General features: G+C 43.3%; 2 protein-coding genes across 5 annotated transcripts; one reads left to right on the plus strand and one right to left on the minus strand.

The window, feature by feature from the left end:
• Positions 1-1,274: 1,274 nt before the first annotated feature.
• Positions 1,275-77,629, plus strand: LOC124796440 (mediator of RNA polymerase II transcription subunit 15-like). 4 transcript variants are annotated; one of them, XM_047260637.1, is made up of 7 exons: positions 1,275-1,450; positions 7,899-7,986; positions 26,023-26,129; positions 57,637-57,688; positions 57,768-57,879; positions 60,316-60,386; positions 77,324-77,629. In XM_047260637.1, exons 1-5 carry the CDS (start codon positions 1,368-1,370, stop codon positions 57,834-57,836), a joined length of 399 nt encoding a protein of 132 aa, XP_047116593.1. In that variant the 5' UTR covers positions 1,275-1,367; the 3' UTR covers positions 57,837-57,879; positions 60,316-60,386; positions 77,324-77,629. The 4 variants fall into 4 exon arrangements, with proteins under 4 accessions (XP_047116593.1, XP_047116595.1, XP_047116596.1 ...); XM_047260639.1 differs by lacking the exon at positions 26,023-26,129 and adding an exon at positions 69,700-69,828; XM_047260640.1 differs by lacking the exon at positions 26,023-26,129 and having other exon boundaries at positions 1,275-1,462.
• On the minus strand, positions 75,719-239,756 carry LOC124795896. The gene is made up of 6 exons (XM_047259976.1): positions 239,601-239,756; positions 189,147-189,285; positions 115,891-116,057; positions 95,343-95,423; positions 94,680-94,840; positions 75,719-77,498 (listed from the first exon to the last, which is right to left on the minus strand). The coding sequence occupies exons 1-6, from the start codon at positions 239,754-239,756 to the stop codon at positions 77,327-77,329; spliced, it is 876 nt and encodes a 291-aa protein (XP_047115932.1). The 3' UTR covers positions 75,719-77,326.
• Between the last annotated feature and the right edge of the window lie 48,602 nt (positions 239,757-288,358).

The raw sequence follows: 288,358 nt of genomic DNA on the forward strand, positions 1-288,358 counted from the left end.
TGCTGATGTACGGTATTATCTTTTGGGGGAACTCCGTAGGTACAAACAAAACATTTAGGCTACAGAAAAAGATTGTTAGAATAATAAACCATGCTAAGTACAGAGACTCCTGTAGACCAATATTTAAAAATCTCCGTGTACTGCCTCTTCCTTGCCTATATATGTATGAAATATTAAATTTCACAAAACGAAGTACTTTAAAAGATGGAAATATCTTCAAGTATAACTGTGATTACCACCCTCATGATACTAGGCAGAAGCATTACTTGCATGTCAATACAGTAAATACAAACATTTGTAAGAAAGGAGTGTATCATACTGGCATAATGCTGTACAATCACATGCCACCCTATTTGAAACAGATGCAAAGTTTACGAAAGTTTAAAGTGAAACTGAAAGAGTACTTGCTTGACCATTGCTTCTATTCTGTTTCCGAGTTTTTAGAGTAGCAGAGAAGTGTAGTGTAGCTGCTCAAATATTCTTAATAAGTCTATAATTTTATTTCATTATATTAAATTTGTCATCAATATTCAACATGTACTGAATAATTTTTAATTAGTTGTTGTTGTTGTTGTTGTTGTGGTCTTCAGTCCTGAGACTGGTTTGATGCAGCTCTCCATGCTACTCTATCCTGTCCAAGCTTCTTCAACTCCCAGTACTTACTGCAACCTATGTCCTTCTGAATCTACTTAATGTATTCATCTCTTGGTCTCCCTCTACGATTTTTACCCTCCACGCTGCCCTCCAATGCTAAATTTGTGATCCCTTGATGCCTACCAACCGGTTCCTTATTCTTGTCAAGTTGTGCCACAAACTCCTCTTCTCCCCAATTCTATTCAATACCTCCTATCCTTTCAAAATAACAATGTGTATGATGTTGTATATACTGTACCAACCTGACTTGTCCTACATCGTTTGTGCAAAATATGTACCTAAACACGATTTACAGGACTAATAAAGAAATACAAATAACAATTTATGTGTTGCGTCAATTATGATAACATGTTTAATTAAACATTAGCGTATTTTATATGTATGTCGTTGCTAGCGATATGTCATTTTATTAAGACAATATAGCCATTACGTATGAGACAATTTTTATTAATATTTTTTAAACCCCCCCCCCCCCCCCCCAAACACACAGACACGATGGCTTATTGCACCATTCACAGCACGAAATTTTCGGTACACCCATAGTAAAATCAGTTTTAGCGACTTTCTAGCGACTTTTGATATTGAATCTAGCGACTCGGGTTCTTTAGAGTTGGCGACACTGGGTGGGAATAGTCAAGTAGTGCAAATTGCAAACCTAGCGAGTTGTGTACTGTGTACTGTGCTGTTTCCGTTCGCGTAATCTTAATTGCAGCATGGACGTGGTCCAATTTTTAGAGAGAGAACAGACAATGTTGTGGCGCTCGCCAGCGTGTCGACTGTGTACTATTATGGAACTGTGAGTTCCATGGTTTGTGACAAGTATTTCGCCATCATTTAATAACTGTGTTTCAGTCTTCTGAAACAGTAGTAGGCTACTTCATATTATCTTTCTCAAAGTTTCGCCTAAGACTGTATTCGTTTAACTTTTTGAACTTGGATAACCTGCCACCTACAACCCCTGCTTCATCCGTAATATATGCTTTAAAATTGGTTTTGCCATGGTAGGCAAATTGTGCACACTTTATACTCTCAGCAGTTTCTTCATGTGAAGATAATTTTTGTTTGTTATTGACTGAAATCACAGCATCAAGCTTACCGAGATAACTAATTCATTATTCAGAGCGTAGTGAATGATCGTACCACAGCAAGTGTTGCAATTTTATTCTAAAGGAAAATTTGTAGATTTTAAATGTAGAGAATGCAATCGATGTACCCGACTTAATCATTTGCCGCGGCCATTAAAATATTCCACACATTATTAAAGCCGAATCAACCGAGCATGACCTTTCTGTCAATGATCGTATTACAAAATTTTGTTAAGTTGAACTATTAATCTGTTTTTCCGCCGGTCGTTGTGTTGTACCAGCAGTGAAACTTGCATGACATATTGTATTTATTTGTACGATGTGAAGGATTTGTGTGCATTTTAATACCACAGGGAAATACTTGTGTTCTCTGTGTCTTTTCTTCCCACGCGCAAATGATCTGCCAGTTATTTTAAACAGCAGAAGTCTCTACTGTGTTGACCACATTACTATAGCTACGTAAACTAGAAACTTGTTAGGCCTACAGCCTGTGAATGCTAGTCTCACCGTTAGGACTACTCTGCAAATGAGCTTAAACCTAATTGAACTGCCAGCTGTATCTTCCATCTGGTAAACAAATTGGCTTGATCCTTTTATGCATTGTATTATGCTTATAAATCCAATATCATTGAGAGATGGTCATTGGACCTGTATCAGCAGTATGAACACGTAAAAATCTGCCAGTGAAAAATTCTAAATAACAGTGCACTAACCTACATCCTCATATAGCTGTTCAACCCTTGGTCTCCCTATACAATATTTCCATAAATACTTAAATTACCAAGTATTTCTTCATACCTGATGCTGTGTCCTATCAACCTATCCAGTTTTCTGTTTTTTGTACCTCATCATCAGTTATCTGATGTACCAACCTAACAGCATTCTCTGGTGACACCACCTTCCAAAATCTTATATTCTCTTCTTGCGTGTACTTTCATTGCACATCTGCGCTTCCATATAAGGCTAAACTCCTGGTGGGTAGTTTCGTACATTCAAGGAAATTTTATATTTTATGGGAACAGTCTTTTCTTGCTATTGCCAGTCCACGTTTTATGTCCTCTTTACTTCTCCATTGTCTAATTTGCTGCCTAAATAGCAAATATTCAGTGTCTTCTTTCCTAATCTCAATACTGCAATGCAATTCACACTCCGCCACCCATTATCCTTGTTTTATGTTGAGTGAAATGGCAAAATGGTTAAAACTTGCATTTGGAATTACAACAGTTTAAACCCACTTCAGGCCATCCTTAATAAGTTTTCTATGATTTCTGAAAGTTGCTTCAGCCAAATGCTGGGATGGTTCCTTTGAAAGTGCATAGAAGATTTCCTTCACCTCCCCTAAATCAACCAACCTTGTTTTACTTTTTTATATTCCTCTTGTAGCTTCTTTTGAAGAATGTACATTCTGTTCAACCGAACTTCCTACTCATTACTCTAACAGCACACCTTGAAGTTTTTATTAGTTCTCCCTGAACTTTAATTTCATTTCCAGATTTTAGTAGAATTTTACTTCGGCAGTGGTGGTGTAGTTTGATGATGTTAGCAATGACTGGGCATGAAGTAAATAATTAATGCTGTTCCTGCGCTGAACAGATATTTAGGAAATCCACTTGTGATGGAATTATATGGGATCTAACGGCAACAAATAGACATGATGTCTTTGGGGTGGCCACATCAAAACCACTATCAGTGACCATGATATTGTTGTGGCAGCGATGATTACCAAAACACAAGGAACAACTAAAACAAGCAGAAAGATAAATATGATTAGTAAAAAGAGAGAAAAATCAGTAGTGCCATATGCAATGAGGAACTTTATGCTTGCAGCACAGGGCAGGAGCATGTAGAGGAACTCTGGTTCACATTTAAAGGAATAGTTGACTATGCACTGGATATATATGTACCCAGTAGAACAGTTCATAATGGGATGGAACCTCCATGGAATACAGCTACTGCAGAGAAACTTCTGAAGAATCAGACGTTAATTCATAATAGATGTAAAACAAAGATTAGGTCTATAGATAAACATGTTTGGCTGTGAAGAAAGCAGTTTGGGATGCCTTCAGTTACTACCATGGCAGAATATTGTGAAGTGATCTTTCACAAAACTCAAAGAAATTCTAGTCCACAAAGTTAGTGTCCAGTCCCTAGCGAATGTGACATGAACTGAATGAGGGTAGCAAAGCAAAAGCAGAAATGCTCAACTCCATTTTCAAATGTTCCTTTACAAAGGAAAACACAGGAGAACTGCCCCAGTTTAATCTTTGTATCACTGAAAAGATGAATGAAGTAAGTATTAGTGTCAGTGGTGTTGAGAAACAGCTGAAATCATTAAAACTGAACAAAGCTTTGGGGCCAGATGGAATCCCTGTCTGATTCTATACTGAATTTGTGACTGAGTTAGCTCCTCTTCTAACTATAAACTATTGTAGATCCTTCGACCAGAAAACTGCACAGTTCTTGGAAAAAGGCACAGGTCACTCCTATCTCCAAGAAGGGTTGTAGAATTGATCCAAGAAACTACTATCCAATATCCTTGACACTGATTTTTTGTAGAATTTTAGAACATATTCTGAGGTCAAACATAATGAGGTATCTTGAACAGAATTACCTCCTCAATGCCAACCAGTCTGGATCTCGAAAACATTGATCATGTGAAACTCAACTCTCACCTCTTATTGTCAAAAGTAGGGTCGACAGAAGCGTCCGATCCCACGCGTCGGCTTTGACCCGTGACGTAAGGGTGTTGTCGTGTGTGACGGCGCGGAGTTTGGTTTGAGTGTGGCTGTCTCCAGTTCTGTTTTATCTTATTTTATTTACTTTTCTGATCTGTTCGTTCTATCTCGTGAGATGATTTTTTTTTTTTTTTTTTTTTTTTTTTTTTTTTTTTTTTTTTTTTTTTTTTTTTTTAAAATTTAAAAGCACTTATTACTTATTTTAATTATGTTTCCTCGAATTTCTGTTTTAGTTTATTATATTTATCTTTCAGATCTGTTCGTTCTATCCCGTGAGATTTCTTTTTAAAAAGACAAAACACTAATCAGCTACTGAAGCATCTTTATCTTCTATGGGTTGCAGGGGTTACGACCCCTGGGGAAGTGGGTGGGTATTCATGTGTGTTTGTTTTTGTTTCCGCCATATTTGTGACGTCATGGGTCAAAGCAGACGGGTGGGATCGGACGCTTCCGTATTTCCCAAAAGTACAATCATGTGGGACATCAAGTGAAATTTGTGACTGTATTGAGCACTTTTGGGAGGGAGGACACAGCATATTATCTTGGATGGCGAAGTAACTTCAGGTGTGCCCTAGGGGATGTGTTGGAACCCTTGCTGTTCTTGCTGTATGTTAATGACCTTTCAGATAATATTATTAGTAAAATCAGACATTTTTCAAATAATCCAATTATCTGTAATAGAGTACTATCTGAAAGAAGCTGCAAAAATATTAAGCCAGATCTTGATAAAATTTCAAGTGGGTGCAGAGATTGACAACTTGCTTTAAATGTTCAGAAATGTAAAATTTGCACTTCACACACACACACACACACACACACACGCACACACACACACACACACACACACACACACACACACACACACACACAAAAAAAGGAAAAACGCAGTATCCTGTGACTATAATATCGACGACTCACTGTTGGAATCGTCTAACTCGTGCAAATACCTGGGTACCACTTTGTAGGGATAGGAAATGGAATGATCACATAGGTACAGTTGTGGGTAAAGCAGGTTGGAGACTTCAGTTTACTGATAGAATACTGGGGAAGTGGAAACAGTCTACAAAGGAGATTGCTCACAAATCACTTGTGCTACCGATTCTAGAATATTGCTCACGTATGCGAGACCCTTACCAGATAAGACTAACAGGGGATATAAAAAATGTCGTATGGCTAGGGCCTCCCGTCGGGTAGACCATTCGCCAGGTGCAGGTCTTTTGAGTTGACACCACTTTGGTGACTTGTGCATCGATTAGGATGAAATGATGATGATTAGGACAACATAACACCTAGTACCTGAGCGGAGAAAATCTCCGACCCAACCGGGAATCGAACCTGGGCCCATAGGATTGACATTCTGTCGCCCTGACCACTCAGCTACCGGGGGCAGACACAGGGGATACTGAACATATACAGGAAAGGGCAGCACAGTGGTCATGGGTTTGTTTAATCTGTGGGAAAGTGTCTGAGATACTGAAGGTACTGAACTGGGAAGCTCTTGAAGACAGACACAAACTATCTCGCAAGTCTGTTGAAGTTTCAAGAACCACCTTTAATTGCTTACTCCAGGAATATACTACAATCCCCTACATATTGCCCACATACGGATCAAGAGGATAGGATTAGAATAATTACTGCGTGCACAGAGGCATTCAATCAATCTACACTCCATTTGTGAATGGAACAGGAAGAAAGCCTTATAACGGGTAGAATGGGACATACCATCTGGCGTACACCTCACGGTGGTTTGCAGAGTATAGATGTAGATGAAGGTGGGAGACAGGTTCTTGGTTGTATCTTTATCTGCTCAATAAATAAGTTATGTTTGTGAAGTGAACATTTCATAACAAAATGTTTGCGTTCATATGAATATCATATAATTCTCAGAATTCAGCGGTTGTTGCCAACATCAGCACACTACGCTTCTGCTGCCATAAGTAAAACTAACCCAAATATCTCATTGGGATGCTTTACAACTTGGTCGAAGCAGAGATTGAATAACCTGTGGGATAGAGTAAAATCTCGTCTCGTCCTCTCTTCAACTACCAACCCCCTTTCATGACTTTTCACTCCTTGTTTCTGTAAAAGTTGTAGAGAACTTTACGTGCCTGTATTAACATAAGAATTTTACTTGTAATTCACAGGTATGCTTCTTACAACTGGCGGCGAAAAAAAATTCTAAGTGATGACAAAGAGCGCACTCGCATTTAAGAAGCCCTGCTTGGTGTTTAAATTGAAATCCTCTGGCTGGCGTAATCTATTGTGAAAACTCACAGCATTGCTGTGGGATAGTTGGCCACAAGCAACCATGCACACAAGAAATGACCCTTGTTCCTCCATTTTAAAATTTAATTGCCAAAGTTTGGTACTTTATGCCATGCAATAATAGCCCTCAGTGAGACAAATGGGTTAGTAACAATATATTTTATGGAAGTGATATCTTGAAAAATGTGCTATTTGAGACACACTGTCAGCTCAAAGGAATTGTGCTGCCGAGCATCCAAAGGAAGATGGCTGAAAACATGGAGCAGACAAAGGCAGAATTTACAAGTGTTTTTCTGTTGTACTGTTTCACATGTCCAGGTCTGGAAGTCAGTTCAAGGAACAGTTTCTAATGCATAACTCTGAAAGTACATGATCAACAGAAAAAGCTAGACTGTAGATTATGTAAGCAAAAATTCTCAGCTTTGCGATAATGATAAGTAACAGATAAAGACTAAAGCTAGTAACACATGCTTAATGCAGAGAAGACTGTACAAATTTATAGAAAAGCAGAAGTTCATGCTGCAGCATCCAATGTGTGCAGTGAAAATCACTGTTTCAAACAGTAGTCAGTGTTTCCTTGTTTGCCTGATTTAAGTGGTGTTGGTAAACATTTTCCTTGCACTATGACTTGAGTTGGGACTGCAGGCAATTTGCTGTGGTCTCCATTCTTTCTCTTGTGTAGTTTGCTGAAGCTATTCCCTGTGCGTAGTGTTCCTTGTTTCCATTTATTTTACTTTCTGTGTTAGTTTCTCTGTTTGTCTTGGCAATCAGTGTACTAAGTTTCAGAAGGCTCTTGTGCTTCCTACATACTGGAGTGTAACACTAAGACTACAATGTAAAAATGTCTTCCACTTTTTTGCCATGTGTTTGTATTTTTTGATCAGTTATTCCAAAGAGTTGTGCAGTATTACAATATATCATATCTATGAAAGTGAGTCTTCTGTGTTATCCAGCCAGTGTGGCCGAGTGGTTCTAGGCGCTTCAGTCTGGAACCGCGCGACCGCTACGGTCGCAGGTTCGAATCCTGCCTCGGGCGTGGATGTGTGTGATGTCCTTAGGTTAGTTAGGTTTAAGTAGGTCTAAGTTCTAGGGGACTGATGACCTCAGATGTTAAGTCCCATAGTGCTCAGAGCCATCTGAACCATCTTCTGTGTTACAGTGAAGATACGCTTCAGAGGTGTGGTACATTAACCACAATGAGCAGTCCTGAAATAGAGAACTATATGTTCCAAAGAGCAACATCACAGGTAAGCAGTATGTAAGTAGATTTAATGTGTAATACCATTCATTGTTTCAGTTGAAAAGCTACAAATAATGTCTGTGGTACCATTAATATTTTGTGAAGATAATTTTCCTTGACAATATTGCTCACTAATTTTTAGCAGGCTAAAGATACGCAACAGCATACTGTTATTCCACTGATACACTGTCTGATCGAAAGTATCAGGATAGTCACATGTAATGTGAAATTGATCAGCAGATGTCATGAGAGGCAGACTTGCCATTATAAAGGGAGACAGGGAGTATTGTATTGGCAGTAGGGAAGCAGTAACTGCAGACGAAGTCAGTCAGGAGAACTCAGCAATATCGAATATAGACTAGTCATTGAATGTCACCTGAATACTAAATCCATCAGGGAAATTTACAACACAATTAGACTGTGGGTAACGTGTGACTTTGAAGTGGGGACAGGAATAACAGTTGTGAAATGGGAACATGAAAACACACAGCTAAACCAATACAGGCAGACTTTGTGTACTAATGGGCAGGGACTTTCAAACTATGCAGAGTGCATTTGTGAAAAAAATGCATAAAATTGGTGTAAGGACTCATTAGTCAGTTCCGAAGTACTAAGAGAAGTCCAGCTAACACAGTGACAACTATGGATGAGGATTTAAAAAGAATCGAGTAGAATGGTTGAGCAGCTCTTCATATGTAACAAATTTGTTACCGCTGCTAAGCAAAGCTTGAGGTGGTGTAAAGAGCCATGTGTACTGCTAACGTGAAGTGCAGGATGGGTGATGTAATGGGACAAGTATCTATCTTGTTTTGGGTGTGTTCTTCTTTTTGCACTAAAGAAAATGTTAATGTGGAAGGATATGAACACATTTTACAGCATCGTGTACTGTGTAAACGATGATTGTATCAGCATGACAATGCACTCTCTCATAGAGCAGCATATGTGAGGCAATGCTCTGTGGACAACAGCATTTCTGAAATGGACTTGCCTGCCCACAGTCCCAACCTAAAGCATTTGAAATACCTTTGGGATGTGTTAGAATGTTGACTTTGCTCCAGACCCCCAGTGCCCACTATCACTGTCTTCTCTGCTTCTGGCTTTTGAGGAAGAACAGGTTACCATTACTCCAGACGTTCTGGTGCTTCATTGGAAATGTCTCCAGCAGATTAGAAACTGTTGCAAAGATGAAGAGTGGACACACCCCATCTTAATTTCCACTAATAGGTAGATGTCTGGATACTTTGGATCTGATTGTGTATTCCTTTGGGATGGATTCAGTTGAATAACAACCTGCCTGTGTACACACATTGAATTAACAGCAGTAAGTCTTTGATATATATAGTAGACAAAAGTGGTGAATTTTTCAATATGTTGGTTATCAGAGCAGAAATTTGTGTTTTATGCATCAGAAGAGGAAAAGAACAACTCAAATAAGCCATGCTTTTCATTGAATGATTTAGCTATTATTATTATTATTATTATTATTATTGTTGTTATTATTTCATTTTTTACCAGTTTTGGAAAGTTGGAAGGTTGTGGAAAGTTGGATTATGAGGAGAGACTTGCAAGCTAGCAAAGGTAATACAAGACATGAAAATCTTCTTGAAGTATAACAGGAGCAGTTACATATATAAGTATTGTTACAAAGGAAAAACCCAGAACAATTAAAAATGACAAATGAGAAGGTTGTGAGAATGTTTCCTGAAGATGGATAAATGAATAAAAAAATGTGAGATGTGGGTGAATGAAAGAAATGATATTTAAAAACAGTGGTATGTAACCACCAAGAGGCCAAAAATCTGTGTGTGTTGCGTATGAAACTGCCACATCTTTCCATTTCTTTTTGTGTACAGAACTGTTCCCGATTTCATATACCTTCAGTATGTGACATTGACTTCCTGCCTTACTTTCCATTTCCCTTTACCCTACCCGATTCAGTCAGTCGCACTCCCCTTTGCAGATAGTTACTGCTAACCTGAAAACTACGTCAGGCTGCTTATGCAACAGATAGGTGTTGAACTTACTTTTAATTCTGTTCGTAATTCCTTCCAAGTGATACCATACCGCATTTCAGATTTTAAGACACTGCTACCAACTGATAAAGAAAAGGACTTAAGTTATGCAAGTGGTTGCTTAAAAAGCTCATAGGTGGTGAACTTAGCCAGACATTGTGTTTCATGAGTGAGTAATAAATCTTGGCTTTACTTTTTGGCCATCTGAAGCAAGAGACTAATCGCTACTGGTCCTCTGAGGACCCTCATGTTGAGCATTGAGCATCCAATTCCTTTGTGATAAAAAAGTCAGAGTTTGCAGTGTTCCTGGTTATTGAGTTATTGTCTCAATATTTTTTGAAACTACTGGCAGTAAAGGCATTTAATTCCAAATTTTCAAAAACTGCTCTCATGTAGAACAACATGGCAGGCAGTACTGGTACTGCTGTTTCCAGAAAGATGGAGATGCATGCTAAGAGTCTCATCAAACACTATCTAGCATTTGTGAAACCACACAATAAGCAAAGGTTTGTCACTCCCTTGTTTGTCAGACTTGTCTGTATGTGTTTTTTACCTGTGGCGATACTTAAAAGGAAATATGTATAAAGTAATGCTATAACTGTAATTCACTGGAGGAAAACATGCTGTAGAGTACTGAAAGAACTGATATTACAGTTCTGCATTAAGTGAATTTGCACAAATACAAAACGTGTAGCGGAGAGGGGTGACCATTTTTAGTATACACTATAATTTTTTGAAGTATTTTTCTGATTTTAAATAATTCAGTTTTTGTAGTGCTAAATGCAGTTATTATTTATATAAGACAGTTTCTATCTTGAGTGAGCTGTATTTTTATTGATCAGTAAGCACATCATCTCACAATGAGCGATGGTTTCTTGTCATTGGAGCAAATTATTAGTAGTTGATGGCAGTAGGCCCTTGAAACTAGAAAACTATGAGGGTTGTAACTTAAGTAGTGGCAACTATTTATTCAGAACCGATACAAAAGAGTTACCTGTTTGCACCTTGTACTGTTCTTCAAAGTAGTCACCAGCGTTTTGTTGAACCCGTTGCGAGCGATTTGGAAGGCGTAGTATACTGTTAGCAGAGCCTGTTCTGCTGATGGTGCGAATGGAGAGGTCTAAAGTTAGGGTGATTCTCGTGTATGACTGTGATGCTATTATCCTAACACATTATGTTCCTCCATGGCAGACTGTTGAAGCACAGTATTACTGTCCGTTTTTGGAGCATCACCTGCGACTAGTATTGCGAAAGAAGCGGTGACACTTTCTGCGCAACCCACCCATCATTTTGCATGACAATGCACAGGCACATACAGCGCAAGCTGTGGCTGCTCTGTTTGGTCGATGGGACTGGGAAGTAGTGTACCATCAGCCATACTCCACAGACTTAAGTCCTTGTGACTTTGATTTGATTCCAAAGATGAAGGAACCACTTTGTGGCATTTGCTTCCGAACTGTTCCAGAGATTCGACAGGCAGTAGACAGTTCCATTCGCACCATCAACAGAACATGCTCTGCTAACAGTATACTACGCTTTCCACGGGTTCTACACAACGCTGGTGACTACTTTGAAGGCCAGTAACAGACGCAAAAATGTAACTCTTTTGTACTGGTTGTGAATAAATAGTTGGCACTATTTAAGTTCCAACCCTCGTATTTGTTCCCTGTGTGCAAGTGTTTGTCATTTGGCTATTTGTGAGTAGGGCCTATACAGTACGCTTTTTCGTGGAACATTTTTCATTATAGAAACTTGTACAGTACTACTTTCTGGCACAGTTTTTGTATACACCATGTAACAAATATTTTTTGATATAGAAAAGGGATGCAACACTGTCATATGGAGTTCCTGGACAGCTCCAACCTGCCAATATCCATACAGTCCTTCCCACCCCAACATCATTTTAGATACCTAGTGATCAGAGCACGAGAATAGTACTCATTGGGAAAGTGTTTCACATGTAATGCTCTTCTCTGTACTGAGCCAGAAGACTTGTCAAGACACTGGACTCACATTCGGGAGGACCGAAGTTCAGTTAACCATTCGGACATCGAAAATCTGGTTTTCTGTGGTTTTATTGAATTGCTTAAACAAATACCTGAGTGGTTTCATTGAATTGCTTAAGCAAATACCTGAGTGGTTTAATTGAAAAGGCCATGGCCTATTCCTTTCCCCATATTTCCCCAATCTGAGCTTGTTCTGTGTCTAATGACCTCATCGTTGAAGGGCTGCTACTCTTGAACTCTGTCATAATGATCTCAAAGCTCTCAGAAAGAAGAATCAAAGGAGAAAACACCTTGTTGTCTATAGCTGTGAGTGTGGAATCACTTTCCACATAAATGAGTCATCTACAACAATGGTCATCAAACTGTGGGCCGCAGGCCGCGTGTAGCCTGAATCAAATATTCGTGTGACTGCAGTTCTTAGCTGTATTTCATAACAATGTACATGTAGCAACTATCATCCATTCCAAAAACATAAAGAGCTTCATAAGAAATTAGTTTTTCTTCTCAGCAACAAATAAAAATACATGATGTGTAACATTAATTGTTGGCCATTGTAGTTAAGTGGCCATTGTAGATGGCTGCTGTAGTGGGGGTACTGGTATGGGGTGCACTGAGTCCCGTGGTGCCATTAGAGGGACGTCTTGAGTGAGAAGTCTAAGATCTGGTAAATCGGCAGAGGAACAGGGAGGTTGGTGCGCTAACCACATGACTCTATACCGCAACTGCAAGGTGAGATATCACTGTAAAGATAGAGGGCCTTCAAATTTTCTACATACTTTTATGACATACTTGTATTATTCCTAAATAGGAGAGAGTGTGCCACAGGCATGGTACGTCTATTGAGTTGGCAATCGTTAAAATAAAGGTATGTTTTGTTGGGGCAGATTTTCTCATGAAATTTCAGTTACCAAATTTCTCTTCAGATTGCACAAATATTCTATTGGTGACCATCTACATTGGGAGAAATGATCATCATTGTAAAATAAGAGAAATTGGAGCTCGCACAGAGATATTTAAATGCCCTTCTCTCCCACATGGCGTTCCAGAGTGGAAAGATAGAGAAATAGCTTGAAAATTATTCAATGAATCCTCTGCCAGGGATTTAATTGTGAATTACAGCGTAATAAATTAGATGTAGATCTAAATATAGTAAGGAATATGAAATTAATTTAAGGGTGTTGTAATACCGTGTAGTAAGTGGAAGAAAAAGGATATTCGTAACATTTGTGATCCTGTCTCACATTGCTTAATGTACTTCAGTAGACACTGATGGAAAAAGAAAATTGCAGTGCCAAAAAATAATTAATATAGAGTAATGGAATTTTGGAAATATTGTCTAGGTAACAATTTAAGTGATTAGCATTATCAAGGTCATAGTTTAACATAAGCATGAGATAAGCCATTGCAAATGTGAAATACGGGTACATTAATAAGTGGTGCAGCCATCAGAATGTTAAATGCAAGCACAGCAAACTGCATCCATTATGTTGTACAGGTGCCGGATGTCAGTTTGTGGAATGGATTTCAGTGTCTTTTACACTTGGTCAGTCAATACAGGTAGTGAATGGTGTTAGTGGTTGATGTTGGAGTTTTCATCCGATGATGTCCCACATGTGCTCAATTGGAGACAGCTCTGGTAATTGAGCAGGCCAAGGCAACAAACACTCTGTAGAGCATGTTGGGTTACAACAGTGGTATTTGGGTGTGTTATCCTGTCTGAAAACACCCTCTGGAATGGTATTCATGAATGGCAGCACAGCCGGTCAAATCACCAGATTGATATACAAATTTGCAACAAGATTGCCTCAACAGTCAAATGAAATCACACCCCAGACCATAACTCCAGGTGTAGATCCAGTGTGTCTAGCATGCAGACAGGTTGGTTGCAGGCCCTCAACTGGCATTCTTGTATTCAACACACTGTCAACACTGGCACCAAGACAAAAACCACCCTCCACCCTGCCCTCCAATGAGGCCTCACTTGACACCAGTGAAATCGCAAATAGTTGTGGTTTGGGGTCGGTGGAATGCATGCTACAGTGTGTCTGGCTGGGAGCTGTCCTTCAAGTAAATGATTTGAAGCTGTAGACACTGTCACTGCGGTGCCAACTGTTGTCCAAATTGCAGCAACGGATGCAGTACAGCAGTATATGCTTGGCTACCACAGGGCACCAGCCTTTGCAGCAGTACTTCCCTTTCTCTGCTATAAATACATGGTCCCCTTTGTTAGGTTTGATCTGCTACAACTTTTCCAAATTTTTCAGAAGTGCAGATCATGTGGGGATGTCGCCCAATGTGGAGTCTGTTCCACATTTGTGCCTTTCCATCTTAGTACCCTTCATTTCCAAAAAGGTAGAATGCCTAAAATTCAACACAGTAGCCATCCCATTTGGGGGGGGGGGGGGGGGGGGGGGCATGGGTGGTGTCAACTGCCTGCATGTTAATAGGCTGTAGATCATGCAAGTATTGCACTGTTGGTGCCTGAGCTGATGCCTCCCCATGTATGCCAAGGAGTATGTGAAAATTATGAATGGGGCAAGGGGAACTTTGAGCAATGGATAACTGGCCAGGTAGACCTTGTTGAGGCATGGTATTGTGCATGGAGAGAACCCCCATTTGGAGTGGGTGGCATCAAGGCGGATGACTTGCAGATGTAGCTTTCTTCTGCTGGTGGTCACGCAGCCCCATCAATCTCTTGAGAAGGAAAGAGCTTGTTTAATGCAGACAGATACAACGCCAAAATGTTTCCTTCCCTGTATATTCTGTGGGTGGAACGTCAGGCTAAGTGACAAGCAGAGAAATCCACCCCCTCCCCCCAATACCTGGTTTGTACAAGGACACATGGGAATTCTTTTTTGGGCACAAAGCCTTTATTCTCTGTAGAGGACATAGAGGATAAATTTGGGAAAGTTGCAGCCACCTCCAAAATGGTGATTTATTGCCTAAAAGGTCAAGTTGATGATTTACTAATGTGACATGGAACTGTATCCCCCCCCCCCCCCCCCCCCAATGCAGTGCTCCAAGTGTATGAAATGTGGGCATGTGTTGTCTTGATGGAACACCAGGCCTGTCTATAGAGATTGCGGACGACGGTTGCATCCAAATGTTCCTTGTGCTCTGCTCCTCCCACCATCCGTGTCAACTGCAGAGAGCACCATTTTTCCAGCTCACCAGATTGAGCTGTCTTTCAGAGAGGGAGGAAAAAAATTAGAATGTAAGACTCTGGGGAGACTAACATGAGGCCAAGAATAAGTATGAGCATCTTCATCCTGCTTGCATGACAGTGTCATACACTACAGCTATGACGACATTGTCCTCTCTGGCTACAGTACTCTCCTCCTTTATGCTTCGTACAGCAAGCTCTAAGAGCTGCTCAACCATTCCTGCTCCCACCCCCTCCAATACCCCCCCCCCCCCACCAATACCCCCTCCCCCCCACTGATGGTTGGGGGCTCTCCTTGTGTTGCGTCCCCAACACCCACTTGGGGAGCAACTCCCCATCAACTGGGGACGCCAATTCCCACCCCCAGCTGGAGCCGCATCGCCCTCATCTGGCTGTTCACGTCAGGAAGTGGTCTCTTGGGACACTCCCCTCCAAGGTTTCTCCTGTCACAACTGGACACCAGCCAGTGACTGAAGGAGCCACAGACTGCTGGTTGTAGGGGTTCATGATATTCTTCAGTCCTGGAAACTAATTCAGGGAAGCCCCCCCCAGTCATCCCAACTCCCTAAAGGAAAGAAAGACAAAACACAGTCTTCCAAGATGAAGGAAATTCTAGTGGCCCCCACACCAGTGGATCCCACTTGTTCTGCTCCTGTGGCTGCAGCAGCGATCCTCGTGGCCCCTGAGGTTCCATATTGCACCATACAACATGTCTCTGAACCTCCGCATCTTGATTCTCCATCCTCTCAACCAATGGCAGCGGGTGACCCTGGGACATAACCTGCTTTCTTGGTCTCTTCACACCCTCACTGTAAACTGACAGCATGATTCTCCAGTGGAGTTTTAGTTGTTTTTCCATTGCCTGGATGGGCTACAGCACCTCATAAGCTTCTCCCCTGCTTTCTACATTGTCCTTCTGGAAACTTTGTTTCCAGCTACATGGACCTATGTCCTTCATGGCTACCAGCAATGTTTTAAGAATCATGCGAATTATGATAGGGTGGCAGACGGAGTTAGCACATATGTTTGAATTCAGTGTATAGCAAACTTGTTCCTCTTAATAAAACTTTTGAGCCTGTGGCTGTTTAGGTAAGGGCATTTCAGGATTTTACCATCTGTAATGTATATCTATGTCCCAATGGTGGAGTGATTCTGTGTATTCCTGCATTGGTTTCTCAGCTCCACCCACCTGTCCTAATGTTGGGCGACTTCAGTGCCCAGAACACTTTGTGGAGTGGAACCATTATCACTGGCGGCGGTAAAGACTTCAAGAACTTAGTGGCAGATCTCTACCTTGTCTCTTGGATATTGGTGTCTCCACATGCTTCAGTGTGGCACATTGATCTTTCTATTTGCAGCCCTGATCTTCTCCCATCCATCCATTGGAAGGTACATGATGATCTGTATAGTAGTGACCAGTTCTCAGTCTTTGTCACTTCCCAGGGTGCCCACCTTGATGTGCTCTCCTCAATGCCAACTCAGATGCTTTCACCTCCACTCTTATTCTTAGCTCCCCATTAAATGGAGGCATTGACAAGGCTGTCAAGAATGCAAAAGCAGCCATTCTATCAGCAGCTGACATAGCAGTCCCCCTGTTCTTCAGGACACCCTTCAGAAGGTAGTACCTTGGTGGACCTCAGAAATCACTAGGGCCATTGGGGATCATTGGCAGGTTCTCCAATGCCGTAAGTCGCATCCGTCAATTGAGCACCTCATTGCCTTTAAACAAATCCGTGCCTGGGTCTGTCATTTAATAAATTTACGGAAATAAGAACACTGGGAATGGTGCGTTTCAACTATTGCGCTCCTTCAGAGGTTTGCAGGTATTTCGTTGAATGGTGCCGTTTTCACTGATCCAGATCCCGTGCTCTGTATTACGCTTCAGCCTCTGCATCTAAGAGCTATCAACTTGTCTTTCATGTTGTTAAACATTTGATTGAGTGATTGCCCTTATCTTTCACTACACGCTACCTGGATCCCTATAATGCTCTATTCAGTGAGCGGGAATTCTTCAGTGCCCTATCCCTTTGTCCTGATACAGCCCCAGGACCAGATTGCATCTGCAGCCAAATGCTTAAACAGCTATCAGTGGATTGTTAGCGTGATCTCCTTACCATCTTCAACTGCATTCAGAGCGAGGGTGAACTCCCATCTCAGCTATGGTATAGCATCGTCTTCCCAGTACTGGAACCAGGTAAGCATCCCCTAGAGTTGGACAGGTAACACCCAATTAGTTTCGCCAATCTTTTCTGTAAGTTGCTCCACTGCATGTTGAGCCAGTGGCCATGTTGGCTTCATGAGTCTCATGGCCGTCTGGCTCTGTCCCAGGGTAGTTTTCGGCAAGGCCATACCACTGCTGATAATTTGGGTTTCCTTGTAGTCAGCCATCTAGACAGCTTTAGACTGACATTATCGCTTTACTGCTGTCTTCTTCAACCTACAAATGGCTTCTGACATCACACTGTGACACCTCATCCTCACTACCTTATACGAGTGGAATATGTGAGGCCCCCTTCAGATTCTTGTTCAGAACTTCTTGTCACTCTATACTTTCCGGGTTTCAGTTGTTGCTTCCCACAGTTTCCCCATATCCAAGAAAATGAGATCCCACAGAGCACTGCAGTAAGTGTCCCTCTCTTTTTAGTGGCCATTAACAGCTTAGAAGCAGCTGTGGGGGTCTTCAGTATCATTCTCCTTGTGTGCTGGTGATTTTTGCTTTTACTATTGTTTCTCTAGTGTGGTTGTTGCTGAAAGCCAATTGCAGGGTGCCATTTGAAATGTGCATTCATGGGGCATCATCCACAGCTTTGTTTTCTACTGCCAAGACTCATGTTGCGCACTTCCGTCAATGTTTTACTTTTCCTCCATAACCAGAACTTCCTCAATGACCAATTACTCAATGTGGTGGAGACTAGTACCACCTTTGTAGGTAAGTTACTGTTATTGATCAATTAATCATTTGCTCACACAGACAACACAACACTTTGTCAGGAGATACGTGCCACTACTTTGGGCCCACTGAGGATGTCAGCAATCTGAAACAGAGACCAGCCAACATGAAGTACTCTGTATGGTGCCAACTTTTAGCAGTCAGTACTTGGGAGCTGGCAATCAACTTATCATGCCCTTGATGTAGCTGGTGTATTGGGGGGGGGGTCATGACGTACTACTTTGTGTCAGTTACCAGTTAGTAATAAGACAGGTACATGTGTGGCCTGCAGTGTCTGCACACAGTGCAAGTATTTGCTCTCAAACAAAAAAGTTTGATCACAACTGATCTAAAACAATTGCTGTTATGAGTTTCATCAAGCCGGGTGATTCTCTAGCAGAAGTGAGAAAACTCAAACTTGTCATAAGTTGGTAAGTTAAAGAAATGTTTGTCACTTGATCTATATTGATATTGTGCTTCTAAACATGCCACATTGCTATGGCCTCCCACAATAGTCCCACTTATACCAAGAAATAAGTGCAGCAAATAGCTGGTGTGAGTCTATACCTTAAAACTTAAAAAAAGAATATAAACAGCATTGGTCACAGATAACACCCGACTTGTTACTTGCATCACAGTGGTCTGGGAAAACGACTGCTAGCAAACAAGATGCTCAGTGAAACAGAAAATGAGACTTGGAGGGTAAACTCAAACAATAATGTTAAATGAACATCAATAATTTATTTCCAAGACTTTTTACAGGCTAAGTGTTAAGACTGACTTTATCCAGGATATTATGACAGTCTTTCTCTGACAAGACCAGATTTGATTACACAGACTTAGATAATGCTTTCCATCTTAGTCATAATTCAAGCAAAAGTAAATGTAATAGATCTATGCATGTCAGTTGGATTAAAATAGAAATGGTTGCAAGTAGGTAATTTTTAAGTTGCGTTCACCACAGCTGCATAATGAATCCATGACATTAATCAACATGAATTTACAATCACTAAGGAACAAACTGCCCGAGTTGGAAATATTTTTAGAAAAATTCATTGTGAAATACTGTGTCTGAATGAACATTAGCTTAAGGAAGGGGAATATAACTTTACACTCCAGCTGGTTGTACGAGATTAACTAGATTCTGTAGACCTCAGATGATGTTGATGTAGCAGTATTAAAGAACTGATGATGTCTCTTAAAGCCAAGCCGATAGGCATTACACATCTAATCATAGAAGGATAATTTGAAGCTTGTTAAGTGATTACAATGTCTGTACACTGTACAACCAAAGTAGACTCACGGAGTGCATGGTAAATCTGTTACTATCCTTACTTAAATATGACAGATAGAATATTATTTGTTTTTGACATTAATTTAAGTGACAGTGGAAAATTATAAGGCTAGACCCTGTCTCACATTATTTACTGCATTAATGACTGCCTAGATATCTACATCTATACTCTGCAAACCACCATGAGGTGCATGGCAGAGGGTTCGTCCCTTTGTACCAGTTATTAGGCTTTCTTCATGTTCTATTCACGTATGGAGCACAGGAAGATGATTGATTGAATGCTTCTGTGTGTGTGTGTGTGTGTGCAGTAACCATTCTAATGTTATCCTCATTACCCTTAGGTGAGTGATATGTAAGGGGCTGTACGAGGTGCATTCAAGTTCTAAGGCCTCCGATTTTTTTTCTCCGGACTGGAAACATATAGAAACACGCGCATTGTTTTAAAATGAGGCCGCGTTCATTGTCAATAGGTCCCAGAGATGCCAGCACCGTACGGCAGATGGAATTTTACCGCCAGCGGCGAGAATGAGAACTGTTTTAAATAGTACTTAAAATGGCAATGTTTTCCTTACTTGAACAGCGTGCAATCATTCGTTTTCTGAATTTGCGTGGTGTGAAACCAATTGAAATTCATCGACAGTTGAAGGAGACATGTGGTGATGGAGTTATGGATGTGTCAAAAGTGCGTTCGTGGGTGCGACAGTTTAATGAAGGCAGAACATCGTGTGACAACAATCCGAAACAACCTCGGGCTTGCACAAGCCGGTCTGACGACATGACCGAGAAAGTGGAGAGAATTGTTTTGGGGATCGCCGAATGACTGTTGAACAGATCGCCTCCAGAGTTGGCATTTCTGTGGGTTCTGTGCACACAATCCTGCATGACGACCTGAAAATGCGAAAAGTGTCATGCAGGTGGGTGCCACGAATACTGACGGACAACTACACGGCTGCCTGTGTGGCATGTTGCCGAGCAATGTTGATGCGCAACGACAGCACGAATGGGATTTTCTTTTCATCGGTTGTGGCAATGGATGAGACGTGGATGCCATTTTTCAATCCAGAAACGAAGCACCAGTCAGCTCAATCGAAGCACACAGATTCACCGCCACCAAAAAAATTTCGGTTGACAGCCAGTGCTGAAAAAATGATGGTGTCCATGTTCTGGGACAGCGAGGGCATAATCCTTACCCATTGCGTTCCAAAGGGCACTACGGTAACAGGGGCATCCTACAAAAATGTTTTGAAGAACAAATTCCTTCCTGCACTGCAACAGAAACGTCCGGGAAGGGCTGCGCGTGTGCTGTTTCACCAAGACAACGCACCCACACATCGAGCTAACGTTACGCAACAGTTTCTTCGTGAGAACAACTTTGAAGTGATTCCTCATGCTCCCTACTCACCTGACCTGGCTCCTAGTGACCTTTGGTTTTTTCAACAATGAAAGACACTCTCCGTGGCCGCACATTCACCAGCCGTGCTGCTATTGCCTCAGCGATTTTCCAGTGGTCAAAACAGACTCCTAAAGAAGCCTTCGCTGCTGCCATGGAATCATGGTGTCAGCATTGTGAAAAATGTGTATGTCTGCAGGGCAATTACGTCGAGAAGTAACGCTAGTTTCATCGATTTCGGGTGAGTAGTTAATTAGAAAAAAAATCGGAGGCCTTAGAACTTGAATGCACCTCGTAATATATTTCTAGATTAATCATTTAAAGCTGGTTCTTGAAACTTTAATAGACGTTTTCAGGATAGTTTGTGTCTGTCTTCAAGAGTCTGACATTTAAGTTCCTTCAACATCTCAGTGACACACTTCTTCAGGTCAAACAAACCTGTGGCTACATGTGCTGCCCTTGAGCAATATTTTAGAACTAGTCACATGAGTGATCTGTAAACAATCTCTCTCGTAGATTGGTTATATTCCCCAGTTTTCTACCAATAATGCAAAGTCTACCACCTGCTTTACCTATGGCTGAACCTATGAGATCTTTCCATTTCATATCCCTACAAATTGGGCAGGTAGGTTAGAAAATTTAAAAAGGGAAATGGATAGGTTAAAGTTATAGTGGGAATTACCGAAGTTCGGTGGCAGGAGGAACAAGACTTTTGGTCAGGTGAATACAGAGTTATAAGTACAACATTAAATAGGGGTAATGCAGGAGTAGGTTTAATAATGAATAAAAAAATAGGAGTGTGGGTACGCTACTACAAACAGCATAGTGAATGCATTATTGTGGCCAAGATAGACAGGAAGCCCATGCCTACTACAGTAGTAAAAGTTTATATGCCAACTAGCTCTGCAGATGACGAAGAAATTGAAGAAATGTGTGATGAGATACAAGAAATTATTCAGATGATGAAGGGAGATGAAAATTTAAGTCGTGGGTGACTGGAATTCGATAGTAGGAAGCCGCCTGGTAGAATTTTGCACAGAGCATAACTTAATCATAGCCAACACTTGGTTCAAGAATCATAAAAGAAGGTTGTATACATGGAAGAAGCCTGGAGATACTGATAGGTTTCAGATAGATTATATAATGGTAAGAGAGAGATTTAGGAACCAGGTTTTAAATTGTAAGACATTTCCAGGGGCAGATGTGGATTCTGACCACAATCTATTGGTTATGAACTGTAGATTAAAACTGAAGAAACTGCAAAAGGTGGGAATTTAAGGAGATGGGACCTGGATAAGCTGACTAAACCAGAGGTTGTACAGAGTTTCAGGGAAAGAATAAGGGAACAATTGACAGGAATGGGGGAAAGAAATACAGTAGAAGAAGAATGGGTAGCTCTGAGGGATGAAGTAGTGAAGGTAGCAGAGGATCAAGTAGGTAGAAAGACGAGGGCTAGTAGAAATCCTTGGGTAACAGAAGAGATACTGAATTTAATTGATGAAAGGAGAAAATATAAAAATGCAGTAAATGAAGCAGGCAAAAAGGAATACAAACATCTCTAAAATGAGATCGACAGGAAGTGCAAAATGGCTAAGCAGGGATGGCTAGAGGACAAATGTAAGGATGTAGAGGCTTATCTCAGTAGGGGTAAGGTAGATACTGCCTAGAGGAAAATTAAAGAGACCTATGGAGAAAAGAGGAACCACTTGTATGAATATCAAGAGCTCAGATGGAAACCCAGTGCTAAGGAAAGAAGGGAAAGCAGAAAGGTGGAAGGGGTATATAGAGGGTCTATTCAAAGGCGAGGTATTGAGAGCAATATTATGGAAATGGGAGAGGATGTGGATGAAGATGAAATGGGAGATATGATACTGCTTGAAGAGTTTGACAGAGCACTGAAAGACCTAAGGCGAAACAAGGCCCCAGGAGTAGACAACATTCCATTAGAACTATTGACAGCCTTGGGAGAGCCAGTCCTGACAAAACTCTACTATCTGGTGAGCCAAATGTATGAGACAGGCGAAATACCCTCAGACTTCTAGAAGAATATAATAATTACAATTCCAAAGAAAGCAGGTGTTGTGAAAATTACCGAACTATCAGTTTAATAAGTCATGGCTGCAAAATATTAACACGAACTCTTTACAGACGAATGGAAAAACTGGTAGAAGCTGACCTCGGGGAAGATCAGTTTGGATTCCCTAGAAATTTTGGAACATGTGAGGCAATACATATCTTAGAAGCTAGATTAAGAAAACGCAAACCTACGTTTCTAGCATTTGTAGACTTAGAGAAAGCTTTTGACAATGTTGACTGGAATACTCTTTCAAATTCTGAAGGTGGCAAGGGTAAAATACAGGGAGTGAAAGGCTATTTACAATTTGTACAGAAACCAGATGGCAGTTATAAGAGTCGAGGGACATGAAAGGGAAGCAGTGGTTGGGAAGGGAGTGACACAGGGTTATAGTATCTCCCCGATGTTATTCAATCTGTATATTGAGCAAGCAGTGAAGGAAACAAAAGAAAAGTTCGGAGTAGGTATTAAAATCCATGGAGAAGAAATAAAAACTTTCAGGTTCGCTGATGACATTGTAATTCTGTCACAGACAGCAAAGGACTTGGAAGAGCAGTTGAACGGAATGGATGGTGTCTTGAAAGGAGAATATAAGATGAACATCAACAAAAGCAAAATGAGGATAATGGAATGTAGTCAAATTAAGTCAGGTGATGTTGAGGGAATCAGATTAGGAAATGAGACTCTTAAAGTAGTAAAGGAGTTTTGCTATTTGGGGAGCAAAATAACTGATGATGGTCGAAGTAGAGAGGATATAAAATGTAGACTGGCAATGACAAGGAAAGCATTTCTGAAGAAGAGAAATTTGTTAACATGGAGTATAGATTTAAGTGTCAGGAAGTCGTTTCTGAAAGTATTTGTATGGAGTGTAGCCACATATGGAAGTGAAACATGGACGATAACTAGTTTGGACAAGAAGCGAATAGAAGCTTTCGAAATGTGGTGCTACAGAAGAATGCTGAAGATTAGATGGGTAGATCATATAACTAATGAGGAGGTATTGAATAGGATTTGGGGGGAAGAGAAGTTTGTGGCACAACTTGACTAGAAGAAGGGATCGGTTGGTAGGACATGTTCTGAGGCATCAAGGGATCACCAATTTAGCATTGGAGGGCAGTGTGGAGGATAAAAATCGTAGAGGGAGACAAAGAGATGAATACACTAAGCAGATTCAGGATGATGTAGGCTGCAGTACGTACTGGGAGATGAAGCAGCTTGCACAGGATAGAGTAGCATGGAGAGCTGCATCAAACCAGTCTCAGGACTCAAGACGACGACGACGACGACAACGACAACAACAACAACATTGTTGTTGTACAGGTTATGTTATTAACTATCTTCATTTGCACTTGAATTAGCTCTCCTTTTACCATAATCTTACTTACCATATTATGATACAAAATTCTCCTTTGTCTGCATTCACATTGTCTCAAAACTTTCTCACATTAGTTCGTACAGAGTTCGTCAGTAGAACAATGAACTACATATTTACTTTAGACCTCATTCATGCATCATTCACACTGCTAAAAGCATATACAAAACTGTACTAACATAAATAAACAAAAAACCTTCAAGAAATAAACAGAACAATTCACAAAAAGTTCCCTTGCCCTGTTTCTTGAATGTCTGTGTGCACTACTGGACTCTGGTGGTCGAAATTCTTAACTACATTATAGTTATTTCTGTTTAGTCCTGTCCGCTACTGTCGTCTAGCAGATGAAAATTAGAACTAAGTACTCGACTGAACCCACTTCAGACCATCTGTCACTGTGCACGTATGAGTCACTCTCCTGATACACAGGCTCTAGACAGGAGCGACATAAGGTGCTAAACCTCATGCTCAGAGTTGGAAATGGTCACAAACAAAAGGCTGAACCAAGAACAATAAAATTACTGCATGATAGTCATAACAAATCTCAGATATGATCTGCAGGATATTGATGGAGCTCCATTCCAACAGTTATCAATCCTCTTGTGAAGCATATGAAAATTTCTTACATATGATAGTACTCGCCTTTAATAAATGTCCTGCTACAAATACAAAGAGGCCATGTTCAAAGAAAAATCGGAAAAGATATACAACTGTTCCACTCCTTATCTGTATAAACTAAAAGTACTGTTTAAGTCATGCTGTGAAATGTCATATAACAATAGTATATAAAAGCTTGTCTACCTGAAACTGAAGCTATGTTACAGGTGGGGAATATTTAAAGCTAAGTAACTGGCAGATGACAACTCTGTAGATCAGTCAAGTACCAAATGTGAGGCAGCATGGAAGATACTAAAACTGGCTCTGGGATCTCCATAAGAAAGCTGCCTCTTCCTGTTAGCAGCCCAGACAAACTTAGTCTCAGCTTTGTTTGTTCAGAGTAATACATTGTACCCAGTGAGGAGGCAGTAGCCAAAAATGACAGTGAAGTGGCAGTAGTTATGCTACCGACTGCAGCATGTGAAGCCCACCACCACAGTAATAATGATTTGGAAGAATATTAGGGCCTTTCCAACTTCATTGTAAAATAAATTATGTGCTGCATTATAAACTGAGTGTTTAGGGGAAGTGCCTTTCCGTGCTGGTTAAAGTTAACTGTAATTGTATCTCTGTGTTGAAAGGAGATAGGGAATTCCCAGAAAATTATGAACTTATCGTTATGGTTCCAATAAAATCTAAAATCATTGAGGTGATAATGTAAAAGCAAATAAATGAATGTTTTTAGAACGATCACCTCTTAAATTATGCCCAGTAAGGAGTTTGCAAAGGTCAGTGGTCTATTCAAGCAATTTTTCTGTCTTAAAGGGATCTGAACACATACATCTGCACTTTTGTTAAATTAAGAAAGGCTTTTGACACCCTGTTACATAATTTTCCTGTAAATAAGCTTAAACATTATGGAATAACTGAGAGCATGCAATTATAAAAATCACATTTGCCCAGTAGAAAGAGGGGGGGGGGGAGGGAGGGAGGGAGGGAAGTGTTCCTGAGTGTCATAAGGAGTGCCTCAGGGATCAGTGCTCGGACTGTTTTTGTTCATAGTTTGTTAATGACCTACATAGCCTGCTACCTTTTCAAAACAGTGATGTATGCAGATGATCCATATTCATCACTTACTATAATGACACAAATGCTATGGGCGATGTGTGTGAACTTCTGATGGAGAAAGCATCTTCCTGATTCCAGGCAAATAAATTAACATTCAATAATAGCAACACTGAGAGTGGAGTACTGTCCCTAAAAGCTGCAAGTTATCCACCTCAACACCAAACTGAACTGGAACACATACACAGGTAATTTATGCAGCAAACTATCACACACATTGTATCTAATCAGAAAATTAAAAAAACTCTGCATTAATGCAAAACAGGTTCACCCTGTGTACTGTGTTCTTTTCCACATGCTCATAAACTGATATAATTGTGTGTGTTAACTCTGCTTGAGCCAGGAGACTTTTTATTGGGCAGGAAAAGGTATTCATTGCATGTAGTCTAAGAGGTAACACTCATTGCAAAATGCATCTCATTGAAAAAAAGGTGACTGTCCCAAGTCTATACAAATTTCACACCCTTGTGCACACTAGTTCAGTTTAGGTTAAATGTGATACTAGATTGAATATTCAATGTCATAGAATTAGCAATAAGAACTCTTTGAATATTTGCTGGACTAGATGGACAGAAAGCATTCTGCACGTGGGAGAATCTCATATTAACAAATTACTCAATAGGATGGGGCACTTAAAAACTAATTAGTTCAGAAAAGCTGTATAATCCTGCCTGAAAGAAAAAGCTTTGTATGCTGTTGGTGAATTTGTAAATAGTTATCTATTAATTTAATTACAAACAAGAAGCTTCTATCCTAATTATTTATGAGTTTGTGTGACAGCTGTCTATAGTATAACTAAATTTATTCTATGTGCCATACATTTAATTGAAGTGTAACTATACAATTGCAGACTGACAGTACAACCTGTATTTCAAGAGGGATAGCTTATGAATATAGCTGTGGATGGTGTCAAATGCAGCTTGAAAGCTGAATTATAGGCCAATACATAAATAAAAAATATTTTCCTCTCCCTTTGTTACTATTCCCAACAGTATAGTGTACATGGCAATGATTCTAATGTGCATATCCTAATTTGTGAATAATTTTGCTATATTTTCTTTGACAAACTGCCTATTGGCTTCTGTCTCGGGTTCTTCGGCCGACGTTCATCTAATGATTTTTCTGACGTTTCGCCAGCACAAGTGGCTGGCATTGTCAAAGCTTCACCCTCCATTGCCGGTGGTGAACTGGGGCCGAGCTCGTGGCCGCAGCCTATATGTACCTGGCGCGCCAACGTCCGAGGGCTTCTCCACGGTCATTTCCGGTGCGGTTCTCCTCTTGCTACCTGCGACGGTCGTTCGCTGCAGTACGGGAAGCCAGAATCTGTTTACCTTAAGGCTTTCCTCTTTCTTGTTCAAACTGTTCGCGTGCTTTTGTATTTCTACAGCTTCTCTGAACAAGCGCTTGTGATAGTGCTTCTCTACAGCCAGAACTTCCGTGTCGGCGAATTTTATTACGTGGTCAGTCTCATTCAGTGCGTGCTCTGCCACGCCAGATTTCTCCACCTGCCCCAACCTGCAATGTCGCTTATGCTCTTTGATCCTGGTGTTAATTGATCGTCAGTCATTCCGACAAACTTTTCCACATGTGCATGGTATACGATATATTCCCGACATTGCAAGTGGGTCTCTTTTCTCCTTCACCGATCTAAGACACTCTTTGATCTTCCTTGTCGGTTTGAAAATCATCTTTACGCCATGTTTGCGCAATATACGTCCGATTCTGTCTGTCACACTGGGAATGTATGGCAGAAAGGCCGTACCTGACATTTCTTTTTCTGGTTCCCTACTTCGCCGAGTGTTTGGCTCTGTTACACTTCTAATATAATTTGTGGAGTACCCATTGCTCCTCAGAACAGTTTCCAGGTGTTGCATTTCTCGTTTGAGGTGTTGAGGCTCACATATTCATCCTGCTCTTGTTACGAGCGTACTAATCATGCCTCTTTTCTGGCTCGGGTGATGGTTTGACAGTTTGTGCAGGTATCGGTCCGTGTGCGTCGGTTTTCGATACACGCTGTGTCCCAGGTTTTCGCCATCCCTTGTGACCAGCACATCTAGAAATGGCAGTTTCTTGTCCTTTTCTACTTCCATGGTAAATGTTATGTTGACATGGAGGCTGTTCAAGTGTCTTAGGAAGTCACCGAGCTGTTCTTCACCATGGCTCCACACCACGAAGGTATCATCGACGTACCTGTACCACACCTTAGGTTTGCAAGTCGCCGAGTCCAGTGCCTGTGCTTCGAATTGTTCCATGAAGAAGTTGGCCACCACTGGACTGAGAGGACTACCCATGGTGACGCCTTCCAGCTGTTCGTAGAAATCGCCATTCCACGTGAAATAGCTCGTGGTGAGACATGCATGGAAGAGCTTTCTGATGTCTTGCGAGAAAATGGAACCGATGTGCTCCAGAGCATCACTGAGTGGCACTTTCGTAAATAACGAAACATCATCAAAGCTGACCAGGATGTCGTTTGGTGCAAGTTTCAGTTTCTTCAGCTTATCAATGAAATGTCCTGAGTCCTTAATGTATGTGTCGGTCTTCCCCACGTGTGGCTGGAGCAGAGAGGCCAAGTGTTTTGCCAGTTTATATGTCGGTGAGCCAGGAGCGCTAACGATCGGTCTCAGTGGAACGTTGTTCTTATGGGTCTTGGGTAATCCATACAGCCGAGGTGGTAGGGCTTCTGTGTTGCGCAGGTTTCTCTGTATGTCCGACGGCAGAGAAGACGCCTTGATTAATCAATTAATATTCCGTGTGATACGCTGCGTCGGATTTGCACTTAGTTTTCGGTACGTCGTCGGATCTAATAGGTCTCGGATCTTTTGCTCATAATCTTCGGTCTTCATTACGATGGTCGCATTCCTCTTATCGGCAGGCAGTACCAATATACTCTTGTCGGTGTTCAGATTCTTAATGGCTTGTACCTCTTCTTTCTTCAGGTTGCAAGCTGGTGGTTTTGCTTGGTGCAGTATACTTGCTGTTTCAGTGCGTATTTCCTCTGCCCTTTCACAAGGAAGGGTCCGAATGGCTGCTTCGGTGTTGGCAATGATGTCCTCCATAGGTATAGTTCTCGGGATGATAGTGAAAGTCCCTCCTTTTTGAAGAACAAACACTTCCTCTTCGGTCAATTGTCGTTCAGTGAGGTTGACCACTGTGTGTGACATGTCGGGAATCGCCTTGTCGGTCTGCTTCCGGCATCTTTCAAACTTTTTCTTCTGTCGCTCGATGCAGCGCTCGAGTTCGTTCTGCTTGCTCCTGTGAGTAATGCTGTCGATCTTGTCCCAGTCGTCTCGATGCATTCTGCTACTTAGTAAATAGAAAATTTCCAGAAGTTCCTGATCCGTTCTTGCCAAGTCTCTCCGTGTTGTATGTATTCGCTCATGAAGAAAAGCTCGTTCCATTCTGTCATAGATACGATGTGCTTGGGCGGTGGTGAATAGGCGTTTACATCTCGAGAACTTCGGTGTAGCACATTCATCTCGGCACCGTGACAGAAAGGCGAGAGAGGACATCAGTCGCGCTTTCTTCTTCCGTCGTTGGCCAAGGCGTCGGTACAATCTGCAAATCTCCTCCCCATAGAGGCATAATACAAAATTGTTAAGGCTTTCGTGGCCACTTGTTGACAAACTGCCTATTGGCTTCTGTCTCGGGTTCTTCGGCCGACGTTCATCTAATGATTTTTCTGACGTTTCGCCAGCACGAGTGGCTGGCAGAGCATGCACTGAATGAGACCGACCAAGTAATAAAATTCGCCGACACGGAAGTTCTGGCTGTAGAGAAGCACTATCACACGCACTTGTTCAGAGAAGCTGTAGAAATACAAAAGCACGTGAACAGTTTGAACAAGAGGAAAGCCTTAAGGTAAACGGATCCTGGCTTCCCGTACTGCAGCGAATGACTGTCACAGGTAGCAAGAGGAGAACCGCACCGGAAGTGACCGCGGAGAAGCCCTCGGACGTTGGCGCGCCAGGTACATATAGTCTGCGGCCGTGAGCTCGGCTCCAGTTCACCACCGGCAATGGAGGATGAAGCTTTGACAATGCCACTCGTGCTGGCGGAACGTCAGAAAAATCATTAGATGAACGTCGGACGAAGAACCCGAGACAGAACCCAATAGGCAGTTTGTTGACAAGTGGCCACGAAAGCCTTAACAATTTTGTATATTTTCTTTATCGTACAACAGTAGTTTGATAGTTCCAATCACATGTCGGGTTTTGGGATGAGTTGAAATTTCTCGTTTTAAATTTTCTAGAGAAAATGTGTGTGTTTATTTTTTAAATTGTAACCACAATCTGACTTGCTAATAAATAAACATCATTCTAAATTTAAAGATTTGGTCAGGTTCTTGGTGCCATGCTCTTTGACCCCAAGTTGATGTGAGTATAACACATAAGGGACCTGCAGGTCTGGTTCCTCTAGGTATTGAATGTGCTGAAGTAATTTTGTCACAAACTTTGGAGGGAAGACTGGCATGCCTGCTCCAGTTTTATGAAGTTTATGTGCTGTATTAGCCAGAAAATGAATGCATGTTGTGTGAATAAACAAGGACTAGGGCAAAACAGTAAAGCCTTCATCAGCTTGATGATACTTAATAATGCTGTGCTTTATTAGTAGTTTGTAAAATTTTGTAAGCTTTGCAATCACATGATTCACTGGTGAGTGAAAGACAAGCTATTGTTTGCACTGTGGTTTTCTTGCTGCTAGTCCACGAGATTGTTTCACTAATAGTATTAGTTAAGAGTTATGTGAAATCGTGAGCCCAGTGGAGCAAGTGAGACAAATGTTCGCTGCAAAATACCTTGCCTACCAGACTCCCTGAGTGCTCTAAAAAGCTATACAATGCATCTGATAAATAAGTCTTTGCTACTGAGGACTCCGGCTTCTTTCAACAAAGACTCTGCACAGGAAATTTATTTCTGCTGTGTATTGGGCACATGAGACGCCAGTGAAGCAAATTCGCAAATGTGACAGTCAATGAGATGTCCATGGAAAAATCCTGTAGGTCACTGTACTGTCTCCCTCTGAGCTATTTCCTTGCTGTAGAGGTACAGGGTCACGCAGTTGGTTAATTCAGCTCATTTTGTCAACATTCTAAATTTAATCAGTTGAGTTACCAATGCAAACACACTCACACTCACACTCACACTCGCACTCACACTCACACTCGCACTCGCACTCACACTCACACTCACACTCACACTCACACTCACACTCACACTCACACTCTCTCTCTCTCTCTCTCTCTCTCTCTCTTTGTCTACATCTATTCTCTGTAAACCATTGTGAGGCGCATAGTACAGGGTACGTCCCATTGATTGAATGCCTCTGTGAGTGCAGTAGTTATTCTAATCTTACCCTAACCATTCGTATGTTGTGGGCAACATGCAAGGGGTTATAGTATACTTCTAGAGTAAGAATTTTAAGCTGGTTCTTGAAACTTCAGCAGACTTTCTTGGGATTGTTTGCATCTATCTTCAGGAGTCTCCCAGTTCAGTTCCTTCAGTATCTCTGTGACACTTTCCCGCAGAATGAACAAACCCGTGACCATTTGTGCTGCCCTTCCATGTATACATTCAATATCGTATGTTAGTCTTATCTGGTACTGGTCCTACACACGTGAGCAACATACTAGAACCAATCACAAAAGTGATTTGTAAGCAATCTCCTTTGTAGACTGATCGCACTTCCCCAGTATTCTACCAGTAAACCAAAGTCTCCCACCTGCTTTGTCCATGATTGTGAACCTATGTGATCATTCCATTTCATATCCCTACGAAGTGCTCAGCCAGGTATTTGTATGAGTTGGCAGATTCCAACTATGACTCGTTGATATTATAGTCATAAGACAGTCTTTTTTTCTTTTAGTGAAGTGAAGTGCAGATTTTACATTTCTGAACATTTAAAGAAGGTTGCCAATCTTTGCAACAGTTTGAAATCTTATCTAGAGTTGACGTAATATTTATGCAGCTTCTTTCAGATAGCACTTCATTGTAGATAACAGCATCATCTGCGGAAAGCCTGATTTTGCTATTAATATTATCTACAAGGTTATTAATATACAACACATACAGCAAGTATCCGTACATAATTCCTTGGGGCACACCTGAAGTTACTTCTACATCTGTTGATGACTCTTCATTCAAAATAATATGCTGCTTCCTCAATCCAGTCACAAATTTCCCTTGATACCCCATATAATCATAGGGTGCTACTCAATCAAATGCTTTTCAGAAATACTACACCTACCTGGTTGCCTTGATCCAGAGCTTTCAGTAAGTCACATGAGAAAAGTGCAAGTTGAGTTTCACATGATCGATGTTTTCGAAATCCATGCTCGTTGGCATTGAGAAGGACATTCTGTTAAAGACACCTCATTATGTTTGAGCTCAGAACATGTTCTAAGACTCTACAACAAATATATGTCAAGGATTGTATGCATTGTGCTGGCAGAATGCACTGTGATAAGACTCCAGCTCTACAACATGACTGGGATGAGAGGTTGTGTTATGGAGTGGCTGAGGGGATAAGGGGGAAAGTGGTTGATGGCTGGGAGGGAGGCAAATGTATGGCATAGAAATATGATAGAAAGGTGAGCAGATTACGAATGAAATATGGGACCAGCACCAGTGAGTTTACACAGCCCAAGGGGACGATTATGTGGTGTAGTTGGATTGAAAGGGGATGATACATCAGAGAAAGAGAAACTGAGGGGAAGGTGGTGTGGGTGCTGGATGAGTGAAGTTAGGGTGCTGGGGCAGTGTGGAGGTGCTCGTGAGATGGGACTAGCAGAGATTGAAGCCAGGAGGATTACATGAATTAAAGATGTGTTGTAAGGACAGCTCCCATCTATGTAGTTCACAGAGAGGTTGATGTTGAGGAAAACCACCCAGGTGGCATATATCGTGGAGCAGCTACTGAAATCAAGCATGTTGTGCTCAGCAGCATGTTCTGTAAATGGATGGTCAGCCCTGTCCTTGGCCACAGTTTTGCGGTGGCCATTCATTTGAGTAGACAACTGCGTCATTGTCATACTCACATAAAATACTGTGCAGAAATTGCTACACAGCTGTTATGACAGGACTGCTTTCACAGATGGCCAAGCCCCCTGATGGGGTAGGATGCACTTGGGGTAGGATGAGAATAGGATGTGCTGGGTGTGGATGTTTTGGACTGGTCTTTTATCTGGATCATCCTCAGGTATATGACCAATGTCGCAAAGAATTGTTGGTTCCTCACATCTGGCCACAATGATGGCCAAAACCCTGGCGAAGGATATGGTTCAGTTGTTCCAGTGAGGAATGATATTAGTTGATGAGTGGGTGCTGCTATGCAGCTGCTTCTTGGGGCAGCTGATTCTTGGGGTGGTAGAAGGATTAAGCATTTGTCAAGATATGGAGTATAATTCTGTCTGGTAGGTTAGTTTTGGTGGTTATTACCTGTCTGAAAAGTTTGGCAAGACCTTCAGCATATTGAGCAAGGGAATTTTCAACAATGCGGAAGAACCACATATGGATGTCCATACTATATGAGAGTGATAATTTGGCATGGAAGGGATGACAGTTTTAAAATCCAGGTACAGTTGATGTTTCGTGGGTGGGATATGCACGGAAGTGTATATGGAGCCATTAGAGAGGTGCAACTTAACATTCAGGAAGGTGGCCCATTGGGTTGATGATCATTAAGTGAAGCAAGTGACAGAGGTGGTGTTGAGATTGTGGAGAAATGAAGATAGGATATCTTGACTGTGGGTCCATGTCTTGAAAATCTCATCACTGGAACTGAACCAGACAAGGGGATTAGAGTATTGGGCAGCTAGGAAGTTTCCTCTAGATGGCTCACAAGCAGATTGCCATTGGAGGGTGCCTTGCATGACCCATGCCTATCCTGTGAGTTTGTTTGTATATCATCCAACAGTTAGATGCATAAGAGTGAGATATTGAGTTTGGAAGGTGAGAGCGGTATGTATGTGAGATTTCTTTCTGTATTTCTTTTTTAAAGGCAGACTTGTTACATTCTAAACTTGTCTCCTATACAACAAGTAAAATAATTAGAAAATTGTATTTTACATATGACAAATGGATCGCATTACACGCAGATGTGGAAAGATATAAATGCAGTAGTGCTAAAAGAAATAATTTGCTACAAAGTATAGGAATATGTTTTGAAATGAAAATAAACTTTGAGCAAAATAATGGCGGAGGTATGACTGCAAGTATCTGTGACAGTTTGCTTGGTACACTGATACAGTGTTTCAATTGACAGCGTCTGCTAACATTTTGTATGACATAATGTTCCAACCCTGAGAACACTGATTTATTGCACACACATAAAAGACAAGGTACAATACAGTAAGATATGCACAAGTGGCCCAGTGGAGCCTGGCACTCCGGCCTATATATTCATTAGTTCCAACAGCGGGTGCAGCCAGCAGGCTGCACTAGCACCTGCTGACGAGTTAACAGGCCGAGTGGCTTTTAGTGGCGGAATCGAGCACAGGCTTCACATGGGAGCTATGAAGCGACAAAATTGATAGTTACAGCACTCTTCCTTTGTAAAGAAGTGAGTTCTCTACTTACGTCTATTCCTTTCATAGGCTGTTGAGTCATGCGACATGCTGCTACCAGTGCATAGGGTCAAAAGTGGTGCGAGTGCAGACAGGTATATCGTCCGCACCTCCTGTGAGAGGCTATATAGTAGGAAAGGTGATGCTGGTACATGGTACAGCATCCATTTCCACTTCAGTCCAACCCTACAAAAGGAGATTGCAGTGAAGGCGGTAGAACAGGCAGCAACTGTGATGGAGGCCTCAACTGCAACAGCGTGAGAGCGGGCTCCTGCCCTGGCCCCCAACTGCTGAAAGGGGCACCCACAGCAGAGGAGATGATTGTGCAAATGTTGGCACTGGCTACGGAGAAGGCAAGAGCATCAGCTGCGGTGGAGGAGGTGGCCGGGCAAATGGAGGACACTGGGGTGGCAGAGCTGCCCACTAAGTGCAGCAGTCCATGTGGGGTTGTAGCTGGCCTACATGTTGCAACACCCACCTATCAGCAGTGTGGACGATGCAGAGGCATCAGTCACGGTTACTGCGAGCACCCATTTTGGCTGGTGACCAAACCCATGAGCCCAAACAACTGTGCCAGGCAAGAAGTGTTGCAGCACAAGTGCTGTTGGAGCCTGGCTTCGGCCGAAGCAGATGTAGCAGTCCAGGGCTGATGACTGTGCAGCAGTTCATCTGGACCCTTTGCATCCAGCAGAGGTAAACCTATAAAAACTGAGGAACCAGTCAACAATTGAGGTTGAAAAGGAGGAGCTGTGGTGTGATGAACATCACCTTTTTTTACAAAATCTTCAAATTCCTGAGATATGAACTGGGAGCCATTGTCGCTATCTAATGTATGTGAAAGATCCATTATTGCAAAAATTTTTGACAAAGTGGAAATTGCTGCTGCCGCAGAGATAGACAGACAACACACCACTTACAGAAACTTAGAATAAGTATCAGTTGCAACAAGCCAGTAGAAACTCCAAGAAGGTCCTGCAAAATCTAATTTCATTCCCAAGGCTGCTGTGAATCCGGTAATGGCAACAAAAGATAAGGAGCCACCTGATAGGTGGCACACTGTGGGCAAGCTCCAACAACCTGTGTTATTTCCCCATCAAGACCTGGCCAATAAATGTCTATCTGGTAATGCTTTTGTATGCGACACGCCCCAGTGGTCATCACACTGAAGGGTAAACTGGTCGTAGACCCGGGGAGCAGTGTATTCTGTAGCTAACAGCAGCAATCCGTGCCAAACAGAAAGACGATTTTCTAATGCAGAATAATTTCTCTAAGGATGAGAAGCATGGCCCGGAGGTTCATCTAGCCATCTGTGGTGCACAAAAGAAACATTACTTATAATAAGATCCACATCTGCTGTGGTGCAATTTTAGTGCTAGTAATAGGAAACCCATCAACATTTTGAGGATGCACGTCCAAATGAAAACAAATTAATCCTTTATCGGACTTTGGACCCAGACCGTTTGACAAACATGATAAGACGTCAGTATTTGCACGTTATGCTATAGATCAAAAATGTATCTCATAACTGTATCGTGACAGGCAAAGAACCCATTGCTGTAAGTGATAAGCAGCTTTGTCTGGCAAGGTCGCCAAAGTGTTAGACACCAGTGCTTTGTGTGCTGTGATCAGGTGGAACTTAGACCTGTATAGAAAAACATGAAATTTCTTTAGAGCATACACAATCACCAGAGCCTTTTTCTACATCTGAGAATAATGCTGTTGGGCTAAAGTTAAGGATTAGAGGCATATACACATCCTTCCAAATACTTATGCGCAAGGATGTGCTCCATCGCTAACACAAGGTGTTGACCCTACTGAAAAGTGACCAAACAAGAGGCTGACTGCATCTTAGATTTTAACAATTTGAAAGCCTGGCCACAAGCCAGTGACCACTGGAAAGGAACATCTTTACATAAAATGTGTGGAGTAGTTGTGCAACAATAGCAGCATCGGGTATGAATTTGTGGTAGTATACAATTTGCCGAAAAATGCTTGTAATTTCTGATGGATGTGGGGGTGTGGCAATAGCATCAATATGCTGGCACAATGGTTTAATGCCAGCTTGTGATGCTTCAAAACCCAAATAAATAATGGATGGCTGGAAAATCTGTTTCTTGCCCAAATTGCACTTTAACCCATGCAGGCTGTAAAACAGAAAATGGAGCATGAAGGTTCTCTAATGTTTCTTTGTATAGGCACCAGGTAAAGAGTTTATGCAGCCTGGAACTGATGCCATGAGTTGTTCTACAAAGCATTGAAAAATAGCTGGTGCACTTGTCACACCAGAAGGTCACACTAGTATTGATAAAGCCCAAATGAGGCATTGATTATTAGGAGGCATTTAGATTCCTTCTCGAAAAATTGTGCCCCCACTCCCCAGTAATTTTGTTAACTTGGTCAATATGTGGCAAAGGATAGGTGTCAATGATTGACTGTGCATTAATAGATTTTTAAAAAAATCACTGCAGAGTTGTAATTTTTTTAATATCACCAGTGGTGCTGACCATTCATTGGAAGAAAGAGGTCAAATAATGTCAAGGGATTGAAGACAGTCTAATTCTACTTTTACGTAATCCTATAATGGTCCCAGCACCAGGTGGGCCCAGAAAAAAATGGGGACAGGTAGACTGTTTCATTGTAATATAAACCTGAAATTTTGTTGCACAACCCAGTCCAGGAGAAAATCGTGAGGAAAATTCGGCTCTTGAACTTCCTTACCAGGACCAAAATGTATGATTGCATCACGCACCATTTGATCTACATAGGGTCTCTTATGAACATTTGTCACAAAATTACGAAGAGTAAGTCCATATAGTTCTACTGCTCATGTCCTGTATAACTGTTTTGGCCACTTATGGCAGCAGTAAAACTCCACACGAGCAGCAATGATGTGAATGCGTTTACAGTGACAGGTAGAAAACACACATCTGATCGAAAGAAAGACTTACATGTTCTTGGAAGGGAGCAAGCTGACACAACTGATACGCGTGAGGTGAAATCAGTGACACAAAGAACCTTGCACATCTGTTACCCCAAATGTCTGGAAATATTGCCACAGATATTTTTTTTAAGTTTCCTGGTCTTCTGCTGCCCTGTCATATGCAGGGAATGTCAGCAGATATGTTGTTGGTGTGGCTGCCTTTTGTTCCAGTGTCGTCGTCAAACTGGAAATAGCAACTATCAATGCCTGCTGTTGCTCAAGTAGAGATTTCTGTGCTGCCTCCATGGAAATTAAACTCAAGACTAATGTCTGAAGTGGAACTTGAGGAGTCAAATACAATACTCTTCGCCCAAAAAGTGTTCTGATCCAAGAGTACTGTAATTTATTTGCAAACACATAAGGAAAGATACAATACAGTAAGCAATGCATAAGTGGCCTGACGGAGCCTGGTGCTTCAACCTATGTATTCACCATGTCCGACAGGGCACTGCTGGGATGCTGCGCACATGACTGCTTTCGTATCATTAGGCCATGCGGCCTCTAGTGGCCAAATTGATCACAAACTTCACGTGCGAACTATGATGCGGTGCACACAAAATATTGGTAGTTACAGCGGAAAGAAATTAGTTTAAATGATTATTTTAGAGGGGTGTACAACCAGTATCAAAATCTGTAACAGTGGTGAGGACAGTTGCCACTCCCTTTAATATTATCTTGTAACAACTTGTCATCACACAGATTTGAACAGGATCTTGCTTAGTGGAGTAAGCGGATGCAAAATGTGAGATGGGGTCATCAATAATTTAAAAATAAGAAATAAAATACATAATATCAATGAAGATCCAGGATACCAATGAAATATGTCACTTGTTTTCTTTCTGGAAACCAACAGGCACTAGACTGTAGCAACACCATGCTTCAATTGCAAAAATATTACAATACATGTCACACAATCACAGTTCAGTGCTTGTACCATACTATTTGGTACCCAGCAGCTTTCCTTAGAACAGTTTCAGCATATCTTGACAGCTCAACCCATTTTTTCGAAGCCTGCTAAAAATGACTACCAATGCAAAAAAAATTATTGACAGTTAAAATTTTCAACTCTTCTGCAGCTCCCAAAACTAGCAGGAAAAGGTTACATTTTACAAGCCGATAAGTGATTTGAGCCAAGTTTTATTTGTCGCCAACACAGCGACCTGAGCCAGTGTTTCTAATTACACCCTCACTGCTGATTGGCTGGACAACACACACATCGAATAAGCCCTAACTGCCCAAGCCAAGTCGTGTGTTAAGAGCACGCAAAATCACAATTTCTTTGATAAGACCTCTCCACGGGGGAATTCTACAGAATTAGTAACCCAGGTTAACGTGTTTTTCATCCAACCACCGAGGACACGGACATGTACAAGCATAACTCCTTGTGTACCATATGTCAAGGGATAAACAACCATAAGGCATCAGTAACTGCCACATGAAAAGAGCACAACAGCTCGATAACTTAACAAGAAAGCTCAGTCACAATAACAACCTAACCAATTGACACATTTGTGGACAATTTCTGCCCAAGTCACTGCTTCGGCACAACTGACAAGTATCGTAAATGCTTTACTACTACTTTCAGTGCAGTGCAAGGTTCCTTTTTTCATGCATGTAAAAGCAGGGGTAGCACACACAACCAGCGGCAAGAAAGCCCTACATAAGTTCAGAAAATTTGAACTACTGCAGCAGACGAGTTCGTTTATCAGTTCACAAAACTCTCAGCGCCTAGGACAAAAAGGTCTGACACAGTGAGAAATTTAATACCCAAGGCAGAGTGCTTGCAGAAGACACACTATTTAATCCCAATAGAGTAGAACACTGTCTGCAGCAAATGATATTGTGCTCTGCACCTAACTCCGTCATTCTGACCTATTCTCTATGCCGACCATATGCAATCGCATGCCCGTAATGCAGACCACCACAGCCAAGGCCTGCGCACATCCTCTGTTTGCCCCATGTCAGTGTTCAGGAACAGTTTATTCCTTCTGGACTGTGACCGAAATTCCAATCAGCTCCTCCTTGCCAAGCGCCAAACTGCCTTGTGTCATCCATCACAGAGCCCTCCTTCACCACTGGTGGACTATCGCTGCTATCTGCTGTTCTCAGTTGCTGGCTGCAGCAGGAAGTTTAAACACTGGTGCTCGGTGTAATGCTGTATCAGCACACCGTTCTACCCCCATGCCCACTTTAAACTGGAAGTCATGACGGGATCCTAGGCAATGCTTGACCTCAAAGGTGCTAAATGTATCTTTATCTATGCAAGACTACATCCAGCATAGATCATAGATTTTGCATTTGTGGTATGTCTGTCTGTAATCATGCAGTGTCAGAAGTCAGTGCAGTAAGAAATAAGATTGAAACCAATGTGTACTCATTGAAGAAATGAGTCTAATAAGCAAAATAGAGCTGTAAACAGAAACAGCAAGACTGTTGGGTACATTTTGTGTCCTTCATTATTCTGTTTCCAGTTGGGAACTAATTGTGTAAAGAAACACAGTTGCAAGAAACTGCACATTGACAGCTTCTCCAGGGATACTGACAGTAATAAAAAAATAGTATTACAACAAAGTATGTTGCAATGTATGCTAAAGATATGAGACCTTTTAATGCTGTTTTTGGCAAAGGTTTCAAAGAAATAGGCCAAGAATTAACAGATAAAGGTGCACGTTACAGGGAAGTCAGCATTTTAGTTGTTGTGACACATGCTTTTATTGTAAATAGAACAGACTGATGCAGGAGGAAACAGTGTAATGCCTGCTGCTTTACATAAGTTATTAATAAAACATGTAGGGTGAAAATCGAAAGTGTATTAATTCGCACAATCAGGTGCATAATTCGATGCTTAGAGCATGTCACATAAATACAGATTGGTCTCTCATGAATGTTTCATTAACAGCTAAATTCCTGGACGTTAGGGATACAGGAGTAAATGTGAAAGGAGAAATAGAAGGGAGTATGGTTGATTGGAACATCACCAGACATCTGGTATAATTCTGTTTTTGTGTCTGAACAAGATGCCAATATAATAAAAGCATGGAAAATCATGAGACTCCCTTGTGCTACTCATTGTATAAATAGAGCATTTACCTACACTTTTGACTAAGGTTTGATGCTTGTTAATTTGTGTGCCAAACATGGCAGCAACAATAAATACTGCAAAATGCATTGTATGACATGTGAAGAAAAGTGGCCTCTGCACATCTCTAAAATTGCCTTTGAAACAAGGAGTCGGCACACGCTGGAACAGCTCGCACACTATGCTGCACTCCTTACACACTCAGTACAATGAAGTTGTTGCTTTGGTGACAGAAAAGAATTTGCCGTACACTTTAGAGGCATGTTGATGAGCTTGCAGGAATTATAGTGGATTTCCTGAAACCATTCAAAGAGACCACAGATGAACTAGAAGGTGAAAAAGAACCTACAATCCAGTTAGTTCTTTGTTTTCATAAACTTCAACAAATCCGCAGCATCAGTGACAATGAGTGTAAAGTGAATTTAATTACTGTAGTTACATTGTTTCATTATGATAAAAGGAAAGTCTAGAGCTGTAATTAACTTGGGTAACTGATGCACACTAACAGATTTGAATTTTTAACAGGATGCACAGGGGATTAAAAATTGAGCTCTGCCTTTTCTACTTGAGAAGGTTGTAGTTACTTCCAAATATAAAATTGCTACGTTCCTTTGGTTGTCTTTCTGTAATCTCAGTGTGCTTGACATAAATAAAAATCAGGACGTACTCCACGCAACCGCTACGGTTGCAGGTTCGAATCCTGCCTCGGGCATGGATGTGTGTGATGTCCTTAGCTTAGCTAGGTTTAAGTAGTTCCACGTTTTAGGGGACTGTTGACCTCACAAGTTAAGTCCCATAGTGCTCAGAGCCATTTGCCAGGAAGTCCTGAGCTGTGAGTGACAGATATTTGTAAGTTATTCAGGTACAACATGCAGTTGTTGTAATCATTTTATATAGTTAGTGCATAGTGTTTTATAGCTATACAGAAGTATTATAAATACTATATTTCCTCACATTAAGCACACATTTTCTGGTACACCTTCATGCTTTCGACATCTGTGCTGTATTACTTCTCTCTCTTGTTACTGTAGAGCCTTAGAGTTAAAATGTAACACGCCTATTGTTTTTCAGGCATCATGTGGAGCTTGACTATATAAAAGTTTTCTTGATCTCGATTACTTACCTGTATAACTGTTTGACTGGACTGTGTAGCTATATCTTGAGGCAGCAGACTCCTTTCTCGAAGGTAGCAAATACAAGTCAGCATATCCCTTTAACAAATTTTACAATACATATTAGTGTTTGATGTTTCGCTCTGTGTGTTGTCTCTGTGTGTTGTCTTGTCTCTGTGTGTTGTCTTGTCTCTGTGTGTTGTCTTGTCTCTGTGTGTTGTCTTGTCTCTGTGTGTTGTCTTGTCTCTGTGTGTTGTCTTGTCTCTGTGTGTTGTCTTGTCTCTGTGTGTTGTCTTGTCTCTGTGTGTTGTCTTGTCTCTGTGCGTTGTCTTGTCTCTGTGCGTTGTCTTGTCTCTGTGCGTTGTCTTGTCTCTGTGCGTTGTCTTGTCTCTGTGTGTTGTCTTGTCTCTGTGTGTTGTCTTGTCTCTGTGTGTTGTCTTGTCTCTGTGTGTTGTCTTGTCTCTGTGTGTTGTCTTGTCTCTGTGTGTTGTCTTGTCTCTGTGTGTTGTCTTGTCTCTGTGTGTTGTCTTGTCTCTGTGTGTTGTCTTGTCTCTGTGTGTTGTCTTGTCTCTGTGTGTTGTCTTGTCTCTGTGTGTTGTCTTGTCTCTGTGTGTTGTCTTGTCTCTGTGTGTTGTCTTGTCTCTGTGTGTTGTCTTGTCTCTGTGTGTTGTCTTGTCTCTGTGTGTTGTCTTGTCTCTGTGTGTTGTCTTGTCTCTGTGTGTTGTCTTGTCTCTGTGTGTTGTCTTGTCTCTGTGTGTTGTCTTGTCTCTGTGTGTTGTCTTGTCTCTGTGTGTTGTCTTGTCTCTGTGTGTTGTCTTGTCTCTGTGTGTTGTCTTGTCTCTGTGTGTTGTCTTGTCTCTGTGTGTTGTCTTGTCTCTGTGTGTTGTCTTGTCTCTGTGTGTTGTCTTGTCTCTGTGTGTTGTCTTGTCTCTGTGTGTTGTCTTGTCTCTGTGTGTTGTCTTGTCTCTGTGTGTTGTCTTGTCTCTGTGTGTTGTCTTGTCTCTGTGTGTTGTCTTGTCTCTGTGTGTTGTCTTGTCTCTGTGTGTTGTCTTGTCTCTGTGTGTTGTCTTGTCTCTGTGTGTTGTCTTGTCTCTGTGTGTTGTCTTGTCTCTGTGTGTTGTCTTGTCTCTGTGTGTTGTCTTGTCTCTGTGTGTTGTCTTGTCTCTGTGTGTTGTCTTGTCTCTGTGTGTTGTCTTGTCTCTGTGCGTTGTCTTGTCTCTGTGCGTTGTCTTGTCTCTGTGCGTTGTCTTGTCTCTGTGCGTTGTCTTGTCTCTGTGCGTTGTCTTGTCTCTGTGCGTTGTCTTGTCTCTGTGCGTTGTCTTGTCTCTGTGCGTTGTCTTGTCTCTGTGTGTTGTCTTGTCTCTGTGTGTTGTCTTGTCTCTGTGTGTTGTCTCTGTGTCCTGTGACATCATGGCCATTGTCTGGCCTGCCGGGGTTATGTGGTCCACAACGGATCTCTTACGTGGGATTGTGTTTTCATGGAATAACTGCACTTATCAGCAGGTGCCTCCATGTGCAGGAATCCAGGTACCAATTGCCACAGGCTTGCAGATAAACTACATTCACTTTCACTTTCATGACATGTGCAAAAGAAACAAAAATTTCCTGCACAATGTGGTCCAAAACACACTGACTTGCTAAAATGACAAAATGCTTGCCCAAGGTCACGACTATCTTTTGTCAGTTAGAGACAGAGGGTGTAACACAGCACTTTCTCCAAATTTTCTCCGTTACCCCTCAAAGCAGTGTCTTTGTCACTCTGAAAGAAAGATGTTTCAGGGGCTGGAAAAATAACAAGTCCTACAGACCAGATAAACTAGATCTCTACATTTTAATGCAACCCGACGATGACAAAGACATCTTAAAGTGGTAGAGCAAACCTCAAATTGATCTACCAGAATGCACGAGTGATCTACTGCTAATCAACAATAACTATTAACTGTTTTCAATGAAAGCAAACAAAAAAGTGAAAAGTTAGTACAGTAAATATATAAAGATCTTAGGATGTTTTTGCTATAAAGACAGTCGTCTTCTGAATTTCAGGGATTCTATCCATTTGATGTGTACATTGCCTCTACTAGTGACAAACCGAGTAAGTCATGATCCGGTTATTCCCATGCCCAGACAACAGACGTGGCGTGAGTATCTGACTGAGAAGTCATATGGACCGGCCACTAATGGCTTGGTCCAACTTGAAACAGGTGAGTTGTAACCCATTAAACGTACGGTGTTACAGCACTCTAGTGACAGCTAATCAAAATTATGGATATGCGGCAAAAATAAAGTTGCTTACAAAATGAGTATTTCTCACAAATGAGTGAGTGTGCAAAGTAAACCAACACACTCTGTCACCAATATGAGGGATACTTCTAAGGACAAATTGGAAAGAACTGAATTTCTTTATTATAATTTTTCCTTGTTTGAAATTGCATAATGTGAGTTTTTGTGGGATTAAAACTTAAACTGTTGCTGTGAACTAGTGACAGGCACACCTGTTCAGATATAATGTTTTGATCTGAGTCTGGCAAGATTCCAGAATGAAATTTTCACTCTGCAGCGGAGTGTGCGTTGATATGAAACTTCCTGGCAGATTAAAACTGTGTGCCCAACAGAGACTCGAACTCGGGACCTTTGCCCTTCGCGGGCAAGCGCTCTACCATCTGAGCTACCGAAGCACGACTCACGTCCGGTACTCACAGCTTTACAACTGCCAGTATCTCGTCTCCTACCTTCCAAACTTTACAGAAGCAAGAGGGTTTGACCTCCAGTTTTCAAAATTTTCCCGAAGAGCAAGCCAATTGGGGAAGGACACCTTACATGGTGCATCATATCAATCCGGTGCTGAGACCTATTGCATCCTTCGTCGACGTGGATCTGCACTTCTACTCGTTCTCCAACTGTTGGGCGAGGTCACCCTCCTGGATGCATATGTTCCCGTCAGCTGTGCAGTATTGTTTTCTACACTGATGATGATAATAGACTTCTTTCCTTAGTTGCACCTTATATCCAGCATGGTAGCCAGTCCGTTGTGGTGGGGCCGCCAAGTACCCTGTTGGTTGTAGCCCCCTGACCAAACAGGGATTTCTCTGCTGATGCCTGCGCCATTAAGTCCTCACATATGCCAAGGAGTCGATGCCAGGTGGCCTTTGCTGTGGCTGGGTGGCGCCCATGGGGAGGGCCCCTGATCAGAGTGGGTGACATCAGGGCAAATGACACACGATGAAGTGTAGTACATCATCTCTTGCCGGTGGTCAAACAATAGTAGAGTCTAAGCGTTTACGGGCTCAGTTCAACACACAGAAGTAAGACCCCAAATCGTTCCCCTCCCTGGCCACATCATGGGAGGAACGTCTGGCTAAGGACGGCAGCGGCTCTTATTCGCCACAGTACGTTGTATGTTAGAGAGCTGATGGGGAATCTTTCATGACGGTGAGGCCTCAGTTTTTTGTTGAGCATTTAGAGGACAAGTTTGAGGAGGTGGAGAGCTTGTCCAAAATGAGATCTGTGTCAGTCTTGATCAAAACAGCATCCTATGCCCAGTCATGGGGGTGACTCACTTGTGACAAGTTGGGGGATGTTTCTGTAACTATCATGCCCCATAAGAGCTTAAATTTGGTCCAAGGTATCATATTTCACAGGAACCTTCTTTTGCAGTCTGATAATGAGCTGCACACCAGTTTAGAGTGGCGAGGTGTACATTTCGTTCGGCATGTCCACTGGGGTCCGAGAGATAATCAGGTTGTCACTGGTGCCTTCATCTTGGCTTTCGAGGGTGATACATAACCTGAGAAGATAAAGGTGATGGTCTACCGCAGTGATGTAAAGCCCTATATCCCTCCCCTAGTGTGCTGCTTTAAATGCTGGAGGTTCTGCCATGTCTCTTCTCACTGTACTTCCAGTGTTGCATGTCAAGATTGTGGACGCCCATCACATCCCAATACTACATGTGCCCCACTTCCAATTTGTGGAGACCACCATTCGCATTGCTCGCCTGACTGCAGGATTCTTCACAAAGAAAGGAAAATCATGGAGCAAAAGACCCTGGACCAACTGACCTACACTGAGGCTAAGAGGAAATTTGAGTGCCTACATCCTGTAGGTATGACATCACCTTACGCCGCTGCTACAACAGTTCTAGCCCAATCAGCTCTGCCAGCCCCCGTCACCTCTCAGAGCTGGAAAACTACACCTGTCCCCTTGATGGTGGGGGCACTTCCGCACTTCCATCCCTGTTGCTCCTGCACTACCTACTTTGGGAACTACAACCCCCCCCCCCCTCACCCCACCCCCCCCCTCCCCTCTCAACCATCTGGGACATCAGTCTCCACTTCTGCGCCAGAGAAGCGTAAGTCTTCTTCGGCTCCTTTTGCTAGGAAGGGGTCCCTTGGGTCAGTACCTTCCCAGGTTTCTGCTAGTGGGAAAGATGACACCCGCCAGTGGCTGAAGAGCCCACAAGCAGCTGGTCATAGGGCTTCACGCTCATCCTCAATCCCGGAGACTGAATCAGTGAAGTCTTCCCAGCCAGGGAAACCCACGGAGCAGTGAGAGAAATCCAAAAAGACCTCTAGACCAAGGGAATTGTGGTGGCACCCACACCACCACTCCCTACAAGCTCTGCATCTGTGGATGAGGTGGAGATTCTGGCGTCCGCTGAGGACCTAGATCTCGCCGGACCTTCATACCCAATGGATATAGACTGCTTAGCCAATAATTCGGTGGCAGCAGGGGACCCTGAGGCGTAAACCTCATTGAATGTTCCATGCCTTCCCAGTCTTACGATGACGTCACCCTCCAGTGGAATAGCGGCGGTTTTTTCCACCACCTGGCTGAGATACAGCAACTGTTAAGCTTTACAACTGTTTTTTGCATTGCCCTCCAGGAAACCTGGTTCTAGGCAGTGCGGACCTCTGCCCTCCATTGCTATAAAGGATATTACAAGAACCGTAGTGACTATAATCGAGTGTCGTGGAGTTTGCGTTTATGTCCTAAACTCAGTCTGTAGTGAACATGGGCCCCTTCAAACCCCTCTTGTATCTTCCTGCAGATGATGCAGCACCCTTGAATGTATTAGCTGCACTGATTGATCAACTCCATAAATCTTTCAACTTTTGGGAGATTTTAATGCCCATAACCCCTTGTGGAGTGGCACTGTGCTTACTGGCCGAGGCAAAGATGTCGAAACTTCACTGTCGCAACTCTGCCTCTTTACCGGGGCCACCACACATTTCAGTGTGGCTCATGGTGGTTACTCGGCCATTGACTTCTCAATTTGCAGCCCAGGACTTCTCCCATCTATGCACTGGAGAGCACATGATGACCTATGTGGTAGTGACCACTTCCCCATCTTCCTGTCACTACCCCAGCATCAGGCATAGGGATGCCTGCCCAGATGGGCTTTAAACAAGGCGGTCTGGGAAACTTTCACCTCTGCTGTCGCTGTTGAATCTCCCCCACACGGGATCATCAATGTGATGGTTGAGCAGTTGACTACAACAATTGTTTCTGCAGCAAAAAACGCTCTTTAGGGTGTCCCCAGCGAAAAGCAGTCCCTTGGTTGTCGCTGGAAGTCGCTGAAGCAATGGAGCATCTGTGAGCTCTACAGTGGCAAAAGCGGTACCCTTCCCTATAGCACCTCATAGCCTTTAAACAGCTCTGTGCACACATTTGCCAACTTATCAAATGATAGATGCAGAAGTGTCGGGAGAGATACATCTTGACCATTGGGTGCCACACGTCACCTTCCCAAGTCTGGGCAAGGATCAAACATTTTTTCGGGTACCAGACCCCAACAGGTGATCCTGGTGTTAACATAAATGCCGTGTTATCTACCGCCGATGCAATCGTGATTGCCAAGCACTTTGCTTGAGCCTCTGTTTCAGAGAATTAACCCCCCCCCCTCCCCCCCTCCAGCCTTTTGCACTCTCAAACAGCAGCCGGAAGGGAAAGTCCTCTTGTTCACTACATGCCACAGTGAATCCTATAATGCCCCATTTACAAAGTGGGAGCTCCTCAGTGCCCTTGACATTGCCCTGACACTGCTGCTGGGCCATATCGGATCCATAGTCAGATGATTCAACATCTCTCATCTGACTACAAGAGACATGTCCTCGTCATCTTCAACCGGATCTGGTGCGATGGTGTCATTCCATCGCAATGGCAGAGAGCACCATCATTCCGTCGCTCGAACGCGGTAAAAACTCACTTGATGTGGATAGCTATTGGCCCATCAGCCTCACCAACGTTCTTTGTAAGCTGCTAGAACGTACGGTATGGTGTGTCGGCATTTGGGTTGGGTCGTGGAGTCCAGTGGCCTACTGGCTCCACGTCAGGGCGGCTTCAGTGAGGGTCGCTCTACCACTGATAACCTTGTGTCCCTTGAGTCTGCTATCTGAACAGCATTTCCCAGATGCCTACACCTGGTTGCAGTCTTTCCTGATTTACGAAAAGTGTATGACACAACCTGGCAACATCATATCCTTGCCACATTATACGAGTGGGGTCTCAGAGGCTCGCTCCTGATTTTTATCCAAAATTTTCTGTCGCTTCATACTTTCTGTGCCCAAGTTGGTGCCTCCCTTAGTCCTCCCCCTCCCATATCCAGGAGAATGGGATCCCGCAGGGCTGTATATTGAGTGTATCTCTATTGTTAGTGGCCATTAATTGTCTAGCAGCAGCTGTAGGGCTGTCCATCTCACCTTCTCTGCACGCAGACAATTTCTGCATTTCATACTGCTCCACCAGTTCTGGTGTTGCTGAGCGGCACCTACAGGGAGCCATTCACAAGGTGCAGTCATTGGCTCTAGCCCACAGTTCCCAGATTTCGGCCGCAAAGTCATGTGTTACCGTATTTACTCGAATCTAAGCCGCACTTTTTTTCCGGTTTTTGTAATCCAAAAAACCGCCTGCGGCTTAGAATCGAGTGCAAAGCAAGCGGAAGTTCTGAAAAATGTTGGTAGGTGCCGCCACAACTAATTTCTGCCGTTGAATATATGTAGCGCCACAAAGGCATGCTTTGTAGGCACAAAGATAAATACTGGAGCCAAAACCTCTGCGTCAGTAAATAAATTAAAAAAAAAAAAAAAAAAAAAAAAAAAAAAAAAGAGTTGTAAGACGAGCTTTTTTTCTCTGCCCCGAGTTTTGACCACTGCATTTTCATACATTATCCAACGAAGTAAATACAAATTCTGTATTGTTCATCTTCAAATGTAGCAGCATTTCAATGTACTACAAAAATCCGACTGGCAAGACTGTTTGTGATGTTTGTCAATATGGGCAACTCTACGTTCTTTGTCAATATGGGCAACTCTACGTTCTGAATTTTTTCCTACCTGTGAGAAGAGATGGTTGTTAATAGGAACTTTTATGAATCGTGAATCACATGCAGTATTCTCTTCACCATAAGAATAATACGAATATAAACATTTTGCCATGTATTGTTTCGTGTTTGCTGCTATCTCATTTACATCCTGCCTGCCTAATAAACTATGAAACTAGAGCGAGACAACAGCAAACGCGGAAGAATATACATATCATGTCATGTTTATATCCCTATTATTCTTATGCCTAACAGTGATAGTCAGAAATGAATTGACTAGATTTTTAAATTTAAGATGACTCTAATTTCTGTGCAGAATGTAATGTACTAAACAGGCGCCTGCAAAGATTTTCAAACTGAGAAAAATTTTCGCTAAACTCTCGTTCAGAACATCTTCCATCATACGCAGTCTATTATTTGGTTCTTGTTGATCATTATCAAAGAAAGCAGCAGTGCAAGTAACAACAAATAGCAGTCTCTTGCCGTTGTTTCACTAATGAGACGATTCCTCTCTTAAAAAATTGTAAGTGGCGGTAGCGCGCACAAAAGCAAGTCATGCCGTGAGCGGCAACAGGCTGTAAACACTAGTTATCAGAATGCGATAAACAATACATGACACAGTACAATGAATTTTCAGCTTAGAGTGACGCAAACATCTACAGCAAAGAGAACGGCACTTATCAGATCAAAGAAAAATAAGCAATCAATTCAAACCAGACGAAGCACATGAAAAAGGAAGGGTACCCGTATAAATACGGGCGGAGCGCCTGACGCATAGCAATGGCTACCTGGTAAAGCTTAACTGCTAAGCTTATGACTCGAACCAAACTACTGTAGCTGTATCGTCATTCATTTGACCTAAATTGTGTCTATATTACAATGGACCAACTTTGTTTCGATTTGGAGGTGCAGCCTAAAACTTTTTTCTCCCCTTGAATTTAGAGTCTCAAATTTCAGTTGCGGCTTAGATTGGGGAATTTTTTTTTTCTTTGATTTAGAGTCTCATTTTTCAGGTGCGGCTTCGATTCGAGTAAATACAGTAAGCACTTCTGTCTGTGACATACCATTCATCTGGAACCAAAACTTCACCTTGATGATGATCCACTCACTGTAGTGGAGACATATAGATTCTTAGGTCTGGTTTTTGACGCCCAATTGACTTGACTTCCTCACCTTCATTAGCTTAAGTGGAAGTGCTGGCAGCAGCACCTCAGTGCCCTGCACCGCCTGAGCAACACAACTGGGGTGCAGGTAGCTCTACACTACTGCAGCTCTACAGAGCCCTTTTACAATCCCGCCTTGACTGGTAGTCTGGTTTATGGCTCAGCGGCACTCTCAGCATTGAATTTACTTCACCCAGTGCACCATTGTGGTATTCGCCTAGTGACAGGATCTTTTAGGATGACTCCGGTGACCAGTGTCCTGGTGAAGACCGGAGTCCCTCCATTGCAGGTCAGGCGTGCACAACTGCTGGCCAGTTACGCTGCACACATTCGTAGTTCTCATGCACATCTGAATTACCATTTCCTTTTCTCACCCACGGCGGTTCATCTCCCGCATCAGCGGCCCAGGTCAGGGCTTCCAATTGCAGTTTGTGTCCGATCCCTTCTTTCCGAACTGGAGTCCTTGCCTTTACCACCTATACTTGAGGTCCATTCATGTACAGCTTCATGGTGTACACCTAGGCTGTAGCTTTGCTTGGACCTTTCACATGGCCCTAAGGACTCAGTTAACCACGCGGCTCTCCACTGCCACTTTCTCTCGATTCTTGACATGTACCGAGGCCATAAAGTGGTTTACACCAATGGCTTGATGGTTGATGATTACATCAGCTTCGTGTATGTCCATGGAGGACATATTGAACAGCATTCCTTGCCCGATGGCTGCACTGTTTTCACTGCTGAGCTGGTGGCCATATCTCGTGCTCTTGAGCACATCCGTTCATGCCCTGGGGAGTCGTTTCTTCTGTGTACTGACTCCTTGACCAGCCTACAAGCTATTGACTAGTGCTACCCATCTCATCCTTTGGTAGTGACCATCCAGGAGTCTTATCTATGCCCTGGAATGGTCCAGTCATTCAGTGGTGTTTGTGTGGACCCCAGGTCATGTCGGAATACCAGGCAACGAACTTGCCGACAGGCTGGCCAAACAGGCTACACAGAACCCGCTTATGGAGATTGGCTTCTCTGCAACTGACCTGTGTTCAGTACTATGCCGCAAGGTTTTGCGGCTTTGGGAGACGGAATGGCATAACCTCAGTAAGCCCAACAAACTGTGTACTATTAAGAAGACTACGAATGTGTGGAAGCCCTCCACATGGGCCTCTCGCAGGGACTCTGTGATACTCTGTTGGCTCCGCATTGGCCACGTTTGGGTGACCCATGGCTACCTCCTGCGCCGTGATGACCTATGACCCACCTCAGTGTCAGTGCAGTGCCTGACTGACAGTGGCCCATATCTTGGTGAGCTGTCCTCCTTTGGCTGCCCTGTGACGGACTCTTCAGATACTGGACTTGTGGCCATTAATTTTAGCTGGCAACGCCTCATCGGCTAATTTAGTTTTATGTTTTAAATGTGATAATGGATTTTATCATTCTATATAAGTTTTTGCGTATGTCCTTTGTCCACTTGCGTTCTCCACTCTAATGCTTTTAGGCTGGATGTTTTAATGTGCCGCGGAGTGGCTGGCTTTTCATTTTTATTCTCATGGTTGGCGAGCCATGGTCATATGCTCTCTTGTTTTTATCCCTTCTACCTGTTCCTTGCTTATCTCTGTGGTTTTCGTTTCTTGCTTTGTCCATAGCAGTGTTGATTGTCCTTCTGTCTTTCTTCTGGTTCTTCTGCCACTGTTATTGTGCTGTACATCCCTTTTGTTCTTTCCCGAGTGTAATTATTTTACTGGGAACAAGGAACTGATGACCTCACAGTTTGGTCCCTTCCCCCCTTCCTTTAAATCAACCAACCAGCCAACCATCCGTACATAGCCCCTGCTCCCAACCTCTTGTCTCATGGCTCATATCCCTGAATAGACCTAGATGTAAGACCTGTCCCATACATTCTCCCACCACCACCACCACCACCACCACCACCACCACTACCACCACCGCCAAATCTGTCTGGTCACAAACATTACCTATCCCATCAAAGGCAGGGCTACCTGTGAAAGCTAGTCACGTGATCTACAAGCTAAGCTGCAACCACTGTGCTGCATTCTGTGTGGGCATGACAACCAACAAGCTGTCTGTTCGCATGAATGGCCACCAACAAACTGTGACCAAGAAATAACTGGACCACCCTGTTACTGAGCACGCCGCCCAACATGACATTCTTCATTTCAGTGCCTGCTTCACAGCCTGTGCCATCTGGATCCTTGCCACTAATACCAGCTTTTCTGAACTGTGCGGGTGGAAACTCTCTCTGCAATATATACTATGTTCCCATAATCCTCCTGGCCTCAATCTTCATTAGTCATTGTCCTTACACATCTAACCCCTTCCCTGTTCTGTTCCAGCACTACACAGTCCTCTACTCCACCAATGCATCCAGTTTTTTACTTGTCTCGTTTTCCTCTACCCCTCCCCCCCCCCCCTCTCCCCTGTCATCTGTGTAACCTCTCAACTGCACTTAGCTGCCCTACTCTCTACCTCATCCCTGCATGCTCCTAGCAGCACTTTCCTGCCCCTCCCCCCACCCTTACCCTGCTATCCCTCCCCGCCCTCGCTGCCTCCTTACCCCCCACCTGGTTGCCTCTCCCTGCTGCTCGCAGTCTGGCTCCAGCTACCAGAGACTGGTCAAGTGCGCTTGTGTGCGTTTGTTTGCGTGTGTATGAGTTTGTGTGTGTGTGTGTGTGTGTGTGTGTGTGTGTGTGTGTGTGTGTGTGGGTGGGGGGGGGGGGGCATTCAGCAAAGGCCTTGTTGTCCGAAAGTTAACTTTCTGACATCTTTTTGTTCGCAGACTTAGTGTCTGCACCATGTGGGGAGTAACAGCTATCCTTTTCATAATATTGTTACATTCCATCCCGGATTTTCTAGTGTTTAGTTGTATAATGTAACCCACTATCTGTGGTAGACGCAAGACTCCATCCAAGCAAGAGACGTGCCATTGTCGTAAAGTTTTGGTTTCACAAATAAAATTTTTTTGTCCACATAAAGACTTTGGCAGGGTCACAGAATACACCAGACTGGATAATTTTTCTTGTTTAGATCTTCTTGGACTTCATGTATTAGGTCTTGTATCATGTGTAGTACAGAGAAGCTTTTTATGAAAGCCAAAAAGAGGGGCAGTTAAAATTTCTGGAACGAGGAGGAATGGATGGTTCTGTAATTACAGGAGTTATCCCTATCTGCAGATTAAGTTTTGGGTAATAATTCAATATATCTTAGCCTGTGAGGAAGTATACTCTGGGTCACTGAGTTGTTGTAAATATGATTTAAGTGTAGTATTGTCAGATCAGCACCAGAATGTAATACTATGTTGAAACACCATATTAACCAACAGAATTATTACCTTTTTAGTGATGCAATGACTTTTTTTATCTCCCCGTGAGCTGCATTTTTAAAATAATATTCGTTGTTGCCACATTTAGTGTTTTCCTGGCATATTCTTGCTATAAAAAAAGTTGTGGCTAATAACTCATTTTGTTGGAATAAAGAAAAAATCAGCAGAATATAAACATGCAACATAGCCAAATACAAAGAAGCAAAGAGACCGCACTGAATATGTACAGGGTTATTACAAATGATTGAAGCAATTTGACAGCTCTACAATAACTTTATTATTTGAGATATTTTCACAATGCTTTGCACACACATACAAAAACTCAAAGTTTTTTTAGGCATTCACAAATGTTCTATATGTGCCTCTTTAGTGATTCGGCAGACATCAAGCCGATAATCAAGTTCCTCCCACACTCGGCGCAGCATGTCCCCATCAATGAGTTCGAAAGCATCATTGATGCGAGCTGCAGTTCTGGCACATTTCATGGCAGAGGAGGTTTAAACACTGAATCTTTCACATGACCCCACAGAAAGAAATCGCATGGGGTTAAGTCGGGAGAGCGTGGAGGCCATGACATGAATTGCTGATCATGATCTCCACCACGACCGATCCATCGGTTTTCCAATCTCCTGTTTAAGAAATGCCGAACATCATGATGGAAGTGCGGTGGAGCACCATCCTGTTGAAAGATGAAGTCGGCGCTGTCGGTCTCCAGTTGTGGCATGAGCCAATTTTCCAGCGTGTCCAGATACACGTGTCCTGTAAAGTTTTTTTCGCAGAAGAAAAAGCGGCCGTAAACTTTAAACCGTGAGATTGCACAAAACACGTTAACTTTTGGTGAATTGCGAATTTGCTGCACGAATGCATGAGGATTCTCTACCGCCCAGATTTGCACATTGTCTGTTCACTTCACCATTAAGAAAAAATGTTGCTTCATCTCTGAAAACAAGTTTCGCACTGAACGCGTCCTCTTCCATGAGCTGTTGCAACCGCGCCGAAAATTCAAAGCGTTTGACCTTGTCATCGGGTGTCAGGGCTTGTAGCAATCGTAAATGGTACGGCTTCTGCTTTAGCCTTTTCCGTAAGATTTTCCAAACCGTCGGCTGTGGTACGTTTAGCTCCCTGCTTGCTTTATTTGTCGACTTCCGCGGGCTACGCGTGAAACTTGCCCGCACGCGTTCAACCGTTTCTTCGCTCACTGCAGGCCGACCCGTTGATTTCCCTTTACAGAGGCATCCAGAAGCTTTAAACTGCGCATACCATCGCCGAATGGAGTTAGCAGTTGGTGGATCTTTGTTGAACTTTGTCCTGAAGTGTCTTTGCACTGTTATGACTGACTGATGTGAGTGCATTTCAAGCACGACATACGCTTTCTCGGCTCCTGTCGCCATTTTGTCTCACTGCGCTCTCGAGCGCTCTGGCGGCAGAAACCTGAAGTGCGGCTTCAGCCGAACAAAACTTTATGAGTTTTTCTACGTATCTGTAGTGTGTCGTGACCATATGTCAATGAATGGAGCTACAGTGAATTTATGAAATCGCTTCAATCATTTGTAATAGCCCTGTATATATATTTTCTGAGCGTATGAAAATAAATTCTGAAGTCTGAGTGTTCTTTCTGTGTACGGTTTTTTAATCAACATTTTTTTACATGTCATTTAAGCATCTGTATGCTACCTCTGAAAGTCAGTAATAATATTGAAAATGAGCCCCCCCCACCACCACCATCTTGACTTCTGGAAGTGGCCCTCAGACTTCTTTGTTAAAGAGCCAGTACTGACAGTGTAGGGTGACACTTTGGGCTGCATATGTACCGTTCTTATTACTATTTGGTAACCTACATAAATTAGTATTTTATCAGTAACCCCCTGATTCTTTAAAGAATCGAACTACTGTTATAAACAGCTTCAAACTTCTGATTACTTTTCTATGTATTAAATGTATGATGTCAACCATTGTTGTTGTTGTGGTCTTCAGTCCTGAGATTGGTTTGATGCAGCTCTCCATGCTACTCTATCCTGTGCAAGCTTTTTCATCTCCCAGTACCTACTGCAACCTACATCCTTCTGAATCTGCTTAGTGTATTCATCTCTTGGTCTCCCTCTACGATTTTTACCCTCCACGCTGCCCTCCAATACTAAATTGGCGATCCCTTGATGCCTCAGAACATGTCCTACCAACCGATCCCTTCTTCTGGTCAAGTTGTGCCACAAACTTCTCTCCTCCCCAATCTTATTCAATACCTCCTCATTAGTTATGTGATCTACCCATCTAATCTTCAGCATTCTTCTGTAGCACCACATTTCGAAAGCTTCTATTCTCTTCTTGTCCAAACTATTTATCGTCCATGTTTCACTTCCATACATGGCTACACTCCATACGAATACTTTCAGAAATGACTTCCTGACACTTAAATCAATACTGGATGTTAACAAATTTCTCTTCTTCAGAAACGCTTTCCTTGCCATTGCCAGCCTACATTTTATATCCTCTCTACTTCGACCATCATCAGTTATTTTGCTCCCCAAATAGCAAAACTCCTTTACTACTTTAAGTGTCTCATTTCCTAATCTGATTCCCTCAACATCACCTGACTTAATTTGACTACAATCCATTATCCTCGTTTTGCTTTTGTTGATGTTCATCTTATATCCTCCTTTCAAGACACTGTCCATTCCATTCAACTGCTCTTCCAAGTCCTTTGCTGTCTCTGACAGAATTACAATGTCATCGGCGAACCTCAAAGTTTTTATTTCTTCTCCATGAATTTTAATACCGACCCCGAATTTTTCTTTTGTGTCCTTTACTGCTTGCTCAATATACAGATTGAACAACATCGGGGAGAGGCTACAACCTTGTCTTACTCCCTTCCCAACCACTGCTTGCCTTTCATGTCCCTCGACTCTTATAACTGCCATCTGGTTTCTGTACAAATTGTAAATAGCCTTTCGCTCCCTGTATTTTACCCCTGCCACCTTTAGAATTTGAAAGAGAGTATTCCAGTCAACATTGTCAAAAGCTTTCTCTGAGTCTACGTGTGTGTGTGTGTGTGTGTGTGTGTGTGTGTGTGTGTGTGTGTGTGTGTGTGAGGTAAGTGTATTTCATTGCATTACGCAGTTATGAGACACAATTACTAATGTTTACTAAATGTTTTTCTGACATTTTCTTCTACTAATTGTATTGTGTACAACAGCCATAATTCAATTTTGTATTCCTTGCTACAAATTTTTACTGCATTTGAAGATGACTGTCTGTATAATGTGCATTCATGAATCTGTGATACTTCTGTTTGAAATTTATACCATAGCAAGCTGATGGGTAAGAGTTGACTATGTCCATGAGTTGTCAGCACTGAAAGACAAATAAGAAAAAATTCTCCCTCTTACATCTCCTAACCTCTCAGTGATGGGACTACTTACCCCTTCGTCTGAGATAAATTGCCAACTACACTTACTCGTTGCTGAATTCACCAACATTAATTAAAATTAAGCACATCTTAAAATATTACTGTTTCTGTAAACATTTGTTTTTGTACTGAACAGGAAAACTATGCTCTTCAGATGTTCTTAATTTTAACTGACACATGAATACCATCTGTAAAATGTGCTACAAACATAGTAGTAAAGAAGTGGTACATTAAAACATAATGCCTGATGCTGAAGTACAGTGAAAGTGTAGTGAGCAATAAACTGATTTCCTTTGATTATTTTGTCAGCATTGTCAGTGAGAGTGAGTCTCAGAAAGGTTTGAAATTTTGTGTAAAGTCTTTTGGAAGTAACTGAGTGCTTTCATTCTCAGATACTAGACGGTATAGTCTGGATAATTTGTATGCTTTGAGTTACACTGCCCCAAGACATACACAGTTTCTAACATTAATATTTGTCTTATTCTGTTAAACCTGTAATTTAATATTATACCCTTTAATGAATAGGTTATGGTAGCACTTTAAATTTTTAAATTCAGGTGATAATCATATGAAGTGCTGAAAATAGAAGTCATTAAATATGCAACCTTCAACTGGAACTGTGTATCTTTTCAGACGTTCAGTAATATAGATAAGTTTCCCCAACTTTATTTTGTCATTCTGTGCTTTACTATGTAGAGAATGAGAAGGAATCACTGACAATCTAAATTTTTTTCAACACTCTGTTTCAGATTGAATATATGGAGTTACTTGCAAGATTTGTTTTTCATATCGGAGAATTTTGTAAGTAAAAATATATGTTGCTAAAAAAGTGTTGTAGTCTTTTTTAGTGTGATACTGATTTGGTCATTTTTCTTTTTAGCTCAAAAGAAAGGACGCGGGATGGCTGGCTCTGATGGAGGAGCAGCACAAACAATACTGGATCCCATAAGTCTAATGTTAGAATGGCCAAGGCAAGATTACACTTATATAAGGCAAGTTGTAATTAATGCTTCAGCAGTTTCAAAAATATTCAGACTTGCAGTTTCTCATTTGAAATTTCAAAACTGTATTAAGTGGAAGAGAAGTGCACCCCTAAAAAAATTTCAGGAAAAGGACCACTGGACAATGCGTAGAGAAAAGTTGATGCTCTTTGATTTTGTAATTGTAAAAGGCATTTTTTATTCTTTCTAATATTGGTTAAAAACTCTCATGTCAAAATAACCGCAATGGAGTGTTGAATGGATTTTTTACATTGTTCTGGGCAAGATGCGTACTCTGATAAGTCATGGCACCTGTACCTTGGGTAAAATAACTGGCATATGGGTATTGTTGCCACATTGCCATGAGTAAGGTAATCCGTTGGAGCCATTTTGTTTCCTGATTCCGTGTATTGAATACTATGCACAATTAAAGCTTCAACTTTTGTAAAAAGGTGTCACTAGTCACGGGCCTGTTACAAAGTTCTAACACTGTGCTAGTGTCCTCAAGTACATGTAACCGTATTTAGAGACATTCTTGATGATTTTTTTTTTTTTTTTTTTTTTTTTTTTTTTTTTTTTTTTTTTTTGAAATGGAACTAGTGTTTAACTAATTAGCTTGTGTTGGTGTTACATTTTAATGCCACTTTGCATTTTATTATATCAGACGTAATCATCCAGTCTGACAAAAGTCAGTCAGAATCACAGAGCAAAATTGATAGTAAGGATGAAAACTTGGTTCTGAAGGGAAAGGCATCTTTTTTGTCTTATCTCAAAACTGTAAAACACATTTTATAGGCTCTTGTTTGTTACGCACTGTTTAACTGCTAGTTTCAAAACATTCCATGCAAAGATAATTTTGAGCATTGATACTCATTGGTAATTTGTTGCAAATAAGGTTGATGGGTAATAAAGCACTGATTCTTTCAAATAACTAGAAAACATCCATAAAGCTGATAGGCCTGTTGTACTGCGTGCTTGTGGTGACAACTTATCACCAGTAAAATCATTCAGCATTGAGTTGTGCTTATGCAGTACCATACTAACAATTGCTGCACCAAAAATGTAGCAGTGAGAGGCATGAATGATAAGATCTGAAAACTGGAAATGAGGAATAATGAGTGGGGCAGTTAATATGTTAAAACTAGAACAGAAGCATATTGGAAACACAGTAGGTCAGGGTTGACAGAAGAAATAGTGGAGAGTAAGGTGAAAGAAGCAAGATACCACAAGTGCCATAAAAATGGGGACAGTAGGAAGACAATGGAAAAAGTAACTTATGATAGAGTGAGAGGAATGATGGAAAAACGAGAGGGAATGCAGAGAAGCTGAGGAAAGAATGTTAGTTTCTTGTTTCATTATTGTGATAATTGTAGTTCGAATATTATCTCAGATTAGAGAACGATAAAACAAGCAGTATGCTGTGCTCTTCTTGAGGGCAACCATCTAAATATTTTTTGAAGTTTTAAAGTGGACTTTGTTTTTTAATTATGTTGTAGAGTAATTTATTATTCAGTTGCTGTTTAAAGTGCTGTAGTTTTGTAACAATCAATCTCTTGAGGAACAATGTCAAATAGAAAATTAAGAGAGAATTTCCTTCTTTTATGTTTTAATATCTCTAAAATTTAAAAACCTCTCTCACACCGGCCTGATTTAGCTTCACTGATCAGGATAGTAAAAACATGCATATATTAAGGGAATTTTCATTGACAAAGCAGGCTTATCACATTCACACAGTTCAATACTGTTCTATCCTGATTAAATTGAGCTTAACTTAAATTCCATAAGGCAGTGAAGCAATTTCGAAGTCTCGGTGCGACGAAAATTGTCAGTCGATCTCCTGGAAACATTTGTAATAATTATTAACTTACGGTGATCACATGGGGAAGACCGGAGATCTGCTGGTAAGACCGTGTTAGCCTATTTATTTGAAGTAACTGGATATCTTGAGCATACAAAACGGCAGGTTCGTCCAGTGTAAATCAGACGTTCCCCACTGATCCCGTGCAACACAGCGTAGTAAGCAGACACTGTCAATAATAAACAGTTAAATAATACACGAACACACTTACTTTAGTTTAGTTCATGTATTAAATTCCTTCTCATACAGAATCTAATCAAGATGGCGACTAGCTCAACAATACATACATATACATCCTCCTTTCACAACTAATTGGCAAGAAGTCCACATTCTTTTCATAAGAGAAAACATAGATAGCAGAGAAGCTATTCCATGGAGTAAATGAACGCTCCAAGGAATAATTGGGCTTGAAACTACTTTGCATTGATAATCGGTAAGATGATAAGAGATATTTCGAGATATGTACTGAGTTATATAATTTATAAAATTTCTGAAAATATCGCGGAGAGACCGCTGCAAGAGACATTACAATGTCTTATGAAGGTTCTCAGTTGTTTATGAAAGTGTGATTCTGTCTTATTATATTTCAGGCCCAGGAATTACCTCTGATGGGACTGGATCCAAAGACTACAGGCACCATCTCAAACTCCTGCCGATAATTGTAAGTTGTTCATGGGAAGATGTCCAATTAGATGAGAATATAGGGTCTTAAGCTCTTTGCCTTATATCGTGTCTCCTTATACTCCTCTTCCTCTGATTCTGTACTTTTGTTGGTGTGTTACAATGATGGAAATCCTCCTGCAGGTTTGGAGGCTGGAATACACCTGATGTATTCCTGCCTGTCATAAGAGGTAATTATAAGAAGTCTCCTACTTTTTGGCCTAATAAGTTCTGGTCCCTCTTTTAGTGTTTGACCTACACCTTTCCAAATTCTAAAAAAGTGCTGGCCATTTTGGAAAGGACACTTAACGTGCTGCATTATGTATCCATTGTGCACCAAGACATTATGCATGTATTATTGTAATGGAAATGTAATTCCTCTGTAATCCAGCCTTTTAGGCAAGGACGTCTTACAGGGCGCATACATTACATTCACTGTGTGCTGTCATCTTCTGCACCCACAATGATGATGGATCTTTCCACACCCAGTATCCAGCGTGGTAACCAGTCTCTTGTGGGGGAGGGTGGGGGGGGGTGGGGGGGGGGGTTGGGTTGTCATGTACCCTCTTGTTTGTTGTAGCCCCCTGGCAATACAGGGATCACACTGTTGGTGCCTGAGCTGCAAACTTCCCATGCTTGCTATGGAGTAGATGTTCATCTTCGTGGGGCGTCAGGACTCTCGGTGATGACCATCGCACCAGGTGGTCTTTGCTGTGACTGGGTGGTGCCCATGGGGAGAGCCCATGATCAGAATGGGTGGCATCAGGATGGATGACCCACAGTGAAGCAGATTAAGTTCTCCTATGCTGGTGGTTGAACAGCCTCAGCAATCTTTAAGAGAGGTAATATGCAATATAATGCCAAAAGATACGAGCCCAAATCGTTCCCTTTCCTGGCTACACCAGGGGAGGAATACAGGGCTACAGATTAAGGAGAGACTTACGGCCGAGTGCACCAACCCCGGTCAAATGCATGATAACCAAGGTCTCACAATTATGGTTGAAAGTAAATCATGTTTAAAATGTTTCTGCAGTGCACCAACGTTAATCGCTGGTCAGCAAACCGTCATCAGCCAACTATGCATTTGATCATGGTAAACTCTCTACATTGCAATGGAACGTGCCCTGGCAACGCAAATATGTTAGTAAACATGAAATTGCACAGATAATCGCTGTTGTCACATTCTCTCTTTGCGGTGTTTTCCATCGACAAACAGAAGTGTGTATACATACCTCGGTACCTATTTCTGATCTGTTTTTTTTTTTTTTTTTTTGAGAATAATGGAGAGTAAAAGAAGAACACCAAATTTCTCGAAGTATGTGATAGATGTACTTCTTGAACTGATGGGTGCAAATGCATCCGTTCTTGAAAATAAGAAAACTGACGGCTGCAGCTTAAAAGAAAAACATGCTGTGTGGTCCCATGTGGAGGTGCAATTTAATTCTACTCTTGGTAAGTTTACTCATAAGTTAATAACTTTCCTAGGTTCATCATAGGTGTAGGATACGGCACACTCTGGCTTGTAGTTTGAAATTTGAAAGTGTTGTTGGCGTACCACTGAAATACGTGATAGGGCTATGTACATTTATGGTTGGAATTGTTTTGTTAGTTTTATATTTAAAATCCAATGCCGTGCTACTCATAACTAAATATTATGTGACTAATGGAAGCTTTCTTGTTGAAAATTGTGAACAAACGTTTCTGTTAGCCCTGTGCCGTATTCTTCATATATGCTTGTGTACCACTTTCTTTTTAATGAACTGATATGTAAACAACAGCCATATATAGACCTTAGAGTTTTATTGCAGTTATAAGTTAAGAGCCTCAGAATGCAAAATGGACTTATGAATGTGAATAATATAAGAATTAATTTATGGTACTACAAACTACAACATTTATTTTATTTCAGGTGTGATGAAAAGATCCTGTTACAGACTGAAAACCTGTTATGAAAACATGAAAAGAAGACTTCGAAAATACCTTCCAGAAGAAAAGGTGGAAGTGTATAAAACAGGTGGGGGGGGGAAGCCTACCCAAAAAACCAAGATCCATGATCGGGCAAAACTGTTAGAAATTGTTGGTTCCTCAATGAAACCGTTAATAAATGCATATGATTCCTGTGTACAGTTTAGTATGATTGTGGATGTTGTTAACATGGAGTGCAGTGCAGTGCAATGCAGTGAGAACATGTCACCTGCTTCAGTTGTCGAGTTAGCAGAGTGCACACAACCTAGCACTTCCCACACACCTAGACATCAAAGAATGTTCTGGTGGATGTCATCCAGCTAGCTGCAGTCTGTTTCGCAGTCTCCTGATCCACCCAAAGAAAACATTTGCACGCCGAAAAATACATGACATCGACGCAGGATGCCTGCAAAACCAGGACTATCAGGTTTGGCAACAGTAATTGAGAATGTGTGCAAGAAGAGAGTTAAAGTACTGGAGGCCCAATCACACATGATGAAGGCAGAACATAAGAAGGAACTGAGGATTAAACATTTAAAGATTCTGGCCCTAAAAGAAAAATTAAAATACTGGAAGAAGAAACACACCCATAGCATTACGGTTCCACTTTCGTATCTCCTGAAGTAGCACACTCCGTAACTAATTATTGCTCTTGCACTGATCCCCAAAGTATCGGAAATCACTGACAAAATTCCATTGCCTTTTGTAGCAATGAGAACTTGTTTTTGGTGGCAATTTCTAAACACAAATTTGTCTTCAATTTTATGTATTTTTTGATACCATACTATTGTATGTAATATTGTGTAAAGTGCTGCTACAGGCATGACTGGCTAGAATTAACAATTTAATTCAATTCTTTGCACAGTTTGTCATTGCATCAACATTTTTCTAGAAATCTACAACCCCAGATCACACAAATGATCCGGGCTACAACCTTATAGTTGCACACACTTATTTATGTTTGAAGCAAATCATATTGTAAACAAAGAATAGTGATTAATATGTAAACAATTTAGCAAATAAACTATCCCAAACTGACATTTTGTGTTATTACACAAATGATTATATTTGTTTTGTGCCTATGTGTTTATTGCATATTCACAAGTTTAAGCTTAGCTAGGTGATAAGACTGCATTAATAGTGAGCAGAAGTGCAGTAAAATAATCTCTAATCTGAAAGGTTCTGATAATAAACAATGTGCTGTTTTAATATTGCAAAACTGTTGGACATTCACATATTTGTTGTTACAGTAGAAACTTTGAGATGTTTAGGATCTATAGTGAACATAATACAGAACTATCCCATTATATTTTATCCCACTCTCTTTTACTATCACACTCTCTAAATGTAATGTTGTCATTTGTTCCCAAATTTAAGTACATACACAGTAACTGAATATGTATATAAATAACAGAGAACTGCATTGCTTTCACAACCAATATGATACGAGAAATATATCTTTAATAATGAATTATCAACAGTTCCACACTAAAAAAATTCCTCAGAAAAGCAGCAGCTGGGTAATTGTCTACAGACAGCACATCCTGTCCCTGGCAAGCCACAACCTCAAATTTCTCATCACACACCCAGTTCAGTGAGTACTTTTATGTTTCCTAGACAACAGAAAAAAAATAGATTACACACTGAAATAATGAGAAAAATTAAAAATACGGCGAAATCCTGCCACTGTAATCGTAATTTTTTATTCTGGACAATGTCTGAATTTGTTACCTTATCAGAAATGTTCATTAATTTAGCACGGCGAACTGCTCTTCCTGGTATCGTGTCATCACAATATATTTGCTCTCCAGGTAGCACAAGTTCATTATCTTCAATGTCGGGGCCTCTCTCGTCACGTAACTGATTTAAAAGTCAAGAAATTTCTGGATCTTCTGGTGGTTCTTCACTGCTTGTACTCCTCGCAATAGTATGCAAGACAGCCGTACCGACAAGTATTGACATTGCTTTCTGTGGTTTACATCTTATTCCTACAGATAATATGGGAAATCTTCTCTTCCCTTCTCTTCCACTGGCCACATTTTCTCTCAACAGTGTTTCTAGTTTTAATATGAGACCTGTTATATCGATGCTCTGCTTCATTTTGTGGATTTAAAAGTGCGAGTTAACAAGTAGGATCTACATGCCTAACCACTATCTCCCAATAAGTGACCTTGCGGTATTTCTCTGTTTTCAAATTGAGCTCTGCCAGCGCAACCGAGAAATATGGTATTGTCATGCACAGAGCCCAGCCATCGAGCGACAATATCCCTTATTAACAAATTGTGATCACTAATGGTTTAACAGTTAAAGGAAAAATATGATTTCCTATTGCGGTAAAGTTCCGCATTATGTCCTCCAGGAGACTGAATTATTATGTGGGTACAATCCAAGGTACCAAGAATGCCAGGAAATAGGTCCAACTGACTAAAACCAAACATTGCAGAGCGCACTTCTTCTATTGTAGGAAATTTTATAAAGCGAGGAGAATTGATGCTATGATGTCTGATACATCACTGATGATTCGTTGTGCTGTTGTAAAATGTACATTACTGTTGTTCCCAGTAAGAATGTTGAATGCACCTGTTGCATATGCCCTTAAAGCAATCGAAAGTCTGTCCATCAGTGAAATAGGGTTATTCCGATCAGTAGGAAATTCTAACGTATCATTAATTTGGTTGAATAACCACCACACCGTTTCTTTTGACAGACAAAATCTCTCTTCAAACTTCCTGTGACCATGATCTTCAAAAGGGTTTCCCCTTTCCACAATCTCTCCAACACAGTTTCGGTCACGATTTAAATCGTCAAAGTATAACAGTTCTTCCTCAATGCCACCCATTAACATCAAAACACGCCGCCATCTTAATAGTGTATGCTTCTAAAACCGCGGTTATGTCTAGAAAACCAGGAAAGAACCCTGGTTAAATATAACATGGTCAAGTCCCTCATTTAACTTAGATCGATGTTGGTGCACTAAAATTTTGCATCGAACAGGATTATATATCAACTTGACCATGGTTAACTGTTAATCGAGATTGGTGCACTTGGCCATCATTCTCCTAAATACTTAGTTTGTGCAAGGTGTGATGGGAAATCCTGTGTAACAACAAAGCCTCTGTTTTTCATCAAGAACTTAGAGGACAAGTTTGGGGAACTGCCAGAAATGGCCAAAATGCGGAATGGGTCAGTCCTGATAAAAATAGCATCCCCTGCCCAGTCATGTGTGTTGCTCACCTGTGCCATGCTGAGTGATGTACCACCCATAAGAGCTTAAACATGGTCCAGGGGATTATATTCCATCAAGATCTCCTCTTGCAGTCTTATGACGAGTTGTACGCCAACCTACAGCGACAAGGTGTACACTTAATCAGGGATGTGTAGTGGCCTAAGGACAACAGGGTTTCAACCAGTAACTTCATCTTGGCCTTTGAGGGCACTTGCCTGAAAAGGTCAAGGTGATGGTCTACCAGTGTGATGTTAAACCCCACATTCCTCCCCCTATGCGGTACTTCAAATGCTGGAAATTTGGGCACATGTCCTCTTCATGCAGTGCCAGCCCCACATGTCGGGAATATGGACAGCTATCAAACACGAATGTTCCTTGTGTCCCCCTTCCCATTTGTGCTAATGGTGGAGAGTACCATTCCCCCCGTTTGCCGGACTTAACCATTTATCAGAGAGAGGAAGATAAATGAAATATAAGACCCTGGTTAGGCCGACCTACACAGAGGAGAGAAAAACGAATTCCTCATATGCTATGGCTGAGACGAGATAACCCTTTATGAAAATGGCATTCCCGTTAGCTGTGCCTCTTAAAGTGGACTCCCAGTGCTGCTGACTACACATGCCCTCTTGATGGTTGGGGGCACACCACCTCCTATAGCTCCTCTAACATCTACTTCGGGAGTAAGGCCCACACCCCAGCCATCGGGGACATTGGTCCCCACCCTCAGCCATAGAAGCAGCAGCCTCCTCTGGCTCCCCTCACATGGAAGTGGTCTATTGGGACCCTACCTTCCAAGGCTTTTGTTGCTGTGAAGCCAGATACCAGCCATTGGCTGAAGTAGTCACAAGCTGCTGATCATAGGGCTTAACGATCATCGTTGGTTCCTGGAGACAAACTCAGAGAAGCCCTCCCAGCCAGAGGAACCAAGAGAGACGCGAGATGAGAAAAAGAATAAGCCTATAAAGAAGAAAGAGATCCTAGTGACCCCCACACCATCAGTTCTGACAGGCTCCAATTATGAGGATGAGGTGGATATTTTATTATCCACTGAGGACCAAGATTTGGTCAGCCTCGTAACCAATGGATGCAGAAACCACAAGCTCTCAATAGGTGGCAGCAGGTGACCCCGAGGTGTGCACTGGCTCCTTAGTCACTTCGTGCCTTCCCAAACTACAGAAAGTGTTGTCCTCCAGCGGAATTATGGTAGTTTGTCCAACACCTGGCTGAGGTATGATAGCTCTTAAGCAATACACCTGCTTACTGCATTACCCTTCAGGAAGCCCGGTTTCCAGCAATGCGGATCCTGGTCTTTCGTGGCTATCAGGGGTATTACAGAAATCATAATGACAGTAACAGCGTGTCAGGTGGAGTATGTATATATGTATGTACATATGTCAGTACCTCTGTCTGTAGTGAACTTGTGCCCCTTATATGCCCTTAGAAGCTGTGGACATCAGGGTGAGGGCAACGGAGGTAATTACCTTCTGCAATGTCTGCCTTCTTCCAGCTGGTGACATACCAAAAAATGTATTGGCAGCACTAATTTCTCAACTCTCCTCCCCCCCCCCCCCTCCCCCCTCTCACCTCCTCCCCAATTTTCTTACTTTTGGATGATTTCAATGCCCTTAACAATTTGTGGGGTGGAACTAAGATTACTGACCGTGGTTAAGATGTTGAGAATCTGCTAAGTCAAGTCGACCTTTGCCTCCTATATACAGGTGCCCCCACTTATTTCAATGTGGCACATGGCACATACTTGGCCATTGATTCTGTTTGCACTCCTGGCCTACTACCATCTATACACTGGAAAGCTCACGACGACTTATGTGGTAGTGACAAGTTTCCACTCTTTTTGTTCCTCCCCCAGCGTCTCTCACATGGACGCTTGCCCTGATGGGCTCTTACCAAGGCTGACTAGGATGCTTTTGCCTCTGCTACCACCATTGGATCTCAATTGTGTGGCAATATAGACCATTGTTTCTGCAGCTGAATTGGCAATCCCGTGTTCCTCAGGTCGCTCCCAGTGGAGGACAGTGCCTTGGTGTTCGCCGGAATTGCTGTTGCCATTGGAGATAGTAGACAGGCCCTCCAATGTCACAAGCAGCACCCATCAGTGGAGCATCTCATTGCCTTCAAATGGCTCCATGCCAGTGTTTGTTAATTAATTAACAGACAGAAGCAGGAGTGCTGGGAACATTATGTGTCCACCATTGGAACACAAACCTCTCATTCCCAAGTTTGGACTAAGCTCAGATGCCTTTATGGATATCAGACCCCTGCAGGTGCACCTGGGATTTCCACACGTGGAGCTGTTTATACCAGTCCAGACACAATTGCAGTGTGTCTTGCCAAGCATTACATTCAAACCTCTGCATCTGAGAATTACTACCCTGCCTTTCATACCCTAAAACAGTGGGTGGAATGACAATGCCTATCTTTCACTACCTGCCATCCTGAGCCATATAATGCTCCATTCAGTGAGTGGGGTTTCTGTAAAGGCAGACAAATGTCTGCTTGTGTCTGTGTGTGTGCGGATGGATGTGTGTGTGTATGCGAGTGTATACCTGTCCTTTTTTCCCCCCCTAAGGTAAGTCTTTCTGCTCCCGGGATTGGAATGACTCCTTACCCTCTCCCTTAAAACCCACATCCTTTCGTCTTTCCCTCTCCTTCCCTCTTTCCTGATGAAGCAACCGTTGGTTGTGAAAGCTTGAATTTTGTGTGTATGTTTGTGTTTGTTTGTGTGTCTATCAACCTGCCAGCGCTTTCGTTCGGTAAGTCACATCTTCTTTGTGTGTGTGTGTGTGTGTGTGTGTGTGTGTGTGTGTGTCTATATATGAGAGAGAGGCATGGTGTAGATATCTTGGTTGTTTGTTGTGCTATTGGGTGTGTGCAGGGAATTGAGTCCTATGAATATCTGTGTTTGTTTATATTTTGGATCCAGAAAAGCAAGAGGAGAACTGGCAATCTTAAATTGACACTTTCTTCCTGAAACGATTTTAAAGGTGGATAGAGAAGATTCTTGAGAGGGGTGGCCATGCTAGGTAGCTGACAGAGGAAAAGATGTCTTACGACAAGGAGAGGTCAGGGATGTATTGGAAAATAGAAAAGAAGCATGCAGATGACTCCCTGGCTGTAGTAGAAAATTGCAGATAATTTCTCACAATCACAAAATGAACATTCACTAGTAAATCTGGTTTGTTTGGTTAAAGATTAATTCTTCGATCTTCAGGTATACTTAATGGGAAAGTGGGCATGATTTTTTTATGGTTTTACTCATTATGTACCTGTAACTTGCCAATTCACACTGGACATTCACAGAGTCTGCCTTCATGCTTGTTAGCATCACTGTCTTGCAGCTGCAAAGGAAACTTCAACTCAATTTAACTACAAGAATTCATTTGAAATGAATTGCAGCATTTACTCAGTGAAAAATAGATAGGCAAATTATTTGCAGATAAATACCACTTCCTTAACCCACTATATAGAAAGAAGTATACTACTCTGTTGATTACACATTCAGGGGATTTCAGCAATAACAAAAACTGCGAGTAGCCAAACATGGATTATCAAATCTGAGGTTTACCACACGCCTTATATCTTGCACGAAATGTATTGCAGTTTAGCGTGTTTCATTCTGATGTCTTACCTTTTTAAATATTGACATTAACTCGGTTTGTAAAAAGTATTTTAATTGTTGATAATATAGTTCTTGATGTTCATAGCAACTCATTCCAGCAACCAAGGAATTTTGGCTTGCATGGTCCCATCTGTGAAAAAATGAATATTTAATGAATCTCAGTTGTCTTCTGTGTGCCGAGGTTCTTACCTGAATTAATGAATGCTTTCCTAGGTTCTTCCCAAAAAGCAAGACTAATGGGAAAAGTGAAAGTTCTTGACAGTTTCCCTTATTTACTGTTTCACGTAACGGAGTTAATTCTAGTCAATATGTTGTTATTTTCAGAGAATTAATCGAGATAGATGTACAGGACTTAAAGAAGAGAAGAAGGTTTGGTGAAGAATTCAGCATATTTTAGATTTGAATATAATAAATTTCCACAAATTGGCACAGATTTTGTAAAGTATTACCAATGCATGAGAAACTCTGTTTGCTCTGTTCTTGCAGTATATCCTACAAATTATTGATGGAGAGCAGCAGGCAGATTCTACAATCCCACATTTCCAGAAAGCAATAGACAAGATTTCTTAAATATTAAACCCAGTACATTGTCCGGCATGGCAAGTATTCATGGAGGTAAGGGTATTATCAGAAGTGCCCCAGGGAGGTGTGATAAGACAGCTCTTGTTCTCTATATACGTAAATGATCTGATGGCTACGGTAAGCAGCAGTCTGCTTGCTGATGACACTGTAGAGTACTGGAAAGTGTCATTGTTAAGAGACTGTAGAAGGATACATGAGGACTTAGACAGAATTGATGAATGGCAGCTTGCTCTAAATGTAGAGGGGGGAAAAAAAAAAGAAAATGGTAATGCGGATGAATAGGAGAAACAATCCTGTATTGTTCAGATATACTATTAGTGGTGTGCTGCTTGACACAGTTATGCTAATCAAATATGGAAGCATAATGTTGCAAAATTATACGAAATAGAATGACTGTGTAAGATTGACAGTAGTAAAGATGAATGATTTACTTTGGGTTTTGGGAGAATTATAGGAAAATGTAGTCCATCTGCCGGCTGAACATTAATGAAGGTGACAAACTGCAAAGACGTATTCCTGACTGGAAATGGAGAAGAAAGTTCCTATGAACAAGTGTCCGGAAATGCATCATTGCCATGGTAGATGGCCCTGACAAATGAAAGTTGCTGTGACCATGTGTCATGTGTTACTTGTGTGTTACATGCTGTGTGGTTGGTGCAGCGTACTGTAATCAGCAGAATGGTCTGGTATTCATGTTGGGAACAAGCCTAAATTGTGTTTGTGTGCAGCCAAGCTGGTGGAAACTGTTGAGAGGCAGTGTAGCTATAGCAAAACAAGTTCTCCCACAGACACCAACCACATTACACAACATTTCAAGCCTTTTTTGAATGGTTGTGTGATCATGGGTTCACACTAAATTTGGAGGACTGGGTTTACAGGGTACTGAGAAGAACCCAAGTACAAACTCCAGGCAAGTGGCCCGCCAACATGATGTGAGCTGAATACGATTGTGTGTATCCTGCATGACAGGTATGTGTGAACATGTGCCTTGCATCCCGTGGAGGCCACTTCGAACATATGTTGTGATATGGGTGTGATGCATATCTGTACTGTGTTCCAGGATGATTTGTTGTTGCATGCACACCAACCATTTCAGGATACATGTTCATAGGATCACTTCTCCTCCATTTCCAGTAAGGAACCAGTCCATACAGTTTTTTGGTTTCATTCATGTTCACCCTGTATAAAGAAGACAGTGTATAGAGCATTTGTACAACCCACTCTACAGTACTGCTAGACTGTTTAAGATCCCCACCATATCCTACCAAAGGATGACATCGAAAAAATTCAAAGGAATGCTGCTAGATTTGTTACCGGTAGATTTGATCAACACATGAATATTACAGAGATGCTTTATGTACTCAAGTGGGGAAACTTTGGATGGTAGATAATGATTTCTCAAAACACTATTGAGCAAATTTACAGAAATAGCATTTGTTGCCGACTGGAGAATGATTCTACTGCGACCAAAAGACACTTTAAGCACCACCAACACATAATATAGAATTTAGGGCTCATACAGCGGCACATAGTCATCATTTCACCTCTCCATTTGCAAGTGGAACAGGAATCGGAATGGTTAGTAGTGGTACAGGGTACAATCTCCCACGCATCATATAGTGGCTTGCAGATTACGAATGTAGGAATGTGATTCAAACAAAAACCTTAAAACTGCTATAGTATCTTTAATTGTGACAATGAACAAAAAACTTGCCTCTCATTTTTCAATGTAGTGCCCCTGGTGTTGAATGCATGTATTCCACCACTTTGAAAGTGCACAGACACTAAGATGAAAGAATTGTTTTGGTAGCGTATATGGCCAGTCGTACACCATGGTTTTCACCTCTTCGTATTTTTGGAGTGCCTGCCTCATGCTACTTCTTTGAGTGCCCTGAACAGATGAGTCAATAGGAGTGAGGTGTGAGAAATGAGGTGGTTGTACCTGATATGCAAATTTAATTTCCTGAATAGTTTCAACTGTCACACAGGCTGTGTGCGGTCTGGCATTGTCGTGCTGTAGCAGTACCCTGAAGTCAGAAGTCCTCATCTTTTACTCCTGACTGCAGGACGAAATTGATTTTCCAGCTTGCCTGAATGAGAAGTACTCGTTACTGCCACTTCCCTGTCTATGTAATGCTCCAGAATTACTCCATTTGTACTCCTGAAGGAAATGAGAATGACTTTTCCAACAGATGGTTGAGTGGGGAATCTTTTGGGTTTCATCGATGAGCTGTGGCGTTATTCCTTGCTTGACCTTTCAGTTTCTGGTTGGTGGTCATGGACCCAAGTCCCCATTCTTGCAGAAACCTTATTGAAATGCAGTACATAGTGAACAGTATTCTGCACCAAACCAATACTGATCTTCACTCTTGTGGCTGTTTCATTCAGAGTTACATGTCTGTTCATCTTTACAAGCTCCTCCACTAATGCTGTGTTCTCATCCGTCACTACGTGGTGAGGCTGTCCTGGTCTTAGGGCATTCTCTGCAAAAGTTACACTGCTTTTAAATTTCCTTCACCACTCACACCTGCCACAACTACAAACAGGAATCACTGTACTGTGCTCTCATTCTGTGATGAATTTCAATTGGTTTGACACCTTCGCTACACTTTACAGATCGCTGCTCAATCATAGTGCATGTTGACAATGGCAAAGCCGTCTTATTGTGGATGCTGCTGCTTTTCCTGCTTTGTAACACCTTTCTGCCACCTGTCGGGTTGCTTTCTGAATCTTAAGGAACACTACTGCCATCTACCAACTCCATTACACAAATTTTCGATATTTTATGGCACTTTTAAGGTATTCATTTGAATCACCCTCATAGGGGATGGAGTGGAAGAGGCAGTACTATTTGGAGTCAGTTGTCCAGTGTTGTGTGAATACATAACAGCACTGTTCATCTGCTCTGTCTGGGACAGGTGTGCCCATGTCGAAAAAGTCAACAAGACAGTAAGTGATATGTGCAGGCTTATTACTGGATGTCTCAGGCCTATGCATTACTGTACTTCACAAGATACTTCATTGTGTAAGTTTATTGACGTGCTTGAATGATACATTAGAAGTTGTCTTCTCTCGTTGTCCAGTTGATTGTTACTAGGTCTTTGAGTGGACTTCAAATAAATTTACATAACACCATTACAATAGATTTTCAATTTTATGCATACTTATCACTCTCCCAATTTGATAATGATCACCATTTATTTATTGAAGGTCATACTTGTAATAAGACAGATCAGTAAACCACAGAGACTTTAGTGAGTCTAAATAACAAAAATAATTGGTAGTAGTACATGGTCCACATAGAATTAATGTCTGCTAAAAAACTTTAAACAAATGACCATATATAACGCTATTGCAGAACTTTAATAAATGGCTGATGAGATACATTTGACTGTGTTCTGTGGTATCTTGCTATAGACTGACTGTGTGACATTTATATAGCGATTGCTTAACACAGATTGCCTGTGGTATTGTCCACAATGCTTATTGAAACATGTGTAAGAAGGTTGTTGCAAAGTGTTAAAAGTGCATAATTATTACATTTTCAGTAGTAAAGTAAAATGTTAGTTTATCATTATTGGCCCTTGTTGACAGCCAGAATGACAGTTAATACATACACGCATCAGAGGATAACATTATTCTGTTTAATTACAAGTCGTATATTTTTCAAACAGCATAAGTGATAGGTTCTGCTGTATGTGGTATCTAACAGAGCAAGGTGGGCTTAACATACCTATCCTTATTCTGAACTTGATAACACTATTATTTTTTACTTTTCTGATCTCTTTTCATTAGTGGTATGTATACAATAGCTACCCAAAGCAACTAATTTGTTTTCCGCCAGTATTTCACTAAAATTCTTTATTCACTGTGTAATTTACTGACTGCTGATGACAGTTGTTTGTTTAGTTCTTGTGGAAAAATTTTGTTTTAAGAAATGTTCATGATGTCAAAATTCAAGTATATTGAAAATTGTTTTTAGATTGAAACAGCTTATTTGAAAGCCCTTGTTCTCCTCTTTCAAGTAAGCGTCCTGTTTTTCCTGGGCACTTAATGTTTCAAGACATTTGTACTCGGATTTAAATTTGTGTTCCTGAATATCCTATGTTAAAATGATACTTCCAAAATTGTGTTACAGTTCTGCAGCCCAAATTTTTCTGTTTTCAGGAATATGTGCTTTTACTTAAATGACTGTGTTTCGTTAACTTTTCCAATCAGAAAACTTCATCTCCTTGAAAATTTCTATCAAACATTGAGAATACCTGTTGACATTAAAGTGTCACTCTCATAAAGTAGTACCTATTATTTTGTCACTTTCTAGTTATGCAGCTTTTAGGGAAACAAACTTACTTCATTGCCATTTTTATCTTTTATTATTTCTGTCTTTTATGTTAATAACTAAAATATAGCTACTAATTCTATATTTCAAAAAGTTGTAATTTTAGTAATATACATGACCATAAGTAGGTGTTGCACCCATAACTGCAGTCAGTCCATGCCTGGTAATTGGAATGCTAATTTCAATGTCAGTATGTAATAGTTGGACATTCAAAGCGTATAGTTCATTTGTCAGTCTGTTGGTGAGTGTCCAGCATGTACACTTATTTTGCCAATTAATGCCACTTGTGAAAAAGACCATTGTCCCAAAAGTGGAGCATGCAAAACAAAAAGGACTGTAAAATATCTCCAGAAAAATCCTCATTGTCAAAAAATGTTAGTGGCAGAGACTCAGAAACTGAGACAAAAAATTAATTTCTCAAGTAGAAAAAAAACCTTGGCCCTAATGAGTTAATGAAATTAGATCAGTCATCTCTCATGGCAGCAATATTCTTTGTTCAACCTTCCATATTATAGATTATCCCCGTTGTATACCTCTACACCCAGTTCTACCAAATAAATGACTAAACTCTTGCTCCTGTAGTCTGATCCCTGTATTTTTCCCCCTCATGGGAGACTTTGTGTTTCGGTGTTGATTAGATGACTTTACTAGTAACTTGTAACTAAAAAGTTGTGTGTGTTATATTGAGGCTACACAGTGTTCTCTTATAAAAATATGTGAAGTAATGTTGATGACAATATGAAGCTATCACTCACCAGCTTCAACAGAACTATTAATCTTCTTATATTCATTTGGTTGGCTTCTGTATCACCCTCAAGGAAATTCCGTGCCTCTGTACTTGAAAGAGAAATACACCCTCCAGAAAGCAGACAGAAGCAATACTTTCAGAAATACTTCTTCTCCAATAAGTAAATGAGTAAATACATATTGTATAATGGCTGTATTAATTCTTTACAATACGAAAGAATATAACGGTTGTATTTTATACAAATTGTCAGTAGCTTTTTCATAATGTACATAAAATTTAAAAAATGCATATGTAAATGCTTCCCAGCATAGAGATTCTAACACACACACACACACACACACACACACACACACACACACATATCTATATATATATATAATGGAAGGAAACATTCCACGTGGGAAAAATTATATATAAAAACAAAGATGAGGTGACTTACCGAACAAAAGCGCTGGCAGGTCGATAGACACACAAACAAACACAAACATACACACAAAATTCAAGCTTTCGCAACAAACTGTTGCCTCATCAGGAAAGAGGGAAGACACATATGTCTGCTTGTGTCTGTATGTGTGGATGGATATGTGCGTGTGTGCGAGTGTATACCTGTCCTTTTTTCCCCCTAAGGTAAGTCTTTCCGCTCCCGGGATTGGAATGACTGCTTACCCTCTCCCTTAAAACCCACTTCCTTTCGTCTTCCCCTCTCCTTCCCTCTTTCCTGATGAGGCAACAGTTTGTTGCGAAAGCTTGAATTTTGTGTGTATGTTTGTGTGTCAATCGACCTGCCAGCGCTTTTGTTCGGTAAGTCACCTCATCTTTGTTTTTATATATAGCAACAGATTGGCAAATTCAATTACAACATTAAAATTTTTTATGCATTAAGTCATGTAAAAAGAGAAATTTTTGTTGTGAATTACATATTCTATTTTGGTATCTATGTTTTTCTGGTACAGTAGAGTCCTGTTAATCCAAACTCATTCGGAGCGGACCTTGTTCAGATTATCAATTTGTTCGGACTAGCAGGAATTACGGTGACGAGTTTCTAGAATGAAGTATACCAAGCAGATAAGTAGGTACACCATGGTAACTAATGGGAACAAGTTTGGGAACAATGGCCCACTCTCACTCCCTGCCCTTGTTGTTGTGCGTTGTTGAAACCTTTTTAGCATTCTGGGTCAGTGCACTGTCAGTTGGCTTGCAAAGCACTTGGTTATGTTAGATATCAATTGCTGGCACACACAACAGTTGTATTGTATTCGTTCAGGTGTAGTGGTGTATGTATTTTAGTCATGAATAAACGGAAACATACAACGTTATTTCTCAAAGAAAAACTGAATGCTTTTAAACAGATAGACAGTGATGAGAATGTATCTAAACTGGCAACAGAACTGGGTGTTGGTAAAGCAATCACTTCTAATTGATAGAACAACTGAGTGAAGCTACTACAAATGATAGACAATCCCTGGATGTGATGAAGCTAATGAAGAAGATGTAGATGAGTGGATGCAGTGGATGGGGCACGTGTGGAAAACCTGACAGACACTGCTGTGACTCAAGACTAGGAAGAAGGGGACTGCTGTGGCGGAAGTGATAATGAACCTGAAAGCGACAAAGGAGAGCTGGTGCCACAAAGTGATGCAGCAGAAGCCTTTGACCCCGTGCTACATTATTCGGAGCAACAGCCAACTGCTACACCTGCTGATTTGATATTTGAGACAATGGCACAACTATGCGTCATATAGCACACTGTCTTCATTACACTGAAAAACAATGGCTGTTTTTGTCGTCTAAAAAGTAGGGATAAAATATCCACTGTATTTTAGTAAGTTTGACAGCTTTTCTTTCATTGTTGTGAATTGTTTAAAACTAATGTTTTCTTGCCAATTTGTCTAATACACGTTTACTGTACTGTGTGAATTAAAATACTGTGTATGTACAGTAGTTTACCACACAGTTTTCTGTACTTAGATTAACATTTCTCAAGTTTAGATTTACCGAACGTTCGGGTTAACCGAACATTTGGATTATCGGGGTTCGGGTTAGCGGGACTCTGCTGTATTTTAAGGACAATTTGTAACATTATAGATGGACATTCATGAAATTCTAATATGGGCACGATTACCAGTTAATATAAAATTATGTAATGTTGTCCATTGACATCGGTAAACACAGATGTTTTAACACTTACCAAACTACTTGTCTACAGGGTATTAAAAGGGAAGTAATATTTGTTACAAGCTGCACATGTAATCCTGTGAGACACATAGCATTTACATCCTGGAGAGATCTCCATGCAACGTCTAGTGGTAATTCTGTATTTTATAAATTTCACCATAAAAATTATCTAAAAAGTCCATCAAATCATTTTCATTCTTCAGGAATAGCTTTTGGTACAATGTTACTGTCTATTTTTAGCATGTTGATACTTCATTTCATTTCAGGTGTCAGCTTGGAGGCCGACTGGCTACTGGCAGGTAACCATGACTTCTATATCTGCCCCAATGCAGGGGCAGCAGCCAGGCAGCTAGAATGCATCCCATCAGGTTTGAAGCACAAGATCCCACAAGTAGCAACACCAGTACATTCACAACTGCTGGGCAGCTCAAATCAGGATACCTGTTATTTAGATTATCACAATTAATCATGCTGCTTTATATATTTTAATGTAAAATAAAGAACTGGAGACTGGGGGTTTTTGTATTAAAATTGATATCTTTATACAAAAATAAAAGCTGAGCTATAAATCAGATTATGATTTATTACACATTTTATTATGATTTATTACACAGTCTGCCATGTTGCAGCTCATGAACAGTTGGTGATATATTACTTACATTTAACATTAATATTTTAATACATAAATGTGTTTTTTCTGATTTCTTAGAACTGCCATCTTGGCCTCTGTTACCTTGACAACAGTATTGCTTAAAGTAATACTAGAGGGCATTGTTTAGCAGTTATACAGTGATATCTAAATATTTTATTATTCTCATAATTTAATGTAATTATTTGGTAGTTGCACATCTTGTTATGCCAGCATGTATATAATAATAATTTTTTTTCTTGTTCTTTTGCTTATTGGCTGGAAGGTACTATGAATGTCTTTGTAACTCATACCAGTGCTGCTAGGTGGCATTTCATCATCTTTTAATCTGTAAGCTCAGTAATTCTAACATAAAAAAGACTACTTGTCTGACCTATAACTATTTATGTAGTTATCTAAAAACAAAGATGATGTGACTTACCAAACGAAAGCGCTGGCAGGTCGATAGACACACAAACAAACACAAACATACACACAAAATTCAAGCTTTCGCAACCAACGGTTGCTTCATCAGGAAAGAGGGAAGGAGAGGGAAAGACGAAAGGATGTGGGTTTTAAGGGAGAGAGTAAGGAGTCATTCCAATCCCGGGAGCGGAAAGACTTACCTTAGGGGGGAAAAAAAGGACAGGTATACACTCGCACGCACACCCATATCCAACCACACATACACAGGCACAAGCAGACATGTCTGTTTGTTTGTTTTTTTGTGTGTCTATCAACCTGCCAGCACTTTCGTTTGGTAAGTCACATCATCTTTGTTTTTAGATATATTTACGTAGTTGTATATGCATACCTAATTTATACATTTCTTAGGTGTCCAGCCAGGCCACATCGTAATTTCTCAACAGTATTTTAGCAAACACACACTGCCGTCGTCAGGTGGTCCCTGATGAATACTATGTTGCTCCTCCCAGCATCTTGTTTATGCTAGCTGTTACCGATACTACTGCTGTCAGGCACGGGTGCAATCATCCTCATCCTCCTCCTCCTCCTCCTCCTCCTCCTCCTGGGACTGCGTAATTAAAGAAGCCATTGAAATCAGACTGAAAAATGCTCTAATCAATAAAGGTAGTGGACTACAACTAAGTCAGGTGTGGAGCCCTGCACTCAATCTGGAAAGGGAGAGGCATTCCAAGATGGTTGCATCTGTGCCCTATAATGGTAGCATGGGCACTGCAGGCCAGAGTGCAGACTGAGGCGCCGCTTCCCCCACACAGCCACCATCCACTGCAGTGGCCACAAAGACAGCGAGTGTAGTGAGTTGGTGGAGGAGGTAATGGTCAGGATGCATAGTATGCCAAGAGGATCAGCACAGTACTCAAGGATCATCTGAAGGTGGCAATGTGTATGTTTGCTGAAATATTGTGGAGAATTTAAGGCATGACCTGGCTGGACAGGGAAAATTCTATAAATTTGAAGTATGTTGGGAAAATGTAGGACCGCATATTCGTACCTACGTTACAATAACTTATTTTGTAAATTCTGTGTAACATCAATACATCACATTTTCTAAAGCATTAACCACTGGATGAGGCTGATGTAATCTGTTTTTGGTGTGAAATTTGCACACTATTTAACCCATGGCTCTGCAGTCATCAGTCAGCCATTTATCATCATGTTGCCAAGATGGATAAATGCTACCTTGCCACTCTTTATGCTTTCCTGACACCATACTCACCAAGCCTTCTGTTAACTGTGCTATTTTTGTTCTTACAGTGCTCATTTTCTGAAGATGATTTCTACATAATGTCAAAACCAGACATTAATAAAATATTATTGCAGTCTAAACTTATTTTAATCCAGTAAAAATTTTTTGCCAAAATATAATGTGCTCAAATCTCCAGAGTAAAAATATACTGATTTTAAAAGATTCTGAATTGGGTACCTGCAATCTGAGATAGGAACTAAATGATTGGAAATGAATATTTAATCATGAATATTTAATTTTTTAGGGACATAAAAAACCTTACACCTGAAGCTATAACAAGATTGTAGTAAAAGAAATTGCTACTTATCATAAGGTTAAGTTGCAGACAGGCACAACTAAAATACACTTACACATAAGCTTTCGGCCACACTCTTCATTGGAAAAAAGAGAAACACACACCATTCATTCATGAAAACAAGCACACTTCACACACACATGACCGCCAACTCAAGTAGTTCAGGCAAGAATGCAACTATCACATGGGATAGTAGTAGGAATCTGGAGGGGTGGGGAAGGGGAAGAGACAGCAGTGTACTGGTAGGGAAGAGGAGTGCTGTCTGGCAGAGGGTGCAGGGACTAGAATACCAACAGGTGCAGTGTCAAGGGGTTGTGGGGCAGGGAGGGGAGAAAAAAGGAGAGGTAGCGTGGAAAGATGGGTAGGTGCATTGGCAGAGGGTGGCAAACAAAGTGTAGGAGACAGAATGGGGAGTAGGTGATAGAACAGAGGGGGGGGGGGGGGGGGGGGGGGGGGGGGGGGGGGGGGGGGGGGGGGGGGGGGGGGGGGGGGGGGGGTGGGGGGGGGGGGGGGGGGGGGGGGGGGGGGGGGGGGGGGGGGGGGGAGAAACTGTTGGGTGGAAGGTGTGGGGACAGTATGTTACTGTTGACTGAGACCGGGATAATTATTGGAGCGGACAAATGCATTGTAAGGATAACTCCCATCTACGCAGTTTAGAAAAGCTAGTGGTGGAGGGGAGGATCCAGATGGCTCAGGTAGTGAAGCAGCCACTGAAATCAAGCACATTATGTTCAGCTGCTTTCGAAATGTGGTGCTACAGAAGAATGCTGAAGATTAGATGGGTAGATCATATAACTAATGAGGAGGTATTGAATAGAATTGGGGAGAAGAGGAGTTTGTGGCACAAATTGACAAGAAGAAGGGACCGGTTGGCAGGACATGTTCTGAGGCATCAAGGGATCACAAAGTTAGCATTGGAGGGCAGTGTGGAGGGTAAAAATCGTAGAGGGAGACCAAGAAATGAATACACTAAGCAGATTCAGGATGATGTTAGGCTGCAGTACGTACTGGGAGATGAAGCAGCTTGCACAGGATAGAGAAGCATGGAGAGCTGTATCAAACGAGTCTCAGGACTGAGACGACGACATCAACAACATGTTCAGCTGCATGTTATGCCACAGGGTGATGTACGTTGTTCCTGACCAGAGTTTGGTGGTGGCCATTTATCCTGGTGGACAGGCAGGTAGCCATACTAATACAAAAAGCTGTGCAATGATTACAATATTGGAAAAGGAAAGTCATGTTTGACAGCTTACTCAGTGACAGGGTGGTCTATTCGTTTCTAGGCCACAGTTTGTCGGCGGCCGTTCATGAGGAAAGACAGCTTGTTGGTTGTCATGCCCGCATAGAATGCAACACAGTGGTTGCAGCTTAGTTTGTAGATTATGTGACTTGTTTTCACAGGTAGCCCTGCATTTGATGGAATAGGTGATGTTAGTGACCGGACTGGAGAAGGTGGTGATGGGAGGCTGTATGGGACAGGTCTTGCTTATAGCTCTATACAGGGATATGAGCCATGAGGTAAGAGACTGGGAGCAAGGGTTTTGCAGGGATGGACGAGTATATTGTGTAGTTTCGGTGGACGGCAGAATACCACTGTGAGAGGGGTATTGTAATGGATCTGGGAGATGTTATTTTTTTACCGTATTTGTTGGTACCGAATTGTAAATGTTTTCTTATATTTTTTGTCAGAATTTATTATAATTTGTCTTATTATATGTTAATTTACTTCTGTTTTTGAGAGTGAAAGCATATTGATTACGATTAGTAAATGTATCGAAGAATAGCAAAGAGACTGATTACAAGTGGAAGCTTGTGTGTTGTGTAAAATATCTTTGACGTTGGAGTCGTCTTTGACTATAGTCAGTCGGCAGTGAACTCTTGGTGTGTGTTGACGGAAGAAGAATGTGAAGGTCGCCGTCATAAATAATTTTGAATTATGTTACTATTTTTTTTGTATTAACTATAAAAAAGAGATTTACATTTGAAGAAATGGTATTTGAAACACCAAAATGAGGCAAACACGTTGAACCACGTCTTTTCTGCAGCCGACAAAGATGCATTGTGGAATCATACGTAGACAACTGAATCCAAGACTAATATCGCCTTGCAAACGTCTAATGGAAAAGGCACTTCACGAAATATGACAAATTTAAGTAAATAAAAAAATAGTGACCATATTTTCAACTTATGTCTTAGCCGGGATGCCATATTTCAGTATGAAGGATAGTGGGCAAGACATTCTTCATTTCAGGGCATGACGAAAGCTAGTCGAAACCCTGGCAGAGCATGTAATTTAGCAATATACTGAGGGTCTCTCTGAAGCCTTCACAAACTGTATCTACCCTCCCAACCTTGTACAAAAACAAATCTCCTGTGCCATATCTTTCCAGTGTCCCACCAGCTCCCAAAGTCCCACCATGTGGCCACAGAGGAGCATTCCCCTTGTAACTCAATACCATCCAGGATTGGAGTAACTGAATTATATCCTCCACCATGGTTTTGACTATCTCTTGTCGTGCCCTGCAATGAGAAACGTCCTGCCCACTAACCTTCCCACCCCTCCAACAGTGGCATTCTTCTGTCCACCAAACTTGCACAATATACTCATCCATCCTTAGACAACACCTGCTCCTAACCCCTTACCCCATGGCTCACACCCCTGTAATAGACCTAGATGCAAGATCTGTGCTAAACATCCTCCCACCACCACCACCACCTACTAGAGTCCAGTCAGAAACAGCACACATCCCATCAAAGGCAGGGCTTCCTGTGAAACCAGTCATGTGATCTACAAGCCAAGATGCAACTACTGTGCTATGTGGGCATGACAACCAACAAGCTGTCATTCCCCATGAACGGCCGCCGAGAAACTGTGGCCAAGAAACAAGGGACCACCCTGTTGCTGAGCGTGTTGCCAAACATGACATCCTTCATTTCAGTGACTGCTTCACAGCCTGTGCCATATGGATCCTTCCCACCAACTCCAGCTTCTCTGAATTGCGCAGGTGGGAACTTTCCTGCAATATATCCTACGTCCCCATAACTTTCCTGGCCTCAACCTTGGTTAGTCATTGTCCTCTCCCATCCAGCCCCTTCTGTCACCATTCCAGCTCTACACAGCCCTCATTAATCCATTGCACCCAGTCTTCTTATTTCTCTCCTTTCCTATTATCACTCTTCCCCCCCCCCCCCCCCCCCCCCCCGCACATCTCCGTTTCCTCTGTCTAAGTAACCAACTGGACATAGCTGCCCTACCCTCTTTCCACCTCGTCCCTCTGTGCTCCCCAACAGCACATCATTGTCCGCCATGCCTACCCTACTATCACTTGCCCTCCCCACCCCAGCCTTCTCCTTACCCTCATCCACTCACCGTTCTCATCATGCACCGGTGCTGCTGCTTGTAGTGTGACCTCAGTTGCCTGAGACTGCAGTCGTGTGTGTGAGTTGTATTTGCGCGAGTGTGTATGTGTGTGTTCGACATCTAACTCTGATGAAGGCCTTACTGGCTGAAAGCTATTATTTTTGACAGTCTTTTTTGTTGTGCCTATCTGCGACTCAGCATCTCCACTATTTGCTGAGTGGCAACTATCCTATTCACAATATTGTTACATTCCTTCCTGGGTTTTCCATTGTTTGATTTGTGCAATGATTGTAGCAGAGCTGGTAAATGACATGGCTGCTTTCATACGTGGCACGGCCCCTGATGGGGTAGAATATAAACCTGTGACAGTATTGGAATGGGAAGCACTGGGTGGGTGCATGGGTGGATTGGGCATGCTGTGAATCTGGATCTTCCTCATTGGTATGATCCTTTGGGTTAGTGGATGGGACTGGGAGTTACATACGGATGGACTAGGATGTTGTGGAGGTTGGGTGGGTGTGAGAACACCATGTTACAAGGCATGGGAAGGATCTGTGGTAGGATGTCAGTCATTTTAGGGCCTGATAATAGGTAATCAAAGCCCTCGTGAAGGACATGGTTTAGTTGTTCCAGTCCAGGGTGGTATTTGGTGATGAGGAGGAACTCCTGTGTCGCTGGTTCTTCAGGGTGGTGGGAGGATTGGGGGTGTAAGGAGAAATGACACGGGAGAATCGTTTGCGGACTAGGTTCAGGGGATAGTGCCTGTCTGTGAAGGCCTTGGTGAGACGCTCGGCATACTGGGTACGGGAACTCTTGTCACGGCAGATATGCTGCCTCAGGATGTATAGGAGGGATTTTTTGGTGTGAAAGGGATGACTGCTGTCAAAATGCAGGTAGTGTTGGTGGTTGGTGGGTTCAATGCGGACAGAGGTGAGGATGGAGTCATGAGAGAGGAGATAGCCAATGTCTAGGAAGGTGGTATGTTGGTTTGAGGAGGACCTGGTGAAGTGGATGGGAGAGAAGATGTTGACGTTTAAAGGAATGAAGATAGGGTATCTTGACCCTGAGTCGAGGTTCATTGGTGATATCTTCATGATCTGGACTCAGGGCTATTGTGGAAGTGTTCTAATTGTGTCTGTCTGCAACTCAAAGTGTTATCTTTATGGTAAGTAACAATTTATCTATCCCTACATTGTTTATATCCCTACATGGAGTTTCCATTGTTTGATTAAGTCTACAAGAAATGTGGCAAGTGTCACAATAGTGCTTAAATTTTGTCATCCTCTGTCAAATACCTATCGTCTGTGTTGGATACCAGATGCAGATAACACTCTACAGATCAAGTCTCCTTAAGTTTCTGTTGGGATTTCCAGTGCAGATGGCTTCATGTAACTCATGAGAAAATTCCACCTTGTACATATCACGGAAAACTATGTACTTGGCGCCACTAACATACATACAGACGGAAATAAAATCACTTTCCAATTGCAAGCATCGCTCTGCAAGATCTTGTACAGGCCGAAATATTAATTGGTTCCTTAACTGAAAATATTCAGTTAGGATCGTCTACTGTCTATGTGATTTTGACCCCAAAGTTGTGAAACACATTGTGTATCACTGTGTGTGTCACACATCTGCGATTGAAATCTCCTTTTACTTTGTATGTTCCTGTCCAGAGATGGTTCGGTGGAAGCTCTTCATTCAATTTTTAATACATAAATCAAAAAAAGTTTTGCGTCACGTCGGTTCCAAGAGTTCCAGAACCTGTACAGAAAATTGGAATAGAGATGAACATAGTTGTAATGGCAACCGGAACAGTCGCGGGGTTGAAGTGACGGAAAGTGTTGCGGGGCCTGCAGAGCAGCCCGCGAACAACAACACAACGGGAGAGGATGGACACGACCAGCGAAGGACAGTTCGAATAACAAGAAGCCGAAACAATGGAGTCACAAGAAAACCTAACAACCACGTCCACTCGTACACAGAACAATAAAGTAAATAAGCTGTCTAAGGCGAGGTGATGTGTCCAGAGACAAACGCAAGATTAGACTCGCTGGCTGACCAAGAGGCAGGCGCTTAAATACTCTATTGGGGGCGCCGCTATTGGCTGCTGGAACTACGCATTCCATTGTGGTGCTCTCACACTAAATGCGGGCCAGGAGGCGCACGCCGCCACAACTTCCGGCGCGATGGTGCAGAGACCTCTAGGGGTCTTCGACGTCCACGACATCTGGTGGGGATTCAAATTCCACGGCGTGCAGTACCAGAAACATAAACATCATTTCTGCCCTTTTTATTACTCATGAAAACTGCCCATTGTATGTTGTTCCACCATACAGCGTGACCTTCGGAGGTGGTCGTGGTCCAGATTGCTATACTCAGTAGCACGTCGCCTTGCTTGATGCATGCCTGTATTCATCGTGGCATACTATCCACAAGTTCCACGAGGCACTGTTGGTCCAGATCGTCCCACTCCTCAACGGCAATTCGGCGTAGATTCCTCAGAGTGATTGGAGGGTCACATCATCCATAAATGGCCCTTTTCAATCTATCCCTGGCATGTGCGATAGGCTTCATGTCCGGAGAAAATGCTGGCCACTCTAGTCGAGCAGTGTCGTTACTCTGAAGGAAGTCATTCACGAGATGTGCACGATGGGGGTGCGAATTGTTGCCCATGAAGGTGAATGCCTTGCAAATATGCTGCCGATATGGTTGCTCTATTGGTCAGAGGATGGCATTCACATATCGTACAGCCATTACGGCACCTTCCACGACCACCAGCGGCATACGTCAGCCCCACATAATGCCACCCCCAAAGCAGCAGGGAACCTCCACCTTGCTGCACTCACTGGACAGTGTGTCTAAGGTATTCATCCTGACTGAGTTGCCTCCAAACATGTCTCCGAAGATTGTCTGGTTGAAGGAATATGTGACACTCATTGGTGAAGAGAATGTGATGCCAATCCTGAGCGGTCCATTCAGCATGTTGTTGGGGCCATCTTTACTGGGCTGCATGGTGTTGTGGTTGTGAAGATGGACCTTGCCATGGATGTCGGCAGTGAAGTTGCCCATCATGCAGCCTATCGTGCACAGCCCTTTGACGGCCTGAGCGAGGCATGTCATTGACAGTTCTTGTCTCTCAGTATCTCCTCCATGTCTGAACAACATCGCTTTGGTTCACTCAGAGATGCCTGGACACTTCCCTTGTTGAGAGCGCTTCCTGGCACTAAGTAACAATGGAGACACGATCGAACCGCGGTGCTGACCGTCTAGGCGTGGTTGAACTACAGACAATACGAGCAATGTACCTCCTTCCTGGTAGAATGACTGTAACTAATTGGCTGTCGGACCCCCTCGGTTTAATAGACGCTGCTCATGCATGGTTGTTTACATCTCTGGGCAGGTTTAGTGACATCTCTGAACAGTCAGAGACAGTGTCTGTGATACAATGTCCACAGTCAACATCTATCTTCAGGAGTTCTTGGAACTGGGGTGATGCAAAACTTCTTTTGATGTGTGTATATAGCTGTTCAGTTTCATCATATCTTTTTTTTCTTCTCACAAGGGAACCTCCCCATTGCACCCCCTTCAGATGTAGTTATAAGTTGGCACACTGGATAGGCCTTGACAAACTGAACACAGATCAATCGAGAAAACAGGAAGAAGTTGTGTGGAACTATGAAAAAATAAGCAAAATATACAAACTGAGTAGTCCATGGGCAACATAGGCAACATCAAGGAAGTTGGAAGCTCAGTAGCGCCGTGGTCCCGTGGTTAGTGTGAGCAGCTGTGGAACGAGAGGTCCTTGGTTCAAGTCTTCCCTCGAGTGAAAATTTTAATTTTTTATTTTCAGACAATTATCAGAGTTCAGGCACTCACACATAATCAACATCACTCTCCAAAATTCCAGGACATGTTCAGATTTGCTTGGACATATGCACGATTTGACGGTCTACACATGGAAAAATTTGAAAACGTTAAAAACATATGTTTTGACAGAGCACAGTGAAAACTTTTTCGACTGTGAAACTGTTTCATTCATTTGTTGCAGTTTATGTGACACACTCTTATGTTTTCATCACTTTTTTGGAAGTGATTATCACATCCACAAGAAAACCTAAATCGGGCAAAGCAGAAGGATCTTTTTACCCATTCGCTAAGTGTGCAAGTTAGGTGGGTCGACAACATATTCCTGTCATGTGACGCTCATGCCGTCACCAGTGTCGTATAGAATATATCAGACGTGTTTTCCTGTGGAGGAATCGGTTGACCTATGACGTTCCGATCAAATGTTTTAGGTTCCCATGGGAGAGGCACGTCCTTTCGTCTACTAATCACACGGTTTTGCGGTGCGGTCGCAACACGCAGACACTAAACTTATTACAGTGAACAGAGACGTCAATGAACGAATGGACAGATCATAACTTTGCAAAAATAGTAATTAAACTTTTCGCTTGAGGGAAGGCTTGAACCAAGGACCTGTCGCTCAGCAGCTGCTCGCGCTAACCACAAGACCACGGCACACTTACGTTCACTTACTCCTTGATATTGCCTATGTTGCCCATGGACTACTCAGTTTGTATATTTTGCTTATTTTTTCGTAGTTCCACGCAACTTCTTCCTGTTTTCTCGATTGATCTGTGTTCAGTTTTACAAGGCCTATCCACTGTGCCAAATTATAACTAAATCTGAGGGGGGTGCGATGGGTAGGTTCCCTTGTCAGCATTACGATTACTAGGACATGAATTCTTTTGCAAATATGGAAGCTCATACCCAATGTGAGATGGTCTTACCTTTAATCTAATGAATTTTCTTCCATTCTTGCAAATGTAAATCACACCACATTGCTTTTAAATTTCAATAAATTAAAGTGTTACATGCCATTTAGGCAAACAACATTTCACACTTCTTGTGTAGTATAAGGAAAGATGATTCTGATGGAATAATATTAAGGAGGGATGTTTGTGTTCGCGTCTGCAGACATTAAATGGGAGGTGTGGAATTTGAGAAAAGACGTGATGACAGTTAATGGCTTCACCTGCTGTGGGCAGGACTTTTTACATTTGGGCATTGTGACTTGTCAGTGGTTTGACCGTCAAAGAGCAACCACACTCTCAAAGAATGAAAACTAAAGACAAGATGGCCTTGTGACAAATGAAATATATTGTAATCTTGTCATGTTGAACCTTTGAGGCATATATCATATGTAATGTTGTGTTCTATTCAAATTCTCGAGTCATTCTAATGAACTGTACACCTGTTCAAGAAAATGTATGTTTGTAAAAGGGAAGTAGTGGACGTGCTTTTTTGTGGTATGGGTAGAAGTTTTCTTCTTTTGTTCCAGTAAGAGCTGCATGAAGTCAGGCCTTTCCTCTAATACACACAGGTTTTGGAGCCACTGATTAGCATGACCTCTACTTCAAGAGAATCAACTATGGAGACCGGAATAAAAAGAAAAGATAAAAAAGGCAAATGTTACATTGGGTGACAGATCTCAAGAAGTGTTCTGACTCAGCTTCATCTACAAGGAGTGAGCCAGCAACTACATAAAACCCTAAACTAACAAGAAAAACAATTGAAAATTAGTAAGAAATTAGGAAAAAATCAGTATTATTCTCCCATGTGTTCCAAAAATTCTTATGTACTGAGGAACTGGAGAAACTATGCAAGGTAGATAGGTAGTGGTAGGTTGAGGTTTAATGTGCCATCGACCATGATGTCATTAAAGATGAAAATTGTGTAAGGGTGGGAAAAGAAATTGACTGTGCTCTTTCAGTGGAACCATCCCGGCTTTCAACTTAAGGAATTTAGGGAAATAAATGAACAGTTAAATCCTGATGACTTTGTAAGGATTTGAACCTCTGCCCTCCCATGTTTGAGTCCTGTGTCTTATCACTGCTCCATTCACTCAGTATAAGTACATTTACTAAGGTAGTGACAAACCTCCATGTACTACACTGTTACGTCTCACACTGTAGAAATTTAGCAGTGACTGTCCTATATGTTCAGAGTCATTTTCAACATATTTAATTTAACTTTCTTTATTTTGATGTTTGGAAACTGTATCTGTTGATGCTAATGGTGACGGTGGCATCTCAGTGGGGAATATTTCCACATTACTTCCTCAGACTGCACAGCTCAAACATGACACTATTCTTGTATCATTAGAAGAATGAAAACTGGGCAGTAGTAAACCGCTGATTATTGCTGACCATGTTAAACTTCTATACTGAATTCTTTTAATGTTTATATTCCTTTCTGTTAGTATGTTGCAAAGCTTTCATGACCTCGCAATGTTATGAGGATTATTCAGTTACATATTTTGTATCTGACAGACCATTTAAAAAATGCATCCCCTTCAAATAGTTCCATCACACCTACTGCTTTTTCCCCCAGTGTTTGGCTTATTAACGGAAGGAGTTTTAAACTCATCTGAAGTTATACTGTGTAGTCCCTATGAAAGTTTTGTTTCCGTTCTTTTTTATTTTAAAAATGTTTCCCATCTAGGTGTCCTTTCTTTCTAAGGAACAGGGAACAGTTACAAGCAACCAGAGCTAGTGAGCAGGTGGGTGTAAAAGTATTGTTATTCAGTTTTTAATTAAAAACCGTCAGGAATTCAACACTCTGTGATTGGAATAATTGTTGTTGTGGAAGAGCCAACTGTCTGATTGCCTCAATGTAACGTTGCCCGCCCCCCCCCCCCCTTTCCTGCAGTGCCTCATGCAATTACTTCAACAGTAGAAGGCAGTAATGGTGGTTAACTGTGGTATTTTACATAACAAACTGATCATAGGTGATTCTCTTCATGTTGCAAAAACAAATGTAGATTAAGCGGTTTTACATTGGTTCAGTTGTTGCTTGATCTGTGTATCATCACCTGGAATGTTTTTGACATGATCAAAATCAGTTTTGAATGTTCTTGCAATTATTGACACACATGGAGTACATTCTGTTTATTGGAAAGTATGTGCAGAATCAATTTCATTGCCTTATGTTTCATTTTCTTTCATCTTGGTACAAAATTGACATGAACTTCAGGATATTCCAGTCAGTTATCAATTGGGTTGTGATTATCAAACATGATTGCTCAATAATTATTCATTATTCTCATCTGTTCTGGAAGGCAAGAGATACTCTCATAATCAACAGACATTCAAACATTTGTTAACTGAGACTCATTCATAATCTTGTGCTTAGCTCAATGCTTGCTTCTGACAGTTCTGAGGTAACAGAGCAAGGGTTTCTGCAGAGTCCTCAGTATGAAGCAGAGTTTTAAGCTAGTGTTAGCATAACCATGTGTGCAATGATTGTCAGCATGGAAAAACTAAAAAGAGAGTTGCTTGTCAAGTGTGTCATGAGAAAAGACTTTTTTTTAGTTTTTTAATTTCAATGTATGCCAAAGAGTTGCACAATGTTTGCACTCATGTGTAAGCTTTATTGTGCATGAAACATAAGTGGAGCCAGAAGCAACAATAAACCATGGAAATTATTGAAACTGATGACCGTTCTTAATTTGGTTCGCTTAATTCCACAAAATACAGTACATAAAATTGCTTCAGTGTTGCTACTTAGACAATCGAGAAAAAAAGAATGCATTTTTGACTTTGAGAGCTCGAGGATGTTTTGCCCACTAATTTTTTTGTGCACAAAGTAATCTATAATGCTGAACTTGGATCAGGCGTGATGTCACGTACAAAACCCATAAAGATTTTGAGAGGAGGTCATAGGGGCAATCACCAATGTATTGTGTATATTCTTTCAGTTTATGAGTTTGGTATGCCAGCCAGAGGTGCATTGACCTGCTCAGAAACCAAACACACAAATATTTTGTACGTGTGTACTGCTGTGAGAGTGGTACAGCTATGGAAGCCACGTTGCACCTGCCTTATTAAGTTTTTTTGTAGTCCGGTCTGGCGTGGTTGAATGTATACACTAGATGTGTATGCCAGTTCATGTATTTGTCTTGGTCTGTCACAATTACTGAGGATACTGAAGAGTATCCGAGGGCATGCAGTTTTACTGTATGGTTAAAGGATGATGACGTCCTCTTGGGTAAAATATTCCAGAGGTAAAATAGTCCGGAGGTAAAATAGTCCCCCATTCGGATCTCCGGGCCGGGACTACTCAGGAGGACGTCGTTATCAGGAGAAAGAAAACTGGTGTTCTACGGATCGGAGCGTGGAATGTCAGATCCCTTAATCGAGTAGGTAGGTTGGAAAAATTTAAAAAGGGAAATGGATAGGTTAAAGTTAGATATAGTAGGAATTAGTGAAGTTCGCTGGCAGGAGGAACAAGACTTTTGGTCAGACGAATACAGGGTTATAAATACAAAATCAAATAGGGGTAATGCAGGAGTCAGTTTAATAATGAATAAAAAAATAGGAGTGCGGGTAAGCTACTACAAACAGCATAGTGAACGCCTTATTGTGGCCAAGATAGACACGAAGCCCACGCCTACTACAGTAGTACAAGTTTATGTGCCAACTAGCTCTGCAGATGACGAAGAAATTGAAGAAATGTATGATGAAATAAAAGAAATTATTCAGATAGTGAAGGGAGACGAAAATTTAAGTCATGGGTGACTGGAATTCGGTAGTAGGAAAAGGGAGAGAAGGAAATGTAGTAGGTGAATATGGATTTGGGCTAAACAATGAAAGAGGAAGACGCCTGGTAGAATTTTGCACAGAGCACAACTTAATCATAGCTAACACTTGTTTCAAGAATCATAAAAGAAGGTTATATACATGGAAGAAGCCTGGAGATACTGACAGGTTTCAGATAGATTATATAATGGTAAGACAGAGATTTAGGAACCAGGTTTTAAATTGTAAGACATTTCCAGGGGCAGATGTGGACTCTGACCACAACCTATTGGTTATGAACTGTAGATTAAAACTGAAGAAACTGCAAAAAGGTGGGAATTTAAGGAGATGGGACCTGCATAAACTGAAAGAACCAGAGATTGTACAGAGTTTCAGGGAGAGCATAAGGGAACAATTGACAGGAATGGGGGAAAGAAATACAGTAGAAGAAGGATGGGTAGCTTTGAGAGAGGAAGTAGTGAAGGCAGCAGAGGATCAAGTAGGTAAAAAGACAAGGGCCAGTTGAAATCCTTGGGTAACAGAAGAAATATTGAATTTAACTGATGAAAGTAGAAAATATAAAAATGCAGTAAATGAAGCAGGCAAATAGGAATACAAACGTCTCAAAAATGAGATTGACGGGAAGTGCAAAATGGCTAAGCAGGCATGGCTAGAGGACAAATGTAAGCATGTAGAGTCTTATCTCACTAGGGGTAAGATAGATACTGCCTACAGGAAAATTAAAGAGACCTTTGGAGAAAAGAGAACCACTTGTATGAATATCAAGAGCTCAGATGGTAACCCAGTTCTAAGCAAAGAAGGGAAAGCAGAAAGTTGGAAGGAATATATAGAGGGTCTATACAAGGGCGATTTACTTGAGGACATTATGGAAATGGAAGAGGATGTAGATGAAGATGAAATGGGAGATATGATACTGCTTGAAGAGTTTGACAGAGCACTGAAAGACCTAAGGCGAAACAAGGCCCCAGGAGTAGACAACATTCCATTAGAACTACTGACGGCCTTGGGAGAGCCAATCCTGACAAAACTCTACCATCTGGTGAGCAAAATGTATGAGACAGGCAAAATACCTTCAGACTTCAAGAAGAATATAATAATTCCAATCCCAAAGAAAGCAGGTGTTGACAGATGTGAAAATTACTGAACTATGAGTTTAATAAGCCACGGCTGCAAAATACTAACGCGAATTCTTTACAGATGAATGGAAAAACTGGTAGAAGCTGACCTCGGGGTCAGTTTGGGTTCCGTAGAAATGTTGGAACACGTGAGGCAATACTGACCCTACGACTTATCTTAGAAGCTAGATTAAGGAAAGGCAAACCTACGTTTCTAGCATTTGTAGACTTGGAGAAAGCTTTTGACAATGTTGTCTGGAATACTCTCTTTCAAATTCTGAAGGTGGCAAGGGTAAAATACAGGGAGTGAAAGGCTATTTACAATTTGTACAGAAACCAGATGGCAGTTATAAGAGTCGAGGGACATGAAAGGGAAGCAGTGGTTGGGAAGGGAGTGACACAGGGTTATAGTATCTCCCCGATGTTATTCAATCTGTATATTGAGCAAGCAGTGAAGGAAACAAAAGAAAAGTTCGGAGTAGGTATTAAAATCCATGGAGAAGAAATAAAAACTTTCAGGTTCGCTGATGACATTGTAATTCTGTCACAGACAGCAAAGGACTTGGAAGAGCAGTTGAACGGAATGGATGGTGTCTTGAAAGGAGAATATAAGATGAACATCAACAAAAGCAAAACGAGGATAATGGAATGTAGTCAAATTAAGTCAGGTGATGTTGAGGGAATCAGATTAGGAAATGAGACTCTTAAAGTAGTAAAGGAGTTTTGCTATTTGGGGAGCAAAATAACTGATGATGGTCGAAGTAGAGAGGATATAAAATGTAGACTGGCAATGACAAGGAAAGCATTTCTGAAGAAGAGAAATTTGTTAACATGGAGTATAGATTTAAGTGTCAGGAAGTCGTTTCTGAAAGTATTTGTATGGAGTGTAGCCACATATGGAAGTGAAACATGGACGATAACTAGTTTGGACAAGAAGCGAATAGAAGCTTTCGAAATGTGGTGCTACAGAAGAATGCTGAAGATTAGATGGGTAGATCATATAACTAATGGGGAGGTATTGAATAGGATTGGGGAGAAGAGAAGTTTGTGGCACAACTTGACTAGAAGAAGGGATCGGTTGGTAGGACATGTTCTGAGGCATCAAGGGATCACCAATTTAGTATTGGAGGGCAGTGTGGAGGGTAAAAATCGTAGAGGGAGACCAAGAGATGAATACACTAAGCAGATTCAGGATGATGTAGACTGGGAGATGAAGCAGCTTGCACAGGATAGAGTAGCATGGAGAGCTGCATCAAAACAGTCTCAGGACTGAAGACAACAACAACAGCAACACTAAAGAGTATTACACAGTGTATGTGTACTTCTATTTACACTTCATATAACTAATAAAATGTGTTGCACAATACAGTGTCAGTAAAAATATAAACATTGTATAATCATATAATTGCTTAATATTCCAAACCTAGCTGACATAAGAATCTTGTTTTTTCGTTGACCTTTATCCCATATCCTCACTGGGTGGCTTGTTTATCTGGATTTGGTATTGTTAGTAGTATAAAGTGGTCAGATGCCCTTCCTTGTCACCCTTTCTCCTCCCCCCTCCCCCTCCCCTCAAGGATGGAAATTGTGTGCCCCCACCTGTTTTCATGTAGTGTTATCCATATGAATGTGTCAGAGCATTTTCAGAAGTTTGTAAATCATGTAAATGAGGCAGGAAACAAGTACTAGCCCTGTTTTCATCTGGTTGGATATGGGAAACCATCCGAAAATCACATCTGGGTGGGTCAATACAACCTTTGATATTAATTCGCCATGTGGATTTGAATGGGATCCCCCCATGTCCCTGCCCCCAAATAATGAAAGCGGTGCTTACATGTGCAGCTATTTGGATGGGTTAGCTGACTTAAGAATAATCCACTTTCCTTACCTTAGAATGTTTGCCATCTCAGTGTGACATTCACAGCTTGTTGAAAGTGCACTTTCTGGCTCACATTGTGCCCAGTGGAGAAGTATGAGATGCATCATGGATAGGATAGCTGCCACTAAACAGGATAAAGCTGCTTGTATTGCCAGGATAATGCTCACTACCTGAGAACATAACAATTAAATATCTGCTGAAAAAAGGTGTTTACTTCTGTATTATTGATTACTTTTCATTAACAGCAATAACATTCAGAACAACATATTTCTATGAATATAGTGGAAATTTAAGTATCACACATATGAATATATCCTCTCTACTTAAACGGGGGATCATCTGTCTTTGAAAAAGTAACAGTATTTGGTAATTGTAGGAAGAGTAAACAAACAGAAGCCTAGACAAACTAGTTCACAAGCTTGGATTATGTAGCCGATTTACTAGACATATTTTCCAGTTCACTGTTTATTACATAAACATGGCGTTGTGAAAACTTACAGTTCACTTTCTTTATAAATTTGGAAGAAGGTTTCTGATTTCAGAGAATCAGCTTTAGTCTTCATTGTTTAGTTATAGTAATGTGCAAAATAGTTACTGAATCACATATTTTACCTTGGTTTTTTATTGTTTTTATTTTCTGTCATCTCAAAATTGTTATATTTATTGACTCACCCTGAAGAACTTTATACATGAACCTGGAAAATCCCCTGGACATCCTGCAAGGGTAAGTCCACAAAGACCAGAAAGAAATAGCTGTAATACAAAACAAAGTATAATTTAGCATAGCCAGAAAATCATACATGAAGAAAACTGCATTTAAGCTTGATCAGTGATAAGCATAAAGCAATTTAAGCTAACTTTTCAGTGCATGGAATAGAGAGAGTGAAATACAAACTTCCAATATTTATTAAGACCACACTTTTCATTTATCCCATTTAATTATTTTCAAACTGTGAAATTTTTCTCTACCCGAAATAGGGTTGCAGCGAAGGCTCAGAAATGGGTGGATGGGGAAAAAATTTTAAAATTAATGTGACCCTTTTCTTCTTCAAATGCAATTATGCACAACGATAGTATAAAATCTCTTTAGTGTTTGAGACAAGTCATTTTATAGGCATCAAGAGATGCTCATTTCCTCAACATCTACTATACCAAAGTTATTGGGTAGGATGATTGCTGACATATTCAGATATTTTCTAAAAGGTAGATGTTAATACCAGTTAAGATAATCTACAAATAGTTGCGCTCCTTGGAATTAAAACTGAATATCAATTGAAATGATGATTTACTCTTTTCTCCATGGCATTTAAAAGAGATGGTCAAAATGAAAACAAAGGTACTTAGTACGTAATCATGAATTTAGCACCCTGTTGAGCTTGTGGCTGAGGTGGAGGAAGAGGAAGCAAAAAGTTGCCTTTGTTCCCAGCCTCACTGTTGAGTGATATGATAATCAGAATTTAGTTTATAACAGAACTTTGAGAAAGACCATTACACTACCAAAAAATTGTCATGAGAGAGTGAAAAGTATATAGTACACTGAAACAAAAATTAATGCTAACACATAAGGTCAAACCAGTATGTTCAAATGAATAACAATTGCTAAATGATCACATAGAAATTGTTGTATTACTTGTTATTTTCTATTTGTACATGTTATTGACCTCACTCATATTACAAGTTCATATTATGTATGTAATACGTATGTTTTTGGATGGGATCTGCGCTTAGCAAAAACGCAATTTTGTTATTTGTCCTAAATATTTTTCACTGCAGTTGCAGCATCATCAGTGTTTTTTTTTAATTTAATTTAATTTTATTATTTTTTTTATGGTGTCTTATCATATGGTGTGGTTTTCCTGCTGTATTATGTTTTTAGTGTCTGTTTTTCTGTACAGTTTGTCATGTTTTCTTTTTTCCTCATCTTCTTCACTGTCAAGTTCTGTGTACTGAGTTGTCACAGTCACTGTTTACCAGCTGGTATGCAAGATGTATGCAAAAAATATGTACCCATTTTGAAAACATACTTTGTGCATTTGGCTTCATTTTATGGACTAAAATAACTAATAACTAGTGTTACTATCTCTTCCAATAAATAATAAACTGATCATTCAGTAATCACCATGCAAAATAAAAATAACAGTATTCAATTATATGGTGGAATATAGTGAACCAACCACACCCCATGTATTCTTGTGCTCACGAGCTGCTGCACACTGCTTCATTGACTTGCTGATATTTTCATAGTGTTGCCCAACAGTTGGCGGCACTTGCGCATGAAAAAGATTGAACATTCACAAATATGTACCTCAGGTTCCCATTGGGAAAAAAATTCTTCTGTTGCAGTGCAGACACAGTAAAAGTCAATGTACACAGTTGTAGTCAGAGGGTCTGAAAGGGTTGATGTGAAAGGAACACAAGTTTTTGAGTAAGAAGTCCCCCCCCTCCCCGTTATGTTAGGCGTTATTTAAAATGTCTTATTAATGTTTAGTGCCAGATTCCAGAGAAAATTATGCAAATGTCCCTAAAGTCTTCCTTGAAGATTTAATAGAATAATGACTAGAAGAGAGGGTCTGAACTACTAAGAAGATAATTTTTCACCCAGCTGTTATCTTCAGGGCAAGTACGGCGTCTGTTCAAAAATCCCGTAAAATTCATAATTTCGTGCCAATGGTGGGTTGTAGCAAAATGGGGTTGGCATCCCTAAACGTGCCTGTTTTTAATATGTAACTGCGAGAAGTTTCAATGTTATACATCTGTTAGGTATTGTTCAGTGCTGTACTGAGTAGAACACTGTGTTGCACGGTTTGTGTATTCGAGATAGCAGAGTTAGAGGAGTAATGCATCTGCATTAAATTGTGCGTGAAACTCAAAAAAACCTTCTCAGAGTAAGCCTATGGTGATGAATGCTTAAGCTATACTTGATGTTACAAATGGTTCACATGATTTAAAATACGGCCAGACGGAAGTTAAACGATGACTCTCGTTCAGGACACCGTTAGATGTCTACTGGCAATGCACAGGTCAGGAAAGTCATAATGAATTCATGCCACAGGGACAAACTGTTAATTGATGGTACTATCGGAATGTGGTGTGCTGCCAGTGAGAAAGAAACAGCCTGAAATGAAGCAAGACAGTTCATGGTTCTTGCATTACGATAACGCATCCACACATTCATCCCTGTTGGTGCGCGACTGACACAAAAAACGAAATCACTGTGCTGCCTCATCCTCTGTACCCTTCAGACATGGTCTCTGTGGACTTTCTTTATTTCAAAAGTTGAGAACCCTATTGGAAAGACCAAGATTTGCAATGATAGACGAGATAAAAGAAAATTCACAGACGGTGCTTCGCATGATCCAGCAAGAGGCATACCAAGACTGCTTCCAGTAGCAGAAATGAGTGCATTGTGTCAATTGTGGAGGAGGGCATGAATAATAACTGAAAGATGAGCATAGAAAAATTCTGAGGACAATGTTCCAGAATTTTTTAAATGGATTGGAGTGTGGAGTGTCAGATCCCTTAATTGGACAGCTACATTAGAAAATTTAAAAAGGGAAATGGATAGGTTGCAGTTAGATATAGTGGGAATTAGTGAAGCTCGATGGCAGGAGGAACAAGACTTCTGGTCAGGTGATTACAGGGTTATAAATACAAAATCAAATAGGCATAATGCAGGAGTAGGTTTAATAATGAATAAATAATAACAGCACAGATAAGCTACTATGAACAGCATAGTGTACCCATTATTGTAGCCAAGATAGACACGAAGTCCACACCTACCACAGTAGTCTATATTTTATGCCAACTAGTTGAAGAGATTGAAGAAATGAATGATGCGATAAAAGAAATTATTTAGATAGTTCAGGGAGACGAAAATTTAATAGTATGGGGGACTGGAATTTGACAGTAGGAAGAGAAGGAAAAGTAGTAGGTGAATATGGTCTGGGGCTAAGGAATGAAAGAGGTAGACTTTTGTACAGAGCATAACGTAGTCACAACTAACACTTGGTTTAAGAATCATGAACAAAGATTGTGTGTGTGGAAGAGGCCTGGAGATACTGGACGATTTCAGATAGATTATACAGAGATTTTCTCCACTCAGGGACTGGGTGTTTGTTGTCCTAATCATTGTCATTTCATCCCCATCGAAGCGCAAGTCACCGAAGTGGTGTCAGACCGAAAGACTTGCATCTGGCAGACTGTCTACCCGACTGGAGGCCCTAGTCACAGGACATTTACATTTTACTCCTAAATGCAGGGATTTTTTGTATTAAGTATTTTTTGTTGACAAGCTTATGTGTCAAATATGTTAGGGAGGCTAATGGGAAGTGCAGTTTTATTTTTTGACAAATATTTTTATTACCAACCTAAACTTGGACTTTCAGTGAACAAAATAGTACTTTTGAGTGCAGTTTGGCACTGGGTGTATTCAATAATCAACCTGCTGCTGTTGTTCATGCGTAAGCTGCACATTACCTTCATAGGCGCCATCATTATGACTGTTTTTTGTTATTGGAGCAACCGGTAATCTTTGTTGTAAAGTAATGGACAGAGACCATTTAAGGACTAAATGTCCTCCACAAACAGGAGACGCTTTTCTTGAAACCATTCACTGGTCACCTTGGTGAAGTATTCGTGATATTGCAAGCCAGTTCCTGTCATTCCAAAGAACGGATGTTGAACTGTTGCACGGTGAAGAACTGCATCCCTATCATTACACGTTAAATCAACACCAGCACGAGAAGACTGCATTCGACGAGTACAGTTTTCTGAATGGTTTTGTACCAAGTTGAAAGTCATGAACATTTCAACCTCCATAAAACACAGTTAACATGTCACCCAAAAATTTGTCTTTCAGGTACACTTTGGTATAACCTGCGGGTGGGAATCGTGGGACGAGTGCTTTTGGGCCCTGACATATTGCAGGACAGGTTACATGGAACCCTGTATTTTACATTTCTTTGTAATAGTTTATTGAATACTTTAGAAAACGTTGCATTTGATGTGCAGGAGCAGCTATAGTTTTAGCGTTAAAGTGCACCGTCACAGTTTGGAATGAATGTGCATAACTGTTTCAATGAAGTGTTTCCAGGGAAATCCAGTGTTGTATCCTTAAAGTTCCCTGGAACTTAATCCACTAGACTTTTGTTTTTGGGATACTTAAAAGCAACATGTTTATAGGACTCCACCCAGTGGCGGCTAGTGAGTATACAGGGTGATTATAATTAAAGTTAAACTTTCAGACTGCTGTAGAAATAACACCACCGGTCAGAATGGCGTCAAATTGCAACGGAATATTATGGGAGAAGGTGGAAAATGCATGACAGAGGAAAAATAAGTAGTTGCAAAATATAGCAATAGAGACACTGTAAGCATGATACTTTAATAGTGGTCGACCAGAAATGACAAATGAATCGTAAAACAATGCCTAAGGTGTATGTTTGACATTAAAAAAACTGTACTGCTCAGTGTGGATGGGTGTACAGGTGTGATACTGTTAGTTACATAAGCCCAACCACCAAGGCAATGTCATACCACATTGGATGGGAAAAATCGGTTTTTGATTGTCCTGAGGCCAAAAACCGCTTTAAAGCATCACTCACATCGGTTTTTAATTATCCTGATGCCAAAAACCGCATAAAAAGCATCAATAAAATCATATCGGATTATTAATTTCCGTGTGACTGGTGCAAATCATGTTCAATATGCTGTCCACCGTTTTCTGCAACAAGTGCAAATCGAGAAACAGCATGTTGCACAACTGATCGAAGTGTTTCCGGGGTCATATTCAGAATGTGTTGCCTTCACTGCAGCTAAGTTTGCATCCGGAACACTGAACACAACATGTTTCAGATAACCCCACAGCCAGAAGTCACACGGATTAAGATCAGGCGATCGGGACAGCCAGGCTGTAGGGCAATGGCAGCTGATAATTCTAGCGTTTCCGAAATGGCGCTTCAGCAGCTGCTTAACCCTAGGATGCATATACAGGGCCTCCGAGGCCATTGTATGTCTTCATTTTTAAAAAAATTCTGTAATTTTTTGTTTGATTTCAAGCTGCTTTCCAGTACTCTTTCACTAACATTGTGACATTCGTCTCATCAAGTCTGAACGAGATACCTTTTTAAGTTTTTTGTATAATTCAATATGTTTACCCATACACCGCGAATGCATAAGCAGGGCTTCAGAAGCCCTCACACATTTATAAATGTTCTTTAGCCTATATTGTCTTCAACATTTGTTTGGGAGCAGTTATTAATTCAACAATAACTGTAGTGGTATTTCCAGCAACAGGAGTGCCGACAGCAGCAGTAGCTGTAGTAGTAATAGTATAACTAAAAAATAATACACACTTCTTTCACATATTGGCAATGTCGGTGTATTATTGATCTTTTTGCTATCAAATGTTTTATTATTGCATAGTATTGTTGTCGTGTGCTGCTCTTGTCTGCTTCATTGTTAGCGTAGTTAGTTTGTTGCTGCAAGGCCCATATTGTTACGAATATGACTCGTTTAGTGCTACACAAGCTGCCGTTCGAGAGACACGCCTTTTGCTATGGCTTCTACATGCAAAGCAAGAGTGTCAGTACGTGCAAATGCAGCAAATTTTGAAAGTGTTGTGGCTCAGTGGTTTGAAGATGATGATTCTTGCGAGGAAGGAAATATTTTTGAAGATGCAAGTAGTGAAGAATCAGCTAATGAACCTGCAGATGTGAATATTGAGGCAGATGACAGTTCTTCCGATAATATTACTTCATCAGAGTCTGAAAATGAAGAACCACCACAAACAGGTATAGAAGATCACAGATACATTAGTCGGAATGGAACGATTTGGAAATTAGATCCTCCTACAACTTTTCGTACGCCTGTCCATAACATCGTAAAGAAGGCACCTGGTCCAGCCCTTGGTTTGAAAACCTGTAAACCTAAGGATGCCTGGGGCTATTTCATCTCCAAGGAAATACTAGAGGAAATCATCAACTGCACAAATATTGAAGGCAGAAGAGTGGCTGCTTTACATGGTGAAACGTGGAAAAATGTTTCGCTTGCTGAAATGGAGGGTTTTCTTGGTCTTTTACTGCTTTCTGGTGTTGAGAAGAGTTGGGATGTCCCTATTAGAGAATTATTCTTGGATGAAAAGGCAAATCCTACATATAAGGCCGCCATGTCAGTAAATAGATTTGAGGATATAAGTAGAATGATTAGATTTGATCACAGGCGTACCCTTGAAGCTCGATCTGCAGATGACAAACTTGCAGCTGTTCGCTATGTATGGGAACTATTTCTTGACAAGTGTAGAAACAGAATGATTCCCAATGATTCGCTCACAGTTGATGAACAGCTAGTCCCATTCCGTGGAAGATGCAGCTTTACCCAGTGTATGCCCTCTAAACCAGCCAAGTATGGTATAAAAATATTTTGGTTATGTGATGATACATCTGCATTTGCTTTAGACAGAATTGTTTACATGGGAAGGAATCCCCATGAACCTATTCAGAAAAATCTTGGATTGAATGTGGTGAAAGATCTTGCTAAAAGCAATGAAGGATCATCAAAAAATATTACTGTTGAAAATTTCTTTACTAGTGTGCAGCTGGCAGAAGAGATGCCCCAGAAGCAAATTACAGTGGTGGGAACAATCAAACAAAATAAACCAGAAATTCCTAATGAGATGAAACCATCTGCCTCAAGAGCGATTCATTTCTCTTTGTTTGCATTTAGAGGTGAAATTACAATGGTGAGTTATGTTCCTAAAAAGAAAAAGTCTGTAGTTCTCATTAGCACAATGCATCATGACAGAAACATTGATGAAACTCATGCAAAAAAAAAAAACCAGATATAATAAAGTTCTATAACACCACGTAGGGTGGAGTAGACCAAATGGACCACAAAATTAATTATTACACTTGCAAGAGACAAACAAGAAGATGGCCATTTGCATTATGGATGAATATGATGGACGTCGCAGCAATGAACAGTGAAATTTTATTTTCCACACAACATCTGACATACCGTAGTGGAAGAAGTGGTAAAAGGCGTTTGTTTGTAAGAGATTTAGCAGAGCAAATAGTAAGACCACTAATGGAACTTCGTATTCAGATCCCTAATGTACCATGTAAAGATGTGGTGTTCAAAAAGATGTCATATTGCCGAACCAACTACCTGTTTCAGGAAAAAAGAAGAAGATGCAATTATTGTCCATATAATAAACACAGGAAAAGTGCTATGACATGCATTAAATGTAAAACCAACATTTGTAAGGAACATAGTGGCATTCTTTGTGCTCCTTGTTTGTCACATGTTGAAAACTAAGAAAAATGCAATTTTTTGTGAACAATGAATAATAACTTTTTGTCAAAATATTGCCTATATACATAATATTGTGAATAATGAGTATGTTTTAAATGAAGAAATTGGTTGTAATAAATGTTATAAAATGTAAACTGCAACTTATAAGTGAATTAATAAAATTATTTGTATATGATGTATGTAAATGGGCGTAAGTAATAAAAATTCACTGTTACAGTTTTCTTAAGAAATTAATAAAATGTTAATCGGGCCCACCAGATCCTGTTACTGTATCTTAGGAATCTTTCAATACGACAATAAATTTTACAGAAATAAATTTAACTCCAAAGAATGATTATATGAAAAGAGAAAAATTTTAAATTAGGGCATGGCCTTGGAGGCCCTGCATATGCATTCATGTGTGTTTTTGGCACCATGCATCCTAGGGCTAACTGGATTTGTAATGTGCGGAGGTGCACCATCTTGCATAAAAATGATCCCATCCACGCTGTTGGAGAGCCGGAACGATGTGGCTGCGCAAAAAACACTAACCAGTGACGGTACAAGTAACAGGACCGGAAGCACCCATCTCTTCGAAAAAATATGGCCCTATGATAAATGATGCCGCATACCCGCACCACACAGTGACCTTTTCAGGATGAAGTGGTACTGACTGATTTGCGTGTGCATTTTCCGTTGTCCATATTCGACAATTCTGTGTATTGACGTATTCTGTCAGGTGGAAGTGGGCTTCATCTGTCCACAAAATCTTCCATGGCCAGTCATTGTCCACTTCCATGCGAGGAAGAAATTCTAAAGCAAAGGTCTCTCTTGCTGGCAGGTCAACAGGAAACAACTCGTGCACATGGGTAATTTCAATTGGATAGCAAAGAAAGATGTTTCATAGGATTTTACACACCGTGCTTACGACGGGTATGTCCAATGTTCGGGTATTTCTCTGTGCACTATACGTTTGCACACCACCACTCGTCTCCTGCTGCGTTGCTGTGGCCACTGCTTGCACTGACGTCAAATCAATTCCGTTTGCTCCCTCTACCAGGTTGTACACCAAAGAACCTGTCTTTTCGAATTTCCAAACCATTTTCTCCAGAACCACAGCAGTCATCGGACCAACGCCTTTCTTCGAACCCTTCAGTGTCCGGAACTTCTGCTGAGCGACGTGTGCATTGTCATCAATCTTGTGATATAGCTTTACAAACAGAGCGCGGTCCTGGATTGAGACAGTCATGGTGAACGTCGCATACGCGAAAGGAGGAAAAGCCGTGTACCCGGCATGTTTATAACAACTTCAATGGGTCGTGCGCATGACAGATGTTCTCATTTACGTATTCTGACACATACAGCGCCATCTATTGATCAGTTTTCACACCATTTCTGTTTCTTCTGCCATACGTTTTCCTTCTTCTCTGATAATATTACGTTGCATTTTGACTTCCTTCTGACTAGTGGTGTTATTTCTACAGTGTTTCGAAAGTTTAGCTTCAATTATACTCACCGTGTACATTGTGGGTGTTCACAAATTTTTAGATTCAAATAAATTTGAGAGTGTGAAATTAATAGTATTTGCTGTATAACAGTTATGCTTATCAACTAGTTTAGACATAACAACAACAACAACAATAATAATAATAATAATAATAATAATAATAATAACTTATCTGACAGAAGTAAGAATTGTTTTGTGGGATTCCATTTCTTCGGACAACTGTACAAGATCCCTAACAGATGTATAAGTTCACGAAATTACTTCCGGACTGAAAATCAGATATTCTTACGCTGCGCCCACACAACTACTTATGTTAACTGTGCACCTCTCTGTTAAATGTTCGCCTGTAGTCACACTTATTTGATTTCATCACTCTCTGTGGCAAAGAACCTGTTCTAGGAGGCCCGAGTTCCTTTGCGGCTAACTTCTCCTGGTAATTTACTTTTCTATTCCCAGAATGAGATTTTCACTCTGCAGCGTAGTGTGCACCGACATGAGAATTCCTGACAGATTAAAGCTGTGTGCTGGATCGAGACTCAAACTAGGGACCTATGCCTTTTGCCGGCAAGTGTTCTACTGACTAAGCTACCCAAGCACTACCCATCCTTACAGCTTTACTTTTCTATTAGCATTTACAATAGATTCAACATAGTTCATGTTTACACTGCCACAAAAGCCGATTCCCGCACAGTAAACAACCAACTCAAGATACAAAGTGCCGTTTGTGAAAATGGTTAAACTCGAGTAGTAATGTCCACCAACATGGTGACTTTACTAGTATAAAAATGAGGCGCTGTGGTCCATAAGGGCCTAAAGCACACCACCATCAATACCATATTTAAGCGAATATCAGAGAAGCCAATGATACAGCTATTAGTGAATTTTCATATATACACTATGTGATCAAAAGTATCCGGACACCCCAAAAAACATACTTTTTTCATATTAGGTGCATTGTGCTGCCACCTACTGCCAGGTACTCCATATCAGCAACCTGAATAGTCATTAGACATCGTGAGAGAAGAGAATGGGGTGACCTGCAGAACTCATGGACTTCGAACGTGGTCAGATGATTTGTATCACTTGAGTCATACGTCTGCATGCGAGATTTTCACACTCCTAAACATCTCTAGGTCCACTGTTTCCGATGTGATATAGAAGTGGAAACGTAAAGGGGCAATTACAGCAAAAAAGCATGCAGGCTGACCTCGTCTGTTGACTGACAGAGACCATTGACAGTTGAAGAGGATCATAACGTGTAATAGGCAGACATCTTTCCAGACCATCACACAGGAATTACAAACTGCATCAGGATCCACTACAGTTAGGCTGGAGGTGAGAAAACTTGGATTTCATGGGCGATCAGCTGCTCATAAACCACACCTCACGTCGGTAAACGCCAAACAACGTCTCGCTTGGTGTAAGGAGCGTAAACATTGGATGATTGAGCAGCGGAAAAACGTTGTGTGGAGTGATCAATCACGGTACGCAATGTGGCGATCTGGTGGCAGGGTGTGGGTATGACGAATGCATGGTGAACGTCATCTGCCAGCATGTATAGTTCCAACAGTAAAATTCGGAGGTGGTGGTGTTATGGTGTGGTCGTGTTTTTCATGTTTTGGAACACCGACTTCGTGCCAGGCCTCACCGACTTACAGCGATACCTCTCCTCAGTGCAGCACTCTGTGAAGAATGGGCTGTAGTAGTAGTAGCTTTATTCATCTGTAGATCTCTTTTTACAAGGATATAGGACATGTCAAAGTATTTACAAATTTAGATCAATTTAAAATAAGCTAATTCGTATACACATATATTTACAGACTTCTAGTTAGAGACAATCATTAGATTTACTCTTGGTATACAATACTTTTTTTATAAATAACTTATTAAATAATGTAATGCCACATTGTTCACTCATATCTCACTATCAGTCACTGCTCACACTATACATACGTTGTTTCATGAGCCCAGAAAGAGGAAGAGGTGTTAGTATTGTGCTACGCATAGCTTGGGGGTGAGTATTTCTAGAAAGGAAAAAAAGAAGGAAAGAAACAAAGTGAAGGCGTTACGTGGAATGTTTTATAATCATTATTATTATTATTTATTTGTATAACATTTTTTATCAAACCCCTACTCTGGTTTAGCTAAGTAATCCTTCAATGTATAAAACGTATTGCATAACAAGTACTTTTTAGCTGCCTTTTTAAATAAGTGTATTTTGGAAACTTCTTTAATCTCTTTTGGTAGTTTATTGTACAGTTTTATTCCTTGGTAGAAAATGCTGTTTTGATTTTTATGTTTATTTTTTCTTGGTAAATGTAAGTTGAGTCTATCTCTTGTTGCATGGTCATGGACAGAGCTGTTTGTGCAGTAATTACCAATCTTATTTTTGATGTGTACAGCTGACTGGTAAATGTATTCATGTGGAGCAGTTAAAATCCCCAGTGTTCTGAACCAATCTTTCCAATGAGCTCGACTAGTGTTTTTGGTTATTATTCTTATGGCTCTTTTCTGGAGTTTGAAAATTGTGTGTTCATATTTTGTGCATTTGTTCCCCAAAAAAGAATTCCATAGCTATGAATTGAGTGTACATTTGAATAATATGTAACTAAAAGACACTGTATGTTACACACTGATGATAGGATTCCAAGGGCATAACATGCTGATGACATTCTGTTTGCAAGTTCCTTTGTGTGTTCACACCACTTCAACTGAGAATCAATATTCATTCCTAGAAATTTTGCATTTGTTACACAGTCTATAGAGGTGCCATCTGCATTTAATTTAAAATTGTCATTTTTCCTCTTCAAACTGAAATTCATGGCATTAGTTTCCTTTATGTTCAATGTCACTTTGTTAGTTATTGACCAATCATAAACTTCGTTGAGAGTTTCATTTGCTTTCTTGGCAAGGAGTTCTCTTGTTTTCCCAGTGACTATAATATTGCTGTCATGAGCGAAGAGAATTTTTTCACCATGAGTAACACTATTGGGATAGTCATTGATGTATATCAGGAACAGTATTGGTTCTAATATGCTACCTTCCGGAACCCCCATGTTAGTGTATTTTGATTCTGATAAGTGTTTTACTAAATGTTTAGATCTATTTGAAGTATGTGTTATCTCTACTTTTGGTACCCTACCTGTTAGGTATGATCGAAACCAGTCATTAGCTACCCCTCGTATTCCTAATGCTTCTAATTTATTTAATAGAATCTTGTGGTCAACTGTATCAAACGCCTTAGAAAGATCCAAAAATATGCCTGTGACACACTCATCTTTATCAAGAGCATCAAGTACAACTTTTGTGAATTCTACTGTGGCTGACTCTGTATTTTTGGCACTTCGAAAACCAAACCGTGATTTGCTTAAATGATTGTATTTATTTAGGTAATTCATTACTCTGTCTTTCATAATTGCTTCTATTATTTTTGAGAAAGCTGACAGCAGGGAAATGGACTGGTAATTTTCTATGTCTTCTGCATTACCTTTCTTAAGTAAAGGTACAACTCTTGCCTGTTTTAACTGCTCTGAAAATGTCCCTGATGCGAAGGATTCATTTATCATATTTGTTACGGGGCCTTGTATAATCCCTATGCATTGTTTCAGTACACACATTGGTACTTCATCTAAGCCTACTGATTTTTTATTTTTTAGTTTTTGAATTGCTTTACTGACCTCATTCTCTATGGTTGGAAGTAACATCGTTGTATTTAGTGCAACATTATTTACAGATATTATATTTGTTTGGGGGAATTTTTGCTGTAACTTATCTGCAATACTTGAAAAATGCTCGTTTACATAGTTTGCTATTTTTTTTTTTCCTTTATTGAATTTCGATTTCCCCCGAAGGGGGCGGGCTGGCAACAGCTTAGTACACTGCTCTACAGCCTACAGACTTTTTAAAAACGTAAGAAGAAAAGAAACAATAAAAGCAGGCGATAAAACGGTGACTTAAATTGCAAAACTTCGGAAAACTGTGGAAAGTTAAAACATAAAGCAAAGGGGTTGGCAATGCTAATAAAATACACAGGAATCAGACAAGTAACATAGTAGACACACAATTAAAAAAACGTGGGTACAGTCTGGTTTCTGTTCGCAAGAGATAAAAAATCACCCCCAGCGACAGTATGGTGGCCGTTCGCAACACTTCCCAAAAGACACGCAACACTGAACACTCACTGTAAAACACTGCACGAAAACGTCAGCACAAAGATGACACTCGCTAGCCAAGGGCAGATGGGGGGGGGGGGGGGGGACCTGGCCAGATGAGGGGGAAAACAAGGAGGGAGGAGAGGGAAAAAACGAAAGTGGGGGACAAAGGAGGGAGAGGACTCATAAGGGGGGAGAGGGGCAGGGCAGACACGAGAGGGAATGGGAAAAGGCAGAGGAGGGAAATGTAAAAGGACTCCGAGGAGAGAAGGGAGGCAGAAAGAGGATAGGTGGGGAAAAAAAAGAGGATGGAAGGGAGGGAGAGGGAGCCCGGGAAAAGGACAGAGGAAAGGAGGGGGAGTGAGGATCAGAGTTGATAGGAGGGATAAATGGAGGGAGAGAGGGCATCATCTGGGAGGGGGAGTTGATGGAAGCCACCTTGGGAAAGGAGATGAAGGGTGTAGAGATGGAGGGTAGGGGGGACACAACAGTGAAGACGTGGCAGGGTGCGGGGATGGGAGAGGAGCAACCAGGGGTTGAGGGGGATCAAGGCGGCGGGAGGTGTAGAGTATGTGGATATGTTCGAGGAATAGGGGCAGGTGAGGGAAAGGAATGAGCTCATAGAGGATCCGCATGGGGGACAGGAGGAGTATACGGAAGGCGAGGCGGTGTGCATGACGCTCAAGGATCTGGAGGGACTTATAGAATTTGGGGGGGCAGATATCCAGGTGGGACTGGCATAACAGAGGATGGGATGGATTAAGGGTTTGTAGGTGTGGAGGATGGTTGAGGGGTGCAACCCCCATGTCCGGCCAGAGAGGAGTTTGAGGAGGTGGTTGTGGGCTTTGGATTGGATGGAGCGGAGATGAGGGATCCAGGGGAGGTGACGGTCATTGGTGAGGCTAAGGTAGGTGAGGTTGGGGGTGAGGCAGACAGGACGGGCACAGACGGTAAGGGAGAAATCCAGGAGCCGGAAGGAGCAAGTGGTACGACCTGCGATGATTGCCTGGGTCTTGGAAGGACTGATTTTCAGGAGCCACTGGTTACACCATGTGGCAAAAAGGTCAAGGTGATTCTGGAGAAGGCGTTGGGACTGTTGGAGGGTAGGAGTGAGGGCGAGGAACGCGGTGTCATTGGCATATTGCAAGAGGTGTACTGGAGGGGGGGAGGGGGTTGGGGCATATCTGCCGTGTACAGGAGGGAGAGGAGAGGGGAGAGGACAGAGCCCTGGGGCACACTTGCAGAGTGGTAGAAGGTGTGGGAATTGGCATTATGGATGGTAACATAGGAGAGTCGGTGGGAGAGGAAGGAGGCCATCAGACGGATGTATTTGACACGAAGGGCATAGGTTTGGAGTTTAAACAGGAGACCGGGATGCCAGACACGGTCGTAGGCCTTTTTGAGGTCGAGGGAGACAAAAATGGCTGAGCGATGGGAATTAAGCTGGAGGGGGAGGAGATGAGTGAGTCGGAGGAGTTGGCCATTGGCAGAGAAGGGAGGTCGAAAGCCACACTGGGTGTCGGGGAGGAGGTGGTTTTGGTGGAGGTGGTGATGGATGCGCTGGGAAAGGATGGATTCCAAGAGCTTGCTGAACACCGATGTGAGACAGATAGGGCGATAGGAAGAGGCATCAGATAGAGGCTTGTTGGGTTTGGAGAACATCGGGATACGGGAGGTTTCCACAGGTTGGGATAGAAGCCAGTGGCAAGGATGACATTGTAGAGGGTGGCAAGAACTGGAAGGAAGGAGGGAGCGCAGTGTTTGAGGTGGTGGTAGGTAATGCAGTCGTGCCCAGGAGCAGTGTTGCATTTAGTGCGGAGTGTGAGGCTGATGTCCTGTGGAGTGATGGGAATTTTAAGTTCAGATGGTGGTGTGTGGCCCAAGTACTGGAAGCTAGGAGCAAGGGGAGGAACAGAGGTATTCGTACGGTCCATGACATCAGGGAAGAGGGAATAATCAAAGTGGGGATCATCTGGGATGGAAGAAACATTGGAGAGGTGAGAGGCAAAGTGGTTGGCCTTACTGAGGTTGTCAGGAAAGGGACGGTCATCAAGGAGGAGAGGGTACTGGGGGGTGGGGCAGTTCCCAGTAAGGCAGTGGAAAGCAGACCAATACTTGGAAGAGTTGATGGGGAGCGTGGTGTTGAGTTGTGTACATGTTTGGCGCCAGGCACTGCGTTTCTTCGCAGTAAGCAGGTTGCGGATGTGTCGTCGTAATTGCAGGTGGCGGGTAAGTGTATCCCGGTCACGAGTGCAGAGAAAAGAGAGGTAGAGGCGGCGGGACTCTCGAAGGAGAAGGACAGCCTGTGGAGGCAGGGTGGGGCGGTGAGGGTAGATGGCTTTGGTGAGGATATGGGTGGCAACGGCGTCAGACAATGTCTGGTACAGGAAGGCAGCAGTGCGAGAGATGTCATCAGGAGTTTGGAGGGTAAGGCCGTGGCCGTCAACCTGGGTGTGAATGGAGTCCGGTAGGCATCCCAGTTGGCACGGGAGTAATCATGGACAAGTTTAGGAGGGATGTCGGGGCGAGGAGCATTGTGGGGATGGCGACCATTAGAGATAGTGAAGAGAACAGGAGCGTGGTCACTGCCAATGAGGTCAAGGACATCTGCGGTGATGCGCCCAAGGAATAGTTTGCTAAGTGCTGTGGATCATTTATTTACTTTATCCCCCTCCCTTAGCAGTATGTTATTCTGCGTTTGTTTGCCTCTCCCTGCTTCCTTTTTTATAACATCCCAGACTGCTTTGCTTTTATTCTCTGCAGTATATATTATTTTGTCATTAAATGACTTTTTTGGAGCAATCAGCACTTTCCTATAGATGTTTTTGTATCTATGATATAAATTTAAGAATTCCCCAAGAAACCTTTCAGCATCTGATTGAACATATGTCTGCGAGAGTGGAAGCTGTCATCAAAGCTAAGTGTCGGCCAACACTATATTGAATTTCAGCATTACCAATGGAGGGGGCCATGAACTTGTCATTTTCAGCCACGGGTCCGGATACTTTTAATCACACAGTGCACAATGTGGGCCTACAGCACAGGTAAGCCTAACTCACTATATTAACAGATTTCAGAAGCATGAATAAGTGCTTTAGTCTCACCATCGATGGCGATGCATTTTAGGTCCTTATGATTCTCAGCGCCAGAATGGATTACTGTACGATAAAATTCATAACTACTATAACTCATTCGGAAACTCACGAAATAGGTTTACTGTCAGTACAACTATAACATATGCTGACATCCTATCTAATTTTTCTGCCGTACATAGTGAGTGAATTAGCATATCTGCTGTCACCTAGCAGTATTTAGGCCGAGCAAATGGGGATAAAAGTCTGCCACACTGTGCTACCACCAGGTGGCACTGACATAAGCTTGTAGTTGTGCACACCGTGAATCGTTAACATTGTTGATCAAATCAGTACGTGGTAGAGCACATGCCCGCGAAAGGCAAAGTTCCCAAGTTACAATCTCGGTTCGGCACACAGTTTCAATCTGCCAGGGAGTTTCAAATCAGTACGTATTTGGCTCATAAGTCAATTATGTCACGCAAGTCGCGAATGCGCAAAAGCTGCTTTAAACGTGCACAAATGAAGTGCACGCGACCCTGATCTCAAGTTTCTTAGAGTCTAGAATAGCAGCAGCACTGTAGATTTAAGTGCCGTATCTTTCAGATTGCAGCATCTATGTTATGTTTAACAGCATTCAGAGAAAAATAACCAATAAATCCGCAAGGTGTCGAAAGTTAGGATGTTCACGTGCTTTTGTGCTCTTACTTAGCAGCCGCCACTGACTCCACCCGTAGATGTCCACGACCTATAGCTCATGCGCATGCCACTTTGGCAATGGTGGATGCAGGTGTGTTGCATAGGATCTACCTATTCTGTTTTTAGTACCTCATTGGATACCGTCAATGTTACTGCATCAACAGTTATTTTCTATTGGCTTTATTTGTGTCATGGACAAACAAAATTGTCCTTTACGTCTATAAGAAGCTCGTGTTAAAAAAAAAAAAAAAAAAAAAAATGGTTCAAATGGCTCTGAGCACTATGCGACTTAACTTCTGAGGTCATCAGTCGCCTAGAACTTAAAACTAATTAAACCTAACTAACCTAAGGACATCACACACATCCATGCCCGAGGCAGGATTCGAATCTACGACCGTAGCGGTCGCTCGGTTCCAGACTGTAGCGCCTAGAACCGCACGGCCACTCCGGCCGGCTGCTTGTGTTTCGTCTTAATGTTTAAATAAAGGTAACAGTAACAGAAAGAAAGAAATGTACAAGATACCACATTGTGAATGTGTAAATCGGGTACAGTTTGATGCTTTAACTGAAAAAAAGTTAGTCGCGAACCCTACTCAAACCTTGGCGATTCTGGATATCCGTTCCCCACGGCATTGTCGTCTCACTGAGCTAATAGGAAAGATCTGGTACAGCGCAGAGTTCATGCTAGCTGTTCTTGGTCACGTTGCACGCAGTTACAGCATTGCCAGAGCTATTGGTGGGACTAGTTTTTGCTAGATACACTTTTGGCTCAAACTGAAATGAGGAATCGCATGGCTAATGCCAAGTGTGGTATTGTTTCTACACTCTGTGTTATAAGAAAGTAATTATACACTGACTGAAAATTTTCGTCTGTGTCCCGACTCTTGTGTCCTTGTTCCGCCGAAGTTTTAGACCACTAGCCTATAAGTCCAGATTTTCTGAAAATTGGACGTGGCAACTCTAGTATAGACTGCCAGTTCTGCGAGATGGAGGCAGGATTTGTTCCTCCGCACCGATCCTCTCCCGTCGGGTGGCTTCAGTTCTCGTTTGTTTACGCCCGTGGCCGATAATCACGGTATTGTATCCGTCCCACAATGTTTATGTCTGTTTGTGTGAAATGGAGAGATTTTATGCAGATTGTAGGTGGAGGGGGGGGGGGGGGGAGGGGAGAAAGGAAAGGAAAGAGAAGGAGCTACTGATGTCAGCTGCATGGGGACTTTATGCAGAATCAGCGGTTACGAGCGAAAATCTGTGCTGGACCGGGATTAGAACCTCGAACCTCCTGCTTACTAGGCAGTTGCGTTAACCACTGCACCACCCAGACACAGCGATTATTGCAATTGTGCGGACTATCTCGGCACGCCTCTCGGCATATCTGCAGTCCCTGTCCGTGTTCTCTGTGCTCACTACTTGCGCATCCACTCTGGAGTTGGTGGACTCGTGCAGGCGAATCAGTTATATGAATGCATGGTGTCTGTTCTTTCAGACATTCTCCATGCATTCATATAATTGACTTTCCTCGATGTGCAATTAATCCACCGCCTTCAGTGCGGATGTACATCTACGTTCGACCTCCTGCGGGAATCTCGGAGTAGCGAGCATGGAAGACACCGACGGGGAGTGTGGATAGGTGGCGCTAGGTGGGAATGTGGGTCAGCCGAAAGGCATGCCGACATAGTCCGCGCAATTGCGATAAATACTGTGTCCAGGTGGTGCAGAGGTTAATGTAACGGCTAGTAAGCAGGACATCCCAGGTTCGAATCCCGGTCCAGCACAGATTTTCACTCACCTCCGATGATTCCACATAAAGGCCCGACGCAGCTGACATCAATAGTTCCGTCCCTTTCCTTTTGTTTCTCCTCCCTCCACCTTCAACTTATACAGGGTGTTACAAAAAGGTAAGGCCAAACTTTCAGGAAACATTCCTCACACACAAATAAAGAAAAGCGCTTAATTTCCATGTTAGAGCTCATTTTAGTTTCGTCAGTATGTACTTCCTCGATTCACCGCCAGTTGGCCCAATTGAAGGAAGGTAATGTTGACTTCGGTGCTTGTGTTGACATGCGACTCATTGCTCTACAGTACTAGCATCAAGCACATCAGTACGTAGCATCAACAGGTTAGTGTTCATCACGAACGTGGTTTTGCAGTCAGTGCAATGTTTACAAATGCGGAGTTGGCAGATGCCCATTTGATGTATGGATTAGCACGGGGCAATAGCCGTGGCGCGGTACGTTTGTATGGAGACAGATTTCCAGAACGAAGGTGTCCCGACAGGAAGACGTTCGAAGCAATTGATCGGCGTCTTAGAGAGCACGGAACATTCCAGCCTATGACTCGCGACTGGGGAAGACCGAGAACGACGAGGACACCTGCAATGGACGAGGCAATTCAGCGTCAGAGAAATTGCTGCTGTACAGGGTAACTTTGACCACGTCACTGTATGGAGAGTGCTACGGGAGAACCAGTTGTTTCCGTACCATGTACAGCGTGTGCAAGCACTATCAGCAGCTGATTGGCCTCCACGGGTACATATCTGCGAATGGCTCATCCAACAATGTGTCAATCCTCATTTCAGTGCAAATGTTCTCTTTACAGATGAGGCTTCATTCCAACGTGATCACTTTGTAAAATTTTCACAATCAACATGTGTGGTCTGACGAGAATCCGCACGCAATTGTGCAATCACGTCATCAACACAGATTTTCTGTGAACGTTTGGGCACGCATTGTTGGTGATGTCTTGATTGGGCCCCATGTTCTTCCACCTACGCTCAATGGAGCACGTTATCATGATTTCATACGGGATACTCTACCTGTGCTGCTAGAACATGTGCCTTTACAAGTACGACACAACATGTGGTTCATGCACGATGTAGCTCCTGCACATTTCAGTAGAAGTGTTCGCACGCTTCTCAACAACAGATTCGGTGACCGATGGATTGGTAGAGGCGGATCAATTGCATGGCCTCCACGCTCTCCTGACCTCAACCCTCTTGACTTTCATTCATGGGGGCATTTGAAAGCTCTTGTCTACGCAACCCCGGTACCAAATGTAGAGACTCTTCGTGCTCGTATTGTGGACGGCTGTAATACAATACGCCATTCTCCAGGGCTGCATCAGCGCATCAGGGATTCCATGCGACGGAGGGTGGATGCATGTATCCTCGCTAACGGAGGACATTTTGAACATTTCCTGTAACAAAGTGTTTGAAGTCACGCTGGTACGTTCTGTTGCTGTGTGTTTCCATTCTATGATTAATGTGATTTGAAGAGAAGTAATAAAATGAGCTCTAACATGGAAAGTAAGCGTTTCCGGACACATGTCCACATAACATATTTTCTTTCTTTGTGTGTGAGGAATGTTTCCTGAAAGCTTGGCCGTACCTTTTTGTAACACCCTGTATAATATGTGTCACAGCTGCGGATTCGGCGAGGAGTCTGTTCTTTGGGACACAGAAAGTACGCGTTCGTGTAAGAGAGGAGACTTGATGTAACGCTCACCGGCGCGCCGCTCCAGTAGGGCACGTCCCGCGTGCGCATGCGCGGCGCCCACAGCAGCAGCCAGAGGGCGAGCATGCAGACCGACAGCCCCAGCAGCAGCTCCAGGCCGGAGAGCGCGCACGCCAGCCGACGCGACCGGTACGCCCGTGGCCGCTGCGGGTCCAGCTCTGAAATGTGTGTTTACCTATTAGTCGCCGTTTTCTATGTGGCCCGCGCCCTAAAAGTGGCTGCAGGCCGTGTGTCACAGTTACTGTCTTTATCGTTGCAGTCAACTGTACACTATTAAAATTGCATTTATTGATTGTTCTGTCGGTTCTTGGTAGAATATTTCAAATATTATGAATCAAACACACACAACACTGGTGCAATATTCTACACTGTTTATTATTTGTTACACGAACCGGTTTTCGGCTGTTACGCCATTTTCCGGTAAAAAAACAAGTATGTGGTGCAGTGAAATTCTGTTGCATGAAAGATTTTAAACTAGTGCATGTACAGAGTTTCTCCGTTTCCACAGACGAAAAATGTTAGTGTTCGAATTAGGAATAAAACAAGAGAGATTATTTCAGTGTAAATTCGAAGCAAGATTATTTAACTAAAATAAAATATGTGACACATTAATTAATGAACTATAGACAAATTACAACAGCTGTACGTAGAAGAAATTAAGTGAACAATAAACTTTGAAGACATATTCCAAAGATATGGCCGAACAAAATAATCCTCTCTTTAATAGTTTCTATATTACAAAAAAAACCACATAAGCTAGCAGGTGAGTGAAGCTGCTGTGATTATACGAAGTAAAATTTTTTATGACAGCGAGAGAAACACTGGAATAAATGAACTGGGGCATGTGAGTAAGATGGGTAATTTACAACATGGCCTGGATGGGATTGTGAGTAGTATCTGCAGTTAGAAGTGGCGAGTAAGGGGACTGTGTCTGGCCATTCAGTACTAAGTTTGGTTTGATGGACATGTGTTCATTAATTTACATTATTTCAAGATAGTTCATCGCCCTTCCTTTATGGATATGATGTAATGTTTCATATTTCATCTTGTAACTATGGCCTTTTTTAAGCAAGTGGTCTGCAGAAGTAGAGTCTCCTCTTCCAAGTTTCCAACTTCTGTGCTGTCCCTTCAAGCGGGTACTTATTGCCCTGCCAGACTGACCTATACAGAATGTGCCACAATTACACGTAATTTTATGTACTCCACTCTTACATAAATATATATAAAATTACAGGGTGAGTCAAAAGTTGCAGTACACCCTGTTACGTCAAAAACCCTGAAGGAATGGGGAAATCTGAGTATTCCAGTAACCTATCTTACCGAACATGGACGCCAACTTGACATCGGCCTTCTTGAATCCAAGTCAATTCTTTTACGTGGAAAGGGGGTCGTATGATATATCAAATATTAGCAGTTTCTGACAACTTCATTACTGTAAACACATTCGAAGTAGTAGTTATGGTTCAAAAGTGACAACACGTTTTTGTTGCAGGCAACAGAAAATTGCTTTGACCAAGGAGGAGAGAACTGAGGTCAAATGGTTCAAATGGCTCTGAGCACTATGGGACTTAACTGCTGAGGTCATCGGTCTCCTAGAACTTAGAACTACTTAAACCTAACCAACCCAAGGACATCACACACTGCCATGCCCGAGGCAGTATTCGAACCTGCGACTGTAGCGGTTGCGCGGCTCCAGACTGTATCGCCTAGAACCGCTCGGCCACCCCGGCCGGCAACTGAGGTCATTCTGATGTCTGAAGAACGGAGTTTCCGTGTCATAGCGGCAGATTTTACTAGGCGGCACCCAGAAAGACCTCCAATTTCACACAACACTGTCAGATGCTTAATTTCGAAATTCCGATAAAATGGGACTGTGGCAGACAAGCCATGGAGTGACCATCCAACAAGGCGCTACTAACGAGATAACTTCAACATTTGTTTTGGCGTCGTTCGTGAAGAGTCCACACCGCAGCACATGACATTTGTCAGCAGAATGTATGATCGGCCAGTCATCGATCTTCCGAATCCTTCGTGCCTGTCAATGGCATGTACTCAAGATTCAACTACTCCAGAACCTAGCAGAGAATGAGCCAGACAGATGTATGCAGTTTTGCATGTGGGCCCTAGACCAAGTTCAACAAGATCCCTCTTTTGCTCAAAGTATCTTGCTCAGTGATGAGGCAAACTCTTTGTCAGTGGTGAAGTCAACCATCACAACCACAGGTACTAGAGTGACCAGAAGCCACAATGGATGCAACCTTTTGGTGTTGTAAAGTTATGGTATGGTGCAGAATATGAGGTACCCATGTAATTTAACCCATTCTCATTGAGCGAAACCTAAATGCTCAACGCTATCTGGAAATGTTGCAAGATGTGTTGTTTCCCTTTGTTCTGAATGGAGATAGCAGCTTTCTCTCTTAATTTCAACAGGATGCAGCTCCACCACACTACAGAGCAGTTTCAGTGATTAGATGATCAGTGTTCTGGTCAATGGACTGGCTGATATGGTTCTGTGGAATGGCCACCCAGATCACCTGATCTCACACCATTTGACCTTTATCTGTGATGTCATTTAAAGCAACTCGTATATTCAGAGAAAATAAGAAACAGACACCATGTCAAGCAACGCACTGAAGAAGCGTGTGTCAGCATTTCTGCGGAAATTCCTCTGCTAGTGCATGACGATTGGATTCAGCACCTTCAAATGTGCATTGACCGGGAGGGACACCACGTTGAACAGTCCAGCCCATAATTGCAACAAAAATGTGTTGTAACTTGTAAAACATAACTGCTACTTCGAATCTGTTTACAGGAATGAACTTATCAGAAAATGCTGATGTTATTTGATATAACACACGACCCCCTTTCCATTAAAAAAAAATTACGGATTCAAGATGGCGCCCATGTTCGGTACATACCGTAAAAGGTAATGATGATGATGGTGATGATATCCCATACTCCGAGGAGCGTAGGGGACGATGTGGAAGACCCGCACCGCCGACTAGGCGGAGGTGTAGACCGCCTAACTCACATTTTGCTGGAATATTCAGGATTCCCCATTTCTGCAGTATTTTTGACATAACAGGGTGTACTGCGACTTTTGACTCACCCTGTATAGTAGAATATTACACCAATGTTGCGTGTGTTTCATTCATACTGTAATAAAATTGCTTTCTTTTACAAGTAGTTATCCGTACAGCTCCAAAATTCAACACTACAGGATACTACTTAACTGCTAGAATTTAAAAGGTTTGAGCGATGCAGAGAAGAAATAAAGATAGAGGGAAGGAGAGAATGTACTACAGGAAAACAAGTATGTCTGTCTAGTCTAACAATGTGTTGATTACTTACGTTCGCTGCAGACTGTTATTCAATATTATTATACTCCAGTTTACAAACTATCGCCACGTCAACAAGCGGATTTGAGTAAAAGCTAATGTTTGGGACAAATCAGACGAGTAAATAATGCATTCTTGTGCTGCTTTTAGTTTTTTCAGGCAGGTGTACACAAAAAGATTTCCCATTTAGCAGCAAGACATGGAACCAGCAAGATTGATAATAATTGGAAACAAAATGTTAAGTCTTTCGTTTGTCATAATATACTGCCTGAAAAAAAGGAGCACCCAGAATGGGAGAAGGAATGAAACCAAAATGAAACCTCGCAGTTTGAGAGGGTGTGTAATTCCAATATCGACTCAATGTCACAAAGAACTTGGCAATATGAGCACTCTTATCATACACTCCTGGAAATTGAAATAAGAACACCGTGAATTCATTGTCCCAGGAAGGGGAAACTTTATTGACACATTCCTGGGGTCAGATACATCACATGATCACACTGACAGAACCACAGGCACATAGACACAGGCAACAGAGCATGCACAATGTCGGCACTAGTACAGTGTATATCCACCTTTCGCAGCAATGCAGGCTGCTATTCTCCCATGGAGACGATCGCAGAGATGCTGGATGTAGTCCTGTGGAACGGCTTGTCATGCCATTTCCACCTGGCGCCTCAGTTGGACCAGCGTTCGTGCTGGACGTGCAGACCGCGTGAGACGACGCTTCATCCAGTCCCAAACATGCTCAATGGGGGACAGATCCGGAGATCTTGCTGGCCAGGGTAGTTGACTTACACCTTCTAGAGCACGTTGGGTGGCACGGGATACATGCGGACGTGCATTGTCCTGTTGGAACAGCAAGTTCCCTTGCCGGTCTAGGAATGGTAGAACGATGGGTTCGATGACGGTTTGGATGTACCGTGCACTATTCAGTGTCCCCTCGACGATCACCAGTGGTGTACAGCCAGTGTAGGAGATCGCTCCCCACACCATGATGCCGGGTGTTGGCCCTGTGTGCCTCGGTCGTATGCAGTCCTGATTGTGGCGCTCACCTGCACGGCGCCAAACACGCATACGACCATCATTGGCACCAAGGCAGAAGCGACTCTCATCGCTGAAGACGACACGTCTCCATTCGTCCCTCCATTCACGCCTGTCGCGACACCACTGGAGGCGGGCTGCACGATGTTGGGGCGTGAGCGGAAGACGGCCTAACGGTGTGCGGGACCGTAGCCCAGCTTCATGGAGACGGTTGCGAATGGTCCTCGCCGATACCCCGGGAGCAACAGTGTCCCTAATTTGCTGGGAAGTGGCGGTGCGGTCCCCTACGGCACTGCGTAGGATCCTACGGTCTTGGCGTGCATCCGTGCGTCGCTGCTGTCCGGTCCCAGGTCGACGGGCACGTGCACCTTCCGCCGACCACTGGCGACAACATCGATGTACTGTGGAGACCTCACGCCCCACGTGTTGAGCAATTCGGCGGTACGTCCACCCGGCCTCCCGGATGCCCACTATACGCCCTCGCTCAAAGTCCGTCAACTGCACATACGGTTCACGTCCACGCTGTCGCGGCATGCTACCAGTGTTAAAGACTGAGATGGAGCTCCGTATGCCACGGAAAACTGGCTGACACTGACGGCGGCGGTGCACAAATGCTGCGCAGCTAGCGCCATTCGACGGCCAACACCGCGGTTCCTGGTGTGTCCGCTGTGCCGTGCGTGTGATCATTACTTGTACAGCCCTCTCGCAGTGTCCGGAGCAAGTATGGTGGGTCTGACACACCGGTGTCAATGTGTTCTTTTTTCCATTTCCAGGAGTGTAATTACGCTGCGCCTCCTCTGGTCTGGATGCATGCAGTGATTCAGTTGGGGAGGATGTGGTGAAGCTAATGCAAGCTGACCCAAACAACTATTGTAATTGGTCCTTCATTTCCTGGATACTGGCGCTGGGCTGGAGTTTGCGCATGAACTGGTCTCACACATTTTCTGTCAGGCACAGATCTGGGGATCTTGCTGGCCACAGGAGTACCTCAACATCATACAGACAGTTCATAGAGACCGTGCTGTGAGCATTGTCCTACTGAAAAATGGTACCACAATATTGATGCATGACAGATAACACAAGGGAACCTCTCCCCAGAATGTTGCTTACTAGCCAGCGATGTTTATCCAGGACAGTGCATAAGTGCAATCCACCACTCAACACAATGCGACGTTATCCATCAGCAGTCAATGCTTACCACTCACAGCATCACTCTGAATGCAGCCTTTTCTATCGTGGTGTTAGTTGCGGCCTATACATGGGACTGTATTTCCCTAATCCGGTTGCTGCTATTCTCACACCAATAGTAGTGGATGACAGAATGTTACAGGGAGCCCATTACTTGTTCTCGGATAGCAGGCTCAGATGCAAAGAGGTTCAGGTGTGCTTAGTGCACAGCGTAGTTATCCTCCCTTGTCAGTGGACGACCGGAACCTTAATGAAGAGTATGCCTGCTTTACCTTCCCATATTGTCCAACATCAGATCATTGTCACATCTGAATGCCCCAAAGATCTGGATGTTGCACGATTCAACCAGCCAGCCGAATGGAGACCCACTATGAGACCACTTTCGAACTCTGTCATGTGCTGATACCGCGTACTCATATGAGACAGTGTTATCTCCACGTCATTCACAGTGATATGACATTGTTCGCGATCCTTATATGCCCTACCGGGCCTGATAACAACACTAAACACGAGCAGCACTGATGCACTTTGATTGTTGCTCAATCTGTCAAGACAATTACAACTCTAATAATTCACGTACACACTTACCGTATGTATGTGTACGAAGTTACTTTGACATCTGACGTTGTCTACATGGCACTTCACTCTTTTTTTTAATCTACACTCATGCTCATAAATTAAGGATAATTGCAGAATGTGGTGCCATACAACGTGGCACTACACAAAACTGGCGCTAATAGCATAGGCACATAGGGAACACACACAACACAGATCTGTAAGTCCACGGTCTAGGTGATTGAGAAAACCGTCCCGAAACACGTGTTACAAAACGCCACCGTTTCCTGCGCATGTATCCCGACATCAATATAGGATATGATCACCATGCACACGTACACAGGCCGCACAATGGGTTGACATACTCTGGATCAGGTGGTCGAGCAGCTGCTGGGGTATAGCCTCCCATTCTTGAACTAGTGCCTGTCGGAGCTCGTGAAGTGTCGTATGGGTTTGAAGACGTGCAGCGAAGATTCGACCGAGAGCATCCCAGACGTGCTCGATGGGGTTTAGGTCTGGAGAACAGGCGTGCCACTCCATTCGCCTGATATGTTCTGTTTCAAGGTACTCCTCCACGATGGCAGCTCGGTGGGGCCGTGCGTTATCATCCATCAGGAGGAAGGTGGGACCCACTGTACCCCTGAAAAGGCGGACATACTGATGCAAAATGACGTCCCGATACACCTGACCTGTTACAGTTCCTCTGTCAAAAACATGCAGGGGTGTACGTGCACTAATCATAATCCCACCCCACACCATCAAACCACGACCTCCATACAGGTCCCTTTCAAGGACGTTAAAGAATTGGTATGTGGCTCCTGGTTCACGCCAGATGAAAACCCGGCGAGAATCACTGTTCAGACTATACCTGGACTCGTCCGTGAACATAATCTGGGACCACTGTTCCAATAACCATGTACTATGTTCTTGACACAAGGCTTTACGGGCTCTCCCGTCACTAGGGGTCAGTGGAATGCACCTTGCAGGTCTCAAGGAGAATAAACCATGTCTGTTCAGCCGTCTGTAGACTGTGGGTCTGGAGACAACTGTTCCAGTGGCTGCGATAAGGTCCCGAGCAAGGCTACCTGCAATACTCCGTGGCCGTCTGCGGGCACTGATGGCGAGATATCGATCTTCTTGTGTTGTTGTACACCGTGGACGTCCCGTACTGTAGCGCCTGGACACGTTTCTTGTCTGTTGGAATCGTTGGCACACGGAGGGCCCGTGCTACAACCTGCTGTGTTTGACCAGCCTCCAGTCGCCCTAGTATTCTACCCCTCATAACGTCATCAATATATGTTCTTTGAGCCAATTTCAACACACAGTCACCATTAGCACGTCTGAAAACGTCTGCACACTTACTCGCTGCAACGTACTCTGACGTGCACCAATACACCTCTGCATATGTGGACTGCTGCCAGCGCCACCTTGCGAAGACTGCTGGTCAAATGCACCGCATGGTCATTTCCCGAGGTGATTCAAACCCGCTAATTGCCCACCAGAGCGTTGTTTCACCATGTATCAGCATTATCCTTAATTTATGAGCATGAGTGTAGTTATGTCAATACAAAAGAACCCACGACAACTTTGCCGTCAGCTGAACCCTCCTAGACACTGCAGCTCCATGTTAATTCATGATGTACGTTACACCTAGTTGAGATATAACCATTTTATGCATATCGTGATGTACCAAAATTTAGATGTGTGACAACATACAGCGACTAAAAGAGTACTAACGCTTCATATGGGTCACACAAACTGCTATTGCACCTACAGCTCTACACTACGTCAGCTGGTAACGCTAAGTCATTGTCTTCAGTGAAGACCGTATGTTCACAAAGAGAAATTATCATTCAAAAAGTAGAGTTAAATGTGATTACGTCTGTTCTGTCCTCTGCTGACGAGTGATGAAACACACTTTTACGACACAGCTGTTTACTATAATAACTAAATAAAGTGTGTTTTTGAGAGAGAATGTCTTCACAACTTGATAACTGGAAACTGTCTGTCCTGGACAGTGTGTCAAGGAGCAGGGAATTCGGAACGGTCGTACGAGGCGAGGAGCTCGTAGGCACCTACTGGCAACCACAGCGATACAGTACCTTGTGAGCAGCCAGCTGTTGGAAGCGCAGCGGCAGATGTGGCTCACGGCGAAGACGACATAATAATTCGGCTGGCAGCGGTCACGGCAGGCGGGCTCCATTGCAGAGACCTGAAGTAGTTCTTGAGCCATTGGAGCCCGAGACAAGATGTTACAGACCAAGACAGAAACGCATTTGGTAATGCAACAGTCCATGATATTAGTAAGGAATGAGGAACTGTGGCATAAGCTAAACTCGCTGACAGCTAAAGTATCTGCTGATGAACTGTAACCCTACATGGCAGAGAGATAATCAAAAAGATGCCATACATCATAATAATGACACGTGCCACGGCAGAACAGCCATTTAAAACAACCTTCTGGAAGCGGTATGGAGATGAGTCATTGAGAGGATCAGAAATGATTTCCTGAGACCCTGACAACCATCTCCCAATCAATACGTCGAAGATCAGCCTCAGTTGCGAAAAGTTACTGGTCTTTACCCAGTTTCAGCTAGAGTAATCTAGCCTTCTTCAGAAGTACCAAATAAATTAATACATGCTAGAATAAGGCATTTTATACTTCTGAAGATGGCTAGATTACTCTAGCTGAAGCCTGGGTACAGACCAGTACCTTTTCGCAACTGAGACGGATCTTTGACGTATTAATTTTCTTGTGTTAGCAGAAGAGCCAACACCGTGATCCGAGTGGAGGCCGAAATGCACGCGTTTTAGCTCACGCAGGCTGGCGTGAGGAGGGAAGAACTATACTGACGTGAGGTCTGGAACATGACAAGGAATGAGAATTCAGAAAGCGGACGTAATTAGTTTGATACTTAACTTTAATCCATTAATGATGAACGTCGCTCTTGACTGTACACGATTCACAATATTATCTGTTCAAAATACATTTTTGAAGTAATTATAGTAACTGAATATGGGGCCTTGCTAGGTCGTAGCAAATGACGTAGCTGAAGGCTATGCTAAACTGTCGTCTCTGCAAATGAGAGCGTATGTAGACAGTGAACCATCGCTAGCAAAGTCGGCTGTCCAACTGGGGCGAGTGCTAGGGAGTCTCTCTGGACTAGACCTGCCGTGTGGCGGTGCTCGGTCTGCAATCACTGATAGTGGCGACACGCGGGTCCGACGTATACTAACGGACCGCAGCCAATTTAAAGGCTACCACCTAGCAAGTGTGGTGTCTGGCGGTGACACCACAAATTCACCACAGTTGCTGACAGGGCTGCAACATGTTAAAAATTCTTACATCTCCCAATCTCCACACCTTGGGGGCACAGCAGTGCAGCCTCTGTAAATCCTGAGTTGGATCTTCAGCATGCCGGGGGGGTGGGGGGGGGGGGGTTGGGGGGGGGGGCTAACCACCCAGACAAATTAGAAATCCAGCTTGGTTCTGATACGAGGTCATGTAGTGTAGTACTATATAGTAGTGTAGTCCAGAATTATAATTTAGAAAATCTGTCATATACCAATGTCGCATAGTGTAACAGACCAATATCGTGTGCCTTCTGAATTCCGGATGAACGGATACCTGTGCGCCAGATAGCCAAATGGTAGTAAGCAGACTTTTGTTTCTACTTTTTTTAGTTGTAAATATTCTATGTAGATTTTTCCTCCTTAAATAGCAGAATGCTTGTTTATTGCAAACACATTTGATATTATGTTAAAATATTATGTGCTATTCTTGCCAATTCATGCTGCAAAATTCGGTCCATTCTTTTATACAGGGTCAACATAAATAAAATTGACAAACTGCAGGGACGGATGCTGACTGGAAATGGAGAAAAAACGGTCCTATGAACATGTGTTCGGAAATGAATCATTGCCACGGTAGATGACGCTGATGAGTGAAAGTTCCTCTGACCAGGTGCCGTGTGTTGCTTGTATGTTGCAGAGTGTGTGATTGACACAGTACACTGTAAGCAGTGGAATGGTCAGGTGTTCATGTCGGGAATATAACCAATGGTGTTTGTGTATGGAAACCGTCGAGAGGCAGCATGGCTATACTAAAACAAGTACCCTCATAGACGCCAACCACATCACACAAAGTTTCAAGCCCTTTATGGGCGTTTGTGTTGTAAGTAGACCGTTTAGGTTTTTATATTGATAACGCCACATAGTGCTCTGTATGGAAATCACTGGCTGTGCTGTGTGCAGTCTGTGGCTAGTTTGCATTGTTGTCTGCCATTGTAGTGTTGGGCAGCTGGATGTGAACAGCGCGTAGCGTTGCGCAGTTGGAGGTGAGCCGCCAGCAGTGGTGGATGTGGGGAAGTGAGAAGGCGGATTTTTGAGAGCGGATGATCTGGACAGAGACAGTAAATTTGTAAGACTGGATGTCATGAACTGCTATATATATTATTACCTTTGAACACTATTAAGGTAAATACATTGTTTGTTCTCTATCAAAATCTTTCATTTGCTAACTATGCCTATCAGTAGTTAGTGCCTTCAATAGTTTGAATCTTTTATTTAGCTGGCAGTAGTGGCGCTCGCTGTATTGCAGTAGCTTGAGTAACGAAGATTTTTGTGAGGTAAGTGATTTGTGAAAGTTATAGGTTAATGTTAGTCAAGGCCAGTCTTTTGTAGGGATTATTGAAAGTCAGATTGCGTTGCGCTAAAAATATTGTGTGTCAGTATAAGCACAGTCATGTATAATTTTTTCTAAGGGGACGTTTCATATGTCGACCCTTAGCCGAGGATACCTCACTGGAATCTTCTGATTTTTTCTTGTAGTTTGTGCAATTAGTGCAGCCTTTGTTTATTGCTAGCGCGTAACTGTAGAGAGAATTTCCTTTGTAGTTGTAGTTTTTCATTCTTGTACAGTAAAACAGTTGTGGCATGCATGTAGATTTGCACCAAGTATTTCGCAGCTGCGCTTGCAATTAACGAGGTATTATTTTCAATGTTATGTTAATGTGTTTTCTTGTTTTGCTCTTCAAATTGTGTTTTTCTGTGTTGTCGTGTGAAATATTGTGACAATAATGGCGTGTGAAAAACGTAGTACTAGGCTCCAAAGTAAACTGAGAAATGACAGTGAAGACGAAAGCAGTGTGTTAGCGCCGCCGAGTAATGTTCAAAGTAGTAATTTGGTAATTGTGCATAGGGAAATGGAGCGGGCTGCAAATAATGGTGTAGGCAGTGAAACAAGTAGTGAACAGGGAAGAATTATCGATCGATCGGTTGACAACAGCTTGCCTGAGGAACCCGAAATGACAGGACACAATCTTGCAAATACTGTAGATTCAGGTTTTGCGTCCTCGCCGTTTTCTCAAATAAGTCAAGACACATTTTCTGCATTTCAAAATACGAATATTGCCGGTTCAAATGCATTGCCGAATAGCACTGAGGAACATGTTTCAGACACCAGTGCATTGTTATTACAATTAATGCAACAAATGGGACAAAAGCTTCAAAAGTTAGACACAATGGAATAACACCAGGGACAAACACAGCAACAGTTAGACACAATGGAACAAAATCAGAGACAAACACAGCAAAAGCTTCAAACGTTAGACACAATGGAACAAAATCTTCGGAAGTTAGACACCACACTTGAACAAACACCTGACGACTTAACTACTGAGTTACATAACATTGAATCGAAATGTCAAAAAGTCTGTAATGACGTAAAAACACAAATTTGTGAGCATTTTCAACCTATTTTTTCGCGGCATTAAAATGCATTACAGAATCACGAAGCAGCCATAAAAGAACTGCAAACCATTGTTCATGAAAATCATGAGACCTTGTGGGCTAAAATTGACTCAGTTGCATCTACCGATTCGGTTACTCAACTTGCAAAAACTCAGGAAAACTTAAAGGACACAGTAGATTCGATTTCAACACAAATGGACACTCTGAAACTTGGTTCAGAAAAACACACTGAGGAAATGTGTTCACTATCGGAGAAAGTAGCCGAACTTTCGGATCAGTTCACTAACTTATCTACAAAGGTAGATGATGATCTGAATGACACAAGACCCGTAGCCTTCGCTGACACAGAAGAGTATGAACAAATTAGAAAATTCAAACAAAATCTAATTAATACACAGTACAAAAGAGAAATCCGGAAGTACAAGATCAGTTGACGCAGGTAATACAAGATTACATATTTCAGAGGACACTCGCGCTCCAATACGGGAAGGGGGACATAGAAATACGGAACAGCCACAAAATAATAACACGAGGCACTTCGTAAATTATAAAAGAAATTGGCAAGGTACACCGAATTTTGAGATGGAACCGCCGAAACGAAGTAACAATGACCGATATGCGACTTGCCGACATGATGATTTTGACTATAAGCTGTTCATTACTACACATAAATTCAAAAAAATTTAAGAATTCTGGCAACGACATTCATCCACAAGCGTGGCTCCATCAATTCTCTCATTGTTTTCCTCCCAACTGGTCATTAGAGCACAGATTAGAATTTATGTGTGGCTACTTAGAGAATGAACCAGCTGAAAGAATGTGATCGGTCATTCACGATTGTCACAGTGAAGGAGAATTTTATCATGCCTTCCTCTCAGCATATTGGTCTCAAGCTACACAAGACCGAGTAAAACATGGCATCATAATGATGAAACATTTCGAACAATCTGAATTTTCCAGTCTTGTGAAATATTTTGAAGACATGTTGCACAAGAATCAGTACCTGTCAAACCCATACAGCCCCTCAGAACTCATCCGCATTTGCTTAATCAAATTGCCTGAACATTTACGATATATTATTTTGGCAGGACGTTGCAAAGACGACATTGAAGCTTTTCAGGGACTGTTACAAGAATTGGAAATTGACACTGACAATCGCGGAACACGAAAACAGGAACACAACAATTACAGGTCACATCCGTCACAATTCCACGATGAAAGAAATAATAACTGGACATGACAAGGTTATTCTCACAACACAAATCGTGATCAAAACAGACACCACCCGTATGACAACCGTTGGCAGAGTAGTAATAATTACAGGGAAAGATCACCTCTCCGCGGTAGTGACTATCACAGAGACAATCAGAGAAACAGACAATATGGGAACCAAAATAATTATTATCAAGGGAGACAGAAGAACTTTAGATGCAACGGTCCAGTGCGCAGTTACGATTCAGGGAGAAATTCTCCACCACTTGACCGACAAGAAAGAAACTATGGAATCTACCGACATGACGACAGATGATATGATCGTAACGACAGACCTGAATTGCATCAGAACTGGCGGGATTCGAACAGGGCGGGGCCCTCTCGACAAGGTGAATTTGTAGAAGTTAGGTCTCCAAATCCCAATAACGACGCGCGCCAATAGAGAGACAATAGGCAATGACTCATACCGCTGGCAGCCACAAAACATACTTCTGAAACTGACGACGCAGCTGCCGTAGCTAGTGATTACGTAAAAATGGAAGACATTATGGACATCTTACTCCAGGAACACGACGTAAAACATAACAACATTGCATATCCTGTGATTCACATTACAGTAAAATTTACGGCAGTACTTGACTCTGGCAGGCCCATTTCAGTAATTAGTGAAACAGCCTTTAGCAAATGCAACAAATCGAACGATTGCCCCACACATCCGTTACGTAAGATTAAATTACAAGGTGCAATCGTTGGAAAAAGTGTAGATGTACGCCAAGAAACCAACTTAGAATTCTTTTGTGAAAGCCACAGCTTCTCTATGAACTTTCTTATTGTTCCACTATTGTCGACGGAAATTATATTGGGAGTAGACTTTTTGATGAATACAAAGCAATCTTAAACTTTCACGATGCTGAAATAAGTTTAGAGAAAGAAGGTAAGTCAATAGCTTTGAAATTTGAAGATTGTCTCTCAAACTACGACGAAGAAATTAATCGGCTTTACCTCCTGTTAGACAACAGTTCGGAATTTTCGACGGAACTTGACACTAACAATCACTCTGCAAGTACTGACAGGGATGATATCGACGGCATATTTGATACTAATGAGTTAATTCAGAATAAAATTCAAACAATTGAGAATTGTAATGACACTGATAGGCAGGACCTTTTTGAGATTTTACAAGCAAATTCTACAGTTTTTACTCACAAAACAGGAACAATCAAGGGATTTCAATACCAATTTCGTGTTCGTGAGCATACTAAATTTTGTGTTAGACCATACGTAATTCCAGCACATTATAGGGACCGTGTTAGAACAGAAATACAATCTATGCTTGACAAGGGCATTATTGAGCCTGCAGTAAGCTCACACAACAATCCATTACATGTTGTTGAGAAGAAAAATGGATTGATCAGGCTTGTCTTGGATTCGAGACAAATCAATACTATCATCATTCCTGAAACAGACAGGCTGCAAACGATGGAAGAACTTCTTCAAAATTATAATGGTGTAAAAGTGTTGTCTTCTATTGATCTCAGATCCAGCTTTTATCAGATCGAACTTCATCCAGAATATAGAAAATACACAGCTTTCCTTTGTTTCAGCGTTTGTTATCAGTTTCGGAAACTTCCTTTTGGTTTGAACATTTCTTCGGCAGCATTCATTCGCGGGCTAAATTCCATATTACCTGAGTTCTTAAAACGTCACATCACCTTATGTGTGGACGATATTCTGATAGCAGAAGCCTCATGGGGACAACACAATCGCATCCTCAACAGCGTGTTACATATTTTTGCAGAATCTGGAATTACAGTCAACTTGGAAAAGTCTGAATCCGGTAGGACAAAGGTGAAGTTTTTGGGACATATTATTTCTTCTGAAGGCATTCAGCCGGATCCTGAAAAGTTAGAAGCAATCAGAGCCATTCCAGTTCCATCCACAAAAAAAACAACTCCATAGTTTTCTAGGTCTCGTAAATTTTTACCATCGTTTTCTGAATATGCAAATTCTAGTTACACTAAAACTTTGTTCTCTCACTGGAAAAAATACTATTTGGAACTGGGACGAACAAGCACAGTTGGAATTCAATTCTTTGAAATAATCGCTACTTAACGCGCCAATACTAGCTCATACAGATCTGTCACAAGATTTCTGCCTTAGCACGTATTCTTCTAAAGTCGGTCTTGGTGCCCATTTATTTCAAGAAGCCACAGAAAATGACACTACTGTTCAGAAAACCATTGCTTTTGCTAGCCGAGGGCTAACAAAATCTGAAAAAAAATATTCTGTTACTGAATTAGAAGCTTTAGCCATCGTTTGGGCATTTACCAAATTCTGTTTCTTTCTTTCTGGTATGCACGTAAAAGTATACAGTGATCATCGTGCATTACAATTTCTTATGTCTTCAAAATTAAATCATGACAGGTTAAAACGTTGGGCATTGTTTCTGCAACAATTCCACTACACAATAGTCGACATTCCCGGCAAGGAGAACATTGTTGCGGACGCACTGTCACGCGCACTGGCTGGGCTTGAGAAAAGTAACACAGAAGGCAACCTCGAGAAAGATTTCAGTATTCTCTACATTCAGAAAGTCGCCTTTGAAAACTTCATTAGTACATCTTTCAAGGAAAATTGCTCATGAACAAGATAAAAGATCCGATTTGGAAAGACATCAAAAGTAAACGGCATGAAAAGACGCACACTCAGATTCGGCATTATTATCTGGTTGTACCTTTCCCAATACACGTAAACTTCGACACAAAGACATAATTGATTTGGCTATTAAAAATATAAAATCTGCAGCAGACAAAAGGAGAAAACTACACGGTAAAGCAAATCCAAAGAAATTATGTATTGGTCAGAAAGTTCTCATTAAAGATCATTCATTGTCACATAAGGAGAAACACTTGAGTCACAAATTCTTTCTAGTTTACAATGGACCTTACAGAATCCGACGCATACCACATGATAATTGCGTTGAAGTTGAAACTCTGCGTACTAGGAAGAGTAAAGGTTTACACACATTTCACATGTATAACCGTTTATTGAAAGATAATCTGCTTTTTAACTTTGTCTTTGCCCTATAACTTTTCACTTTACATTACTAGTATGCTTTGACAGACTTAGAATCTGTTAACATGCAACAATGTTTAAAGTTAAATATCCAGTCAAGAACCAAGAGAACTTATTTAAACAGAAATTACGAATACATTGTTATTGTGAACAGACGACACAGTGTTATTGTGTGTGTACATTCTTACTTGTTAGCTGCACGATTACGTAACGACTATAAGGCTCACATGCTTAGAACATTTACCAGTACTGCTAATGAGATTTTAATGCAACATTTTGGTTTACTTGAAAATACATTCTGGATTTAAAGTACTTTCGGTGAGATACCAGATGACACAGTGGTTAGTTTATGTGACAGCTACACGATTTTATCACGACGCTACTAATGAGTGACAATTTACAATGTTGCTTTTGAGGTGTTTCTGTTTTATATCTGCACAGTTTTTTTGAATTCTTCTGGAAATGAAAACATGTTTTAGTAGTAACTTTTGTGGTATAGCTACAATGAGACAACCTTTTCCGTAGCAGATCAATACGTTACAGCACAGTACTTTCTTCATCATGGCAATAAGCGTAATAACTAAGATATCTATACGCAAAGCATTTCACTTTTGTTTATCATGAGGTAAGTACATTGACTTCTGCAGAACTTAGCTTTCGGTGGACGATAACTACGACACTTCCACAAAGATTATCTTACAACAAGACACACAGTTTAGCGCTACAGTACACGTATTTGAGTGATTAATTTTGTACTTAAAACATTTATTTTTAAAGATATTTTAAGTACAATGATACAAAGGTTTGCCGTGATACATTTCATTCCATTGCTGTAATCTGTAATACCTGAGGGTATAATTACATTAATCCTCAGGGGGGTACATGCTTACTTTGTGTACCATGTGTCTGGCAAACACAAGGAGCCCTAGCTAATATGGTATTTGCTTATACAACTTTACACATCGGTACCATATTTCTCTAACACATAAATTACACAGCTATGTGATCATTTAACTGAGAGAGACAAACATTTTTTTTACTATGTGAGTGACAGATGTTCACGCAATTACACAGCTGGATAACTTCACACTTATGAAATTGTATTTTGTCTGTACTGTGTGAACCCTTCATATTTTTCGGAACCATTGTGATACTATGAAAGTTTTGAATGATGTATTTGGTATGGGATCATGATTTTTAAAGGACGTTTGAGGTAGATGACACTATTGAAATGAGCAGAGAATTTTTTTTAGGTTTTGAAATTATTGGAGGAAGCTACGACGATTTTGAGAATTGACTGAGATGTTATGATATTATTACGACAACGATGTGTATTATGCTGTTGAGATATGTTTATGATCAATATGCTGATGCTATATGAGGAATTTGATCATGCTATGTATTTATTATGATGAAATATTGAAGAAGTGTCGACGAATATGTATATGTGTAATAAGGTAAGGAATAATGAGTAGTGGTTAGGGACTCTGACTTGTGAAAAAGGATGTTGGAAACCAAGAATCGTATTTTAAGAGTTATGAAAGGTGAGTAAATGTGTGAATGTATCACAATGCTAGCGAAAATTTTTTGGGCACTGTTATAAGATTTTGTTTCTACAGATTTGTAACGCAAATATTTCGACCTGTGAAATCTTATTTGTATCAAACTGTCACTGTAGCGAAAACTGATGTAAATATTTCGGTAAGGAAGGTAGGTCACTGTAAGCACCCAGCTGTGCGACAGTCACCTGAAAAAAAGTCATTAGTGCGTGCCTTTCAGAGGCACAGGTGGAGAAAAAAAGAGGACATTATCCTCGCTATTGACATTTCTTTGTAGAAAGCATCGCAAATACCACACGCCCAAACTTGAAAACATATGATTACACTGTGGAGCTCTTAATTTATGATATTTACTGACATGCCTAATGAAATGACGAGAAATATTTTATGTGTATACACCTGATTATGACTACTGTCTTTCTAGTTGAGAGATTTTTTACTACCTTATGAAATGCCATATGGCTAATGAATGATGTTTCATGCCTTCCTTTGTACATATTTGCTCAATTTGTTTAATATCTAGTTTCTAGCTGCACTGCAGTATTGGTTAAAATAATATTTAATAGATGTACTAATATCACTATTTTCTGTCTACAGACCCAGTAAAGAATAATTTTATGATGTACTTTCGTAGAAAAGGGAGCACAAATAGACATTTCCCTTCACAGGAATTGTATAAATAATTTTTTTAATGACTTGGTAACTTTTTTGCGGAGTAAGTTTTTGTAATGCATCACTCTAGTGTTAAGATGTGACATAGGTATTAAACATGGCCATTTATACTGTAATATTTTTTCTGCTTGAGCTTTGTCATGTTTAGATATATGTTATTGCATTTGCTGCTGCTGTTTGCCAGGCATAATGTTACTGAATTTGACTTTGTATTACTCTGTTACGCCAGTTTTACTATGGATTTATTTTTCTTGTTTGCTGCGCATTGCCTTATATTAGTTGTAATATTGCATTTGCTTCGCTAATTTATGCTGCTTGCTTTGCCAATTTGCATTTTTTATCATTGCTGTTTGTGTTAATTGTTTTGCGCTGCTGCATTACCTCGTCCCTTAGTTTAGCATCTGAGCTCAGTAGATTTAAGTTAGCTTGAGATGGAGTAGGCTATATAAGAGAACGAGTTGTGATGAATGGAAAGAAATGCATTGAGAAGCTATAAGAAAATGGTTTGGCCAAAAAAGTATTTAAAAGAGAATATGAACAAAAAAGTAGGGTTTAGGGGCAACAGGTTTAGCTAGGATTTTCTTGGAAATAAATGATGAGGTAAGATAATGGAAAATAAATAATGAGATAAGAAATGTGTGAACATATAAATACAGAAAGCATGCTTAGATAGAATTTTTTTGGTGGAAACAAATGATGAAATAAGAGTAGAGATATATGGAATGAAGTTTTGGGGTGGACTGCAGTACCAAATGTTACACTGAAAACAAACCCTGCCCTTTCCTCTTGTGTTATCCCGCTATGCGTTTGTGTACCCTTGGGTATTTGTGTTCTTCCTGTCTTTATGTGTTTATCTGATGAGAGTTACGTTGTAGAATTTTTCTGATAATATGTTATTTACTTTGTAAAGATGTTTAGACATTATTTATTCTGTTTTGTTGCTCATATGTGAACTTGATGTTTCAAAAGTTATTCTGATCTTTATGTATGTACTTATGTCATAATTCCTGTAACACTGATGTATATTTTAGTTCAATTCTTTTGTAAAGCCCGTATTACCACAAATGTTATCTGTATTGTTATGTTCTTTAATGATATATTTTGTACCTTTGTTATTGTATTCTCATGTTATAATATTGTAATTGACACCAGTTCAGCATATTAAGTAACTTGTAAGCATTCATTTCACTGCACACATTTCTGTTGGTCATAGTATATGCACAATATGTAAAAAAAAAAAAAAAAAGAAAACAAAGAAAGAGGACTGTTAGTGTTTGCACGTATGTTAATAATTCAGCAAGGGACTGGATAACAGCATTTCTGGTTCTAAGGACATTTCAAAAAAATATTTTTGTGAGTGCACAAGTGGTGGTTTATGGACTTGCTATATTGTCCGCAAGACTCGTCGATGGTGATTGTGCACCTGCACAGTCGCAGCAGATGGCTGCTGGCCATCTCTACAAGGACTAAAGTGGGTCTACACCTTTGATGACCCACCAATACCATTATTTCTACAAGGACTGCAGTGGGTCTGCACCTCTGGTGGCCCACCAATACCATACTCTCTACCAGGACTACCGTGGGTCTGCTCTGTGATGACCTACCTACCAATATTCTTGAACTTGGACTGATTCTGCTGTGGGTTTGCTCTGTTGTGGCCCATTACCTGCCTGAATGTCAAGAGTCAGCACTGACTTTCCGTTAGAAGGACCACACTACTTCTTCAAGACTGCATGGAAATCCACTACTTCCGTGTGCATTCTCTTTTACTGCTCAGACTTTGAGAAAAAAAAAACATTGCAATTTTACTGTGATGAATGATCAGGACTGTCTTTATGGACTGTGAGAAAATTTTAGCTTTTGACCAACATTGTATCAATAAGTGTGTGCATTTGATTTCTTTGTTATTGTAATTGTGAAAAAATTTTTAACAAATATGTATTGGCCAGTGCCCAAAACAATTTGTAAAATTTTTTGTGGGGAGCATGGGGTCTATGTAAGTAGACTGTTTAGGTTTTTATATTGGTAACGCCACATAGTGCTCTGTATGGAAATCACTGGCTGTGCTGTATGCAGTCTGTGGCTAGTTTGCATTGTTGTCTGCCATTGTAGTGTTGGGCAGCTGGATGTGAACAGCGCGTAGCGTTGCGCAGTTGGAGGTGAGCCGCCAGCAGTGGTGGATGTGGGGAAGTGAGAAGGCGGATTTTTGAGAGCGGATGTTCTGGACAGAGACAGTAAATTTGTAAGACTGGATGTCATGAACTGCTATATATATTATGACCTTTGAAAACTATTAAGGTAAATACATTGTTTGTTCTCTATCAAAATCTTTCATTTGCTAACTATGCCTATCAGTAGTTAGTGCCTTCAGTAGTTTGAATCTTTTATTTAGCTGGCAGTAGTGGCGCTCGCTGTATTGCAGTAGCTTGAGTAACGAAGATTTTTGTGAGGTAAGTGATTTGTGAAAGGTATAGGTTAATGTTAGTCAAGGCCAGTCTTTTGTAGGGATTATTGAAAGTCAGACTGTGTGTCATTTTAGTGTTGATCATAATAGGTAAAGAGCGAAATGCGAAATGTCTGAGTACAGTCAGTTCTGCTCAGCTGTTTGAAAATGAAATAACGTAGGGCTTACCAGCACAGTAATTCACTAATTTTTCTAAGGGGACGTTTCAGTGTGATCATGGGTCCTTTCAAACAGGTGAACATGCAGGGAAGCGGCGGACTGTGTGTACGCCAGATATGGAGGACTGGGTTTCACAGGATATTCAGACGAACCCAAGTACAAGCTCCAGGCAAGTGGCCCACCAAAATGGTATGACAAAGTACGAATACGTGTACCCTACATGACAACCGCTACTCTCCCCATCACCTGCAACGAGCGCAAGGTTCATCGGCAGCGGGTTTCTCCTTTGCTGAAGGTTTTTGCACCAAACTATCACAATTTTGGGATTTCTGTCATCAATCCTCATTAACGACAAATAACTTTTACCAGAACTGGTGTAATCAGTCTGCGTTATCATCATCTGTGGGCTACAGACACTGCAAGTGGTCAGAGGAACTTTTATTCGTCATCGTCATCTACCATGGCAACAATGCATTTCTGGACACATGTTCGTAGGATATTTCTTCCTCCATTTCCAGTCACTAATCTGCCCTGTGGTTTTATTAATGTTCACCCTGTATTGATAACAAAGAAAATAGCAAATAAATAAATAAAAAATGTCTGGGACGTGTCACGCCTCCTCTGGGCAGAGCGTGGACCTATGTAGCTGCCAACGGGAGGACACGGCACAGTACCAAGTGAGCATGTGACCGGACGGAAGTAAATTAGTGCCCTCCAGTGACAGCATTGTGTGCTGCGGCACACACGCCAGGTAGTGGCGAAGTTGGCGCCCCCCAGACGCTGCGGCAGCTGCTGGCGGCTAGACTGTATATTATAACGTCTTGCCGCGTCTATTTACTAACAACCGCGAAGGTGAGGCAGGGGCCTCACCTGGGCCGCTAAACATAGACGGAACTGTGGTGGCCGAACTATGCAGGGGGCAGCCCTGCAGACACCACATCTAGCCACACTCTAGATCATATGAAGCAGCATAAACAATATACGAAAGCGGAATTAATTATTGTTCGAAACAAATGATTCTTTCGTAAAATGGAACACAGGAATGAGGAGAATTGTTAATCTTACGTTCAGCTTCATAGTTCCTTTCATTTTTACATTCGTGGCTATTACGTGCAATATACACCGCTCTCCATTGAAACTGCGACGCCATGAGAATGGTACCGGTATGTAACATATGTCAGACTATTGTTAACCAATCAACAGATTGTAATAATACATGGAAAGTGTATTTTTTGTGCAAACGTACACTTTTTAAATGAAACAGTGCCTATTGACATTAACAGAATAAAAGTAGGATAAATTGGAAAGTCGGTAGTGTTTGTTGCAGGAGTTTAGTGTGAGTCATTTATGAGATATCGTATTTTGAAAAGTTCACACACCGACAGTTGTTTGTCTCATCCAACCTGTGCAATGTTGTTATGTTTGCTTACAGTGTGCTTGTGTGTTCCTTGAGTGCATTGTGACTTGCTAGTCAATTAGTGTGTGGCAGTCCAAGCAGTAGGTGATGAGGGGAAGATGGTGTTCACCAACGTAGAAAAAGCTGACATGCTCTGGTGTATGGAGACTGTAGGAAGAATGCAGTTCGTTCTTCTACTGTGCATGTGGCAAGATATCGCGACAGACGTCAACCATCACGGCAGTTATTTATCAACCTCTTCAATCAGTGACATTAAAGTGCTATGTAACACCTAGAGAACATAACAGAAGGAAACTAGTGATGACAGAAGAGGGGGTATCAATGTTCTTGCTGCTGTTGCAGCTGATCCGCTCGTTAGCTCCAGTGCAGTTGCACGAGGAAGTGGCATGAGTCCGGAAAGTGCCCTACACATTCTCCATCGACTTAGGTTCCATCCCATTCACATCTCTCTCCATCAGGAGCTGCATGGAAACGATTACGAGAATCGTGTTAACTTCTGTATATGGCCCTTAAGGCAAGATACTCCAGGCGTATCACGTATTTTGTTTAGTGATGAAACAAATCATGGCGACGTAAACAGCAAAACATACACTATTGGTCTGTTGTCAATCCCTGCTGGCTTTTTCAGGTGGAATGTCAGCGTCCATGAAGTGCAAATGTGCGGTGTGGTACAGTGAACCATCAGCTCATGGCCCATTTTTCATAGATGGAACACTGAATGTGAAGAAGTAACACAGCCTCAAAAAACACCACCTTCCATGGATGCTAGAAGACGTTCGTCTGCAGACTAGCAGGAACCTGTCATACCAACATGACAGGTGTCCATCTCATAGTGTATGAAGTATTGCAGCATGTATTCACGAATTGTTTCAATACCGTTGGATCTGATGCAGAGCACTTTTTCTGTGAGGAAGCTGAAAGATGCAGTCTACAAGGACATACCAGCTACACCCGGGGATTTGCAATGACGTATTACTGCAGCCTGCTCGGACATCTCTACTGAAATGCTAGAATGTGTGCAGTAGTCGTTCCATACCAGACTAGAAACGTGTATTGCCGCTGCCGGTAGTCATTTTGAACTCAGTCTGTGATAGTCAGTTGTCTCGTTACTGTTCAGAATCCACATAACTAGTGTATGGACATGTGTTGGTCTCTATTGTGCGCTACCACAAGTATTGCGATATCTCGTAAACGACTCGCACTAGAATCCTACAACAAACACTACTGACATTCTAATTTATCCTACTTTTAGCTTGGTAATCTCAATACGCATTGTTCCATTTAAAAATGTATGTTTGCACTAAAATACACTTTGTAACTATTATTACTATATGTTGATTCGCTGACAGTACGAGCTCCCGACTACGCATCCATTCTTTGAAAACCACACATCAATCGCACTTTTCATTTCCACAATATTTGCGGTGCAAGTTTTAGGTGAATCATCCTGTGTAAGGAAATATTTCTCATTGAGAGCTCTCATTTGAATATTTTCTTTCGTGTGTGCGACGTGATCATGTTATGTCTCACGTCAGAAGAAGAAACGACTACCAGCATATTTCAGGATTCGACATTTCTGGATTCGTAGCCTATCAAGGCTGTGGTTTATTATGCCACGACGTTGATGTCAGCGTTGGTTGGGATCCCATGACCATTATGCGTCTATGGAATCGATAGACTCAAGGCCAGCCGCTGTGGTCGAGCGGTTCTAGAAGCTTCAGTCCGGAAGCATGCGGCTGCTACGGTTGCAGATTCGAATCCTGCCTCTGGCATGGATGTGTGTGATGTCCTTAGGTTAGTTAGGTTAAAGTAGTTCTAAGTCTAGGGGACTGATGACTTCAGATGTTAAGTCCCAAAGTGCTTAGAGCCATTTTGATAGGTTCATGAGGGTCGTTCTCAATGCCGTGTGAGACCTCATCCATTCCAAGTGACTAGTGCCAAAGAAGACAGTTATACGGTTTGCAGGATTATAGAGCTGTGTCACAGGCCTTGTGTCAGCAACTAGGCTGGTTTTCATCAAGATGAGTTTCCATACACACAGCATCGTGATATTTCGCGAGCTCTACTGAGTGTCAGCATGGTGGTCATTGCTGCGTCTTCTCTTGCCACATCAGCAGAGAGAAGTACGCCAACAGTCATGCGCCCAGTGACAACATTGGATTCTTGAGTGGAACCACATTGTCTCTTCAGACGAGTTGTGCTTTTGCACACACAATAATGATGGATGTATCCGTGTGTGAGGGCCTGAGGAGAACGAACATCGACAGATTCATTGTAAGGACCAGCACCTGGTCTGATAGTATGGGAGTGCTGCTGCGTACCCAATACGATCACCTATGGTCCGCATAGCTACCACTTTCGACAGCATCTGTTTCATTTCTGACTTGTTAAGGTAGCTGACTGTGCTCTATCTTTGAGGCCTCCATGACGTTGTCCTTCAACAAGATGATACAATACAGCCTGTTGTCCATGCCGTCTTGACCTAACCTAATACAGAGGATGTGAGGTTGTTACCCTGGCTAGCACATCACCAGATCTCTAAGACAGTAGAATCATCCGGTCTTAGATTGCGCGAGAATGGCCTGCTACCTCTCGCTAACAGCTACGAATGATAATCTCTGCCATACTGTTGCAGCAGCATTTAACGACGTGCCCATAACTATCATCCAGATCGATTAGATGCCCAACTGCGTTAAAGCCATTGTTGATGCCTTTCCTTCCTGATGATACAAATTGTAATTGGAAGCAGTGTATGATGGAGAAAGAGGTAACGGAATGAGGGGGATCGGAATGTTGTGAATAAGGCTCTTAGCTGTTTCAGTATCCTCCTCTAGACGAACGATGATGTATGTGAAGTAGTCCATTTCTCTGCTACATCTTGGATGTAAATCGAGTCTTCAGTTTCATATAGATACGAAGCGACTGTTACTATACTTTTAATGTTCATCCTATCCTAAGTGCATGCAAGTGAATCATCGGGGAGAGGGCAAGTCTTAGGATTTCTTAGTGGATTGGTCTGTAAAATGCCCAAACATTCTCATATAAAATCAAATAACACATAGGTGTGTCGGCAATATGACCACATACATATGGAAAACTGGAAAAGTACAGAAAATGACATAAAATTGGAAAAATTCGAGGAAAACCTGGTATAATCATGAGAAATTTATGTGAGTTACGTAAAAATTGAAGAAAATACCACGAAATATGTAAAATCGCGAAAACCCAGTAAAATTACGGAAATTGAGTGAGTACAGATAAAATTAGAGACAAATACCATGAGGAGAGTACCGAGCTAAATCAATAAAATTGTGTGTTCTGGAGGAGGAGATCAGACTGATGCTACATATCCACACCTCAATAGTGGAGAGGAGGTATTCTAGAGACGTGACGTCGAGACGAAATGGCAATATTATTCCACACAGGAGCAATACAGCCTAACATCGGGGCTATGACTTCTGTGTGCAATACACGTAGCAGCCCTATAGTGGTCAGGAACTCTACAACCGTGATGGTTTATACTTGAAATTACAATTATCATTTCACACATCAGTGCTTCCAATCGTGACGCCACATAATAATAGGTTTGCATTATTTAATAAAATTTCTAGTAAAAAGCATAACACTGTTTTTATGCACGCGAACTACTGTGCAGTGTCAATCTCACTTTTATGTCGAGTAGTTATAAACTGTGTGAAGCAAATTGTCTAAATGCTATAATTAATTTTTCTCGTGGCACATCTTCTGAAGCACCATTTGTGACACCTCCAAGATGTGATATTCCGCACGAGATTTAATAACTCCTGAAGCAGTTCGTGAAATGCGCCACAAGGAAGTGCGCCAGAAAGGTCCAAATGGTCCAAATGGCTCTGAGCACTATGGGACTCAACATCTGAGGTCATCAGTCCCCTAGAACTTAGAACTACTTAAACCTAAGTAACCTAAGGACGTCACACACATCCATGCCCGAGGCAGGATTCGATCCTGCGACCGTAGCGGTCTCGTGGTTCCAGACTGAAGCGCCTAGAACCGCGCCAGGAAGGCTGGGGCAGTTTAGAGCCCATGGTAGAATGAAACATCTCAAGCTAGTTGGTATGTTATCTGTAAATCATACTATAGTTTTCTCTCTCCCTCTCTCTCTCTCTCTCTGTATGCAAGAATCCTTTTTTTTTTTTTAAGTGCATTTCAATTCAGCCGGGTACGAGTTTTGTGACATGGTCAATTTCTATGTGTGTGTGTGTGTGTGTGTGTGTGAAATAGTTACTGCGTCCGCCTTATATTCCCAACATCACGATCATGTGATCGGAAATTAATTATTTATTAACTTCAGCAGTATTTCAGGATCGATCCCCAGTCAGGTATTTGATTTGGAAGCAAGGCGTCTCCCACGCGTGCTGTTATCTAACAGATTCGTTCAGGCACACAGACCACTTGAGACGGCAGCCAACAGCGGTGTGGCGAGCCCACCAGCGTTTCCAAAACCCCCTTGGCGCGTCCCAACTCCGGGCAGCCCGCGCGCGTGGCGAGATGCGAGGAAGTTTTTCAGATATGTTTAAGCGGTCTGAGACAGTGTAATTACCTGTTTCCTTACGCGATCGAAATGAAGAAGCATCGCAGTTTTTTAAATATTCCATACATCACCTTGTATTCCTTAAGCGTTTAAATAAAGAATATTCCACACATTGTCTAAATTGTTTAAGCGATATTCCATATACAGCAATCGATTTCTCATCAGATTCTTTGCATAAATAAATAAACTATATTCCATACATCGCCTTGTATTCCATGAATTGTTTAAATAAACAAAATTCGACACAATGTCTTAATTGTTTAAACAACATTCCATTCATTGCAATCGGTTTCCCTTCAAATGGCCAATCAATTGAATCTTTTTCCCGCCAATTTCCAGATGGTGGAGGAGGGGGGCCGGGGTGTTTTCCAGAAGGGTGAGGGGTTAATTAATTGATCCATTTAATTAATTACTCGATCAAATTGATATCAAATGTGTTCTTGTATCGGCGAGGGGAGTTGCCAGAGGGATGGAGGAATAGGAGGGTGAGGGGGAGGATGAGGGAAATGGGGAAAAGTTTGGTTTCTTTAAAAATTACGTAACCAAGCAACAGGTTGAGAACCTGTCAAAAAAAGGATGGATTATCACCATGGGATCATAATACTTTTAGCAGAACAATAGATTTGCTCCTGAATGTACGCTTGCCCTTAATGTATGCAACCTGCACTAACAAATTATCCTGATTCAAGCCTTGTCGCACTACTGATGATCTTACACTTTTCTTTATTTTGGATAAATTGCCAATTTTTGCACCAAACAGATAACTTTTCTAAATCGTTTTGCAATTCGTTTTGATCTTCTCGTGACATTATTAGACGATAAATGACACCATCTTCTGCAAACAACCTTAGGCGGCTGCTCAGGTTATCTCCTAAATCATTTATATAGATAAGGAACAGCAGATGCGCTATATCACTACGTTGGGGAATGCCAGAAATCACTTCTGTCTTACTCCACGACTTTCCGCCAGCCACTACGAACTGTGACCTCTCTGACAGGGAATCAGGAATCCAGTCGCATAACAGAGATGATATTCCATAAGCACGCAATTTCACTACAAGTCACTTGCATCGTAGTGTCAAAAGTCTTCTGGAAACCTAGAAATACGAAATCGATTAATCTTTAGCTGTTCCCTACCTGTCTTATTTCCCCCCGGTGATCTCAGATCACCGTTGGCTTGCCTAACCAGCAGACTATGAGCTCGTGGGGGCAGACGAACTTTCTGGATCCTAATTTGATTAATTCTACAATATAGCAAGACGGCGAATACTGGCAGAGGCTGGCCAATCGTTAGTTTCAAATTCAGGCAACGATTACTTGCCGCGAATGGACACGAAAGTGTCCACCGTTTTCGCTGTAGTCGCCGCATCTTCAGCAGTCCAACCCTTGGGCCGTGGCTTCTGATCACTGTACGGGGGAGCTAACGGCAACCGCAGAGCCGTTTAGATTGGCTATAAGGTCCTCTTCTTGTCGGCGGAAGCTTACACTGAGGTGAAAAAGTCAAGGGACAGCGATTTGCACATATACAGGTAGCGGTACTATGGCGTACACAAGGTATTAAAGGGCAATGCATTGGCGGAGCTGTCAGTTGTACTCACATGAAAAGGTTTCCGACGTGATTATGGCAGCACAACGGGAATTAACAGACTTTCAACGCGGATTGCTAGTTGGAGCTAGACCCATAGAGCATTCCATTTCGGAAATTCTAAGGAAATTCAATATTCCGAAACCCACAGTGTAAAGACTGTGCCGAGACTTGCGAACAATGGGTGAAGGGTATCAGATGGATGCCATATTCCTTGACTTCAGGAAAGCGTTTGACTCGGTGTCCCACTGCAGACTCCTAACTAAGGTACGAGCATATGGCATTGGTTCCCAAGTATGTGAGTAGCTCGAAGACTTCTTAAGTAATAGAACCCAGTACGTTGTCCTCGATGGTGAGTGTTCATCGGAGGTGAGGGTATCATCTGGAGTGCCCCAGGGAAGTGTGGTAGGTCCGCTGTTGTTTTCTATCTACATAAATGTTCTTGTGGATAGGGTGGATAGCAATGTGCGGCTGTTTGCTGATGATGTTGTGGTGTCGCCGTTGAGTGACTGTAGGAGGATACAAGATGACTTGGACAGGATTTGTGATCGGTGTAAGGAATGGCAGCTAACTCTAAATATACACTCCTGGAAATGGAAAAAAGAACACATTGACACCGGTGTGTCAGACCCACCATACTTGCTCCGGACACTGCGAGAGGGCTGTACAAGCAATGATCACACGCACGGCACAGCGGACACATCAGGAACCGCGGTGTTGGCCGTCGAATGGCGCTAGCTGCGCAGCATTTGTGCACCGCCGCCGTCAGTGTCAGCCAGTTTGCCGTGGCATACGGAGCTCCATCGCAGTCTTTAACACTGGTAGCATGCCGCGACAGCGTGGACGTGAACCGTATGTGCAGTTGACGGACTTTGAGCGAGGGCGTATAGTGGGCATGCGGGAGGCCGGGTGGACGTACCGCCGAATTGCTCAACACGTGGGGCGTGAGGTCTCCACAGTACATCGATGTTGTCGCCAGTGGTCGGCGGGAGGTGCACGTGCCCGTCGACCTGGGACCGGACCGCAGCGACGCACGGATGCACGCCAAGACCGTAGGATCCTACGCAGTGCCGTAGGGGACCGCACCGCCACTGCCCAGCAAATTAGGGACACTGTTGCTCCTGGGGTATCGGCGAGGACCATTCGCAACCGTCTCCATGAAGCTGGGCTACGGTCCCGCACACCGTTAGGCCGTCTTCCTCTCACGCCCCAACATCGTGCAGCCCGCCTCCAGTGGTGTCGCGACAGGCGTGAATGGAGGGACGAATGGAGACGTGTCGTCTTCAGCGATGAGAGTCGCTTCTGCCTTGGTGCCAATGATGGTCGTATGCGTGTTTGGCGCCGTGCAGGTGAGCGCCACAATCAGGACTGCATACGACCGAGGCACACAGGGCCAACACCCGGCATCATGGTGTGGGGAGCGATCTCCTACACTGGCCGTACACCACTGGTGATCGTCGAGGGGACACTGAATAGTGCACGGTACATCCAAACCGTCATCGAACCCATCGTCCTACCATTCCTAGACCGGCAAGGGAACTTGCTGTTCCAACAGGACAATGCACGTCCGCATGTATCCCGTGCCACCCAATGTGCTCTAGAAGGTGTAAGTCAACTACCCTGGCCAGCAAGATCTCCGGATCTGTCCCCTATTGAGCATGTTTGGGACTGGATGAAGCGTCGTCTCACGCGGTCTGCACGTCGAGCACGAACGCTGGTCCAACTGAGACGCCAGGTGGAAATGGCATGGCAAGCCGTTCCGCAGGACTACATCCAGCATCTCTACGATCGTCTCCATGGGAGAATAGCAGCCTGCATTGCTGCGAAAGGTGGATATACACTGTACTAGTGCCGACATTGTGCATGCTCTGTTGCCTGTGTCTATGTGCCTGTGGTTCTGTCAGTGTGATCATGTGATGTATCTGACCCCAGGAATGTGTCAATAAAGTTTCCCCTTCCTGGGACAATGAATTCACGGTGTTCTTATTTCAATTTCCAGGAGTGTAGATAAATGTAAATTAATGCAGATGAATAGGAAAAAGAATCCCGTAATGTTTGAATACTCCATTAGTAGAGTAGCGCTTGACACAGTCACGTCGGTTCAATATTTGGGCGTAACATTGCAGAGCGATATGAAGTGGGACAACCATGTAATGGCAGTTGTGGGGAAGGCGGATAGTCGTCTTCGGTTCATTGGTAGAATTTTGGGAAGATGTGGTTCATCTGTAAAGGAGACCGCTTATAAAACACTAATACGACCTATTCTTGAGTACTGCTCGAGCGTTTGGAATCCCTATCAGGTCGGATTGAGGGAGGACATAGAAGCAATTCAGAGGCGGGCTGCTAGATTTGTTACTGGTAGGTTTGATCATCACGCGAGTGTTACGGAAATGCTTCAGGAACTCGGGTGGGAGTCTCTAGAGGAAACGAGGCGTTCTTTTCATGAATCGCTACTGAGGAAATTTAGAGAACCAGCATTTGAGGCTGACTGCAGTACAATTTTACTGCCGCCTACTTACGTTTCGCAGAAAGACCACAAAGATAAGACAAGAGAGATTAGGGCTCGTACAGAGGCATATAAGCAGTCATTTTTCCCTCGTTCTGTTTGGGAGTGGAACAGGGAGAGAAGATGCTAGTTGTGGTACGAGGTACCCTCCGCCACGCACCGTATGGTGGATTGCGGAGTATGTATGTAGATGTAGATGTAGAGAATACCAAATTTCAGGTACTACTTCTCACCACGGACAACGCAGTAGTCGGCGGCCATCACTTAACGACCGAGAGCAGAGGCGTTTGCGTACAGTTATCAGTGCTAAATATTGGACGTACGATGAATGTACCCTTTAGGACAATGTGGCGAAATGTGGAGTTAATAGGCTATGGCAGCAGACGACTGATCCTAGTGCCTTTACTAACAGCACGACATCGCCTACAGCGTCTCTCCTGCGCTCGTGACCATATCGGGTGGACCCCTCCCCCTCCTTTCCATTTTAGTTAGTGTTCTTACTGGTTTGATGTGGCCAGCCACTAATTTCTTTCCTGTGATAACCTCCTCATCACAGAGCAGCACTTGCAACTTATTTCCTGAATTATTTGTTAGATGTATTCCGAAAGGCAAAAAGGAATACAAACGTCTCAATAATGAGATCGACAGGAAATGCAAAATGGCTAAGCAGGGATGACTAGAGGACAAATGTAAGGGTGTAGAGGCTTATCTCACTAGGGGTAAGATAGATACAGGAAAATTAAAGAGACCTTTGGAGAAAAGAGAACCACTTGTATGAATATCAAGAGCTCAGATGGAAACTCAGTTCTAAGCAAATAAGGGAAAGCAGAAAGTTGGAAGGAATATATAGAGGGTCTATACAAGGGCGATGTACTTGAAGACAGTATTATGGAAATGGAAAAGGATGTAGATGAAATGAAATTGGAGATATGATACTGCGTGAAGAGTTTGACAGAGCACTGAAAGACCTGAGTCGAAACAAGGCCCTGGAGTAGACAAAATTCCACTAGAACTACTGACAGCCTTGGGAGAGCCAGTCCTGATAAAACTCTACCATCTGGTGAGCAAGATGTATGAGACAGGCGAAATACCCTTAGACTTCAAGAAGACTATAATAATTCCAATCCCAAAGAAAGCAGGTGTTGACAGATGTGAAAAATACCGTACTATCAGTTTAATAAGTCACAGCTGCAAAATACTAACACGAATTCTTTACAGACGAATGGAAAAACTGGTACAAGACGACCTCGGGGAACATCAGTTTGAATTCCGTAGAAATGTTGGAACACATGAGGCAATACTGACCCTACGACTTATGTTAGAAGAAAGGTCCGCAGCTCGTGGTCGTGCGGTAGCATTCTCGCTTCCCACGCCTGGGTTCCCGGGTTCGATTCCCGGCGGGGTCAGGGATTTTCTCTGCCTCGTGATGACTGGCTGCTCTGTGATGTGCTTAGATTATTTAGGTTTCAGTAGTCCTAAGTTCTAGGGGACTGATGACCATCGATGTTAAGTCCCATAGTGCTCAGAGTCATTTTTACATTTCTAGCATTTGTAGACTTAGAGAAAGCTTTTGACAATGTTGATTGGAATACTCTCTTTCAAATTCTGAAGGTGGCAGGGGTAAAATACAGGGAGCGAAAGGCTATTTACAATTTGTACGTAAAGCAGATGGCAGTTATAACAGTCGAGGGACATGAAAGGGATGCAGTGGTTGGGAAGGGAGTGAGACAGGGTTGTAGCCTATCCCTGATGTTATTCAATCTGTATATTGAGCGAGAAGTAAAGGAAACAAAAGAAAAGTTCGGAGTAGGTATTAAAATCCATGGAGAAGAAATAAAAACTTTGAGGTTCGCCGATGACATTGTAATTCTGTCAGAGACAAGAAAGGACTTGGAAGAGCAGTTGAACGGAATGGACAGTGTCTGGAAAGGAGGGTATAAGATGAACATCAACAAAAGCAAAACGAGGATAATGAAATGTAGTCGAATTAAGTCGGGCGATGCTGGGGGAATTAGATTAGGAAATGAGACACTTAAAGTAGTAAAGTAGTTTTGCTATTTGGGGAGCAAAATAACTGATGATGGTCGAAGTGGAGAGGATATAAAATGTAGACTGGCAATGGCAGGGAAAGCGTTTCTGAAGAAGAAAAATTTGTTAACATCGAGTATAGATTTAAGTGTCAGCAAGTCGTTTCTGAAAGTATTTGTATGGAGTGTAGCCATGTACGGAAGTGAAACATGGACGATAAATAGTTTAGACAAGAAGAGAATAGAAGTTTTCGAAATGTGGTGCTACAGAAGAATGCTGAAGATTAGATGGGTAGATCACATAACTAATGAGGAGGTATTGAATAGAATTGGGGAGAAGAGGAGCTTGTGGCACAACTTGACTAGAAGAAGGGTTCGGTTGGTAGGACATGTTCTGAGACATCGAGGGATCACCAATTTAGAATTGGAGGGCAGCGTGGAGGGTAAAAATCGAAGAGGGAGACCAAGAGATGAATACACTAAGCAGATTCAGAAGGATGTAGGCTGCAGTAGGTACTGGGAGATGAAGAAGCTTGCACAGGATAGAGTAGCATGTAGAGCTGCATCAAACCAGTATCAGGACTGAAGACCACAACAACAACAACATTCTAACCTCAGTCTTCCTCTACAATTTTTGCCCACTACAGCTGACTCTAGTACCATTTAAGTTAATCCGTGATGTCTTAACAGATGTCCTATCATCCTGTCTCTTCTCCTGGTCAGCGTTTTCCACATGTTCCTTTCCTCTCCCATTCTGCGCGGAACCCCCTTATGTACGAGGTGCATTCAAGTTCTAAGGCCAGCGAGTTTTTTTCTCTGGACTGGAAAGAGATAGAAACATGCGCATTGTTTTAAAATGAGGCCGCGTTCATTGTCAGTACGCCCCAGAGATGGCAGCACCGTACGGCAGATGGAATTTTACCGCCAGCGGCGAGAATGAGAACTGTTTTAAATACGTAAAATGGTGACGTTTTCCTTACTTGAACAGCGTGCAATCATTCGTTTTCTGAATTTGCGTGGTGTGAAACCAATTGAAATTCATCGACAGTTGAAGGAGACATGTGGTGATGGAGTTATGGATGTGTCGAAAGTGCGTTCGTGGGTGCGACAGTTTAATGAAGGCAGAACATCGTGTGACAACAAACCGAAACAACCTCAGGCTCGCACAAGCCAGTCTGACGACATGATCGAGAAAGTGGAGAGAATTGTTTTGGGGGATCACCGAATGACTGTTGAACAGATCGCCTCCAGAGTTGGCATTTCTGTGGGTTCTGTGCACACAATCCTGCATGACGACCTGAAAATGCGAAAAGTGTCATCCATGTGGGTGCCACGAATGCTGACAAACGACCACATGGCTGCCCGTGTGGCATGTTGCCAAGAAATGTTGACGCACAACGACAGCAATAATGGGACTTTCTTTTCGTCGGTTGTGACAATGGATTAGACCTGATGCCATTTTTCAATCTAGAAACAAAGCGCCAGTCAGCTCAATGGAAACACACAGATTCACCACCACCAAAAAAATTTCGGGTAACCGCCAGTGCTGAAAAAATGATGGTGTCCATGTTCTGGGACAGCGAGGGCGTAATCCTTACCCATTGCGTTCCAAAGGGCACTACGGTAACAGGTGTATCCTACGAAAACGTTTTGAAGAACAAATTCCTTCCTGCACTGCAACAAAAACGTCTGGGAAGGGCTGTGCGTGTGCTGTTTCACCAAGACAACGCACCCGCACATCGAGCTAACGTTACGCAACAGTTTCTTCGTGAGAACAACTTTGAAGTGATTCCTCATGCTCCCTACTCACCTAAACTGGCTCCTAGTGACTTTTGGCTTTTTCCAACAATGAAAGACACTCTCTGTGGCCGCACATTCACCAGCCATGCTGCTATTGCCTCAGCGATTTTCCAGTGGTCAAAACAGACTCCTAATGCAGCCTTCGCCGCTGCCATGGAATCATGGCGTCAGCGTTGTGAAAAATGTGTACGTCTGCAGGGCGATTACGTCGAGAAGTAACGTCAGTTTCATCGATTTCGGGTGAGTAGTTAATTAGAAAAAAATCGGAGGCCTTAGAACTTGAATGCACCTCGTATTACCTTATCAGTCCACCTAATTTTCAGCATTCGTCGATAGTACCACATCTCAAATGCTTCCCATCTGTTCCGGTTTTCCAACAGTCCTTGTTTCACTATACCATACAATACTGTGCTCCAAACGTACGTTCTCAGAAATTTCTTCCTCAAATTGAGGCCTATGTTTGATGCTAGTTGACTGCTCCTGGTGTGGAATGCCCTTTTTGCCAGTGCTACTCTGTTTTTTATGTCTTCCTTGCACCGTGCATGATTGGTTATTTTGCTGCCTAGATATCAGAATTTCTTCATCTACTTCGTGACCATTTATCCTGATGTTAGGATTCTCGCTGTTCTCATTTCTGCTACTACTCAATACTTCCGTCATTCTTCGATTTACCCTCAATGCACATTCTGTACTCATTGGATTGTTCGTTCCATTCAGCAGATCATGTAATTCTTCTTCACTTTCACTCAGAATAGCAATGTCATCAGCGAATCATATCACTGATATCCTGTCACTTTGAATTTTAATTCCACTCCTCAACTTCTCTTTTATTTCCATCATTGGTTCTGCGATGTACAGATTGAACAGTAGGGGCGAAATATTACATCCCTGTCTTACACTTTTTTAATCCTAGCACTTCGTTCTTGGTTGTCCACTGTTATTATTGCCTCTTGGTTCTTGTACATACTGTATATTACTGTCTCTGTCTATAGCTTACCCGTATTTTTCTCAGAATTTCGAACATCTTGCACTATTTCTCATTGTCGAACGCTTTTTCCAGGTCGACAAATTCCATGAACATGTCTTGATTTTTCTTTAGTCTTGTTTCCATTATCAGCCACTGCGTCAGAATTGCCTCTCTGATGTCTTTACCTTTCCTAAAGCCAAACTGATCGTCTTCTAACACATCCTCATTTTTCTTTTCCATTCTTCTGTATATTATTCTTGTCAGCAACTTGGATGTATGAGCTATTAAGCTCATTGTGCGATAATTCTCGCACTTGTCAGCTCTTGTCGTCTTCGGAACTGTGTGGATGATATTTTTTTCGAAAGTCAGAAGGCATACTGCCAGACTCATACATTCTAAACACCAACGTGAATAGTCGTTTTGCTGCCACTTCCCCCAACGATTTTAGACATTCTGAAGGAATGTTATCTATCCTTTCTGCCTTATTTGATCTTAAGTCCTCCAAAACTCTCTTAAATTCTGATTCTAATACTGGGTCCCTTGTCTCTTCTAAATCGCCTCCTGTTTCTTCTTCTATCGCATCAGACAAATCTTCCTTCTTACAGAGGCCTTCAATGTACTCTTTCCACGTATCCGCTCTCTCCACTACATTTAAGAATGGAATTTCGGTTGCTCTCGTAGTGTTACTAACCTTGCTTTTAATTTCATCGAAGGTTGTTTTGACTTTCTTATATACTGAGTCAGTCCTTCCGAATATCATTTCTTTTTCGATTTCTTCACATTTTTCATGCAGCCATTTCGTCTTAGATTCCCTGCAACTGCTATTTATTTCAGTCCTCAGCGCCTCAGCGACTTGTATTTCTGAATTTCCCTGAACATTTTTGTACTTCGTTTTTTCATAGATCAACTGAAGTATTTCTTCTGCTACCCATGGTTTCTTAACAGTTACCTTCTTTGTACCTAAGTTTTTCTTTCCAGCTTCTGTGATTGCCCTTTTTAGAGATGTCCATTCTTCTCCAATTTTACTGCCTACAGAGCTGTTTCTTATTGCTATATAGAGAATTGGCATTTTACAAGTATATCTCCTCCTCTCGTGATTCTTGAGCAGAGTATTCTCTATTACTAGCTGAAATTTATTATAGAACTCAGTTAGTCTTCCTCCTCTCTCAGCCCTTGTCCCAAACTCATATTCTCCTGTAACCTTTTCTTCCACTTCTTTCCCTACAACTGCATTCCAGCCCCCCATGACTAATAGATTTTAATCCCCTTTACGTATTGTATTAGCCTTTCAATATCCTCAAATACGTTCTCTATCTTTTTATCTTCAGCCTGAAACATAGGTATGTATATCTGAACTATCGTTGTCGGTGCTGGTTTGCTGTCGTTTCTACATCTACATCTACATCTACATTGATACTCCGCAAGCCACCCAACGGTGTGTGGTGGAGGGCACTTTACGTGCCACTGTCATTACCTCCCTTTCCTGTTCCAGTCGCGTATGGTTCGCGGGAAGAACGACTGTCTGAAAGCCTCCGTGCGCGCTTTAATCTCTCTAATTTTACATTCGTGATCTCCTCGGGAAGTATAAGTAGGGGGAAGCAATATATTCGATACCTCATCCAGAAACGCACCCTCTCGAAACCTGGCGAGCAAGCTACACCGCGATGCAGAGCGCCTCTCTTGCAGAGTCTGCCACTTGAGTTTATTAAACATCTCCGTAACGCTATCACGGTTACCAAATAATCCAGTGACGAAACGCGCCGCTCTTCTTTGGATCTTCTCTATCTCCTCCGTCAACCCGACCTGGTACGGATCCCACACTGATGAGCAATACTCAAGTATAGGTCGAACGAGTGTTTTGTAAGCCACCTCCTTTGTTGATGGACTACATTTTCTAAGCACTCTCCCAATGAATCTCAACCTGGTACCCGCCTTACCAACAATTAGTTTTATATGATCATTCCACTTCAAATCGTTCCGTACGCATACTCCCAGATATTTTACAGAAGTAACTGCTACCAGTGTTTGTTCCGCTATCATATAATCATACAATAAAGGATCCTTCTTTCTATGTATTCGCAATACATTACATTTGTCTATGTTAAGGGTCAGTTGCCACTCGCTGCACCAAGTGCCTATCCGCTGCAGATCTTCCTGTATTTCGCTACAATTTTCTAATGCAGCAACTTCTCTGTATACTACAGCATCATCCGCGAAAAGCCGCATGGAACTTCCGACACTATCTACTAAGTCATTTATATATATTGTGAAAAGCAATGGTCCCATAACACTCCCCTGTGGCACGCCAGAGGTTACTTTAACGTCTGTAGACGTCTCTCCATTGATAACAACATGCTGTGTTCTGTTTGCTAAAAACTCTTCAATCCAGCCACACAGCTGGTCTGATATTCCGTAGGCTCTTACTTTGTTTATCAGGCGACAGTGCGGAACTGTATCGAACGCCTTCCGGAAGTCAAGAAAAATAGCATCTACCTGGGAGCCTGTATCTAATATTTTCTGGGTCTCATGAACAAATAAGGCGAGTTGGGTCTCACACGATCGCTGTTTCCGGAATCCATGTTGATTCCTACATAGTAGATTCTGGGTTTCCAGAAATGACATGATACGCGAGCAAAAAACATGTTCTAAAATTCTACAAGAGATCGACGTAAGAGATATAGGTCTATAGTTTTGCGCATCTGCTCGACGACCCTTCTTGAAGACTGGGACTATCTGTGCTCTTTTCCAATCATTTGGAACCCTCCGTTCCTCTAGAGACTTGCGGTACACGGCTGTTAGAAGGGGGGCAAGTTCTTTCGCGTACTCTGTGTAGAATCGAATTGGTATCCCGTCAGGTCCAGTGGACTTTCCTCTATGGAGTGATTCCAGTTGCTTTTCTATTCCTTGGACACTTATTTCGATGTCAGCCATTTTTCCGTTTGTGCGAGGATTTAGAGAAGGAACTGCAGTGCGGTCTTCCTCTGTGAAACAGCTTTGGAAAAAGGTGTTTAGTATTTCAGCTTTACGCGTGTCATCCTCTGTTTCAATGCCATCATCATCCCGTAGTGTCTGGATATGCTGTTTCGAGCCACTTACTGATTTAACGTAAGACCAGAACTTCCTAGGATTTTCTGTCAAGTCGGTACACAGAATTTTACTTTCGAATTCAATGAACGCTTCACGCATAGCCCTCCTTACGCTAACTTTGACATTGTTTAGCTTCAGTTTGTCTGAGAGGTTTTGGCTGCGTTTAAACTTGGAGTGGAGCTCTCTTTGCTTTCGCAGTAGTTTCCTAACTTTGTTGTTGTACCACGGTGGGTTTTTCCCGTCCCTCACAGTTTTACTCGGCACGTACCTGTCTAAAACGCATTTAACGATTGCCTTGAACTTTTTCCATAAACACTCAACATTGTCAGTGTCGGAACAGAAATTTTCGTTTTGATCTGTTAGGTAGTCTGAAATCTGCCTTCTATTACTCTTGCTAAACAGATAAACCTTCCTCCCTTTTTTTATATTCCTATTAACTTCCATATTCAGGGATGCTGCAACGGCCTTATGATCACTGATTCCCTGTTCTGTACATACAGATTCGAAAAGTTCGGGTCTGTTTGTTATCAGTAGGTCCAAGATGTTATCTCCACGAGTCGGTTCTCTGTTTAATTGCTCGAGGTAATTTTCGGATAGTGCACTCAGTATAATGTCACTCGATGCTCTGTCCCTACCACCCGTCCTAAACATCTGAGTGTGCCAGTCTATATCTGGTAAATTGAAATCTCCACCTAAGACTATAACATGCTGAGAAAATTTATGTGAAATGTATTCCAAATTTTCTCTCAGTTGTTCTGCCACTAATGCTGCTGAGTCGGGAGGTCGGTAAAAGGAGCCAATTATTAACCTAGTTCGGTTGTTTAGTGTAACCTCCACCCATAATAATTCACAGGAACTATCCACTTCTACTTCACTACAGGATAAACTACTACTAACAGCGATGAACACTCCACCACCGGTTGCATGCAATCTATCCTTTCTAAACACCGTGTGTACCTTTGTAAAAATTTCGGCAGAATTTATCTCTGGCTTAAACCAGCTTTCTGTACCTATAACGATTTCAGCTTCGGTGCTTTCTATCAGCGCTTGAAGTTCCGGTACTTTACCAACGCAGCTTCGACAGTTGACAATTACAATACCGATTGCTGCTTGGTCCCCGCATGTCCTGACTTTGCCCCGCACCCGTTGAGGCTGTTGCCCTTTCTGTACTTGCCCAAGGCCATCTAACCTAAAAAACCGCCCAGCCCACGCCACACAACCCCTGCTACCCGTGTAGCCGCTTGTTGCGTGTAGTGGACTCCTGACCTATCCAGCGGAACCCGAAACCCCACCACCCTATGGCGCAAGTCGAGGAATCTGCAGCCCACACGGTCGCAGAACCGTCTCAGCCTCTGATTCAGACCCTCCACTCGGCTCTGTACCAAAGGTCCGCAGTCAGTCCTGTCGACGATGCTGCAGATGGTGAGCTCTGCTTTCATCCCGCTAGCGAGACTGGCAGTCTTCACCAAATCAGATAGCCGCCGGAAGCCAGAGAGGATTTCCTCCGATCCATAGCGACACACATCATTGGTGCCGACATGAGCGACCACCTGCAGATGGGTGCACCCTGTACCCTTCATGGCATCCGGAAGGACCCTTTCCACATCTGGAATGACTCCCCCCGGTATGCACACGGAGTGCACATTGGTTTCCTTCCCCTCTCTTGCTGCCATTTCCCTAAGGGGCCCCATTACGCGCCTGACGTTGGAGCTCCCAACTACCAGTAAGCCCACCCTCTGCGACTGCCCGGATCTTGCAGACTGAGGGGCAACCTCTGGAACAGGACAAGCAGCCATGTCAGGCCGAAGATCAGTATCAGCCTGAGACAGAGCCTGAAACCGGTTCGTCAGACAAACTGGAGAGGCTTTCCGTTCAGCCCTCCGGAATGTCTTTCGCCCCCTGCCACACCTTGAAACGACCTCCCACTCTACCACAGGTGAGGGATCAGCCTCAATGCGGGCAGTATCCCGGGCAACCACAGTCGTAGTCCGATCAGGGGATGCGTGGGACGAGCTGGCCGTCCCCGACAAACCCCCATCCCGACCCCCACAGTGATGCCCATTGGCAACAGCCTCAAGCTGTGTGACCGAAGCCAACACTGCCTGAAGCTGGGAGCGAAGGGATGCCAACTCAGCCTGCATCCGAACACAGCAGTTGCAGTCCCTATCCATGCTAAAAACTGTTTTGCTAAGAACGTCTGAACTAATCTACAGAGAGCGCAAACAAATCGACAAAATTTAAACGGTTATTAAAATACAAGATTGCCTAGTAAATGCAGTAATGCTGCTACTTGCGCACTGCTGACACTGCTCGGCGGCGGAAGGAGACTAAGCGAATTTATACTATTCAGGTACTAAAACGCGATGCTACACTCTCAAATACTATAATACGCCCGAAATCTATGAATTAAACAATGCAAGAACCAAAAACACGCAAAGAAATTAAGAATTAAACTATGTAACAAATGAGTGAGCTAGGAGTATACGACTTACTGCGACCAACCGACACTGGCCGTTCAAAACAAAACAGTAGACAAACGACTACGCGAATTTACACTATTCAGGTACTAAAACGCGATGCTACACTCTCAAATACTATAATACGCCCGAAATTTATGAATTAAACAATGCAAGAACCAAAAACACGCAAAGAAATTAAGAATTAAACTATGTAACAAATGAGTGAGCTAGGAGTATACGACTTGCTGCTCAGTTGCTTATCCAACGGCGGCAGGGATAAGAACCTATACTGTTCACCGTGACACACTCTTGTCCTACCTCCCTACTCATGACGAATCCAATTCCCGTTATACCATTTTCTGCTTCTGTTGATATTATACTATACTCTTCTGACCAGAAATCGTTGTCTTCTTTCCATTTTACTTATCTGACCCCTACTATATCTCTACTGGGCCTTTGCCTTTCCCTTTTCAGATTTTCTAGCTTCCCTATCACGTTCAAGGTTCTGGCATTCCACGTCCCGAATCGTAAACGTTATCCTTTCGTTGGTTATTCAGTCTTTTTCTCATGGTCACTTCCCCCATAGCAGGAGATCCGAAAGGGGGACTAGTCCGGAATCTTTCGCCAATGGAGCGATCATCATGACACTTTTTCTTTCTATTACAGACCACGTGTCCTGTGGATACGTGTTATGTGTCTTTCTTTAATGCAGTGGTTTCCATTGCCTTCCGCATCTTCGTGCCGTTGATCATTGATGATTCTTCGGCCTTTCTCACCCCACAGAAATCACTCCAGGCAAATGCCGGGATGGTTCCTTTGAAAGGGCACAGCCGACTTCCTTCCTCGTCCTTCCCCAAACCGATGAGACCGATGACCTCGCTGTTTAGTCTCTTCCCCCAAACAATCCAATCCAATCACCCCAAGGACAACAGATTGCCTTAAACCTCCGTTCGCTCCTCTGCCCTCTTTGACAACTCCGTTGACAGAATGAGGGTGACTTCTTATGTCGGACGTCTTCGTCCGCTATTGCTGATTATTAATCAAAATTTAAGTGGTGGCAAGTTTCGGACCCCAGACTGAGGACGTTTTTGATTACTGATCAAAGACGTTACCCCATTTTTCTTTTTTTTTTCATTTTGTTCGTTATTGTTCGTTCTATTTGGCCGTAGCGGACGTCACATGATATCCGTTCAAGTTCATTGTTGATCCCTTCACTCCGTTTTTTATTACAGAGACCAGCCATGTCTCTGACCGAACACGTTGAGCTACTGTGCCGGCTCCCTAGGCCACGGGTACTACCATAGGTGACTAGACAACCGTAGCCTGGTCAAATGGGTGCCAAATTCAGTTGGTAAGAGCTGATGGTAGGGATCGAGTGTGATGTAGATCCTACGAAGCCAAGGACCGAATTTGTCAACAAGGCACAGTGCAAGCTGGTGGCGGCTCCGAAATAGTATGGGCTGGAACAGACTGCGTCTTTTGATCCAATTGAACCGATCGTTGACTGGAAATGGTTATGTTCGGCTCCTTGAAGAGCTTTTGAAGCTGTTCATGGACTTTATGTTCCCAGACGAAGATGGAAGTGTCATGGATGCAATGCGCCATGTCTCCGGCCGACAACTGTTCACGATTGGTTTGAAGAACATTCTGGACAATTCGAACAAATGATTTGGACACCCAGATCGCACGATATGAATCCCCTGGAACAGTCATGGGACAGAATTGAAATGTCAGTTCACGCACAAAATCCTGTACCGGCAGCATTTTCGCGATTACAGACGACTATTGCGGCAGGATGGCTCAGTATTTCTGCAAGGGCTTCATACGACATGTTCAGTTCATATCACGTCGAGTTGCTGCAGTACGCCGGGCAAAAAGAGGTCTAGCACGATAGTAGTAGGTATCCCATGACTTTTGGCACCTCAGTGCACTGTGTCGAGGATTCCTTGGCTACAAAAGTGGCCAGAGACGCCATGATCGCCCAGTTGTGACTAACTGTCTAGTTGAACGGAAGTGAGCAGTTAACGATGGTCCTGAATTATGGATCAGCCGCCATGTTAGCGTCGGTGAGCATAATTTGGGCACTGTTTGCCGGTATGGACCATTCCGCTAGCGAAGTTGCAGATATTTAAATTCATTTCTGAGTTCACATTCAACAGGGCTCGTAGTTATGCTGCTAATCATTCAGTACACAGTAAACCAGGAGCTGTTTGAGATGACACCGGAACAGTTCTTAGAGTTGCCCTGCTCGGGTTTCTGTTACTGCTCATGCTAGTGAATAAAGCTCTCCATATTTTCTCTCCTCGTAATTCAAGGTCATGTCGGTTTAATTTAATGCTTTTTCTAGTACCTCCCGCCGCGGAAGTCGAACATGCGCCAGAACAAATGGACGTGGCCAGCCCATAGAGGGCTCAGCGCCCGCGGCAGCTCTTCTGCGCAGCGGCTCTCACGCAGCGAGGGCACCACCGCTACACCACGTGCAGACCGCGGCCAATAGCCGCTCCCTCCGGTTTCGTATATAGGGACTCGCTCTGCCCTAGTCCACGCCGCCGTCACCCCCCGTCTACCTTCTCCAGTTTGCCGATGACACCGCCTTCCTTGCCCTTGCCCCACCCTGCAGTGCTCCCAACACCTTCTCCAATCCCATCTTGACCGGTTCACCGCTTGGTGCACCCAGTGGTTGCTCAAGGTCAATCCCTCCGAAACCCAGGCGATCATTGTCGGCAAAACCACCCCTTCCTTCCGCCTCCTTGACTTCTATCTCACCATCTATGGCCGTCCTATCGCCCTCACCCCCACCCTTAAGTACCTTGGCGTCACCCTCGATCGTCGACTCTCCTGGACCCCCCATCTCCGGACAATCCAAGCCAAGGCACGCTCCCGACTCCATCTCCTCAAGCTCCTTTTCGGCCGTACGTGGGGCCTGGACCCCTCCACCATACTCCACACCTATAAATCTCTCATCCGTCCTATCCTTTGTTACGCCCATCCGGCCTGGATCTCCGCCCCCTCTACCTTTTATAAATCCCTTCAAATCCTTGAACGCCATGCTCTCCGCCTCACCTATCGCATCCGTCTCCCCTCCCCCATGCGGATCCTGTATGATCTCATTCCGTTCCCCCCCCCCCCTCCTCCTTTTCCTTGAAAGGATACGGATCCTGTACACCTACCACAAACTTGATCCTCCTCACTCGCTTGTCTCGCCCATCTTTTCCCGCCCCCGCCTGCTGCCGCCCCTGTACTCCCACGTCCCACCTGGTCTCCATCTCTCCACCCTCCTTACCCTCTCCCAAAGTGGCATCCGCCAGCTCCCTCTCCCTGATGATGCCCTCCTCCCCTCCGTCTACCCCTCCTACCCACTTTGATCCTTCCATTCCTCTTCCGGTTTTTGCTCCTTTGGGCACCCTCCCACCCTTCTCTCCCTCTTCCCTCCTCCTACATTTCTCCCCACTCCTCCCCGGGCTTCCCCTCCCCTGTCCCTCTCCTCCTCCCCCATCTCCTCAGCCATTGACATCTTTGTTCTCCCCTCTCCCCCACCTCACCCTTCTTCCTCTCTTGGCAGGTCCCCAGACTTGCACACGCTCAGTGGACATTCGCGCGCTGGAGATCATCGCCATCAGTGTCTCGTGTGTACCGTCGTGTTTAGTGTTCAGTGTTCACCGTCACACTCCATCGTTCACCTGTGCCATCGCCATCTTCAGTGTTAGTGCAACATGACAACAGTTTGTAGTGTGGATTATCGTCGAGTGTGAACGGCTCCGTGGTTGTCTTTATGTGTCTACTGTTTTATTACCCACCGTTATGTCACATCTGTGTATTCTTTCTGTTGTTTATTTATCTACTCTATGGCTGAAGAGTGGCGTAACGTGCTGCTGACAGCCTGCCTGTTTGTACGGGTTTGAAAATAACAATAAAGGGAAAAAAAACCTAGTCCAGGAGCCCGCCCCGATGGGGAATTGAAATACAATAAAGAAAATAAAAACCTAGTCCAGTCAGTCTGGTACTCGCTCTGGATTGCGTCTCTATCTCCGCAGTACTGTGTTCTGGTCGTTGCTCGTTGTTGACATTTGCCTGGCTCTGGTTCCGCGTGGATTTACTGTTGGTGTTTGGTGTTGTGGTTTCTACAAGCCTCCGTTGTTTATCTCTTACTTGTTGTGTCGGTCATAGTCGTTCGTTGTCGGTTGTTGTCGGTTGTCGTTGGTGTGTCGTCCGACTCGTCCTTGTGTTTACCCGGTGGTGCGTGCTCCACCGCCGGCGGCTTCCCCGCCTGGCGGCTCCTATCTGCAGCCCAAGGCGTTCTCGCGGTTGGTATTGGTTACTACACTTTTCATACGGCTGAATGTTTGCATTTTATATTATTGTCACGCAGGAAGTATAAATAGGACCTGGCTTTAACAAATTTACAGTTATACTCGTGTATCAGGCTACATCGCCAGTTCATTAGGTGTTATTGGGGGAACAATTCAGTAGATTTTACCAGAGCAGACGCATTTTCTCTTGTTGTAGCTTCCCTCTGTTGTCCTATCTGTTACGTTAACTGACCATCAACTGAACCCCTGCTAGAAGATAATTAGTTCGGTGCCAGCCACAGTCGATGCAGCAGCCGAGATGTACGTGAATGACAGACCTCACTACTTGCAAGAAAACTGAGAAATAGCCTGCACAAGTTACTATTTTGCCACTTCTCTTCAAATTAAACTTCCTTAGTACTCACGCCATCGTCCACAGCAGCCAACAACCGTTACAAGTTCGTGGTGCTGCAGACATCGTCGCTCTACCCGAGTGGATACTTGTCTTCGTTTAGATAAGCCCATTGCTGACTCGAGGATCCTCACGTTGCTGTGCAAATCTTCGCGGCCGAGCGAACAATATGTTTGTCTTCTCTGGTGCTGGTCGTGTGAGGCCATTGAGTTTCTGGCTGGCACAGAAACCATCGGTATCGATTCCATATTTACGTGACAGTCGAGGAATCCCGCCTAAGCCATGTGATGTATCTTTTGCATTTCTTGCTTTTTCTTTTCTTTTTTTTTTTTAAGGCAAAAAGAAAAGTTGAAGCGGTAGCCCAGTATAGCCTGCACCTACCGTCATGTATTTTTGATTTTCAAATGTTAAAAAACATACGATGCTTTTCCTGTTCCTCGGTAAGAGGAAGGACTCTTTCTCTGTTAATGAACGAAGGTAGACGCGCGTTATGTTAGAGCGAAATCGGCGGTAGCAATTTTGGTTGTGAGAATAAGTAAAAAGTCTGTATCTCTGATGTGCGTGGAAGAAAGAATATAGTAGTATTTAACTAGTGAAAAATTGAGTTATTATTCCAAGTAGTACTGTAACATATAAAAATCCAAGAAGCCCGCCTGTGTACTTCGGAGTTATTACGAAGATCCGATTACAAAAGGAATGATAGACACGGTCAAGTTTTGTAGGTGGATACGGCGATCGGACGTAGTATTATTAATTGGTAAGCATAAATCTGCAACAAGAGAAAGACTATTTCGTTTATGTGGAACTGATATGAAAAGTTTCTTTACCGATTTACAGGCATAGCTCAGCTTGTTGTGCTTGTCCTACACGCCGAAAAATTAATCCCATTATTTCCATATCTGTTAACATATATTATTTTTATTATATTATAGCCAGCATTAAGGTCGCAGAATGATAAACCGCGTAGGGCACGATCTCGCTGCTGTCGAATTCCTACGCGTGCTGCAAGACGTTTCTCCTTCTTACGCGACGCATTGTTGTGTTGGCAGAAGAGCCAACACGGTGTTACTAGAGGAGGCCGAAATGCACGCGTTTTAGCTCATGCAGGCTGGCGTGAGGAGGGAAGAACTATACTGACGTGAGGTCTGGAACATGACAAGGAATGAGAATTCAGAAAGCGGACGTACTTTGTTTGGTACTTACCTTTAATCCATTAATGATGAACGTCGCTCTCAAATGGCTCTGAGCACTATGGGACTTAACATCTATGGTCATCAGTCCCCTAGAACTTAGAACTACTTAAACCTAACTAACCTAAGGACAGCACACAACACCCAGCCATCACGAGGCAGAGAAAATCCCTGACCTCGCCGGGAATCGAACCCGGGAACCCGGGCGTGGGAAGCGAGAACGCTACCGCACGACCACGAGATGCGGGCTGAACGTCGCTCTTGACTGTACATGATTCACAATATTATCTGTTCAGAATAGTAACTGAATATGGCGCCTTGCTAGGTCGTAGCAAATGACGTAGCTGAAGGCTATGCTGAACTGTCGTCTCGGCAAATTAGAGCGTATGTAGACAGTGAACCATCGCTAGCAAAGTCGGCTGTCCAACTGGGGCGAGTGCTAGGGAGTCTCTCTAGACTAGACCTGCCGTGTGGCGGCGCTCGGTCTGCAATCACTGATAGTGGCGACACGCGGGTCCGACGTATACTAACGGACCGCAGCCAATTTAAAGACTACCACCTAGCAAGTGTGGTGTCTGGCGGTGACACCATACGCATAACACGATTTTTTCACGAACAGCATTCAAATGCTATTTCTGAATGAGAAACGGGCTGTATAACCTTTACTTACGTACAGAATGTTCGTAGATGGCGTCATGCTCGTATCAGATGGTTATAATTAAATTGCAGCTACTCACAGTGGTCCAATGTGAGCTGTAATTATCCTATTGCAGCGGAACTTGTTAGATATCCCAATGCGTTAATGCAGAACTGATTTGCTGGAAAAAAACATTAGTTCCCATTTTGGCCATCAGGTGTAAATCTGGCTCTTGAATGCCAGAAAAACGTATATAAATGTTTCCTATATAACGGATTGTGAATAGCACGTTGGCGGAAAAGGTCAAAAAAGTGAGGACGGCAAAATTTTGATTTTGTTATTAACTGCAGCTTACACAATTTGTACGGTATGAGCACCGGAGATGTCAACGAGATGCTACATCTGCAAAAAGACGTGATCAACACTTGCTCGCAACAATTCTAGTGGAACCTGAGCAACGTGTTTCTGCATACTAGCTTTCAGACGAGAGGTACAAAACAAACGTATTCATGTAAACGTGTTCTTTCAGATATCCTAAGAGCCAGAAGTCACATGGGTTCAGATCAGGTGATTTTGCAGGCGATGCATCTGGAGAACCTCTGTAGATAACAATTTCTTGGAAGTGTGCACCGAGATCTTCCACTGGACGAGCGACAGGATGTGTTGACCCATCTTGCATGAGAAAAATGGTTTCCTGAAAGTTGCGCTCGTCCAAAGCAGGAATCACGGGCTGTGGGAGGAGATCTTTCTGACGTGCAGACGTTGTGGTTCAGCTGAAACGTCTTCTGGGTATATTCTCTTCAAAGAAGAACCTACCGAGAATAAAGGTGCTTCTGAATCCACATCACACAGATATACACACGGCGAGTGCATTGGCTTTTCGCGCACAACATGCGGTTTAACGGTGCCCCATATTCCGCAGTTGTGTGTGCTCACTGCACCCTGTTAACTGTACATCATTACTCACAAAATATTGCCCGGCCACATGTCATCAACTTCGATCCGTGCCAGAAACTGAAGAGCAAATTCAGAATGTTGTTGCAGAACATAAGGTGTGAGTTACAGCACCATCTGGATCTTGTGCGGGTACCGGTATGATATAGATAGTAACAGGTTCTGGCTTTTGGCCAGTGGTTGGTTGGTTGGTTGATTTGGGGGTGGGGATCAAACAGTGAAGTCATCGGTCCCATCGGGTTAGGAAAGGATGGGGAAGGAAGTTGGCCGCGCCCTTTCAAAGGAACCATCCTGACATTTGCCTGAAGCCATTTATGGAAATCACGCAAAACCTAAATCAGGATGGCCGGACGCGGGTTTGAACCATCGTCCTCGCGAATGCGCCACCTCGCTCCGTTACTTACGATCTTGGGAGGGACAATCCTTGAGACACTACACGAGCACTAGCACTACGTAGCGCACGTAGTGCACGGTCAGTTATAGCAACGTAATCTTGTCAATAACTTCCACTGGGATAGAACGCCTTCCTCTTCCAGATGCCACACCAAGCTTACCCGTGTTTTGGAATTTTACTATCATCTTTTTTAAACTATTTAATGACCTCACACATCTCTTCCGATCTTCCAGTCGGTGATACTCTCTCAATGCAGCACTGTAATTGCTGCCCTCCGCATAAAACCGTTTTGCTAACGGCGCACGGTCTCTCTCTGCTCGATAGCCATACGGTTCAGTCACGATATGTCTTGTCAACTGACAGCGTGGATATCATACCGTCTTATGAACAGTGCTATGTTCGGTGTACTTGTCAGAAAATCCGGAGAGACACGACAACGACGCAACGCAGGACGGGACTCAAACCAATCGCTGGAGTCGACCAACAGTGCTAACCGAAAGGCGGACTCGACACAACTAGAGCAAGTCAATAGCATCAACAAAGTGCTACGAACATTCGACACAACGCTGTCAGTCAAGTCAAGCACGAGCCATAATCCAAACCGAGACCAAAGAGAAAACCAATACCAAAGTGAAGTCGTCGTCGAGTAGTCAGAAGTACGATGGATATACACAAATCAAAACAAGTTTTGCATCACCTCGGTTTCGAGAGTTTCGGAACCTGTACAGAAAATTGGAATAGAGATCAACATAAACTCATTTCCGCCCTTCCTATTGCTCATGAAAACCACACATTGCATATTGCACCACCATACAGCGAGACCTTCAGAGGTGTGGTCCAGATTGCTCTACACACCGGTACCTCTAATACCTAGTAGCACGTCCTCTTTCACTGATGCATGCCTGTATTCGCCGTGGCATTCTATCCACAGTTTCATCAAGGGACTGTCGGTCCAGATTGTCCCACTCCTCAACGGCGATTCGGCGTAGATCCCTCAGAGTGGTTGGTGGGTCGCGTAGTCCTTAAACAGCCCTTTTCAATCCATCCCAGGCATGCCCGATAGGGTTCATGTCTGGAGAATATCCTGGCCACTCTAGTCGAGCGATGTCGTTATCCTGAAGGAAGTTACACACAAGATGTGCACGATGGGGCGCGAATTGTCGTCCGTGAAGACGAATGCCTCGCTAATATGCTGCCGATATGGTTGCACTAACTGTCGGAGGATGGCATTCGCGTATCGTACAGCCGTTACGGCGCCTTCCATGACCACCAACGGCGTATGTCGGCCCCACACAATGCCACGTCAAAACAGCAGGGAACCTCCACCTTGCTGCACTCGCTGGACAGTGTGCCTAAGGCGTTCAGCCTGACCGGGTTGCCTCCAAACACGTCGCCGACGACTGTCTGTTTGAAGGCATATGCGACACTCATCGGTGAAGAGAACGGGATGCTAAACCTGAGCGGTCCATTCGGCATGTTGTTCGGCCCATCTGTACTGCGCTGCATGGTGTCGTGGTTACAAAGATGGACCTCGCCAAGGACCTCGGGAGTGAAATTGCACATCATGCGGCCTATTGCGCACACTCTGAGTCGTAGCACGACGTCCTGTGGCTGCACGAAAAGCATTATTCAACATGGTGGCGCTGCTATCTGGGTTCCTCCGAGCCATAATCAGTAGATAGCGGTTATCCATTGCAGCAGTAGCCCTTGGGAGGCCTGAACGAGGCATGTCATCGACAGTTCCTGTCTCGCTGTACCTCCTCCACGTCCAAACAACATCGCTTTGGTTCACTCCGAGACGCCTGGACACTTACGTTGTTGAGAGCCCTTCCTGGCACAAACTAACAATACGGATGCGATCGAACCGCGGTATTGAACATCTAGGCATGTTTGAACTACATACAGCACGAGTTCTGTACCTCCTTTCTGGTGGAATGACTGGAACTGATCGGCTGTCGGACCCCCTCCGTCTAATAAGCGCTGTTCGTGTATGATGGTTTACATCTTTGGGCGGATTTAGTGACATCTCTGAACAGTCAAAAGGACTGTGTCTGTGATACAATATCCACAGTCAACGTCTATTTTCAGGAGTTCTGGGAACCGGGGTGATGCAAAACTATTTTTGATGTGTGTTGTAACGAACGCTGTCAGACGAAGTAGACAACTGAGTGAGCGGTCGAGGAGTAGTGGCATTCATGCCAGCCGCGAAGGACCTGTTGGCCGGTGTACTCATATGGCGAGACGGTGGCGCTCTCATTAACCGAGTGCAGCGCTGCGGGGACACTGCCCTCTATCGCCATCGAGGTCCATTTGCTCCGGCAGGCATTCAACTTTCGCGCAGCCCGATAGCAGAATGTACATCGCCGGATTTGCACCTGGTAACCAAAATTGGAACTTTTTTTTTCCAGCGGAGATCGGTTCCGCGTTATCGCATCAATATATGTACCACGTTTCGTTGGCATACGATACTTACGGTCCACACTGGACCTCCGGGAATAGCTACACTTAAGTTATAACCATCAGATAGTTTGTGCTGTTGTACTACGAGGGCAGTTCAATAAGTAATGCAACACATTTTTTTTCTGAAACAGTGGTTGTTTTATTCAGCATTGAAATACACCAGGTTATTCCCCAATCTTTTAGCTACACAACACTATTTTTCAACGTAATCTCCATTCAATGCTACGGCCTTACGCCACCTTGAAATGAGAGCCTGTATGCCTGCACGGTACCATTCCACTGGTCGATGTCGGAGCCAACGTCGTACTGCATCAATAACTTCTTCATCATCCGCGTAGTGCCTCCCAGGGATTGCTTCCTTCATTGGGCCAAACATATGGAAATACGACGGTGCGAGATCGGGGCTGTAGGGTGCATGAGGAAGAACAGTCCACTGAAGTTTTGTGAGCTCCTCTCGGGTGCGAAGACTTGTGTGAGGTCTTGCGTTGTCATGAAGAAGGAGAAGTTCGTTCAGATTTTTGTGCCTATGAACACGCTGAAGTCGTTTCTTCAGTTTCTGAAGAGTAGCACAATACACTTCAGAGTTGATCGTTTGACCATGGGGAAGGACATCGAACGGAATAACCCCTTCAGCGTCCCAGAAGACTGTAACCGTGACTTTACCGGCTGAGGGTATGGCTTTAAACTTTTTCTTGGTAGGGGAGTGGGTGTGGCGCCACTCCATTGATTGCCGTTTTGTTTCAGGTTCGAAGTGATGAACCCATGTTTCATCGCCTGTAACAATCTTTGACAAGAAATTGTCACCCTCAGCCACATGACGAGCAAGCAATTCCGCACAGATGGTTCTCCTTTGCTCTTTATGGTGTTCGGTTAGACAACGAGGGACCAAGCGGGAACAAACCTTTGAATATCCCAACTGGTGAACAATTGTGACAGCACTACCAACAGAGATGTCAAGTTGAGCACTGAGTTGTTTGATGGTGATCCGTCGATCATCTCGAATGAGTGTGTTCGCACGCTCCGCCATTGCAGGAGTCACAGCTGTGCACGGCCGGCCCGCACGCGGGAGATCAGACAGTCTTGCTTGACCTTGCGGCGATGATGACACACGCTTTGCCCAACGACTCACCGTGCTTTTGTCCACTGCCAGATCACCGTAGACATTCTGCAAGCGCCTATGAATATCTGAGATGCCCTGTTTTTTCGCCAAAAGAAACTCGATCACTGCCCGTTGTTTGCAACGCACATCCGTTACAGACGCCATTTTAACAGCTCCGTACAGTGCTGCCGCCTGTCGGAAGTCAATGAAACTATACGAAACAAAGCGGGAATGTTTGAAAATATTCCACAAGAAATTTCCGGTTTTTTCAACCAAAATTGGCCGAGAAAAAAAATGTGTTTCATTACTTATTGAACTGCCCTCGTAAAATGCTAATCATGTGGGTGTCAAATGGTTCAAATGGCTCTGAGCACTATGGGACTTAACATCTGTGGTCATCAGTCCCCTAGAACTTAGAACTACTTAAACCTAACTAACCTAAGGACATCACACACATCCATGCCCGAAGCAGGATTCGAACCTGCGACCGTAGCAGTCACGCGGTTCCGGACTGAAGTGCCTAGAACCGCACGGCCACCACGACCGGCCTATATGGGTATCCAAGCATGTAGCATAGTTCATGCAAATTTGGCGTTTCCTGCAAGCTACCTTCATTTTTACCGCCAGAAGTGTGGTTGTTTCACATTAAACCGCTCAGTACCGTTTGTGCTCGATACCTGATGGTCGTTACTGATTCCAGTGATTGACTGTGAAGTCAATCGATATCGGGATTGTCGTTTTATCTATCTGTTTACGCACATGAAATTATGTTCTTTATGTTGAGGGTGATCTGCCGGTCTTTGTTCTGAGCACTGATCATCTGCAAGTCTAGAACTACGGCGTGTGTGCGCATCCTCTGAGAACTACAAGCGTTCTCTAGTAGGTGATTAAAAGCACTTGATTGTGAATTATTACCTGTTCAAGAAATTTGCAGGATAACAACACTGGCTAAGACACTCCAGATGTCACTGAAAGCCAGCTCAGAGTATACAGAGCACTTCATGTAAGAGCTCGCACTCAACAAAACGTTGAAACCTGATCTTCCATCTTTCTTAGTGTTGTACAAGATTCCCGAAACCTGTGGACTAGCACAGTTTGCTTCCAGCAACTTAATAATGGCACGGAGAAACAAATGTGGCGACTTTCAGTGGTATGTCATAATGGTATTAATACCAAGAGCAGATCTTTCCAGCCATGTAGTCTTTTCAGCTAATGGGAAACAGCTGCATTAGAACAAGGCACGGATGAGAAATTTAATAAAGGCCTTGCTGCATAAAGCTAAAACTTGTTAAATATGTCTAAAAGTTAATCCATTAATTGAGATGCATAAGTGTCCATGCCCGTTGTCTTTTAAGCGTACTTTGCAACTCTTACAGTGTCCTTGGAAGACGCCCATGAATTTTGCAAAAGTGAACCTAGTTCCATCAACGTTTGTCGAAGATTGTCGAAAGAAATTCGAGACTCGTATACAGTGGCGTGATTGCTCTGCTCTTCGGTCTCTTTTAAGCGTTCTTTTGAGCGTTGCTGACTAACTGGTACATAAACCACCCATATTTCAGAATTCAGGGACTTCCATGAAATCTTCTGCGAATGTTTCATATATTTGTTTTTACTGATTGGTTTTGCCGCTGTCCGCGACCACGTTCTCTCCAGTGCTAATCTCTCCAGGTCAGTAAGCACGTACACATATACGAGTAGATAATGAGATGCTAATTGGTTGAACAGTGTACAACGTTGGAACATTAGTGTGAAGAGTAGACACGTCAGTAGTCGATTTATGACGCCATCCGGCCTGCAATAATTCCTAGAGACGTCTTCAGTTAAATGAAGTTCCTTCACGATCTGCAGTTCACTTGATGAACATGTAGTCAAGCTGCAACGTCGGACTGTCTAGTCACAGTTATCATTCATATAACTGCAAGTACACGCAATTTATCCACGAAGCGATTTCGAATGTTTGCACTCGTCAATTCCCTTAATACGTGTGTGTAAGAGAGGGAGACAGAGAAAAATTTTCTTAGCAGACTAGTCATTTTATCTACTTAAGGCGACTTTTGACTTTTCCTTCTGTTTTTGCAATGGTGCGAAGGCTTAGCTAGTTTTGTGCCGTGTATAATTCGGTGTACTGGAACAACGTTGGCCACAGGCAGCTCTTAGTGTTGCCGTCTCAGGCATCATGCTCACCGACGGCTGCGTGTCTGTTTTAAATGCATTCTGAGCTTTGCCCGTCACACCCATCCTCATTTACATTTCTCATTGTGCCGCCCATTGTCCAAACGCTACGCCAATGATCGCTTATGCTGTGCTCTGCAAACTCACAGCTCCACAGGCAAAGATTAATATTAACGACGTATGTCTTTCAGGAACAGTTCAAATTATTACTACACGGCAAAGCGTTTACGTTAAGGCCCCACGAAATAACGTTTATACTGGTGTGAAATGATCTATGGCATGTAAAATCTATAAATCTTCAACTTCTCTAATCACAGTCTACGCCTAAATACGTAGATCCTTTCAGTTGCTCTAGGTAGAAAATGCAACTACAAAACACACATGCCGGCCGCGGTGGTCTAGCGGTTCTAGGCGCTCAGTCCGGAGCCGCGCGACTGCTACGGTCGCAAGTTCGAATCCTGCCTCGGGCATGGATGTGTGTGATGTCCTTAGGTTAGTTAGGTTTAAGTAGTTCTAAGTTCTAGGGGACTGATGAACACAGATGTTAAGTCCCATAGTGCTCAGAGCCATTTGAACCATTTAAAACACACATGGACGAAATGGACACAGTAACAGATTGAGAAAAGAGGAAGCTCTGCTAAAGAACAAAGAATAAGTGACAAAAAATAATAAACAAACGTGGCCAGACATATTTCACACGATTCACTGCTTCCATTCAGCTTCAGTTAAAACTGACAATCAAACTAGCAGTTGAAATTTCTTTGCTGCCAGCGATTTGCAGGATGAAAACTTAATCTTTTTACTAGGAAATTACGTCGTCCATGGTGAGAGGAACATAGAGTGCCAATTGAAGTACATGTAAGTTCATATAGCAAAGACTGATTTAGGTCCACGGTGGTATTTGAAATGGTCGTTTCGTATGTTATAAGAGACTTAGTACGTCAGAAGTCGATTCCCAACTTTGAAGTTCACACCGGAGATACGTTTTATTTTTCATAAAATACCCACGAGACTAATTACTTCAAGGTATCTTTTTCTTGTTTATTGAATGAGTGTAAGGTCAATGCCCAATTAGTGCCTTATGTAGGGCCTTACCTTAGTCGGTATAAACAAACCTTATAGGATGACTGTGTTGTCTGTCTGTTGTCGATCTGTTAAACACCCTTTTCTCAGGAAAGGGTAGATGTATCAAGTGGAAACTTATATTAAATGCTTGTCAGTGTAAAAATTTTAAGCTGCTAAGTCAATGCAATCAAAAGACGTCATATATTTTGATACTCGCGAGCTCGCTCATCAAAACGTATAGGATACTACGACCTAGAATCACGGAATTTAGAAAGAAGCAAGATTCCAGAATATAAGTAAAAAAATACGAAAATTATTAATTTATAATTATGTCACATAAAAAATATTTTTCCCATTTGTTGCCCGTCTGTTAAGAGCCCTTTTTTCAGGAACGGGTGGAGGTATGAAGTTGAACATTTTGCCATATACTACGGTCTGCGGTCCCTTGGCGGTGTAAGAAATTCAAACTTTCAAGACAATGCAGTCAAAAGATACGCCCATTAATCGGACATTTTGATACTCGTAAACTCATTCACTAAAACCTACAGAAGAATTGTAAACATAATTAAGTTGGCGCGAAACCCTCAGAGTACGAGTCCTGCTCCCTCTTACTCGTTTTTCCTTTTTCACCTTACAATCAGTTATTACCAGTTCCTTTATTTTAACGTCTATATAAATAAAAACGTAAATGCTCGTTTGTCCAAAATCGTCTATGTCCGAAGGCTTCACCGACTGCTTTGAAATTTTGACACAACGTTGCTTTCGAATACGAGCATGTTTTGATATATCTGTTGCAGTTCTACATGGTATAAAAATACATATAACAACAGGTCTACGTTGTTAGCAAAACCTCATGTCCCTTTGTTCAAAATCTTAAATCTCGGAAGTTCTCACCAGTTCTTTTGACATTTTGACACAACGTTGCATTTAAATACGCGAGTGTTTTTATATACCTACTGGACTTCCATACTATTTTTTAATATGATACTACGAAATGGAAACGAGTGTTTGGCGTCGTTGGTCGGGAGGCCCATTGCTGGTCAGGTCCGGCCGCCTTGGTGCAGGTCTTATTACATTCGACGCCACATTGAGTTACCTGCGCGCCGTAGGGGGATGAAATGACGATGAAGACAACACAACACCCAGTCCCTGAGCAGAGAAAATCTCCGACCCAGCCTGGAGTCAAACCCGGCCCGCAGTACAGCAATCTGTTACGCTGCCCTCTCAGCTATCGGGGAGGACATATGATATTATGAAAAGGGGTAGGTTGCTACTCATCATATAGTGGAAATGTTGAGTGGCAGACAGGCACACCAAAAAGACTGCTAAAGAAGTAGGCTATCGGTCAAAAAGCTTTCTTCTGAATTAGACAACACAGACAAACACACACACACACACACTCACACACACACACACACACACACACACACACACACACACCTGTCTCGCCTCGGAAACCAGAGACAGGAGTCATGTGTGTGTTGTCTAACTCAGGAGAAGTGTTTCTGGCCGAAAGCTTACTTCTTTAGTAGTCTTTTTGTGTGCCTGTCTGCGTCTCAACGTTTCCACAATATGGTGAGTAGCAACTTATCGTTTTCATAATACTGTCATATAAGTATATATGTCATATATAAAATAAAAAAATTATTACCAAAAATCTCGAAAAGTTCTTGGCCAATTTAATCCATTTTTTTACACAATGCTCTGATGAGCATTCGGATGGACATACGATATATATTTTAATATATATCGTATATAAATCTATACGTAATATATAAATGGGAAATTTTGTGCCAAAAAATTCAAAAGTATTCGACCGATACTACTTTTACACGTTACAGTATGGACACACATAGCCTTCATATTTTTAATATATTTATATTAAAAATGCAGATTTACTAGTAGGATTCTAATCATAAGCCTGCGAGCCTTAAATAAAAGTTTTCTGTTATATTCTAATCATATACAGCGTGGTCCATTGATCGCGACCGGGCCAAATACTCGTATCTCACGAAATACGTGTCAAACGAAAAAACTACAAAGAACGAAACTTGTCTAGTTTGAAGGGGGAAACCAGATGGCGCTATGGTTGGCCCGCTAGATGGCGCTTCCATAGGTCAAACGGATATCAACTGCGTTTTTTAAATAGGAACGCCAATTTTTTATTACATATTCGTGTAGTACGTAAGGAAATATGAATGTTTTAGTTGGACCACTTTTTTCGCTTTGTGATAGATGGCCATGTAATAGACAAAAACATATGGCTCACAATTTTAGACGAACAGCTGGTAACAGGTACGTTTTTTAAATTAAAATACAGAACGTAAATACGTTTGAACATTTCATTTCGGTTGTTCCAATGTGATATATGTACCTTTGTGAACTTATCATTTCTGAGAACGCATTCTGTTACAGCGTGATTACCTGTAAATACCACATTAATGCAATAAATGCTCAAAATGATGTCCGTCAACCTCAACGCATTTGGCAGTACGTGTAACGACATTCCTCTCAACAGCGAGTAGTTCGCCTTCCGTAATGTTCGCACATGCATTGACAGTGCGCTGACGCATGTTGTCAGGCGTTGTTGGTGGATCGCGATGGCAAATATACTTCAACTTTCCCCACAGAAAGAAATCCGCGGTGAAAGTGCGGGCCATGGTATAGTTCTTCGACGACCAATCCACCTGTCATGAAATATGCAATTCAATACCGCTTCAACCGCACGCGAGCTATGTGCCGGACACCCATCATGTTGGAAGTACCACGCCATTCTGTCAGGCAGTGAAACATCTCGTAGTAACATCGGTAGAACATTACGTAGGAAATCAGCATACATTGCACCACATAGATTGCTATCGATAAAATGGGGGACAATTTTCCTTCCCTCCGTAATGTCGCGCCATAAATTAACCCGCCAAGGTCGTTGATGTTCCACTTGTCGAAGCCATCGTGGATTTTTTCCGTTGTCCAATAGTGTATATTATGCTGGTTTACGTTACGCTGTTGGTGAATGACGCTTCGTCGCTAAATAGAAGGCGTGCAAAAAATCTGTATCGTCCCGTAATTTTTCTTGTTCCCAGTGACAGAACTGTACACGACGCTCAAAGTCGTCGCCATGCAATTCCTGGTGCATAGAAATATGGTACGGATGCAATCGATATTGATGTAGCATTCTCACGCCGACGTTTTTGAGAGTCTCGATTCTCAAAAATGGCTCTGAGCACTATGCGACTTAATTTCTGAGGTCATCAGTCGCCTAGAACTTAGAACTAATTAAACCTAACTAACCTAAGGACATCACACACATCCATGCCCGAAGCAGGATTCGAACCTGCGACCGTAGCGGTCGCTCGGCTCCAGAATGTAGCGTCTAGAATAGCACGGCCACTCCGGCCGGCGCATTCCCGATTCTCACGCAATTTGTCTGCTACTGATGTGCGGATTAGCCGCGACAACAGTTAAGACACCTACTTGGGCATCATCATTTGTTGCAGGTCGTGGTTTACGTTTCACATGTGGCTGAACACTTCCTGTTTCCTTAAATAACGTAACTATCCGGGATACCGAGCAGCATACATAGCACACGCCCGTTGGGCATTTCGATCACAATAGCCATACATCAACACGATATCGACCTTTTCCGCAATTGGTAAACGGTCCACTTTAACACGGGTAATGTTATCACGAAGCAAACACCGTCCGCACTGGCGGAATACTTCGTGATACCACGTACTTATACGTTTGTGGCTATTACAGTGCCATCTATTACAAAGGGAAAAAAGTGGTCCAATTAAAACATTCATATTTCTTTACGTACTACACGAATATGTAATCAAAATGGGGTTTCCTATCTAAAAAAAACGCAGCTGAGATCCGTTTGACCTATGGCAGCGCCATCTAACGGGCCAACCATAGCGCCATCTGGTTTCCCCCTTCAAGCTAGACAAGTCTCGTTCTTTGTAGTTTTTTCGTTTGACGCTTATTTCGTGAGAAAAAATGTTCTGAGCACTATGGGACTTAACTGCTGAGGTCATCAGTCCCCTAGAACTTAGAACTACTTAAACCTAACTAACCTAAGGACATCACATACATGCCCGAGGCAGGATTCGAACCTGCGACCGTAGCGGTCGCGTGGTTCCAGACTGTAGCGACTAGAATCGCTCGGCCACTCCGGCCGGCATTTCGTGAGATATTTGGCCCGGTCACGATCATTGGACCACCCTGTACATATGATTAGAATATAACAGAAAACTTATAAGATCTGCATTTGCAGTAATAATAAACAAGGGTCAAGGTGAGAGAGGGGGGACATAGGAGAACAGTGGGGTGGGAGGAAATGGACACTGAAAAGATGAGAGGACAGAGAAAGGAGGCAGGAGGGGATGGGTAGAGAGGGGAAGAGAAAATGGACTCATAAAGGCGGGAAAAGGTGATGGACAGAGAGAGGGAGTACTCGTAGGAGGAGATGGAGAGAGAGGGGGGAGTAGGTGATGCACAGAGTAAAGGTGCGTTTATACCTGTGCGTCTTGTGCCTAGTCGCCTTGCGACTGTGTTTACCGCTCACACATGTATAGGCACGCGTGCCGGTACGTGTCCCTCCCGCAGTATGTGCTTACGAGTGATTCCATTCACACTTGTTTTCGCTCTAGGCGCCTCAACTTCCGTGTGCACAAGCTACAGCCGCACGGCGACTAGACGCAAGGCGCACTGGTGTAAACACACCTTAAGGGAGAGGGAGGTGGATATCGGCAAAGAGAGGGGGGGGAACGCGGAGATGGACAGAGACAGGGGGAGAACGAGATTAGGGCGTGTATCTAATTCCCATACATAATACATAAATGTGAACTGAAGCGCCAAAGAAACTTATAGGCATGCATATTCAAATACAGAGATATGTGAACAGGCAGAATACGGCGCTGCGGTCGGCAACGCCTATGTAAGGCAACAAGTCTCTAGCGCAGTTGTTAGATCAGTTTCTGTTCCTACAATGGCAGGTTATCAAGATTTACGTGAGTTGAATGTGGTGCTATAGCTGGCGCACGAGCGATGGGACACAGCATCTCTGAGGTAGCGATGAAGTGGGGTTTTTCTCGTACGACTACGTCACGAGTGTGCCGTGAGTATCAGGAATCCGGTAAAACATCAGATCTCTGACATCACGGCGACCAGAAAAAGATCGTGCAAGACCGGGACCAACGACGGCTGAAGAGAATCGTTCAACGTGACAGAAGTGCATTCCTTCAGTAAATTGCTGCAGATTCCAGTGCTGGGCCACCAACAAGTGTCAGCGTGTTAACCATTCCACGAAACTTCATTGATACGGGCTTTCGGAGCCGAAGGACCACTCGTGTATCATTGATGACTGCACGACACAAAGCTTTAAGCCTCGCCGGGGCCTGTCAACACCGAAATTAGACTGTTGATGACTGGAGTGTTGTTTCAAATTGTGTCGAGCGGATGGATATATACGGGTATGGAGACAACATCATGAATCCATGGACCGTGCATGTCACCAGGGAACTGTTCAAGCTGGTGGAGGCTCTGTCTCGGTATGGGGCGTGTGCAGTTGGCGTGAGATGGGACCCCTGTTACGTCATTTTTTAACACGACACTGACAGGTGACACGTACGTAAGCACCCTGTCTGACCACCTGCATCCGTATATGTCCATTGTGCATTCCGATCGACTTGGGCAATTCCAGAAAGACAACGTATCACCACACAAGTCCAGAATTGCTACAGAATGGCTGCAGGAATACTCTTATGAGTTTAAACATTTCCGCTGACCACCAAACTCCCCAAACATGAACATTATTGAGCATATTTGGGTTGCCTTGCAACGTACTGTTCCGAAGATATTTCCAACCCCTCGTTCTGTTGCGGATCATGGACAGACCTGGAGGATTCGTGGTGTCAGTTCCCCAGACATTAGTCGAAGATGCCACGTCGTGTTGCCGCATTTCTGCGTGCTCGCGGGGGCCCTACACGATATTGGGCAGGTGTACCAGTTTTTTTGGCTCTTCGCTGTAGACCCTCAATTTTTATAAAAAAAATTGCTTCTTCATACATGGATTTGGACGGCTAGATCAATCTTCGCAAACTGAAACATGATGCTTCTTACACAATGCCTGATGTTAGCAACATCTCGCCTATTGAAGTGCTGTGCGGACGGCAACTGATGACATTTCACAAATCTCAGCAGTATATTATAGTGCTGTGTGGGCAGCAACAAATGACGGTTCACAAACTCCAGCAGTCTGTTAAAAATTTGATGAATTCATTTGAAGATTGCGGTAGCTGTCCGAAAGTATGGCCTGAATTTGGGAGAAAGGTTTATAAAATAGCGGCTGTTGGCATTTTCGTCATCATTATAGATACTGAGTGCAGTCTCAGAGTTCGATACAAGTAATGTGCTTAATTTCTATTATGTGATGTGAGTTCATATAATACAAGTAACGCAGAAAAAAGAAATATTGGGTTTAATGGCCGATCTGCATGGGGATTAGAGACGACGCAGACACTCGGATTAGAGAAAGATGCGGAAGGTAATAAGTTGTGCACATTTCGAAGGAACCACCTTGGCACTCGCCTTATCAATTTATGGAAATCACGAAAACCTTAAAATGGGAGGGTGGATAGGCTTTGAACCCCACTCCTGCTGGATATGACTCCTCTGTCTTAAGCACTACTCTGTAAGAGTGAACGTAGACTTGTGTCATGAATAGTAGTACTTGCATTCGACGACCACGTATCAGTCAATATATCGTAGTAAAGTCAGCTTGGTTCGAAACAGAAAATGAAGTACACAGCATTCTGTGTTTTTTGGGACACACATGATGTTTTGCTTGAATGATTCTAACACTATCTGGACATGTAATCAGGACTACAATACCTTCGAGAGGTTTCAGTCATGACACTGTAGTTGGACAAGGCCTGACCCAACTATAACTGCGCTCCCTTGTCTTTTTGCTCCACGAATACACAACCTGTCCGTATATTATAACTGCTGTTTGGGTATGCTCAGCCCAATTTTACAGCGATATTCATGGCCTGACAGTTGCTATGAAACAGCGAGAGTTCATCGTCTGTAGCAGTGTTGCATCGTAGAATGTAGCTAACGTTATTGTGACAATTTTTATCAGAGCTCAATAATCAGGGAACATCTAACGTAATACACTCTCTCGCACATCACACCATACTCAACTACCTGCCCAACCCTCTCCACTTCATACAACATTCACAATAGGCTATTAAGATTCACTCCATTTGTTTTCGGAAACTTAAAATAAGGATAATACCGCTGTCTGAGATATCCAAATGTATAAATTAAGTACTTATCAACAAAAGTAGCAAAACTGTGACGAGTAACTTAAGTCACACAGTTACACCTCCATCTCAAATGTTCTGAGACAGATTTTGTTCCTGGACTATAAGTGACGTAAGCGCTGTAACTACGGTGGCAGCTTGAACTACCAACGGTAAACAATTGATGTGCAACCGATCAGTCAGCTGTTAGCAGGCAGTGTTAAATAGTGGACTTGCAACCATGGGCGTACCCAGCGGGGGCAGGAGGGGGGGGGCAGCTGCCCCCCCTCCCCCCCCCCCCCCCCGCAGAAGATATTCGCAGTTTTTCATTGGTTTACTGTTTTATTTAATAAGAAATACTGCATGTTTTCTCGGATTGTACAAGTGCATTCTTGTATTTAAAATGTTTATTAAAAGCAGTTTTTCACTGGTTTACTGTTTTATTTAATAAGAAGTACTGTATGTTGTCTCGAGTCCTTGTTTCCTGAGACTAGTATGACCTGCCCCCCCTCCCCCCCTAGTTCAGATCCTGGGTACGCCCTTGCTTGCAACCGTAGTGCATCGGAGTTGTTATATCGCAAATCGCAGAGGAACAACGACGTGGACATCTGCAAATCAAATGTCCAAAACATTTTCCAGAACGTTTTGGAGAAGAGACAAGTGTGCTAACTTTGTCCTCACACCTTGACTCCCGAACAATACTCGCATCCACTGTTTGTTTCGAAATCACGTAATCGCGTTCGCTACAGATTTATACTGTTGCGACATCTCCGTCTAGGCTACAGTAGTATCATTCGTGAGCAGCCTCGTGGGGCTTAATCCGCCAGGTCATTTGCATTAGGTTGGTGCATAGGTTCGTAGCATTTTTGTTTTGCATGTTGGTATTCTGATTGCCATGGGTTTATTTACCGATTGTCATTTTTTATTTGTAGTTCATTGCTGCTAGTTGCATTTAACTGTTGCCATACTGTCATTTGGAGATAGTGAGTGGAGCTGTGACCGCTAGAAAATGGAGTGCCAACTGAAGAAATAGGAACGTTTCCGACGTATTCTGGTGTTTGAGTTCAATAGAGAAGTGACAGTTGCGGATGTAGCCAAAAGGCAGAAACATTTGTGGCGGGCATGGAGATAATGGCACTGAACAGAGCAAGGCAAGAAAGCGGTTTTCTCGTTTTAAGGAGGATCGTTTTTGTATTAGTGACTCTTCCCGTTCAGGAAGGCTTTCGGGTTTCGATGAAGAATATTTAAACGAATTAATTCACTATGATCCAAGTCAGTATATTCGAGAACTGGAAAATTTGATGAACTGCCATCATTCTACCGTCAAGCGACATTTGCATGCAATGGGCAAGGTACAAAAATCGGATGTATGGTTATCGCATACTCTAAGTCAAATAATAATAATGATAATAATAAAAATAATAATAATAATTACGGGTGGTCATATGTGCATTTCTGCTTGCTCGTCATGCTCGTCCTGCTGCTTGAGCGAAAACAAGGCAGCAACTCCCCGTACAGAGACCTATGCGAATGCAGAAACGTTAAGCATCTGGTGAGGTGAACTGCGAATTGCTTTCCCGAGGTGTAAATATCAGTGCTGAAGTTTGCTGCCAACAACTGAGACGTCTTGTAGACCCAATCCGAGAACAACGACCAGGAAGACTGCGAGAAGTGGTGCTACTCACGATAACGGCCGTTCACATTCTGCTATACTGTCAAAAAAACACTATAAAGGAGTTGGGTTAAGAAATCATTCCGCACCCACCTTATTCACCTAATTTTGCGCTCTCAGATTTTCACCATTTCCGCTCTCTATCGAACAACGTTCAAGGAACTTCCTTTCCGGACGAAAATGCTCTCCGAACATGTCTCGACGAGTTCCTCGCCTCAAAACCACATGATTTCTACGGTCGCGGAATCGAAAAGTAACCCAAGCGTTGACAGACTTGTAAATAGTGAGCGATAACATATTATTATTGACTAATGCCTCTATAGGTGTATGTGTTGTGTTTGTTAAACTTACGGAAAAACACTACGAACATGAATGGTAGTTGTCCAATAACACTCCCTTGGTATATGCCCCAATTTACTTTTACGTCACAAGATTTCTCTCTGTTAAGAATGACGAGTTGTATTCCATTTGCTAGAATAGAAATTTCTCAGTCCATGATTGTGCGAATTGTTTTCGGCAATGTCGTCCTAATACGAGGGCTGTCCAGAAAGTAAGTTACGATCGGTCGCGAAATGGAAACGACTATGAAAATCCGATAAAGCTTTGCAAAGATGTGTTGGGCAATGTCTCTAGTATGACTCTAGGTAGAATTATGTCGCTCTTTTCATTCCTGAGCTCTTAGTGAGCGCGTAAAGATGTTATAGAAAATAGTGTCTCCCGCCAAGTACGAGGGCCTGGTGAGAATTTTCCCCTGAAGCTATGCAACCAACATTACATAACTGTCGTGCAGTTTCTTCTTCAAGATAATTCTCTGCCTCATTCTGCAGGGGCAATGAAGATGTTCCTGCATCGTTTCAATTGGAAATGTTTGGTTACCCACAATACAGCCCGTAATTGTCTCCCACTGAGTTTCATCTCTGCTCAAACGAACCGCTGGCTATGAAGACAACATTTTGGCACAGACAACGAGCTTTAGGCCAGCGTAGAGAACTGGCGGAAAGCACTGGCGGCTGCCTTCTATGATGAGGGTATTGGAAAGTTGGTACAACGCTACGACGAATGTCTGAGTCAGAACGGCGACTACGTAGAGAAGTAGCTGAAAGGTGTAGCTAACTGTTACAAATGAAACATTTCTGATTTTCACTGTGATTTTCATTTCGCGATCAATCGTATCTTACTTTCTGGACAGCCCTCGTACATCAACAATACTTGCCAGTCCAGTGCGATGATCAGAACAACAGACCACTTCCATTTCTATTAAAATACATTTTTTTAAATTAGTTCAGCGCTGTCCTGTGAAGCACTACGTTCCAACATCACCTACGACCAAGCGTTTTACATAGTTACCATTACTGCTTTCTACCTAAACTCCATGCGAATGTTGTTGTTGTTAGTGGAGGACTGGATTGATACTGCTCTCCACGTTAATCTATGAACTGCGGTACTCTACTTACACTTGAAACTGCTTGCTATATTCAAGCTTTTGTAGCCCTCTATAATTTTTACCCCGCCCTCCTCCACACTTCTCTCTGTTCTCAAATATGGGAAGAAAAAATCGTACAGTATAGTTGGCAAGCTAAAAAAAAAAAAAACATTTCTCGCAGGCTGAAAAATTTCTGCCGGCCGGAGTGGCCGAGCGGTTATAGGCGCTACAGTCTGGAACCGCGCGACTGCTGCGGTCGCAGGTTCGAATCCTGCCTCGGACATGGGTGTGTGTGATGTCCTTAGGTTAGTTGGGTTTAAGAAGTTCTAAGTTCTAGGGGACTGATGACCTCAGAAGTTAAGTCCCATAGTGCTCAGAGCCATTTTTGAAAAATTTCTGTCAGAATAAAACAACTTCTTGCTGCTCTGTAAGAACTTGCAACAACACAAAATTCTGCTCCTAGCTAACAAAAAATCCTGTTTGTAAACTAAAACAATTCTTGAAATCTAAAATCTTCCTAGCAACTGAAAACCTTCGCGAAAACTGAAAGCTTTCCTGAAAACTAAAATTGTTTTTAAATGCAAAGAATAATTTCAAAAACTAAAAGTAGTCTGAAAAACTAAAAATCCTTTCGAAAACTAATAAACCTCTCAATAACCCATTGTATTACATGTGAACCGGGGACCTAGAAATGATGCAGAGGCTCCGTCCCCGCCGCAGCCCCCAGTGGTCCAGAACCCCGCGACGACTACGGCAGTCCACTTCACCCCTCTGCCGCCCCACACCGAACCCAGGGTTACTGTGCGATTAGGCCCCCGGTGGACCCCACAGGGAACGTCCCAAACCAGACGAGTGTAACCCCTATGTTTGCGTGGTAGAGTAATGATGGTGGTTACGCGTACGTGGAGAACTTGTTTGCGCAGCAATCGCCGACATAGTGTAACTGAGGCGGAATACCACGCCCGGGTTCCCGGGTCCGATTCCCGGCGGGGTAAGGGATTTTCTCTGCCTCGTGATGACTGGGTGTTGTGTGCTGTCCTTAGGTTAGTTAGGTTTAAGTAGTTCTAAGTTCTAGGGGACTGATGACCATAGATGTTAAGTCCCATAGTGCTCAGAGCCATTTTGAGGCGGAATAAGGGGAACCAGCCCGTATTAGCCGAGGCAGATGGAAAACCGGCTAAAAACCAACCACAGACTGGCCGGTTCACCGGACCTCGACACAAATCCGCCGGGCGGATTCGTGCCGCGCACCAGGCGCTCCTTCCCGCCCGGGAAGCCGTGCGTTAAACCGCACGTCCAACCGGGAGGACTGAGTAACCCATACTCCTCTCCAAAATTAAGAATATTCTCCTAAACTCAAATTTTCTTCAGAAACTAGAAATCCTCCAGAAAATAAAAACTCTTTTTAAAACTAAAAGCCTTCTTCTAATAATTAAGTCCTGAAATTAAGTGTTCTTGGCAATAAAAATGTTCTTAAACAAAAAACCCGCTTTCATTGAGCTACAAAACTGCTTACATCATGTATGTAGTCTTATTGACACCGAAAGTTCCATTGAAACTAAAAGTGTTCTTGAAACTAAACACCTACTTTGTGTCGCGTGTGTGGATGTTCCCTAAGTGTGGTGTAGACATTCAAGTCCTCCGGAAGTACTTGTATGTTTCCCATACTTTTGGCCGAAATGCTCTTTCCATTGTTATTGAAGCAGATAATAGAGCCACTCGCCGGAGGTGTTCTTGTGTAACGACTTTAGAGGTGTTAGTTTTTAATTTCCCAGTAGTAAGCTGCTCCTATAGATGGTTTTTTTCAGTTGAAGACATACTGTAAAACCACAATTCGTTATATTAAAAATCTTTTATATTATTAGAGCACAATCGGTAGCGGACTTCATGGTCATTGCATTTCAGCTAGTCACACACATGATCAACTGCTATTGTCATTGGCAGATACAGGGTTTCCAGAAACGGACTCCCTGATTTCAAAATTAAATATCTCGAAAACAAAGATCGATAGAGGAATGCAGTAAACGGTATGTTTATTGTGAAAGCTGTAAAAAGTTTATACAGCAGTTTGAAATAATAGTTACAAAAGCTGCTAACAGATGGCGCTGTAATCGCCATACGTAATGCCTAGCATAAATAGTGATCCGAAGCCCAGAGCGATCAGTTCCACTATTGAAACGTGAAAGGAGGTTAGCGTACCGAAGGAAGACATTAAAACCATGTACTCCATTGAACAACGCGTTTTTCTGGTGCTAGAGTACCACAGGGTAGAAGAGAGTTCTACGGCAACGAGGCGAATTTTTCAAGCACGATTTACAAATGGTTCAAATGGCTCTGAGCACTATGGGACTTAACATCTGTGGTCATCAGTCCCCTAGAACGTAGAACTACTTAAACCTAACTAACCTAAGGACATCACACACATCCATGCCCGAGGCAGGATTCGAACCTGCGACCGTAGCAGTCGCGCGGTTCCGGACTGAGCGCCTCAACCGCTAGACCACCGCGGCCGGCCCACGATTTACAGTAATGTACCAAAAGGAGCCGATGCGAAAACCATTCGTACGCTCTTCGCAAAATTTCAACGAACAGGCAGCGTAACTGACGATCTAGTGGGGCATGTTGGCCGCAAGCAAACCGCAGTTACGCCTGAAAATATCGCCACAGTTTGTGGAATTATTCAGCGAAATCCAATGTCATCCGTCCGTAGAATTGCATCTGAGACTGGTTTGAAGCGTTCCAGCACGCAGAAAATACTGAGAAAGAGCCTACACATGTTTCCATTCAAAATTCAAACGCACCAGGCCATACCCGTACGAGCTGTGGAACAAAGGGTTGCCTTTGCTAATCAGATGGTCACAATGATTGATAGTGAAGGATTTGATGTTGGCTGCATCTGGTTTACAGATGAAGCACACTTCAACCTGAATGGTTACGTGAATAAGCAGAACTGGCGATTTTGGGGTTCCGAAAAGCCATATTGGTATGAAGCGAAACCCCTGCAGTCTGCAGCAGAGGCATTATTGGCCCTTTTTTCATTCGAGAAACGGTCACTGGTGCACGTTACGTTGCAAATTTGGAACAATTTGTCGCCACACAGCAAGCGTTAGAGGAGCGACCAGGTGGTGAATGGTTTATGCAAGATGGAGCCTGACCACATCGGACCGAACAAGTGTTTCGCTTTCTTGAGGAATACTTCGGGAATCGAGTCATTGCTTTGGAATATCCCAAATTTACTGGTGCAGGCATGGATTGGCCTCCATATTCGCCAGATTTGACTCCCTGTGACTTTTTTTTGTGGAGCTCAGTGAAAGACATCGTCTACCCGAAGCATCCCGCCACGCTGGACGAGCTTGAATCGGCGATCTCTGTGGCATGTGAATCCATTTCGGTTGAGACAGTACGAAATGTGATGGCGAATTTCATTCTTCGTTTGCGCCACCTCTGTAGTGCCAATGGTGAACATTTTCAAAGCATTATGATGTGATTGTTTGCAAAGATTGTTTTCATACGATTATTTCACTTATGTATGTTGATATGATGAGCTGTACAGCGTACAGCGCCATCTGTTAGCAGCTCTTCTTATGAACGCCAATTTGCGGTTTTTTCACATTCCATAGCACTATGCACTGAACGTTTGCTTTAATGCATAGTGCTATGGAATGTGAAAAAACCGCAAATTGGAGTTCATAAGAAGAAGAAGAACAACACCAAAAATGCAACAGGAGCGTAATATGTAAGAAATTGTCCACGCAACCTGCCACTGATGATGCCTTGCAGAAAATAAAGGCGAAACGCGTATGGCACTAAAATTGTGTTTTATTCAGTTGCTGTCAGACGGTCCATAAGTAAAAATTATCAATATACCGTCATATTACACGCAACTGAGGAAGACAGGACTACAAAAGTTGAAGATGTTAATAAACCACTGTTTCAGAATTCTCTCGCAGCTGTGTCTGCACAACACATTAGTGAGGTGACACTGTGTTTTGGCAAAAGAAGCAGATTTCAACAGGGCAACAAGAGAGATGCGTGGGTTTTATTCAAAATTCGCCATTCATGACGCTTCTCTGAAAGTTATAAAAGATTAACAAAACAGGTGAAAATAAATCGCTGCATTTGTTGCACTTTCAGCAGAATTATTTTTATGTACTAACTAAATCAGAAATGACAGATCTTTTTGGAAAGGTCACTATCCAAGTGTGGTCATGGAGGGGCTCCACAAAAAATGTGAACGTAGGCTTCAGTTTAAAACAGCGCTTCCCCTCCAGCGCTCGGTATTTCCCCTACAGCACCTGTCTGCAATCCCCACAACTACCGCTATCGTCACACTTGTCCTGCCAACTGCGCATCAACTGGGCACGTTATTCTGCATTTACTCTATGAGGCGAAACGCTCGTCAGGAATAAATAAAGCAATAAAATCAATTCCGTAACCAAGACTTGTTTTCACGACATGAAACTAGTGTTTGTAAGGCATTAATATCATAAAACTTGGCTTTTTGTAAGAGAGTAACATGATCTATGCAACCAAATGCCTTGGAATGGTTACAGAAAATATCAACTGGCGATAATTTATTATTTAAGGTTTTTAATTTTTAGTGAGAGAATGCTTAAATTGCGGCTGGTGGTGAATAACCCTTCTGGAATCCAAACTGCGATGTACTAAGTAAATTGTGAGACTGTTGTTGAGTATAATACTTTTTCAAATATTCTGGAAAAAGATATCACAAATTGAGCCATAACTATTTAATACTTTCTTGTTTCCATCAGATCACTGAAGTTAAGTGCTGTCAGGTTGGCTAACACTTGGATGGGTGACTGTTCAGGTCTGTTGAACGTTGTTGCCCAAGTGGGATGTACCCAGCTCTTGTGAGACCGATTGAGGAGCTACTTGACTTAAAAGTAGTGGCTTCAGTCACGAAAGAGGACAACGACTGAGAGAGAGTGGTGTGCTGACCCATGCCCCTCCACTCAGTATCCAGTGACACCCTCAGCTGAGGAAGACACGGCAATCAGTCAGTGCCTTTGGGTCTACTGACTACTGTTTGCACAGAGGCTTCTTGTCACGTTTCGAATAAAACTGCTGTGCACTGATCAGCCAGAACATTATGACCACTGTCCTCTAACGATATAAACCTGCCCAGGCAATAACAACGTCACCTGGCAAAGAACGACTGCTGTCCACATGTTTGTGCTGTCCGTGTGTAGAATCGGGAGGATGCATGATCTACCTAAATTTTGGTGGCCTGGAGGCTCAGCATGAGCATTTCAGAAACTACACGGCTTGTCAAGTGTTTGAAGAGTGCTGTGGTGAGTGTCTTCAACATGTGGCGAAACCAAGGTGAAACATCATTCAGACGTCGTGTGGCTGGCGGCCACGCCTCTTTACTGATGTCGGACATCACAGGCTGGGCAGACTGGTAAAAGAAGACATGCGGCAAACTGTGGTGGAACTAACATCAGACTTTAATTCTGGGCAGAGTACGAGAGTGTCTGAACAATCAGTGCACTGAACAGTCCTTACGATGGGCCCCCACAGCTGATGACCCATGTATGTGCCAATGTTAACTCCATGACTCTGGCAACTATGACTGAAATGGGTATGTGGCCATTGGCACTGGACATTGTCGCAGTGGCAGAGCGTTGCATGGTCTGATGAATCCTGACACCTTCTTCGTCATGCCGATGGGAGGGTACGAATCCGTCGTCTTCCAGGGGAGCAGCTCCTTGACACCTGTGGTACGTCTCTAGGCACTTCAGTCTGGAACCGTGTGACCGCTACGGTCGCAGGTTCGAATCCTGCCTTGGGCATGGATATGTGTGATGTCCTTAGGTTAGTTAGGTTTAAGTAGTTCTAAGTCTAGGGGACTGATGACCTCAGATGTTAAGTCCCATAGTGCTCAGAGCCATTTTTTTTATTTTTTTATTTTATTTTATTTTATTTTTTTTTATTTTTTTGTGGTGCGGCATGGAGACAATCTGGAAGTGGCTCCATTATACTCTGGGACATCCATTGGTCCAGTGAAGCTCATGCAAGGCATCATGACAGCCAAGGAGTATTGTACACTGGCTGCAGACGACATACACTCCATCATGACGATCATGTTTTCCTACAGCAGTGGCACTATTCAACAAAATAATGCGCCATGTCACCAAAAAAAAAAAAAAATGGTTCAAATGGCTCTGAGCACTATGGGACTTAACTTCTGAGGTCATCAGTCCCCTAGAACTTAGAACTACTTAAACCTAACTAACCTAAGGACATCACACACATCCACGCCCGAGGCAGGATTCGAACCTGCGACTGTAGCGGTCGCGCGGTTCCAGACTGTAGCGCCTAGAACCACTCTACCACTCCGGCCGTCGCCATGTCACAAGACCAGGAGTGTGGCTGATGGTTTGAGGAACACAGCGGGAAGTTCCAGTTGATGTGCTGGCCCCCAACTCGCCAGATCTAAACCTGATCGACCACATCTTGGATGTGACTGAATCTGCCTTCAGAGTTCATCACCCCCCTACGTGGAATTTACACGAATTAACTGACTTGTGCGTGCAGATGTGGTGCCAGCTCCCTCCAGGGACCTACCAAAGCCTCATTGCTTCCATGCCACCACGCCTCGCCGCTGTTATTCGTGCGAGAGATGGACATACCGGCTATTAAGTAGGTGGTTATAATGTTCCTGCTGATCAGTGTATGCGCATCTGCTCGAAAGCAGCTGCAGCAGTGGAGGGTTACCTTGCTGGTAGGCCTTGGAGACGAGCCGCGAGTGGCGCAAGGAGGACCTGGTGGGCGCATGCCGCTGGGCCAGGTCGGCGGGCCGCGCCGCCACGTTGACGGGCACCGTCGTGTTGAGCGCCGGCAGCAGCGACGGCGTCTCAGGCGCCGCCGCCAGCAGCGAGCGCGACGCGCGGCCGGCGGGCGTTGACGAGGCCAGCGGCGGAGGCGGCGGGGGCGGCGGCAGCGGCGCCGCGGCGCTCGACGAATCGCCGTCGGAGGAGGCGTCGGCGGCCGGCAGCGGCGGCGGGGGCGGCGCCGGCAGGTTGTCGTACAGGCTGCTGGGCCGCTCGCGGCTTCTGCCGCCGCCGGCACCGCGGGTCCTGCCGCCTCCGACGCCGCCGCCGGGCGCATGCGCGCGCGGCAGCGTCGACATGCGGGCTCAGCGCAGCCTCGCCGACCGCCACCTCATCCTGCACGCCACAGCGATCTGGAACACGCGAGGAATCCCGGTGTAGCACTCTAGCGGCTAGCGTCGGCAGACTTCTTCCTCGGCACCGATACAGATCGATGAAGATGACCGATATGGGATGCTTTACTACTGGCAAGACGGTGCACTACCTCATTTCCTCACGGAAGTGCGAGGTGTCCTGGATAATCGCTTCCCTCGTCGGTGGATTGGTTGTGAAGGGCCAGTCGCATGGCCGCGTCACTCTTCAAACTTGACACCTCTGGATTTCTTTCTCCAGTGTTTCAATAAAGACCGTGTGTGTGGCCAGCCGCTGTGGCTGAGCGGTTCTAGGCGCTTCAGTCCGGAACAGAGCTGCTGCTACGTCGCAGGTTCGAATCTTCCCCTCGGACATAGATGTGTGTGATGTCTTTAGGTTAGTTAGGATTAAGTAGTTCTAAGTCTAGGGGACTGATGAGCTCAGATGTTAAGTCCCATACTGCTTAGAACCATTTGAACCATGTGTGTGTGTTCCTCCCCTACCAAAGAATTTAGCCGACCTGAAAAATCGAATCTACGTTGACGTTGCCGAGCTTGTGCAATGAGTGTGGGGAGAATTTGATTACGGATGGGATGTTTGTCGTATCACAAATGGTGGTCACATCGAACCAAAATGACACTTGACATTTTTATGTGAAACTTGAGGTTTTTTTCTACAAAATGACACATCTACCTATTCTGAAAGTTACCTCAACAAATTTCTATATCATTCCAACGTTGTAAACTCCTTTTTGGCTCACCCTGTATAATTTTCTGTCACTCCCACTTTTAACGTACAATAGTTGCCTAGGGTAAAATAATACTAATAATAACATAGATAAATTTTCTAATATAAGAATAATAATTTGGTTACAGTATTAGTTGATACATCGTTTTAGCATCAGGTACACTATCTGATCAAAAGTATCTTGACACCTATCAGTGAACATCCTATCTGTCATGTGGCGGCGTGCTGCCGGATGCAAGTCTTTGCATGTGAGGCCATTTAGACGAGATGTGTGTTGCTGATTGTGGAATGATGAGAAGATCTCCGACCCGGCCGGAAATCGAATCCTGGTCCCTTCGGCTTGTATTCAGTCGTGCTGATCCCCGAAAGTAGTTATATTTAACCTGATACCAGAGGTAGTATTATCTTTCTCAATGTTTTTGTTACGTTATGCTACTAAAACATTAGTTCATTTTTACGTAAATCAATTCAAACGCATCTCTATATGGCTCACGAGCACGCAGAAATACGACTACGTGCGTAAACAAATAAAATTTGTGACTGGACTGAGGATTTCATCGTAGGGTGGACGCAGCAGTTAAGGAAGTAAAAGTACCTTCATCCGTGTCCAGGTACGTCAGTTGCGACCCTTGTTGTTGATATCCTATATTAATGACCTTACGGACGATATTAATAGTAGCCTCAGACTTTTCGCAGACGATGCAGGTATTTGTGATGAAGTACTATCAGAAAAAAGCTGCACAAATAACTATCCAAATCTTGCAAAGATTTCAAGGTGCTGCAAATTTTGTAACTCGTTTTAAACGTTCGAAATGTAAAATGGTGCAAATTACAAGAAGCAAAATTGTAATATTCTGTGACTACAACGTTCATGACTCATAAATGGAATCATTCGATTTGTACAAATAACACTTAGTAGGGACATGAAATGGAAAGATCACATATATTCAGTCGTAAGTAACGCAGATGATAAATTTCGGTTCAATGGCAGAGTAATGCGAAAATTCTGTTTACAAAGGAAACAGCTTACAAATGAAGGAGGTGGTCGCAGATATGGAAACGCCAAAAAAACATTACGATGCTCAATACGGTTTAGGGAAGTCGTTGGCATTCAAATCAGTTTCCAGTCGTCCCTGAATTCGTAAATACAGGTCCTGTGTGGTTCTCAAGGGAATTTTATGGCGATGATGGAGGTGCACAGCGATCACGCTCCCTTCTCTCCAAAGTAGACCGCGAAGACTCGGTCATTTTGAGATGGTGGCTGGTGGCCAGGGGAAGATGCGACAATTCATGCTCGTGCTCAAAAACCTGTTCTGGACGATGTGAGCTGCGTGAACAGGGGCCTGTCGTCTTGGAACAGAGCATTACCATTGGGCAACATGGAACTAATGAGCCAAAATGGACACAGAAACTTACTAGTAACGTAGCTTTGCACAGTGTTCACGCGGCTCATGACACACTACGATATGGCTGCTCAAATAATCACCAACATGTTTTAGCCTTCGCCAGAAGTTGGAAAGGCCCCGCGCCTGCGCGGCCCCTCCCGCCGGAGGTTCGAGTCCTCCCTCAGGTACGGGTGTGTTTGTGTTGTTCTTAGTATAAGTTAGTTTAAGTAAAGTCTAGGGACCAATGATCGCAGTAGTTTGGTCTCTTAGGGATTCACAAAAAAATTTGGAAAGAGTGTGCAACAAGACTCATCCGACCAAATGATCTTCCTCTGTTGCTCCATGCGCCAGATTTTATGGCTTTAACTCCACATTTTCCAGCTATGACCATTTCCATCACCGATAAATCGTTTTTGAATGCCAACTCACACTGTAGTTCCCTCCTTATGGAGCTCCCTTCATATTGTTTCGCTGCTGACGTGGTTCATGAGTGCGACACTTGGTTCTGCAGTGACATTTGCAGTTGTCGGCCTTTTATGTGTCGTCAAAATTCTTTCCAATGACCGTCTGTCACGAGCGCACAACACACCCTTATGTCGGCTTTCTGACTTAGTGAACGATGTTTTTCCGCTTTTTCTATATGCATTATAAATCTGCGATATGGTGCCTCGAGAAACACGAAGCATCTCGGCAATCTTTGCTATGGGAGCACCCACCACACGAGCACCAACAATTTTCCCACACTCGATTTCACTTAGCGCCGACTTAATGCACTCACAACCGCACAGAACACGGTTCTGACCACCCAAAACGTATGAGGACATTGCACAGATGCCCTTCGTGGTCAAATATAACGGCGCAACCTGCAGGCTTGACTACCACGTGCATTTATGTTCAAGTCTGCATTTCTCGTCGTGTTTCCATATTTTTGTCCAAGTTGTGCGTCCAAAAATTGGTTTAAATGGCTCTGCGCAATATGGGACTTAACTACTGAGGTCATCAGTCCCCTAGAACTTAGAACTACTTAAACCTAACTAACCTAAGGACATCACACACATCCATGCCCGAGGCAGGATTCGAACCTTCGACCGTAGCGGTCGCGCGGTTCCAGACTGTAGCGCCTAGAACTGCTCGGCCCCACCGGCCGGCCAAATCTGCGTCCCATCATAGAACATAATGTAGGACCCATACCAAATAGGACCGACAGGGGACATCTAACGTATACAAGGGCGGAAGGAATGTTCACAAGTTTCTCTGATAAACATGAGAGCGCAACAGACATGCTCTTAAATCTGAACTGGTAAACTCTTGGAGATAGATATCAATTGGGCTTAGGAGGCCTACTTACAAAGTTTCAGAATGAGTATTAGGTGAAGAATGTAGCGATATGGCTGATGGCTTCTTCACTTGATAAACTTTCATCAAATTTGAAAAAATATTAAATGACAAATATTAGGAATTTTTTCTTATTCAGTGCAGTGATCAGAAAAGGTGTCTATCCATATGACAACATGGATTCTTGGAAGTAGTTTTGACGGACAGAGCTACAAGAAAAAGAAGAATTGTATAATAAACTGAATGACTGTGAAATAAGTGATGAACTTAGTTTAGGAAAAATTTAATACCAAAAACCTTGGTGAATATCATGATCTGTATCTTATAACTGGTGTATTGTTATTGGCTGATGTGTTTGAAAATTTTATGAAAACTTAAATAATACCTTATGATTTAGACCCATCTTGGTATATTAGTGCACCAGGGTTATCTTGGAATGTGATGTTGAAAATCACTAGACTACCACTAGAGTTATTACATAATTATGATGTGATTCTCATGGCTGAAAGAGGAATAAGAGGTGGTACATCACAGTGTTGTAAAAGATATGTAAAAGCAAATAATAAATACATGAAAGACTATGATGTCAAAAAGATATAAAATTATTTACCATATTTAGATGCAAACAGTCTGTATGGTTATGCTATGAGTCAATATTTTCCATATGGTGGATTTCAGTGGGATGATTCAGATTCTTTTGATTGCACAAAAAGAAGTGAAATTTATGATAAATCTGCACATATGTATATGTTTGAAGTAGATCTCAAATAGCCAAAAAATGGTATGATCTGCATAAAGATTTAGCACTTGCAACAGGGAATAAGTTTGTACCTAACACTAATCAAGCAAATTATTGACTACTCTGGCTGATAAAAACAATTATATTGTTGATTACAGAAATCTAAAACAATAGTTGCATCTAAGAAAGATGATTACAAAAATACATAATCTTAAAAATTTTACCATTGTGACTGGTTGAAAAAGTACATAGATTTAAAACAGAAAAGACGACTACCCAAGAACGATTTTGCAAAAGATTTCTATAAATTGATGAATAATTCAGTATTTGAAAAAAACGATCGAAAACATATGAGAAAGAGTGGATATAAAATTAGTGGCAGATAAAGAAAAGTATGATAAACTTGTGTCAAAGTCAAGCTTTAAAGGGATAACAATATTTAATGAAAATTCTGTTGCTATCCTTATGAATAAGGCAAAAATCAAATTTAATAAACCCATTTACATGGGCATGAGTATACTTGATTTATCTAAAGAACTTATGTATGATTTTCACTATAGAATTATGAAACCAAAAAATGGAGAAAATATTGAGTTGTGTTATCAAGATATAGATATCTGTCATTTTATAGCAAAAATGTATGGTTATAAAGTTGGTAACAAGGAGGAGGAAAAATCAAAAGGAGTGAACAAATGTGCTGTTAAAAACGAAATAACCTTAGAAGATTATGAACATTATTTGTTCAACAATAAGGAGCAGTACAGAACAATTAATATGCTACGAAGTGAAAAACATGAAACCTGCCCACTAAGATAAACAAGAAAGCACAGAGGCCTCATGATGATAAAAGATATATTTTGGAAAATAAAATATAAACATTAACATATGAACATTTCTCATTATTGTTATCTTCTTCATAAACAACATTTAAAATTCTAATAAAAAATTTTCTATGTAAAAGGAAGCTCTACTGAAGAAGTTCAACAATATTAATTTGGTTAAAAAGATTAGTAAGTTACAAGTAAATGCTTTATATAGTTTTACTGGTTGTGAATATTTACATACCAGATATGGAGAAAAATTATATTTGGAACTCAAAAATGAACTTAAAATTATTTTACCTGATATATCTTTAAAAATAATTAGTAATTGCGATCTTTAGTATTTTCAAGAACAGAATATTAAATTGAAATATAAAGGAATGAAGAAACTTAAAAATAATGATAATAATGAATTTCACAATTTGGAACTTAGTTTGTGAATTCGTTGAGTATTTCACGTGAAATACAAATTAGAGTTCACGCCGTGATTCTTTTTGGAAATTTACGTTTTTCCTACTGCAATTTATAATCTTTAAATGGGCAACAACTTTCAGCTAAAGTAATGTAGTCACTGAATAGATAAAAAATTTCACAGTTCCATAAAGATGGTATCAAAAAAATTCGTATCATAATATATGTAAAGAACGCGTTACAAGATACCAGAAAATTAAAGGTACATTCATATGTGTTAAAACTGTAGTAAAATCTTGGCTCAAAAAAAAAAAAAAAAAAATGAAAAATCAACAGTTTGTATCAATCTCTTGAGAGCTAAAGAAGAAATAATTACGAAAATTTTAGGTAAATAAGAACTGCACATAATAAGAGGGTTTGCTTCCCTTATTTTCTTAAATTCGAATTTTATTCTTACATTCGCTTTTTTGAGAAAAAAAATTTTTCTTACATTAACAGTTTCAGAAAAAATTGAATTTTTATAAGAATATAGTGAGCCACAGCTGAAATAATGGATGAAGTATATCCATTCAGTATGTTCTTCGTAAATTTTTATAAGAAAGTGAGTGAGCGAATTTTCTTATAAAAAGGTAAACCAGAAGGTACTGAATTGATCTACTCATTTCACAGTAGCTTACAGGGTATGGTTGTAGATGTAGATGTATGAGCCTTATGGAAGTGAACTGAAAAAGCCTCCTTGAAAGTTTTCCCTTATTTGCGATCAATCGAAAACATATGCCGTTCCTCAGCCCAGTTCTCGCTGAGGAGTATAGGGGGCAACATTACGCACCTGAGGTGTAATTAGCGATGTACTGAAAGAATTTTTACGAATTTTAAAAACATTTATCATGAAATTTCGTCTAACTTTTGACTTTTAAATAATGGAGTCTGTAAAATTTAAACTGTTGTGCTCACTTAGCGAAAATCGTAAGCAGATGTGCAGTCTTACTCGACCATGGAGTAAGAGTGTTTTTGTAGTCTGGTAAATTTCCGCATTATTTTGAAAATTAGTTAAACATGTGTGTCATTCATTTAGTCTTATTTGTGTGATATCTAATGTACATTTGTATAATGTACCTTGTTACTGAGAATTTGACAGCTGTTGCTAACACAATTTGATTTAATAAACGTAGACTTTAAGGCCTGTGAACAATACAGAATAAAAAAAAACAACACCACAGCAAAATTTTTCGCTCGGAGCTCTTCATAAGAAGAGCACGGTTTACACCAGCACTCCTCACATTGTCCATCTGCCTGTACGTCTGGTTAAGAGCCCTTTCTATGTATCCAGTTGAATTTTACGTCAAATATTGAGGTCTACGGTCCCTTGGCGGTGTAAACAATTTAAGCTTCTAAGTGAAAAAAAAAAAGTTTAAATGTGTGTGAATTCCTAAGGGATCAAACTGCTGAGGTCATCGGTCCCTTGTCTTAAACTAGCTTAAACTAAGTTATGCTAAAAACAACACACACACACCCATGTCCGAGGGAAGAGACTCGAACCTCCAGCGGGAGGGGCCGCGCAGCCCGTGACATGACGCCTCAAACCTGTCACTTATAGCTTCTTCTCTTTCCTCCGTCTTTCGGCCATCTTTCCTTCTTGCGCCTTTAAGCCTCTAATCGATTTATAACATTCACTTGTAACATTCACAACATTTCCAACTTCTATCAATGAATAAATTTACAATGTTAACTCGTGTCGTAATATTACGCACTGCGTTGTTTTACACCGTTTTTGACGTGTAATTTTGCCACGTATTACCCGAGTATAGATTTTGAAAGTGGAAACACTTTATAGAAATGTCGATTAGTTAGTAGTTCACAGGAATGGTGATATACAGGGTGAAAAGAAGAAAAAGTTTACAATCTGACTTGATACATGGGGTATACAAGGCTCAGTAACGAAGTAGAGACCCTGGGGCCGGAAACACCGCTATAGGGCGCTACGGCCACATGCCGGCTGGCACAGTCAGAGACTGTTTAATTGGGCTGTACATTTTCTGGACTGACTTGATGGTCGCACTTATCTCGTATCACTGCGATATGTTTTGCTGGACATGCCCAGTGATGTTCCCATGCCTATTCGTCGCCGCATTCGAGCTCAGCATGACGGAGACCCCATGCATTTCAGCAGACAAGTGAGAGCATGAAACTTCCTGGCAGATTAAAACTTCGTGCCGGACTGAGACTCGAACTCGGGACCTTTGCCTTTCGCGGGCAAGTGCTCTACCAAACACTTGCCCGCGAAAGGCAAAGGCCCCGAGTTCGAGTCTCGGTCCGGCACAAAGTTTTAATCTGCCAGGAAGTTTCATATCAGCGCACACTCTGCTGTAGAGTGGAAATTTCATTAAAGTGAGAGCACATCCACAGGCAACCTTTTCCGGCTGCTGGATTGGTTACAGTGGGCCAGTTGCATGGGCACCACGAACAACCGATCTGTCCCCAATCGTATTTTTATTGTTGGGGTATCTGAAAGCACTGCGTATGAAATACCTGTTACATCACCGGAGGACCTAGCTGGCAGGATTGTTGCGGCAGCAGGATGTGCTAGAGATACACCAGATATCTTTGAGAGGGTGCGTTGTTCAATGTAGTGTCCATGTCAGGAGTGTCTCGATGGTCCTGTAGCGAGCGTCCATTTGTAGCAATTGAATAAATAACAGCAACGCCATCTAGTAGCTCCAGATGGCCTTTGCGACCCCTGGTTCCTCTGTGATTACTGATCCTTGTTGTACACCCGATATGCCATGTCAGTTTGTAAACGTTTTTTGAGTCACCCCGCATGCTACTACAGTACAGTATAAACTCCGCAAGCTTATTATTGCCTTAGCTCTAGCTTATTTTCTCAGCATATAGTTTTCTAAGCATATAGTTTTATATGATAATATCGTGAAACAGTTCTTCCGTTAGTGGGCAGCAGTTGTTACAAGGACAACAATCGAATTATTGCAACAAAGTGTCAGCCGCAGGAGCTGTTCTGTACCAAATAGAGTATCATGCTCGTGTAGCCGTTATTCGGAAACGCCATTTCTAGGTTGTTAATGTCAGTTCGAACCTATGTGTATTACAAATATGTTGAAGATATAACGAAACTACGGAATCAACACGCTGCAGCTGGTGTTTTCTTTGAAGCTGGAAAATAAGTTTTTTCATAATTATGTGCATAGAAGTTGGCCGTCATAGGACGAAGTGACCTGTTGTTGCCATCAATCTATTTATAGTACTTCCAAATACATTCTCATGGAGTGCATATGTATGTTTTTCAATCATAGCTGTAGCAAAAGCAATCGTTGTATAAGTATCTGGCTGTAGAAGAACGTCGCCTCTTTCATTCTGAACGGACTGGTGTTGTTAAGAATTTATGTTCGTATAGATACCTCTACGGCCACCGACCTCGGCACACTAAGGTAACCTCCGCACGTTCACTGCCTCTTGTTAACACCGCCCATATTAGCATAACGGCGAGTTCTGTACCGCCTTTCAAGAAGCTGACCGATAATCCAGTTTGCTGGTTCTAGTATTCTTACAATTCTTGTCAGAAATAGCTACACGCTGTCTACATTAGTTTCCAGCCTCTACGTGAGGTCTTTCCCAATTTATAGACTTAGGCACAACAGTCCTTAACCTTATACGTAACCTCATCTCTTTCATATGTTTACATTTTATGCATGAGCCATCTTTCCTTTATTTTTATTAATGCGATCAGGCAATTACTTTAATGGGCCACTCTGACCGTCCCATGAATTGCTCCAACTGGACTCAATGGTAATTTTTTGCTGGAGTATCGCAGCTATCTTATTTTTCTTTCCCAATGAAAATATTGTCAGAAATTTTGAAAGATAACAAGTGTTTATCTACCAAGGCAAATCGTCTGTCTTATTCTCTAGTAACTATAAAAAGTTTGTTTATATCATTTGAGAGTCTGCTTAGCGTAACCAAGTGCGGAAGAAATGTCTGGAGGAGCAAGCTGTGTACAAGTGTTCACAAGACAAGAAAATAGTTCGGACAAGGATTGTTTGATTCCAGAACCGTATCTGCTTACACTACTGAAAATCATTTGAACAACATATTCTTCAAAAAAAGTACAACGATCAATAGATTTTTTTAAATTGGACTAAGTTTTGCTCCATATAAGCGGATCTGAGTGTGGCAAATTCAGTGTCATAATTATTATTTAGGTCTAACGAATAATTATGGTGAAGACTTATGCGGAATATGGGAATTTTCGGGCTGCTATTTCGATCATGTGAAAGTTGCGCCGCCCGGAAGCTTATGTTGGTCTTCTCTGGAATAAACTACCGGGCGGTGCGCCATTCTAACAGTCGCAAAAAGTAGCAGAAAATCCTCGTACGCAATGTAATTTCATACTTCTAGGCTGAGATTCTTGGGAAGAGACTTAAGGAAATGTAATTCATTCAGGAAAGGAGTGGCTTGCAAAACATTCGTTCGACCGCTTCTTGAGTATTGCTTATCAATCTGGGATCCATACCGGGTTGAATTTACAGAATGGATGAAAGATTGAAGATGTGATGACATTGCTAAGCTACTATCGCGCTCCAGAAAGAATCTTTCGGAATGCAGCAGAAGGTGCTGTTAAACTTCTTGACAGATTAAAACAGTTTTGGAGATGGAGGAAAGCTTCTGAGCCAGACCCTTTTTATTTGCGGGAAATTCTCTTACCAGCATAGCTTTCAAGGCAGGCCTCACTGCCGATAGTAGCCTCCATCTACCAGTTTCCATCTCTGGTACACACATTAAATCTTTCGGGACGTTTCTATTACATTGCCCAAACCATTCGTTAGGTGGAATACATTATAGTCGACATACACCAGCGTAATTCTATTATAGTGGTCTTGGGGTTTTAACACGTCTAAGACGATTTTATCCCAGGGATGGAAAAACAAAAGCAATAACTGGGGCTGTATACAAATTTTCGTGAAGCAGAGACACAGCCAAACACTGAGCTATAGAACAAGCACGTGCCTAGAGCGCACAGGATGAAGACTTGTCGGGCGAGACCGGATAACAGCTCGTGAGAATATAGTCCGGTTCCCTTCTTTCCGGTTGATGTTATGATAGCGCACTACTTGGGAAACTCTAGGTTTCCGGTAATTAAACACTAATTACATCGCGCTCTTGAAGTTACACCAGTGGAAAAGTAACTATGCCCCAGGAGTCAGAACTAAAGGGAGGAACTTTATTTCTGCACACCAACTCAGAGTAATCAGACCCACCTCTGATATACACACCCTTTCGTGATACACTCTTATGCTTTGCACGTGTGTAATGTTTCTTACTTCGGTGTACCGACTGAGGATTAATCCACTAGCTGAACGGTGCAGAATAAATACAGTGTGGCCCAGGATGGTTCAAATGGCTCTGAGCACTATGGGACTCAACTGCTGTGGCTCAGGAGGAATGGTCAGATTTCAGGGATATGCCAGGAACGATCATTCGAAGCATTGTAAACATGGTCTCTAAAATGCAAACCTTCGGAGTTATGAGCACCTCTTCATCTTCGATACTTTGAAGCAGATCTCTTCTACCGCATGTTCTTTGCTTTCCATATTTTGAGAGATGGTAGTACGAATCAAAACAAGAAAAAACTGTCAAGTAAAGGTGGGTTCTAAAATGCAGACCACAAAACCTATGACCACTTGTTCAGCGTATGTGAACAAGTACTCGTAGCTCTTGAGGTATTCACAACAGACCCCAAGTTTACTTCACATTTTATTCTTGTTTTGGTCCACACTACCACCTCTAAAAGTATGGAAAGCAAGAAGCTAGCAGTAGATGAGATTTCTTTCAACGTGTTGAAGATGAAGGAGTGCTCATAGCTCTTAAGATGTGCATTTTAGATCTCATTGTTACAAGACTTTTTTGCTTCGAATAATCGTTCCTGTCATAATCCTGAATATTGACCATTGCTCCTGGGACACTCTGCATACTCGTGTGAAAACAAATATTGTACGTATCCATAAGAAGAAAAGTGGAGCGATACAACGACAACATAATAATCGTCAGTATCATTCAGATCAGGTAAGTAACAACCGAATCCTAGATTCACGCCTGTAAAGGCTGTATCTTCTTGCGTGATGTCACTTTTCAGTAGACCTCTGACGCAGGGCTGCAGAATCATACAATTTCCTGCAGCTTTTAGCCATACTTTAACTATCAGTCAGAATATAGACTGACTAACTGAAATACTTAAGTGTTTTATTCATTACTTAGCATAACCACAATGTAAGAAAAAGGAAGGTTAGAGTGTTAGGATCCGTTGGCGACGCTTTGAATATCTAAATCGGAAAGAAAATCTGCCATGTCTGTTTCAATGATTTAGTGAAACCACGGGAAATTTAAACAATGAAGAAATTTTATTACAATAGATCACTTTGGTAGTTATTTATCGCAATACATACAGTGGTTTTTATCCGTCGTCACTTCATGTGTCGTCTCCTTTCACGTATGTAGATATGATCGTGGTTGGTATCAGCATTTTTCCATTAGTTTGTATCGTTAATATTGGTCAAATTTACAATAAAATTTCGAATCGGTTGTTTCTTTCTGTTTGAAATGTATATGGCGTCTTAGCTTCCGAGATTTAAAATCAGTTACATGGTTGTGGTGATTGTGTCCTAAAAGAGTATTATTACCCTTTGTACAGAGAGCAGATGTGTTGTTAACTTGGTTCTCAGCAGAGAAATTACTTTTCCTTAGATGTCTATTACTATAAACGAAAAAAATCTAAATGGTCAAATGGTTCAAATGGCTCTAAGCACTATGGGACTTAACATCTGAGGTCATCAGTCCCCTAGGCTTACAACTACTTAAACCTGACTAACCTAAGGACATCACACACATCCATGCCCGAGGCAGGATTCGAACCTGCGACCGTAGGAGCAGCGCGGTTCCGGACTGAAGCGGCTAGAACCGCTCGGTCACAGCGGCCGTCTCCAAGCGGTCAAATTGATTTTCTGATCACTGCCAATATTCAGCTACAGTAAAAGAACGTCAGCACTATACAAGGTTAAGTCCGTATGCAAAGAAAATTTGAAACAAAGAAATAAAAGATCTCATGAATTATTGCACAATAGTAGAGGAAGCATATCAGTTGCAACGAAGATGGAAACTAAAATCACAAAATTTGTAAGCAGCAGATATTGGTTACGTGAATTTAGTGAGTTTATTTGTTCCTTATTGGACATGAAACTGTGGTTTCGAAAAGTATTATAATATCTATATGTTTACGTAACAGGTATGTATTCAATATAATCATCTATTAATTTTGAAAATATTTCAACATAGTGAAAGCCACGTTAACATTTAGCATTCCACGAAAGATAAGACAAAGATGAACACCAGAGCACAGCTGTGTCAGCAACTAGGTAGCTTGGCTGTAAATACACTCTCACACATATAAAAATGGCGCATCACGAAGAAATTATCTGTGCAGGACGGGAATCGGTAGATGTGATGTAAATGTACACAAATAATGATTTATTGATGAGAAAGAGCTTCACAAATTGATCAAGTCATGGTCCACCTCTGGTCCTTACGCAAGCAGTAATTCGGCTTGGCATTGAATCACAGAGTTTTTGGATGTGCTGCAGAGGGATGTCGAGCAAATTATGTCCAATTGGCGAGTTAGATCGTCAAAATCCCGAGCTCGTTGGACGATCCAGCCCTTAATGCTGCAAACGTTCTCAAATGGGGAGAGATCCGGTGACCTTGCTGGCCAAGGTAGGGTTCGGAAAGCACGAAGACAAGCAATAGAAACTCTCACAGTGTGCGGGCGGGCATTATCTTGCTGAAATGTAAGCCCAAGAGGCTTGCTGGAAAGGGCAAGAAAAAGGGACGTAGAATATCGTCGACGCATCGCTGTGCTGTAAGGGTGCCGCGAATGACAACCAAAGGGGTCCTACTATGGCACCCCAGACGGTCACCAATGGCTGTTGGGCAGTATGAGAAGCGAGATTCAGGTTGGTATCCCACCGCTGTCGGAGGTGTCAGACTCAGCTTCGATGGTCGTAGGAGCTCAGTTCGAACTGGGACTCATCACTGAAGGCAATTCTGCTCCAGTAAACGGGACTCAAGGCCGAAGACGTGTCTGGAGACGCCCCAGACAGCGGGGGGAGGGGGGATACCAACCTGAAACTTGAATGTCGCTCGCCAGACGACTCGACAACCAGGAGTGATGGTCTTGGATGCCATTTTTTTTTATAGCAGGATCCCTCTGGCTATCATCCACTGCACATTTGCAACACAGCGGTACGTGAACGATATTCTGCGTCTCGTTTTGTTGCCCTTCACAGTAAGCCATCCCTGGCTTACATTCCAGCAAGATAATGCCCGCCCACACATGGTGAGAGTTTCTACTGTTTGTCCTCGTTCTTGCCAAACATTACCTTGGTCAGCGAGGTCGCTGGATCTCTCCCCAGTTGAGAACGTTTGGAGCATTAAGGGCAGGATCCTCCAACCAGCTCGGGTTTTGACGATCTAACGCGCCAATTGGACAGAATCTGGCACGATATCCCTCAAGAGGACATCCAACAACTCTTCAGTCAGTGCCAGGCCGAATAACTGCTTACGTAAGGGCCAGAGGTGGACCAACGCGCTATTGACTTGCTCAGTTTGTGGGGCTCTTTCTCTTGAACAAATCATTCAATTTTTGCGAAATTGTTATCATTTGTTTGTCTGAATATCTACATCACATCAACCGATTTCCGTCCCCTTCGGACAGTCCCTTCGTGATGCGTCGTTGTTTTGTTTGGAATGTTGTAACAACAGTATGGTATTCAGGTACTAGACAGCTAATGAATCAACATCTAGGTTTAATCCAACTCCAACTGTTGCATACGTCATTGTATCACAGTGGTTAATCTTAAAACTAATGTTTAACAAGAAAGTTTGAGGTCGTGAATTAAGAATTTAATTTTACCATCTGGCGTCTGTTAGACTATAATCATCATGAATTTATCCTATAACGATTTAGAGGTACACCTATGTGTGTCGCGTACACGTATTTTAGCATATAAAATACTTTGTCAAGTCTAACAACTCTGATAGAACCGTTACACTAACCGAACCGTCCAAAGAGTAAAGTGCAGGGAAAGTAGATTTTTAATAAGCCTGTGCACTGATAATGCGATGCGTGGAAAACAAAGAGTTTTGTGGCATTTGAGAATGTTTCCGAATCCATTATTTACGCGCTGAATCAATCGGGACGCTGTCTGCCTGTTACAGAGAGACGCGCGCGACATAGATTGCAGACTAGTGTCAGGAAAATACAGAGACCGACGTCATCCCACTAGAATAGTTTTGCGTTGCATCATAGTGGCGCCTGACTGCTGCAGTCAACCAGAAGACTCACTAGAGGTAAACAGATACGTTATTCATTAATCCAGTGTCAAGCGTTGACATTGCACCATAAATGTACTGAATTAATCGTTGCCTTATTTCTATCTGTTGTACAGTGCTAATGTGGACTACAGTCCACAAATACAAAACATGTATTAATGATAATGCTACCCGATGACTCAATTTCGTTTATTGTATAAAGTCTGAAGTATCTTTGCAACAGCTTTTCTTGTGTTGTCTGACGCATTTCTCCTTCGGAGTTGAGCGCGTAATCGCAAGTAGGTTCATTAGAGACGGTACTTGCTACTGCTACGAAGAGGAGAGAAGTCCTTGGCTCGCTAGTTGACGCGTCTGATGTTTTTCAAATCTGACGTGAGGTTCACCGAGTCTTCGGCTTCCGAGAAAAAGAGAATGTGATGTAACAGCTGTTGTGATTTTAACGAAGGCTGTTTCTCGTTAATGTTAACGAAGTGACTAGAAATGTTTCGCGTTTCATTTAATTATATGAAATCCACATGTGTCAGATTTTAGTGTCGTTTTGTTTGGATGTCTTCCAAAAGTTTACGGAGCGGCCCTTATTTCGACAAAAAAGAGCAACAGATCATTTTTGATTAATACATGTTTTGCATCAGTTTTAATACGGCAAGCGGAAAGATAAGTTTCGTTTTATCATGGTTTAACAAACATGGAGAAAGACATAATTAGAAATGAAACATTAATTAAGTCCAGATAAATCTCTAACTTGCCCTTACTAGCTGATTTCTGTCATCCGACTTATTTACCCTGAAAACAACACATAACCGCTGTCACATGTTCACTGATGTGACATAAATCGTGGAATTACGATAAGCACATATACAGATGGTAGCAGTATCGCGTACACAAGATATAAGAGGCCAATGCATTGGCGGAGTTGTCATTTGTACCCACGTGATCAGTGTGGAAAGTTTTCCGACATCATTATCTCTGCTCGACGGGAATTAACGGACTTTGAACACCGAATGGCAGTCGGAGCTATACGCATTGGACATTCCATTTCGGTAATCGTTAGGGAATTCAGTATTCCTAGATGCACAGTTTCAAGAGCGTGCTCAAAACACCAAATTTCAAGCACAACCTCTGACCACGGACAACGCAGTCTTCACTTAACGACCTAGCGCAACGGCGTTTTCGTAGAACTGTCAGTGCTACCAGAAAAGCAACACTGCGTGAAATAACCGCAGAAATTAATGTGGGACGTACGACTAACGTATCCATTAGGACAGTGCGGCTATATTTGGCGCTAATGGGCAATGGAAGGAGACGACTGGCGTGAGAGCCTTTGCTAACAGCACGACATCGCCTGCAGCACCTCTCATGAGCCCGTGATCATGTCGGATGGACGCTGGCAAACCGTGGCCCAGTCATATGAGTCCCGATTTCAGTTGCTAAGAGCTGATGTTAGAGTTCGAGTGTGGCGCAGAATCCCATGAAGCCATGGACCCTAGTTGTCAACTCTACATCTACATCTACATGATTACTCTGCAATTCACATTTAAGTGCTTGGCAGAGGGTTCATCGAACCACAATCATACTATCTCTCTATCATTCCACTCCCGAACAGCGCGCGGGAAAAACGAACACCTAAACCTTTCTGTTCGAGCTCTGATTTCTCTTATTTTATTTTGATGATCATTCCTACCTATGTAGGTTGGGATCAACAAAATATTTTCGCATTCGGAAGAGAAAGTTGGTGACTGAAATTTCGTAAATAGATCTCGCCGCGACGAAAAACGTCTTTGCTTTAATGAGTTCCATCCCAACTCGCGTGTCATATCTGCCACACTCTCTCCCCTATTAAGTGATAATACGAAACGAGATGCCCTTTTTTGCACCCTTTCGATGTCCTCCGTCAGTCCCACCTGGTAAGGATCCCACACCGCGCAGCAATATTCTAACAGAGGACGAACGAGTGTAGTGTAACTGTCTCTTTACTGGACTTGTTGCATCTTCTAAGTATCCAGCCAATGAAACGCTACCTTTGGCTCGCCTTCCCCGCAATATTATCTGTGTTGTCTTTCCAACTATTTTAACACCCAGGTACTTAGTTGAATTGACAGCCTTGAGAATTGTACTATTTATCGAGTAATCGAATTCCAACAGATTTCTTTTGGAACTCATGTGGATCACCTTAAACTTTTCGTTATTTAGCGTCAACCGCCACACCATACAGCAATCTTTTCTAAATCGCTTTGCAACTGATACTGGTCTTCGGATGACCTTACTAGACGGTAAATTACAGCATCATCTGCGATCAACCTAAGAGAACTGCTCAGATTGTCACCCTGGTCGTTTATATAGATCAGGAGCAGCAGGGGCCCCAGGACGCTTCCCTGGGGAACACCTGACATCACTTCAGTTTTACTCGATGATTTGCCGTCCATTACTAGGAACTGCGACCTTCCTGACAGGAAATCACGAATCCAGTCGCACAACTGAGACGATACCCCATAGGCCCGCAGCTTGATTAGAAGTCGCTTGTGAGGAACGGTGTCAAAAGCTTTCCGGAAATCTAGAAATACGGAATCAACTTGAGATCCCCTGTCGATAGCGGCCATTACTTCGTGCGAATAAAGAGCTTGCTGCGTTGCAGAAGGACGATTACGTATCAATAGATCGTTCCCTTCGAGGTGATTCATAATGTCTGAATACAGTATATGCTCCAAAACCCTACTGCAAACCGACGTCAATGATATAGGTCTGTAGTTCGATGGATTACTCCTAATACCCTTCTTAAGCACTGGTGCGACCTGCGCAATTTTCCAATCTGTAGGCACAGATCTATCGGTGAGCTGGTGGTAGCTACATAATAGTGTGCGCTGTGTCTACATGGAATGAGCTGGGTCTTAAGCTCCCACTGAGCCGATGACTGAATGGAAATGGTTATGTTCGGCCGCTTGAAGACCATTTGCAGCCATTCATGGACTTCATATTCCCAACCAAAGATGGAAAAGTTACGCACGGCAATGCGCCATGTCACCGGGCCGCAATTGTTCACGACCGGTTTGGAGAACATTCTGGACAATTCGAGCGATTGATTTGGCCACCGCCCGACTTGTATCCCATCGAACATTTATGGGACGTAATCAAGAGGTCACTCCGTGCAATAAATCCCTCACCGGCAACACTTACGCAATTATGGACGGCTATAGAGGCAGTATGGCTCAGTATTTCTGCGGGGACTTCCAACGACTTGTTAAGTCCATGTCATGTCGAGCTGCTGCACTACGCCGGGCAAAAGCATGTCCGACACGATATTTTGGGGAATCTCATGACATTTGTCACTTCAGTGTATGCTGATACAACAGCAGGTTGTGTTCGGATTTTGTGTTCTGTCCTGGTGTACCTACACCCTATTTCTCGAAGAAATTGCCCAACCAACACTCCAGAGCTGGTCCCACACATGTTCAGTTGGGAACAGATCTGGAGATCTTGCGGACCGCAGGAGATCCCGATAATCACGGAGACTGTTCATAGAGGAGCGAGTCACATGTGGACGAGCGTTGACATGTTGAAAAACGATACTACGGTACTGTAATACGTGAAGGTGCCCGATATCCGTGGCGTCAGAGATCCCTCGATGCCTATGGCTCGCTACAGTATGACTCCAGGAATAACACCACTGTCCGTCACCAAAACACTGGAAGAATATCACCTCTTCCCGGGTCGCTGTCATACCCGCTGGCGACGGTCATCGGAGGTGGTGCAGAACCGCAATTCATCGCTCGACACAATGCGACACTATTCACCAGTAGTCCGTACTTCTCAGTCTTGGCACCTCTGCAAACGCAGTCGTTCGTGTTGTGTTAACGGCACCCTACACATGACACGGTAATTCTCTAGTCCGACATCTGCTAGTCCTAGACCAGTGGGGCGGATTGACACAGAATGTTGCAGGAGTTCATCGCTTGTTCTCTGGCAAATGTGAAGGAGATAGGAGATACGATGTGCTTGGTGCACAATACAGCAATTCTGCCATGTGGTGGTCAGACGTGGTCGTCCGGGAACTTGACGATCCGTATGCCTGCCCTCACGTTGCCACGCAGTACAACATCGGGTCACTATCACATCCGTAAGCTCCACAAATCTGGATACCTTATCATTCGACTAGCCGACCAAACAGAGACCCATAATGAGCCCCCTTTCAAATTTTGTCAGGTGCTGATAAGGCCGTCTTAAATGAATACCAGACATCCCCGAGTCTTTCACAGTGATTGCTCAACATATGGCGCTGTACACGTCCCTTACGTACCCTACGAGACGTGGTAACAACACTAATTACGAACAACACAAATTAACTCTGGGGTCCATTCTACCAGACAACTGCAGTTCGAATTATTTACATATCCGCCGGTCGTATGCACGCGAACGACGTTGCGCTGACATCCAGTCATGTCTTCGGGCTGCTTCGCTTTTTTCTCTTTTTGCCAGGCAGTGCATTATGGGAGGGGACTTCCAGTTTGAGCTGTTGCCTAACAACCAAGGGAAACATCCTGGAATCCTGGTCGGAACAGGAAGATTCGGAAGGTTTTTAAATTATTTCTGGGACAATTTTATCATGTGTCCTGGACAAAAGTTAAAATTTAGTGTGTGTGCAAGCACGTGCGGGCCCGCTCGTGTGTGGCAGTGTGAGTGTGCAGTCTTCAGCTAGAGGTTAGAGTTGTACTGATGTCTTCCATTCCGCATCACAGCTGGGTGAAAGACTAAATAAGCAAAATAAAATGATCATCGAAGGGATTGCTGTACCAAAAACCTACTGATACCAGTCACTGAATGCTGGACGCTAATTTGACTGGACCAGAGGTGGGATTGTTCCTACATGTCATTCAGGTAGATTGAAGACGGCGTAATGTAGCACGGAAACTGTTTGCTCAAATAAAATAACACCTTGAAATTTAGACGCCTGAAGGTGTTCTGAATCGACATTTTACACTGAAGCGCCAAGGAAACTCGTAAAGGCACGCGTATTCAAATACAGGGATATGTAAATGGGCCGAAGACGGTACTGCGGTCGGTGACGCCCATATAAAACAACAAGTGTCTGGCGCACTTGTTAGATCGGTTACTGCTGCTACAATGGCAGATTATCCAGATTTAAGTGAGTTTGAACGTGGTGCTATGGTCGGTGCGCGAGCGATGGGACACACTATCTCCGAGGTAGCGACGAAGTGGGGATTTTCCGGTACGACCATTTCACGAGTGTACCGTGAATATCGGGAATGCGGTAAGACATCAAATCTCCAACATCTCTGCGGCGAGAAAAAGATCTTGTAAGAATAGGACCCAAGACGACTGAAGAGAATCGTTCGACGTGACAGAAGTGCAATCCTTCCGCAAATTGCTGCAGATTTCAATGCTAGGCCATCAACAAGTGTTAGCGCGCGAGGCATTCAGCGAAACATCATCGATATGGACTTTCGTAGCCGAAGGCCCACTCATATACCATTGATGACTGCACGACACAAAGCTTTACGTATCACTTGGGCCCATCAACACAGACATTGGTGACTGGAAACATGTTACCTGGTTGGACGAGTCTCGTTTCAGAGTATATCAAGCGGGTGGACTCCTACGGTTGTGGGGACAGCCTCATGAATTCATGGACGCTGCATGTCAGGAGGGGACTGTTCAAGCTGGTGGAAGCTCTGTTCATGAACATTATTCAGCATATCTGGGATGCCTTGCAACGTGCTGTTCAGAAGAGATCTTCAATCCCTCGTACTCTTACTGATTTATGGACAGCCCTGACCTCGTGATGACTGGGTGTTGTGTGATGTCCTTAGGTTAGTTAGGATTAAGTAGTTCTAGGGGTCTGATGACCATAGATGTTAAGTCCCATAGTGCTCAGAGCCATTTTTTTGACAGCTCTGCAGGATTCATGGTGTCAGTTCCCTCCAGCACTACTTCAGGCATTAGTCGAGTCCATGCCACTTCGTGCTACGGCACTTCTGCGTGCTCGCTTGGGACCTACACGATATTAGGCAGGTGTACCTTTTTCTTTGGCTCTTCAATGTATACTGAACATCCGAGATCCCGCAGTCATTTGTATAACGATGGACTTACAGAGACGAAATAAGATCCAACGATGTCAGTAACCATCTCCTTTTGAGACTTTGGAAACTATCTGTAGACGTGGGAAGTTTCTGGGCTATTGAAGGTGGCGTATTTTGTGAGCTGTCTGCTAGGAGCAAAAGACCGCCCGGCTGGGTCACGCAGCAGCTTCTTGTGTGGCGCCCAGGTGCTGTTGTACAGACGGCTTTTGATTGCCGCCGTGACCTCGACGCCCACGTACCGGGACACCGGTGGCCGCCTCTTACGAAAGCTACAAGCCTGGTGCTACGCCCCCACTCTCAACCGTTCCACACTCGTCGTTTCCGCTTCTCGCAGGATTCCACATGTCAAGGCGGGTAGGACGTCAAACGGGCCGACTGGGAGCAGGAAAGGTATCACAGGACATTTCCACTGCCTATACTTTTACAAATAAATTCATAGAACTTTGTCAGCATGATCACGAAGGATTCATAATTTACACTCACAGCAGCGGAAGTTCGAAAACATAACAAAATAAATGTTTTTTACATGTGAAATTTCATCATGTTTTTCACTTACTAATGGCAGCATTTGTTGCTATAGGTACACTTTTCTTCATACATAAGAGAGATTCTTCAATGAATTTTGCACAGCATACAAACTATACTCAAAGGTGTATGAAACTCTAGAATTTTACAAATCTATTAAAAACTGTGTTAAAAATTGAGGTAATTAACTAGAAAATTTGTGTTTTTTCTAAACATGAAGTTTAAAATATAACAGCTCATTCGTTTTTTCATAAATTAAATAAATTCTAGAGTTTCATACAACTGTAAGTATGGTTTGTAGGCTGTGCAAAATTCATTGAAGAATCTCTCTAACTTATGAAGAAAAGTGTACCTATAGCAACAAATGCAGCCATTAGTAAGTGAAAGAATGATGAAATTTCACAGGTAAAAAAAATATATATATTTTGTTATGTTTTCGATCTTCCACTGCAATGAGTGTGAATCCTGAATCCTTATTGGTGATGCTGACAAAGTTTTGTGAATTTATTTGTAAAAGTATAGGCAGTGGAAATTAAAATGTCCTGTGATGCCTCTCCTGCTCCAAGTCGGCCCGTTTGAGGTCCTACCCCCCTTAATTGCCGTATTCCTCTACGCCATCTAGGGTGGACTGGTTAAGCACGCCGAAATAAGGGCCGCGTATTTGGTTCGCAGTCGGAAGCAAGTGTACGGCTCGCCTCATTGCGAAACGCTGCGGGAGAGAGTAGCCGGCTGGGAACGGTGCTCGGCGGTCAGGGCTTTTAACGCTGTTATCGGCGGCGCGTTAACTTGGGTTAATGAGGTCAGCCGCCGGTGGGGGACTCAATGAGGCGGGACCAGACTGGTGAAACTGGCCAGCCTGCGATGACGGGCGCAGGTCACCAGGTCCGGGGCATCACTGTCGGAGCTCCATCGCTGCCAACACGCCAAAAATAAACGAATTGATGACCAGGTCTCTGTGCACCGCTAAGTCTTTGGGGACAAAAGACTGTACCATCACAGCGGAACCATGCGAAATCCTTAAATACATACGGCCCGAAACCAGAAACTAGATTAGCGCGTACCCCCCCCCCCCCCCCCCCCACACACACACAAATATACCGGGTGATCAAAAATTCAGTATAAAGTTGAAAACTTAATAAACCACGGAATAATGTAGATAGACAGGTAAAAATTGACACACATGCTTGGAATGACATGGGGTTTTACTAGAACCACCCCATATTTCTAGACGCGTGAGAGATCTCTTGCACGCGTCGTTTGGTGATAATTGTGTGCTCAGCCGCCACTTTCGTCATGCTTGGCCTCCCAGGTCCCCAGACCTCAGTCCGTGCGATTATTGGCTTTGGGGTTACCTGAAGTCACAAGTGTATCGTGATCGACCGACATCTCTAGGGATGCTGAAACACAACAACCGACGCCAATGCCTCACCATAACTCCGGACATGCTTTACAGTGCTATTCACAAGATTATTCCTCGGCTATTGTTGAGAAATGATGGTGGACATATTGAGCATTTCCTGTAAAGAACATCATGTTTGCTTTGTCTTACTTTGTTATGCTAATTATTGCTATTCTGATCAGATGAAGCGCCATCTGTCGGACATTTTTTGAACTTTTTTTTTTTTTGTTCTAATAAAACTCCATGTCATTCCAAGTATGTGTGTCAGTTTCTACCTCTCTATCTACATTATTCCGTGATTTATCCAGTTTTCAAATTTATACTGACTTTTTGATGCAGAGTGAAGAAAAATTCGCGCACTTGGACTTCGCAGCGCGATTCCTCATATACTACCAACAAAAAAATGTGTCTCACAAAATTTCATCCTGAGCATGTGTAAGGCAGTAAATGGACGTTAAAGATTGGTAATCTGCCAATACTGTAATGACATATGCGGTAACTACCTCTCTCAGCGTATAGTAGAAGTGCTGTGCAGCTGCCGGCCACTGTGGCCGAGCGGTTGGTGGCCCTTCAGCCCGGAACCGCAACCGCGCTGCTGCTACGGTCGCAGGTTCGAATCCTGCCTCGGGCATGGATGTGTGTGATGTTCTTAGGTTAGTTAGGTTTAAGTAGTTCTAAGTCTAGGGGACGTCAGATGTTAAGTCCCATAGTGCTTAGAGCCATTTGAACCACTGCTGTGCAGCTGGTGCAGTGGACAGCGTTTTGGGTTCGATTCTGGCGTATTTGTTTTTATTTGCAAATTTCATTCAGCTATTTAACACTGTAGTTTACACTGTTTCCTTAAGCAACGTGTGTGCGACATTTTCATAGTGCAGGCCTGGAAGTTATTTGCAAAGCACATTGGTAGCTCTACTGCTGACGTAAGGCCTTAACGAAACGTAATGGACCTGAGCGTGGCAAGAATCATAGTTGATATTAATCAATGGGACCATTGGGGGAAGGTACACAGAAAACAGACCTGAGATCTAGTAGATGCAGCGGTGTGAAACAATTCCCGCCCACGACCTACAAAAGCCTACTTTGATAGCTGACCAGTACAAAACGATTGTAATTCCATTTCCACTTTCGTAGTATGTAACTGCAGATGTTTTGTAGAAGACTCACTGTAAGCACAGTTTGACGCTTAAGACACCAGATACTGTACCACGCAGATAAAATTTAGGGAATGAAGACAAATATGTGTCGACCCAGAATCGAGTCCTTGACCTCCTGCACGCTAACCCAAAACGCAATCCACTGTGCGAACTGCACAACACTAGTGCTCTCTCCTGAGAGACGCAGTTACCGTACATATGATGCAGTGTTGCCAGATTGCCAACCTGTAAATGGTTGAGTACACGTTTGCAGAATACACCGACATGATCCTTCTGCAGGGCGGAGCTTACGGTAATGGAAAAGCTGCTCGTCGCCTGTATCGAAATCGTTATCCACAACATCCGACTCCATCGCATACGCTTTTCGAGAAATGGGTAACTTCACCTTCAGCTTGAGTGCCTCTCGTGCCCAAGGAGACGCGGTACACCCGAATTGGAAGAGGCCGTACTGTAAACAACAGTGTTTGTGAGAAGTGATTAAGTTTCATTTTTGTTTCTTTCGTTATTAATGAGTGGAACTGTAGAACAGGTGATGTACTCGATCACGCCTAATAAATTACCAGTGAAAGTGGTCGCGTTACCAACCTGTTTTCAAATGGTTGTAGCACGCAAGCGATACGTATCTGGACATGGGTTCCAGTTCAAAATATTATCTACCTAGTCTTCTCAACAAGTCGTAGAACTCGTAATGGGAATTTACGAACACCCTATATCTATGTGACTCATAGCTCAGTGAAAGTCTTTTTAGATGACATCACGTGGATAGCTTATGTGGTGATTTGATAAGTCTGTCAACGCTCTACCTGGATATCATACCTACAAAATCCAATAAAATGAATGTAAAATGTCTGCTGCTTGTTGTGTTATCAATAAAGCTGCGAAAATCAACATTATAAAAGAATTACATCTTCAGTGACAATTAAATCAATACTTAGGTATTACAATTACGAATAACTTAAATTGGAACGATTACATACATAATGTTATACGGAAAGCCAGAACACTTGGAAAATGCAACAGGTCTACTCAAGAGACTCCTTACACTACGCTTGTCCACTCTCTGCTGGAGTATTGCTGTGCGGTGTGGGATTCGCACCATATAGCAGTGACGGAGAACATCGAGAAATTCAAAGATGGGCAGTTCATTTTGTGTTCTCGCGAAATAGGGGAAAGAGTGCCACGGATGTGATACACGACTGGGGGTGGCAATTATTAAAACAAAGGTTTTTTTCCGTTGCAGCAGGATGTTCTCACTAAATTTCAATTACTATCTTTCTCCTCAGAGTGTGAAAATATTTTGTTGCCGTCCACCCACATAGGGAGAAATAACCATCGATGTTGAGTCCCATAGTGCTCAGAGCCATTTGAGCCAAATAACCATCAAAATAAGAGAAATCAGAGCTCGCACGGAAGCATGTAAGTGTTCGCTTTTTTCTCCGCGCTGTCCTAAGGGACCAAACTGCTGAGGTCATCAGTCCCTAGACTTACACATTACTTAAACTAAGGACAACACACACACCTTTGCCCGAGGAAGGACTCGAACCTCCGGCCGCAGAGGCTGCGCGATTCATGACATGGCGCCCCCAACGGCGCGGCCATTGCGAGCGACTAGGGAGTGAAACTTCAGGTGATTTGATGAACCATCTGCCAGGATCTTAATTGTGAGCTGCAGAATTATCATGTAGATGTAACAAGTTTTTAAACTTATTGTCCGCAGCTTGTGGTCGTGCGGTGGCGTTCTCGCTCCCCACGCCCGGGTTTCCGGGTTCGATTCCCGGCGGGGTCAGGGATTTTCTCTGCCTCGTGATGACTGGGTGTTGTGTGCTGTCCTTAGGTTAGTTAGGTTTAAGTAGTCCTAAGTTCTAGGGGACTGCTGACCATAGATGTTAAGTCCCATAGTGCTCAGAGCCATTTGAACCATTTTTTTAAACTTATTATTTATTTGCGTGTAGTTTTCTAGTCGCCTACATCTCTATTTCTTCACTAAAGAAACTCCATAGAATTATCTTTCGCTTTATATGAGGGAAAAATGACAATACGACAGGTAGTTATAAAGTATTAATCATCGCCTCGAAAAAATGGAACCGCAGACATGAAGTTTGGCGGTGGTGTTAATTCTTATCTACAAATTTGTCGTTCAGTGCGACACGTTTTACGCAACGCTAGATGAGATGGCGGACACATGGACTGTACAAGCCTGCACTGTAGCTGTTCGTTAAAGTTTCACCTCGAAAATAGCCTCGTCGTCATTCTGATAATCGCGGTCACGCAATGGTTTCTTCATCGATGGAAGGAGGAAGAAGTGGGTGTCACGTCAGAAGAGGCAAAACTTGGTAGTGCAAAAGCGTTTTCCTTTACCAGAAACAACCCGTTGGACAGTTTTCCGAGACGCCTTTTCTTGACAGCCTGTCGGAACCCCCCTCACTAGAGATCGGTAGTACGCTCCTATAGGCCAGTAGAGATAGCTCTAAAAAAGGGTTTTGGTTGCAAAAGGTGAACTAACTTTGGTTTCCAAGTATGCTGTACATATTACCCCTTCCGTGAAAAATCCAACTTTTGGACGTTCTTCCCCTTGTGCGTTATTCTCATCTTGAAAAAACCTCTAAGCAATGGCACTTTTTTCCTGTGCATTTTAGGCAAAAATATGACATGATTAATATTAAAGGGTGTTACGTTTCCTGCAAGAAATGAAATGATAGTGCGGCAGTGATAGACGGGAGGCCCCATCCAGGGAAGTGCGGCCGCCGCGTTGCAAGTCTTGTTTCAGGTGACGCCACACTGGGCGACTTGCGCGGCGGTGATGACGAGATGGTGATGAGGAACAGCGCAACACCCAGTCCACGAGCGGAGAAAATCTCCAATGCAGCCAGGAACCGAACCCGGTCCCGATGCATGGTAAGCAAACACGTTGCCACTCAGCTAAGCAGACAGACATTTCGTGCGCTTTTCGTACATAACATGGCGGTAAATTCAGAACAGCTATTGAGACACGAGGCTGTGAAAATCTGACAAAAGTCAAGAAATCGCAAAACGTTAGATATGTCAGCGGTTTCGCTTTAGTAACATTTTTAGTGCAGTTTTACGCACAATGCATAATTACGAACGATGTACAGGATTTAATTTCTTTGAAGACTCAACCAAAATATTTGTAATAACTCCCTATACACCAGAGAAATGTTGCATTACCAAATCTTGTGAAAGTGTTTTTCTCTCGTACGTCCTAAGTTTACTGTACAGTAACAGCCACTTTGAAGACGCTGCAGTTGTTGAGATCACTCACAATTTCTAAAAGTCCATACTACCACTGATACTACACTCGTCGATATGACACAGTGCCGCCTACAGAAGTAAATGACGTAGCCACATCATTTCTTTGTCCATACAGATATGAAGTTGTTAAATCTCTTTAAGAGAAAGGTGACAAGAAAGTCTTAAATAATTATCGTCTAATTTTTTCCGAAATATTCGAAAACGCAATGAACTCAAGTTAGTCCCACATTTAAGCAGAAAGAATTGGTGCATCAGAGTTTGCCGGCCGGTGTGGCCGAGCGGTTCTAGGCGCTTCAGTCTGGAACCGCGCGACCGCTACGGTCGCAGGTTCGAATCGTGCCTCGGGCATGGATGTGTGTGATGTCCTTACGTTAGTTAGGTTTAAGTAGCTCTAAGTCTAGGGGACATGACCTCAGATGTTAAGTCCCATAGTGCTCAGAGCCATTTGAACCATTTTTGGTTCGAATCGCACTTAACAAACAGAATGCAAAAAGTTGGGTGAATAATTCTAGCAATGTTGGAAGGAGAGAAAATTTTACTGACTGCCGAGAAATCTCAAAGAGGGTCCCACACCATGCGATGTCAGGTCCACTTTTATTCCTTACATATTTAAATGACCTTCCACTTAACACTCATCAACAAAAATTGGTACTTGCGGACGATAGTAGTGATATAATAAAACCCATCAGCGAGAAACTAACAGAAGAGGTTGTTAATGATCTTTTCCAAAGAATTATTAAGTGATGCTCTGAGAACGGGGTCTGTCTGAATTTTGGGAAAACATTCTACATTCCGTTATGTACAACAGATATAGTCGTACTACCAGTTGATGTAACACATGAACAAAATGGTTCAAATGGCTCTGAGCACTATGGAACTCAACTGCAGTGGTCATTAGTCCCCTAGAACTTAGAACTAGTTAAACATAAGTAACCTAAGGACATCACAAACATCCATGCCCGAGGCAGGATTCGAACCTGCGACCGTAGCGGTCTTGCGGTTCCAGACTGCAGCGCCTTTAACCGCACGGCCACTTCGGCCGGCTAACACATGAACAGGAGTCAGTAAACAGTAGAGAGTGCTCCAAATTTATGGCAGTACATACTGATGAAAACTTAAACTGAAAGAAGCACACTCATGACCTGCTCAGACTGTTAAGTTTAGCTACTTTTGTTGTTCGTATAATTTGTAGTCTTGAAAGCGAACAAAACAACAAAAAATGGTTCAAATGGCTCTGAGCATTATGGGACTTAACATCTATGGTTGTAAGTCCCCTAGAACTTAGAACTACTTAAACCTAACTAACCTAAGGACATCACACAACACCCAGTCATCACGAGGCAGAGAAAATCCCTGACCCCGCCGGGAATCGAACCCGGGAACAAAACAACATATTTTCCGTATTTCTACTCACTAACGCCTTATGTAATAGTTTGCTGGCGTAACTCAATACTTAGAATGAAATTACTGATTGCATAAAAGCGAGCAGCAACAATAATATGTAGTTTTCACCCGCGGTCCTCAAGGAGGCACCTTTACAGTAACGTCAGGCGTTTTAATTGCGCCTTGACAATACATAAATACTACTGTATTTCGTCATAAACAATCTGTCACAATTTGAGAAGAACAGTGATGTCCATACCTACAACACCAGAAGAAATAGTGACATTTATTAGCAATTATTAAAGCCGTTAATGGCTCTGAAAGGAGTTCACCATACAGCAACAAAAAGTTTTGATCATTTGCCCAGTAACCTAAAATGTCTGACAGGTAGCAAAGCAAATTTTTAAGCTAACCTACAATCATTTCTTCTGAACCACTCTTTCTGTTCTATGGCCGAATTTTTATTGAAAAGTCGATAGCTTGTAAAAAAATGAGCCTGTTGTTTAAGTGCAGTAGCATGAGCAGTACTAAAAAATATAATATGTTCATTAATGTAAACTCTATCAAGTATCTACAGGGTGTTACAAAATGGTACGGCCAAACTTTCAGGAAACACTCCTCACACACAAAGAAAGAAAATATGTTATGTGGACATGTGTCTGGAAACACTTACTTCCCATGTTAGAGCTCATTTTATTACTTCTCTTCAAATCACATTGATCATGAATGGAAACACACAGCAACAGAACGTACCAGCGTGACTTCAAACACTTTGTTACAGGAAATGTTCAAAATTTCCTCCGTTAGCGAGGATACATGCATCCACCCTCCGTCGCATGGAATCCCTGATGCGCTGATGCAGCCCTGGAGAATGGCGTATTGTATCACGGCCGTCCACAATACGAGCACGAAGAGTCTCTACATTTGGTACCGGGGTTGCGTAGACAAGAGCTTTCAAATGCCCCCATAAATGAAAGTCAAGAGAGTTGAGGTCAGGAGAACGTGGAGGCCATGCAATTGGTCCGCCTCTACCAATCCATCGGTCACCGAATCTGTTGTTGAGAAGCGTACGCACACTTCGACTGAAATGTGCAGGAGCTCCATCGTGCATGAACCACATGTTGTGTCTTACTTGTAAAGGCACATGTTCTAGCAGCACAGGTAGAGTATCCCGTATGAAATCATGATAACGTTCTCCATTGAGCGTAGGTGGAAGAACATGGGGCCCAATCAAGACATCACCAACAATGCGTGCCCAAACGTTCACACAAAATCTGTGTTGATGACGTGATTGCACAATTGCGTGCGGATTCTCGTCCGCCCACACATGTTGATTGTGAAAATTTACAACTTGATCACGTTGAATCGAGGAAGTACAGTACATACTGACGAAACTAAAATGAGCTCTAACATGGAAATTAAGCGTTTCCGGACACACGTCCACATAACATCTTTTCTTTATTTGTGTGTGAGGAATGTTTCCTGAAAGTTTGGCCGTACCTTTCTGTAACACCCTGTATACCCTGTAAGCTGACTCATTCCACAGAATCGTTCAGATTATCCGTTATATGGAAATAACTAGCTTTATGTTTATTTCACAACCTACTCTGCCACACGCTACAGTCTCGCGCCCTCGACGACAGTGGCAATGCTATCGGTCGCCGCAAGTCAGCGTACTTACAGTACGTTCACAACCAGTCATTCGCCGAAGAAAACACGCACATTCCGCGGCTCATAATTGCGTATAAACTTGCTTTGTCCCGCTGAAATATGGTACTTTGAGGGATCTGAAAAAGGGTAGAACATCGGGCTCTGAAATTTAATTGACGCATTGGTCGTTAGTCAGGCAGTACTCAATGCATAGGAGACGAAATCGGGTACAACGGAATCCAGTGGCAGGCAAAAACTTATGTTAGCTATGTCAGTGAACAAGACTGCTTTCACACAAGTGGTTTGGCCATGTAGTTTAGTATCGTTCTTCGTTACAGAACCACTTCCCATTAAGGCCTTCCACACAGCTGCGCACCCGCTAGTGTTCACTGCTAGTAGCGGAGGTACGGCTGCTTTTGATCTTTACTGGGCGGTTCAGACGCTCTGACGTCAGGCTAGGGATAAGCAGCTAATGCCCTCCTAGGCTCCTTAGCACATGTTCTTGTATGTTCGGTTGTTAATCTCGTGCATTTCCTAAGTCGTTATAATGTGAGGTTTGTTCATTCATGCGGCCGAGTTACATTTGATGTTGAACTTTTTATTACTGGAATAGAAGGTCATCTTGCAATTTTGGATTCTGGTAATACTTTAAAAATGCATGTGCAAATGAAATAAACCTTTTATTCATCTTTGATTAATCACTGAGAAGGTAGTGAGACAAAGTTGTAACCAGTTCCCCATGTTACTCAGTCTGTACATGGAAAAAGCAATGAAGGAAACCAAGGGGAAATTTAGAAAGCGAAATAAAGTTCAGGGAGAAGAAACAAAAACTTCAAGGGTTGTTGGTGACATTGTAATTCTGTTATAAACTGCAAATGACTTGCAATAACAGTTGCATGGAATGGTTAACGTCTTGAAGAAAGGTTACTGCGAGGTGCATTCAAGTCCTAAGGCCTCCGATTTTTTTTCTCCGGACTGGAAAGAGATAGAAACATGTGCAGTGTTTTAAAATAAGGCCGGGTTCATTGTCAATACGTCCCACAGATGGCAGCACCGTACGGCAGATGGAATTTTACCGCCAGCGGCGAGAATGAGAACTGTTTTAAATATTTAAAATGGCGACGTTTTCCTTACTTGAACAGCGTGCAATCATTCGTTTTCTGAATTTGCGTGGTGTGAAACCAATTGAAATTCATCGACAGTTGAAGGAGACATGTGGTGATGGAGTTATGGATGTGTCGAAAGTGCGTTCGTGTGTGCGACAGTTTAATGAAGGCAGAACATCGTGTGACAACAAACCGAAACAACCTCGGGCTTCCACAAGCCGGTCTGACGACATGATTGAGGAAGTGGAGAGAATTGTTTTGGGGGATCGCCGAATGACTGTTGAACAGATCACCCCCAGAGTTGGCATTTCTGTGGGTTCTGTGCACACAATCCTGCATGACGACCTGAAAATGCGAAAAGTGTCATCCAGATGGGTGCCACGAATGCTGACGGACGACCACATGGCTGCCCGTGCGGCATGTTGCCAAGCAATGTTGACGCGCAACGACAGCACGAATGGGAATTTCTTTTCGTCAGTTGTGACAATGGATGAGACATGGATGCCATTTTTCAATCCAGAAACAAAGCGCCAGTCAGCTCAATGGAAGCACACAGATTCACCGCCACCAAAAAATTTTCGGGTAACCGCCAGTGCTGAAAAAATGATGGTGTCCATGTTCTGGGACAGCGAGGGCGTAATCCTTACCCATTGCGTTCCAAAGGGCACTACAGTAACAGGTGCATCCTACGAAAATGTTTTGAAGGACAAATACCTTCCTGCACTGCAACAAAAACGTCCGGGAAGGGCTGCGCGTGTGCTGTTTCACCAAGACAACACACCCGCACATCGAGCTAACGTTACGCAACAGTTTCTTCGTGAGAACAACTTTGAAGTGATTCCTCATGCTCCCTACTCACCTGAACTGGCTCCTAGTGACTTTTGGCTTTTTACAACAATGAAAGACACTCTCCATGGCCGCACATTCACCAGTCGTGCTGCTATTGCCTCAGCGATTTTCCAGTGGTCAAAACAGACTCCTGAAGAAGCCTTCGCCGCTGCCATGGAATCATGGCGTCAGCGTTGTGAAAAATGTGTACGTCTGCAGGGCGATTACGTCGAGAAGTAACACCAGTTTCATCGATTTCGGGTGAGTAGTTAATTAGAAAAAAAATCGGAGGCCTTAGAACTTGAATGCACCTCGTAGATCAACAAAAGTGAGATATGGGTAATGGAATGTGGTCGAGTTAAATCAGGTGATGCTGGGGATGTTAGGTACGGAAATACATGATGCACGTTTGCGAGACCACTGTTTCGCATATATGCAGCCTTCACTACTGGACAGGTTGGAGTTGGACTCGTCCAAAAACATAGTATTTCTTTTCTCAGCATTTTTATATAGGATTGCTACTCGTATGCGTTTGTGAAGGTCCGATCGGTTCGAAGTGGAAACCAAAGTGAAAATCCGATGAAGCTTTGCACAGATGTGTTGGGCAGTATCTCTGTTGTGCTGCCGATCGCACCACGTAGCTCTTTTCAGTTCTGAGTGCACAGTGACTAGTAAAGATACCAAGAAAATAGGGTTGCCCTCGATGTATGACTGCCTGCTCAGAGATTTCGGCTGATTTCATGCAACACCACATAACGTAGCCGTCGTGCACTTCGTTCTTCAGGATAATTCTCGGCCACACACTGCAGGGGAAATGAACACGCTCCTGCAACGTTTTCGATGGGAAGTGTTTGATCACCCACCATACTTCCCGGACTCGGCTCTCTCTGGATTTCATTTCTGTTCACATGAACCGCTGGCTATGACGACAAAATTTCCACAGACAACAAGCTGCGGACTAGCGTAGAGAAATGGCAAAAAGCACAGGTGGCTGCCATCTATGACGAGGGTAATGGAAGGTTGTTACAACTCTACGACAAATGTCTAAGGCGGAGCGGCGACTACGTAGAGAAGTAGCTGGGAGAAGTAGCTCACCGTTGCAAATAAAACATTTTCGATTTTCGCTGTGGCTTCCATTTCGCGACCGATCGGATCTTAATAGCGAACAGCCTTCTTACCTTGACTCAGCACGCCAGTGGCTTGCTGAGAAGTTTGCGAGTTCTGGGCAGTGGAAGTCAACGTAATGACATACATATCTCCACCCGATTGCTTAGGCATCAGACCGACAAAGTAATGAATTTACGACAGTTGCAGTGCTACAGCGTTGACCCAACACTGCACTGCGGACGCAGCTGTTCGGTCCATTATGGAAATGCGGACAATGTGCCTTTCACTGAGCCGGCCGAAGTGGCCGCGCGGTTCTGGCGCTGCAGTCTGGAACCGCGAGACCGCTACGGTCGCAGGTTCGAATCCTGCCTCGGGCATGGATGTGTGTGATGTCCTTAGGTTAGTTAGGTTTAACTAGTTCTAAGTTCTAGGGGACTAATGACCTCAGCAGTTGAGTCCCATAGTGCTCAGAGCCATTTGAACCATTTTGCCTTTCACTGAATTGAAGAGTTCCTACCAAATAGAGCACACTTTTTCGATCTTGAATGAGAAATAATAGTTGTTCAAACGTAAAAGAAACCTCGGGTGTACCCCAAGGAAGTATTACAGGGCCACCATTTTTCACAATAAATGAAATGATGTAGCGGATATGGTCGGAATTTCCATAAGTCTTTTGGAGGATGATGCTGTTGTACACAGCGAAGTCGCAACGTTAGATAATTTTAGCGAAATGCAGAAAGACCTGCAAAAGGAGGGTCGCCTCGTGTAGGCATTGTCAGTTGACCCTCAACATAAACAAATGTAACGCATTGTTCATAAATAATATAAAACTTCGGTTGTTGTTTGATTACACTATTCGCGATAAATTACTGGAAATAGCGATTTAAAGGGGAACGACCCCATAAAACTTATCGTAGTAAAGGCAGATACCGGACTGAGGATCATAGAACGAATCCTTAGGAAGTGTAGTCCACCTACAAAGAATGTTGCTTGCGAAATCGTCATTCGATCGATACTGGACTATTGATATTCCTTGTTCAGAAGGATTGATGAAGGCAATGGAGAAAAGCATCAAGAGTTGTTTTAATAAGCGCAAACGCGTCACGGAGGCGCCATCCAGTTCCAGTGGAAAACGTTAGAGGAGAGATGTTGTGCATCCCGGTGTGATTTGATGCTAAAATTCCGACAGCGTACGTCTTTAGAAGAGTCAACCAGCATATTGCTTCCTCCTGCATATAACTTGCGAAAAGATCATGTAAGTAAGCCTTAGACATTCGAGCTCATTCTGAGGCTTACTAATTGTAATACTTGCTCTCTGTGTGTGCCATTCGCGACTGGAACGGCAAAATGGGAAAGTGGCACTGGTACGCAAAGCATCCTCCGCCACACACCGTAAGGTAGCTAGCGGAGTGTAGATCCCGTGACGTGGCCACACTGCGCGGTCCAGTACCTGCTCGGCGCAGCGTACAACACTCCCTCACTATCCACTGCTTCCACGCAGGCAGCGCCGCTGCAGTAGCGTGGCCAATACGAGCAGGACTTGCTGTAAATATTTATCGGAGGGTATGAAATCCTGTCTTCTCTCCAGAGCTTTAAATCGAAAACCTATCACGGTAAGACAAAGACGAATTCTGCGGACGATCTGGTTTTAATAAAATAAATAACTTTCGCAAGTAATTAAGTTTTAAGAAGCGGTTCATAAAACTTCAGATAATTACTTTTTAGCACTTCGAAGACAGCGCAAAAGTACAACCGACAATCAAAATTCCTGCTTTAGGGAAAATTATAGATTCGCAACTGAAGTTTTCGTTAATGCTCCCGAACACAAGATTTTTCTTACAAGCAGACATCTTTGATGTGTATACAATATACACACGCATAAAAAAAAAGTTTTGTATCACCTCGGTTCCGAGAGTTCCGGAACATGTACAGAAAATTGGAATAGAGATCAACATAAACATCATTCTCGCCCTTTTTATTGCTCATGAAAACCACACATTGCATGTTGTGCAACCATACAGCGTGTGGTGGTCCAGATTAATGTACACACCGGTACCTCTAATACCCAGTAGCACATCCTTTTGCATTGATGCGTGCCCATATTCGTCGTGGCATACTATCCACAAGTTCATCAAGGCACTGTCGGTCCAGATTGTCCCACTCCTCAACGGCGATTCGGCGTAGATCCCTCAGAGTGGTTGGTGGGTCACGTCGTCCATAAACAGCCTTTTTCAATCCATCCCAGGCAAGCTCGATAGGGTTCATGTCTGGAGAACATGCTGGCCACTCTAGTTTAGCGACGTCGTTATCCTGAAGGAAGTCATTCACAAGATGTGCACAATGGGGGCGCAAAATATCGTCCATGAAGACGAATGCCTCGCCAATATGTTGCCGATATGGTTGCACTAGCGGACGGAGGATGGCATTCACGTATCGTACAGCCGTTACGGCGCCTTCCATGACCACCAGCGGCGTACGTCGGCCCACATAATGCCACCCCGAAGCAGCAGGGAACCTCCACCTTGCTGCACTCGCGGGACAGTGTGTATAAGGCTTTCAGCCTTACCGGGTTGTCTCCAAACACGTCTCTGACGATTGTCTAGTTGAAGGCATATGAGACACTCATCGGTGAAGAGAACGTGATGCCAATCCTGAGCGGTCCATTTGGCACGTTGTTGGATCCATCTGGACCGCGCTGCATGGTATCGCGGTTACAAAGATGGACCTCGCCATGGATGTCGGGAGTGAAGTTGCGCATCGTGCAGCCTAATGCGCACAGTTTGAGTCGTAAAACGACGTCCTTCGGCTGCACGAAAAGCATTATTCAACATGGTGGCGTTGATGTCAGTGTTCCTCTCAGCCATAATCCGTAGGTAGTGGTCATCCACTGTAGTAGTAGACCTTGCGCGGCCTGAGCGAGGCACGTCATCGACAGTTTCTGCCTCTCTGCATCTCCTCCATGTCCGAACAACATCGTTTCGTTTCACTCCGAGACGCCTGGACACTTCCGTTGTTGAGAGCCCTTCCTGACACAAAGTAACAACGCGGACGCGATCGAACCGCAGTATTGATCGTCTAGGCATGGTTGAACTATAGACAACACGAGCCGTGTACCTCCTTCCTGGTGGAATGACTGGAACTGATCGGCTGTCGGACCCCCCTCCGTCTAATAGGCGCTGCTCATGCGTGGTTGTTTTCATCTTTGGGTGGGTTTAGAGACATCTCTGAAGAGTCAAAGGGTCTGTGTCTGTGATACAATATCCACAGTCAATGTCTATCTTCAGGAGTTCTGGGAACCGGAGTGATGCAAAACTTTTTTCGACGCGTATATTTATTCTTCGACAGTTGTTTGTTACACAGCCTGTCATAAGGAAACTTACAATGGCACGTCCAAATAGGCAATATCTAAACTGCTTAGTAACGTTTATAAGCAGTGCACATATTGCTCATTTGGATGTGATTAATGCTTCTTCGCGATGGATGTACCCAAGGCGGCCGGTGTGGCCGTGCGGTTAAAGGCGCTTCAGTCTGGAACCGCGTGACCGCTACGGTCGCAGGTTCGAAACCTGCCTCGGGCATGGATGTGTGTGATGTCCTTCGGTTAGTTAGGTTTAATTAGTTCTAAGTTCTAGGCGACTGATGACCTCAGAAGTTAAGTCGCATAGTGCTCGGAGCCATTTGAACCATTTGATGTACCCAAAACAGCCGTCGAAGAATAAATAAACTGAGTAGCCAAAAGTCACAGGTAAGGCCGTGCTATTTGAAGATTCGCCATGTACGAGGCCCGAACGTTGTTTCTCGATGCGCCGTATGTCGCGAGTGTTGGCACGGTATTGAGTAGTCTCACAGACAAGTGTGTAGTATCCACGGCAGCACGTCGCGAGTTAGCCGGCTTTGAACGTGTGATGGGTATAAAAACAATGGTCACAGAATGTTGGAGATTACACGAGAATTCGGATTTCTGTGGGCAACAGTGTCTAGGGTAGATTTATGACATTGCAGAGCCAATGTTTCCAGCCGGCCGGTGTGGCCAGCCGGTTCTAGGCGCTTCATGCTGGAACCGCGCGACCGCTACGGTCGCAGGTTCGAATCCTGCCTCGGGCGTGGATGTGTGTGACGTCCTTAGGTTAGTTAGGTTTAAGTAGTTCTAAGTTCTAGGGGACTGATGACCTCAGATGTTAAGTCCCATAGTGCTCAGAGCCATTTGAACCATTTGAACAATGTTTCCCCTCTTGTAAACCGCCAGAGGACGGACAGACGTGACCTCACCTCCACTGGCCTTGTGTGGCTTTAAACAGTCTCCTGCGAATCGCGTCGCCATCGATTTGAAAGTGAGGCACCAGGAAACCATTGTACTAGAAGAAGACGAAATGGTTTAAATGGCTCTGAGCACTATGGGACTTAACATCTGAGGTCATCAGTCCCCTAGACTTAGAACCACTTAAACCTAACTAACCTAAGGACATCACACACATCCATGCCCGAGGCAGGATTCGAACCTGCGATCGTAGCGGCCGCGCGGTTCCAGACTGAAGCGCCTAGAACCGCTCGGCCACAGCGGCCGGCCAACGTTGGCAGACTGCTTTAAACAGTGACGTACAATATGTCACTTAAGTCCCTGTTACATGTATCTGTTGTGTTTATTGAATTTACGGAAAAACGCTAAGAACTTATGCGCCAACCTAACATATTACACCATAGACGGCTATGCAAAAAATCAGAGTTGCAACTACGTATGCAGGCTTTCGTGGCCGTTTCCACTGAAGTTAAAATCTTCTGGGTTATTAGGCCGCCTCATATTTCTTCTAAAATAATCGACGTTTCGACCCCTCTGCTGGGACCTTCCTCAGGATATTCTCTTCGAGTGTTCTAGCAATTGTGGACGCCGGAAGATGCTGACGAAGGTCCCAGCAGAGGGATCGAAACGTCGATTATTTTAGAGGAAATATGATGCGGCCTAATAACCCAGAAGATTTTAACTTCAGAGTTGCTGTTCTCTGTGGAGGTAGAATGGCTACCAGGGTGCATTAATTTCGTCCGTGTTTAGTGTTCTTACCACCCCGGAAGGGTATGTAGGGGACGTGAACAGCGTCAGACGCTGAGTGATCATCGTGAAGGAGACAGAGCTGCTGTGTATTCATATGAGACAGTGTTGTCAGCACCTAATACTCTTCGAAATGTGCCTTGTTGTTGATCTCCCTTTGGCCTACTGGTCGAGTCGTGCAAATCCAGATTTGTGGGGCACTCATATCTGACAATCACCCATTGTTAGGCTGCATGGGAACGTCACCAAGGGTCAAGGCGACCACGTCTGACCACTACAGGGGAGGATCGCCGTATTGTGCACCAGGCACATCACATTTTCTTCAAATCTGCTCCTGCCACCCGAGAACTAGTAATGAGCCGCCTGCAATAGTCTGTGTCACTGCAATAGTCTGCACCACTGGTGGGAGAGTGGCAGCAGTTGGACTAGGGAGTTATCATACTGTGAGTAGACCGCTACTAACAGCACTACATCACAGCTGCATTTAGAGTGGTGCTGTGACTAGGAACATGAACAGATGCTGAATGGCATCAGATTGTGTTCAGTTATAAATCACGGGTCTGCACTACCGCGGATGACCATCGTCAGCGGCTATGCAGGCAACCTGGGGAGGGGTCTCATTCTTCCAGCACAGTGGTTTTACTCCTGACGGGATGGTGTGGAGAGCCATCGGGCATGACTTCAGGTTACAGCTGGTAGTGACTGAGGAAACTCTGACACATCTGTACTTAATGGACAACCTGCGTCTTCACCTGTTACTTCTGATGTGACAGTTTTGTGGTGCCATTTTCGAACAGGATAACGCTCGTTTACACATGGCACGCGTCTCTACGAGCAGTCTGCGTGATGTTCAAGTACTCCCTGGGAGGCAGGACCCGCCGATTGTGTGGGACCAGCTCTGACATCAACTCCGTCCCACTGCCAGTATCCAGGATAACAAGGGCAAGCTAAAACAGTTATGGGGCATGAAACTTCCAGGCAGATTAAAACTGTGTGCCAGGCCGAGACTCGAACTCGGATCCTTTGCCTTTCGCGGGCAAGTGCTCTACCATCTGAGCTACCCAAGCACGACTCACGTCCCGTCCTCACAGCTTTACTTCGGCCAGTACCTCGTCTCTTCCAAACTTTACAGAATCTCTCCTGTGAACCTTGCAGAACTAGCACTCCTGAAAGAAAGGCTATTGCGGAGACATGTCTTAGCCACAGCCTGGGGGATGTTTCCAGAATGAGATTTTCCCTCTGCAGCGGAGTGTGCGCTGATATGAAACTTCCTGGCGGATTAAAACTGTGTGCCACGCCGAGACTTCCTGGCAGATTAAGCTGTGAGGACGGGGCGTGAGTCGTGCTTGGGTAGCTCAGATGGTGGAGCACTTGCCCGCGAAAGGCAAAGGTTCCGAGTTCGAGTCTCGGCCTGGCACACAGTTTTAATGTGCCAGGAAGTTTCATATCAGCGCACACTCCGCTGCAGAGTGAAAATCTCATTCTAGTTATGGGGCACCTTAGCTCAGGCGAAGATACAACATCTTTATGACACAGTTTCCAACCGAAGCAGAGCTTGCATCCTGGCCACAGGGGGTCAACGACATACTCGTAACTCGGCTCATATTGCCAACTCCTTTGTAAATTTGACACGAATTTGTAATCACTGCTGTAGCATCACATACCCTCTCAGCCACTGAAGTTTCTTTTTGTTTCCTGCTAGGTTTCTGGATGCTTCACTATTTTTGCGAGACAGTGTATGATATTACGTTATGAACCCCACGTGTAGCCCGCCTTTGGTATTGTTTGGATAATCATCATTTTTTTGGAGAAACAGCCTCTGTTCTTAAAAATCGAAGTGCCCGCTTTTGTCGGGTAGCGCGGTGTCCGCCAGGCCACAAATGGATTTCGCGAATGAAGAGCGCGCGGTGGGTCAGACGATCGGCGCCTGCACGCCGTGAAAACGTGGTAGAGCTATGTGTGTGCGTTCCTCCCTTTGTCGCCCGGCCGGAACACGGAATGTGGGCAGACTGCCAGCATGCACCAGCGCAGAGCCGGCCACGCGGCGGGCGGCGGGTATTCAGGCCGTTGTCCCTGGCTCTGCCCCGCTGACGGAACGTCGACACTGCCTTAGGAGGCGGGGGCGGCGGGGGCGGCGGCGGGCGTGACTTCCGGCGCTGGCAGCGGCGTGACGGCTTCCGGGGGGGCGGCCGGCCGCCAGGTGAGCCGCCGCTCGGAAGTCGGGCCACCTGCCTGCTCCCTGCGTGCATCTACATCTCTGCTGCGGCGCGTGTTATTGCCGCGTCAGGCGGAGCTTGGCTCTCTACCACCATCATTTCTTCTCTATCTGCATATATTTCCTGCTCCATTTGCCCAGGGTGCCTCGGGAGAATGACTGGCGGTCGAATTCCCGTGTGAGCTCTTAATTTTTTTCGTCGTGGTCAACAGCGAGGTAGCGCAGTGGTTATCAGGCTGGACGCTCTTTTGGGAGGACGGCGGTTCAAATCCGTGTCCGGTTTTCCAGGTTTGCGTTCTCCATGGTTTCCCTAAATAGTTCCAGGCAAATGTCGGGATGGATCCTTTGAAACGGCGCGGCCGTTTCTGTTCCCCATCCGTGAAACAATCCGAGCTTGTACTCTGTCTCTAATGACCTCGATGTCGACGGGTGACCTAATCTTTTTCTTCCGTCCTTTTCGTGATTCTCATTTCGCGAGATTCTACGGTTGGAACTATAATGTTATCTGCCACTTTTCGAAAGTATGCTCTCGGAATATTAACAGTACACTCTTCATTACCCACAACACCTCTCTTGTAGCGTCTGCTACTGGTCTTTGACGAGTGTCTCCGAAACATTGGCAGTAAAGGGACCCGTGACGAAACGCGCTGCTCTTTGCGGGAAATTCTTATGTATTCTACTAATCCTGCTCCATACTACTCCATAAGGCCACCAGTCAAGTCGTACGAGAATTTTGTAAGCTTTGCCTTCGCGTGTGTGTGTGTGTGTGTGTGTGTGTGTGTGTGTGTGTGTGTGTGTGTGGCGCGGGGGAAAGGGGGAGGGGGCTGAATGGGTGGGTTAGGCACGCTCAACGACGAGGTTACTAGCGGCCATACGAATGTTACTGAAAACGAATGTGGTTATGGTTCAAATGGCTCTGAGCACTATGGGACTTAACTTCTGAGGTCATCAGTCGCCTAGAACATAGAACTAATTAAACCTAACTAACCTAAGGACATCACACACATCCATGCCCGAGGCAGGATTCGAACTTGCGACCGTAGCGGTCACGCGGTTCCAGACTGAAGCGCCTAGAACCGCAAGGCCACACCGGCCGGCCCGAATGTGGTTAAAACGTAGAAAATGCGATGAAATACATCAAAACCAGTCTAAGATAAAACTGCACTCACTTTCTCCTAGTCTCACCCCTGCTTATTCGCGCAACCATGTGAGCTCACATTACGTAAGATAGCGTATAAAATGATTTAAGTGCGTTTGAACGTGGTGTTATAGTCGGCGCACAAGCGATGGGACACAACACCTCCGCGGTAGGGTAGAAGTGAGGATTTTCCTATACGGCCATTTCACGAGTGTACCGTGATTACCAGGAATCCAGTAAAACATCATATCTCCGACATCGCTGGGGCCGGAAAAAGATTCTACAAGAACAGGACCAACGAGGACTGAAGAGAATCGTTCACGAGACAGATCTGCAACCATTCCGCAAATTGCTGCAGCTATCAATGCTGGGTCATCAAGTGTCAGCGTGCGAACCATTCAACGAAACGTCATCGATATAGGCTTTCGAGCCGAAACCTCACTCCTGTACCCTTCATGACTGCACGACACAAAGCTCTGCGCCTCGCCTGGGCCCATCAGCACAGACATTTTACTGCTTTTGACTGGAAAGATGTTGCCTGGTCGAATGAGTCTCGTTTCAAATTGTACCGAGCGGATGGACGTGTACGGGTATGGAGACAATCTCATGTATCCATGAACCCTGCATGTCAGCAGGGGACTGTTCTAGCTGGGCGCTCTGTAATGGTGTGGGGCGCGCGCAAATTGAGTGATATGGGACGCCTGATACGTGTAGATACGACTCTGACGGGTGACACGTACGTAAGCATCCTGTCTGATCACCTACATCCATTCATGTCCATTGTGCATTCCTAAGGACTTGGGCAATTTCAGTAGGACAATGCGACACCTCTCACGTCCAGAATTACTACAGAGTGGCTCCAGGAACACTGTTCAGAGTTTAAACTTCCGCTGGCCGCCAAGCTCCCGAGACACGAACATTGTTGAGCATATCTGGGATGCCTTGCAACGTGCTTTTCAGAAGAGATCTCTACTCCCTCGTACTCTTACTGATTTATGGACATCCCTAAAGGATTCATGGTGTCAGTTCCCTACAGTGCAACCTCAGACATTAGTCGAGTCCATGTCACATCGTGTTGCGGCACTTCTGCGTGCTCGCGGGGCCCTACACGATATTAGGTAGCTGTACCAGTTTCTTTGACTCTTCGGTGTATTTTTATATCTGTAACTACACTCCGCGAGCTACGTAGCCGGTGGTACTTACTGTATCATTGTCGCAGACCCCCTTCCGTGTTCCATTCGTGGGAAACGGTGCGTGGGAAGAACGACCGTCGGTACGCTCCCGTATAATCTCTAATTTCTCCGATTTTCTTGTCGTGATCATTTCTCGAGACTTACGAGTATGTAGCAAGAAGTAATATGTTGTCTGGCTATTCTTGGAACTAATACTCTCAGAATTTCAACAGTACACTTCTCCAAGGTATACGACGCCTCTCTTGAAGCATCTGCCACCGTAGTTCGCTGAGCTTCTCTGTAACGAACTCGCGCTAATTATAAACGATCCCATGACGAAATATGCCGTTTTTCGTTTGATATTCTTTATATTTGCTATTGACTGATTTATCGTGTGGGGTGGTTGGCTGGCACACCGCGATGGGTAGATTCTACGACCTAATTGGAGGGGTATTTCTTTCCTTCGTGCACAATGGCATCTTTGCTTCGCTAAATGCGAGTGATGTATGTTAAGTGCATTTATTGAATGAAGGTGGTTGTAATGCGTTTCGTGATGGATGATGTTGTGGGAAGAGGGTGGGTGAAACGCAGTGCTGAGATATAACTTAGACTGGTTTAGTGTACGTATCTGATGAACGGAACGCCATCATCAGTGTCATGTGGCTTCACTTCATGGGACACTGCGGGGAGGTTTGGAATTTAATCCAGTCTGGTGATCGGGAAGTCTATGCAACCAGCTCTCCGTTCCTTGATGGCCCAATAGTGGTGCCGAGAATCTCCCCCCCCCCCCCTGCCCCTCCCCCCCCCCCCCCCCCCCAGTGTTCGAGCCAGTTTACCTCCGCTCAGATAGCGGAGCGGTACCTGACACGTGCCCCAGAGTGATGAGTAATGCTGAAGGATCGGTCTTACGAGTATTCCACTCTGTTTCGTGGATGAATATCATTCCCTTAATATTCTTGCAGTGAATATTGGTTAGGCTTGTGCTTCTCCTACAGCTCATTATGTGGTTATTCCACTTCAGGTCGCTCCGGACAGTCACTCCGATGTATCGTAAGATTTTAACTATCCATTGATCCATCGTAAATAGCGTGATCGAATAGTATTAGATCTCTTCACCTGTTTATGTGCAATGCGTTTCATTTATTTAGCGTCAACTGCCAGTCCATGCACACATTTTTTATCCTCCGCGGGTCATCCTATATTTCGCTACAGTCTTCTGCCGTTGCAACGACCATGTAAACTACAGCATCGTGCGAACAGCCTCATGGACCTTCCGGCTTTATCGTAGACATTAATGGCTGTGCAACACTCCGTTGGCGTACACCCACAATTACCTTTGTCTCTGTCGATTTCGTCCTGTTAAGAACATCATCTTGAGTCCTATCTTCAAGGAAGTTCTGAATCCAGTCACTAATCTGGTTCGATGGTCGGTAAGCTCGTATTTTTCTGAGGATTTTCCAACTAATTTCATTCTGGAATCGCCGCGCGGTGTAGCCGCGCGGTTAGGCGCCTTGCCACAGTTCGAGCGGCTACCCTGGTCGGAGGTTCAAGTCCTCCTTGGGGCGTGGCTGTGTGTGTTGTCCTTAGCGGAAGTTAGTTTAAGTTAGATCAAGTAGTGCTTAAGCGTAGGGACTGATGACCTCAGCAGTTTGGTCCCGTAGGAACTTACCAGAAATTTCCAAATTTTCCACTCTGGCATTCGTCTATCGAAGACTATTTTGACGTCGACGTACCTTCTTTAATCACACTTTGTTTGTTATCAAGGCCTTTATTAGCTTAAAACAGCGACATAGATCTGCTTGCTTTGAACCAGCTTTCTAAAAATGGCTGTTGAGTAAGAATGGGTCTCTCCCATTCCTCGCAACCTTTTTCGGAACATAAATTACTATGACGTATTGTTTTCAATTTTACTCGTTTATGTTCCACATCTCCTTCACCAGGGCTGAATATTTCATATCGACTGCTTAGGCACTCTGCATTTTGTTTCATGCCACTCTTGCTAAGCAAAAATGTTTTTCTATCTTTTTTAAAATTCCTCTGCAGGACTAATGCAGAATTATAGTTAGTCCTCTTATCAAACATGTAAATCTGTTAATTCCATTGCTACTTAGCGTGTAAACTATGTTTCATTTTCTTCTCTCTCTCTCTCTCTCTCTCTCTCTCTCTCTCTCTCTCTCTCTCTCTCTCTCGCTCTCACAATGTCTACGTTTCAGATGAAAATTTTTATGTGATCTGACCATATAATGTGTAATGCTGAAACTTCATTCTAATTCGTTACACCTGTCCACTTACTTAAACAAAAGGTGTTGTATCTGACCTGTTTAAACGAAACAATAAATTTGTCGAGAAATTTTAGTAATTAAGAACTAAGGATTAGAAATTCTGTTTAGATGTCCGTATGGGTAAATATCTGCAAAGCCTAACAAAGAAATTAAAAAAAGATTTCTTTTAACACCTATAGTCATCGTTGCTATAGCAGCCTTACAGTCAGTAGTTCTCAGCCTTATGGTCACTGATTCCTTGCCCTACGTTCACTGATTCGAAAACTACAGATCTCTTAGTTACTAGGAGATCTAAGACTTTACCCTCACAAGTCAATTCTCTCATTAACTGCCCGAAGTAATTTTCACAAAACCAACATTATTACGGAAAAGGACTTTAAAGCATTCTCTGGAGTGACACAGTATTACAGCGCCGAATGTTGTCAAGAAGAACGATACAATGTTGCTTCGGTTATGCATGCATGTCCAAAGGAACATTGCATCATTCTTGTTAACAACACAGTCACTGCAATATCGTATTTATCCGCCGAAACCAGGCAGCGTCTTCCATTTAAAATGTCCTTCCTTGTACAGGAAGTGCATAATGTGTGTACGAGTAGAGAGTGTGACGCAAGAACGACGACACACGGAGGTTTGAGTCTGGCCGTGAGTCGTGCACGGTCAGCAAAAGTAGTTTAGGTGATAACTCGCGTAAAGCGGGAAATCCGGGTTCGAGTCCCAGTGCGGCACAAATTTTCACTGTCGTCGTTCCCTTATGCAGCTGATGGTTGTTCGTCTTAGCAACTGCGAATACACTTCGTGTACTTCCTCGGGGAAACAAGATCTCCAGGTACTCGTACTTGCGGCCGAGTAAGTGCCGTGACTATGCTCGGTACTTACTGTTGGTTTCTCACAAGGTCTTGAGGTGCGTGGAAACAAATCTCGGCTGCTCTCTGTCTGAGGCAGAGCGAGGTGACACAGTGGTTGAGTCAGTATACTCACATTCGACAATTGCAGGTTTTCAGAAAACTAGCGTCATTATCTTTAAAGGTTCCTCGAGGAAACTGAAAATTTTCAGGCATTGTACACAAAGCCCTGAAGAAGGCCATTTGCAGCAGTGGCCAATATGTTGGAGAATTTTATATATTGACAATGCAGCCACGTAGTCTGGAGAACTTTATTGACAGTGTAGAGAGGAAGTTTAAACAACTATGTCTGAATACGGCTTTCTCTAAAAACGTTCCATTCAAAAATTTTCTTTGGCTATCGATGATCTGGCATTCTCAACAGATGTCCATACCACTTTAGAGATTCTCATTCAATTCTATCAGTGTTTCATTCGAGCTCTCACGTCGCCTTTAGTTTTCTTTTCGATTCTCGATATTCTAGCGCTCCTTCGTAAATAATCTTCTTTTCAGTTCAGCATGTAAAATCCTTACTTCCGACCGATAGCGTAAGAGATTACACCCATAGCCTACCCACTCTTTTCTAATTGCTATATTCGATTACTCCTTGAAATATAATTTTATCTATATTTTTTGTGTTATGGTACAGCTCTGAAAGGTAGAATACAAGCGTACTGAAGCTCCAGCAGAACTTTGGATGAGCGCAGCTCACGCGTTCATATTTTATAGATATTTTATTTATTGTATTGGATCCTCAAGCTACATATGCTACCTAAATTTCCAAACAGTTTATATCTATATAAACTGATGCATACAGCACTCAACGCATATGAAAGTTCTTTTTTTTCAATTACTGTCTTGTCTATACCGTAGTGCAGGATAATGTTTAGCCGTCTGCAGTGTACGCCAAGTTTCAGATGCTTCTGTATGCTGCCTCTTTGTAATACCCAGATTATATACGTACCGAAGCTCCAACACAACCTTGCAGAGGCTTAGTACGCAAACACTCATATTTTATAGCTGTTTTATTTATTTTATCGTAGCGTCAACCTACATGTGATTAATTTAAATGATAAATAATTACCGGCCGCAGTGGCCGAGCGGTTCTAGGCGCTACAGTCTGGAACCGCGCGACCACTACGGTCGCAGGTTCGAATCCTCCCTCGGGCATGGATGTGTGTGGTGTCCTTAGGTTAGTTAGGTTTAAGTAGTTCTAAGTTCTAGGGGACCGATGACCTCAGAAGTTAAGTCCCATAGTGCTCAGAGCCATTTGAACCATTTGATAAATAATTCATATGCAAGAGTTACGCTGAATATGTTTTGTTTCACTATAGCTCTCGTTCCCATCATTCAATTGTAAAACTGGTTATCTATTATTGTTCGACAAATAGGATGTCTTTTGTGTTGCGCTCGTCCTGGTTTGAAGCTTGAATCATTATTGGCTGTTGCATTTTGTTTGGTACTGGCACATTTTCCTCGTGACACGAAATATATCTGATGCATGTTCCAAAATGTAGAGAAAGTTCTCATATCGAAGGCTTGTAGGGGCACGATGTTCGCTTTGTGCATGTACGTGTGCCGACGGTGTATTAGGATTTATTCTACAGATTGGTTTTAGTTCAGTTGCTATTTAAATTGTGCAGCATTATTTTAAAACCTGTTTTACTACATTTATTAATTATGTTAAATAAAGTTTCCCTTATATGTGTAACTATACTGTAATACGCTATTACATTTTTATTACCTCCCACTGAAACGATTTTGTGCATTCGTTTGTTAAATAAACAGCTAATGCACAAGTAATGTGAAGCGATGTGGAACAGCGGCACCAAGAGAGCCATACGACAAGCATGTCAGCCGTCGCTGCATGGCAGTCTAATAAGTTTCTTCGTAGAAGCCTGCAGCACGTCTTATCCTGGCCGCTGATATGTGTGTTAGCCCTCTATCGTTTTGTAGCCGCTCTGGCCAGTTTCCGCCCGAAAAGGAAAGAGAGTTTTTGTTTGACTGAAGATAATGGGCCCGGCTTTTCTTAATACTTCTAAATGGTGGTGGTCAAAGCCAACTAGGCTCATCTTAGGGGCGAGTAATTGTCGTGAGAGGGACCGATGACCGTCGCAGTCTGGTCCCTTTAATCCCACAAACCAACCAACCAATTCTCGTGAGAACCTGTGTTTTTCCAGTACTCAGAGGGAAACTTCTGAAAGTCCTCGTAGGAAGCAGAGAAGCAGAACCTTACAAAAGCGCTATTAGCGCTAACGGGTATTGATCAACGCAGTTGCCTGTACACGGCTCGGACAGTGAGTCTGACTGGCGAAGGGCCTGAATGTTAAATAATTTCGTGGAACGGTTTTGGAGCTCGCGAAAATGGGTTCGGTCGTTAGCGCTAGTGGGGCTGACACGGTATTGTATTGTATTGTACAGAGCTGGGGACCTAGAAACGACGTCCCCGCCGTAGCTCGCAGTGGTACACAACCCCACAACAGGCTACAGCAGTCCACCCACCCCACCGCTGCCCCACACCGAACCCAGGGTTATTGTGCGGTTCGGCCCCCAGTGGAGCCTCCCTCTCCCACTCCCCCTCCCGCCCCCCCCCCCCCCCCCCCTGGGAACGTCTCACACCAGACGAGTGTAACCCCAATGTTGGCGTGGTACAGTAATTATGGTGTACGCCCAGCAATCGCCACCATAGTGAAACTGAAGCGGAATAAGGGGAAACAGCCCGCATTCGCCGAGGGAGATGGAAAACCGCCTAAAAGCCTTCTACAGGCTGGCAGGCACACCGGACCTCGACACTAATCCGCCGGGCGGACTCCTGCCGGGGCACCTGCACGCATTCCCGCCCGCAAAGCAGTGCGTTAGACCCCACGGCTAACCGGGCGATCCTTGACATGGTAAGTCGTAGCCCTCTCGAGTGGACTTCGTGTTTTATACGTACCTATCGAAGTTTGTTTGGTTCATTATGTGACAGTACCATGTTTGCATATGCCGACTCGATATAACTAGTAAGTAAACTGCGTGTACCCAGGAATGTGACTGTTTCGTTTATGCTTAAATTGATTTCTGATGCCTTGTTTTGTAATGTTCGTATGTTTTGTGTATGACGATATGCATCTGTATCTTGTGGGTCTGCAGATGGTAATAAGGGACCGAAATTAATAAGATCATACGTAAAAATATTTTGTCTGTAACTGCAACAAAAAATAAATAAATATCTTCTTGAATCACTGGAAAGTTTTTTGCTGTGACTACGTCGCTGCTAGTGTTTCAACATGCAATCATTCTAAGAAATCAACCTATGTAACAGAATACAGGAACTTTCATTGATCATTTCCTGCTTTCGTTGGTAACATTCTTCTGCAATTTTTGTATCCCGTCAGAACTTTTCAAAAGTTTATTTTAGACAAATTCCGGAAAAACGCCTACCATAGTAAAGAGGAAATCACTAGCCTTAACCCAACATGATAGGCTCCCGATCACAACCAGTTTGTAAGGATTACGGTAACACCTAGCCATCATCGTCAGTCCAGACACTGGAAACTGGCTCTTGTGTCCATAATAAAAAACTTAAGTCCGCCCACCGTGTCATCGTCAGCCGATAGGTTTTACTAGATGCGGATATGGAGGGGCATACCGCTCTCCCGACTGTTGCTAGTTTTAGCACTGGCGCCGCTGCTTCTCAGTCAGGTAGCTCCTCAACTGGCCTCACAAGGGCTGAGTGCAGCCCACTTTCCAACAGCACTCGGCAGACTCGGACAATCACCTAGCCAAGTGGTAGCCAAGCTCGACAGCGCTCACCTTCGCTGTTCTGACGAGAACCGGTGTTAGCGCTCCGGAAAGGTCATAAGCTCTATCCACAATAGCCAAGAGGAGAATCCACGGACGCAGCCAGGAATGATGTGTTACATACTGATACGGTTCCAACAACAACGCCGTCATTCTTGTACAGCTGTGCTAGTATCTGCTTATAGTCAGACTGGAGGAAGTCTAGAGCTCCCCAGGGTGACGCATTAGCATCGTAGGCCACGGATGACGAAAGAAAGCAAGGTTTTATTGAAGAAGCCATCCTGGTATTCAACTTCATTAAGGAAATCAAGGAACAGCACGAATCACGAAGGTGAGTCGCGTTTTTGAACTCATCTTCATATGATTACAGAGGCTTAATTACTGTTTTCCTCATTCGGTAATTACGTCGATGTCGACGGAACGTTTAGCTCTGGCCATCTCTTCCTGGAATAATCTGCGTCTGAATTTGATTTTCAGTGCCGTAGACGAACATCCATTAAGGGAACGCAGTTTGGCAGTAGAAACAGAGATATTGTAGTGTCATCGTTGCTCCTTCCTGTTGTCTTATATTAAAAGTCCTATGAAATAACAAGCGTTGAGCGCGACGTTTAACCTTCACGCGCTCGCGCGGGCGGTGAAGTGACCGCCTTCTTGCAATTTCGCGCCATACTTATTCCACAAAGGTAACGAGGCGGCGGGACGGACATGTATTCTCTAGTTGCACCTTTTTCCGACATATGCTGCTCAAAGTTCGTCCAAGTCGCACCTCTGTGCCTCTCAGGACAAGTTCAAATAGGTCCGAACACGTTCGGCGGTCAGTTTACCGCCTTGCGAGCGCTTACGGCACTTACAAGAACGGTCAGTTACCGCCTTGCGAGTGCTTACGAGACTTTGTTCTACTCGTCTACTTCGGAATGTAAGTATTTCTTTTTGTAATTCCCCTATAATTTCTCAATTTTATAGACTCTTCCAATTCTCTAATGAATGTGCATTACTTTCTATAAATTTTGCCATTCACAAATTCTGTTTTTCTTTCTACTTTAGCACTTCGTCATTCTAAGAAATTTCTGTTGGCAAAAGTAACAATTATTTTTATTTTTTAAAGGGAACGACGAAACCTTACGTCTGATGACATACATAGAATCTTGGCTGAATTGGAGAGAGAGGAAGCAGAGGGGAAAGGCCATGAGGAATCCCTAGAAGATGACATTTCCGATGACCCAGATTATGAACAAGAAGGGATTGAAGATAATATACATCAAAGTGAGTCGGAAATTGATTTGGAAAACGGGGGAGAAAATGACATAGATCAACAGGAGCTACCAACAAATGACATCAGATTTTATATAGGTAAGGACATGGAAACTATTTGGGCTAGTAGTGCCAATATTACCAGCACAAGATCAAAGTCAAAAAATATAATCAAAACTTACCAGGTCCTAGAGGACAAGCCAGACAATGTGAAACTCGACTGGAAAGTTTTCAGTGTATAATAACTCCCGAAATGGTAGAAGGGATCGTAAGGTACACGAATATTTTATTGAAAGGAAAAAATTGGCACGTCAAGCACTGGCAGAAGAAAGCAGTAACTCTGAAGTACGTGAAAGGGATTATAAGCCGACAGCAACGGCTGAAATGCTAGCATTGTTTGGTGCTCTGTTTTTGATTGCGGTCAGAAGAGGAAACCGTGCAAATTCCTCTAAATATTTAAATAGCAATGGAACAGGTCTGACAATTTTGCGAGCCAATTTCAACCTAAATAGATTTAGAGTTTTGCTACGAGCTATAAGATTTAATGACCTAAACACGAGATTGGAACGTCAAGCAACGGACAAACTTGCTCCTATACGAGAAAGTTTGTCTTCTTTCATTGCTAACAGCCAAAAATCATTAATTTTAGGGGAATTTGTCACTGTTGATGAGATGTTGGTTCCGTTTAGAGGACGATGTTCATTCATCCAGTACACGTCTCAAAAACCAGCCAAATACGGGTTAAAAATGTATGCATTGTGTGATGCACGCACTTTTTATACATATAATTTAGAAGTGTTCTGCGGAAAACAAGTGCCAGGCCCTAACGTAAACAAACCATACGACTTGGTCGCTAGATTGGTTGAATGCATAGAAGGAACAAATAGAAATGTAACAACTGATAATTATTTTTCAAGTTAACCGTTGGCTGAATACCTCCTTAGCAAAGGCCACACTTTTTTTAGGTAGAATGAGAAAAAATAAAAAATAAATTCCCCCAGAATTTGTAACAGTAAATGGAAATGCAGTGGCAGGAGACTACATGTTCGGTTGTCAAGATGACAAAACTTTGATTTCTATGATTACAAAAAAAAAGGAAAGCTGTAGTAGTGCTCTCCACAATGCATTATACCGACATCATTGACGAAGATACTAAAAAACCCGTACAAATCACCGAGTATAATTCAACCAAAGGTGGAGTTGATACTGTAGACCTCATGTGCTCCAGAATTTCAACATCAAGAAGAACACAAAGGTGGCCTGCATGTATATTTTTCCGCTTACTTGACTTGGCAGGAATAAATTCGTTAAGCATTTTTCAATTCAGCACAGGCAATATGAAAGAAAAAGCGAGAAGACAATTCTTACATGCGTTATCTTTGGAACTGATGAGAGAAAACCTGAAAGAAAGAGCTAAATTGAAGCATTTACCAAAAGATTTGTTAGTATTTTTGGAAAATTACAGAGAGAGTGACGTAGTTTATCCAGCTGTATGAACCCCTACAAGGAGAGGAATGTGTTATTTGTGTGGCTCAAAAAAGAATATAAAAACAAAGAGAGAATGCGGTGAATGTGGAAGAAACGTCTGTCTACGACATTCAACCACGACAGTTACGTGCAATAATTGTTGTCAGCCTCAAAACGAAAATGAAATGGATACAGACTGATCAACATTTTTCATCTGACATAAGTGTTTGGGACGTTTTCGATCAATAATTCTTTTTTCAAAGCAAAATTAGCTTTTCTTGTGACGAGTTAAGACAGTGAATAATTCTAGTCTCAAGTATTACATTATATAGCCCCAAGACATTACAATTAAAAAAATGTTCTTGGCTTCCTTTTTGTATTCCATTGTATATATTATTGTTAAATAAATAATTTTGATTACAAATGTGTTTCCAATATTGTGTGACATATCCTATGTCGACTCTTTATGGAAATATGACCTTTAAAAACGGGAAACCTCAAGAGATCGATGAAAACTCTCGGGCGGTCGGCCGACCGCCCGCGCAAGTACTCGCGTGACTTATTTCTAGCGCGAGCGCATGAAGGTTAAAGTACCTGCTTGCTACAGAAAAGATAGCTCTGCCTCTCTCTCTGCAGCGGCTTTACAAAGTTGTTGTCAGTGTAGCTAGCCGCACAAGGTGTTTCCTTGCCTTGAACCAGAGGATGACACTGCCAGCGCTTCTGCGTATTTAAATGACGCAGGAAGAAAACTGAGGCTGGCATTTTAAAAGCCTGTTGGTGCTACGCGGCGCAGAGGAATCCAGGGCAAGGACACCGAGCCGAGGCTAGTACGCGCAAGTCAGCTGATGGCGCTGGTGTGTTGGTGTGTGTAAGGGGGGGGGGGGGGGGGGACGAGAGCGGCAGCGCAGGGAACCTGTCCACAGCCGGCACACGGCGAGAGTTCGCTGCCCGGCGGCCGGTAAGGCGTGGGAAAGCGCAGCCCGTCTCAGCGGCTGACCAGTGAAGCTGCGGTGACGTCACAAAGTGGACGCTGCTGACGAAGCCTATAAAGGTTGAAGAAGCAGTGTCTGTGGCACTCTTTGCGTAACTTTGAACCACGACTCGAGAGGAATCAGCGAGTGAGGTGCAACAAAAGTATCAATCGCATTCCGTGTTTTTGTTTCTTAAATTATTATTACTCATATTTGGGTCTATGTCGACCACGGGATATACAACAAGGAGCATTCAGATCGTACGTGAATCTGCAGGCTTCCGTGGCCGTTGTCACATAATTTAAGATCTTCTGGGTTATTAGGCCGTGCCATATTTCTTCTGAACGATCGATATTTCGACCCCTCATCCACGATCTTCTTTAGGAGCTTGTGGTGTCCATTGCAGATTGAGCACCAGCATAGAGATCAAAACGTCGATCGTATAGAAGTAAAATGACGTTTAGAAGTAACTTTAACTTCACAGTTTTAGTTTTTATCAGTGCCCATATTCTGTACATTCCTCAGAACGACTCTTTTCCTATCGTCAAACCAAGCAGGTCCGGTCCTTTTTCGTTTTTCTGTCAGGCCAATTGCGTGTCGTGAATTTTCCTGAAGCCTGCTACTGTAATAACTTGTTCTATGTTCACGTTACTATATTAGAATGGTACAGGGTAAATATAAAAGAAAATTACAAAAGCCGGCCAGAGTGGCCGAGCGGTTCTAGGCGTTTCAGTCTGGAACCGTGCGACCGCTACGGTCGCAGGTTCGAATCCTGCCTCGGGCATGGATGTGTGTGATGTCCTTAGTTAGTTAGGTTTAAGTAGTTCTAAGTTCTAGAGGACTGATGACCTCCGCTGTTAAGTCCCATAGTGCTCAGAGCCATTTGAACCAAAATTACAAAAAAAAAAAAAAAAAAAAAAGGAAATAACAGGCAAGCACTCATAATTGTCTCGTAACACGATTCGTCTTACGAGGAAATTTATCGTATAACGGATTCAGTCTACTCTTCTTTTAATAGTGTAGTCTGCATTGTTTTGCTCAAGCTGGGAGATAGCAGGCAGACGCGGCTAGATGCTCGTTGGTTTTGATAGCTTGACACGGCGCGAGCCCTGACAAAGGTGAGCACAGCTCCCGAAGAGCTGTCTGTCTAATCAGTAGGCGACACATCTTCATTTGCTATTGGAGGCATACAGTATGAGGACCACGAAGTAACCTAGCCGTCATCAGGGCCGTATTAAATGTACAAGATCACTGACGAAGCTCTTTTATCAACCCCCTTTGGTCAAATCTTTGACACTGTACTAGGGAAGCTTTTATCAAAGATGTCTTATCAGAGATCTTTGAAAAAACTTAGAGCGAGCCTCTAGCTTTGATTTAAGTTTGCCATTGTATACTTGCTTCGTTTGCTTTAGTGTCTTTAACATATAAAATGACGTCGAAGTATACACTGAAGTGACTAAAGTGATTGGATACTTCCTAATACCGTGTCGGGCCTCATTTCACCCGGCGTAGCACAGCAACTAGAAGTAGCATCGACTCAACAAGGCGTTGGAAGTCTCCTGCACAAATATTGGACCATCCTGCCCCTATAGCCTTCCATAATTACGAAAGTGTTGCCGATGTAGGAGTTTGTGCACGAACTCACAATTGTCTCGTAACAAGATTCGTCTTACGAGAAAATTTATCTTATAACGGATGCAGTCTACTCTCCTTTCGCCAGTGTAACCTGCATTGTTTTGCACAAGCTGGGAGACAGCAGGCAGGCGCGGCTAGACGCTGGCTGGTTTTGATAGGTTATGTCCCATAAACCTTCGATGGGATTAACGTCGGGTGATCTGGGTGGCCAAATCATTCGAATTGTCCAGAATGTTCTTCAGACCAATCGCGAACATTTGTAGGCTGGTGACACGGCGCGTTGTCACCCATAAAAATCCCATCGTTGTCTGTGAACATGAAATCCATGAATGGCTCCAAATGGTCTCCAGGTAGTTGAACATAACCATCTCCAGTCAGTTATCGGTTCAGTTCGACCGCAGGACCCAGTGCGTTCCATGTAAAATACAGCTCACACCGTTATGGAGCCACTACCAGCTTGCCCAGTGCATTGTTGACATCTTGGGTCAGTGGCTTCGTGGGATCTGCGCCACACTCCAACCGTACCATGAGCTCTTACCAGTTGAAATTGGGAAATCGTCCAGGACACAGCCGATGTGGTCACGAGCCCAGGAGAGGCACTGCAGGTGATGTAGTGATGTTACCAAAGGCACTCGCGTCTGTCGTCTGCTGCCATAGCCCACTAATGCCAAATTTCACGGCACTGTCCTAACGGATATATACGTCGTTCGCTCCATGGCGATTTCTGTGGTTATTTCAATCGGTGCTGCTTGTCAGTTAGCACTGACAACTCTATGCGAACGCGACTGCTCTCGGTCGTTAAGTGAAGACCGACGGCCATTGCGTTGCCCGTGGTAAAAGGTTCAAATGGTTCAAATGGCTCTGAGCACTATGGGACTTAACATTTGAGGTCATCAATCCCCCAGAACTTAGAACTACTTAAACTTAACTAACCTAAGGACGTCACACACATCCATGCCCGAGGCTGGAATAGAACCTGCGACCGTGGCGTGGTAAAAGGTAATGCCCGAAATCTGGTACTTTCGGCACACTCTTTGTGAATCTCGCAATCTTGAACTCCCTAACGATTTCCGAAGTGGAGTGTCCCATCCGCCTAGCTTTACCACCAATTCGTGTTCGAAGTCTGCTAATTCCATCGTGCGGCCCTAATCACGTTGGAATCCTTTTCACACGAATTACGTGACAACAAATGACACCTTCCCACTGCACTGCCCTTTTGTACCTTGTGTACGCGATACTACCGCCACCTGTATGTGTGCATATCGCTATCCCATAACTTTTGTTGCCTCGGTGTGTTTGCTGCTTGGCTACCACCACAATGACTAATGCAAAATTCAGTCTGGAACCGCGCGACCGCTATGGTCGCAGGTTCGAATCCTGCCTCGGAAATGGATGTGTGTGATGTCCTTAGGTTAGTTAGGTTTAAGTAGTTCTAAGTTCTAGGGGACTGATGACCTCAGATGTTAAGTCCCATACTCCTCAGAGCCATGTGAACTAACGCAAAATACACGAAATTCTTCACAACACAAGGTAGGCTGACTACAAAATCCGTAGAATCTATTGGTACAGAAACAGCTGTAACAATCAGTTGCATTGGAAGCAGCTGCTCTTTGGATGACGGTAAACTTACATACAGAAAGAAAGAATGTGGAAGAAGCTGGAGACGTCGAAAGTCAAGTGTTCTCAAAGTGTACAACTGAAGTAAATATATTTATTTGTACCGTAAATATCACATGTATTGGTTCACAAGTTTCTGGCAAATGATAACTATGAGATTCGAGTAGCATATTGCAAACTGCAGTAGCTTTCGCTAAAACATAACCGTGAGACGATCTTAAGCAGAAGCGGCATTCATTACTTAAATAATCAAACACTGCACTAGTAACATAATTTTTGACGTTTAGCACTATGCTTTGCGAGAATTTATATTAAGTGCAAATTTTTAAATACGTATTTTATGTGATGCTTCGGAAAATCAAACAAAAGAAATATGTCAGATTGCAATAATTCAGACAAACGCAGTTGCAGCACAAGAGGCAGAACATCACACACATAAACACCACATAAAATATATCTGTAAATGTTTGCTGATAATAACGAAAATAAATTATCGAAACTCGTCATATTAAGCATCAGAAAACACGTAACTGGTGCAGTGTTTCTTTATTTAATTCATGACTGAAACAGTTTAGGGTTTCCAAAAAAGTCGTTTATGACGAACGTTAATATTAAGAAAAGGACCTTCTTAAATGAGGATCGTGTATACTAATATGAGAGGCTACTTTCATAATGGCAGATCAAATGTTTGTTCGCCCATTCTCAAGTAGCCCTAACTTTCGTTGTTCTTCATGTCCTCGCAATGAGGTTCAAGAAGCATATTCTGGTGAAGACTCTGAGCTTCTCTTTCGCAATCCACGGTTTCACGCATAATCGTTTCTATATCTCTTTCCTATTTAGCAATGCGCTCGCCACCGACATATGCTGTTGTACAGACGATTAACTATTCGGAATCATTACCAAACAATCTTTATCAAAAATCTTTTACAGTGTAATAGGGGCCTAAGGGCAACAGACAGCCCGTAGCGGTCGCTCGGTTCCAGACTGTAGCGCCTAGAACCGCACGGCCACTCCGACCGGCTAGCCCAAGGGGTTCCTGCGAGTGCTTTCCCCATGATTACTGACTGTTGCTGCTCCGAGCCATTGCGCAAACCCAGAGGGCGCAGGTTATTTCACGTCCACCGCGTAACTGAAATTCATAGTAATAAAAATATACACTGAAGCGCCAAAGAAACAGGTATAGGCATGGGTATTCAAATACAGCGATGGGATTCAGCATCTCCGAGGTAGCGATGAAATGGGGATTTACCCGTACGACTATTTCACGAATGTACCGTGAATAACAGGAATCCGGTAAAACATCAAATCTCCGACATCGCTGCGGCCGGAAAAAGATCCTGCAAGAGCGGGACCAACGACGACTGAATAGGATCGCTCAACGTAACACAAGTGCAACCCTTCTGCAAATTGCAGTGCTGGGCCATCAGTCAGTCAGCGTTTGAACCATTCAACGAAACATGATCGATATGTACCATTGATGACTACACGACACAAAGCTTTACACCTCGCCTGGGCTCGTCAACGACACTGGACTATTGAGGACGGGGAACATATAGCCTGGTCGGAGGAGTCTCGCTGCAAATTACATCGAGCGGATGGACGTGTGCGGGTATGGAGACAGTCTCATGAATCTATGGACCCTGCATGTCAGCAGGAGACTGTTCAAGCTGGTGGAGGCTCTGTTATGGTATCCAGCTGGAGTGTTATTGGACTCCTGATACATCTAGATACGACTCTGACAGGTGACACGTACGTAAGTCTTATCACCTGCATCCATTCATGTCCATTGTGTATTCCGACGGACTTAGGCAATTCCAACAGGTTAATGCGACACCCCACACATCCAGTATCGCTATACAGTTTCTCCAGTAACATTCTTCTGAGTTTAAGCACTTCCGCTGGCAACGAAACTCCCCAGACATGAACATTATTCAACATATCTGGGTGCCTTGCAAAGTGCTGTTCAGAAGAGATCTCAACATCATCGTACTTTTACGGATTTACGGACAGCCCTGCAAAATTCATGGTCAGTTCCCTCCAGCACTACCTCAGACATTAGTCGAGTGCATGCCACTTCGTGCTCCGGCACTTCTGCGTGCTCGCTGGGGTCCTACGCGATATTAGGCAGGTGTACCAGTTTCGTGCCTCTTCTGTGTAGAATAGCTAATGGCACCACATTAAAGAGAGAAACCAGACGAGAAAGCACGTCTAACAGCCACTCTTAGATACAGGTTGTGGACAAAAATATGGAAACATAACACATTACGGTGAAGGAAAACCGTCGGCATTTAAAACAACTTCCATTCATCTCTGAATGCATAAATACAGTTTCTGTATCGTTTTCAAGAGAATCTTATACAATTCTGTCTGCAAAATAGTGTCAACTTCAGGTATTGACGATGAAAGTAGTTAGCGATCACGCACCCTTCTCTCCGAAGTAGACTACACAGTCTCCGCAATATTTCGATCTGGTGACCATAGTGGCAAGGAGAGATGCGACAATTCATCCTCGTCCTCAAAAAACTAGTCCTAGACGATGCGAGCTGCGTGAACAGGGGCCCTGTCTTCTTGAAACACAGTATCACCATTGGAGAATAAATAATGTAGAGTGGGATGGACTTAAGCAAGACCCGCCAGGTCAGCCGAGAGTGCTAACGCGTTGCTTCCTGGACTCGGGTAGGCGCGCCGGCCCCGGATCGAATCCGCCCAGCGGCTTAACGACGGAGGCCGGTGTGCCGGCCAGCCTGGATGTGGGTTTTAGGCGGTTTTCCACATCCCACTAGGTGAATACCGGGCTGGTCCCCACGTCCCGCCTCAGTTACACAGCTCGGAGACATCTGAAAACATTTGCACTATTCCATGGATTACACTAGACACAGACAGTTGGGGTACACTAACTCCTTCTCGGGGGATACGAGGTGGCGGCAGGAAGGGCATCTGGCCACCCCTTCAATTAAACTTGCCACATCCGATTAACCATGCCAATCCTGCGTCATTGTGGGAAAAAGGCATAAGCAAAAGAAAGAAAGAAAGAAAGTGGGATGGTCTTAAGCAATGGTCGCATAATCGTTGGCAGTAATGCTAGCAGTGTAACCACATGGCCACGATATGGCTGCCCAAATCGTCACCGAACCCCTACCATGTTTCACTCTTGGGACTTGAAAACCCTGCCAGAAGTTGGAAACAGTGTGAACCAAGACTCATTCGATCAAATGGCAGTCTGTCATTGCTCCAATGTCCAGGTTGTATGGCTTCACCACCACGTTTTCCTGTTAAGGGGGTTTGTATTACTGATGCGTGGTTTTGGAATTCCAGCTGCCTCTGCAACTCACTTGTAAGGTGGCAACGGTCTTGCACCTTACATGAGTCCATTGAACGTGACTGTAATCACTTTGCGAGTACTTTAGGTCAATAAAAACAACTGACAGCGGCGCAATCGCTTTGTACATAAGTAGTAGTTGTTTGTTGGAGTAATACTCCAAATTACGGTGTAGGAAATCTATGTGGAAACACATCGGCACGCTGGCTAGGTAATACAGCGAGAATCACGCGATTTTGTAATTATAAGACTTTGCGAAGATGCAGCATGCGAGATCGAGCTCGGCTACCTCCCCGGCTAGACGCCGAAGGCCACGGCCTCAAGGCATGAATGGTGAACTGGGGAAGTTCCTTGATCCGTTTAGAGAGGCCACAGCAGCCGCCTCTGAGGGACGCGCTGCTGCAGGTGTTCAAGTGTTTACCACAACAGGACAGTGGATAGCTGGACGGGCTTTCGCCTATGTCCCACTAATTTCATGCCTTTGAGTAACTAAAGTGGGGTAGGACAGGAGCTCCGAATAACAAAAACTTTCAATGCAGGAGTCTGTGTTCGCTACGATGGGGAATCTTGCCGGGAAATCTCGAGTGGTCCCTTAGGAGAAAAATTGCAGTAAACGTGTTATTGCCCACAGCTGTGGTTCTTCCCAGCCGGTGTGGGCGGAGTTTACTTGTGAAATTGTGTCTCCCGTCTTGGTCTTTCGCTCTGAGAGGACGTTAGCCGCGCCAGCTCTTTGCTGCTGGCAAGATTGTTGCAAATAGAGAAGTTTACGGACAGCAGTCTGTTGTCTGAGTATTTTAGGAGTGTACTTTCCGAGATGCCACACGCCAACCGCACAGCCGCGCCGTCGCCGTCGGAGACCGTCGCTGCAACAGGAATATTACGGTGAGATCGCTCCCGCTTCGGCCTGTGTTAGGAGTGACGTTAAATAGTTGGATCACGTGCAATTGCTGTTTCCACAGAGGTTTCACGATACTTTGGGGTGTAGTGGTTCTTCGTATTTTACGTTTTGTGTCGATGTCAGTTGGTCAGCCAAGTTATAAGAGATCGCGTTTTGGACCGATTTTAACAATGTCAGTTAGGAGGATAATTTGTAATTGTTTATTGTGTTTTATTCAGCATTGATCTGAAGGTTATAATAAAATTATTGTGATTCAGTAGAGACTTTCCTTTCAGTAGTTGATCCTGAATTCACCCTTTTGCTTTATTTTATTTTTGTGTATGTGTTTGATGTCATTGAACACCCTAAGTGTTCGTGATCGTTCATGTTTGGAAGTAAAAATAGGTGTGATTTATCGTCAACACTTCCACCGCAGATTAATTAGGGGTGGCAGGGCCACATTTAAATCTAGCGTTATCCATTTTTGCGTACAGTTCCACTCCCAATTTCTCTGTAAGTTGTTTGTTAGGGTCGAACACACGCAAAAATCGGACAAGCAACGGGTGGGGTGTTTCACTCTGTTACGTAACTCCTTTCATGTTGTTTTGGTGCTGACGAGGTTCGCGAGTACGACATTCAGTTCTGCAGTGACTTTATCAGCTGTCGTCCTCTTATTTTGCATCCCAATCCTCTTCACTGACTGCCCGGCACGATCACTCAACATGCACTTTCTTCCGCGTTGTGGCTCTGCGAATGATGTTTTCCCGCTTTACCAGTATGCGGTATAAGTCTCCGATATGGTGTCTCTTGAAACATCAAAGACTTCGGCTACCTTGTTTACTTAAGCACCAACCACAAGACCACCAACAAGTTGCCCACATTCGGTTTCACTGAGCTCCGACACAATGCACTCACCACTGCACAGAACACTATTATGACCATGACTGGCGTTTGAAACATACTGAGGACACTGCGCAGGTTCCCTTCGTGGTCAAACACAACAGCGCAACCTGCAGGCGTAGCTGGCATCTGCATTTATTTTCACGCATGCATTTCTCGAGGTGCCTCCTCATTTTTATTCAACCCATTTGTAGCAGTATTTTAGGTATTGACCATGAAAGATACAAATGTACTTATTACCTTTAAAAATTAATATCTTCTAAACATCTTTAGCGATCTCAAAGAACAAGGTTTCAACAGAGAGTGCTTGAATAGCGCTATCGAAAAACAGTTTCATATTTTCGATTAAAGCAGTATAATTTAAGTTATGACAGGGATGTTGATCCGAGCGTTAAAAAACTCATTTTTGTGCAAAATAAATTGCAAAACAATAAATGTAGCGACACTATTAGATAGCAGACAACAATAACTACCTGTTTAATATGACGATGAAGTCCCATAGTCCTTGACAGAGCGTAGGGGACGATGCGGGAGACCCGCACCGCTTTACTAGGCAAGGTCCTAGCGGAGGTGGTTTGCCATTGCCTTCCTCCGACCGTAACGGGGTTGAATGATGATGATGAAGACGACATAACACCCACTCATCTCGAGGCAGGTGAAAATCACTGACCCCGCCGGGGATCGAACCCGGGACCCCGTCCTTGGAAAACAAGAACACTACCGCGAGACCACTACCTGCGGACATGTTTAATATAGATGCTAGATAATGATGCTAACATTGACCACTACCCTTAATAAAATTCAAATAACCCAAAAGCGAAGGACCGCAGCTCAAAACTAATGTCCCCGAGAAAAAGCTTGTGAGAGTCTAGCCCTAATTTATGTATAAAGCTTATGATCGATAAGTTTAATGTAGTTTTCATTTGCTGTGCAACCAACGAAAGACAATGAACCGTGTTTTTTTTTTTTTCTTTAACAGCTCAAAGGAACAGAGGCGCAAGTGCGAATCATGTAAATGATATATATGTATATCTTTTGTAGTAATATGTACAGAATGTGTAATTTTGTGAATTTTGCTACGACAGATGAGCCTTTATAGGGGTAGCAGCTATGTTTATCTGAGAGCTTCACGAATTCGGACGTGTGCTGATTATCAGCGTTTTAGTTTCGATTGAAGAGTTTAAAAACGTTCGGGGTGAAGGACTAGGGACATGTAAAATTTCTGCAGGTGTTCAAGAACTGATAGTTTTCGGCAGTTGTGCCCGTGGACCTTGAACAGAATTCTATGTGGTTTGCCACGCGGTATTAGCCGAGCGGTCTAAGACGCTGCAGTCATGGACTGTGCGGCTGGCCTGGCGGAGGTTCCAGTCCTCCCTCGGGCATGGGTGTGTGTGTTTGTCCTTATGATAATTCTATGTAGCTTCATGGACTTCGAACTACAGCGTCGTCTTTAAAAACTGCCGATTTCTCGGACTTCAACTCCGAACAGCAACGCGGAGTACTAGACTTATTGTATTTTGAATCAAGTTGGTGATTCAGTCTGTCGTTTTTCTCATGGTATTAAGCAATGGTACCAATCGAAATTTATTAATTTCACCAACCATAATCATGCCTGCAAGGTAATCAAGTTGTAGGAACTTAGCAGAACAATAACAGCGCAATGTGATAAGTGCGTGGCCGCCCCCTAGGCATATACGAAATCAACGAACTTTAGAAATCGGCCACGCACTTAGTTAACCTCTTTGACATATAGAGACCGTTTGACGAAAGGCATCAGTCTGTAGCAAAGTTAGGGTCTCTTTCTCATTTTGGTGTTTCTTTCGTTCTCTGATATATTTGGAAAAAAGCTGAGTGACAAAAGAGCAATTATGATTTGCTATGATATTTTAAATTGTAAGCTGCGTAGTGTTGAGAGAGCAATGTTGAAGCTGTAAGATAAGATTGCTCTAACCCAGAGCGTTAGTTTGAACATGCAGTGCTTTATTGGGAGTGATTCTTTTGGAGGTGGTACGCTCTTGCCTACCTACTGCATACTAACTAATGTCTAGAACGATCGAGAGTATAAAGTGTTTTCTTATGTTAAATGGAAACTTACTATAGACAAAAAGAACGGAAGTACCGATCTGAAGGCTTTGGCTGCGTCGTGAAACATGTAGCGGTAAAAGTCAGCTGCGCGGAGTGTCCGCGCGGTTTGAGGCGTCATGTGACGGACTGCGCGGTCCCTCCCGGCAGAGGTTCGAGTCCTCCCACGGCCATGGGTGTGTCTTGTTCTTAGCATAAGTTAGTTTAAGTAGTGTGTAATTCTAGGGACCGATGACATATGCTGTTTGGTCCCTTAGGAATTCACACACATTTGAACATTTGGTAAAAGCCAAAAGCTTTAACTTCACCTTCTGGTCAGTACAGCGATAATTTGCGTATGAAGGCAGTAGCTTCTTCATCCAGCCAAACTCAGCATGCAAAAAGTCAGAACCATATTTCAATCCCATTGCTCTTATCTATACGGCCATGAGCGTACTAGCAGCTCTTATCTATACAGCTGTGTGATGCTGAACGAGTAACTGCGAGTAGTACCTCATACGAGAGAACAACGTAAAAACTGCGACCGCAGCCGAGTACGTTCTGCTTTTGCGTTTCAGAACCACGACCAGTAGAAACATACAACAACCTCAAGTAAACATTGAAAAAAAGAAAGAAGCACTTAAAGAAAGTAGTCTCAGCTTGTGTATTTTCAGTCCACATCACAAGAACTCTACACGATGGTCTCGACGACGTGTGAAGGTCGTCTTCAGGCATGCAGTGGGTATGAAACGTCTGTTTCTTTCTCCGCTATTCAAGAATATTGCGGCAGAGGTCTTGAAAGATCACGAATCATTTTGAGTCGACGTTTCGCTCCATATCACAAACATACGTATCGAATGTGACCTTCGTAGTAGCTCTCCTTAAAGTACACGCTGCCATTAGACAGGGAACCTTCGCCTCCTAAAGAGAAACACTCGTAAAGAAGTATTGCCAGCTATAAAGATAAAAGATGAGGCAGTTACGTAATACAAGATATAGAACTGAGAGGTAACTGCAGCTTTTATTTCAGATCGATGTGCAGATGTATTTGATTGTTTAGTGACTGTTGGGCTGACTCCCTAATTGACTGTTTAGCGGGAGGACTGTTACTCAAGAATTTTTCTTTGGTGTGAGGAATGGAAAGAGGAGCGCTCGCTCGAGGGGAGGCTTGAGGAAGTAGCTGTTCCGGTTTAGGGGATCAGACACTGACTGCCGGGAGAGTGGAGTGCAAACCATCTTCCCTTTCATAACGACGTTCAGTTGAAGGCTAAGTGGCTCGTACTATACTCATGTAAATGATTTTACGTTATGAATCGAGAAACATAGTCCAGAGTTCAAATTTTCGATGGACGAGGTACGAAGAAGTATCTGCGTTAACACGAAACGAAATGTTGATACGAAAAAGCCTAAAAATAGAGAGATTGATAAGTCTGAACCTAAGGCCATCCTGTGAGAATGACGGAAATGGCAGATTTAACCTTTGTATAGAAGCATACTGCCAATTACTGACAGCTCGGTCCATCACGAATATATCTCAATAAAACGCTGACATACGTACAAGATCGTGACTATAAGTTGCTTCACTGAGAATTAGGTTTGATGTAGGACCTCAGTGCTAGTGCTTCAGAAACCAATTTACGAAGAAAAAAGGTAACTTCATTTCATCGACATTTGGAGTTGAATTGCACGAAAAATAAGGGAGGGAAACTGTAGTATTACTTCATGTCGAAGACGAGTTCGTTAGAGATGGAGGTCTTATACATTAAGGATGGGAAAGGAAACCTACCGTGTCGGTTTGCAGAAAAACCATCCTAGCACTCGTCTTAACCGATTTGGGTAAACTGAAGATAAAACTGGATTGCCGAACGGAGATTATGGGCTCCGTTACTCGCAGCACACAAAATGTGGCTGATCACAGTTTTTTAAAAAATTGTCTTGTTGCTGGGGGTGAAGTGACACCAAAAGCTGACAGCAAACTGCTGTAAATGTGTTAACTGGTGAACAGAATCAAGCTTATGACGAAATGTGAACGATGTACCGCGTCGTGTTGTAATCGCAGGCGCACAGAAGCGTTCCAAGAGGACTGTGTTCCAGGAGTGTGGAAAGCTGGGGGTAGCTTCATGATGATTTAGGGATGTGTCAGGTGGGTCATTTGGTTGAAGTAAGGCCAGGTCCACACATTGGGGTCAAGCTTGGCATCAACGATGTTCGTCCATTATGTGGTTCGATGAAATAGCACTGGAACAAACACTGGCCCCTATGTTGGTACGACTTCATTGTATGTCGATATTTCGACCGGACATCAAAGGGCGTTGGGTCCAACATCGATCCTTCGGCCACATATTGGCGCGAACTCTGTGGCCGAGTGGTTCTAGGTGCTTCAGTTCGGAACCGCGCTGCTGCTACGGTCGCAGGTTCGAATCCTGCCTTGGACATGGATGTGTGTGACGTCCTTAGGTTAGTTACGTTTGAGTAGTTCTAAGTCTAGGGGACTGATTAACTCAGATGTTAAGTCCCATAGTGCTCAGAGCCGTCTGAACCATTTGTTGTTTGATTTTGCTATCGTTTTGAAACTCGAGGTAGTTTGTTTGTTTTTCGTTTGTATTCAGGGTTGAATTTTTTGAAATCACAGTGTGTCAGGAACAGTGGACTAACATGCAATTTCATCAGCTTTTGGAACTTCAGCAGTGAGACTTAAATTTGTGGAAACCTGCTACGAGGAACTACACAAATCGGAATGCCACTGCGGATGTATGACAATGCATGCAGCAAAAATTCAATATGGATTGTGCTATACCCGAATTAAACTTATCGCATTTATCATAAGAGGCCAAAAAACTCAGTTAGTTCAGATGCATCATCTAATGAAGTATGTTGAAGAATATGGTTTCCTACTACCTTAAGGATAGTTTTATTGGATAAGTGCTCAGCAAAGAGGATACATAGACAATAAATAGAGAGGTAAGTGATACAAAGCTGTATTCACAAAACAAGTCGATTAAATTTTAACTCTGGTAACAGATAAATTATACCTTATTTTAAATTTACTGATTTCGAAGTGTGTGAGACTACGATCTTCTTTTACATGTTCCCCTTTTTTTCGTCTTGTAAATACAAAATATGATTATTCACGCTCAGAATCGCAAATGCTCCACCGCGATCTGCGCGTCAGACATGTTTATGTCGACTCTATATGAATTCAGCTGAATGTTGGCTCGAATGTGTGAGCGCTGTCACACAAATATTGGTGCCGTAACACTAACGTGTGGACCACGGATAATGGCTACACCAAGTTGTTGGAAAACGAGGTTTTGCCATTTGACTAACGTTTTAACGAGGACCGAAACGTTAACACTCCTGTATGCCAGGCTAAAACCGTGATTGATTATCATTAGGCATATTCTAGAGCAATCACAAAGGTGAAATGATCAGTGCGATAGATAGTCTTAAATCTAACTGACATTCTCTGGGAACGCGTAGAAGAATTCGCTGTACTTCTACATTTGCATCTGATTAGCATTTCGCGCAGCTGCAGAAACTGGATAGGAATGAGGCCACCTACATGCCGTAGATAAGGAAAGATTTCGTGGCGTGTTTCTCATTCAGACAACGCATTTGAAAGGAGGTTGTTTGGGAGAAGATAGTGTTATGCCTCTTGTAAGAAGTAAAATCGTCTATCAACACGCGTCGGAATAACACAGTGACAGACTGGCGACCTATCGAAAATGCGGTTTATGATTCCGCGATATGACTGGAGGCGTTAGTCGGGATCCGACGACTGCCACGCGAATATGGAATCGATGGGTTCAGGAGCGCCATACTCAACGCCAAGCTCAACTCTTTTTAATCTGTTGTCTCTCAGGTCATGCCAATACAGCCACCTCAATAATGGCAGGTCAATGATAACGATACGAACGTAATGACAACACAATACGCAGTCCGCGAACAGAGAAAATCTCCGACCCGGCCGGATATCGAGCCCAGGCCCCTACGCTTAGCAATTCGCCACGCTGACCGCACAGCTATCGAGGCAAACTTTACTGGACTTAAAAGGTCACACGCGATTAGCGTCTCAGAGGACAATAAAGATAAAATTATCCTATGACGTCGATGTCCAGGAGTCTCCACCTGGGATAGTTCGACCGCCGAGTTACAAGTCTTTTCAGTTGACGCCCCATTGGGCGACTCGGTAAGGAATCGAACCCACAACTGCTGACTACTCAATTAAGGGGGCGGACTCCTAAAGGACGGCTGTATTGTTTGTTCGGCCGTTCAGGATCATACAACCAAGTCGTGTACCTGTAGTCAGAAAGTGGGTTTGTTTGCAGCAAGTACAAGAATGCATGACGATAGCATGACGACATCTAGAGAGCACCAAGTACTGTCACCATGGCGGCCATTTTTGCGGCTTTTACCTTGACACAGAAGCTGACAGAGGCGCTCCGACAGTGGTGCATCTGATGACGACACTGGACATAGGAGATCACCACGTCGTCCTTTTAGACGAGTTTCAGTTCTGCGTACACCATCACGATCGGCTTGTTTCTGTGTGGAGGCTCTGAGAAGAACGAACGTTGACAGATTACATTCGTAATTGTCATACTCGGCCGTCACTTGACATTATTTTATGGGGAGACAAATTGTATAGGGAGGCTATGATTACATAACACGAACACCTCTGTCCGCGGCTCGTGGTCTTGCGGTAGCGTTCTCGCTTCCCGCGCAAGGGGTCCCGGGTTCGATTCCCGGCGGGGTCAGGGATTTACTCTGCCTCGAGATGACTGGGTGTTGTCTGTCTTTCATCATCAGTTCATCCTCATTCACTCGCAACTCGCCGTAGTGGCGTTAAAGAACTTGTGGAGCGGCGGCCGAACCGCCCCGCGAGGGGTCTCCCGGCCACCAATACCAACCGCTCATTATTATTATTATTACGATCACCTCTGGTTCGTTTTGTAGGTAATTTGGAGAGCTGTCGTTGCTTCTATGAAATACGGCTGTTAGCTGCGCTCTGTCTTCGTGGTCTCTACACATTATCCTTCAATAAGGATGCCTGTGCTGTCCTTACCTGCCTTAACACAAGAGGGTGCTGGCATGTTGGCCGGACCAACAATTTCTCCAGATCTTTCACCCATTGAAGAAAACAATTGGTGGTGGGTTGCCGAGAGTCTGGCACGCCGTCACTGTCCAGCCACTACAACTGATCAACTCCGGCACACACCGTAGCTGAAGCAGCACGAAATGACGTACCCCTATCTGTCATCCAAGCTGACTTCTACTCGATGTCCAGCGTTGTTGGAGCCATTGTTGCTGCTGGAGTTGACAGCTCTGTGTTCTATATTAAACACCACGATAGCCCAAAACCATCCACACATGTAATCATGTATTCTTTCTGCAATACCATATGCACAGAAAAAGTAATTTTTTTTATTTGCTGTTCTTCTGCAGCTGCAGTTTTAATGGCTAGAAGATCACACGAGTACCATGAGAATCAGTGTGAACTAGGACCATACTTTTTTCCGCCATATACGAGGGCACATCAGAAAGTCTTTGTCCCTTTTTTTCTCTTTGAGCCAAATTACGCCTTTAAATGCGAAGTCAGCATATCCATTCCCAGCGTTGGGCCTTTCTTGGTTCGTGCCTACCTTATCTGTCGTTAGCTCCGCCGCACGGCGCTGCCGTCAGTTTTTAAAGATGGCGACTGTGCTTCACACGTCCATGGCGTTAGAGCAACGAAGTATGATTCGTTTTCTACGGAGCAAGGACGAACGCCCATCGAGACTACAGGAAAATGCAGCTCAGATATGGGGAAAACTGTCTCGCTTTGAGAATTGTGAGATGGTGGTGTTGTGAAGTCTTACCTGACAATGAGCAGTTGGGGAGGCTGCGTTCGGCGCTGACTGGCAACAAAATTTCCTGCATGGACGCAATGGTCAAAGCAGATCGGCGTGTGCACATCACAGCCATTTCGCAAGAGCTTGGCATATCGATAGGAATGCTTGCAGCATCGTCCATGGGTCCTTAGGGTACTCGAAGATTTCATGTCAGTGGGTGGCTATGCAGTTGAATGACATGATGAAAGGCAAACGAATTACGTCTTCACTGAATCACCTGGAACGATACTCCAAGGAGGTTGAAGGTTTTCTACACCACACTGTTACTGGCGAGGAAACGTGGATACTGTGTTTCACGCTGGAATCCAAGTAGCAGAGCATGGTGTGCAAACATCCGGGTTCGCGTGTGACAAAAAAATCCCATTCAGCGCTCTCTGTTGGGAAAGTGATGATAACAGCCTCCCAGCCTCCAGAGATAGCCGTGGACCGCTTATGCTGGATTACATGCCACAAGGTCCAACTATCAATGCCGAAAGCTATTGTTCCACACTGTCAAGTCTGAGGGCTGCTATTCGACGAAGGCCGAGGTGTTCTCGATGTGGACGACATGACTCTGCTCCACAACAATGCGAGACCACATGTGTAATCAGAAGTCAGAAAGCTCCAGATTCTGGACCACCCACCATACAGTCCAGACCTTAATGATTTCCCATTTTCAGTCCGCTGAGAACGTTCCTGTTAGGACAGCGATTCACAAGTAACTGCGAAGCCAACACAGCATTCCGACGGTGATTCCACAGTCAACTGGACGAATAATGCAGGGGCATCAAAATGGCTCTGAGCACTATGGGAATTAACATCTGAGGTCATCAGTCCCCTGGACTTAGAACTAATTAAACCTAACTAACCTAAGGACATCACACACATCCATGCCCGACGCAGGATTCGAACCTGCGACCGTAGCGGTCGCGCGGTTCCAGGCTGTAGCGCCTAGAACTGCTCTGCCACAACGGCCAGCTCGCACGGGCATCTCACATTTAGTGCTCTGATGGGACAAATGTGTGAATCTGTGTGGGGCGTATGTGTAAAAATAGTGTAAGGCACGGGGAATAGGATGAATATTTGTCATTACTTGTATGTACCTTACTTTGCCTAATAACAAATAGGGGCAAAGACTTTATCATTTGCCCTTGTATTAATTTACGATACGATATTGCGGTGCCTATGTCGTTTAGAAGTACCATTCAGTAGATGCATGCATGTCCGAAGGAATATTGCATCGTACTTCTGAATAACACAGGCACCGCACTATCGGATTTATCCGCGACGCCGGCAAGCGACTTTCAATTAAAATGGCTCCCATGTACGAGAATACACATACTGAAAATATGAGTGCAGATTGTAGACACAGGTTGATGATATATAGCGTAATTCTAAGGCAACTGGTCGCAATAAGCGGGAAATCTGTGTTCGAGTCCAGGTCCGGGACAAATTTTCACTGTCGTCATTCCATTACACAGCTCATGATTGTCCATATTCGCGACTGGGAGTACATTTCATGTATACAGCGTGTTCGAAAAAAAGTGTCGAATTCTTTGAGAAGTGATAGTATGCGTCGAAACAAGAAAAATAAGTCCAACAAACATTGGTCCGGAAACGCATACTTTCCGAGATAAACACGTGTTTATGGGAAGGGCAGCACGACGCTTGGTTGAGGATATTAGCACAATAGCTGCATTGGCGCTCAGTCAGATGTGTTTGCGGGGTATTACGATGTCTTACTCACCGTACTCTGCCTACCATCAGTTGTGTGGTTCGAGTCGTGTTGTAGCCTACGGCCAGCCGAAGTGACCGAGCGGTTCTAGGCGCTACAGTCTACAACCGCGCGACGGCTGCGGTCGCAGGTACGAATCCTGCCTCGGGCATGGATGGATGTGATGTGTTTTGGTTAGTTAGGTTTAAGTGGTTCTAAGTTCTAGGGGACTGATGACCTCAGATGTTAAGTCCCACAGTGCTCAGAGCCATTTCAAGCATTTTGTAGCCTACGTTAGTTTTCGTCTTGTTTTTGCGGGCCTTATTGTACTGTACTGTCAACCATGGGTATATATCATGATGTTTTATCTTCTTCCAAACGCGGATTCGCTTATGTGTTTATTTTTATTGCGTTTTTTTTACGTACAAATGGTGTAGTACATTTACATTTTCTTCCTTCCACCACTTGTTGGCAATGCAAGCCTACTACTAGACAAGTGAAATAGCGGATATGATATTCTGCTATGGTTTAGCAAATGGACGTTGCCTGCAAGCCTCTACCTCCTACACTGAAATATATCCTCAGTGCAGAGTGCCCTGTGATAAGCTGTTCGGCAGATTTTTCCAGTGTCTGAGGGACACAGGTACTCTTGCACCTTGGAAGACTGACAGTTGAACGCCCCGCACAGTCCACTTTCCTGACATGGAGGAACGTGTGGAGTGTTCGGTGGACGAAACCCCTGGGACCAGTGTGCGACGATTACCAGCAGCAGGAGTCGTGTCTCACTCTGTTAGCAGCAGGGGGCGCGTCTCAATCTGTTATCTGGGGTTACTTCATGAACAATTGCTGTACTCATACCATCTACAGCGCGTTCAGGCCCTAAGGCCATAGGATGATCGTGGTAGATGGCGGTTCTGTCAATGGTTGCTGCAAAAGTGTGCTGCCTACCTAGCTGCAGGTTGTGTCATTGCAGCAACGAATACAAATGTGGTCAATGTATGATGGTGCACCAGCATGCTTTCGTCACAATATGCGCGAACATCTGACTCAGCCATTTCAGGACCCCTGTATTGGTCAAGGAGGCCTCACACCTTGACCTACCTTTTCCCCAGACCTCAATCCCCAAGGCTTTTGGTTATGCGGACACGGTAAGGAATTGGTCGACGCCACGCCAATCAAGGATGTGCTGACACTGCAGGGTCGGGTCTTCAACGCGTGCCAGCAGGTACAACAACACCTGGGTATACTCCAAAGGGTGCGTCATTCACTACGAAGGAGGTCAGAGGGGTTCACTGTAATGAATGGACGCAAATGCGGTGTTTAGCGCAGAAAATATGCATTTCTGGACCCATATTTATTGGATTATCTCAGAAAGTATGCATTTTCGGACTCATGTTTATTCGACTTATTTTTCTTGTTTCGATGAGTACTACCACCTCTCAAAGTATTCCACACTTCTTTTGAACAACCTATATATTGAGGTTGTGTAAGAATACAGAGCCTTGTTGCAGCAACAATGAATAAAGCGTTTTCATCCAGAGCGCTTTTTATTTCTGTATTAATGTTTCTTTCCACTACCGGTACGCATGTAGCTGGAAGGAATAACTGTGTATACAACTCTGTACGAGCTGTTACCAACTTCTGTCTGCGTTATCTCTATGGGACAACACATGGCCTGAACAAAAATACGGGAACGCTGCTACAAGCGCATGCTTGAACATAAATGCGGGTGCTAGACTACCCATAGGTTGCGCTGTTGTAAGTGAACACGAAGGACACCTTCGTATTGTCCTCAGTGACAGTCGTGAGTAGTTGTGTCTAGTTGTGAGTGCGATATGTCGGAGCTAAGCGTGGACACATTGATGGCCCTCCTGTGGTGGGTGCTTCCGTAAGCAAGGGAACCGAAGTGTTTGGTGTTTCAAGGGACACACATCGAAGATTTATACCGCAAACAGGGAAAGCGGAAGAACATCATCTGCTAAGTCACAATGTGGACGAAAGTGTATGTTTAGGGATAGTGACAGACGGTCATTGAAGTGGATTGTGACGAAAAATAGGACGACGACAGCTGCAAAAGTCACTGCACAACAGAATGTCGCACTCGCGAACCCTGTCAGCATCAAAACAACACGAAGGGAGTGACAGTGGCAGAGAATTGCAAGGCGAGCTGGAATTGGTTCAAATGGCTCTGAGCACTATGGGACTTAATTTCTGAGGTCATCAGTCCCCTAGACTTAGAATTATCTGACCTTCAAACACCCTAGTCCTCGTTGTAAACAGCTGGAAGATGTCTATGCGACTCTGTCCTGTCTTGGTTCTTAGTTTTCCTCACTCAATGTCTTGCCTTATTGGATGTGCCTCCAGAGGCTTTGACGTCTGGAGGAAACTTTTCCTGATTTCCAAAAAATGGCTCTGGGCATTATTGGACTTAACTTCTGAGGTCATCATTCCCCTATAACTTAGAACTACTTAAACCTAACTAACCTAAGGACGTCACACACATCCATGCCCGAGGTAGGATTCGAACCTGCGACCGTAGCGGTCGCGCGGTTCCAGACTGAAGCACCTAGAACCGCTCGGCCACTCCGGCCGGCGAGCTGGAATTCCAAAACGACTCATCAGTGATGCAAATGCCCTCTACAGGAAAACTTACCGAAGCCATGAAACCTGAAGTATGAAACAATGGAAGAAAGTCATTTGGTCGGATGAGGTCGCTCATGTCGGCACCAATGCTGTGTGTCGCTATGGATCAGAGTAAATCCTCTCTGGCTTCCGGCGGCTATCTGATTTGGTGAAGACTGCCAGTCTCGCTAGCGGGATGAAAGCTGCAGCATCGTCGACAGGACTGACTGCGTACCTTTGGTACAGAGCCGAGTGGAGGGTCTGAATCAGAGGCTGATACGGTTCTGCGACCGTGTGGGCTGCAGATTCCTCGACTTGCGCCATAGGGTGGTGGGGTTTCGGGTTCCGCTGGATAGGTCAGGAGTCCACTACACGCAGCAAGCGGCTACACGGGTAGCAGGGGTTGTGTGGCGTGGACTGGGCGGTTATTTAGGTTAGATGGCCTCGGGCAAGTACAGAATGGGCAACAGCCTCAAAGGGTGCGGGGCAAAGTCAGGACAAGCAGCAATCAGTATTGTAATTGTAAACTGTCGAAGCTGCATTGGTAAAGTACCGGAACTTCAAGCGCTAATAGAAAGCACCGAAGCTGAAATCGTTATAGGTACAGAAAGCTGGCTGACGCCAGAGATAAATTCTGCCGAAATTTTTACAAAGGCACAGACGGTGTTTAGAAAGATAGATTGCATGCAACCGGTGGTGGCGTGTTTGTCGCTGTTAGTAGTAGTTTATCCTGTAGTGGAGTAGAAGTGGATAGTTCCTGTGAATTATTATGGGTGGAGGTTACACTCAACAACCGAGCTGGTCAATAATTGGCTCCTTTTACCGACCTCCCGAATCAGCAGCATTAGTGGCAGAACAACTGAGAGAAAATTTGGAATACATTTCACATAAATTTTCTCAGCATGTTATAGCCTTAGGTGGAGATTTCAATTTACCAGATATAGACTGGGACACTCAAATGTTTAGGACGGGTGGTAGGGACAGAGCATCGAGTGTTGCTTTTCACAAGATATATATAAATGACCTAGTAGATAGTGTCGGAAGTTCCATGCGGCTTTTCGCGGATGATGCTGTAGTATACAGAGAAGTTGCAGCATTAGAAAATTGTAGCGAAATGCAGGAAGATCTGCAGCGGATGCTTGGTGCAGGGAGTGGCAACTGACCCTTAACATAGGCAAATGTAATGTATTGCGAATACATAGAAAGAAGGATTCTTTATTGTATGATTATATGACAGCGGAACAAACACTGGTAGCAGTTACTTCTGTAAAATATCTGGGAGTATGCGTGCGGAACGATTTGAAGTGGAATGATCATATAAAATTAATTGTTGGTAAGGCGGGTACCAGGTTGAGATTCATTGGAAGAGTCCTTAGAAAATGTAGTCCATCAACAAAGGAGGTGGCTTACAAAACACTCGTTCGACCTATACTTGAGTATTGCTCATCAGTGTGGGATCCGTACCAGATCGGGTTGACGGAGGAGATAGAGAAGATCCAAAGAAGAGCGGCGCGTTTCGTCACAGGGTTATTTGGTAAGCGTGATAGCGTTACGGAGATGTTTAGCAAACTCAAGTGGCAGACTCTGCAAGAGAGGTGCTCTGCATCGCGGTGTAGCTTGCTCGCCAGGTTTCGAGAGGGTGCGTTTCTGGATGGGGTATCGAATATATTGCTTCCCCCTACTTATACCTCCCGAGGAGATCACGAATGTAAAATTAGAGAGATTCGAGCGCGCACGGAGGCTTTCAGACAGTCGTTCTTCCCGCGAACCATACGCGACTGGAACAGAAAAGGGAGGTAATGACAGTGGCACGTTAAGTGCCCTCCGCCACACACCGTTGGGTGGCTTGCGGAGTATAAACGTAGATGTGGATGTAGAGTCTTGTTTCGCACCTTTTTCGAACTTCTGGCCGATTTTACGTCGCAAGTGTGAAACATGGTGGAGATTCGGTGGTGATTCTGGCAGCCATATCGTGGTATTTCATGGGCCCCATGGTCACTCTGAAAGGTTGTACTGTTTCCCAGGATTATTTACCCACTTTGCTTGATCAAGTCCACTCCATGCTACAACTTGTTCCCAAAGCCACACTCCAATACTACTTTTCTACATAGTTGCCATTTAAATTAAGGCACTTATCGTAGCGATGGACGAGCTTGGAAATTCCTTCGTCGTAAAATTCGGCCGCCTGCGCCTTCAACCACGTGGTTACCTCTTCTTGAAGCTGTGCGTCGTCATCAAAACGCTGCATAGCCAACCACTTCTTCATTGCTGGGAATAAGTGGAAGTTGCTCGGTACCAGGTCGGGACTGTACGTCGGATGAGGAAACAACTCCCACTTAAAAGATTCGAGAACTTCACGAGTGGTATTTTCCGTGTGGGCCCGGCCGTTGTGAATCAGCAAGATCTTTGAGCCCAACTTTCCCCTGCGCTTGTTTTGTATTGCTCTTCTGAGATTGTGCAGAGTTTGGCAATACCTTTGAGAGTTTATTGTAGTGCCTGTTTCCAGGAAATCCACAAAAATCGTATTTCTACTGGGTTACTGATTAACCACGTGGTTGAAGGCGCAGGCGGCCGAATTTTACGACGAAGGAATTTCCAAGCTCGTCCATCGCTACGATAAGTGCCTTAATTTAAATGGCAACTGTGTAGAAAAGTAGTATTTAAGTGTGGCTTTCATCTGTATATAATTAAAAAAATTCCAATACTTTATTTATTTTTAATTCCAAAACGTAATGTACTCTGTGGATAGCCCTCGTAGCTTGTTTTACCAATTAGCCACCAGATGGCGGCATTGTCTTGAAGTTGCCGTGGCGCACAAGTCACACGATGTTTCAGTTTGTGTTGACTGTAGCAGAGGTCACATGGCACCCCCTAGTGGCTTACACCTCTGTTGCATTTTCTTTTAATTCTGACTATCTAACGCTGTCAGGTATGACCTCAGCTTTCGTATTTTTTGGTACGTTACGCTGTAACATTTAGCTTTAATTTTGTCCGAAGAAGGTGTCCCTTGTGACATCGAAACCTAGGTTATAAATTAATTGTGATCGCCACTGAGGGCTGTGTTTTTCAAAAGTTTGTATTTCCAACTTCAAATAGTGTTCTCCAGTTAACAACGAAAAAAGGTTTTTTTTTTCCAAATCTAGAAACGCTCCGAAAATTACGTCTCCGCATCGCGTGGAACTGGGTGAGCTTCCTCGACGAAAGCAGGGAACAGTGAGGCGGTGGGCAGTCTTTGTGAGAGGCCGCTATCTGAGGTACCGCTGAAAGCGGGCACTCACTTAATTTGTCCCCTGAGAGCAGGGAGGCGCCTCCATTAGCGCTCCGGTGCGCCCCCACCTCCTCGAACGTCGCTCCCCGAGGTGCACGCAGACTACGGAGCGAGTACTCGCCGGAGAGCACAGAAGCGGCCGCTACTGAGAGTGTCGTGGGACACAGAAGATACCATCCGGCGCCGGGCCACGCCTAGCATTCGTAAATGGTGAAGCGGCATTCCTCCGCCCGAAATAGAGCGGCCACGGCCGCATGCCCCAACCGGCGTTACTCTCGCCACACTCCACTTCGCCGTTTCCAGCGCGGCAGCCTCGAGTAATCACATTCTTAGCCTCTTACGGAGCATCACGGTGTCCGAGACAGCTTTCCGTTTCCAATAACAGAATTACCGGAGTGGAAGTATGCGTTGGTTTGCATTCCCGTGTATTACGAGAATAAGGAGAAGTTGTCTAAACTGCAATTTATTTTCTTTCTATTGGTAGTGATCGGTTTCGGTTATACGATGGTCGTTTCGAAAATAATGCCTGCTACTTTTATATATGGAAGCTACAGGAGATACACAAATCACAACAGCACAGCTAAAAGGAGCAATATTTCAGCTACAGACTGTCATTTTTCCACATAGCCACCGCCTTTCGTTACGCACTTTTGCTAACGATGCACCAGAGCCAGTATGCCGCGCTTGTAAAAATCGGAACCAGCTGAGGCTGACCACTTCCTTACAGCTTTGGCAACAGCATCCGAGTATTGAAAATGTTCGCCCCGTTATCCATCTTTCAGAGGCCCAAAGAGCTGGAAGTCCGAAGGCGTTAAATCGGGACTGTATGGTGGATGTAGTAAGACAGTCCAGCCGAATTTTGCAGTGAGTTGCGTGGTCGCAAAACTGGTGTGGAGCCTGGTGTTATCATGTTGCAGGTGAAAGTTGGTGTTCTTCTCTGGTTCAAAATGGTTCAAATGGCACTGAGCACTATGGGACTTAACTTCTGAGGTCATCAATACCCTAGAACTTAGAACCACTTAAACCTAACTAACCTAAGGACACCACACACACCCATGCTCAAGGCAGGATTCGAACCTGCGACCGTAGCAGCCGCGCAGTTCCAGACTGAAGCGCCTAGAACCGCTCGGCCACATCGGCCGGCGTTCTTCTCTGGTCTTATCATGGAAAATGGGGCTTTATTCTTAGTCTTGTTGCGTGCTGAACCGACAGTTTTTCCAGGATCCAGAACATCCAAAAGAACCACACTCTGGCTATCCCAGAAGACTGTGCACATCACTATGACTGCAGACGACTGTGTCTTGAATTTTTCCTTTGAAGGAGAATTCGCATGTCGCCACTCCATGGACTATCTTTTGGATTCCGGCTACTATAATCCGTTCATCGTAAGAATAAACCTGATGTTAACAAACACAAACGCTATGATTGGTCAGAAGCCGTAGCACACCTACACTGGTGTTACGCTCTTCGAAGTAGGTCCTACTTATGTATGAGATATCTTATTACTAAGTTACGTTAAATGAAACTTTAAGATATTCAAATGAATTAACAGCTATCAAAGTTTCTCTTAATCATGCTTTTGTTACGCAGTTTTTATTTAAAAAACCGTGTACACGTGTACAGCCACACCCTCTGCAGCGTTGTGCTCTGATTGTCGCGCTCTTAATGCGAAGTATGAAAATGGCTCAGGCTGCTGTGTTTCCGTAGTGAAACACGCGCTTGGAACACGGTTCAAAAGTGCCGAGGAATAGGCTGTTCTTGGTATTTTTCATAGATTTACGGAAATAACCGGCTTTAAAGTTTCCGCAGCGTTGTATATAATGCAGTTGATATATGAAGCCAGGTTGAACGTGCAGCGTGAGGGAATCTGAACTACATACGGTTATTCGTGCGTTGATCAAATCTGTGCAGTATAACTATTCTTCCTCGTTCAATTTGAAATATCTACATCTCGTAATTATGAAACTCATCATCATTTTTTATGAATAATGCACGTCTTCTTGTTTCTAATTGCATATTGGACACGAAATTCCTGTTTCCATTTCAAAAACAAATTCCTAATTATCGATGTTTTATGAAGGAGTGTTCACAAAAGTTGATTAAATTAAGGAAGCATAACTATTTAATTTTTAAAGGCAAAAATGAAAAACTAAATCCTCTTTATTTGGACTATGTCCATCGTTTTATAGCACAGAGGTAGGTAAGTATCGTAGAAACATGAGAAATAATCGTTTCCATAGCATCGAGCACATTATACAAATTTTTACATTTGCTACTGTAGCATTACATTATGAACCCAACAGAACTGATCTGGAGCCAAGCTGCGGGATTTGGCCCGAGAAGTAACAAGGCTGTTAAGCTGTCAGACGTATTAGAACTAACGCACGCAGATTTTTCACTCGTCACTGCCGAACGCTGGCGGGATATAGAACGGCTCGTCATAAAAGAAGAAGAGAAAACGTTGCGCCTGGTTGGCTTCGTGAATTCTGTTGTTGACAGGCTCGTTATCAACGTAGCAGGTGACAGTTCCAGAACTGAAATGTATTTCTCGGATTCGAATAAGGAAAGAGCTAAGAGATTACCAGACGACTGACTGTACGTAATACCTTCGGTGGCTTCGATATTTAGCCGGCTGCGGTGGCCGAGCGGTTCTAGGCGCTTCAGTCCGGAACCGCGCGACTGCTACGGTCGGAGGTTCGAATCCTGTCTCGGGCATGGATGTGTGTGATGTCCTTAGATTAGTTAGGTTTAAATAGTTCTAAGTTCTAGGGGACTGATGACCTCAGATGTTAAGTACCATAGGCCTCAGAGCCATTTGAACCATTTGAAGCTTCAGTATTTAACTGTACAGTGAAGTCCTTCAGTACTATCTTACGTTACACACAGCTTATGCAGATAAATTACCCCGTGGTTAAGTTAGGAATTTTCATCATTCTTGTTTTTAATTACAGTAGTACGTTAGCTAAAAACGATAACGTGTTACGGTTTTCGTCTAGTCGTCTAAGGAGCGTATTGTAGGACATTTGCTACGTATTATTTCATTTTGCTTGAAAATTAAATGACATTCGAAGCTGTATTGCTCCTCTCCTCTTCTCTTTTTACGTGTGAACTGCAGCTGGCCACGTCACTGCAGGCTAGCCGTACCAGCTGACCGGCTAATGCTGTCCAAGTTAAATCCGCCGGTATGGCTGTTGTCCATTATTGCTAAGTCGATGTTCAAAAATGGTTCAAACGGCTCTAAGTACTACGGGACTTAACATCTGAGGTCATCAATCCGCTAGACTTAGAACTACTTAAACCTAACTAACCTAAGGAAATCACTCACATCCATGCCCGAGGCAGGATTCGAACCTGCGACCGTTGCAGCTGGTTGGCTCCGGACTGAAGCGCCTAGAACCGCTCGGGCACAGCGGCCGGCTTAAGTCGATGTGCACGTAACGCACAGCACAAAACATACCCTTATTATCGTACTTGACAGTACTCGAGAAAGCTTGGCTGTAGTCGCGCACGTGAATCGGAAATCCAATGAGGTTCCAGCAAACGCGGAAGAATACATTAGCAATGTTTACATCAGGTTTATTCTTATAGTGAACGGATTATAGTGATGACAACACGTCTCATCTTGGATGACAATGTTATTGAGGAAACTGTCACCTTCAGCTTCATATTGATCCAGCAGTTCTCGATAGATTTCTATTCGACGAGTTTCCTTTGTTTTTCTTCAACCATCTGCGGGACCCTTTTGGCATAGACTTGGCGATGACCAAATGTTCCAACATTGTATCGAAGGCCTTATAGTCGACATTCACCTTTGCACATAATTCTCTGGTCGTTATCCGCCGATCAGCATGGATGAGTTGGTCAAGACGCTCTTTATTGCGAGGGATGACAGCTGTGCAGGGTCGACCAGGCATGCACACTCTTTACATCACCTTGAAAATGCTGTACCCATCGCCTCGCGTTGTTCACGTCTATTGTATTGTCTCCATACACCTTTATAAGCGCTGATGGATTTAAATCGGCGCAATTTCGTCAGCAGTGAGAAATTCAATCTCACATCGCTGTTTTACACTTGCGTCCATATCGGACTCCATTTTGGAACACTTGTCTGCTGGCGCCAACTGCCACAGAATAACGGAACCACCTCCAAATGAAAGAGGAAGGTTAAAGCATTAGCACTACACCAACGATACCTGCTACGGACATCCAAAGTCACCACAAAAAAAAAATAGGAGGCATTACTTTCGGAACTACCCCCGTAGCAACGATCATCCGATCACAACTGATTCACCCAGACGACATGAGGAGCTGGTGCCTGGACCCTCTGTGTACTACTATGAAATAATATCGTCCGTGCTCCTAGTTTTGTCCCTCTAGGAATTTCCGGTTTCCACAGTTGGCAAGAAATGTTTAACTGGGCGTGCATGCGTGACATCAGTCTATAGTTTCGCTGAGAGAGTCTGCTGGGTGCATCAGGTTTAGCTTCTGTGTACGAGGAATTCATCATTTTACACTCAGGAGAATCTGTGTTGCAGTCAAATTGACACCTGCTGTTCCTACTGTGAACACTGGTTTGTGTTCAAATATTGCGGCTTTTTTTTTTATTTCAGTCGTATGTGGTATCTTCTGGCATGTAATCGCTACTGTCGACAGTTTGGCCTATGTTGCTCTATCGGCCATTATAATAAATCTGGTGATATTCCTAATTTCATGCCCCTTGCAGTTCCTGTTTTCGTCCCGGGGACAAAATCTGGAACCGTTATTAAAAATTCATTTTATTTGCTGTTTACAGATTATTTTACTTTTTCATACTGAAGAAGGCAAGCGGAGAGAAACGGATTCGTTGTACAAAATGCTTGGTTTGTTGTCTCGAAACATGCTCTTCATCCATCCAGACACACAAATTCACGTATGCGCCATGTTTTGAGGGCTGAAAATAAATTGAAAACATTGTTCATTCATGGCCATCAAGTGATCTGTAATCGTGATAGTGTTTGGCAAAGTTGTAATGGAAAAATATATTTAAATTAATTGTATTTTCGATAATTTTCTGGGAACTAAACTGCGAAACTTTTTCCGTGTTTCCGTTTTTGCACCGTTAACGTTTATGTCAAATACTGGCTTTATCAGTTACATCAATTTAATTGTAAGTTACTTGCAAGTGGAGAATAAATTCAGGAATACACATGTACCAATGTGTAGCCTTTTCTATAACCTTTCAGGGCTTACCCGTCAGCAACTGCAATTTACAAAGAAACATGATTAGTTACAGTCCTCTGAGTGTTTCGTGGAAGACTAGAAGAAAAAAGATGAGATTCGAACAAAGCACAAGGAGACTTCTAGTCTGCCGTCTGAACCAGTCGCGCTGACACCGCTCATCGGCTGCAGACCCTATCGTGAAACAAGCTCATAAGATTTTGAACCTTGATTTCTTGAAAATACTTAGGAAGCACTTCGTATTAGAGAACAATTGTTACACCTATGTACGTAAAACGCGCAAAAGAAGAGCACATCAGTGATCCGTTGGGTGTAACCTTCCCTCGTAAATACCAGGAAGCTGCTGGAATTAATTCTTTTTCTGATCTTCATTCTCACTGATGGTGTCCAAGGTACTATGGGATTACTAGGATTGGTCTCTACTAAAAACTTTTCTTAAGACGAATAATTTCTACTTACGGCTATTTTCTGATTACTTCTCGACTCGATTAGAATGGTGATTTGAAACGATTGGTGTTTAGCTTTAGATGTTCTGCCATCGCTAGGATATTTGTTCCATTAACTGCGCCTCTCTATTATAAGTGAACTGAAACGTCTATAGAATATACTTCAGGGTGGGACAGACACAAGAGTGCATTCATTCTCGAAGCGTATTGACACTTGCAACGCCAAGGAGGCAATAGTAATGACTGCATCAAGCGCGCCTCAACCTTTTCTTGAATGTAAGTAAGAATGAACGGCTGCTACGTTGTTAACTTTACGGATGACCCTCGTGCGGGTAGTAAAACCATCCGTACGGCTCTTGGTTGCCGCGCGCGGATGTTATGTCGTCACGTCGGCCTTGCCAATTTAGTGCCTGTCTGGGCCAGCAGGATACTATGCTACCGCCGACGAGAAGCGCGGCAAACGCGGAACACCGTTTATCAATTTTGCCATACTCGCCCGAGACCTAATCCAAGGCCTTTTCGTTCTGCAACCTTACTTTGCATCACATAACGTGAACTAACATGGACTTCCATGTTAGCACAAAACCTATTCATTCTGCAAAAACAGCAAAATAAGTAGCTCACGTCTGTAAATTTTATCTATGTTATCCGAAAAGATCCATATGTTCTTTTGTCATTAACGGTATTTGCTTGCTAGTTTCTGCTACTGAACACAATTACGTTCCATGGTCTTCTAGCGTTTCCAGTTTCATGCAAAATCCTGAGACAGAGGGTTTGTAGATGGGGCAATTTCTCCTTCCTCTTCACGATCGCTTCCGAAGCTAATCGCATAGCACGTTTTCCTCGCTAAGTTGACGCTCTTTGTTTTTTTGACTACATACTGCAGCCAACATTTCATTCCTGATACGTCTTTACGAGAAAACTACAACACGCCCTTCTCCATTGATTGTTATGCTATCTTTTTCTTCTTGTTTCTTTAATCTCAGCACCAAATCCAAAACTTTAGTAACGTTAGTGTTAAAAGATTGATTTTCAAACGAGTAAGAATTTTTATTTCCTTTCATTTGGTGCCAGCAGAGCGCATTCCACCACGTACAATTATTTCGCATAATGATACAAACAGGACATTGACCTGCGTTTACTACAGAATATAAAACATAACTGACACAGATAAGTAGCCAACATATTACTCTGACTGCATTATTGCAACGGGTAAGAATTTCGCGTTTCAGTTAAATTCTACGTGTGCAGTACTTTTTGTAGTCGTTTCTGAACCTAGCCGAACGGGGTGTGTATAGTATCTGGAAATTTCTTTGGGACGTCTAATGATTATTTGAAATGATTGCGACCTTCTAGGATTTACAATGTGGCGATGTTTTCACATGCAAGTGACGAGCTCCTTATCACTGAGAGTAACAGAGAGCCATCCGGATATTTTTATGTGCACCAGCCAGTATTAAGTGGTTATTTTCACTGGCAGACAGCAAGGGCAGTTCTTTCGCATGTCTTCTAAGATGCAGAGCTAATTTTCACAGTATTTGTGCAGGGTGTCCATAAATAAAATTCCGGTTTCAAAACGGTGTAGAAAGAGAACCACTGCTCAGGAAGACGTCGGATTTGAGCACAATATTGTTGATGCAGGGAGAAACGCCATGGAACAGAAGAAAATTTACTAATAGGCGGCACTGTAAGGATCTTGACGTAAATGGGGTTGGCTACAAGCGACACATGATTCGCAGTACGACGGCTATGGTTTGAGTTGCTCATTACGTCATCCGTACTCTTCAGTGAGCATGACTGCACAAGTTCGGCAGTCAACAGTTGCTCAGTTAGTTAGGCAAAGCCCATACAACAACGGAAAGTTTTACACATCGCCGGCCGGTGTGGCCGTGCGGTTCTAGGCGCTTCAGTCTGGAACCGCGTGACCGCTACGGTAGCAGGTTCGAACCCTGCCTCGGGCATGGATGCGTGTGATGTCCTTAGGTTAGTTAGGTTTAAGTAGTTCTAAGTTCTAGGGGACTGATGACCACAGATGTTACGTCCCATAGTGCTCAGAGCCATTTGAACCTTACCAAATCGGATGGTAAAAATCAGTTTCTTATTGCCTGAGGCCAAAAACCGCATAAAAAACAAAATGACATCTGATTTTAATTGTCCTAGGGACGAAAACCGCACGAAGAGCAAAATGTCATCGGTTTGCAACCGTCGTGAGACTGGCACAAGACATGCTCAATATGATGCCCACCGTTTTCTGCCACAAGCTGTAATCGAGGAACAGCATGTTACACAATAGGTGGGAGTGTATCGTGGGTCACTCAGAATGCGTTGCGCATTGCGTGCCTTCAATTCAACAACGTTCGTAATTCGAGCACTGAACACGTCTTCCAGGTAACTCCACAGCTGTAAATCCACTGATTAAGATCAGGTGACCTTGAAGGCCACGCTGTAGGGAAACAACGGCTGATAATCCTAAAATTTCCGAAATTCCTCTGCAGCAGCCGCTTCACTGCCTGTGCCGGCCAGAGTGTCCGAGCGGTCCTAGGCGCTACAGTCTGGATCCGCGCGACCGCTACGGTCTCAGGTTCGAATCCTGCCTCGGCCATGGATGTGTGTGATGTCCTTAGGTTAGTTAGGTTTAAGTAGTTCTAAGTTCTAGGGGATTGATGACCTCAGAAGTCAAGACCCATAGTGCTCAGAGCCATTTGAACCATTTTTTTTTTTTCACTGCCTGTGCAATGTGCGGAGGAGTGCCATCTTGCATGAAAAATGATCCTGCCCACACATACATTCTCCTGAAGAGTTGGGATGACGTTGGTGCGCAAAGGATTCTCATAGCGTTACCAGTGACGGCTCTGGTAACAGCCACCGGTGGACTCATCTCCTCGAAAAAATACGACCCTACGATAAACGATGCAGCCAAACCGCACGACACAGTCACCTTTGCAGAAGGAAGTGGTAACGGTTGATGTGCTTGCGAGTTTTCCGTTACCCGTATTCTGCAGTTCTTCGTATTGACATGTCCTTGGAGATGCAAATGGACTTTGTGTTTCCACAGAACGTTCCATGGTGACTCATTGTCCACTTCCTTGCGAGCAAGAAATTCCAGACCGGACGTTTATCTTGCTGGCACGTCAGTAGGAAACAACACCTGCGCATGGATGATTTTATACGGTTAACAATGCGGGATGTATGCACCATGCGCACAGGCACGTGCAACGTTCGGACAATTCAAAAATGGTTCAAATGGCTCTAAGCACTATGGGACTTAACATCTGTGGTCATCAGTCCACTAGAACTTAGAACTACTTAATCCTAACTAACCTAAGGACACCACACACATTCATGCCCGAGGCAGGATTCGAACCTGCGACCGTAGCAGTCGCGCGGTTCCGGACTGAGTGCCTAGAACCGCTCGGCCATCCCAGCCGGTTCAGACAATTCCCCGTGTACTACATGTTTGCGCGGCTGCACTCGATCCCTCCAACAGTGCTATGGCCACATCTTCGACAGATGTTGGATTAACTGCTTTCCTCCCTCTGCCACACTGCACATCAGAAGAATCTGTCTTTTCGAAGCAGCCGTGGTGGCCGAGCGGTTCTAGGCGCTACAATCTGAATCCGCGCGACCGCTACGGTCGCAGGTTCGAATCCTGCCTCGGGCATGGATGTGTGTGACGTCCTTAGGTTAGTTACGTTTAAGTAGTTCTAAGTTCTAGGGGACTGAAGACGTCAGAAGTTAAGTCCCATAGTGCTCAGAGCCATTTGAACCGTTAGTCTTTTCGAATTTTGCAATCATTTTCTCTAGACCCTCAGCAGGCCTTAGACTAATGCCTTTTTTCATACCCTTGAATGTCCAGAACTTGTGCAGGACTGCTGGGGCACAGTCACATTCTTGTAAAATATCTTTACCAGCAGCACACTATCGTTCATGGAGACAGTCAAGCTGGGCGTCTCACACGCAAACTGAGGAAAAACCGCTTGCCGCCCGTCTGTTGGTGTGCGTATTCTGACACTTAAAGCGCCAACTATTGGTCAAATTTTCTTTACTTTTTTCCATGACGTTTCTCCAGCGCCAACAGTATGTTGTTTAAATTTGACATCATTCTGAGCAGTGGTTTTCTTTCTATAGCATTTTGAAACTGAAACTTAGTTATGGACACCTGGTATTTAACAGGAGGTGTCGTAGTATGCCAGCCATACAAAACGATTTTTTAGAAATATAACCGTTCAAGTCAAACGGATACATGAACTGCCATCATAAGTTTAGTTATATTCTCTCTCTAGTTGTATTGTGTTGTGTTTTCAACAAAGCAGTGGTCGAGCGGTTCTAGGCGCTTCAGTCTGGAACCGGGCGACTGCTACGGTTGCAGGTTCGAATGCTGCCTCGGGCATGGATGTGTGTGATGTTCTTAGGTTAGTTAGGTTTAAGTAGGTCTGAGTTCTAGGGGACTGATGACCACAGATGTTAACTCCCATAGTGCTCAGAGCCATTTGGACCATTTTTTTTTTCAACAAAATTTCCTATAAAAGCGAGGGAAGTGTCATTTTATTGCGAATTTGTATTCTGCTCAGTAAAATTATTATTTTTTAAATTTTTTTTATACTGCATTCTTGACTAATTAGAATGACTGAGAAGTCTTGTCGTCTTTTTTTGTCTGTTGGCCAACACGGTGTCGTATTTGATATGCGAGGACTAATGTCGTGGAAAATAAAAGAAAACTGCAGGAAAATAATCTCCCTTCACGTAATTTTGTATACGATTATGTTACGATATATTACTTTCCCAAGTAGATAAATTTCACCGTGAAAGTAAAAACTCTTTCTGCCCTTTGAGGATATGGTACTGGGCGACTACATTGTCTTCTCGACAGTGCATTAAGTGGGAGCGGTCCTAACTTTCAATGCTTGTAACAAGCAACTATTGTTACTGTCAGAATCAACGTGTCATTCAGAATTCACACTGATCAGCTAGACGATTACGACCACCGGCCTACTATCTATATAAACCCGTCCACGCGACAGCAGCGTCATCTGGCGAGGAATTACTGCTAGTCAGACACACGCACGGGGCGTGGAGTATTAGTGAGCGTGCTGTTCGTGTAAGGAATGGGGAAGGCGCGCAATCTGAATTTGACCGAGGCCAGATTGTGATGGCCCAGAGTCGCGGCATGAGCATTTCGGAAACTGCACGACTTGTCGGGTGTTCGAGGAGTGCTGTGGTGAGTGTCTTCAACACGTGGTGAAACCATGGTGAAACCACGTCCAGAGGTCGTAGGGTTGGGCGGCCACACCTCATTACACATGTTGGACGTCGTAGGCTGCGCAGCCCAGTAAGACAGGACAGGCGGCGAACTGTAGCGGAACTCACATCAGACTTTTATGCTGGGCAGAGTACAAGCGTGTCTGAACACACAGTGCACCGAACACTCCTAACGATGGGACTCCATGGCCGACACGTGACCATCGGCACTGGACTTTGGCACAGAGGCAGAGGCAGTACAGAGAAAAACCAATCCAAAGCCGCAAATTTTACTTTTTTTTATTCACTCTAGTTTCGGGCCGAGAACCATTTTCAAATCATCATAAAATAGTGAAAAATAGTGTTTCCGAAGGTGTAAAGGCCATGTTAAAAATGTGCAACGAACAGTTACAGCGCATACAGATAATTCATCTCTATGTGCTGTAACTGTTCGTAGGACATTTTAAACATGGTTTTTGCATCTTCGCAAAATACCATTTTTTTACTATGTTACGATGATTTGAAAATAGAGTCAATAAAAATTTGCATCTTCGGACAGATTTTTCGTTGTATTGTTTAACAGAAGTTGCTCACCCACAGCTATTACAATATGTTGTAAGTTCGTATATACAGTGTCAGAGTGTTGCTTGGTCCGATGAACCCCTATGCCTTGCTTATGACAGCGTGCGAATCCCTCGTCTTCCAGGGAAACTACCCATTGACACCTGTCGTGCGGAACGGAGACGACATGGCTGCGGCTCCATTACGCTCTGGGGAACATTCACGTGGGCATCCAGGGGTCCAGTGGAGCTCGTGCGAGGCACCATGACGGCCAAAGAGTGTCGTACACTAGTTGCGGACCACATACTCCCCTTCATGATGATTATGTTTCCCAACGGCAGTGGCATTTTTCAACAAGATAATGCTCCGTGTCACAAGGCCAGGAGTGTGATGGAGTGATTCGAGAAAAACAGCGCGAGTTCCAGTTGATGTGCTGGCCCCCCAACTTGCCAGATACCAACCCAATCGAATATATGTGAGATGTGATTCACGTGGCGTCAGAGTTCATCGGCCCCCTCCCCTGAATTTACGGAAATTGGGTGACTTGTGTGTGTGTGTGTGTGCAGATGTGGTGCCAACTCCGTCCAGCGATTTCCCAAGGCCTCATTGATTCCATGCCCCCGATGCGTCGGCGCTTTTATCCGTGCCGGCTATTGGGTATGGTCATAATGTCCTAGCTGATCGGTGTATGCTTGTCTTGTGCAAAATGGGAAATTTAACGAAGTGAGTGGTGGGAAAGGTCCAAAATGCTTCAATAGCCGTGTCAGAAAGTTTCTCCGACAGCAGAGAGCTTCATCTCCTATTTAAGCGAAATCAAAAAAATAGCTCTGAGCACTATGGGACTTAACTTCTAAGGTCATCAGTCCCCTAGTCCCCTAGAACTTAGAACTACTTAAACCTAACTGACCTAAGGACAACACACACATCCATGCCCGAAGCAGGATTCGAACCTGCGACCGTAGCGGTCACGCGGTTCCAGACGGTAGCGCCTAGAACCGCTCGGCCACTCCGGCCGGCTAAGCGAAATCAAAGTCTGGTAGACAAACAGGAGTTGAATGAAGCCAAAATGAGCGTGAGGAGGGATATGCGACAAGCATTCAGTGAATTTCGTAGCACAATTTTGTCAAGCGACCTGACTAAACATTATAAGAAGTATTGGTCTTGTGTAAAGTCAGCAAGCGGATCGAAATCGTCTGTTCAGAAGCTCAGTCATCATACTGGCACTGAAACAGAAGATGACAGAGAGAAGGCCGAACTACTGAATTCCTTCATCTGAAATTATAATACCGCGGAAGACCGCAATGTGATACCTCCTTTCAGTCATCGCACATAGGCGCAAATGTCAAATACTGAGGTAAACGTTCGAGGAAGACAAAGTAAACTAAAACTGCAACCGTCGAAACGCAACTGGACCTCGTGAGATACCTGTGAGGTTCTACAGAGACTATGAGAAAGAACCTGCTCCCCTTCCAGCAGTTGTTTATCCTTCGTCATAGGAGCAACGAAGGGAACCTAGCAATTAGAAAAAAACGTATGATATTCACGTTTTCAAAAAATGCTATCGGACAGACTAGCATAATTGCGAGCCTGTATCGCTGCCGTCAGTGAGTTCTAGAATTATGAAACATGTTTTATGCTCACGCATTACCACGTTTCTTGGCCAAGTCAGTCACCTGACTTAAATCCCATCAAACTCTTGCGGGATTAGCTAGACAGGGAGGTCATAAAATTGAAGTTGTCTCATATTAAAGACCTATGGAATAATTTACAGACACATTGAACTGCAACATAAACAAAAACACTACAAAGAGTTTGTGCAGTTGCTCTGAGGACAAAGTGTGGATACTTTGAAGAGGTTAAAATCTAAGCTGCATTGTACTGCACTTAGTGATAAATAAATAATTTTTTTTTTACTTATTTGTCTTGTACGATGTGTTTGTACATTGACATGAACTACACTACTGGCCATTAAAATTGCTACACCGCGAATATGACGTGCTACAAACGCGAAATTTAACCGACAGGAAGAACACGTTGTGATATGCAAATGATTAGCTTTTCAGAGCATTCACACAAGGTTGGCGCCGGTGGCGACACCTACAACGTGCTGACATGAGGAAAGTTTCCAACCGATTTCTCATACACAAACAGCAGTTGACCGGCGTTGCCTGGTGAAACGTTGGTGCCTCGTGTAAGGAGGAGAAATGCGTACCATCACGTTTCCGACTCTGATAACGGTCGGATTGTAGCCTATCGCGACTGCGGTTTATCGTATCGCGACATTGTTGCTCGCGTTGGTCGAGATCCAATGGCTGTTAGCAGAATATGGAATCGGTGGGTTCAGGAGGGAAATACGGAACGCCGTGCTGTATCCCAACGGCCTCGTCTCACTAACAGTGGAGATGACAGGCATCTTATCCGCATGGCTGTAACGGATCGTGCAGCCACGTCTCGATCCCTGAGTCAACAGATGGGGACGTTTGCAAGACATCAACCATCTGCACGAACAGTTCGACGACGTTTGCAGCACCATGGACTATCAGCTCGGAGACCATGGCTGCGGTCACCCTTAACGCTGCATCACACACTGGAGCGCCTGCGATGGTGTACTCAACGACGAACCTGGCTGCACGAATGGCAAAACGTCATTTTTTCGGATGAATCCAGGTTCTATTTACAGCATCATGAATATCGCATCCGGGTGTGGTGACATCGCGGTGAACGCACATTGGAAGCGTGTATTCGTCATCGCCATACTGGCGTATCACCCGGCGTGATGGTATGGGGTGCCATTGGTTACACGTCTCGGTCACCTCTTGTTCGCATTGACGGCACTATGAACAGTGGACGTTGCATTTCAGATGTGTTACGGCCCGTGGCTCTACCCTTCATTCGATCCCTGCGAAACCCTACATTTCAGCAGGATAATGCACGACCGCATGTTGCAGGTCCTGTACGAGCCTTTCTGGATACAGAAAATGTTCAACTGCTGTCCTGGCCAACACATTCTCCAGATCTCTCACCAACTGAAAACGTCTGGTCAATGATGGCCGAGCAACTGGCTAGTCACAATACCCCAGTCACTACTCTTGATGAACTGCAGTATCGTGTTGAAGCTGCATGGGCAGCTGTACCTGACACGCCATCCAAGTTCTGTTTGACTCAATGCCCAGGCGTATCAAGGCCATTATTACGGCCAGAGGTGGTTGTTCTGGGTACTGATTTCTCAGGATCTATGCACCCAAATTGCGTGAAAATGTAATCACATGTCAATTCTGGTATAATATATTTGTCCAATGAATACCCGTTTATCATCTGCATTTGTTCTTGGTGTAGCAATTTTAATGGCCAGTAGCGTATATAGCTTTTTCCTTGGGTGAGCGAAAACTTTTGATCGGTAGTGTATGTTACGGGAAATGATCACGATGAGAAAGTTAGAGAGAGTAGATGTCCTAGGGAACTTCACCGAAAATCATTTATCCCACTCGCCATTCGTGAATGGAACAGGAAACGGTGAGGGGTCGCGGGAGGGGGAATTAGTGGTACCAGGAGTATACTCCACCATGTACCTGAACGTGCCTTGCGAGTGTACATCTAACTGTAGATTAAAAGGAGGCTCTACCACCAAGACGGAATGGAGTCACCCTTACAGAGTCGCCTACGCCATGATATATTTAGAACGAAACATTTCTTTGTTAATCAACCCTAACTGTTATTAGCGTCCATGGAATGAACTTCGCCGAGAGAGTCAACAGACTCTTTCTGTTTTCTATACTTCATCTTCCAGTCTAATTGGATCGCAAGGTGTGAATGTGCTATTTGCAACAAATACTCCTGTTCTCATTTAAAAGAAAAACTGCTTTCTACACGTGCTGCCATTAAAAGGAGGCTTTGACCTCGCCAGGATACTGCAAGTGAGCAAGTGGCAATTCACATAATTCTTGCCTTTCCTCCATGCCATTTAACACTTTTAGCGTGATTGATGAGTTACCGGTCTTCTTACCGTCAATGTGTAAAGTTGACGTGGCGCACCGTCGCCTTCTGAGCTAATCTAGTCTACGCGTGTCGACAGTACATGTCCATTACAGTGTTTCTGGAATTAGCCTTTTATTCGTTCGAAACAAAGCTTACGTATGGAACGTCTCGTATGCTGTGCTGAGGAGTCATATCGGAATAGACAAACCGAATTCAAACTATTGTAACATCAGTTTAGATTTTACCATCATTTCGACCCCCTTGGTTCGCTTTTCTTGCTGGAATTACTTCAGGAGTAAAGAGGCTCTAAGGAAATTACATGTCTCCTGGAGTGGAACCCTCTTTCACCCCAATGTACTCAGTACACGGCGTTGCTTCCTCATTCTTAGAACACGCTGCTCCAACATGAAACATATAGTTCGTAACATTCTGAAGAAGCTAAGAGGTACAATTTAGAGCGTAAAACAACAAGTTCATAGAACCACATCATTAGCTCTGTGATACACTGCCGCAGAACATACATCCCCTGTTTGGTACAGGTCAGCCCATTCCAAAAATGTGCACTATGCCTTGAGCGAAGCTTGCAGATTAGTCACTGGATGCCTAAAGGCCTTCCCTGGTGAGAATATGTACTATATGGCTGGCATTGTACCTCCAAATATTCGTTGAGAAGTCGCTACTGATAAAGAACGACAGAAGGTTGAGAAAGTCGAAGTTAACCCTCCATTTGGCCAACAAAAGTCTCAACCTAAATTGAAATCAAGGCCGGCCGATGTGGCCGAGCGGTTCTAGGCGCTACAGTCTGGAACTGCTCGACCGCTACAGTCGCAGGTTCGAATCCTGCCACGGGCATGGATGTGTGTGATGTCCTTAGGTTAGTTAGGTTTAAGTAGTTCTAAGTTCTAGGGGAATGATGACCTCAGAAGTTAAGTCCAATAATGCCCAGAGCCATTTTTTTTGAAATCAGGAAAAGTTTCCTCCAAACGTCAAAGACTCTGGAGGCAGATCCAATAAGGCAAGACATTGAGTGAGGAAAACTAAGAACCAAGACTGGACAGAGTCGCATGGACATCTTCCAGCTGTTTACAACGAGGACTAGGGTGTTTGGAGGTCCATTAGCCAAGTAAGAACTGTGCTCAGCAGGGCTAAGTCATCGCTTAAGTCACGGGCTTTATGTCAGAGTACAACAAGTATGAACATGGCCAAGAAAAAACAGTCAGCCATATGTACCGATGCCCTCTGTTGTCGTTTTCATGCTCAGATCGAGACTTAAAGCTTGCCTCAGTCAGTTCTTTTGTCATGTTGGTTTATTTTTTGTTACACACACACACACACACACACACACACACACACACACACACGCACACACGCACACACGCCGATAAGCCAAAACATTATGACCACTGCCCATAGCGCCGTCTGGGGCGTTACGTGCATCGTGTGACGCGTTAACAAAAGTATGTGAGCCAAGCGGACACGTATGGGGCATCACCCTGGCGAAGATATGAACTGCAAATGCGGAAATCAGCTGAGATAAGCGCTGTGGAAAGAGATAAAAGGACAGTGAAACTACCACTAGGTGCTAAATGGTTGGACGTCCACCACTCTTCACAGAACGTGGGGTTCGGAGGCTTGTCTGTTCTGTAAAGTAGGATACATTGTGATCTGTGGTATCTCTGTCAAAAGAGCACAAAGCTGGTCCCTCACAAGTGTACACTGTTAATCGTACATTGTTGAACGTGGACATCCGCAACGAACCTCCCCGACGTGTTCACATGTTGATCCGACGATATCGTCAATTACGACTGCAATGGGCACGGGACCACGACGATTCGACCGTCGATCAATGGAAACGTATCGCCTCTTCGGGTGAATCACATTTTTGCTACTCTAGGTCGATGGTCGTCTCCACAAACGCCGTTGTCGAGGTGAACGGCGGCTCGAAACGTGCAGTGCGCCACGGACGCAGGCTGCTGGGAGCAGTATTATGCTGTGGGAAACATTCTCCATCGCTTACTCGGGATATGTTGTAGTAATCGAAGACACGCTGACTGCTGCGATCCACCTGCATCCCTTCATGCTTGATGTCTTCCCCAACAGCGATGTCACATTTTAGCAGTATAACAGTCCCTGTCTCGGAACCAGAACCGTGCTGCATTAGTTTCAGAAGCACTATAGTGAACTCATGTTGATATTTCGGCGACCAAATTCGCCTGATGCAAATCCAATGGAACCCATTTGGGTCGCTATAGAGTGCCATCACCGGGTACGCAAATCAGCGGGTTATATGACTTGTGCGTAGACACCTAACGCCACATCCACCCCCTACCAGCAAACTTTCTGATCGCTGGTAAGCAGAATCAGTGATGTATTTCGTCCCAAAGACGGGTAAATAAGCTACTATGCAGGTGGTCATAATGTTTTGGCTCATCAGTGTGTGTTTTCGTGTGTGTGTGTGTGTGTGTGTGTGTGTGTGTATTCCTTTCAGGGGAAGGAAGTGCTGGATTTTATTAGAACGATCTGCTTATACAAGAGCCATTAAAAACATACTATGACGTGATTTCTATTTCGACCACCACAGCTGTCAATAAAGAGGTGCAGTTCCTTCTCGTCCTTCAGACTGCTATTATCTATGTAACGCAGAAGAAAAGAAGCTACTTCATTTCGTCCTTTGTTATCCTGGGTTTCATCATTTGGCATCATGAATTTCAAAAACGTCGAGGGTTAAATGTTGAAGATAAAACAACTCCAGCACCGAAATATTAGGCAGTGAAATATTCTGCATGTAGTAAAATATTATATCAGCCAGATTTTCCCTCTCTTCCCACAGATTCGTTGAAGCTTGAAAACTATTGTAAATTTTTTTTAGCTCTTCTTTTGTGGATCATTAATTCTGCTTCAGCAAACTTCTTTGCCTACTTGTTAAGGAATGGGGACTTCAAATTCTATTCCAGAACTTCTCATGTACAGAAGGTACCTACCTGAAGCCTCCCAAAACTGAAGTGAAAACGGTCTCTGACGCATTTAGCATAGCACTGATATATAATGTCTACGCCAGGATTTCCCCCTTTGTCATATGAAACGTGATTTTCATATTTAACTTCGCATCGAGGCCATTTTTTATCTTGGAGGAATACTGAGTCTGTTTTCTTGAAATAGACTCAATATACTGATGAATGAGCACCTTAATTTCGGCAGGATTTGAATCTGCTGTGGGCTATTTTCCTCTTAAATCAAATGGACACTAATCGGTTGTCAACAACTCTCTTAGGCGACGGAGTCTACTATTATTATTAAACTGTGGAAAGCTATACATACTTTCTGGCAGACCTCCTTCATTTCATGATTGAATATGATGAAAAAAAAAATGTTCAGATGTGTGTGAAATCTTATGGGACTTAACTGCTAAGGTCATCAGTCCCTAAGCTTACACACTACTTAACCTAAATTATCCTAATGACAAACACACACACACCCATGCCCGAGGGAGGACTCGAACCTCCGCCGGGATCAGCCGCTCAGTCCATGATTGTAGCGCCTTAGACCGTATGATGAAGTACTTAAAACTGTGACTACACTCAATGGATGACACATTTGTAGACGGACGAGGCCTTTGTACATTGTTACAGGTGATGAGACCTTATAAGGATAAATCCTGCTTGTCTTTGCTCTTGAAATTATTAAATCTATCTAACACAGATGTCTGATGAAATATATCAACATTAGCGAAACATGATTTCTTAAAATTGCATTTCTGACCTGCTTCTCTTTCCGGAATTGTTTTTCCTGCGTAGTGTATGTAACCACTTCCTTGAACACGTGCTTTTTTAATCACCTCGCTCTAGTATTCAGTTCCATTCCTCACACTCCTCTTTCGTTTTGTGGAGTTTTCCATTATCATAGAATTTTAAAACAAAATTGCTATCGACCTGCACCTTGTAATCACATAAGATAACCAAGGACCACCAGTTCTTCAACAATGACAAATCTTATTATTAGGAAAAACAGATCACACAGCACTGCCATCAGAATAAGAAGCTGTGTTACGTTAAGATTAGAAACACCAGAACTCCAGGAGTTACACTACGTGATCAAAAGTATCCGAACATACCCAAAACATACGTTTTTCATAGTAGGTGCATTGTGATGCCACCTACTGCCAGGTACTCCTTATCAGCGACCTCAGTAGTCATTACACATCGTGAGAGTGCAGAATGGGGCGATCCGCGGAGCTCACGGACTTCGAACTTGATAGGGTGATTGAGTGTTACCTGTATCATAAGTCAGTACGCAAGATTTACACACTCCTAAAAATCCCTAGATCCACTGTTCCGATGTGATAGTGAAGTGTAAACGTGGAGAGACACGTACAGCACAAAAGCGTACAGGCCGCCCTCGTCTGTTGATTGACAGAGACCACCGACAGTTGAAGAGGGTCGTAATGTGTAATAGGCAGACATATATCCAGGCCATCACACAGGAGCCGGCCGTTGTGGCCGAGCGGTTCTAGGCGCTTCAGTCCGGAACCGCACGACTGCTACGGTCGCAGTTTCGAATCCTGCCCCGGGCATGGGTGTGTGTGGTGTCCTTAGGTTAGTTAGGTTTAAGTAGTTCTAAGTTCTAGGGGACTGATGACCTCAGATGTTAAGTCCCATAGTGCTCAGAGCCATTTCAACCATCACACAGGAATTCCAAACTGCATCAGGATCCACTGCAAGTACTATGAGAGTTAGGCGGGAGAAAACCTGGATTTCATGGTCGAGCGGCTGCTCATAAGCCACAAATCACGCCGGTAAATGCCAAACGACGCCTCGCTTGGTGTGAGGAGCGTAAACACTGGACGACTGAGCAGTGCAATAAAGTTGTGTGGAGTGACGAGTCACGGTACACAATGTGGTGATCCGATTGCAGGGTGTGGGTATGGCGAATGTCCAGTGAACAACATCTGCCGGCCGAGGTGGTCTCGCGGTTCTAGGCGCTCAGTCCGGAACCGCGCGACTGCTGCGGTTGCAGGTTCGAATCCTGCCTTGGGCAGGATGTGTGTGATGTCCTTAGGTTAGTTAGGTTTAAGTAGTTCTAAGTTCAAGGGGACTGATGACCACAGATGTTGAGTCCCATAGTGCTCAGAGCCATTTGAACCATTGGAACGACATCTGCCAGTGTGTGTACTGCCAACAGTAGAATTCGGATGCGGTGGTGTTATGGTGTGATCGTGTTTTTCATGGAGGGGGCTTGTACCTCTTGTTGTTTCGCGTGGCACCATCACAGCACACGCCTACATTGATGTTTTAAGCACCTACTTGCTTCCCATGGTTGAAGGGCAATTCGGGGATGGCGATTGCATCTTTCAACAAGATCGAGCACCTGTTCATAATGCACGACCTATTGCGGAGTGGTTACACGACAATAACATCCCTGTAATGGACTGACCTGCGAAGAGTCCTGACCTGAATCCTATAGAAAACCTTTGGGATGTTTTGGAACGCCGACTTCGTACCAGGCATCACCGACCGACACCGATACCTCTCCTCAGTGCAGCATTCCATGAAGAATGGGTTGCCGTTCCCCAAGAAACTTTCCAGGATCTGATTGAACATATACCTGCGAGAGTGGAAGCTGTCATCAAGGCTATGGATGGGCCAACACCATACTGAACTCCAGATTTACCGATGGAAGGGCCACACACTAGTAAGTCATTTTCAGCCAGGTGTCCGGATACTTTTAATCTCGTAGTGTGTGTTGTTTCTAAAACTAACACCAACTTACCAGACTCAAAAAATAGTTAGATGGAAATTACGTCATTTCTATACACAATGCTTAGGCTACCCTTAGAGAAGGTCAGGACATAAATAACTCTTTTACAAAAAATGTGG

The sequence above is a fragment of the Schistocerca piceifrons genome, chromosome 4 (genome assembly GCF_021461385.2).
Source record: "Schistocerca piceifrons isolate TAMUIC-IGC-003096 chromosome 4, iqSchPice1.1, whole genome shotgun sequence".
In the NCBI taxonomy this organism is placed as follows: domain Eukaryota; kingdom Metazoa; phylum Arthropoda; class Insecta; order Orthoptera; family Acrididae; genus Schistocerca; species Schistocerca piceifrons.

Bases quoted from the DNA above. Each gene is read 5' to 3' on its own strand.
- LOC124795896 (XM_047259976.1), bottom strand. From the start codon at position 239,756: ATGGCTTCTTCAATAAAACCTTGCTTTCTTTCGTCATCCGTGGCCTAC. The intron at 189,286-239,600 runs GTATGTAACACA...GCGGCGCCTGAG, and splicing joins TTGTTGTTGGAACCGTATCA to ACGCCGTCGCTGCTGCCGGC. The intron at 116,058-189,146 runs GTAACCCTCCAC...CACACATTTCAG, and splicing joins CTCCAAGGCCTACCAGCAAG to AGCTGGACCCGCAGCGGCCA.
- LOC124796440 (XM_047260637.1), top strand. From the start codon at position 1,368: ATGGACGTGGTCCAATTTTTAGAGAGAGAACAGACAATGTTGTGGCGC. The intron at 7,987-26,022 runs GTAAGCAGTATG...TCCTGATTCCAG, and splicing joins TCCAAAGAGCAACATCACAG to GCAAATAAATTAACATTCAA. The intron at 57,689-57,767 runs GTAAGTAAAAAT...TTTTCTTTTTAG, and splicing joins TTTTCATATCGGAGAATTTT to CTCAAAAGAAAGGACGCGGG.